Raw genomic sequence first — 244,830 nt, 5'->3', positions numbered from 1 at the left:
GCCTAGTTCCATTCTTCATCAGGGAACTAGATCTCACATGCTGCAACTAAGACCTGGTGCAGCCAAATAAATAAAAACAAATATATATAAGTATGGCAGAGCAAGATGGCGGAGTAGAAGGACATGCGCCCATCTTCTCCTGAGAGAACGCCAAAATTACAACTCACTGCTGAACAACCATCAACAGGAAAATGTTGGATCCCACCAAAAAAGATACCCCACATCCAAGGGCAAAGGAGAAGCCCAGGCAAGATGGTATGAGGGGCAAAATCACATTTAGAATCAAACCCCATACCCTCCAGAGACACTCAGAGGGCCCAAACAAACCTTCTGTGCACCAGGACCCAGAAACCCCACAGAGACTGAGCCAGAACTATGTCTGAGTGTCTCCTGTGGAGGTCCGGGTCAGCAGTGGCCTGCTGCAGGGGCAGGGGCTCCGGGTGCAGCAGACCGGGGTATGGCATGAGCCCTCTTGGAGGAGGTCACCATTAACCCCACCATAGAACCGCCAGAACTTACACAGGCCTGGGGAAACAGACTCTTGGAGGGCACAAACAAAACTTTATGCACACTGGGACCCAGGAGAAAGGAGCAGTGACCCCAAAAGAGGCTGACCTGGACTTGCTCCTGAGTATCCAGGAGTCTGTGGCAGACGTGTGGGTCTTGGCTTGCTGCAGGCTGGGGCACTCAGTGCAGCAGTCTATGCATGGGATCTTTTGAAGAGTCGGACACGACTGAAGCGACGCAGCAGCAGCAGCAGCAGCAGCAGCAGCCATTATCTTCATTACCTCCACAATAGTTTGGCCTCAGGTCAAACAACAAGGAGGGAACACAGACCTGCCCATCAACAGAAAATTGGATTAAAGATTTACTGAGCATGGCCCCACTCATCAGAAGGAGACCCAGTTTCCCCCTCAGTCAGTCTCTCCCATCAGGAAGCTTCCATAAGCTTCTTAACCTTATCCATCAGAGGGCCAACAGAATGAAAACCACAAGAAGAAAATGATACAAATGGACTTTTTACAAAGCAGAAATAGTATCACAGACATAGAAAACAAACATGGTTACAAAAGTGAGGAGGAAGGGGATAAATTAGCTGAGATTAAAATATCTACACAACTGTCTATAAAATAGATGATCAACAAGGACCTACTGTATATCACATGGAACTATACACAATATTTTATAATGAGGGATAATGAAAAAGAATCTAGAAAATACTATATCTCTGTGTGTGTGTGTGTGTGTGTATGTAGCAAAGTGATTCCAGTTCAGTTCAGTTTAGCTGCTCAGTCACGTCCAACTCTTTGCGATCCCATGGATGGCAGCACGCCAGGCCTCCCTGTCCATCACCACCTTCCAGAGTCCACCCAAACTCATGTCCATTGAGTCAGTGATGCCATCCAACCATCTCATCCTCTGTCGTCCCCTTCTCCACTTGCCCTCAATCTTTCCCAGCATCAGGGTCTTTTCAAATGAGCCAACTCTTTGCATCAGGTGGCCAAAGTATTGGAGTTTCAGCTTCAACATCAGTCCTTCCAATGAATATTCAGGACTGATTTCCTTTAGGATGGACAGGTTGGATCTCCTTGCAGTCCAAGGGACTCTCAAGAGTCTTCTCCAACACCACAGTTCAAAACCTTCAATTCTTCAGCCCTCAGCTTTCTTTACAGTCCAACTCTCACATCCATACATGACTACTGGAAAAACCATAGTCTTGACTAGACAGACCGTTGTTGGCAAAGTAATGTCTCTGTTTTTTTTTTTTGTCTCTGTTTTTTAATAAGCTATCTAGATTGGTCATAACTTTCCTTCCAAGGAGTAAGCATCTTTTAATGTCATGGCTGCAATCACCATCTGCAGTGATTTTGGAGTCCAGAGAAATAAAGTCTGACACTGTTTCCACTGTTTCCCCATCTATTTACCATGAAGTGATGGGACCAGATGCCATGATCTTGGTTTTCTGAATGTTGAGCTTTAAGCCAACTTTTTCACTTTCCTTTCACTTTCATCAAGAGGCTCTTTAGTTCTTCTTCACTTTCTGCCATAAGGGTGGTGTCATCTGCATATCTGAGGTTATTGATATTTCTCCCGGCAATCTTGATTCCAGCTTGTGCTTCCTCCAGCCCAGCGTTTCTCATGATGTACTCTGCATATAAGTTAAATAACCAGGGTGACAGTGTGCAGCCTTGACGTACTCCTTTCCGGATTTGGAACCAGTCTGTTGTTCCATGTCCAGTTGTAACTGTTGCTTTCTGACCTGTATATAGATTTCTCATGAGGCAGGTCAGGTGGTCTGGCATTCCCATCTCTTTCAGAATTTTCCATAGTTTATTGTGTTCCATGCAGTCAAAGGTTTTGGCATAGTCAATAAAGCAGAAATAGATGTTTTTTTGGAACTCTCTTGCTTTTTCAGTGATCCAGTCGATGTTGGCAATTTGATCTCTGGTTCCTCTGCCTTTTCTAAAACCAGCTTGAACAACTTGAAGTTCACAGTTCACGTATTGCTGAAGCCTGGCTTGGAGAATTTTGAGCATTACCCTGCTAGCATGTGAGATGAGTGCAATTGTGCTGTAGTTCAAGCATTCTTTGGCATTGCCTTTCTTAGGGATTGGAATAAAAACTGACATACATATATACTTGCTGTTTATTAATTTTTAAATGTCACGTAAGTGTTTCAGAGGTCTTGCCTACACAGAGAAGTAAGGCACACATGAAATAAAAGCATATACATTGTGTATTCTACATGCCAAGCAATGTTTTGGGGCATTCTGTTTTTTGAAAACTCACTTAATTCTCTAGAAAAACCTGATGAGGTAGACAGTTCTTTCCATTTTTCAGATGAGCAAACTTACAGGCAGAAATACTAAGAGTCTTGCCTGTTGTCATATAACTAAGAGAAGCAGAACTAAAATTTCGATCTTGATAGTCTGATTCCTGTGTAGTCTCTTAACCATCTATATTATCTCTTTATTTACATTTCTTACATCTTATTGTGCTATTTGGGCCAGTTAAAATACTTATTTTCTTGAATTAATGTATTACTCCAGTACAGAAAATTTCACATAGCATTAAGTACATTTTTGTGTCTCAGATTTATCCCTTGGTCTGGCTTTGCAAAAGGGAATGGTATGTTTCTATCATTGAATAACATTAATTAAACTATCTCTTTGCACATGATATTATCTGTCTATCTATTACCTATTATCTAGCGATCTGTCTTTGCTGAGTGGAAAAGAACGTGTTTCTAGGACTTAAATACATAAACACACATTAAAAGAGCTTTTGAAAAGGAATGAATTATTTTTGATCCAAAGTGAAAGCGCTTCTGAGTAATTAAAATAACAGAATATCAGAAATTATTAGCAATCTGATTTTTTTTTAATGTGACACTCATCTTTCTAAGTACTTTAGAGTAATCTTCTGAAGTAATTGTAAAAATTAGTCCATGAAAAAAAAAAAAAATTAGTCCATGGTTTTACATCCCAAATAATGCTCACCAACAAAAGACAAATTCTACCCAGTCTTAGTGGTCAACTAGCTTTGTTTATAATTAATCAATAACCCTAATATATTGTCCCACAAAGAACTAAAAATGTCATTCAAAGAATGAAATGCAACAATATTTAATCTCGTTCTCACTCAGCTAAACATTTTAAATTTCCCTTTGGTAAGCAAGAGCTGAGGATCAGGTTGCAGCCTGCTTGAATACAGATGCTGCTGCTGCTGCTGCTACTAAGTCGCTTCAGTCGTGTCCGACTCTGTGCGACCCCAGAGACAGCAGCCCACCAGGCTCCCCCGTCCCTGGGATTCTCCAGGCAAGAACACTGGAGTGGGTTGCCATTGCCTTCTCTGTGAATACAGATAGAGGATGTCAATTATAATTTTGTTCATCTTCCAAAGGATCAACCTGGAGGTTAATGGAATCACACTGAATAATGAAGGAAAATGCCCACATTTTATCTTTTTTTAAATGACCTCTTAAAATTCAATTATATGTGTCTTCAGTGAAGTTAAACTCAGTTATAATGACTCATCAAAACAGTGTAAAATGAATCATCCCAGGACTCTAAATTCATTATGGAATTATTCTGAAATCTGCTAACTTTCAAAATTATGTTGGAAAACCCATCACTATTAAGTTAGCAATACTTTTTTAGAAAATTAGTAAGCCAATATTTTTACAAAGTATCTGTCTCATTTTAAATTTTAATAATCCATTAATAAAAATGAAGAAATATTATGATTTATTTCTCTTCCAATTGTAGAGAGGTAGTCATATTCATGGTTAGGGGCAAGAAATCATCATATCTTGCACACTGAATTTTCCTAATTTTTCTCCATTTTCCACAGCAATAGTATTCTCCCACCTGTAGTAACCTATTCCTTTACCTAAAGGTTGTTCTTGTTACCAATCTTTTGTGTGCTTTACTTACATATATAATTATCTGCTACAAAAGTTAAACTATCTCTGAGTCACTCTGTGTTCCAGTGATGACTTTTCTTGCCTTCTGACCTGCATATGTATTTTGATTCTGACTGGAAATATTTTTCCCACCTCTTGGCCAAGCTGAAGCCCTAACCCCTATTCAGGATTTTGTTAAGAGAACACTTTTTTCTCAAGAAAGCATATCCTCAGGTTTAACATGGCTTTCTGTGTGATCCTGTGTTCTCGATCAGATTACATTTTTAGACACAGAATCCAATTATTTCTGTATTTTTAATTCCTTGTACCCTCATATGCTTCTATCACTAAGTTATAAGGTGACTGAGCAGATGGCCTGACTACCAGCAGTTCACAGGTGCCCAGCACAGAGTATGGCTTTAATAATATCTAATAAATAAATATTGTATCCGTGACACTTCTACATTACTGATTTCATCACATAAGGCCCCTCTGTGACCTGAACCTGCAGCTGTGTTTGAAATAAATAACCTCAGTTAATCTGTATGTTGGCTTCTTTCATTTTGCTCCAGTTTAAAAGGTCAGGGCATTCAAAACATTCAGTAGTATCCAGTACCAAATATATTTAACAGGAACAGAGCAATAACACTGGTCTATTTTTTCAAAATTTATTGAGGTATATCTGACTTACAATGTTGTGTTGATTTCTTCTGAACAGCAAAGTGACTCAGTTGCATAAATGTATATTCTTTTTTGTAGTCTTTTCCATTATGATTTATTATAGGATATTGAGCATTGGACTGGAAAAGGTAAGTTTTCATTCCAATCCCAAAGAAAGGCAATGCCAAAGAATGCTCAAACAATTGCACAATTGCACTCATCTCACGAGCTAGCAGAGTAATGCTCAAAATTCTCCAACCCAGGCTTCAACAGTACATGAACTGTGAAAATCAGACAATCTGAAATGGTTCCAGATATTCAAGCTGGATTTAGAAAAGGCAGAGGAACCAGAGATTAAATTGCCAATATCCGTTGGATCATCAAAAAAGCAAGAGAGATCTAAAAAAAATCTACTTCTGCTTTAATGACTATGCCAAAGCGTATGACTATGTGGATCAAAATAAACTGTAGAAAATTCTGAAAGAGATGGGAATACCAGACTACCTGACCTGCCTCCTGAGAAATCTGTATGCAGGTCAGGAAGCAACAGTTACAACTGGACATGGAACAACAGACTGGTTCCAAATCAGGAAAGGAATATGTCAAGGCTGTATGTTGTCATCCTGCTTATTTAACTTATATGCAGAGTACATCATGAGAAATGCTGGGCTGGAAGAAGCACAAGCTAGAATCAAGATTGCCGGGAGAAATATCAATAACCTCAGATATGCAGATGACACCACACATATGACAGAAAGCAAGGAAGAAGTAAAGAGTCTCTTGATGAAAGTGAAAGAGGAGAGTAAAAATGTTGTAGTAAAACTCAACATTCAGAAAACTAAGATCATGGCAACAGGTCCCATCACTTCATGGCAAATAAATGGGGAAACAATGGAAACAGTGACAGACTTTACTTTAGGGGGCTCCAAAATCACTGCAGATGGTGACTGCAGCCATGAAATTAAAAGACACTTACTCCTTGGAAGAAAAGTTATGACCAACCTAGACAGCATGTTGAAAAGCAGAGATATTACTTTGCCAACAAAGGTCCATCTAGTCAAGGCTATGTTTTTTCCAGTGGTCATGTATGGATGTAAGAGTTGGACTGTGAAGAAAGCTGAGTGCTGAAGAATTGATGCTTTTGAACTGTGGTGCTGGAGAAGACTCTTGAGAGTCCCTTGGACTGGAAGGGGATCCAACAGTCCATCCTAAAGGAAATCAGTCCTGGGTGTTCATTGGAAGGAATGATGCTGAAGCTGAAACTCCAACACTTTGGCCACCTCATGCGAAGAGTTGACTCATTGGAAAAGACTCTGATGCTGGGAGGGATTGGGGGCAGGAGGAAAAGGGGACGACAGAGGATGAGATGGCTGGATGGCATCACTGACTCGATGGACATGAGTTTGGGTGAACTCCGGGAGTTGGTGATGGACAGGGAGGCCTGGTGTGCTGCGATTCATGGGATCACAAAGAGTTGCGACTGAACTGACTGAACATTTGTTGTAAAGCTGGTTTGGTGGTACTGAATTCTCTTAACTTTTGCTTGTCTGAAAAGCTTTTGATTTCTCTTATCAGTTTTGAATGAGGTCCTTGCCAGGTACAGTAATGTAAGTTGTAGATTTTTCCCTTTCAGTACTTTAAATATATCCTGCCGTTCTCTTCTGGCCAGTAGAGTTTCTGCTGAAAGGTCAGCTGTTAAGTTCATGGATTTCCGTTGCATGTTACATGGTCCTTCTCCCTTGCTGCTTTTAATATTATTTCTTTGGGTTTAGTCTTTGTTAGTTTAATTAGTATGTGTCTTGGCATGTTTCTCCTTGGGCTCATCCTGTATGGGACTCTTTGTGCCTCTTGGACTTGATTGACTATCTCCCTTTCCATGTTGAGGAAATTTTCAACTATAATCTCTTCAAAAAATTTCTTATACGCTTTCTTTTTCTCTTCTTCTGGGACCCCTATTATTCGAATGTTGTTGCATTTGACATTGTCCCAGAGGTCTCCAAGACTGTCCTCAGTTCTTTCCATTCTTTTTACTTTATTGTGCTGTTCAGAAGTTATTTCCACCATTTTATCTTCCAGCTCACTGATTCGTTCTTCTGCTTCAGATATTCTGCTATTGATTCCTTCTAGAGTATTTTTAATTTCAGTAAAAATTAAGTTGTTTGTCTCTGTATTTTATTCTTTAATTCTGAAAAGTTGAAAGTTAAAAGTTAAGTCGCTCAGTCGTGTCTGACTCTTTGTGACCCCATGGACTGTAGCCCACCTGGCTCCTCCATCCATGGGATTCTCCAGGCAAGAATACTGGAGTGGGTTGCCATTTCCTTCTCCAGAGGATCTTCCTGACCCAGGGATCGAACCCAGGTCTCCCACATTAGAGGCAGATGCTTTAACCTCTGAGGCACCAGGGAAGCCCTCTAATTCTTCTAGGTCTTTGTTAATTGATTGTTGCATTTTCTCCATTTTGCTTTCAAGGTTTTTGATCATCTTTACTATCATTATTCTGAATTCTTTTTCAGGTAGTTTGCCTATTTCCTCTTCATTTATTTGGACTTCTGTGTTTCTAGTTGGTTCCTACATTTATGTGAGATTTGTGCTGAGTTTTTGTTTGTTTTTCCTCTGATGGGCAAGGCTGAATGAGGTGGTAATCCTGTCTGCTGATGGTTGGGCTTGTATTTTTTTGTTTGTTTGTTTCGATGAGGCATCCTGCACAGGGTCCTACTGGTGATTGGGTGATGTGGGGTCTTGTATTACAGTGGTTTCCTTTGTGTGAGTTCTCACTATTTGATACTCCCTAGGGTTAGTCCTCTGGTAGTCTAGGGTCTTGGAGTCAGTGTTCCCACTCCAAAGGCTCAGGGCTTGATCTCTGGTCAGGAACAAAGTTTCCACAAGTGGTTTGTTATGGCATTAAATGAGATTAAAACAAATGTCCAAAAATGGGAAACCAAAGATGAACCCCAGGCAAATTGCAGTTACAAAACTGCAGTTACAAACCACAAATGGCAGTTACAAAATCAGGCAAATAATAATTCAAATAATGGAATATCCACATATACATATACATCCATGAGCCAAGTCAAAACAGTCCCATGAAAATACAGTAGATTGATCCGGCAAACAAAGGGAATCAAAAATTATATTTGCCAGTTAAGAGCAAAATTAACTAAAGCACAAACTGGAAAACAAAACTAAAGCAAGGTGCCAACTGGGGAATAAAGCAATGAAAACAAAACTAACAATTATGTTGAGAAGAAAGGAAAAAAGAAAAGAAAGAAAGAATAGATATGCAAAGTTAAACAGAGGTAGATGAAGAAGAGTTATATATATTAAAGATTAACTGCAAGGGGAAAAGCAAAGTAGGAAAGGCAAACAAAGGAATAAATGTAGAAAAAATACAATAGAGTTAAAAAATTAAAAGTTAAAATTATAAAAAAAGGAGAAAAGATTTTTTTTAATGAAAGAGAAAAAAAGGAAAACTCCACAGAACTACAAAAGTCCAATGTAGATACAGAGGTTTATAACAACAATAAAAATTGTGACTGAATAAACACATGTACATATACACCCATAAGCAAAATCAAAACAGTCCAACAAAAATAAAGTACAATACACTGACCTGGCAAACAAAGGGAACCAAAAGTTATGTCTACCAGAACAAAACTAACAAAAACACGAAGTAGAAAACAAGACTAAAGCAAGGTGCCAATTGGGGTATAAGGCAATAAAAATAAAACTAACAAATATGGTAAGACTAAAGGAAAGAAAGAGTAGATATGTAAAGTTAAATAGAAGTAGATAAAGATTTTTATATATTAAAGATTAATTGCAAGGGGAAAAGAACAGTAGGAAAAGCAAACAAAAGAATAAATGTGGGGGAAAAAATAATAGATTTTAAAAATTGAAAATTATAATTTAAAAAAGAGAAAAACAAACTCCCCAGAACTACAAAACCCTGATATAGAGGCAGAGGTTTATAACAACAATAAAAAATAAGACTGAGGGAAAAAAAGGAAAAAAAAAGCTCAAAAGCTTAGAGTTCATAGTGCCAATAAAATCAACAGCTACAACAGAGGCGGGGGAAAGGGGGGAAAAAAAGAAAAAAAACAAATGTACAGAACATGTCAAAACATAAGAATAATAAGTGTTTTTCTTGAGTCACTGCTGTCAGAGTCCTTTCCCTTGCTGGGAGTCACAGTTCACTTCACCTCCTTAGGATGCCCTCTAACACTGTGCTGATCTCTGGACCTGCTGTGAGGGCAGCTCAGATTCTAATCTGTGTGTTCTACAGATTCTAATCTGTCCTACTCCTGTGTGTTCTTGCCTCCAATGTCCACAGCTATTATTATTGTGCATTTTCTTTTGTGGGAGGTCTCAATGACCTTTTATATATTTCACAGACACAGAGTCTGCCTAGTGGATTGTGTGGGTTTAATCTGCAGGTGTACAGCTGGTGGGAGGGTTTTGGGTCTTCTTCAGTCACACTGCCTCTGGGTTTCAATTGTGATTTTATTTCTACCTCTGGATATGCGTCATCCACTGGGGTTTGCTCCTGAGGCTGCCCTGGAGGACTTGGGTTTGCCCCTGTGAAGGCCAGGTGTGGAGGTGGTGCAGCTGCTTGGGTTGCAGGGTATCTGGCAGCACCAGGTACTCAGGGGATTTGGAGGCTAGGGCAGCAGGAAATATAGTGCTCTAGAAGGGTATAGTGCTCTAGAAGAGTATGGCAGAGAAGGCAATGGCAACCCACTCCAGTACTCTTGCCTGGAAAACCCCATGGACGGAGGAGCCTTGTAGGCTGCAGTCCATGGGGTCGCTAAGAGTCAGACACAACTGAGTGACTTCACTTTGACTTTTCACTTTCATGCATTGAAGAAGGAAATAGCAACCCACTCCAGTGTTCTTGCCTGGAGAATCCCAGGGACAGCGGAGCCTGGTGGGCTGCCGTCTATGGAGTCGCACAGAATCGGACACGACTGCAGTGACTTAGCAGCAGAAGGGTATGGCAACCGGTATTGGCCAATACACTCCAGTATTCTTGCCTGTAGAATCCCCCTCAATGACAGGGAAACCTGGCGGGCCACAGTCCACAGGGTCACAATGAGTCAGACACTACCAAAGCGACCCTGTGTGCATAGGCACAAGACTTCTTTTGCCTGTGGCAGTCTGTCCCAGTGAGAGTTGAGCGTGAAAGTAGCGCAGCTGCTTGGCTTGTGGGGGCCCCGGCAGCACAAAGTTTGCAGGGACACAGACTGCCTCCACCACAGGAGTTATGGCCCTATTAGAATCTTTTTTCAAGCTTCTTGTAGCTGGAGATCAGAAGGCCTCTTTGGCCAGTCTTTCTCCGTAGCTCTGACCCTTCAGGCACTTAGAGGGCTCCCTTGCCTGGGGTCCTTCTCTGTAGATCAGCGAGTCAGGCACTTAAAGGGGCACCCTGGGTGGGATCCTACTCTGTAGTTCAGTGCATCAGGCGTTTGATGGGACAGCCTCTGTATGGTTCAGCTGCTAGTGCTGGAGCGTGGGGGAAGAGAGGCTATGGTGATGGCTCCAACCCCTATGTGTGACTTACTTCCATGGCTGCCTGGCTTTCCTCCGCAGTCATTTCCCACCACAGTCTCCTCCCTCACATCCCTTCAATCCATGTCTCCGAAGTCAATAGCAGCCATTGCCCTGGGATTGCTCCACAGTCCCTAAACTCCAGCTCGCAGCCATTGAGCCACCTAAGGTATGTATGGCTGTGGCAAGGGCTGTCTGATTCTCATTCCATTTAGGCTACCCCAGATCAGCTGCTTCCCTCAGCCTTAAACGTTCCTCCTCTGACTCAGACAATTGCCCCAGTGTGGGGATCGGACCCCTGCTTCAGTTCCCCCACCCACTGAGGGCAGGAGTCCTACAAACACTCCCATTTTTCCCCCAGTTCCTTCCTCCTACGGAGTTTTGCATGGGTCTATATATTCTTTTCTGCTGGTCAGGTACTCCTGTCTCCTCTCAGCTGGTGTTCTGCATGCACTTCTGTGTCTGAAAGTGTATTCCTAATGTATCCATGGAGAGAGATGTATTCCACGTCCACCTACTCCTCCACCATCTTGCTCCTCCTATGTACTGCATTTTATATCACTAATATCAGGGGAAAGGAAATCTGTAGATGAAATTATTAGAAAATTGGTCCTTTGAGGACCCACCTCTACTTGCCAGTATCAGTTTTCTCCTGAGCATTCAAATACTTCTGAGTTGAAATCCAGTTGTAATTTAAGAACTGTGTGTCTTTTAGGGTTTACATTCACTCTGTTCATCCTAGCGTTCTATACACCCACTCCCCCGCCAGGGCTTCAGTACAGGAGACAAGGTGAAGTGAAAAGACCAGCCATTGTCTCTCCACTCAGCTTCCTCAAGTCTGGTGTCACTCTGCTTTTTCAGTCTTAATACACACTGTCACTGCAAAAATTAAACAGGCAGGCTTAGTACTTTCTAGGGGTGTGTGTGTGTGTTTTAGTTGCTCAGTCGTGTCCAACTCTTTGTGATCCCATAGACTGTATCCCACCAGGCTCCTCTGTCCACGGGATTTTTTCAAGCAAGAACACTGGAGTGGGTTGCCACACCCTTCTCCAGGGGACCTTCCTGACCCAGGGATCAAACCTGGGTCTCCTGCATTGCAGGTAGATTCTTTACCATTTGAGCCACAATCTACACTTTATTGAAGAGCTTGAAAAAGAATGATGGAGTCCAGGTGGGTGAACCTGGGATGGTGGAAAGACAAAAGGGAAACACACCTGAAAATGGGGCGCTTGTGCCGTGACCTGAGCCATCTCCACTCTGATCACCCTGTCTGCATGGTCAGGAGATAAACAGGCATTGCTTGTATTTGTACCACAGCTTTCAAATGTAATTTTTTCCTAAAGGTAAGATCCATGGATGTAACAAAGCAGCAATAAGCCAAAACTGTATTTAAACTATATTCCTGCAGGAAATTATGAAAGTTCAGAATTAGAAAGCTTACCTTGTTTGCATAGCAACTAAGGACCTTCAGGTGCACTGGGTTTTACTCTTAAAGATGGGAACAGGGGTTTCACTCCTGACTGGTTTGGGACAATGCTCACCAGGGCTCAGAGGGGAGTCTGAAACACTTTAAATGGCAGGTCATTTTCTCAAGCAGTTTTCTGCCTGTAAGCAGTTCCTGCCGTTCTGTTCCCCACAATAGGATGGGCAGTCAGACAGCTACTGGGGGCTACAGAGTTCCACAGGGACCCCATAGATGATGGAAACCAGGCTGTGACCCAACAGCCAGGAGGGTGCAGTCATTCCTGTAAATGTGCCCCCACAGTCTTCTATTACAAGGATAAAGTCAAACATGAATTGTCCTCTTAGGGTCCTGTGCTGACAATCTGGTCTACTCCCCACAACTCACCACCTGCCATCTCCTCCTCAATTATTCATCAGGAAAGTGAGGAAATACAGCCCTTCCATGGAGCACAGGGCTGTGGAATCCACAGAAATATCCCAGAATGAAAATCGTATCTTCCATGTACTACTTTGTAAGTTGGAATCAATTTTGGTTTCCAACTGAATGTGAGAATTGCAAAATACAAAATCTTTTAAACATCCAGTTGAATTCGGCCTAATTTACTCATTACGTGGTGGTAGAATCTCTTATTTTAAGACAAAGGAGGGAGCAAATTTCCTTTCCATAACTGTATGTGGTAAAACACTTAAATCAGGCAAAACAAGTGGATATAAAAACCCAACTCAACCTAATCCAAGACAGCAAAAAAGCCATTTGTGCTATCTCTAAACTTAGAAATTGATCTCTATATATTTGAAATCATCATGTGAAAAATGGAGCAAATGGAGCAAATGTCAAAATGGTGTCTTGATCTCCCTGGTGTTTTCAGAATGCTAAAGCCAAAACTGTGGTGCTGGAGAAGACACTTGAGAGTCCCTTGGAAAACAAGGAGATCAAACCAGACAACCCTAAAGGAAATCACCCCTGAATATTTATTGGAAGGACCAATGCTGAAACTGAAGCTTTGGCCACTGATGCAAAGAGCCGACTCATTGGAAAAGACTCTGATGCTGGAAAGATTGAAGGCAGGAAGAGAAGGGGATGACAGAGGATGAGGTGGCTGGATGGCATCACCGACTCAATAGACATGAGTTTGAGCAAATTCTGGGAGATGGGGAAGGACAGGGAAGCCTGGCATGCTACAGTCCATGAGGTTGCAAAGAGTGGACATGACTAAGTGACTGTACAGTAACATATATGTGTGTGTGTGTGTGTGTGTGTAGTGGTGGTTTAGTCACTAAGTTGTGTCTGACTCCTTGCGACCCCATGGACTGCAGCCCACCAGGCTCCTCTGTCTGTGGGGATTCTCCAGGCAAGAATACTGGAGTGGGTTGCCATTTCCTTCTCCAGGGGATCTTCCCAACCCAGGGATCGAACCGGAGTTTCCTGAATTGCAGGCAGATTCTTTACAGACACAGCTATGAGGGAACCCCATATAGATAGATATAGATAGATATGTATATATAGATATCTATACATATATGGATGTTGTCACTTAAATATATATTATTCCATCCAAAAGTATAATACACTCTTTTCAAGTGTACATGGAACATTCTCTATGATACACTACATGCTAGGCCTCAATACAAGCCTTGATAAGTAAGAAATTTTAGAAATAATATCAATCATCTCTTCTGACCACAACACTATGAGACTAGAAATCAACAAGAAAACTGAAAAAAGCACAAACCCTTGGAGGCTAATCAATATGGGACTAAACAGCCAATGGATCACTGAAGAAGTTTAAAAAAGTAATAAAATTAATAAAAATACCTGGAGACAAATGAAAATTAAATGATCCACAGGTCTATGGGATGCAACCAAAGAAGTTCTAAGAGGGAAGTTGTAGTGATACAAGTTTGCCTCAAGAAACAAGAAAAACCTCTAACAATCTAACCTTATGCCCAAAGGAATAGAAAAAGAATAAAGCAAACCCAAATTGAGAAGAAAAGAAATCTTAAATAGCAGAGGAGATAAGTAAATAAAAAATTGAAAAACAGATAAGATCAAGGAAGCAAACAGCTGGTTTTTTGAAGAGTGAAACAAAACTGATAAACCTTTAAACAGACTCAATCAAGAAAAAAAGGGAGAGGGCCCTAATCAATAAAAACTAAACATGAAAAATGTTACAACTGGCACCACAGAAATACAGAGGTTCATGAGAGACTACTATGAGTAACTATACATCAATAAAATAGACAAGCTAATAGAAATGGACAAATTCTCTGAAATGTACAATCGCCGAAGACTAAACCAGGAAGAAATAGAAAACACCAACAGATCAACTACCAATACGGAAATTTAACCAGTAATTTAAAACTCCCAACAAACAGAAATCCAGGACCAGATGGCATCACAGATGAATTCTACTAGACATTCAGAGAAGAGTTAATACAGACCCTTCTGAAACCATTCCACAAAAACTGCAGAGGAAGGAACACTTCTGAACTCATTCTGAGGCCAGCATCACCCTGCGGCCAAAACCAAAAAAAAATAAATCACAGAAACAAGAAAGTTAAAGGCCAGTAACACGGATAAACATAGATGCAAAACCCTCAATGAATTAACAAGGAAATTCAGGAATTTGTTAAAAGGACCACACATGAGCAAGCGAGATTTATCCCAGGGACGGAAGGATGGCTCAGTATCCACCTATCAATGTGATACAACAAAGTAACAAATCAAATAAAAGCCATCTCAGTAAATGGATTTGCAGCCTGGTGGAGCAGAGACCAGAACCTGCCCCATAACTCGAGGGTGCAGCAAACTGCACCCTCCTGATTATCCTAGTAAGCATGCCTAACGGACATTCCTGAGGCGGGACGTGCTCTCTGCGCCGCTTCACAGCCTACCCCTGCGTTCGTCCCCGTGGAAACAAAACAAGCTATTCCTGATCAAGAGCAGAGCCTGCACTAATCAAACTCCCCTGTATAGCTAGTCCCTAATGATGTCATGTGACTTCTGCCAATAAGAGTGCGGGCTGAAAGCAGCTATTTTGTCTTCCTGCCATGGAGAGCAGGAGGCGCCACTGACTCCCCGCTTGCCAAATTATATGTCTGTCTTTTCATTACGCGCTCGCCCTTGTTTCAGATCTTTCTCACCGGCTGTGTTGGAAGCGGCAGGTGGTGCCCAAACGGGGACCTGAAGTCGGGAAGGATTCTCGCAAGGGAAAAACCTGAACGTGAAGACAGAGAGCGGTAAGTGAGACGCCTGGATGGAGACCAGGCCCTCAGACTCTAAGGGTGGGAAGTCCCTGTTGTCTTAGGAAGTCAGGGTAACAATGAGGAATGATTTGAGTAAAGGTGAGAAACTTTATCTCCAGCTTTTGAAGCACCTCCCCCATAATGCTGGAGCGCAGGTGAAAGAGGAGCAATTGACACAATTGCTAAAAGAGGCTGTTAAATATAACCCCTGGTTTCCGGAAGAAGGCTCTTTAGATATTGAAATTTGGGACCAAGTGGGAGAAAATTTAAAAACAGCACACAGGAGAGGGGATCACATACTCGTGACAGTATTTGCGACCTGGGGGCTAGTGCGATTGGTCCTATACCCTCTACAGTATGAGAAACCATGTGAAAGGCCATGTCCTCAGAGGCAGCTCCTGTTAACCGTTCTTCCCCTTTGCCATCCAAGCCTAAGGGCGATTTTCCACCACAGCCTCTCCATCAGGTCCAGAAATGTCCTGGGAGGATAAGCCGCTGGCTCGGTTTCAGCAGGCCAGGACCTCTGCCCTTCATTCGGGTGCTTTGTACATTGAGAACCATCTTGCTTTCCCTCTTGATTACAGGCCTGACCTCAATGATCCCACTCAGGTTGTTGCAACCCATGAAACTTTTGAAATCAGGTTTTAAAGGAATTAAAATCTAGTGTTAGGTTGAATGGGGCCAATTCCCCCTATACACAGGAACTATTGGAAATTTATGTGGGAGATGCTCCTCTTACTATGTTAAAATGTTAGCCAAAGCTGCTTTAAGTGATCCCCAATATTTACAGGTTTTTGCCTCTTATACTGAGTTGTGCCAAAAGCAAGCCCATATTAATCTGGCCAATGGACACAGTCTTACTTTTGAAATGCTCACAGGCACAGGACAGTACACCAGTCCAACAGCCCAACTGACTTACGAAGGTGTACTAATACTGCCAAAGGTCATGGCAGACAGTATCAGACCCTGGCAAGCACACTGGTTCATTTGTTAAAATATTAGAGAGACCTGGAAAAGACTTCAGTGAATTTGTAGACCGCCTCTCCTCTGCTCTCCGCTGTCAAATTAATAGTCCAACAGCGGAGGACATTTTGTTAAAACAATTAGCCTATGAAAATGCCAATGAAGATCGCAAGGCCACCCTTAACCCTATTCATCAAAATGGCAGTCTTGCAGATTTTGTCCAAGCATGTCAAAATATTGGTACACAGGCCCCCAAACAAACCATGCTAGCCCAAGCAATTTGTGCTGCCTTTAAAAATAATTTTAACTCTTCCCCTGCTTTCAAAGTGAAAAGTCTGGACATATAAAAAAGGATTGCCATTCCCATCCCAAAACAGGTGTTATAATACCTCTGCCTACTGGTGACATTAAAACACCAGGACTGTGTCCTCAGTGCCTAAAAGGTAATCATTGGTCTAATCAATGCAGATCAAAAGTTCATAAAAACAGTTCCCCTTTACAGCTGGGAAATGGCCAATGGGGCCAGCATCAGGCCCCACAAACAATGGGGGCATACCCTGTGAGGACCTCCAGCACACCTTTCAGGCTGTCTTCAGCCTCTCAGCTGCTACCAGCAGAAGTGCTGGGTTGGACCTCCCAACCAGAGTAACTGTTCAGATTAGTGAATCGGATCCTCATTTAGCAATTCGTACTGGGATCCAAGGCCCCATTCCACCAGGTACCGTAGGACTCATTCTGGGCAAAAGTGGCCTAAATCTTAAGGGCCTCCAAATTCTTCCTGACCTTATTGCCTAGACTATTCAGGAAAAAATTAAAGTAATGGCTCTCTCTCTCTGATTCATTCCATGTCATTCCTCAAGGTCAGAGAATTGCTCAGCTCCTTCTCTTGCCTTACCACATCCCTAACAATTCTAATCCTGTCACCAGAAGAGACCAAGGATTTGGGAGCACAGGTGATCAAGTAGTGTGCTTTACTCAACAAATACTCTCAGATTGGCCCACTTGTAAGGTTAAAATTTAAGGAAAAACCTTCTCTGGTCTCAAATACTGGGGCTGATGTTTCCATCATTACTTCTCGTCAATGGCCAGATGACTGGCCCTTGACTGAACCCCAGGGGAAAATATCAGGCTTGGGACAACCCCAACAACTTGCTCAAATTGCAGCAATTCTTCCTTGCCTAGGGCCCGATAAACAACTCGCCCATTTCTAACCTTTTATTACAGACATTCCCTGTAATTTATGGGGCAGAGATCTGCTTGCCCAATGGCACCTGGTTCTCACCAGAGAGGAAAAGACAAATCATATGATGGCGAGAATGGGGTACCAACCAGGAAAAGGGCTAGGAAAAAATTTACATGGAGATCCTTCTCCTTTACCTATTCAGCCCAAATTGGACAGAAAAGGGCTAGGATATAAAATTTTTTAATTAGGGCCATTGACATTTCTCTGCCACCACACACCACACTTCTAACGTGGCTTACATCTAAACCTACTTGGGTGTATCAATGGCCTCTAGCAAAGGAGAAACTTACACCTTTACAAGCCTTAGTAGATGAATCATTTCAAGCAGGACACACAGAAGAGAGTTCTAGTCCTTGGAATACTCCAGTTTTTGCAGTCCCTAAAAAGTCTGGCAAATGGAGGCTGCGTCATGATCTTTGAGCTATTAATGCAGTTAAGCAACCCATGGGGGCCTTGCAGCCTGGACTCCCATCCCCTTCAGCCAGCCATACCTCAAAATTGGCCAACTGTAGTTCTGGATCTTAAAGACTGTTTTTATACAATCCCTTTTGCCCCACAAGACAAAGAGAAATTTGCACTTTCGGTGCCCAGTATTAACCAACAAGCTCCCATGAAATGGTACCAATAAAAAATGTTGCCTCAGGAAATGATGAATAGTTCTGTGCTATGTGTGGCTAGCACTCTTGGTCCCTCTATCCTCAAGTCTATATCTTTCACTATATGGATGACATAATCTTAGCTGCCCCAGAGTAGTATCTCCTAAACCCACTTTTTCACCAAGTTCAACATGACTTTATATGATGGGGACTACATGTAGCCCCTGAAAAAATTCAAAAACAGCTCCCTTTTTCTATTTAGGTTATCGGGTTTCAGAACGCACCATTACACCCCAAAAAGTATCCATTAGATACAATAATCTCAAAACATTAAATAGTTTTCTAAAGCTTTTAGGAGATATTAATTGGTTGCGCCCTGCTTTGGGCATCTGTATCAGTTCACTTAAACAACTCTTTGAGACTCTTAAAGGGGACTTAGCCCTTTCCTCCCCACAGACTCTGACTCCACAAGCTAAAAAGGAACTTGATATAGTAAATATTGCCATTCAAAATGCTCAACTTAATCGTATTCATTATGATTATCCTATTCTCATGGTCGTAGCTTCTCCAGAAACCCCTACAGGAGTTTTATTTCAGGAACAGCCTACATTTGGCATCATAGAATGGTTGTTTCCACATTCTCAGGAGGGCAAGACCCTGATGACATATGTTACCCTTGTGTCTAATTTAATTATGCAGGGAAGAAAACGTACTCACCAGTTGACTGGCTTTGATCCTCAAACTATTCGTGTTCCATTTGACAAAACTCAACAATAGCAACTTTGGCAAACTTGCTTATCATAACAGGTTACCCTTGCTGATTTTGTGGGCATTTTTGATAATCACCCTCCTGCACATAAATTGTTACAATTTATTTCCCTAACTCCCTTTGTGTGGCCCAGAGTCACCAAAGCCGCACCTATCCCAGATGCTCCTACTTATTTTACAGATGGCTCTAAGAATGGCAGAGCCGGCATTACCAGGCCTGAGGAAGGAAAGACTAGTTACTCCCTGTACCTCAGCTCAGTGGGTGGAGCTGCTGCTGCTGCTGCTGCTACGTCGCTTCAGTCGTGTCCAACTCTGTGCGACCCCATAGACGGCAGCCCACCAGGCTCCCCCTTCCCTGGGATTCTCCAGGCAAGAACACTGGAGTGGGTTGCCATTTCCTTCTCCAATGCATGAAAGTGAAAAGTGAAAGTGAAGTCGCTCAGTCATGTCCGACTCTTCGTGACCCGATGGACTGCAGAACTTCCAGGCGCCTCCGTCCATGGGATTTTCCAGGCAAGAGTACTGGAGTGGGGTGCCATTGCCTTCTCCAATGTGTGGAACTAGTAGCAGTAATTACAGTACTTGTTTCTAAAGATAAGACCCCATACAGAATTGTAAAGTAAAAATTAAAAATAAATAAATAAATTTTAAAAAATTTTAAAAAAAAAAATAAAGATAAGACCCCTATTAATATTGTTAGTGACTCTGCCTATGTTGTTGGAATAACCAAGTCTATTGAGACTGCAAAAATTAAACATGTTAATTCTGAGGAATTATTCCTCCTATTTCTCCAATTTCAAAAAACTGTTCGTTCCCATTTCTTTCCTTTCTTTAATTGCACATATTCGAGCTCACTTCCCCCTCCCAGGGCCTCTCACCTTTGGCAATTCTCAGACTGATCTTTGAAGCCCGCTTACACCAGTAAAGCTTTTAAAGCCTTTTGCTCTCTCTGGTTTATTCGTCACTCTACAGGCATCCCATATAATCCAAGCTATCATTGAACAGGCACATTAAGCTCTTAAAAATCAGCTTTTAAAGCAAAAAAAGGGGGATAGCAAGGAAATCTCCACCTGTACATCTGCATTTGGCTCTCCTAACCTTAAATTTTTTCACAACAGATGACCAAAACTCAACCCCATATGAGAAACACCATTCACATACTCCTTCAGTGCAACACCCACAGGTCTGGTGGAAGGCACTAGAAGGTGGTCCATGGGAAGGACCAACCCCCCTACTAACATGGGGACGAGGATATGGCTGTGTCTCAACAGGTCAAGGCCCTTGCTGGATGCCAAGCAAGTACATCAAGCCATACCATGAACCCCCCATTTGCGCCACAGGAGATGTGGGATCCCACAGTGAGCATGGCGATGGTGACACAAAGTCCAAGGGCTGCGCCTGGCGGACCCCCCCCCCAAGTGAGAACCACAACCGCACACTCGTCAGGCACCTCCTGTGACCTGGGGACAACTGAAGAGCCCAGTCAGAAGAGCGAACAGAAGCTCCTGCACGCTCAGACAGCTAGAACTCCTGAGACCACGCTGCTGGCTACGGTGTCATTGGTCTCCTGTGCGGTAACTGGGGTAGATGCTGATTTGTATTGGACTTATGTTCCAAATCCTCCATTAGCTAGACCCTTAACTTGGAGTGACCCTTCCTCTTCAGTTTGGACAAACAATTCTCACTGGTTCCCTGATCCTAACAGGGCACTTCCAAATTTAACACAAAAAGAGCCCTATACTATTATTCTGGATGACCATGATAGCCCTGCAATCAAAAAGCGAGCGATGTTGCAGCCTGGTGGAGCAGAAGTCAGAACCTGCCCATGACTCGAGGGTGCAGCAAACTGCGCCCTCCTGATTGTCCTAGTAAGCATGCCTAACCGACATTCTTGGGGTGGGACGTGCTCTCTGCTCCACTTCACTGCCTACCCCCGTGTCCATCCCCATGGAAATAAAACAAGGTATTCCTGATCAAGAGCAGAGCCTGTGCTAATCAAACTGCTGCTGCTGCTAAGTCACTTCAGTCGTGTCCGACTCTGTGCGACCCCATAGACGGCAGCCCACCAGGCTCCCCCGTCCCTGGGATTCTCCAGGCGAGAACACTGGAGTGGGTTGCCATTTCCTTCTCCAGTGCAGGAAAGTGAAAAGTGAAAGTGAAGTCCCTCAGTCCTGTCCAACTCTTGGACTGCAGCCTACCAGGCTCATGGACTGCAGTTTACCAGGCTCCTCCGCCCATGGGATTTTCCAGGCAAGAGTACTGGAGTGGGGTGCCATTGCCTTCTCCAAAACTTCCCTGTATAGCTAGTCCCTAATGATGTCATGTGACTTCTGCCAATAAAAGTGCGGGCTGAAAGGAGCCTTTTTGTCTTTCTGCCATGGAGAGCAGGAGGGCCCTCTGACTCCCCACTTGCCAAATTATATGTGTCTGTCTTTTTATTATGCATTCACCCCTGTTTCAGGTCTTTCTCACCCGCTGTGCTGGACAGGGCAGATGTACAGAAAGCTTTTGACAAAAGTCAACAGCCATTTGTGATAAAACCTGAAAGTGGGTATAGAGGAAACATACTTCAGCATAAAACCATGTTCATAAATACGCAGCTAACATCAGACTCAGCCGTGAAAAGATGAAACATTTCTTCTAAGATCAGAAACAAGAATGTCCACCCTTGCCACTATTATTCAATATAGTTTTGAAAGTCCTAGTGACAGCAAGCAAAGAGAAAGCAATAAAAAGAAATCTACATTGGAAATTAAACTGTCACTGTCTCCAAGTGAAATACTACACACAAAAAATCCCAAATGTGCCACTACACAACTACTGGAGCTCAATGAATTTGGTAAGGTTGCAGGATGCAAAATTAATATGCAGAAATCTGTTGCATGTCTGTACACTAACAAGCTATCAGAGAAAAATTAAGGAAACAATCCTATTTACAATCACATCAAAAAAAAAAAAGAGAGAGAAATAACTAGGAATAAGCTCACCTAAGGTGGTTCAACATCTGTACTGAGAAAACTATAAAGACACTGGTGAAAGAAATTAAAAACACAACTATATGCAAAGATAGACCATGTTCCTGGATTGGAATATTCGGTATTGTTAAGCTGACCATACTACCCAATGTCACCTGAGATCCAGTGAAATCCCTATGAAATATCAGTGGCAATTTTCACTGACCAGAACAAATAATTTTGAGGTTTTTATGGAAACACAAGAGAACTTGAGGATCCACAACAACTTTAAATCTGGAGATATTCCATTTCCTTGACTTCAGACAGTACTACAAAGCTGATCGAAACATGTAATACTGGCCAAAAAAGGACACACAGACCAATGGAACAGGACAGATTCCAGACAGAAACCCATGTTTTCAACAAAGGAAACAAGACTATATAATGAGAAAAGACCATCTCTTCAATAACTGGAGGGAAAACTGGACAGACATGTAAAAGAATGAAATTAAAAAATTCTATAACAACATGTACAAAAATAAAATGGATTAAAGACCTAATCTTAGGTTTAGAAACCACAAAATTCCTAAATGAAAACATAGGCAGAACATTTGATATAAATCATAGCAATATTTTTTGTATCTACTAGGAGAAACAAACGCAAAAGGTAAACATAAATGGACCTAATTAAACACAAAAACTTTTGCACAGCAGAGGGTAACATGACAAAATGATGTAAACACATGCTGAAAGGGAGAAAATATTTGCTAATAATATGACAAATAAGGGTTTAATATCCAAAGTACATAAAACAGCTCATACAATTCAGTATCAAATGAACAACCTGATTAAAAAATCGACAGAGGACCTGTTGTTCAGTAGCTCAGCCATGTCTGATTCTTTGCAATCCCATGAACTGCAGCATCCTGCATGCCAGGCTTCCCTGTCCTTCACTGTCTCCCTGAGTTTGTTCAAACGTATATCTGTTGAGTCAGTGACGCCATCGAGCCAATTCATTCTCTGCCGTGCCCCTTCTCTTTCCCTCAATGTTTCCCAGCATCAGGGTCTTTTCAAATAAGTGAACTCTTGGCATAAAGTGGCCAAAGTATTGGAGTTTCAGCTTCATCATCAGTCTTTCCAATGAATATTTAGGGTTGATTTCCTTCAGGATTGATTGATCTCCTTGCTGTCCAAGGTATCTCAAGAGTCTTCTCCAGCACCATAGTTGGAAAGCATCAGTTCTTCAGCACTCAGCTTTCTTTATGGTGCAATTCTCACATCTGCATGTGACCACTGGAAAAAGCATAGATTTGACTATTTGGACCCTTGTCAGCAAAGTGATGTGTCTGCTTTTAAATAACACTGTCTAGATTTGTCATAGCTTTTATTCCAAAGAGCAGTGTCTTTTTAAATTAATGTATTTATTTTAATTGGAGGCTAATTACTTTCCAATATTGTGGTAGTTTTTGCTGTACATTGACATGAATCAGCCACGGGTGTACATATGTCCCCCTGTCCTGAGCCCCGCTTCCACCTCCCTCCCCACCCCTTCCTTCTGGGTTCCCAGTGTACCAGCTTTGAGAGCCCTGTCTCCTGCATCGAACTTGGACTGGTCATCTGTTTCACATATGGTAATATATATGTTTCAGTGCTATTCTTTCAAATCATCCCACCCTCGCCTTCTCCCACAGAGTCCAAAAGTCTGTTCTTTATATCTGTGTCTCTTTTGCTGTCTTGCATATAGGGTCATCATTACCATCTTTCTAAATCCCATATGTATGCATTAATATACTGTGTTGGTGTTTTTCTTTCTGACTTGCTTCACTCTGTATAATAGGCTCTAGTTTCATCCACCTCTTTAGAACTGACTCAAATGGGTTTGTTTTAATAGCTGAGTAATATTCCGTTGTGTGTATTACCACAACTTTCTTAGCCATCAGCCAATGGACATCTAGGTTGCTTGCATGTCCTAGCTATTGTAAGCAGTGCTGCAATGAATGTTGGGGTACACATGTCTCTTTCAATTCTGGTTTCTTCAGTGTGTATGCCCAGCACTGGGATTGCTGGGTCATATGGCGGTTCTTTTTCCAGTTTTTTAAGGAATCTCCACCCTGTTCTCCATAGTGGCTGTACTAGTTTACATTCCCACCAACAGTGTAAGAGGGTTCCCTTTTCTCCTCACCCTCTCCAGAATTTATTGTTTGTAGACTTTTGGATTGCAGCCATTCTGAACAGCATGAGATGAAACTTCATTGTGGTCTTGATTTGCATTTCTCTAATAATGAGTGATGTTGAGCATCTTTTCATGTGTTTGTTAGCCATCTGTATGTCTTCTTTGGAGAAATGTCTCTTCTTTGGCCCATTTTTTGATTGGGTCTTTTATTTTTCTGGTATTGAGCTGCATGAGCCACTTGTATATTTTAAAGATTGATTCTTTGTCAGTTGCTTCATTTGCTGTTATTTTCTCCCTTTCTGAAGGCTTTCTTTTCACCTTGCTTATAGTTTCCTTCATTGTGCAAAAACTTTTAAATTTAATTAGGTCCCATTTGTTTATTTCCATTACTCTGGGAGGTGGGTCATAGAGGATCTTGTTGAGATTTATGCCTATGTTTTCTTCTAGGAGTATTATAGTTTCTGGTCTTATATTTAGATCTTTAATCTATTTTAAGTTTATTTTTGTGTACAGTGTTAGAAAGTGTTCTAGTTTCACTCTTTTACAGGTGGCTAACCAGTTTTCCCAGCACCACTTATTAAAGAGATTGTCTTTTCTCCATTGTTTATTTTTGCCTCCTTTGTCAAAGATAAGGTGTCCATAGGTGTATGTGTTCATCTCTGGACTTTCTAGTTTGTTCCATTGATCTATGTTTCTTTCTTTGAGCCAGTACCATACTGTCTTAATGACTGTAGCTTTGTAGTATAGTCTGAAGTCAGGCAGGTTGATTCCTCCAGTTCCATTCTTCTTTCTCAAGATGAGGAAGTGTCTTAATTCCATGGCTGTAGTCACTATCTGCAGCGATTTTGGAGCCCAAGAAAATAAAGTCTGTCACTGTTTCCATTTTTCCCCATCTATTTGGCATTGGCACCTGAATTCACAAGGCCTGAGGTTTTGTTAATGACAGCAACACAGAGGAAATGTCCTGTGGCCGGCATAGGAGAAATTAATTCCAAAAACAGTGAAAGTTCAGGAAGTCAATGGCCAAAGGTAAATTGTCCTTACAATTTAAGGAAAAAAAAGAATAATCAGATTCAAATCTCCCTGACCAAACATGATGCTCAGCATCCCTCATCGCTGCATGAAATGCCAATCAAAAGACAATGGGAAATCAAGTGGCAAAATTCACAAAAGCCAATGGCGCAAGTCTGTAGACAATAAAAGCAGGAGAGAGTCTAGAGGAACAAGAATCCCCCTAGGCTGTTGGTGGGAATAGACATTGGCAGCAGCCAGTAAAATGGACAGTCTCTGAATGCCTGGAAAAAATATCAACTCTGGCTAAGCCTAAAGTCTGACATCCCCACACCTTAGCCTCGTATCCTGAGAACACCATTGATTAAAAGGTGCATTCAGTTCAGTTCAGTGCCCAAGGATCTGATGCTCACCACTCTGCTCAGGCTCTCTAAGGTAAAAGCCCTCCCCCAATCACAGAGACACCCCAGAGATTACAATACCTGAATCACGTGACGGTGTGCCGACAACGATCGCAGCATGGCAAATCGACGCTGCTGCAATGGTGTAGTGGCATTAAAAGAAAAAAAGGAAAGATAGCAGTGCCTACTGTATTATGTCTGACCTCCCCGACTTGGGATGCTGTCCCATCCCTGGCTATTGAGAAGGCCTGGACCCCACTGCTGAACAGGGGTGAGCCTTCGCTGAACACTTTTTATAGGTCTAATGTGTGTTATGTCTGGCTGAGACAACAGTTCTACATGGCATCAAGGTCCCAAGGAATTTCAAAGGAAAATTCAGCTAGCCTCAACCTCTCCTGGTGCTGGGGATCCCAGTCTCCTCCCAAGAGTGCAGCTTCCTAGCACCTAAACACCCTCAGCAGTGGCTGTGGACCCTGAAGGGATTAGTCTGCACTGGATGTTTGTGAGATGCTTTCAGTTCAGTTCAGTCGCTCAGTCGTGTCTGACTCTTTGTGACCCCATGGACTGCAACACACTAGGCTTCCCTGTCCATCACCATCTCCTGGAGCTTGCTCAGACTCATGTCCATCGAGTCGGTGATGCCATCCAACCATCTCATCCTCTGTCATCCCCTTCTCCTCCCTTCAATCTTTCCCAGCATCAGGGTCTTTTCCAGTGAGTCAGTTCTTCACATCAGGTGGCCAAGGAACTGGAGCTTCAGCTGCAGCAGCAGTCCTTCCAGTGAATATTCAGGACTGATTCCTTTAGGATGGACTGGTTGGATCTCCTTGCAGTCCAAGGGACTCTCAAGAGTCTCCTCCAACACCACAGTTCAAAAGCATCAATTCTTCACCACTCAGCTTTCTTTATGGTCCAACGCTCACATCCATACATGACTACTGGAAAAACCATAGCTTTGACTAAATGGACCTTTGTTGGCAAAGTAATGTCTCTGCTTTTTAATATGTTGTCTAGGTTGGTCATAGATATTCTTCCAAGGAACAAGTATCTTTTAATTTCATGGCTGCAGTCACCATCTGCAGTGATTTTGGAGCCCAAGAAAATAAAATCTGTCACTGTTTCCATTGTTTCCCCACCTATTTGCCATGAAGTGATGGGACTAGATGCCATAATCTTCGCTTTTTGAATGTTGAGTTTTTTTTTTGTTTTTTTTTTTTGTAGGTGAGAGTAACAACCTTTATTGGAGGCGAGGTGAATGTTGAGTTTTAAGCCCACTTTTTCACTCTCTTCTTTCACCTTCATCAAGAGGCTCCTCAGTTCCTCTTCACTTTCTGCCATAAGGGTGGTGTCATCTGTATATCTGAGGTTATTGATATTTCTCCTGGCTATCTTGATTCCAGCTTGTGCTTCATCCAGCCCAGCTTTAAGGGGGGAAAAGTAGTGAGACGCAAGCCCTTTCCTGTTTGCTCCGGCAAATTCCACTCTGTTTCACAGGCCAGGAAGCCACCTTGCCCCAAAACTCTGATTGCCCCCCCGCCCCGGGATCCAAAGGTGGGTATGGAAAAGTGCTGCCATCTTGTGGAGGTTTTCTGTAACTACAACCTGGTCACTCTAGCTCACAGGCACCTCAGTTCACAAGGCCTGGGATTCCATTAATGACAGCTGCCCTCAGGAAATATGCTGTGGCTAGCACCGGAGAAATAAATTATAAACACAGCCGACTTTTAGGAAGCCAACTACCAAAGGTAAACTGTCCTGACACCGTTTAAGACAATGAAAAGGAAAAAGAAATGAAAAAACACACCCAAACCTCCACCATAAAACTAGATTCTCACCATCCCTAATTGTTCTTGGAATGCCAGTCAAAAGGACAATGGGAAATCAATTCAAAACACTCACAATGGCCAATGTCAGAAGTCTCCAGGCAATATACGCAGGAAAGAGTCTGGAGGCAAAAGAATCCCCCTAAACTATTGGTGGGAATATACTTTGGCAGCAGCCAGTATAATGGACAGTCTCCAAATGCCTAAAAAACATCTATCAAGAGGGGCTAAATCTAGAATCCAACATTCCCACAGCTGAGTCTATATTCTGAGAAAATTAGCAATTAAAAGGTACATGAACCCCAACAGGCACTGTAGCACTAACTCACAATAGCTTTGACAAAGAACCCGCATAAACTCCACCGACAGATTAAAGCTGAAACAAGATGTGGTACATATACACGTTGGAGAGTTACACAGCCATGAAAAATCAAAACTGAAATTAGGAAATGATGTCACTGGTAGCCACAGGGATGGGCCTTAGAGAATCATACACTAAGGGAAATCAGTCAGACAGAGGAAGGCAATAGCATATTAGGTCCTTTCTAGGAAATACTGGGGGAAAAAAAAAAAAAGATGCAAAAGAATGAATTTGCAACTCAACAAGAGACTTTGAGAATTCAAAGTCAAACAAAGGGATCCATAGTGAAGGGCAGGGAATAAATTAGGAGGTCAGGACTGAATAGATCATCAACAAGGATTACCCACTTGGGTCCTTCCTGAGAGCCTGCCTGTCTCCCTGCCTGCCAGTCTTCCACATGTACACAGACATCTTTCTCTCAGAGATCGTGCACAAGGATTATCTCCTTCCTTCCTAACTTCCTCATATACACAGAAAATTGGATCTGAGATTAGACAGTCCACAAGGGCCTGATGCTCAGCACTAGGCTACACCTTCTATGGGAAAAAATTTTTTTAAAGCATAGAGATACTTCATACATATGTAACACATGAGTTGGGTGGTTGTACACTGGTCTGCAAGGAGATGCAACCAGTTCATCCTAAAGGAAATTAGTCTTGACTATTCATTGGACGGACTGATGCTGCAGTTGAAGCCCCAATACTTTGGCCATCTGATGCAAAAAACTGACTCATTTGAAAAGACCCTGATGCTGGGAAAGATTGAAGGCAGGAGGAGAAGGGGATGACAGAGGATGAGATGTTGGATGGCATCACCAATTCAATGGACATGAGTTTGAGTAAACTCCGGGAGTTGGTGATGGACAGGGAAGCCTGGTGTGCTGCAGTCCATGGGGTCGCAAAGAGTCGGACACAACTGAGCGACTGAACTGAACTGAACACTGAGGACAAGAACAACAGTACTCCAACACAGCATTGGCATGATGTTAAACGAAAGAAAAGAAAAGCAATGCCTACGTGATTCCCTCCAGTCTCCCTGACTGGAGCTACTATCCCATCCCTAGAGCTTGAACAGGCTTGGTTTCCACTGCTGGACTGGGGTGGGATGGAGACAGCCTGATAGGGTGCCCTTCATTGAGCCCTTTTTAAACCTCTACTGTCTGCTTGGCTCTGGCTGGGATCAGAGTTCAGAGTTGGATCAAGTCCTCGAGGATCTTGGAGGCAATAGTCACCTAGCTTCCATTTTTTCCTGGTGCTGGTGTTCCCAGCTCAAGTCTCCTTACTCACAGTGTAGCCTCCTAGGCACCTTAGCCCCCTCAGCTGGGTGCTGTGGCCCCCACTGGGATCCATCTAGGGGTTAAGGCTGCGAAGTTTCAGAGAGAAGTACTGGGACACACGCCCTTTTGTGTTTGTGCAGGCACATTGCACTCTACTTCATAGCCCAGGAAGTCAACTTTCCCTAAGGCTCTGTTTGCCGCCGCAGGAACCAAAAGTGTGCTTGGGAAAGTGCTGCCGCCTTGTGGACCTTTTCTGTAACTGCAACTTGGCCACTGGCGCTTACTGGCACCTCTATCTTAGAAGGTCTGGTGGTGCTGGTTTAGCCGCTAAGTCGTATCCGGCTCTTCGACCGCATGGACTGTAGCCTGCCAGGCTCCTCTGTCCATGGGATTCTCCAGGCAAGAATACTGGAGTGGGTTGTCATTTCCTTCTCCAAGGGATCTTCCCAACCCAGGAATCGAACCCTAGTCTCCTGCATTGCAGGCAGATTCTTTACCGACTGAACTATGAGAGAAGCCCTGGGGCATTGTTAACGACAGCTGCCCTCAGGAAATGTCCTGGGGCAGGGATTTACAAACACTGAAAGTGAAAGTGAAGTCACTCAGTCGTGTCCGACTCTTTGTGACCCCATGGACTGTAGCCTACCAGGCTCCTTCCTCCATGGGATTCTCCAGGCAAGAGTACTGGAGTGGGTTGCCATTTCTTTCTCCAGGCGATCTTCCCCACCCAGGGATCGAATCCGGGTCTCCTGCATTCCAGGCAGACGCTTTAACCTCTGAGCCACCAGGGAAGCAAACACTACGGATTATCTAAAAGCCACTTGCCACTGGTAAATTTTTCTCACACTCTTTAAAAAGAAATTTAAATAAAATACCACACTGCCTCTCGGGACAAGATGCTCAGAATTTCTAATTACTGCAGGAATGCCAAACAAAATGACAACTAGAAATCAAATCCCACCATTCACAATGGGCATCCTCACAAGTTCACAAACAATAAAGGCAGGAGAGAGCCTGGAGGAAAGGGAACACCCCACACTGCCACTGGGAATGTACACTGGCAATATCCTCTATAAGGGATAGTCTCCACACGCCAGAAAAAAAGTATCAAGAGAGCTAAACCTAGAATCTGAACTCAGATTTTCATAAAGAAAGTATAGAAAACAAGATTCTCACATATGGAAATACACACCCATATTTCAAATAGAAAAATACAAAAATGTGATTTTCTTATATGGAAATATACACCCAAATTTTCATACAGGAAACAGAAAATTCGATTTTCTTTTATGGAAATATGCACCCACATTTCCATATATAACATATAGAAAATTTTATTTTCATATATGGAGATAGGTACCCGTGTGTTCTTACATGATATGTAGAAAATTCTATTTTCATATATGGAAATGCCCACCCACATTTCATATATGAAATATAGAAAAGATTGAAAGAATGCCAGTTTCAGCAACGTAATCCTGGAGGTTATCAAAGTGAAGTAAGTCGGAAACACAAAGACAAATACCGTATGATGTCACCTATACGTGGAAAGTAAAATATGGCACAAATGACTTTATCTATGAAAGAGAAACAGATTCCCAGATATAGAGAACTAACAGGGAAAGCAGAAAGGGGAGAGGCAAGATCAGGGTAGGGGATTAAGAGATACAAACCATGTAGAAAATATTTTCTATATAGAAAATAAATAAGCTACAAGGATATAGTATACAGCAGAGGGAAATATGCCCATTTTTTTGTAATAACTTCCAATGGACTAGGGTTCCTAAAAACATTGAATCACTAGGTTGTACGCTCAAGGCAAATACAGTAATGTAAATTAACTGTACTTCATTTTTAAAAAAAAAAAAAAAACAGTTGATGGCTAGCTACAAACAGAAAAAACAATCAATAGGAAAAAATAAGCAAAATAAAAATGGGAAATATTTTAAAATAGAAGATTTAATCTAGAAACTAATCATTACGTGATTTTTAAAAATCACATGAAGTAGATTTACTCGTTATTTTTGCTTCACAAAGAACTAATTAGTCAAATCAAGCCAATTAGTCTAACTACAGGATATACGTTTTTTAGCTTGCTTTTGTCTATGTTCTCTGAAAAAACACTTAACGATATTTTTGATACTGACATTTTGATTTCAGTTCAGAGTGCCCTAATGAAGAAGTCACTTAGAAGTCTTCTTTCAAATGCAAGACTTTAATGCCCATTAAGATGAAAGTGAAAGTGGAGAGAGAAAAAGTTGGCTTAAAGTTCAACATTCAGAAAACGAAGATCATGGCATCTGGTCCCATCACTTCATGGGAAATAGATGGGGAAACAGTGGAAACAGTGTCAGACTTTATTGTGGGAGGCTCCAAAATCACTGCAGATGGTGACTGCAGCCATGAAATTAAAAGACACTTACTCCTTGGAAGGAAAGTTATGACCAACCTAGATAGCATATTCAAAAGCAGAGACATTACTTTGCCAACAAAGGTCCATCTAGTCAAGGCTATGGTTTTTCCAGTGGTCATGTATGGATGTGAGAGTTGGACTGTGAAGAAAGCTGAGCACCGAAGAATTGATGCTTTTGAACTGTGGTGTTGGAGAAGACTCTTGAGAGTCCCTTGGACTGCAAGGAGATCCAACCAGTCCATTCTGAAGGAGATCAGCCCTGGGATTTCTTTGGAGGGAATGATGCTAAAGCTGAAACTCCAGTACTTTGGCCACCTCATGCGAAGAGTTGACTCATTGGAAAAGACTCTGATGCTGGGAGGGATTGGGGGCAGGAGGAGAAGGGGACGACTGAGGATGAGATGGCTGGATGGCATCACTGACTCGATGGACGTGAGTCTGAGTGAACTCCGGGAGTTGGTGATGGACAGGGAGGCCTGGCGTGCTGCGATTCATGGGGTCGCAAAGAGTCGGACACGACTGAGCGACTGAACTGAACTGAAGATGTTAAGAGAGTATAATGGCGGTGATTTTCATTATGGTCCCTGGACTGGTATGTGCAAATCTACTAAATTAGAACTGTGGTGACCCAAGGACAAAAGAGCAGATGAAACCAAGGAGGATCTTGGAACGCAGGAACGGAAAAACCAGACCCTTATTGTCCTTCCCTCCCCCATGTTATAACTATTAATGGATTTCAGGTCTTCCTGAGCAGTATAACCTGTCTCCCCTCCTACCCCATAAGGAGAAGGTATTTGCCTTACTCTTCCCCCTACCCAGTATACGTGCCTCATCCAATCAGCAAATGACCCGCAAGACCCCTGTCCCACTCCTTGTACCCTGGCTATAAAACTGGACTAAGGACCCCTGTTCAGTGGCGGTTCTCCCTTGAGCTGCCCTGCTGTTCTGACAGCGTCTCCCACTCATTGCCCTCATTCTGTCTCATGTCTGGAAATTCTTTTCCAGCCCACACCGGGACCACGACAAGAACCTCTGGTCCCTACAGCCTGACAGTGTGAGTTAATAAGCTGTCGACTAAAAAATATAGTCACAATCTGAAAGTACAGAGTTATTTTATTTGGTTGGAATATTTAGGACTCTGAGCGTGAGAGACAGCATCTTAGAAGCTCTGAGAAAACTGCTCCAAGGAGGCGGGGGAAGTCAGGCTATATACAAGTTTGCAACAAAGGGAGCAGGCAGTCTGAACAGCGAAGATCAGGTATTAAGCTAAGGAATTTAGCATTCTGTGCACGGGAAGATGCGACCCTCGTTCCTTTCATATGCACCTTGGCTATTCTGTCTCGTTCATCTTGCTTCTTGCCTTCCCCCAGCTCCTCAGCAAAATGGTGTTGGAATCCAACATACACTGTGGGATCACAGTTTAGGGGGCTCGCATTCACATTTGGAGGCCAGAAGTCACTGACGGCTGGGATATTTCTTGCTTATTAATATGGCAGGAGATATTTTCATTTCACAAAGCCGTCCAGGTGATTCTGAAGCACACTCAAGTTTGAGAGCTAGTGCCCTAAATCACCCTAATCACCCTATCACCCTAATCAGGTGAAACTCATGATTTACCAATAGAAAGTTGTAAGAATAGTGTCACTATAAGTTATAGTAAAATGTGGATTCTCTTCTTTAAAGAACAATAGCAAAGGAGTTCACTCTGCAAATGTATGTACCCATATTTTCATATATGAATTATAGGAAATTCTACTTTCATATATGAAATATGCCCCAATATTTTCATACATGATATATAAGAAATTCTACTTTCATGTATGAAATGTGCCCCATATTTTCATATATGAAAAATAGAAAATTCTATTACCATATATGGAAATCTGCCCCCATATTTTCATATATGAAATACAAAAAAGTCCATATTTCATATATGAAATATGCACCTATATTATCATACATGAAATATAGAAAATTCTATTTTCATATATGAAGTATGTACCTAACTTGGGTCTCTGTTCCATCCCTGGAACCTGGGTAGTCATGGTTTTAATGGCTGGACTGTGATGGGGTTGAAACGACCAGACAGAGTGCCCTTAATGAAGTGACCTGTTACCTCTACTGTCTGGTTTAATCTGGCTGGGACCACAGTTCCTAGTGCACCCAGAGGATGGTATCCTGACCCTCTGGCTTTGAGGACCTCGGAAAAGTCACGAAGCCTCCAGGTCTCCTGGTGTTAGGGTCCCCAGCTCAAGCCTAGAGTAGTGCAGCCTCCTTGCTGAGAGGGCAGTCTCCTAGACACCTTAGGCATCCTCAGCTGGGTGCTGCGGACCTGGTTGGGATTAGTCTGGGGTTGGAGCTGTGAAGCTTTAGGGGAAGAAGCAGTGAGACACAAGCCCCTTTACGTGTTGCTCAAGCACATTCCACTTGAATTCACAGCGGGGGAGGCCCACTTTCCCTGATGCTCTGGTTGCCCCAGGAACCAGGGTTGGGCAAGAAAAAGTGTTGTCACCTTGTGGACATTTTCTGTAACTACAACTTGACCACGAAGGGCTTACCAGCGCCTCTAATTCCCAAGGCCTGAAGTTCTGTTAATGACAGCTGTCCTCAGGAAAGGGCATTGCAGAAACAAATTTCAAACACAACCAACATTCAAGTCGGTTTCAAGTATATTTCAACATATATACAGAAATCTGTAACTGTAATAGATAATCCAAAAGGATTACCTCCTACCTTCCTTCCTTCCATATATACACAGAAATCTGTATCTCTAATAGGTGCTCAAGAAGGACTTGATGTTCAGAACATGGAATTTGCTCAACCTTCTGCAATAAACTCTATGGCAAAAGAAAGCAAAAAGGAACAGATATGCTGTATGTAAGTGTCAAAACTGAATCAGGCAATTGTACACTATTGGCAAACACAAAACTGCAAATCGACTATATTCCATTATAGCACTGGCATGAGATTAAAGACAAGGAAAAAAAGCAATGCCTAGTTTATTTCCTGAAGCCTTCCCAATTAGGCTGCTATTCCATTTCGGGAGCCTAAGCAGGCATGTGCCTCATGTCTGGACTGGGGTGGGGTCAAGACAACCAAAATTTTAAAAGTGGGTAACCCTGCAATTTCTGCCCCACTACATACAACGGCCAACAGGTAATCAAGCTAATTGTAGAAGCACAGATGAATGTTAATCAATGACAGGGGATGTATACACCATGCGATATTTCTCAACCATAAACCAGTAGGAAATAATGCCAAGTCTGGCCACAGGAAAGAAAGTAGATGATCATTCTGAGTGAAGTAAGAGAGACAGGGAGATTCAGGTATCATATGATATCACTCCTAGGTGTAACCTAAAGATGGATAAAAATGAACTTCTCGCCTGGAGACACAGCCTCACAGACTTAGAAAATAAGCTTTCAGTCACTAAGATATAAAGATGTGTGGTGTGAAGAAATGAGCTGCTTCAGAGTAATATATACACACAACTATTTATAAAATAAATAAATGACCAGGACCCTCTGTATGACACAGGGAAACTTACTCCATACTCTGTAATAACCTACATGGAAAACAACAACGACAAATATATATATACACACACATCCATGTATTAAGAAAAGTAAAACAAGTTGTGGTAGAAGGAACGAGAAAAAAAACCCACAAGATTGTAATTCACTGATATGCGTGCTAAGCTGCTTAATCATGTCCGACTGTTTGTGATCCTATGGACTGTAGCCCTCCAGCCTCCTCTGTCCGTGGAATTCTCCAGGCAAGAATATTGGAGTGGGATTCTCTTCTCTACGGTATCTTCCTCACCCAGGGATGGAACCCACATCTCTCTGCATCTCCTGCATTGGCAGACGGATTCTTTACCACTAGTGCCACCTGACTTCAGTACAAATGATGGGATTAAAAACAGAAATGACAAAAGAGAAATGCTGACTCTACATCCCTCGGGAAATAGTGACCTAGGCTGGCGTCACATACCTGGAGCCTGATTGGGTCCCAAGTCTGGAGAGTCCTGGGGCTGAGGGAACTGGGAGCATGGAGCAGGCAGAGTGCCTCCAAAATGCACCTGGAGTACCTGTTGCCCTCCGCAGAGTGCCGAACCTCCAAATACAGGTGGAATAAATTAAGAAATTGGAATTAACATATGTGCATTAATATATATCAAAGAGATGATCAAAAAGTACCTACTGAATAGCATAGGGAAGTTTATTAGTGTTATCACCTGTATGCAAAAAAGAACCCAAAAGGGAATAGATAAGCATCTATGTATTAATATAACTGAATGGGTTCCTGTAAACCTAAAACAAACACATCAGAAATCAACTATATTCCAATAGAAAATAAGGAAATTGCAGGGGGAAAAAAGGCAGTGTGGCATGAAGAAGTGCTGCCGCCTTGTGGCAGTTTCTGTAACAACACCATGAAAAGCTGAGCTGCTGGGTATTTCATATTCAGGAGGATCCAGTTTTTTGTACTCGTTCAGTGTCTAAGTCCTGACTTTTTGTGACCCCATGGAGTGCAGCACGCCAGGCATCCCTGTCCTTCACTATCTCCCAGACTTTGCTCAAATTCACGTCCGTTGAGTGGGTGATGCCAGCCTACCACTGCCTCCTCTTCTGCCCACTTCCCCTCCCGCCTTCAGTCTTTCCCAGAATCAGGGTCTTTTGCAATTAGTCAGTTCTTCACATCAGGTGGCCAAATTATTGGTGCTTCAGCTTCAGCATCAGTCCTTCCAATGACTATTCAGGACTGATTCCACAAGGAATTTGGCTCCGACACATACGAACCACTTCAGTTCAGTTCATTTCAGTCGCTCAGTCATGTCCGACTCTTTGCGACCCCATAGACTGCAGCACGCCAGGCTTCCTTGTCCATCACCAACTCCCGGAGTACACTCAGACTCAGGTCCATCGAGTCCATGATGCCATCCAACCATCTCATCCTCGGTCGTCCCCTTCTCCTCCTGCCTTCAATCTTTCCCAGCATCAGAGTCTTTTCCAATGAGTCAACTCTTCACATGAGGTGGCCAAAGTACTGGAGTTTCAGCTTCAGCATCGTGGAATTTAGAAAGATGGTAATGATAACCCTGTATGTGAGACAGCAAAAGAGACACAGATGTATAGAACAGTCTTTTGGACTCTGTGGGAGAGGGCAAGGGTGGGGTGATTTGGGAGAATGGCATTGAAACACGTATATTAGCATATGTGAAACGAATCACCAGTCCAGGTTCAATGCATGATACAGGGTGCCTGGGGCAGGTGCACTGGGATGACCCAGAGGGATGGGATGGGGAGGGAGGTGGGAGGGGAGTTCAGGATTGGGAACACATGTACACCCATGGCGGATTCAAGTCAATGTATGGCAAAACCAATACAATATTGTAAAATAAAATAAATTTTAAAAATAAATAAAAAAGCCTTCCTCAGTGATCAATGTAAAGAAATAGAGGAAAACAATAGAATGGGAAAAACTAGACATCTCTTCAAGAAAATTAGAGATACCAAGGGAACGTTTCATGCAAAGATGGGTACAATTACGGACAGAAACGCTATGCACCTAACAGAAGCAGAAGATATTAAGAAGAGGTGGCAAGAATACACAGAAGAACTATACAAAAAAGATCTTAATGACCCAGATAACCATGATGGTATGATCAGTCACCTAGAGCCAGACATCCCGGAGTGCAAAGTCAAGTGGGCCTTAGGAAGCATCATTATGAATAAAGCTAGTGTAGGTGAAGGAATTCCAGCTGAGCTGTTTCAAATCCTAAAAGATGATGCTGTGAAAGTGCTGCACTCAATATGCCAACAAATTTGGAAAACTCAGCAGTGGCCACAGGACTGGAAAAGTCAGTTTTCATTCCAGTCCCAAACAAGGGCAATGCCAATTGCACTCATTTCACAAGCTAGCAAAGTAATGTTCAAAATTCTCCAACTTAGGCTTCAACAGTACGTGAACCAAGAACTCCCAGATTTCAAGTCAGATTTATAAAAGGCAAAAGAACCAGAGATCAAATGGCCAACATCTGTTGCATCATAGGAAAAGCAAGAGAATTCCAGAAAAACATCTACTTCTGCTTCATTGACTACACTAAATTAAAGCCTTTGACTGTGTGGATCACAACAAATTGTGGAAAATACTTAAAGAGATGGGATTACCAGGCCACCTGACCTGCCTCCTGAGAAACCTGTATGCAGGTCAAGAAACAACAGTTAGAATCAGACATGGAACAACAGACTGGTTCCAAATCAGGAAAGGAGTACGTCAAGGCTGTATATTGTCACCCTGATTATTTAATTTATATGCAGAGAACATCATGTGAAATGCTGGGCTGGTTGAAGCACAAGCTGGAATCAAGATTTCAGGGAGAATTATCAATAACCTCAGATTTGCAGATGACACCACCCTTATGGCAGAAAGTGAAGAGGAACTAAAAGAGCCTCTTGATGAAGGTGAAAGAGGAGAGTGAAAAAGATGGTTTAAAACTCAACATTCAAAAAATGAAGATCATTGCATCCAGTCCCATCACTTCATGGCAAATAGATGGGGAAACAATGGAAACAATGACAGACTTCATTTTCTTGGGCTCCACAATCCCTGCAGATGGTGACTAAAGCCATGAAATCAAAAGATGCTTGCTCCTTGGAAGAAAAGCTATGACCAACCTAGGCAGCATATTAAAATGCAGAGGCATTACTTTGCCAAGAATGGTTCCTATAGTCAAAGCTATGGTTTTTCCAGTAGTAATGTATGGATGTGAGAGTTGGACTGTAAAGAAGGCTGAATGTCGAAGAATTGGTGCCTTTAAAATTTGTGGTGTTGAAGAAGACTCTTGAGAGTCCCTTGGACTGCAAGGAGATCCAACCAGTCAATCCTAAAGGAAATCAGTCCTGAATATTCATTGGAAGGACTGATACTGAAGCTGAAGCTCCAATACTTCCACCACTGGTGCAAAGAAGTGACTCATCAGAAAGGTCCCTGATGCTGGGAAAAATTGAAGGCAGGAGGTAAGGGGACAACAGAGCACAAGATGGTTGGATGGCAACACTGACTCAGTGGACATGAGTTTGAGCAAGCTCCAGGAGATGGTTAAGGACAGGGAAGCCTGGCGTGCTGCAGTCCATGGGGCTGCAAAGTGTCAGACACGACTGAGTGACTGAACAGCACCAACAGCAACAACACCAATACGAATCCTGGTTAGATTTGTTCTTTTTACTTTGAAATTGTTTCTGTTTCTCTCTTGTAGTGGTATCTTCTAAATGCCACCATCTGTATCACTTATTTTGTCTACTTTATAAGGTTGTCTCTTGCATTGTCCACTGTGTAACCATCTTCACGTACATAAATATTTATATATGTATATAGATATCCATGTCTATGTGTATCTATAATAGATATTTACATCTGTATGTACTAGATATTTATGTTTTTATGTATATAGATACTTATATTTCTCTTTATGTAGATATTTATGTCTGTATGTAATCAGGCATTTATATCTCTATGTATCTAGACATTTATATATCTATATATCTACTTAGAATTTAGATTTTTATATACCCAAACATTTATATCTCTATGTACATAGACATTTATATCCCTGTACACTTATTATAAACAAACAGAAGTGTTACCAGTTTAACATGGTCTGGAGAAATGGGAACGCTCCTACAAAAAGAATCAGACCTGATTTGACGACTGAACAACAAAGCAGAAATACATTCGGTTCAATAGCCACCAATAAAACATTATCTATCGATGTTACTACAATATGAAATAAAGGTTAATTTAAACAAGAATGCTCAGGGGCACTTCCCTGCAGTCCAGTGGTTAAGATTTTGTGCTTTCCTGGATGAAATATGGAAAAAATTCCAATTGAAATTACACTATTCCTGAAAATTATACTCTTTTCAGGAAAATGTATTTACATATTCCTATCTAAGGCAAGGTTGTGAGAAACACAGAGAAAACTGCCATAGGAAATCACATTTGTTTCATCTAAAATAAGACACAAATGGACTTACCTATGAAGCAGAAAGAAATTCACAATTCCAGAAACTAATGGATGCATATGGGGATTTGGTTGTGGGTGTTGCCAGATTGGGGAAGAAATTAAGAGATAAAAATCACCATGTATAATGCAAGAAAAATAATAGGATATAGTATTCAGCAGAGAGGAATATAGCCATGATTTTGTAATATCTTTAAATGGCATATATTCCATTAAAACACTGAATCACCATGTTGTATCTCAAAGCAAATAAAGTAATGTGAATCAACTGTACCTCAATTGAAAAAGAGTGAATGGATAGCTACAAGCACAAGAAATAATCAAGAATGAAGGTTAGCAAAACAAAAATGGGAAAATTTTAGGAATAGAAATGCCCATCAAGAAAATAATTTGGATGGGATTACTAAAAATATCCATTGGTTCATCCACTAGAAAGAACAATATGAAGCATCTTTAAAAACCAAATATGGAAGTGCCCTAGGAAACAGCAATCATATGCCTGAACATACAGTCAGGGAAAAGCAAAGTTTTTGAAAACAAAGGTACCCATGCCATCCCTGCTAGACTGGTTTCCATAGCAAGGACACTGTGACAACCTAAGTGTACAACACAAGAATGAATAAAGAAAATAGGTTATATACACACAATGGTATATTAATTAGCCATAAGGAAGAATGAAACAATGGCATGCTCAGGCAAAGGCAAGAAGGTAGAGATGATCATTTCAAGTGAAGTAAGAGAGACAGGGAGCAACAAATAGAATCTGATGAAAGTTCTAGGTGGGAATCTAAAAATGGATACATATGAGCTCTTTGAGCCAAGATAAACAGTTCACAGACTTAGAAAAAAACTCTTTTCACTTACTGCTAGTAGAGAACAAAGGTGTTGGGCACATAGAAATGAGCTACTTGACTAACATGTGCACATGTTAGAAAATAAGCCACCAGGACCCACTGGGTAACACTAGGAATGATACTCCACTTTCTGTAATAATCTATAAAGGAGCAGTCCCTGAAATACAACATATACACAGCTGTCTCTAAGTGAATTAAGTGTCCATGAGTTTAAAAAAAAAAAAACCCACTGCCTTGTAATTCACCTATATACAACTAACTGGATAAACACAATAAATATAAAAACATATGCTGACTCTATTCCCCTCATCCCATGGTTACCTTGCTGATGTCACATCTCTGGAAACTGTGGAGGTTTGGGTCCCAAGACTGGATTATTGTGGGGCTCAGGGTCCACAATGTTCCTGGAGTGCCTCTTGGCCTCTGCATGAGCCCTCAATCTCTAGATACAGGCGAAGTAAATTAAAAGATTTGAATTAATGCAGACACCCATCAGTTCAGTTCAGTTCAGTTCAGTCGCTCAGTCGTGTCCGAGTCTTTGCGACCCCATGAATCACAGCACGCCAGGCCTCCCTGTCCATCACCAACTCCTGGAGTTGACTCAGACTCACGTGCATCGAGTCGGTGATGCCATCCAGCCATCTCCTCCTCGGTCGTACCCTTCTCCTCCTGCCCCCAATCCCTCCCAGCATCAGAGTCTTTTCCAGTGAGTCAGCTCTTCGCATGAGGTGGCCAACGTACTGGAGTTTCAGGTTTAGCATCATTCCTTCCAAAGGACACCCAGGGCTGATCACCCATATATGTATCCAAATAGATGATCGAAAACAATCTACTGAATTTTACTGAACACACTGTAATCACCTAGATGGGAACAAGAACGTGAAAGAGAATAGATAAATGCTCATACATTAATGAATCAAGTTCCTGTACACCTGAAACACACATAAAATCAGAAATCACCTCTACTCCAAGAAAAAAAATCACACGAAAATGGGGGGCGCGCGGCGCGGGGGAGGGCAGGGAATGTGTGAGGCTGAATAATGCTGCCACCTTGTGGCCATTTTCTGCAACAACAGCTTAAAAAGCTGTGCTGATGGGCATTGAGTATTCTCAAGGCCAAAGGGGTCTGTATGTCAAAAACAGCTGATCTCAACAAACGTCCTAGGGGTGGTCGTCAGAAAAGAATTTAAAACAGGGCCGAGGTACAAGAAGCTGAATCAAGAGGGAACCTGAACTCACCCTTGAAAAGAAATCACATGAAAAGAGGTCAGTCTCCCTAAATATTAGAAATGCAAATCGAAACCACAGGAAGGAATCGCCTCACAGCACTCAGAATGGCCATTATCCAAAACTTAACAAACACTAACTGATGGAGAAGGTGTGGAGAAAAGGTAATATTCCGTCTCTGTTGCTGGGGATATACACTGGTAAGAGACACTATGAAGGAGCATGGGAGGGTTGTTAAAACGAGAGTGAGGTTAGAACCCTAACACCATACGTGAAATTAACACCAGATAATAAATATCTAAAGGTCAGGAGGGATTGTATGAAAGTCTTAAGGAAAATATAGGCAGGAAATGTGATGATATAAACTACAAGGTCTGTTTGGGTTTGGATGACATCATTGCAAGGTCTTTTGGAATCCATCCCCTAAAGCAATGAGAAATAAACCAAAACTAGGAAAATGCGACCTACTTCAATTTCAAAGCAGGTGCCCAGCAAAAGAAACCTTAAGGAATGAAGAAGGCAGCCCAGAATGCAAAGAAATATTTGCAAACCAAGATGTCCACAAACAATTCATCTCTGAAACCAACAAATAGCTCACAATTTGGTAATGTCTAAATAAAGTTTATTCCATGAAAATATTGAATCAATATGTTGTATCGCAACAGAAATATAGTTATGTTAATCAACTGTACTTTAATTACAGAAAAATATTTGATGTATAGCTACAAACACAAAAGAAAACAAGAAGAAAAAAGGATCAAAATTAAAATGGGAAATTTTATGCAATAGAACATTCAATTGAGAAGTTACTTTGGATGAGATTATTAAAAATCACATAAACTAGGTTTACCAGTTTAATCTTTGCTGCAAAAAGAACTAATTAGTTAAAACAGGCCAATGAATCTACCAACAAGATAAATATGGACAAGAAAGCCATGCGAAAGTCACATTTTACCAGGCCTCTATTCTGATAATGAGTACCATTATAAGTTACATAAAAATTGGGATGATTTTTTCAAAAACAATTCAAAAGGTGTTAACTCTGAGGATGCATTTCCCATATTTTTATCTGTGCCCCAAATTTCCAGCCTGAAATATGGAGAATTTCACATTTTGGGCCAGAAACTCTGTGCCTCAAGTTTCTAAGCTGAAATATGGAAAATTTCATACTTCAGGCAGGAAACTCTGCACCCCAGGTTTCCAGGCTGAAATATGGAAGAGTTCATCTTTCAGGCAAGAAACTCTGTGCCCCAAGTTTGCAGGCTGAAATATGGAAAATTTCATATTTCCATATCCTCCAGCCAAAATTTAAAAATAAGGACTTCCCTGGTGGTCCAGTGGTTAAGAATTCTCTTTCCAATGCAGGGGACAAGGGTTCAATCCCTGGTTGGGGAGCTAAGATAACACATGTGCAGAGCAACCAAGCCTGCTCACCACGAAAAAAAAGAGCCTGTGCAGTCAAAATGGAGAATTAGAAAGCAAGAATCTGACTGTGGTTATCCTGCCTTGCCCAGGGAGGTCAGAAGTCTCCTGTCTTGGACACGTTGGGAGATCATTGTCTAAGTTTCTACTACCTGCCTAGCCCAGTAAGTGTAAAGGGACGGGAGGACTGGAAGAAATAAAGGAAGGAGCCCATATTTAGGGTCAAGGTCTTCAGACTGCAGTACTGGAAGAATTTCCAGGGGTATGTAGCTATGTAGAATTTTTAAGAAATTCTATTCCCAGACCTTCAACTGTACTCTTTCGGTGGCATGACTCAAGCTATCCTTTCCCATCCCCCTTCACAACAGCATTTCTCATAACTTGAGAAAAGCCTCCTCACATCCATCCTGAATATTACTGTAGTGTAACAGTATCCCAAATGTGAGAACTAAGATGCCATACACATAGACAGTTGGAAATGGCCTCACTGATGTTTAATCAAGATGCCATATATCCTCCTTAGCTTTCAGCCGTTCTCAGACTTAAACATATCTCTATTAATGTACATCACTGGTTTATAAATGAGGTGTTTCAGTCTTGGAATGCTCTAAAATAAGTGTGGGCAATGGGAGTGGTGATGATTCTTGTTTAACAACCTCTTTTTTTAATCCCCCAACTATTATCCAAGAATGCACTGCTCATAACAGAAAGTCTGGGAAAACAAAGAAAGCTTCAGTAAGAAATAGTGAAAAGCTTAAAGTAACTTTTATTATGAATTTAAGCTTAAAAATTCTCATCTATTTAACAGCACTAATCCTCCGGATGTGTCATTAGCTGGAAAGAAAACAAAATCGAGTAACTGAAGCAGTACAGGTTAGTAAATTAAGCAAGTTCACTCACCTGGTCATGTCCAACTCTTTGCAACCTCATGGACTTCAGCACACCAGGCTTCCCTGTCCATCACCAACTCCTGGAGTTTACCCAAACTCATGTGCATTGAGTCAGTGATACCATCCAACCGTCTCATCCTCTGTCATTCCCTTCTCCTCTGGCCTTCAATCTTTCCCAGCATCAGGGTCTTTTCCAATCAGTCGGCTCTTCGTATCAGGTGGCCAAAGTATTGAGGCTTCAGCTTCAGCATCAGTCCTTCCAATGAATATTCAGGACTGATTTCCTTTAGGATGGACTGGTTGAATCCCCTTGCAGTCCAAGGGACTCTCAAGAGTCTTCTCCAACACCACAGTTCAAAAGCATCAATTCTTTGGCACTCAGCTTTCTTTATAGTCCAACTCTCACATCCATACATGACTACTGGAAAAACCATAGCTTTGACTAGATGGACCTTTGTTGGTAAAGTAATGTCTCTACTTTTTAATTTTCTGTCTAGATTATCATAGCTTTTCTTCCAAGGAGCAAGGGTCTTTTAATTTCATGGCTGTAGTCACCATCTGCAGTGATTTTGGAGCCCCAAAAAAATAAAGTCTGACACTGTTTCCATTGTTTCCCCATCTATTTGCCATGAAGTGATGACACCAGATGCCATGAACTTACTTTTCTGAATGTTGAGTTTTAAGCCAGCTTTTTCACTCTCCTCTTTCACTTTCATCAAGAGCCTCTTTAATTCTTCATTTTCTGCCATGAGGGTGGTGTCATTTGAGTATCTGAAGTTATTGCTATTTCTCCTGGCAATCTTGATTCCAGACTGTGCTTCATCCAGCCTGGCATTTCACATGATGTACTCTGCATATAAGTTAAATAACCAGGGTGACAATATACAGCCTTGACGTACTCCTTTCCCAATTTGGAATCAGTCTGTTGTTCCACGTCCAGTTCTAACTCTTGACCTGCAAACAGATTTCTCAAAAGGCAGGACAGGTGGTCTGGTATTCCCATCTCTTTAAGCATTTTCTACAGTTTGTTGTGATCCACACAGTCCAAAGCTTTGGCAGAGTCAATAAAACAGAAATAGATATTTTTCTGGAACTCTCTTGCTTTTTCAGTGATCCAGAGGATGTTGGCAATTTGATCTCTGGTTCCTCTGCCTTTTCTAAATCCAGCTTGAACATCTGAAAGTTCACGGTTCATATACTTACTGTTGAAGCCTGGCTTGAAGAATTTTGAGCATTACTTTGCTAGCGTGTGAGATGGGTGCAATTGTGCGGTAGTTTGAGCATTCTTTGGCATTGCCTTTCTTTGGGATTGGAATGAAAACTGACTTTTTCCAGTCCTGTGGCCAGCTGCTGAGTTTTCCAAATTTGTTGGCATACTGAGTGCAGCGCTTTCACAGCATCATCTTTTAGGATTTGAAATAGCTCAACTGGAATTCCATCACCTCTACTAGCTTTGTTTGTAGTGATGCTTTCTAAGGCCCACTTGACTTCACATTCCAGGATGTCTGGCTGCAGGTGAGTGATCACACCATCGTGGTTATCTGGGTTGTGAAGATCTTTTTTATACAGTTCTTCTGTGTATTCTTGCCACCTCTTCTTAATATCTTCTGCTTCTGTTAGGTCCATACCATTTCTGTCCTTTATCGAGCCCATCTGTGCATGAAATGTTCCCTTGGTATCTCTAATTTTCTTGAAGAGCTTTCTAGTCTTTCCCATTCTCTTGTTTTCTTCTATTTCTTTGCATTGATCACTGAGGAAGTCTTTCTTATCTCTCCTTGCCATTCTTTGGAATTCTGCATTCAAAATAGCTATATCTAAATATAACCAGAAAATTTCCTAAGAGTACCAAATTTTTCAAAAGCTTTTGACACCAGACTAAAACCCATAGATAAACATTGTTAGTAATTTCTTTTAGATTCTGTGTGGATTATTAAATACCACAATTATAGCATCTTAATAAATCACACCCCAAATATTTATTATCTTAATACAGGTTATCTGTTTGTTTTGTTTGTTGCATAAAAAGTTACCATTGTTATGTAAAAACTGTGTTAGCCTCTTGGTGAGTGTTAAGTCAAAAGACACAATCAAGCCAAAGAACAGAAGGAGGGATTTCTTGCTTGCAGCAAGCAAGAACATCTGGGGTCTTTCCCAAAGCAGTATTTCCCTGAACAGCAAAATTGGGGAATTTTTAAGCTAAGTGTATATGCATATTCATGATATGGTTTGGGCTGGTATGTGCATATTTATGAAGGGGCTTGAGCAGAATTCAGCATAGAATTGAGGCAAGAGTCGCTGGAGTCCAGACTTTAATTGATTGAAATCACAAAGGTCAGAAAAGGTCAACCTCATCACCCCTTATATTTAGACCAGTTCGGGGTCTCAGCATACTCTGCCTGGTGGGGGCCAAAGTTCCTGCAGAACCTGAAGTTCTGTATGGTGGCTGTAGTGGTAAAGAATCTGCCTGCTAACACAGGAGATGCAAGAGACGCAGGTTGGATCCCTGAGTCAGGAAGATCCCCTGGAGGAGGGCACGGCCACCCACTCCAGTGTTCTTGCCTGGAGAACCCCATGAAGAGAGGAGCCTGGCAGGCTGCATCCCATAAGGTCACATGGAGTCGGACATGACTGAAGCGACTTTAGCATGCATGCAGGCTTGAAGAGGAACTAGCACTGTGTTTTATTGCTCACGTATTATTCCTTGACTGCTTGTCCTCCGTTCTTTCATTCCTTCACTTCTCTCTCTTTAGATCACTAATTACTGAGACCCGTGAAAGGGCAAGCAATGTGGCCAGGCTTAGACCACAAAATGGCTTAGGCAAAAAAATGGCTTCTCATGTCAAGAAAGCCGTGCCTAGTTCTCTTTCTTAGGGGACCTCCTATCCTATCTGCTTATACCAGGTAGGTGTAAGCTTACAAGGTCAAAGAACATACATTTATTATTGCAGTTTCCATGGAGTCTTGGCAGGGTTTAACTGACTATTAACTCAGGTACTCAAAGGCTGCAATCAAGGTATAGTCTAGGGGTCTGATCTCATCTGAGGCTAGGAAATCCTCTCCCAAATTGCTAGTGGTTGCCAGAATTTAGCTTGTTGTAGTCAAACTATTTACCTCAGGCTGGTACTTGAACCCATGTGCTGGGACTCGAACCTGGCCAAAACCCACAGTCTTCCAACCGAGATAACACACCTGTTTTCAGGACTTAATGAAGCTTAGGTTCTTGATGTCTCATTGCAGAAAGAATTCAATGAGAGACAAGTAACAGGTAAGAAGTGGATTTATTCAGAGAGAAATACACTCCACAGACAGAGTGTGGATCATTGCAGAGGGTGAAGGCAGCAGCCTCAAAATGTAGCATGGCTAGCGTTTATGGGCTGGGGCATTTCATAGGCTTATGAGTGGGAGGATTATTGGGCTTCCCTGATGGCTCAGTTGGTAAAGAATCCACCTGCAATGCAGGAGACCCCGGTTCAATTCCTGGGTTGGGAAGATCCACTGAAAAGGGATAGGCTACCCACTCCAGTATTCTTGGGCTTCCCTTGTGGCTCAGCTGGTAAAGAATCTGTCTGCAATGTGGGAGAATTGGATTCGATCCCTGGGTTGGGAAAGGCTTCCCATTCCAGTATTCTGGCTAAGAGAATGCCATGGACTCGAAAAGATTTGGACACAACTGAGAAACTTTCACTTTCATGAGTGGAAGTATTATTCTAACTATTTGGGGGAAGGGGTAAAGATTTCCAGGAATTGGGCCACGACTCACTTTTCGGTCTTTTGATGGTAACTTGAAATTGTCTTGGTGCCTCTGGGTGTGTCATTTAGCTTGCTGATTGAGGATCAAGGTCTATTTGAAGGTCTTATCTGCCATCTTGGACTGATTAGATTTTAATTGTTTTATGTTGTGTCCTCAGACTATGTCATTCTTTCCAAAGTTGTGCCCTGCCCATTCCCTCTTGTTTCAGTGGAACTGAGGTCCCAGCTTTCTTGCTGGCTGCCAGCTGGGGTCCACTCTCTGTCTCTAGGGGTCCCTGCAGCTCCTTGCCAGGTGGTCCTCTCATAAGCACTCCCATAAACATGGGGACCTTACTTCTTCAAAGCCAGAAAGTGACTCTTACTGATCAGCAAAAACAGGCTTATAGGGAGTAGCTACCCTACCATATTCCCAAGCCCCACCCAAACGCCAGAGGAGGGGATGATAGGTGTGTACACCAGGACTGGAATCATAGGAGATATTCTCTTTATTTTTATTTTTATTTTTTTATTTTTTTAGGCAAGAATACTGGTGTGGGTTGCCATTTCAGTCTTCAGTCTCTTTTATTTTTAAAAAAGCTTATTTATTTATTTGACTACGCTTGGTCTTAGTTGTGGCAAGAGGGATCTAGTTCCCTGACCAGGAATCAAACACAAGTCCCCTGCAATGGGAGTATGGTGTCTTTGCCATTGGATCACCAGGAAAGTCCCTTAGGGGACATTTTAGAATTCTGCCTATCACACCATTTTTAACTTATTTCTATTTTTAAAATGGTTAAATTTTCTCCCTTCTATTACCAAAAACAAAATTATATTTTAGTGGCTGGAATAGCTGATTGATTAATTTTTGGTATTAGATAGCTTTCTCTTTTCGCTAAGTATATAAGAAAAAGACAATGATGGTGTCCAAAAAAATTAGTGGAATAATTTTATCTTTAATTAATGGATGAAATTAAAGGCAATTTCATCTTTAAATAATGAAACAGTTTCATCTTTACTTAAGTAATTAATCATAAAATAAATAATTTTTATTTAATTATTCCTAAAAAATGCCAGAGACAAATATGCAGACATACATTTGCTTAGAAATGCCACGTTTTATCATACCTCTAACTTTATAAATAGCATAATTTTAGCTGTACATTATATTGCATTATTGCAAATTAAATTATAAAAGCCTTAAATTTAGGATCATGTTTTATCACTTATAATTTTAAAAGATTATTTTATATTAGAACTAAGATGATTTAATCTTATTTGACTGTTTTTAGTGACATATTTTATGTGGCATAGCCACATAAGTTTTTTTCTTTTTCAAATTTATCATATGTGACTCAATAAATGATTGAATCCACAAAGTCAGGGGAGTAATCCTGCTTCAGAAACTTGTGTGCTTCTAGGGCAGGGTTTTGACTACCCAGAAATTTTATCAGTTGTCTGGAGGTAATTAATCTTTGTGGTAACTTAATCTTCATAGTAATTTTCCTTACACAAGAAAATGATGAATTAACTGTGACTTTAATTACCAGCCTTATTTTACCACTATTATCACAGATTTATACAGTTTATTAATTTAATTATATGGTAGAGTTCCAGTCCACCTTGCTAATATTTTAATTATAATTACAACAAATGCCGTATTTTTTAATCCCACCTAACACAGAAAGTTTTCTCACGTAAATTCTATTAATACTTACTGAAAGTCTTCTATCTGAATGATAAGCAATATACTCCCCAAGTTCCATATGGTCAGGAACTACATGGAACTATATATTTCTATATATTCTATATATTTCTATAATTAGAAACTATATATTTCTTGCCCATGTTTATATCCCATTATGTATCACATTGCCCAACATGTAATAAATACTTCATAATATTGATTGAAAGATTGGTTGAAGACTAAATACAAAGATAACCTCAATATCCTTAAAAAGCTTGATACCAAATGGGTGAAATAATACAAATGTATAAATAACTACTATAGTGATAGATTTATGAAACAGAAAATATCACATAATGGGTTCTAGAGAGATATACTCAAAAATGAAAATAAGATTTCAAGTAGAAGTAATATTTATGGTGAAGTGGGTTGAAAAATAAACCTCTGTAAGATTTTTTTTTTTTTTTACTGAGCTGGGTCTTGTTTGTTGCGCACGGGCTTTCTCCAGTTTCAGGGAGCGAGGGCCGCTCTTATTTCAGAGCAGGGGCTTCTTATTGCGGTGGCTTCTCTTGTTGCACAACACAGGCTTCAGGACTCACAGATTTCAATAGTCACAGCAGAGTTTAGCTGCTAAACAGCATGTGGAATCTTTCTGGATCAGGGATCAAACCTGTGTCCCCTACATTGGCAGGAGGATTCTTAACTACTGGACCACCAGCAAAGTCCGGCCTCAATAAAGTTTTAACTCAAACATTTTTGTTGTTATCTGAACCGATAAAAATAGATAGAAACATCAAAAAGTTCAGTGAAATGTCAGAGGCAACATACAAGACATGTTAAATGTCAGAGGTGTTTCCAAGAAAACATCACCTGGTTTCTTGTCCATTTTTGAATTCTCTAGAAGCTGGCCCAATAATTATAGCACACTCTGGTTACATTAGGGGACTTTACAGTGTCTTTGAAGATGAGGCAGTGCCCTCGTAACCCACAAGATAAGTGCAAATCATCTTATAAGTATCCCCTCAGAAGTGTGTGTGTGTCCCTACTCAGTCGTGCCCAACTCTTTGCTACCCCACAGATTATAACCCACCAGGCTCCTCTGTTCATAGAACTTTCCAGACAAGAATACTGGAGTGGATTGCCTTTTCCTTCTCCAGAGGATCTTCCCAACCCAGGGATCAAACCCACATCTTCTGTGTCTCCTTCATTGGCAGACTTCACTGCAGCATGTAGGATCTTTAGTTGTGGCTTGTGGGATATAGTTCCCTGACTAGGAATTAAACACGGGCCCCCTGCACTGGGGGGGCCTCTGGACCACCAGAGAGTTTTAATAGTATGTGAGTTGATCTTATAAAAATGTGACTAAATATTTGTTTATTCATTTATTTCTTTTGAGATGTAGTTAACACATAAAATTATATTAATTTCAAGTATACAATGTAATGATTTGATATATGTATATACAGTTGACCTTTGAACAACATAGGTTTGAACTGTGTGGATCCATTTCTGCATGGATTTTTTTCAGTAGATATGTACTACAATACTATACAATCTGAGGTTGGTTTAATCTGCAGATGCTGAATTACAGAAATGAAGGGCCAACTGTAAAATGGATTTTCAACTGTAGGGGTCAGTATTCCAACCCTCACATTGTTCAAGGGCTGACTGTATTGTAAAATCATCACCACAATAAGTCTAGTTAACCTCCATTACCACACACAGTTACAGCTTTTTTTTCTTGTGATGAGAATTTTTAAGTTCTACTTTCTTCAGTTCAGTTCAGTTCAGTCACTCAGTCGTGTCTGACTCTTTGCAACCCCATGAATCACAACATGCCAGGCCTCCCTGTCCATCTACTTTCTTAGCAACCTTTAAATAAAGAATACACTGTTAGGAAGTTCTGGTTCAAGATTGCAAAATAAAAGGATATGTGCTCATCTCTTCTGCAAGAGCACCAAAGTAAACAACTAGCTGTTGAACAACCATCGACAGGAGGATGCTGGAACCTACAAAAAAAAAAGATATTCCACATCCAAAGATGAAGAAGTCCCAATGAGATGTTACGAGGGGCACAAATATGATAAAATCAAATTCTATACCCACTGAGTAGGCAACCTATAATCTGGATAACAATAGAAGGTTCTAGGCCCCACATCAGACTTCCCAACCTGGGGATCTATAAAAGGGACTGAGAATCCCCAGGAAACATGACTTTGAAGGCCAGTGGGATTTGATTACAGGGCTTCCACAAAACTGGGGGAAACAGAGACTCCACTCTTGGAGTTCACAAACAAAATCTTGTGTGCTCCAAGACCCAGGGGAAAGGAGCAGTGACCCCACACGAAACTGAACAGACCTAACTTCTAGGATTGGGGGATCTTCTGTGAGGTCACTATCCTGTGGAGATGTGGGTCAGCAGTGGCTTTCCATGAGGATGGGTACGTTGATAGTAGCAGTCCTAGAAGAAGCCTGTAAGTCCTCCTGGAGATGCCATTAACCTCACCAGTTTCCGTTCCAATTCCAAAGAGGGGCAAGACCAAAGAATGTTCAAACTACTGCACAACTGCACTCATTTCACATGCTAGCAAAGTAATGCTCAAAATTCTCCAAGGTAGGCTTCAACAATACATGAACCAAGAACTTCCAGATGTTCAAGCTGTATTTAGAAAAGGCAGAGGAACCAGAGATCAAATTGCCAGCATCTGTTGGATAATAGGAAAAGCAGAAGAATTTCAGAAAAATATCTACCTCTGCTTCATTGACTATGCTAAAACCTTTGACTGTGTGAATCACAACAAACTGTGGAAAATTCTTAAAGAGATGGGACTACCAGACAACGTTACCTGCCTCCTGTGAAACCGGTATGCAGGTCAAGAAGAAACAGTTAGAACCAGACATGGAACAATGGACTGATTCCAAATTGGGAAAGGAGTATATTGTCAAGGCTATATATTGTCACCCTTCTTATTTAATTTATATGCAGAGTACATCATATGAAATGCCTAGCTGGATGAAGCACAAGCTGGAATCAAGATTGCAGGGAGGAAAATCAATAACCTCAGATTTGCAAATGATACTACCTTTATGACAGAAAGTGAAGAGGAACTAAAGAGCCTCTTGATGAAGGTGAAAGAGGAGAGTGAAAAAGCTGGCTTAAAACTCAACATTCAAAAATCGAAGATCATTGCATCCAGTCCTATCACTTCATGGCAAATAGATGGGGACACAATGGAAACAGTGACAGACTTAATTTTCTTGGGCTCCAAAATCACTGCAGATGGTGACTGCAGCCATGAAATCAAAAGACACTTGCTTCTTGGAAGAAAAGCTATGTCAACCTAGACAGAATATTAAAAAGCAGAGACATTACTTTGCTGGCAAAGGTCTGTATAATTAAAGCTATGTTTTTTCCAGTAGTGATGTATAGATGTGAGATTTGGACCATAAAGAAGGCTGAACACCAAAGAATTGATGCTTTTAAACTGTGGTTGGAGAAGACTCTTGAGAGTCCCTTGGACTGCAAGGAAATCAAACCAGTCAATCCTAAAGGAAATCAATGCTGAATATTCATTAGAAGGACTGATGCTAGAGCTGAAGCGCCAATACTTTGGCCCCCTGATGGGGAGACTCATTAGAAAAGACCCTGATGCTGGGAGAGACTGGAGGCAGGAGGAGAAGGGGACTACAGAGGACAAGATGGTTGGATGGCATCACTGACTCAACTGACATGAGTCTGAGCAAGCTCCAGGAGATGGTGAAGGACAGGGAATCCTGGTGTGCTGCTGTCCTTGGGGTGGCAAAGAGTCAGACTGAGCCACTGAACAGCAAGAACAACAGGGCTGAGTTGCTTTAGGCCAAACAAGTAACTAGGGCTTCCCTAGTAGCTCATATAGTAAAGCATCTACCTGCAATGAAGGAGACCCAAGTTCAATCCCTGGGTCAGGAAGATTCCCCTGGGGAAGGAAATGGCAACCCACTCCAGTATCCTTGCCTTGAAAATCCCATGGACAGAAGAGCCTGGTGGACTGTACCGTCCATGGGGTCACAAAGAGTGGGACATGACTGAGCAACTAACACAGAGAACACACAAACAACTATCAGGGAGGGAGGGAATGCAACCCCACCAATGAGCTTATAATTGGATTAAAGTTTTATTGAGCCCTGCCTACCAGAACAAGACCCAGATATTCCCACCATCATAGCCCCTCCCATCAGAAAACATACAAGCCACTTAGCCTCATCCATCAGAGGGCAGACAGAAGAAGCAAGAAGAACCACAGTCCTCCAGTGGCTAGAACCAAAACCACATCACAGAAAGCTATCCAGGGTGAAAGAGCAGGTTTTGTCTCAGATGAATGGGCAAGGTAAAACCCCAGAAAAAACAACCCAAAGAAGTGGAGATATGCTCTCTTCCAGAAAAAGAATTCAGAATAATGATAGAGATGATCCAGGAATTCAGAAACAGAATGGAGATGATGTAAGAAATGGTTACCAAAAACCTAGAAGAACTAAAGAACAAATACAGATGAAAAGTACACTGCTGCTGCTGCTGCTGCTGTGGCTAAGTCACTTCAGTCGTGTCCGATTCTGTGCAACCCCATAGACGGCAGCCCACCAGGCTCCCCCGTCCCTGGGATTCTCCAGGCAAGAACACTGGAGTGGGTTGCCGTTACCTTCTCCGGAAAAGTACACTAGAAGGAATCAATAGCAGAATAACTAATGCAGAAGAATGGATAAGTGCCCTGGAGGACAAAATGGTGGAAATCACTCCTGCAGAACAAAATATTAAGAAAAGAAAAAAAAAAATGAAGACCCCCTAAGAGATCTGTGGGACAACATTAAACACACCAACACTTGCATTATAGGAGTCCCAGAAGGAAAAAAGAGAAAAAGGATCCAAGAAAATATTTGAGCACATAGTAGCTGAAACCTTCCCTAACATGGGAAAGGAAATACCCAATGGCACTCCACTCCAGTACTCTTGCCTGGAAAATCCCATGGACAGAGGAGCCTGGTAGGCTGCAGTCCATGGGGTCTCGAAGTGTCGGACACGACTGAGTGACTTCACTTTGACTTTTCACTTTCATGCATTGGAGAAGGAAATGGCAACCCACTCCAGTGTTCTTGCCTGGAGAATCCCAGGGACGGGGGAGCCTGGTGGGCTGCCGTCTATGGGGTCGCACAGAGTTGGACACGACTGAAGCAACTTAGCAGCAGTAGCAGCAGCAGGAAGTACAGAGAGTCCCAGGCAGAATAAACCCAAGGAGGAACACACCCGAGACACACAGTAGTCAAAATGATGAAAATTAAAGATAAAGATAAAATATTAAAACAACAAGGGAAAAATGACAAATAACACTGTTAGGCAGTTAGAATAGCAAACAGAAGTCCAAAATGGCGGTGGCTAAAAGACAAGGAAGGGAAAAGCCCGCGAAAACAGAACAAATGAAGGTCAAAGGAAGGTCCGAGGACCTGAGTGAGGACCTCAGGTAGAACAAACGCACTCCTGGCTAGCCCAATTTACATAGGGCAGGCCCAGGGGGAGGGGAAAAAAAAAAAACACACACACACATAAAAAGAGGCGCCAAAGCTCGTGCTGGCACGCTCCCCCACTCTCTTCTCTTCGCATCTTTGGGTTGGCATGCCCTCATGCCTTGAGGATGGATTATCTTGCTATTTTCTAAATAAAATAGAGCTGTAACACTGATTTGTCTAAGAGCTACAACACGGTCTGTTCAAGACCCGAGAGCTGTGATGCGCCGAGAGCTTTACTATCCGTCACTCCAAATCTTTGTTGTGACAAGACAGAACCGAGTAGTATACAGTTGCCTGACAGCATACAAGGAAACTCCCATAGGGTTATCTGCTGATTTCTCAAAAGAAACTCTACAAGCCAGAAGGGAATGGCATGATACATTTCAAGTGATAGGAAGGAAGAACCTACAACCAAGAAAGTATACTTTACCCAGCAAGAACTCTCCTTCAGATATGATGGAGAAATCAAAAGCTTTCAGTCAAGTGAAAGTTAAGAGAACTCATCACCACAAAACCAGCTTTACAAAAAATACTAAATGAACTTCTCCAGCCAGGAAACACGAAAGAAAAAACCTACATAAAATAAACCCCAAAGAATTATGAAAATGGTAATAGAATCATGTACTGTACTAAGTTGCTCAATCATGTCCGACTCTTGGTGACCCCATAGACTGTGTAGCCCACCAGGCTCCTCTGTCCATGGGGATTCTCCAGGCAAGAATACAGGAGTGGATTGCCATGCCCTCCTCCAGGGGATCTTCCCAACCCAGGGATCAAATCCAGGTCTCCCACACTGCGAGCAGATTCTTTACCATCTGAGTTACCAGGGAAGCCCTCATACATACATATCGATAATTACCTTAACTCTAAATGGATTAAATGCACCAATCAAAAGACTGGCTGGCTGGATGAGACATAGACTGGCTGGGTGAATGAGAACATGTGCATATTTGCACTTTCACTTACCACATCACTCTACTTAACCCCCCAAATTGTATGTAATTATTTTATATTGTTAGGTTAATCATGTTTACATTATGACCTGCAATTGCAATTAATTTTAATTTTTAGTCTGGCAATTGATTGTAAAAATTGATAAACATCTTTTACTGTTGTGATTATGTAATTATTATTCAATTAATGCCCTAGTTTCATGATTGGTCAACAGAAAATAATAGAATTCCGTATCACCAAAATTACCATTTAATACAAAAACCTATAATCACTTTTTAAATTCCAGATGCATATCAGAGTTATCTCGGAATTTTTTGAAAAATACAAATGCCCAGATGTTGCTATTCTTCTCTAAAGCTCCAGATGTATTTTAATGAGAAGCCATGTTTAAAAACAACTGGACTCTATGATGATCTTTTAATTTTATCTAGTTTGTTTCATTTTTTCTATTTCATATTCAGTGCTCTCATTTCATTTAGTTTACGTTTTTCAGTTTCTGTCTCTTTTTGTTGCTGTTACTGTTCTTTCTCTAGCTTTTATCAAGAGTTGTAGAAAGGTTTTTATATATTATGTATAATATTTATTTTAGAAAATTTATGCATTTTTGCCTAGCTAAAAAAATTTATGACATTTTGATTCTGCCTGTTTGACTTAGTTTGAATAGTATGCTAGATCTCTAATTTATAGTCACTCAAAAGTTTGATACAGTTCCATGTATTTTGGCATCTAGTATTACTACTAAAAGTCTAGAAAATTTATTATTTTAGTGATTAAAAAAATTTTTTTGTTGAATGAGTCCTGAAACTTCTAATCCAATTATGAGAATATAAAGGAATACTATGTTGTGGGAAAAAAAAATACAGGAAATGAACAAGTGATACAATATTGATTAAAGTACAAATTTTTTTCAAATTTCACAAAGTTTTACACTAATGCCCATTATTTGTTTTCATACCTTATTCAAGACTCCACATTGTATTCAAATGCATTGAGCAGCTTCAGTTGCACGCAACACATTCTGATAAATTCTCTTTTCATTTTTACTCTATTACAAATAGTTTCTAATTTTCCTTGTTCTGGCTTCTTAGGTACACCTAACATTTAAAACTGAACATTTTATTTCCAAATACATGGGATTTTGTTTAAACTATCTTCAATATTTATTTCTCATATTGATACTAATTTCTCACTTTAATGCTTCCTTCTCTCCAATCACTCTCTATGGTTTTTTCAGTTTAACTTAACTGAGACTTTTGATGGCTAAGTCGAAGATCTCTCTTGGTAAATGTCACATTGCACTTGAAAATATGTGGGTTATTTTCAAATATCTTTTGATGTTGATTTCTAACATAATTCCACAGTGATAAGAGAACAGACTCTGTGTAATCTCAATACCTTTAGGCCAGGAAATTTTTGCACCTTGCTTTATGTCTCTGGATATGTTCCAGTTTCCACTAGTTTACAGTCTACGGGAATTTGAATTTGTATCCTACTCTTGTATGAAAATTGTAAAAATCTTAATTATGCTGAATTGGTTCACAGTGCTTTTCAGGTCCACCATATTCTTCTACTTCTCTGTATATTCATTCTATTAATTTTTGAGAGTTTGATACTGAATCTCTGTTATTAAACTTTTGTTTAATTTTTCTCCTGTTAATCTGTCTTGTATCAATTTAATTGTTAGACCAGCCTGAAGAACTTAGAAGGGTAGAGGAAAGTTCTTCCTCCCAAAACTAACTATAGTCACCATTGCTATACATTATATCCCCAGAATTTATTTATTTTAAAACTGGAAGTTTGCAACTTTGACCACTTTTAAAAGATTAAAAAGATTGAAGCCAGGAGAAGGGGACAACAGAGGATGAGATGTTGGATGGCATCACTGACTCAATGGACATGAGTTTGAGTAAGCTCCAGGAGTTGGTGATGGACAGGGAAGCCTGGCATGCTGCAGTCTGTGGGGTCGCAAAGAGTCAGACACTGAGCGACTGAACTGAACTGAAAAGATTATGTGGCTGCTTTTAGCAATCTATTTTATATGTTTTTATAGTAGTTTATAAAGTGTTACATAGTTTATATAGCTTATAAAATGTTATGATAATACTTGTCACATTACACATTAACATAATTTTTACTTGAGAAATGAAGACTTTTTCTAACAGAAAGTAAATCTAATTTTGCTGATTAGGTTGATAATGAACACTAGCTTAGATTTGCACTTCCCAGGTGGCGCTAGTGAGAAAGAACCCACCTCCACTGCAGGAGATGTAAGAGATGCAGGTTCCAACCCTGGGTCAGGAAGATCCCCTGGAGGGGGGCACCACCACCCACTCCAGTATTCTCGCCTGGACAATCCATGGACAGAGGAGCCTGGTGAGCTATTGTCCATAGGGTCACAGAGTCAGACATGACTGAAGTGACTGAGCAAGCACGCACACTTCCCAGTACAGTAGCCACTATCCACATGTGGCTATTGAGCTGTTTCCATGTGACTAAGGTAACTGAGGATTCAAATTTTTAATTTTAAGTGTGAAATTTAAAGCAGTGTAAATTTTGTGATAAAAAGTGTTGTTTTGAATTTAATAATATTTAATATTCTAGCTTTTATTAGATTAAACAAGGCACCTCTAATAGAACAAAACTGGGTACAGTTGGTCCCAGACATTGATAATTCTTGCTAACCTGCTCATAAAATGAGGAGATGAATGAATGATCACTAAGTAACAAACCCTTTAGAAAGTCATTGAAAGCGAAAGTCACTCAGTCATCTCCGACTCTTTGTGACCCCATGGACTATACAGTCCGTGGAATTCTCTAGGCGAGAATACTGCAGGGAGTAGCCTATCCCTTCTCCAGGGGCTCTTCCCAACCCAGGAATCAAACCAGGGTCTCCTGCATTGCAGGCAGATTCTTTACCAGCTCAGCTACCAGGGAAACCTTTAGAAAGTCAGGTAGTTTCCAATTCTTTCCTTCCGAAAACCCGAGAAACTATTGCTTTGGGGCTCTTGGGCACGGAGGCCTTTTTTGTCTTCCTTTCCTTGTGGGCAAGATTCCAGCCTCCAGGACCTTCTACGAGTTTCAAAGAGCAGAACAGCTGCTAATCAAAGGAAACCACCTGAGGCAAGATTAAAGGGGACAGAGAGGCTCATCAACATTAGAAAGTGGACCTCCTAAGACCCTGCACACACTCTAATCTTGTCAGCAACCGCACCCTTTTGAAACTTTGCAGAAGGAATGAAGACTGTTACTGCCTTGATCCTTATCAGTACCCCTGCCTGACTACAGAATCTCTCCCTACTCACCTAGACAGTGTTGAAAAGCAGGGATATTACTCTACTGACAACGATCTGTATGGTCAAGGCTATAGTCTTCCCAGTAGTCACTTACTGTTGTGAGAGCTGGACTGTAAAGAAGGCAGAATGCCAAAGAATTGATGGCCTTTGAACTGTCGTGTTAGAAAAGACTCCTGAAAGTCCCTTGGTCAGCAAGGAGATCAAACTACTCAATCCTAAAGGAAATCAACCCTGAATATTCACTGAAAGGACTGATGCTTGAAGCTGAAGCTCCAGTATTTTGGTCATCTGTTGCATACGGCTGATTCATTGGGAAAGTCCCTGATGCTGGGAAAGATTGAAAGCAGAAGGAGAAGAGGGCATCAGAGGATGAGATGTCTGGATAGCATTACCTATGCAATGGACATGAACTTGGGTAAACTTTGGGAGATGATGAGGGACAGGGAGGGCTGGCGTGCTGCATTTCATGGGGTCACAAAGAGTCGGACATGACTGGGTGATTGAACAACAGCAACTCATCAGGGACGGGACACAGTTCTTGAGGCAGTAGACTACTGTGTTCCTCCTTAGACTGGCAAAGTAATAAAGCCACTCTTTTCTTCTCCTCCATAACTTTGTCTCCATATTTCTGTTTGGCCTTGGTGCACATAGAACCAAGATTTTGGCACAAAACTAATCAAATTGACAGCTATTAAATCATTAAAAATAATTTTTGAAAATAGAAAATTAAGCAATTTTTAGCATATAACTAGAAAAAAGTTCGAAGATTGGGTTACATAGCAATAACAGAATTCCTTGCATTTACATCTACTTATATAGATGGAGACAGAGAAGGCAATGGCACCCCACTCCAATACTCTTGCCTGGAAAACCCCATGGACGGAGGAATCTGGTGGGCTGCAGTCCATGGGGTCTCGAGGAGTCGGACACGACTGAGCAACTTCACTTTCACGCATTGGGTAGAAGGAAATGGCAACCCACTCCAGTGTTCTTGCCTGGAGAATCCCAGGGATGGGGGAGCCTGGTGGGCTGCTGTCTATGGGGTTGCACAGAGTCGGACACCACTGAAGTGACTTAGCAGCAGCAGCAGCATATAGATGGAGAAGGTGTTTCAGGGATGACTGAAACTGAACCTGTCCCACTCTAGTAGTAACTGATATTCAATCACAGATATTAAAATAACTTTCTTAATTTAAAGCTCTCATTCATGTCATTGAGATATACTCTTAATTTTTTCCTTTTTTTTAGCAATTAAATATTTTTATTTTTTTATTTTTTATTTTTTGTTTTAATCTAGTCTTTTTTTTTTTTTTACTTTACAATACTGTATTGGTTTTGCCATACATTGACATGAATCCACCACAGGTGTACATGAGTTCTCAACCCTGAACCCCCTTCCCACCACCCTCCCTATATCATCTTTCTGGGTCATCCCAGTGTACCAGCCCCAAGCATCCTGTATCCTGCATTGAACCTAGACTAGCGATTCGTTTCTTACATGGTAGTATATATATTTCAATGCCATTCTCCCAAATCATCCCACCCTCTCCCTCTCCCACAGAGTCCAAAAGTCTGTTTTAACTTTTTTCTTAATAAGTATGTATCAGAATAATATTACTATTATTTTGACAAGTTATATAATATTAATAATGGTATCAGTAACTCAATCCAGAAGAAAGGTTTTTAACAGAGGAATTTTTAAAAATAAATTTCAATGTAGATATATATTTTTATAATACAGAAGTATGACATATGATCCATAAAAGACTTTTCAAGACTTCTGGTACTGACTCAGATGGAGTAAGCTCTCTCTACCCTATCTTTCCCAGTGATTACAAGTAAAAACTTGGGACAAAAATACAGAAAGCAATACTACTTGAGTACTCTTTTTTAATTTAATATGTATTTTTTTGGCTGCATCAGGTTTTGGTTGCAGCATGAAAACTGTTACTTGTGGCATCTAGTTCCCTGACCAGGGATTGAACCCAGGCCCCTGCATTGGGAGCACAGAGTCTTAGCCACTGTACCACCAGGGAAGACTCTTGAGGACTCTTTAAAATATAAATAGTAGCAGGCAGATTGGGGAGAGAGCCAAAAGGTGAAGCAGAACACATCAAGGAGAGTTTCTCGTGTTTTTAATTCATCTCCTGGCTTTGACTCAACGACAGCCACAGCACTTCTTAGTTTCTCGACCTGAGATTGAACCCATACTCCCTGCAGTGGAAGCGTGGAGTCTTAACTACTGGACTGCCAGGGAATTCCCAGTTATCTGTTTTAAACATAGCAGTGTGTATGTGTCAGTCCCAAACTCCCAATCTCTTCCTTCCGGCCACCACCCTGGTAACGGTAAGTTTGTTCTCTGTTAGCCTGTTTCTGTTTTGTATATAAGTTCATTTGTAATCTTTTTTTTTTTAAGATTCCACATGTAAGTGATATCATATGATATTGTCTTCCTCTTTCTGACTTGTTTTAACTTAGTATGATAATTTCCAGGTCCATCCATATTGCTGCAAATGGCATTATTTCATTCTTCTAATGGCTGAGTAATAGTCCATTGTATATGTGTACCATATCTTCTTTATCCACCTGTCCATGGACATTTAGGTTGCATCCAAGTCTTGGTTGTTGTAAACTGTACTGCAATAAACATTGGGGTGCATGTATCCTTTCAAGCCATATTTTCTCCAGATATATGCTCAGGAATGGGATTACTAGATCATATGGTAGCTCTATTTTTCGTTTTTTAAGGAACCTCCATATTGTTCTCCATAGTGGCTGTACAAAATTTACATTCCCACCAACAGTGTTGGAGGCTTCCCTTTTCTCCACACCATTTCCAGCATTTATGGCTTGTATCAGTTCAGTTCAGTTCAGTTCAGTCACTCAGTCATGTCTGACTGTTTGCGACCCCATGAACTGCAGCATGCCAGGCCTCCCTGTCCATCACCAACTCCCAGAGTCCACCCAAACCCCTGTCTATCGAGTCAGTGATGCCATCCAACCATCTCATCCTCTGTTGTCCCCTTCTCCACCTGCCCTCAATCTTTCCCAGCATCAGGGTCTTTTCCAATGAGTCAGCTCTTCGCATGAGGTGGCCAAAGTATTGAAGTTTCAGCCTCAACATCAGTCCTTCCAATGACTACCCAGGAAAGATCTCCTTTAGGAGGGACTGGTTGGATTTCCTTGCAGTCCAAGGGACTCTCAAGAGTTTTATCCAACACCACAGTTCAAAAGCATCAATTCTTCGGTGCTCAGCTTTCTTTATAGTCCAACCCTCACATCCATACATGACCTCTGGAAAAACCATAGCCTTGACTAGACTGACCTTTGTTGGCAAAGTAATGTCTCTGCTTTTTAATATGCTGTCTAAGTTGGTCATTGTGGGGCCCTAAATGGGAAACCTTAAAAAGAAGGGCTAGCTTTGCAGTTTAGAGCTAAGATGGCGCCTGGCGGATGAGATGAGGACGCGGCTTAAGTTGTTTGTCAAAATTTTTGATTGGCTCTCTTGATTTCCGTGCACAACGCGTGATCACCATAGACCCCTGTCATGATGTAAGCACGTGGTAATCTGACCTTTAACTTGATTGGTAGAACTATGGAAAGTCCCTCGCAAAACCCCCCTGCTTGCCTATATAAACCAAGAGCTTACAACAATAAAGCGGAACTGCTTAGACTGAACCCCTGTCGCGTCTGATTGTCTCTCGCTCACCAAGGGGCTGGGTTGGTGGACAGCAGGCTCACTTTTCCTCGGGACCCCTCAGCTCTGCTGAGGGGAGTTCACTGCCTCTCTCTGCGGAGCGCCCCCCGCAAGTCATAACTTTCCTTCCAAGGAGGAAACGTCTTTTAATTTCATGGCTGCAATTACTATCTGCAGTGATTTTGCTGCTGCTGCTAAATCACTTCAGTCGTGTCCGACTCTGTGTGACCCCATAAACGGCAGCCCACCAGGCTCCTCCGTCCTTGGGATTCTCCAGGCAAGAACACTGGAGTAGGCTCCCATTTCCTTCTCCAATGCATGAAAGTGAAAAGTGAAAGGGAATTTGCTCCCAGAAAAATAAAGTCTGACACTGTTTCCACTGTTTCCCCATCTATCTGCCATGAAGTGATGGGACCAGATGCCATGATCTTAGTTTTCTGAATGTTGAGCTTTAAGCCAACTTTTTCACTCTCCTCTTTGGTTTGTATAGACTTTTTTTTTTTAATAACTTTTTTTTCTTTTAACTTTAGTCTTTCTATTATTTGCCAATTCAAGTTATTGTTGTTTAGTCACTAAGTTGTGTCTGACTCTTTTGTGACCCTATAGAGTGTAGTCTGTCAGGCTCCTCTATCCATGGGATTTCCCAGGCAAGAATATTAGAATGGGTTGCCGTTCTCTTCTCCATGTATAGACTTCTTGATGATGGCCATTCTGACCAATATAAGGTGATACTTCACTATAGTTTTGATTTACATTTGTCTGATAATTAGTGACGTTGAGCATCTTTTTGTATACATTTTGGCCTTCTGTATGTCTTCTTTGAGATGGCTGGATGGCATCACTGACTTGATGGACATGAGTTTGAGTGAACTCCAGGAGTTGGTGAGGGACAGGGAGGCCTGGTGTGCTGCAATTCATAGGGTCACAAAGAGTCGGACACAACTGAGCAACTGAACTGAACTGATGTCTTCTTTGGCGAAATGCTGATTTAGATCTTCTGCCCATTTATTGATTGGGTTATTTGTTGTATTGATATTGAGCTGCATGAGCTGTAAATTTTGGAGATTTTTCCTTTTCAGTTATTTCATTGTTTTTTCTGTTTGGTCATTCTTTAGTTCTAGCTCTTTGTTAAACAGTTCTTTTTATTTCTTGATCTGTACCTCTATTCTTTTCCCCAGAACTTAGATCATTTTTACTATCATTACTCTGAATTCTTTTTCCAGTAGCTCACCTATCTTCACCTCTGTTAGCTGTTCTGGACTTTTAACGTGTTCCTTCAACTAGGACATACTCTTCTGCCATCTCATTTTGTCTAATTTTCTGTGATTGTAGTTTCTGTTCCATAGGCTGCAGGGTTCCATAGGCTGCAGTTCTTGCTTCTGCTGTCTTCCACTTGGTGGATGAGGCTGGTGGTGAGGCTTGTGCAGGCTTCCTGGTGGGAGGGACTTTTCCCTGACCTCTGATGGGTAGAGCTAGCTCTTGTCCCTCCAGTGGGTGGAGCCATGTCAACGGTGTGTTTAGCGGACAGCTGTGTGCCCAGGAAGACTCTAAACAGTCCATCTGCTGATGGGTAGGGCTGTCTTTCACCTGAGGAATTCCAGCACTGGGGCCCATATACTGCTGAGTGGGGCCAGATCCTTTCAAGAAAATGGCAGCATGGCAGCCTCCAGGAGATCTCATGCCAATGAGCACTCCTCAGAACTACCACCACCAGTGTCTTTGTCCCCACAGTGAGCCACAGCTGTCCCCAACTTCACCTCCACCAGAGACTCTCCACTACTAGCAAGTAGGTCTGACTCAATTCTTACGAGGTCACTGCTTTTTTCCCTGGGTTCTGGTGTACACAAGACCTTGCATGTACCCTCCAAGAGTAGAAATTCTGTTTCCCCCAGTCATGTGGAATTCTTGTGATCAAACCCTGTTGGACTTCAAAACCAGATTCTCTGGGGGCTCCTCTTCCTTTGGACCTTTAGACTGGGGATCCCGACATGGGCTCAGAACTTTGACTTCGATGGGAAAACTTCTGTGGTATAATTATTTTCCAGTTTGTAGGTTACCCACCCAGCAGGTATGAGATTTGACTTTATTGTGACTGCACCCCTCCTACCATCATGTTGTGGCTTCTTTGTCCTTGGATGTAGGGTGTCTTTTTGGTATATTTCAGCCTTTTCTTCTTTTTTGTCAATGGTTGTTAAGCAATTAGTTGTGATTTTGGTGTTTTCATGAAAGGAAGTGAGCTCATACTCTGCCATCTTGTCTCCATTTCCCTTGTAGCCTTTCTTTTAAAAATTGGCTGCTCTGAGTCTTAGTTGTGGCATGTGGGGTCTGGTTCCCTGACCAGGTATTGAACCTGTGCCCCTTGTATTGGGAGTGTGGAGTCTTAACCACTGGATTACCAGGGAAATCCCTCCTTTATAGCCTTTTAAAGTTTACCTGTAATAGATTTTCAGTTGGTAGATGATGATTCAGTTTCCCACATGTTGCTTTGACACCATTCTGTGGTTCAGTATATGTCAGATACATATGTGCAGTGTTCCAAATGGATCACTGAGAGAATTTTTTTGACTCATTAGCTTATTCCAGATGGTAATTGGAACTACTGAAATGGATTCTAAAGTGACTGTTGACAGCTATATATTTATTATCATTTTGTTACTTGTTTTTTATAGTTCTCTGTTCTTTTCTTATTCTCTTGGTTTTATTTCTTATGGTTTGGTGATTTTCTTTAGTAGTATGCTTGTTCCTTTCATTCTAGTTTTTGTGTATTTATTGTGGGTCTTTTATTTATTTTTTTTTAACCACACCATGTGGCTTGTGGCTTAGTTAGTTCCCCAACCAGGGATTGAACATGGGCCCTTGACAATGAAAGCATGGAGTCCTTACCAACGAACCACCAGGGAATTTCCTCTATTGTAGGATTTTCCTTTGTGGTTACCATGAGGTTCATGTATGTTATCCTGTAACCATATATCTACTTGTTTTAAATTAGTAGTCACTTAATTTCAAACACACTGTAAAAGATCTATATTTTTTTACTCCCCTCCTCCATGTTTTGTGTTTTTGATGTCATATTTTACATCTTCATGTCTGTCCCTTATCTACTGTAGTTACAGTTGATTAAAATTTTTTTTTGTTTTAATATTGGTACTAGCTTATTTAAGTGGTTGATCCTCAGCCTTTACTATATATTTGCCTTTACTATTGGGATTCTTCCTTTCCAATAGATTATTAGTCGTTGTAGCCTTTTCTTTTCCACTTTTAAACATTTCTTTTTGAGTTCATTTAGTATTGGTGAACTCTTAGTTTTTGCATTTCAGAGAAGTTCTTTATCTCTCCTTCAGTTGTAACTGATACTCCTGCATGGTAAAGTTGTAGCTTTTTCCCTTTCAGCACTTTAAATAAAATCATGCCACTCACTTCTGGCCTGCAAAGTTTCTGCAGGGGAATCAGCTGATAAACTAATGGGGTTCTGTTATACATGATTCTTTGTTCTTTTCTTTCTGTGTTTACAATTCCTTTCTCTTTAACTTGTGCCATTTTAAATTATGATATGCCTCGGTATGGGTCTGTTTGGGTTCATCTTGTTTGAGAGCCCTCTGCCTCCTGCATCTGGATATCTGTTTCCTTCTTTAAGTTCTGGAAGCTTTTAACTATAATTTCATCAAATACATCATCTGGGACCCCCTATAATGTGAATGTTGATATGTTCAATGTTGTTCTTTTTTTTTGACCACACAGCACATGGCATGTGGGATCTTTTTTTCCAGACCAGGGATCCAACCCTTGCCCCTGCATTGAAAGTGAAGGGTCTTAACCAATGGACCACCATGGAAGACCCTGTTTGACGTTGTTCTGGAGGTCCCTTTAACTAGTCTCATTTTTCATTTTGCTGTTCTGAGTGGGTAAGTTCCTTCATAAGTGTGCTTTCACATCACTAGTGCCTTCTTCTGTATCACCTACTTTGCTCTTAATTCCTTTTTATTTCATTTATTGTGTTCTTCAGTTCTGATTGGTTCTTTTTTATATTTTCTAGTTCCTTTTCAAAATTCTCACTGTGTTTATCCACTCTTCCCTATTGAGTTAGCTCTATTATTGCTAATGCTTTGAACTCCCTATCTGGTAAATTACTTACCTCTATTTCATTAGTTGTTTTTTCCAGGGTTTTTCTCTCATTTTTCATTTGAAAGAAATTCCCCTGCCTCCTCATTTCTCTTACCTTACCTGTGAAATTAAGTGAAACAGTTACTTATCCTGGTCTTGAAAGAGTGTCCTTGTGTGAGAGCATACCTCTACAATGTGCCTGTGCTCAGTAGCTTTGTCGGGAGAATATATCTAACATGAGCATGAGTCATGTCTTCCTCCATGGTGTCCTAGCAGCTATCATCTTCGTGGTAGGTGGGACTAGAGATGGTAGGTGGGGCTAGAGCAAGGGCAAGGTGTTTGCTGGCGTTCCTCCTCTGCGCAGTGGCCAGCACCAGCCTACTGGGGGGTGGGAGTAAGGCTCAAGTTGCTGGAGTAACATGTTTGAATACATGTTTGTTTTTTCCCTTCTAAATGTGTGCTCTCCCCACTCCCAACACTGATACTCTTACCCCAGAAGGAAGCAGTGCTGGAGCAAGAGGGACTGAGTAGGTGCTTGGCTTGGGTTGGAAAAAAGCTAGGGTGGTCCTGGCACCAGGCAGAGTTCTAGACCATTGCTGAACTGCTGCCACCACAAGTGCTAGCGATGTCTGCCCTCACCGGGCTCAGGTTCTCCTTAGGCCTGAGCCAGCTCTGTGCCCTACAACTGCATGCTCTTCTTGTCTGTGGCAGTCTTTGTCCTGGAGTAGAGCTGTATTGTGGAACCAGTGGGGCTGGAGCTGCCACTCGACTCAGCCTAGGTCAAGTGCTATCAGTTGCAGGAAACAGGCCAGTGTCCCAGGCAGTTTCAATCTGTTCTCTGTCTTATTTCAGGAGTAAACAAGTGTGTGCACACTCTTCACGAGCAGAGTCTAGGTTTCTTACAGCACTATTGTAGTCCCATTTGTTTTTTAACCAGCTAAGGAGATTCAGTCCAACCAGTATCATACCCCAGGGTAGGGTGTCCAGTATTTGGTTCAAACTTCTTACTCCCCAGGGAGGAACTCTGTGTAGATATAATTCCCCTCCTCTTCCGTGTCCGCTCCAAGAGTGCAGGTCCCAACCTGATTGTTTTTTCTCCCATTCATCCAATTCTGCATGGATCTTTCTTACAGCTTTGGTTTTACAGGGGTCTTTCTGTCTGCCTCCAGTTTGATTTTAGTGAGAATTGCTCCATATACAGATATATTTTTTATGTATTCGTGGAGGGAGGTAAACTCCACGTCCTCCTACTCTCATGTTTGTCTCCTCCTACTTTACATTTCAGCGAACTAAAATGGACTAGAATGGGTGAATTTAACTCAGACAAACATTATATCTACTACTGTAGGCAGGAATCCCTTAGAAGAAATGGAGTAGCCATCATAGTCCACAAAAGAGTCTGAAATGCAGTACTTGGATGCAGTCTCCAAAAGGACAGAATGATCTCTGTTCGTTTCCAAGGCAAACCATTCAATATCATGGTAATCCAAGTCTATCTTCTGACCAGTAATGCTGAAGAAGCTGAAGTTGAACAGTTCTATGAAGACCTACAAGACCTTCTGGAACTAACACCCCAAAAGATGTCCATTTCATTATAGGGGACTGAATGCAAAAGTAGGAAGTCAAGAAACACCTGGAGTAACAGGCAAATTTGGCCTTGGAGTACAGAATGAAGCAGGGCAAAGGCTCACAGAGTTTTGCCAAGAGAACGCACTGGTCATAGCAAACACCCTCTTCCAACAACACAAGAGAAGACCCTCACATGGACATCACCAGATGGTCAATACCGAAATCAGATTGATTATATTCTTTGCAGCCAAACAAGACTGGGAGCTGACTGTGGCTCAATCATGAACTCCTTATTGCCAAATTCAGACTTAAATTGAAGAAAATAGGGAAAACCACTAGACCATTCAGGTATGACCTAAATCAAATCCCTCATGATTATACAGTGGAAGTGAGAAATAGATTTAAGGGACTAGATCTGATAGGCAAGAGTGCCTGATGAACCATGGATGGAGGTCTGTGACATTGTACAGGAGACAGGTATCAAGACCATCCCCAAGAAAAAGAAATGCAAAAATGCAAAATGGCTGTCTGAGGAGGCCTTACAAATAGCTGTGAAAAGAAGAGAAGCAAAAAGCAAAGGAGAAAAGGGAAGATATTCCCATCTGAATGCAGAGTTCCAAAGAATGGCAAGGAGAGATAAGAAAGCCTTCCTCAGCAATCGGTGCAAAGAAATACAGGAAAATAATAGAATGGGAAAGACTAGAGGTCCCTTTAAGAAAATTAGAGATACCAAGGGAACATTTCATGCACAGATGGGCTCAATAAAGGATAGAAATGGTATGGACCTAACAGAAGCAGAAGCTATTAAGAAGAGGTGGCAAGAATACACAGAAGAACTGTACAAAAAAGATCTTCATGACCCAGATAATCATGATGATGTGGTCACTCACCTAGAGCCAGACATCCTGGAGTGTGAAGTCAAGTGGGCCTTAGAAAGCATCACTATGAACAAAGCTAGTGGAGGTGATGGAATTCGAGTTGAGCTATTTCAAATCTTAAAAGATGATGGTGTGAAAGTGCTGCACTCAATATCCCATCAAATTTGGAAAACTCAGCAGTGGTCACAGGACTGGAAAAGGTCAATTTTCATTCCAATCCCAAGAAAGGCAATGCCAAAGAATGCTCAAACTACTGAACAATTGCACTCATCTCACACGCTAGCAAAATAATGCTCAAAATTCTCCAAGCAGGCTTCAGCAGTATGTGAACGGTGACTTCCAGATGTTTAAGCTGGATTTAGAAAAGGCAGAGGACCCAGAGATCAAATTGCCAACATCACTGGATCATCGAGAAAGCAAGAGAATTCCAGAAAAAAAAAACTATTTCTGCTTTATTGACTATGCCAAAGCCTTTGACTGTGTGGATCACAATAAACTGTGGAAAATGCTTAAAGAGATGGGAATACCAGACCACCTAACCTGCCTCTTGAAAAATCTGTATGCAGGTCAGTAAGCAACAGTTAAAACTGGACATGGAACAACAGACTGGTTCCAAATAGGAAAAGGAGTACATCAAGGCTGTATATTGTCACCCTGCTTATTTAACTTATATGCAGAGTACATCATGAGAAATGCTGGACTGGAAGAAACACAAGCCGGAATCAAGATTGCTGAGAGAAATATAAATAACCTCAGATATGCAGATGACACCGCCCTTATGGCAGAAAGTGAAAAACTAAAGAGGCTCTTGATGAAAGTGAAACAGAAGAGTGAAAAAGTTGGCTTAAAGCTCAACATTCAGAAAACGAAGATCATGGCATCTGGTCCCATCACTTCATGGCAAATAGGTGGGGAAACAGTGGAAACCATGGCTGACTTTATTTTGGGGGGCTCCAAAATCACTGCAGATGGTGACTGCAGCCATGAAATTAAAAGACACTTACTCAAAAAAAAAAAAACCAAAAAAAAAAAAAAGACGCTTACTCCTTGGAAAGAAAGTTATGACCACCCTAGACAGCATATTAAAAAGCAGAGACATTACTTTGCTATCAAAGGTCTGTCTAGTCATGGCTATGGTTTTTCCAGTAGTCATGTATGGATGTGAGAGTTGAACTATAAAGAAAGCAGAGTGCCGAAGAACTGATGCTTTTGAACTGTGGTACTGGATAAGACTCTTGAGAGTCCCTTGGGTTGCAAGGAGATTCAACCACTCCATCCTAAAGGAGATTAGTCCTAGGTGTTCACTGGAAGGACTGATGTTGAAGCTGAAGCTCCAATACTTTGGCCACCTGATGCAAAGAACTGATTCATTTGAAAAGCCCCTGATGCTAGGAAAGATTGAGGGCAGGAGGAGAGTGGGATGACAGAGAATGAGATGGTTGGATGGCATCACTGACTCAATGCATATGGTTTGGGTAAACTCCAGGAGTTGGTGATGGACAGGGAGGCCTGGTGTGCTGAAGTCCATGGGGTTGCAAAGAGTCAGACACAACAGAGCGACTGAACTGAACTTTACATTTCAATGCTGATCATTGCCTTCTTGCCATCAATTCCATTCTGTCACCCCAAATGATACAGTTTCTCAGGCTTCCTTGTATGTAGGCACATGACAATAGGCCAGAACTGTGCACTAGTGACATTATGGCTGGATAATTCTTTGTTGTGAGGGATTGTCCTCTGCTGTGTAGAATGTTGAAAAGTATCACTGGCGTCTATTTGCTGAATGTCACTAGTACATTCTCCCTCAGAGCTGTGACAACCAAAAATGTCTCCAGTTGTCAAATATCCCCTGGAGGAAAGGGGGTCAAAAGCATTTCAGAACCTTCATACTAAATCATCATATTGTTGTTGGAAGCCAGGCTACATTACCGAACTGTTTATTTGATTTGGTTTGGAAGTCCAACACAGCTTCCCAAGTGGTGTTTCATAAGGTGCACAGTGCTAAATTCTTTAGGGAAGTATAATAGCTAGGTTATAACTCAATCAAAAGACAAAAGAAGATGCTGTGAGAGAATAACATCTGCTAAACTTTTGGTTATAGGTAGGAAATTTAAAAAGAAGTCATGTAAGACAAGAAAGTCAGCCAACTGTAAGTCAGGCCTTAGAGTGGGATGGGCTTTTTGCAGCCACCAGAACCCAGAGTCTACAACCCTCAGGTTGTAGTTTCAAAAAATGGTTACTCTTTTGCTTTTAAATTATATATTTTTTAAAATGTTCATTCTAAAAACATAATATTTCGGCAAGAAATATTTATCGAGGTGTCCTCAACCCTGCCAATGCCAATAATTTCCACCCCCAATCCATCAAGGATGTTAAAATGTTGGCATTGTGATATGTACATTTCCATACTTTCCCCAAGTCTCTACAGCGATACTTATATACAGGTTTCTATATAGTTGTTATATTTGTTGTTTATTTGCTAAGTCATGTCCAACTCTTTTGCAACCCCATGGACTGTAGCCTGCCAGAATCCTCCATCTGTGGAATTTTCCAGGCAAGAATACTGGAGTGAGTTGCCATTTCCTTGTCCTTGGGAGCTTCCTGACCAAGAATCAAACCCATGTCTCCTGCTTGGCAGGCAAATTCTTTACCACTAAGCCACCAGGGAAGCCCAGGTATTATATAGGGGTTTTTAAATAATAAAAGGTATACTTATTAAATAATAAAAGTGGATCATAATATGCACATTTTTGTGCAACTTACTTTTGTTATTCCCAGTGTATCAGATAAACATTCCTCAAGAACAATCATTACAGATTTTTTTTAAGGGTTTCATAACATGCCACAGTATGTATACATCATAATTTGATCAACAGTTTCCTAATGAAGACATCTGGATGCGTTTCTGGACTTTTTTCCCAACAACATGAATGCCACAATAAATATTCTTTTATTCATAGCCTTAGATATTCACACCAAAAATATATATAAATGAAAGCTAAGGACTACTAGGATGAAAAAACAAGTTAAAAATCGTCAAAATCTTCTTAGTAATTAGTGTCTAAAGTCTATGACGGCCTTTAGTATGATATGTTTTGTTTTTCTCTCCTGTTCTAAGCACAGAAGTCCTAACACACTTGTAGTCTCCTGAGTGACAGGAGCGTCTTTTATAAGAAGGCTCTTCCAGCACTCCTGAGTTTATGCTAATGCAGTAGCATAAAGTAGGTCTTAGGGCGGGACCCCCAAGATAGCTTTGAGATGGGGTTGGTCACCAGAAGGACCAAGTAACTAGAGAGTGGGAACTTTTCAGCTCTACTCCTGACCTCCAGAGTGAGGGGCAGGGTGTGCTGGAAACTTTAAATTCTATAAAAACTCTTGAACAAGAAGTGTCAGATGGCTTCCAAGTTGGTGAACACAGTGAAGCGCAGGGAGGGTGATGCACCCCAACTCCACATGGACTTTGCTCAGGATCTTTGTGGACTTTGCCCTCTGTATCTCTTTATCTGGCTGTTCATATGTCTCTTTTTTAAGGATACAAAAGTTAATGCTTTCTTTGTAGATATAAGTAATGTGTCTTATTGAGTTCTGTGAGCCACCTGAGAAAAATTATTGAACTTTAGGAGAGCTTCACAGGAACTCCAAATTCAAAGTCCGTTGGTCAGAAATCTATGAGGACTGGGACTTGCGACTGGCAGCTGAACTGGGGACAGCCCTGTGAGACTGAGACCTTCACCAGCTCCCAGTATTTAATGTCAAAAATGATTTGAATTGCTGAATACCCAGTTATTGTCTGAAGAATCAGAGATTTGGTTGTTGGTGTTGGGAAACACCACGTAGGCCAGTACACCACGCTCATCTTCTTGAACAAGATACCAGAAATCTCAGGATTTACTAATGTTCTCATGTGAACTGTGCTGGCTACAAACTGAATTTCCTTGCCCTTTTTTTTTTAAAGCACCCTTGCTGCCTATCCCTATTTTTCCCCTTTTATTTTTAAAAAATATTTATTTATTTGACTGCACTAGGTCTTATTTGCACATGTGGGATCTGGTTCCCAGACTAGGGATCAAACCTGGGCCCCCTGCATTGGGAGGTTGGAGTCTTAGCTACTGGACCACAAGGGAAGTCCCTGCCCATCACCTTCATTCAACAATTCTTTTCCTATGTGGCAGGTTTCCTTTAGATTCTTCATTTAGTCTGTTGTTCAAGAAATATATGTGCTAGCTCTCTACTGGTACAGAGGTGAGCCAGATAAAGTCCCTGCTGTAGTCGGGGGAGACAGTCAATAAAACACATAGAGAAAAATAAGTTAACAAATAAAATAGGGGAATGTGCTTTCTAATATACTGAATAAGGAGTAGAGAGGACTTGTTCTAGGAAAGGAGGCACAGGAAAAAAGTATGACAAATACGTGGCAGCATGTATATATTTATTTCAAGTGATTCCAGGGTTATTTTATACATATATATAAGCTAATGCATACATCTGGTCTCACTTCCACACCCTTTTTAAAAACAAAAAACAAAAAAAAACAAATGGCACTATCCTACACACACTGTTTTACATCTTGCCCAATGCAGTTTGGAGATCATTCCATATGAGAATGTAAAGAGCTTTCCTCATTTTTAAAAAGTAGCTTTGTAATATGAAAAGTACTATTTAGAGAATAGTAATGCCAAAAATACTAACAAGAAGCTCAACACTAGAGTCATAGGAGATCTAAAAAACTGAATGTGAATTTCCAGCTTTAAGAACAAAGAATGAGCTGAATTTCATGCAAGTAATTTTCAACTACTGGTAAGGCCAGAAGAGATGAGAGTTTGTTTTGTTTTGTAATACAACTTCTGTCTCTCGTTTATCCTACTGGCCAGGTCTGTGTCATCAGGGCACAAGTAATCACAGTGATCACACAGTATTTCATGAACACCATCAAGTGTCTTTGAGGTACAACATATACAAATGAATGAAGTAATAAGATGTTCATAAGCTTACGTATGACTTTTTTTTTAAATCTGAAAGTTCTGTTCATATTTTGATAGAATATTGACTCTTAACATTTTAACATAGTTGAGAAGCAATTTGAAATATTTTGTGAGATAAGATAAGCTGGGGAGAGAATAGGATCAAGTATGAGACCCAGGAAGGGTGAGATGTCTACCTAATTAAGCACTAGGAGTGTAGGAGGGAAGAAAAGACCACAGGATTTGTTCACAGACTGATTACGGGGCATCAATCTGAAGGAATGCTTCAGTGATTTCAAGCCTTTTAGGATGAAAGAGATCATCACTTTCAGAAATGAAACAACCAGCTGTAAGGAGAGATTTTCAGTTTAACTCGAGGTACAAAGACTTTTGGGTTTAGATGGGACCTTCCAGTTACATTTTCAAAATTAGAACTTTTTTTTTTAAGGATGAAACACCTTAAGTTGCTTTCTTAAGTTCAAACAGTAATTGTCACTGTATAGACAGGACCCACTTAAAGCTTACGGACTGATAAACTATAAACCCACTACCCCTTAAGAGCGTAGAAGTGCTATGTTTCAGAAACAGATGCCTACAAAGTTAGGCTCTGGATCTGCCATGTATCATACGGGTTCTTAGTTAAGGATAGATGTGGAGTGAGAGTCCTAAAATTTCAGGAAAAGTGAACAGAAGAGGGACTTCAAGTAGGCAAGGAATTAATGTTTTGGGCTACTATGTACACCTTTCACTTTACATCTGGCTATCTTTAATTCTCATCACAACCCTAAAAAATACTTATTAACCATTTTACAGATGAAGATCTTGGGTTCAGAAAAGCTAAACTTCTCACACTAGAAGGATCTCAAATTCTTACCCAAATCTACATGTTTGTAGCAGCCAAGTCGTGCTCAGCCCAGTTATCTTCATACCACTCCACTTGAGCCGATATACTCATTTTATGAAACCTATACGAGGGAAATCACACATTTGGGGCCAAGCTGGGACTACAAAGCAGGTAGGCTGATCATCCCTCCGCCTCCAAGGTCTCTGCAGGGCACGCACATGCCTTTAAGGGACAATCTACACCGCACTACAAGGGATGGAGAGAGGAAGAAACTGCAATAATCTAAAGACAAAAGCAAAGAGAAAAAGGGAGCCAAAGAGAAGCTGTGCGAATGGGGTGTGGAGGTTGACAAGTGAACCGTGCTTTTGCCTCTATTTCTCGTGTGGCTCAGCTGGTAAATAATCCGCCTGCAGTGCGCGAGACCTAGGTTCGACCCCTGGGTTGGGAAGATCACCTGGAGAAGGGAAAGACTACTCACTCCAGTGTTCTGGCCTAGAGAGTTCCATGGACCGTATAGTCCACGGGGTAACAGAGAGGCGGACAGGGCTGAGCGAATTTCACTTCACTTGTCCGTTAACAAACTGACTGATTACTTAGCACATTTCGGGAAGTTTAGCCTTAAGGCCGTTCAGGAACTTAGTATTAACCCTTAGCATAAGTCAAGAAAAGACAAAGGCAGTCGAGCAAGGCGTGCTCTTCACGCAGAAGTGGAAACTCGCGGCGCGAACCAAAACTTGAACCACCCCGCGGGCACTGTTAAGGACTCTGAAACACAAGTTTGGCTGCGAGACGCGCCGGCCTCCAAGGGGTGGGGCCGCAGCACCCAAGGCGGGGTTTCCTCCAGGCCCACGCCGCCTCCGCCTGCCACGTGACCCGCGGTGTTGTGGTCCGGCCCGCGTGGGTGGCGGGAGCGGCGGGAGGGCGGGGGCGAGGAGCGGCGCGTCACGTGACGGGGTTTAAATCTCCCGCAGCCGGAGCCGCGGGGGCGCCAGTGCCGCGAGTCGAGCGGGAGCAGAAGAGGCGAGGGAGGAGGGCCAGAGAGGCGGTTGAAAGATGGCGGACGAGGCGGCGCTCGCCCTTCAGCCCGGCGGCTCCCCCTCGGCTGAGAGGGAGGCCCCGTCGCCGCCTGCTGGGGAGCCGCTCCGCAAGAGGCCGCGAAGAGACGGCCCCGGCGTCGGGCGGAGCCCAGGCGAGCCCGGTGGGACGGCCCCCGAGCGGGAACTGCCGGCGGCGGCCGGCGGCTGCCCGGCAGCGGCGGCGGCGCTGTGGCGGGAGGCCCAGGCGGCGGCCGGAGAAGGAGACAATGGGCCGGGCTTACAGGGCCTGTCGCGGGAGGCGCCACCGGCCGACGACTTCTACGACGACGACGACGAGGGCGAGGAGGAGGAAGAGGCGGCGGCTATTGGGTACCGAGGTGCGCAGGGCGCGGGCGGCCGGGACTGCGCACCCCCCCTCCTCCTCCCGGGGCCCCTCCTGGTGTCGGGCGGTGGAGTCTCGGGCGGGTTGGGAGCTCGGGCCTGGCTCTGCGCCTTCCCCCTGCCGACCTGGGCCTTCTTCAGCTGCGCGCCTGCGGGGCTGAGGGCCGGGCTGCAGGAGCGGCCCGCCGACTCGCTCCCTCCCTTGCTCTGTACCACCCCCACCTTCCTCCCCGCGGCCCGCCCCAGCGGCCTCGCGTTTTGCGCAGCCGCGGGGCGGGCTACCCTCGCTGTCGGTTTTAAAATAAGTTTCTCTCCCCTCCTACTCCTTCAGTGTATTGCTTTTGCTAAATGTTCTTCGCTTCTCCGCCTCTCCCCGTCCCGCACACTTGAAACTGCAACTTTTTGACTGTCCCTTGCGCCAGCCTTGGCCATTGCCTACGAAATTTGTTGGGGTTTTTTGGAGGGCCTTTATTTTCAAACTTGTTTTAAATTTTAAAGAGCATAGGTGTTTGTAAAGACAGTACCCTTCTGTGGTGCAATTAATAGTGGGCATAGGAGAGTAATAGTTTTTTAGACTACTTTGCCGTGAATAGTGTTTTTCCTCTAACCGTGTTCTTATAGTGGTTTTTACATTAACTGTCTTCGTGTGTGTATATGTAACCCTGAAACACGAATTGACATTTTTCTGACATGCTAAAGTAGATGTGATAGTTGTGTGTCTCATCATCCTTCAGTGTTTTTATCTAGATGGATATGCCTCTCCATTATTTGTACGAATAAATCCAACCAGTGGACCATTTGACTATATGTAAAGATAACGTGTGCATTAGGGACTGGATTAGAAAAACGACACTTGTTTTCAGGAAACATAGTTTAATAAAGGAAACGAATAATGCAAAGGTACCTTTGTAGATTTAGCGTTATATAAGAGAAGTGCAAGTTGCCATAGCTGTGTTTGCATGACTTTTGGGGTAAATTTTTATTTGGTAAGTTTTATGAACCACTATTTGTGATCGATAAATTCAGTCAAGGTTGCTACTTTTTGTGTTTTGATTAAGTAGACTTATTTCTAGATTTTGATGAAACTTAACTTCTGAGCAGAATCCCTAAAGAGGATATACTGTTCCTGTGAACGGTGTGAGTTGATCCAGTAGACATTTTTTACGCTTGAGTGCTTTATTCATTGGAAATTGTTGCATCACAATAATTATAGAACTTTATAATTTTAGATGCAGATTGTTTCCACAACCTTGAGTTACCTTTGGTTTCTTCTGCAGATAACCTTTTGTTTGGTGATGAAATCATCACCAACGGTTTCCACTCGTGTGAAAGTGACGAAGATGATAGAGCCTCGCATGCGAGTTCCAGTGACTGGACTCCAAGACCTCGGATAGGTATGGTTTCACAATTTAAGAGCTGTCTTTTCTCTGGTATTTTCTTTTTATGTCGAGGAAAACTATTATTTCTTTCTTCCCTTATTGTCTTGTGATAAGGTTCTTAGGTGTTTACTGAGATTTAATGTCAGCTTAGTATTTAGGGGAAGTCTAGTGCTTTGTTCTGTTTTTGTTTGTTAAACAGCATGGGCCCATGGAAGCTGGCCTGTGTAATTTCTCAAAAACCAGGTCCTCACACTTACGGTCCTTTCCACTTGTACCCTCCATATGGAATGGTCATCCTCCAAAGTATCTTGCTTCCTCCTCCATATCTTTGTATAATTTTTCTTCTTAACACTTACCACTTGACAATTTCTGTATATAACTTTTATTGCTGGTTTCCTGCATTAGAATATAAAGTCCCATGGGGGCCAGGGATTTCTGACTGATTTGTATACTGTTTAGTCAGTGCCTGGAAAAATTTGCCCTCAGTAAATATTAAGTATTTTGATGAAATGGGAAAGTATTTTGAAGTAGAGAATACTATGAGATTTTTATATCGAAGTAGTAGCATGATCATCTCAAAATATTCTTTTTCTTAATGTGCTCTCATTTTTCCAGAAATGCCTTGACTATTTCAAAATAGTGATGATTAGTTTCTTTTTAGTGTTTATATTGACTGTATTTTTGGTTTTCTTAAGCTAGGAACTGATTAAGAAATTTAGGGCAAAGAATTATTAAAGCTCAGAACATTAGCATTGTACGTATCATTGCAAAGACAGGTTAAGATTAAATTGAACATTATTACCGGGAAAATTTTAAAGACAGTAGTTAAGTATAGATTTCATTTTCTTTGTGTTTTTAATGATAAATAGTGTGGGCTTTCAGGATGGGTAAGATCTTTATTGATTTGCAGAGCCCTTTTGTATGTCTGTTGTATTTAAGTTACATTTTTTTAGGTTTTAACCAGAGAAATCTAATTCTAGTAATAAATTCACTCGACTCTTACACATGTTGTTTAGTCACTAAGTTGCATCTGATTCCACCCCATGAACTGTAACCAGCCAGGCTCCTCTGTCCCTGGGATTTCCCAGGCAATAATGCTGGATTGAGTTACCATTTCCTTTTCCAGGGGATCTTGTCTACCTCGGGATTGAACTATGGCCTCTTTACCACTGAGCCACCAGGAAATCCCTTTGAAATACATACCTGGCATTTTATAGCTCAGGGGACAGGATATATAGTAGTGGCTCTGAGTCTCAGCTCCTGATTTCATTGGGATATATAACCTTAGCTCTGAAGATGTTCTGAATGAAACACCTTTGCAGTGCATTTTTTTTACTTTATAAAACAGCCTTAAGGAGTGCTAATTTACTACTTCAGAAAATAAATGAGATTTTGAACTACTTGGAGTGGATTGATCTAGTTCTTTTCCCTTTTAACATAGGTCCATATACTTTTGTTCAGCAACATCTCATGATTGGCACAGATCCTCGAACAATTCTTAAAGATTTACTACCAGAAACAATTCCTCCACCTGAATTGGATGATATGACACTGTGGCAGATTGTTATTAATATCCTTTCGGAACCACCAAAAAGGAAAAAAAGAAAAGATATTAATACAATTGAAGATGCTGTGAAATTACTGCAAGAGTGCAAAAAAATAATAGTTCTAACTGGAGCTGGGGTATGTAAGATGGATGAGAATACTAGTAAAAGGGGGAGGGTGTATATTTTTAGCCTTGTCCAAGTCAGAAACACATTTCTGGTATAGAATTTATTCTTACGTGATAATGGGCATTTGTGTTTGGAAACTGCTAAAAAGTGAGTGCAGCAGCAGTTACTAAATTGGTTCAGGATTTTTTAAACTTCTTAGTAACCTTAAAAAAGATGCCCTTCTATTTATTGACACAGTAGGTAAGTGGGATTAAGGTAAGATTTTTACCTGCTTTATTACACCACAGCTCCTAAAGGAGATGCAGGGAATTCTGTTTGTGTTACAGTGAGTGTCAGGGCCTAATGATAAAAATTGGTTATATGCTCAGCCTTCATGGAGAAACCAGGAACCTAATACGTATGTATTGGCGAGTAGAGAACTTAGTGTTGGAAAGGTAACAGATTCCTACCTCCCCTCCTTTTTTTTTTTCCCAGTTACATAGAAGTCTTTTTTAAAGGCACCATACACAGAAGAGGAATACAGACAGCGGATTGAAAAGAAAAAAAAGCACCATGACTGACTTACAAAGGATTATTACTCTAATGTACAGTTAGCTTCAATTGATTGAAAATAGCAATAATACAATAGAAAAAAGGCAAATACTATAAACAAAAGATGGTTTGCAGATAATCATGAAAGAGGCTGGGTATCAGTACTCAGTGAATGCAAATTAAGTAATAGTTCGCACTTTTTTACCTATCAGCTTACTAAATTTTAATTGTTGATAACACACACTGTTATAGGAGCATTGTAAAAATTCTTATACATCGTCTCTACATTTTAAATTAAGATGATGTGATTGTGGTGGCTTGACATTTTCCATTTGCCCCACTTTCTGTCTCAGTTAACTAGTTACTTAGGCTATTTCATATTGTGTGTTGAATACAGAATATGTTACATGGTAGTGACGGAACAGTTTTTGGAGTAAAGTTGAGTCCTGCTTTCTGACCTCTTGAGTTCAGGGAGAGTGTTATTTAACATTAGATGATCGTGACGAATAGGTATGTTTTGCTTCCCCGATGTGACTTAAACATTCGTTTTTGCCCTGAGACGAAAATGGAGTAAACGCAGACAAAATTGTGAAATAGATAACTTCTGAAATCCCAGTTTGAAATTGTCAGGGTTTATTTGTAGAAAAAGCACAGAATCTAAATTTGTTCTTCAAAATTAAAAATTGCAGTATTGTACAGCATAGTTTTTTAAGGAAAATTAAGAAATTTAGTGTTCCTGAAGTAATAGAACCCTGATTTAGAGGAGGGGTTTTTTTTTGGAAATACTTGACTGATAGAAACTCTTGCCCGCTTTCAAATAATTTGAAATGGTTTACTTCTTTCCCAATCAAGTTGGAATTGCTTTAATTTGTTGGTTAAATGCTTATAAAGGTTTAAAGTTAGCCTGACTTAAAATTCCTTACCCCCTTATGAATGGAATATGTGGTGGACTTAATTACACTGGTTTTCTGAGTATTTTATTTCTATTAGAAATTAAACTAAGGTAGTGTCTCTATTCCCCAAAAGTTTCAGACTAAAAATGTTTTTCAGCTCTTCCCTAATTGTGTGATAAGAGGACTAGTAATTATTAAGGTAGCAGTAGAAGATTTAATTGTACAAATTATGCCATGCGTATTTCAGGTTTCTGTTTCTTGTGGAATACCTGACTTCAGGTCAAGAGACGGTATTTATGCTCGCCTTGCAATAGACTTTCCAGACCTTCCAGATCCTCAAGCAATGTTTGATATTGAATATTTCAGAAAAGATCCAAGACCATTCTTCAAGTTTGCAAAGGTACTACAAACTTTTCTAGCTGTTTCTTTGTCCGTCTGTCATGAAAAATTATTTTGAATGGCTTTCTAGTAAATTGAGTACTAGTACTGTGGTGGAGTAAAATCACTGAAATAAAACCATTTTAGTCAGAAATCCCTTCTTCCCCATTGGGACTATCATTTGCTTTTTTTCATTTTATGATGGTGCTTATTTTCAAAGAAGTTTGCACTTCACTTTACATTGTCTAGACCTTTTTTAGAGGTTCAGTTCAGTCGCTCAGTCATGTCCGACTCTTTGCGACCCCGTGAATCGCAGCACACCAGGCATCCCTGTCCATCACCAACTCCCGGAATTCACTCAAACTCACGTCCATGGAGTCTGTTAATGCCATCCAGCCATCTCATCCTCTGTCGTCCCCTTTTTCCTCCTGCCCCCAACCCCTCCCAGCATCCGAGTCTTTTCCAATGAGTCAACTCTTCGCGTGAAGTGGCCAAAGTACTGAAGTTTCAGCTTTAGCATCATTCCTTCCAAAGAACACCCAGGGCTAATCTCCTTTAGAATGGACTGGTTGGATCTCCTTGCAGTCCAAGGGACTCTCAAGAGTCTTCTCCAACACCACAGTTAAAAAGCATCAGTTCTTTTTAGAGGTTAGTAGATCATATAAAAGTAGCATTACTGTTTTGATATTGAATATTTTTGTGGATCACAAAGAGTATAACATCTGCTCAGTGTGTTTTATAGTATGAGGAGATACGCTTGTGGTCGAAGTGGAGAAGGTTCTTAGATGGCATTTTAGTCAGGGTTGATTCTGCTCTAGAGTGTGTAGAGGTGCTCTGTCCAGTTCAGAAGCCATTTGCATGTGGGGCTATTGAGTACCGAAGTGTACTGTACTGAGATGTGATGTTAACAAGTGTGGAAGACATACCAGGTTTTGGACATCTAGTATGAAAAACATACAAAATAAAAATTATATATTATATATAATGATTATATTATTATTATACTTTGGAATTGGGTTATAAATTGTGAAAATTTCACATTGTTAATGTGGTTACTAGAAAATCTGAATTGTGTATATGATTCAGATGTTTTTATTTGGCAACTCTGGAGTTTAAAGTTTGACATAACAGTCATCCCTTGGTATCTGAGGTGGGGATTGGTTTAAGATTCACTCAGATACCAAAATCTGAGGATGCTTAAGTCTCTTATATACAGTGGTATTTACATACAGTCTGTGCACATTCTCACTGTATACTTTAAGCATTTCACCTCTCTCTTTTGGCGGGGGTGGGGCTACGCTGGGTTGTCATTGCTGCCCAAGGGCTTTCTATCGTTGTGCCGATCAGGGACTACTCCGTGGTGCGCAGGCTTCTCCTTGCTCCTCTTGTTGCAGAGCACAGGCTCTAGGGTGTATTAGCTTCAGTAGTTGCACCTCATGGGTTTAGTTGCCCCAGCGGCATGTGGGATCTTCCTGGACCGGGGATAGAATCCATGTCTCTTGTATTGGCAGGTGGACTCTTAGCCACTGGACCCCACTAAGGAAGCCCCTGTCCCTGTATACTTAATCTTCACAGATACTGTGAGCTTTTTTGTTTTCACAAATTTGAGGCAAAATGGCAACCCTACATCAAGCAAATCTGTAGGTGCCATTTTTCCAGCTGCATTGCTCACCTATGGCTGTGTCAAACTTTGGTAATTCACAGTATTTCAAACTTTTTCATTATTTGTTGTTATGATCTGGGATCAGTGATCTTTGTTATTACCGAGGATGTAGTGATGGTTAGCATTCTTTTTAGCAATAAAATGTTTTAAATTAAGGAATGTACATTTTTTTGAGACATAATGCTATTTCACACTTAATGAATGACAGTATAGTATAAACATAACTTTCTATGAATGGGGAAACCAAAAAAATTCATTTAACTGACTTGATTGGGATATTTGCTTTTTTGCTGTGGTCTGGAACCAAACTCATGGGATCTCTGAGGTATGCTTGCATGATGTTAATAGTTGCTGGTGCAGTAAATTCAAAATTTGGTAAATTGTTATTGCTAAACTTCAGTATGCTTGAAAGGGTCTTTTGTATTACTGATTATTTTTTAATGGGCATAGAAATGAAATAGAATTGAATTTTAATTAAAGGATGACCTCAACTACTTTCAAATCATGTAGTCTGTTTATATAACTATAGGAAAACCTCCACCAATTTAGAATACATGTGTTAGCTTAAATTGATGGACTATCTTAAATAATTTTGTTTTGTGCAAGTGTGCTTATAAACAGAAATTAGAATAAAATGGGGATATTACATTGGAATATTTTAGAAAATGATTTACTTGCTAAAACTGAAGACTGAATTTGAAAACTTTCTGCAGGCTACTAAGAGAAATTTGAATCTTGCCAGTAATCAACTTGAAACTTAGAAAACTTCTGAATTTCATATATCAGCAGTGATGATGGTCTATCCTTTAGAATAGACTACTGGTTCACAGTGAGCTGAGCAAATAATGTAAAGTTAGTTTCTGTTTGTTTTTCTTTGTTACAAGAATGTGAATTTGTGAAGATATTACTGTTTTTTATATACTAGTGCTAGGGGTACTGCTGCAAGACTTTGAAGACCAGTGAAATATCAGTTACTTGGTTTCTTGAATTGGACTTAGGACACTGGCTCTGGTTATCAGAAATTAACACTTTTTTTCTAGCCTCACTGTGTGTGGCCTTTGGGATCTTAGTTCCCTGACAAGGGATGGAACTCATGCCTCCTGCAGTCTGCTGTGGGAGTGCAGAGTCTTAACCACCAGACCCTAAGGGAATTGCACAGGAATTAACACTTTAAGAAAGCCATCAAGTAACCAGAAATTACTTTGATCTTGTATCTGAGTGTAAGAGCTTGATTTACTGGTGCAGTTATTTAATGCTCACAAGATTTTTGCTGTAAATTCTGTGTTTTGAGAGGAAACAACATGCCCAGACTAACTTTCCAGCTTTTTCAAAACTCTGTCACTTAAGTGTATATAAATTGGCTAGTAAAGGTAGTAATCTCACACTTGGGGAAAATATGATAACTGAGAATACAAATAGCAAGGTGAGAAAGATTGTAATCTTTGTTGTCTAATGTACATAATGAGTATTCAGTTTTAGCCTACACTGGTTTTAGTAGAATATTCTTGTTTGGTGCTTTGACAGGGACTTGAACCTCAAATTAAAAATCTGATGCTCTACCAGCTGAGCTGTCCAGGCATAAACTGGCTTTGATATATAAGAATCTACAGAAGCAATTAAGTATTACTCTTACAAAGACAGATTATAAAAATGCACATAATAGAAATCTAACAGGGCAAAAGAGAAAATAAGATCTGAATTGGAGCAAAAATGCTGCTGTGCTGTGCTCAGTCGCTGAGTCACATCCAGCTCTCTGTGAGCCCATGGACTGTGGCCCACCAGGCTCCTGTATCCGTGAGATTTCCCAGGCAAGAATACTGGAGTGGGGTGCCATTTCCTGCTACATGGGATCTTCCCCATCCAGGAGTCAAACCTGTGTCTCCTGCATTGGCAGATTCTTTACCACTGAGCCACCTGGGAAGCCCAGAGTAAAAATGGCAGTGTTAATTTATTACAGTGTACAGATTTTATGGTGGCTGGGAGAAGAAAAAGTTGGTAGAGGCAGCATGTTTCACTTCTCTATGAAAGTTGGAGCTAAACAAATGAATTAATCTTTATAACTGCTAGTCATACAAGATTGTTGTTCAATTCTCACACTAAAAACTACCGAAAGGAAAGCATCTAGTTGCTGAAGTACCGCTTAAAATAAATGGTAATAGGTAAGAGAGACTGAGTTAATTTGAGTCTAAAAATGAATAATTAGGAAAAAGGTGAAGGACAGATAAGAAAGGACAAAGAATGAAGGATAGTGTTCAGAAATTAAGAATGGAGAGGATATGTAAATCTTGTAATATTTTACTAGATTCCAAAAAGAATACATGAGTAAAATACTCAGAATCTAAAATTTTCTACCAGTTTCTATACTAGGAAGAAAGTTTAAAAAGATGATTACTTTGCTAGTTGTGAGAGAAAATGAATTTAAGTTGATGTGTAGTTGATTTAAAATGGGTTTCAGATGTATAGCACAGTGATTTAGTTGTGTATCTTTTTTTTTCAGATTATTTATGTTATAAAATACTGAGTATAGTTCCCTGTGCTATACAGTAGGTCTCCATAGGCCACCTGGTTTTATTTGCTTGCTTGTTTCTGGCTGTCGTGGGTTTTGCTGCTGCGCGAGGGCTCTCTAGTTGGAGCAGGCAGTGGCTGCTCCTCCGTTCTGGCACGAGGGCTTCCCCTGTGGCTCCTCCTGTGGCGGGGCCCAGCTCTCAGCGCGCAGCCTTCAGTAGCTGCGGCTCACAGGCTCTGGAGCACCGGGTCAGTAGCTGTCGCGCACAGGCTTAGTTGTTCCACAAACATGTGGGCCTTCCCCGACCAGGAATCGAACCCGTGCCCTCTGTATTGGCAGGCAGATTGTTAACAGTGGACCGCCAGGGAAGTCCCGGTTATCTGTTTTATACATAGGAGTGAGTATATGTTAATCCCAAACTCCTAATTTATAACCTGTTTCCCCTTTGGTAACCATAAGTTTGTTTTTTCTGTGTCTTTGGATCTATTTGTTTAGTAAGTTAATTTGTTATTTTTATTTTTTGAAAGAAGTGATGTTTGATATTTGTCTCTGGCTGGCTGGCTTACTTCACTTTAGTATGATAATCTCTGGGTCCATCCATTTTGCTGCAAACGGCATTATTTCATTCTTTTTTATGTCTAAATAGTACTCCATTGTATGTATTTACCACATCTTTATCAGTCATCTGTTGATGGACAGTTAGGTTGTTTCCATGTCTTGGCTGTTGTAAACAGTGCTACAGAACGTTGGGGTTGCATGTATCTGTTTGAATTCTAGTTTTCTCTGGATAAATGCCCAGGAGTGGGTTGTAGGATCATATGTCAGCTCTCTTTTAGGTTTTTAAGGAACTTCCATAGTGCTTGAACCAATTTACACCAACAGTGTAGGGGGGTTCCTTTTGAAAGAAAATGAATTTAATAATAAAGCCATGAAAACAGGAAATATTGTGAATTTAGACCTTTTTGGAAGGAAAGTTTCTCTAGATGTGTCAAGCTGTTGATTGTATATAATGGATAAGAAACAGATTTCCTCTAGACTGGGACCTCCAAGTAATGGGAGAGGTGTATAAAAGAGGTTACTGGTTCATTAGAGCAGTTTCTCAACCTGCTGACAATTTGGGATGGCTAATTCTTTGCAGTGAGTACTGTGCACTGTAGGATATTTAGCAGCAACCAGTGGCCTCTTCCTATTAAATACCAGTAGCACCCTCTCATCAGTGTTGACGATCAAAAATGTGTCCAGATGTTGCCAGATGTCTCCTGCAAAATTGCTCCCTGTGTGACCCACTAGTGTATCAACAATGTGCCTAGCTATGGCACCACTTTGAATTCTTCTATAGGAGAACAATTAAGGCCAACATTAAAGCTATATATTCTTGTTCTGAACCATTGTCTTCTTGCATAAGGGCTTAAATTGATAATGAATTGTGGCCATGGTTCTCAGGAGTCCATGAAAAACAATCCTATATGAGTGGCAGTTATAAAGATTAATTCATTTATCTGGTGCTGATAAATATGAGTGATTTTTATTAAGAGTCAGTGAAGGTGAAACTGAGGTTGTATAAAATAACTTTTTTTTTTTTAAGGACTGTGTTCAAAGATCTAGTTGCTGTCCCATATTGAATACAGTGAATGTTCTTTCCCCTAAAGGAGAGGAGAGGGATAAATACGAACTTCAAAAAATGTATATTTATTCAGTAAATTGTCACTTTATTGATAGGTACAAACAAGTAGTTACAAGGTTAAGGAATCTTAAAACCAGCTCATTTGTAGTATTTTCCGTTCAGTAAACTTTCTGTCAGATACTTGAATACTTGATAACAATCCCAGTGTTAGGTGGTTCATCATAGGTTCCATCTATTGTAACTCATCTGGCAAGTGTTCATTTTGGACATTTCCTGCTTTGTTACTAAAAGCATATCGCTCTGATTGTCCTTTTTCATATGTTTCTAATGTTTTAAATTTCCTGAAAGCAAAATTGCTAATGGTTGTGGGTGAATAAAACGTACTCCCATCAGAAGTGTATTGGAAAGCTAAATTAGCATGCCTGTGCTCTTTCCCCCACAGAAGAAGTCTCCCATGATACATTAGTATTGTTGGTTTTTGTTTTTGTTTTTTTTTAGAATGTCTGTGTGTTGTGTGTATGGTTTGAAAAGATTGAAACGGTAGAAAACATGTTAGTTGGCCTCTCCCTTCAGTTTTCCTATCTAATCTTTCTTAAAGGTTACCATAGTCAAATGTATCACTGGTTTCCTTCTAGGAAAAAAAAAAAGTAAACCTGTTTGTGTGTGTGTGTAGGGGGAGAAATATTATTGTAAGTTTCTAATAATACTTTAAAAATGACTACCAACAAAATCACACTCTTGTCTCTATATTGCTTTTTTTCCCTCACTTAATATTCTTGGAAATAGTTTCATAATGACTCTTAAATATACCTCATTTTAAAGAAAGGCTGCATAGTATTGTTTCATAGTTGAACCACAGTATTATCTAATCATCTGTTAATGGTTATCTAGAGTTTTCAAGGCAGTTAAAACTAACTGTTCTTTTTTTGTTATTAATACTAGCGTAGATGACTGTTTCTTACTACTTGCCATGTGTATATCTTTGAATCGCCTGTTGTTAGTAATTTTTTTTTATTGATATTCTTTTCTTCGTACTGATTTGTGAGAACTTTTTTTGTTTGCAATGCAGAGCTTGTGGGATCTTGGTTCCCTGCTTGTGAGATCTTAGTTCCCTGACCAGGGATTGAACCTGGGCCATATCAGTAAAAGTTGCGTGGAGGCCTAAACACTGGACTGCCAGGAAATTCCCAAGAACGTGTATTTTTTTTAATGATTTATTTTTGGTCGCACTGGGTCTTTGTTGCTTTCTATAGACGTAGTTGTAGCAAGTAGGGGCTACTCTTCATTCCAGTGCTCTGGCTTCTCATCACGGTGGCTTCTCTTGCTGGCAGAGCACACGCTCTAGGTGCGTCAGCTTCAGTACTTGCAGTACACAGGCTCAGTAGTTGTGGTGCATGGGCTTAGTTGCTCTGTGCTATTTGAAATCTTCTGTTGTAGGGATTGAACCCATGTGCTTTGCATTAGCAAGGGGATTCTTATCCACGGTGCCCTCAGGAAGGTCCTGAGAACATAAATTCTTGACGTGTCGGTGGGTGATTAGAGTTCGTCTCCAGTAATCCCATGTGGGATGTGCAATGTGAAAAATGCTTAACTAGATTAGTCTCAGTAGACTGATTTGCAATACCTAATATAAATGGTACTTCACCTGAAGGAAAAACAGGGAACATGAAGTTGAGGGATCAGAAATTGCATAGTGGTTAAGAGCTGCACTTTGGCATCAAAACTGGGTTTGAATGATGGTTCTGCTACCTACTGGCTTTTGTGACTTTTGGTGTTACTTCTGTGCTTTGGTTTTCTCACCTGAAAGATGGGGATGTATATGTCTAGAAAGGAGGATCAGCAGATCTTTTCTGTACAGGCCCTGGTAGTAAATGTAACCTGCCCTGTGGCCTGCATGGGAACTCTGTCATACTGTGTTATTTTCCTGTACAGTCCTTGAAAATGTAAAAATCCAGTCTTCAGCCCAGTCTGCAGCATTATTATAAAGGGCTCCTGTTATACCTGGGACATACATTAAGTATTAGTGAATAGCTTCACTAATTGAAATTCTCTTATGTTAGTATAGGGGCCAGCAAACTACAGCCTTAGTCCAGATGTGGCCCACTGCCTGTTTATTTACAACTATGAGCTAAAACTTAAATGGATATGAAAAATAAAAATAATACTTTACATCATGTGAACATTATATGAAATTCTAATATCAGTGACTATAAATAAAGTTTCACTGGAACACAGCCATGCTCATTCATTGACATGTTGCTTGTGGCTGCTTAAGTACTGCAGTGGAAGACTTGAGTGGTTGTAATACGGACCATAAAGACAAGAGACCAAATGGCCTGCAAAACCTTAAATACTTGCTATCTGGTATCCCAGTGTGGAAAAAGTTGAGGAAGCCAGCTTTTTAATGGGGAAAAAAGTACATTTGTCAGTTGACTGATTTACAAGTTTTTGACTAGGAAAGATACTGAGTAGTCTGATTTTGTGGAATGAGTGAAACAAGACTAGGGATTATGAAGACTTTTCATTACTGTGGTCAGTTGGTTTCACTTACTTTTTGAGACCTTGGGAAATTTAAATTCTAGTTTCTTAACAACTCTTCCTACTACCTATTGAATTAGTGGCATCTCAAACTTTGGTCAGTCCTTCTAGTTTCGAGGGGCTGCAGTTAACACCCCTGCCTTTGACTGGATTCTCATTCATATTGGTAGAAATTGTAAGAAGCAAACAAGCAGAGAGCATCTCTGGAGAAAAACCATTATTCCTACATGAAAACTCACTGTGGCAAAAAAGTTGGTTGCTAGTGGCCAATTACTGGATTGTTTGCACATTTCTGGACATAGCTTATAAAAGCAGCTTGTCATTTAATAGCATTTCAAGCATTTGGTCCCAGTTCTGCTTCCAGTCTATTGTAAATGGATTCCTATGGCAATAACTGTGGTCCAACCCACGTGACTGGTTCCTTAATAGGACTTAAGGAGATTCAGATTTAGGATGGCCTGTCTTGCTTAGAACAGATCTGGAATGTCACAATTCCAACAGGAAGAATTAATCTGGATTTTACCTGAAAATCGTATCTCCTGCCAGCCAATTAGGTTTTTTTTAATTTGTTTTTTTTGTCTGTGTTGGATCTTCATTGCTGCATGTAGGCTTTCTCTAGTCGTGGCAGGCGGAGGCTACTCTTTATGGTGCCTCTCGCTAGTGGCTGCTCTTGTTGAGGAGCACACACTCTTGGGTGCGTGGGCCGCAGTAGTAGTGGCATGCGAGCTCAGTAGTTGCGGCTCTCATCTTCCTAGAGCACTGGCTCAGTAGTTGCGGTGCATGGGCTTAGTTGCCACAGGAAATCTGGGATCTTCCTGGACCAGGGATTGAACCCATGTCTTCTATGTTGGCAGGTGGATTCTCTACCACTGAGCCACCAGAGAAGCCCTCGGTTGGATTTTTAACAAATTTTCCTAGTTAAGGGATTGGGAGCTTAGAAAATTTAAATTCTAGTTTCTTAACTTTTCATACTCTCTATTGAAATAGTGGCATCTCAAACTTCGGTGAGTCCTTACTTAGGGGTAGTTCTGTTAAAACAGCCCTTTCAGAGTAAATTTTTCTCATTATTTCAGATTATATCCCTTAGTTGGAATGCAATACTTAAATCTAGTGATTCAGACATGGTCCACTGCATATTTGGAAGAAAATAGACAAAGTTTCAAAAAACCATTAAACGTAAGCTTACAAAATAAACCCTTCACAAATTATTCCAAACTACAGGAATTGATTTGTAAATCTAAGTACTAAATTACCCCTGAATTGTTAGTGCGTTGGATATGAAGGGAAACTGGAGTACAGAGCTGAATCTAGTATCCCACAAATTTTTGTTATTTTTTTTAACAATTCTAGTTTATTAAATTCTCTCATGAGAAGTTTACACAGTCACCACAGGTAAGCACTGTAGAAGCTTGACTCCTTTTTGCCGGCACCAGTATTGGCCCCTGCAGCCTCCCTGACTTTCTTCATTCTGTTCCAACCTTCCTTTCGCTGTCTTCTTGACGTGTTTTTCTCCTCCTCCAGGCCATGACTTGACTTGCAAGCCTGTGTTTGGGCTTATTCTTATTTCCATAATCCCGGGAATTTAAAATCAGGCCAAAGCCATTTGTCTTGCCACCACCAAAATGGGTTTTGAATCCAAATACAAGGGTGACATCTGGTATGGTTTTGTACATTTTGGCTAGATTTTTTTTTTTTTTTTTCTGATTTTCTGTCTTGGGTACTATTTCCTACCCATGGTGAAGGTCATCGATGACCATTTGTTTCCACTGGAGTAATCAGTTGGTCATAAACTTTCTACTCTGGATAGTTACTGTGTCGTTCATCATCTTCAAGCAGTCAGGGAGGAGAAGAGCTAGTGTCTCACAGGATTTTGTTCTTAATCCTTCCCTTTTAGAAAGGGTGGGCAGTAAGGCACATGAAACTTCATTCTAGGGGGTGGAGTCCTGGCCCCCTTGATGCTGCTCAGCCTTGCTCTGAAGGCAGGCAGCCATTTGTTCTTGCACTGCTGCCATGCTATTAGCACTTTCCTGCTACTGTTCTATCCGTTGCCTAGAATGTTATATTTGATAAAAAACATTCTAACAGCTGTTTTCAGAGGGGAGAGTTGGAAGGTGCTGGTATTAGAACAAAGCAATCTGATGAGAAAACAGTGGTTAATAGAGCACAACCTAGTTGTCCAAACATAATGTGACATAATGTTTTTTATAAACATTAGCTTTCATAAACTCTTCTTGTTACTTCTTTCTATATGCATTGTCTTCCTGGAATTGCAGAGTTGTTCATGAACTTTATGATAAAAATGTGGCAGGCAGAATTCTTGGGTTTTGTGTATGTCACATTTTCAGCAGCATATGGTCATGTATGTAATAGACCTTATAATGAGACTTATAATGAGACATGCCTATTTTCACCTAAATGGTATCTTGGTAGGCAGTTTTTTAAACTTGAAATATTAAGTAGATTAAAAGTTAAAGTCATGTAAATCTTTACTAATAAACGTTTTTGCATAATGTCAGAATTGAAGACTGCAACCCCCTTCCCAGTTTTATAGCTTGTTTCTATCCTTCCTGACTTGTTTAAATGAAAGTATCTATGCTTTGCATATAATTCCCATTTTTGCTTCTTTACAAAACAACAGAAACAAAACTACACACAGTGGTGACTAACTTGAATTTTTTCACATGTCATGGCCATCTTGCAGGGCACTCTCTCATTCATTTTAATGGCTGCACTACCCACTGTTAGAGATGCACCATGTTTCTACAGCCAGTCCTCTGTTGGTGGACATATGGTTGTATCTAGTTTTTTGCTAGCATTTTAATAGGTTAGAGGCTGTAATGAATGGTAAGGAAGTAGGTAGAAGTACTACTTCGATGAAAAAAGTAGAGAAGAAACTTCCTTTGCCATAGTCACTTACTGAATGAAATTTAATAAAAACACTGTCAAAAGTTGAGAGGACCAAAATTGATACTTTTTTTCTGATCTTTTTGCCATGTGTATATCTGAATTCTTTGTTTTTAAAGAAGAAACAGCATTGAAGCATTATTTGGGGGGAAAAAACACACACACAAAATCCAGCAACTCAGCATTCATGAGCAACTCTATACTATACCAGTATGTGCCTGTGCAGTGGAAGGAAAACAATTTTGGTAAGGAATTAAAACTTTAGCTTTAAACTTCCAACAGGTTGATATTTATAATGAATGATGAATCAAAAATTTTAAATATTATGTTGACAGTGCCTTTTTTAGTTTTAAAAAAGAAGTCACCATATCTTTAGTATTTTTTATTTCAATATAAACTTTTCCCCTTTTCCTTTACAAAAAAAAAAAAAATCTGAATTTGCAGCCCACAAAAATTAGATATATATTAAGGTATGTATTTCTTCTGACTTTTAGTAAAATATCAACATTTATAAGAGATGTTTGCAGGTCGATTTTATCCTTTTTGAGAGGCTATGTTTACTAATTGCTGAGTTTTATTTGTATTATAGCAACAATCCTTTTGTGTGTGTTGCATCCATCTAGATGCTTTGAGATTGTCATGTATTGTTTTCTAATTATCATTGGTAGTTTTTTTGTTGTTGTTAAACCTGTGACATTTGTTAACACTTAATGTTTGTTCTGCTTTTTGCATTATCTAGGAAATATATCCTGGACAATTCCAACCATCTCTTTGTCACAAATTCATAGCCTTGTCCGATAAGGAAGGAAAACTACTTCGCAACTATACTCAGAACATAGATACACTGGAGCAAGTTGCAGGAATCCAAAAGATAATTCAGTGTCATGGTTAGTAAACTTCAGAATTGCTTTTCCCGTTATATTAGTTTTGTAGGAAAAATTAGGATTAGTAAGTAGGCTGCCATTTAGGAATGGAGATTAAGCCTTATTATTTAATCATGTTACCTGATCAGGTGTAGATAAGGAAAGTAGACTGCAAAAATACGAAAGCTGAAATACTGGCCTCAGCTCTTAATTGTGTCAAATGTCAGATGTTACTTTGGATTTCGAAAGATGAGGCAGTTGTGTACACTCAAGTTCCAGATACTGTGCTTCGTCATGTGTGACCCTTGGCAACCCCATGGACTGTAGCCCACCAGGCTCCTCCGTCCACGGGATTTTTCAGGCAAGAAGACTGGAGTGGGCTGTCATCCCCTTCTCCAGAGGATCTTCCTAACCTAGAGATCAGACCCACATTCCCTGCATTGCAGGTGGATTTTTGACCCACTGAGCCATGAGGGAAGCCTATTTATTACATTCTTTCAAATAATGTTTTTTATTACAAAAGTGATATTAGCTATGGATGAAAAAAACATGGCATCCTGAGGAAATCAAAGGAACTGCTGATTAGGTCAGATGTACAGAATTCAGAAATTTGAAGACTTTAAAACAAGTTTGAATAGACTTTTATTGTATCTAAACTGTTTCTGAAACAAAATTGTTAAGCTAATACAATCGTAACCTTCCAAATCTGCAGTTTTAGTCCTGGAGGAGTTAGTGTTATTTTATTAAAAGAGTAGCTTTAGGAAGGGTCATTATATCAATATCTCTTTTGTGGACCCTCTTAAAATTTCTAAAGTCTCCAGCTTTTCTAGTATCAGATTTAATTATAACTTACTTAAGAAATGGAAAAATTTCTTTAATAAAGCGTGTATTTGTTGGTTGTTTTTAGGTTCCTTTGCAACAGCATCTTGCCTGATTTGTAAATATAAAGTTGACTGTGAAGCTGTACGAGGAGATATTTTTAATCAGGTAATTTATCACCCATATCTTAGGATTTATGCTCGTCTCTGATCTGTTTCTTTTGCCTCAATCCTTTTTTTTTCCCCCGAAAGTATTTATGTGGTACAGAAACATCCATGACTATGGGGGATTACAGAGAAGTACCCAAAAACCTTTCATTACCTGAAGTTGAAAACTTCGCTCCATAATCTTTTTTAAAGAGTATTTATTTGACTGCGCCAGGTCTTGGTTGTGGATCTTTGAGCAGGATCTTTGTTGCAGCGTGTGGGATTTAGTTCCCTGGACAGAGGTGGAACCTGGGCCCCTGCAGTGGGAAGGCAGAGTCTTAGCCACTGGACCATCAAAGAAGGCCCCATAATCTCTTTTGAATGATGAAATTGACTTCGTAAACATTACAAAATATTTCATGTATGCTCATTTCCAAAAAAATTTTAAGAAGATGGCAGAGCATAAAAACCATCCAGAAATAAAACTCAATGTGCATAGCTGTATATAAAATCATATACTTATGAGAAGATAGCATATTAGAATGGAATTGTATTTTACAAACTTCCTACTTTGTAAAATTTGATTTTGGCTGCGTGCAGCCTCCTCTGGTCGCAGCAAGTGGGGCTGCTGCTTGTGGTGGTGTGCAGGCTTCTCACTGTGGCAGCTCCTCTTGCCCGGCTCGGTGTGGCAGGTGCAGTGGTTGTGGTGCGTGTGCTTAGTTGCCCCACAGCGTGTGATCTTCCTGGACCAGGAAGCAAACCCATGTCCTCTGCATTGGCAGGTGGATTCTTAACCACCTGACCACCAGGCAGTCCCAAACTTTTAAAGGTTAAGACTCATGTACATGTATACACATGTTGCTTTTTCCTCTTAATTCCCTTTAATGTCAAATGTGGGTCTATACAGATATTAGCAGCAGATAATAGCACAATTGTATTTCATTGTATGTTAGTGAAATAAGTGGGGGGGGGTCATTTATAGTTGATGTTTAGGTTTTATCCAGTTTTCTCTATTTATCTAGTTTTTCTGTTTTCTTTCATAAATTTGAAATGATTTCTTGGTAAGTGTGGAAATGTTGACTATTCTAACTTGGACTTGGCGTTCTCTTTCCCTCCTCAACCAAAATCTGGAACACATAGGTGGTTCCTCGATGTCCTAGATGCCCAGCTGATGAACCGCTTGCTATCATGAAACCAGAGATTGTCTTTTTTGGTGAAAATTTACCAGAACAGTTTCATAGAGCCATGAAGTATGACAAAGATGAAGTTGATCTTCTCATTGTTATCGGATCTTCCCTGAAAGTAAGACCAGTAGCACTAATTCCAAGTAAGTTGGTAATGATTTTTAGAGAACCATTTCTATATATTTTTCCATGGGTTGTGGGTATGTAGAGCATAGTCCAGTGATCTGTTTTTCATTAAGAGTAGTAAAGAGCCAAACTTTAGTTTTTAAAGGTGACATATTCTTGTTCATGAAGATTGATTAATCTGAAATTGCAATGGGAATAAAGGGTTTTCAAAACAGAATAACAAAGGGAAACAGTTCAATGTAACTTTTCAATGGGATGTGTTTTTAATGCGGTAGTAGTTAGCATCAGCTAATTTACATATACATGGGAAACATTAAAAATAATCTATTTTAATCTTAATTTGAGCCTGTTGCTAATGTTTCACATTCTAGTAAGTTCAGATGAATAGCTTGGGACTCAAAATGATTGTTTTAGTAAGAATAACAATCATAAGCATTATATGTAGATCAGCTCTAACAAAAAGGGTGTGCATGTGTACAAAAATGCTTGAATACAGCTGAATTCCCTGTTACTCTCAGGAATATTTCTTTAACCCATGCTCCTATACTACATTTTTTTCTCCCTCTAGTGAGCAAGTAAGGGGGAGGAAGATAGAGGGGCTAATTCAGTTGCATCACTTGTGCCATAAAAGTGAGGGAAGGGGCAGAGAAGAGAATATCAAACCCTTAACGAGAGAATTAGACCCTCACACCAGCAAATAGGCAGCTAAACTGCTGCTTTAATAGAAACTATTCAAGAAGATTATAGGATAATTTGTAACTAAAAAGAAAATATCTAAGCTTAATTTTTTTCTATTTAAACATAGAGCAGAGAACTTCTGACAAGCTTTCTGTGGGGTAGTATAACATGTTGGTGATGTTAGGCAAAGTGGAGAGTAGACTGGTATATACTTTATATCAGAAGCCATTTAAATAGAGAAAACTCTCACCTACTAAGAGCCAAGAACTTTGCATATTAAGTCACTTAATCCTCACTGCAATCTTGTGGAGCAGTAGTTACCCTATTATACAGACAAGGAAACTGAACACAGAATGTAGACGTTTGAGGCAAGAGGTAATCAAGTTGCTAGAGGAAATTTTGATGCTCATCTGTTGACTTAATAGTGTCATGATATATAATAGCTTGATTAGAGTGGCGTCTTTTTTTGGTATTGGGAAGCATTAGGTTTCTTTTGGCTTGCAGGAACTTATTTCCCTGACCAAGGATAGGACCCTGGCCATGGCAGTGAAAGCAGAGGGTCCTAACCACTGAACTTGCCAGGAAATTCCATTAAGATTTTACATACTGTGTTTGTTTTGGTTTTATAAATGCACCTCCCTTCATTTCTCTAATTCTTATTTTTTCACCCTAATCTTAGGTTCCATACCCCATGAAGTGCCTCAGATATTGATTAATAGGGAACCTTTGCCTCATCTGCATTTTGATGTAGAGCTTCTTGGAGACTGTGACGTAATTATTAATGAACTGTGTCATAGGTTAGGTGGTGAATATGCCAAACTTTGCTGTAACCCTGTGAAGCTTTCAGAAATTACTGAAAAACCTCCTCGAATACAAAAAGAGTTGGCACATTTGTCAGAATTGCCACCCACACCCCTCAATATTTCAGAAGGCTCAAGTTCACCAGAAAGAACTTCACCACCAGATTCTTCAGTGATTGTCGCTCTTTTAGACCAAGAAACAAAGAGTAATGTCGATGATGCTGATGTGTCTGAATCAAAAGACCACGGCACAGAAAAAGCACAGGAGGTGCCGACTTCTACTAGAAGCATTGGGAGTGTTGACGAACAGTTGGAGAGTCCAGATTTGAAGAATGCTGTCTCCAATTCTGGGGAGAAGAATGAAAGAACTTCAGTTGCTGAAACAGTGAGAAAATGCTGGCCAGCTAGACTTGCAAAGGAGCAGATTAGTAAACGCCTTGATGGTAAGAAAGGCTGTTGGGCTATTTTGAGGGTATGACTATTTTTTTTTTTTGTAAATTTATTTAATTGGAGGCTAATTACTTTCCATTATTGTAGTGTTTTTTGTCATACATTCACATGAATCAGCCACGGGTGTTCATGTGTTCTGCATCCTGAACCCCCCTCCCACCTCCTTCCCCATCGCATCCCTCAGGGTTATCCCAGTGCACCAGCCCTGAGCACCCTGCCTCATGCATTGAACCTGGGCTGGCGATCTGTTTCACATACGGTAATATACGTGCTTCAGTGCTATTCTCTCACATCATCCAACCCTCGCCTTCTCCCACAGAGTCCAAAAGTCTGTTCTTTATAGGAATCTCTTTTGTGGTCTCGCATATAGGGTCATTGTTCCCATCTTTCTAAATTCCAAATATATGGGTTACATTGTATTGGTGTTTTTCTGACTTATTTCACTCTGTACGATAGGCTTAAGTTTCAAAGGAATATTTGCAGGAAGTGAGCAATTTTGGCAAGCTAGCTAGTGTTAACTTCATGCAGGTAAATTTTAATAGTTGATTGTGTTTAGAGAAACTAAATTTGAGATTTTAAGCTAGAAAAAGATAAACAGTATCTTCAATAATATGGGGAAGAAATGGTGTCTAACAGTGTGCTCTGTACCTTGAGTTTCTCTAGGGAGTGAGAAGTTAAGCATTTAATTGGGACTACTGAGTGCTCCTCTGTTCTCTGCTAAGAGCTTTAGATGGTGAAAATGACAAGATTTGAGTGCTTACGGAGGGTCAGTGACTTGACATATTTTCTGTTTCAGTATCTGATTTCAGTTAGGGAGGAGACTATTCCTTCTCAGGTACAGGTGGGAAAACAAGGACCACAGAGGTTAAATACCCTGTCCAAGGAAACAACTAGAGTGAAGAAGAGCCAGGAAGATTCCAGGTTCTGTTAACCTGTTGCTGTTTCAGATCTAGGAAACATCTGGTTCTTCTCCTATCGGAAATAGCATCTGCTCTGTTTTGACTCATGAAAAGTCCTTACCAATTTGTATTAATATGGATGAAATCACTTTCTACCTTTTAAAACCATTGTGCACAAGTATTAACCTATGGTGAAAAACCTTAAGACAGAAAATTTGTGCTCTTAGATGCAACAATCTTGTCCTGCTTAAAACACTCTCACTCACCATACATTGTGAAAACTGGCAAGAAATTTTAGACAAATGTATTATGTGTTCTAGTCATTTGCCATAAATAAATTTTAGTTCAATTGAATAAGCCTTTGGGTATTTCCAAACTAGGACTGCAGCAAGTTCGGGAAACACCCATCCAAGCAACTGATATTTGTGTGTAATTACAGAAATGGGTGAATGGGGGAAAAAAATAGGTGAGAATTTTAAAAGGTAGATGCTACTTAGTGGGCACTAGGTTATAGAAGGCTTAACTGTAAGTTGGTGAAGTCTTCCATGGGGAAAACCAGAAAAAGCATAGAATACTTAGGCTTATCAATGTGGCAGAAGTCAGAAGTAGAAAAATTGCTGTTGATTTAGTCAGGTAAGTCTGTCATATACAGAGTCTGCTTGTGTGTTAGTCCTTTGTGTCTTGACTCGTTTTTTAACCCCATGGACTATAGCCTGCCAGGCCCCTCTGCCCATTGTATTCTCCTGGCAGGAATACTGGAGTGAGTTGCCATTTCCTTCTCCAAAGTCTGCTTAGGCACTCAGAATATTCTTTGGGTCTTTTTTGACAGATGGGTCAAATGTATAAAACTCTGCCCCAGAAAATTGGTATACCTTGGTTTTATTCTGCTAATTTAGACCTTTAAAGATACAGGCTTCAGAATTTGACTGCATTGTCAGATCTACCTCTTACAGCATTGTGAGCATTTGAAAAGATAACTGATGTAAAGAATGTAAAACTTAACACTTGTAACTGTTTAAACCAAACAACTGGTGTTTACTCATTTTAGTTTGCGACCGTTTGTAGTGAGGTCAGGGCTGAAAAGGAGGAAGTTGGAGCATATAAGAAATAAAATGTGAATATTGTAAGATTGCCAATAGGACAAAAACAGGCACAGGGTGCTTGAACTGAGAAATAGATTGTTCAGTTCTTCAGGGGGCCAGGGCAGAATGAACTGTTTTTTAATAAACCTGTAAAAGGGCAGGACAGCCATGTGCTGGGACCCCTTAGAAGACTGGCTCCTAGGATGTGATTCAGAGATGGTCCTGTTCAGAATCACAAGATGTGGTCTGCCAGCAGCTAGAATGCAGGTACTCAACTCCCTTCTCCAATCACTGACACACCATTTGGTTTTCATGGTGCAAAACATGGGTTATTCCAGAGTGAGAACTGGATCAAGACGGGGTCTTAAAAAAGCTTGGAAGTCATTTTGAAGAGAAACTTAAGTATATATTACTCCAGATGAACTATGTAGTACTCAGCTTTTGTGAATCAGTCTGGGCTCTTAAGAGCCTTGACCTGGGAGTCACTCTGGCTTAGGGGAGACAGAGGAAGGCTCCTCACCATGAGAGGTCAAATCTTATACTACAAATGCTAATTTGGGAGGGCTTTGCAAAAGAAAGCTTAACAGTGCTTCTCACACTTTAACATGATAGGACTCATAGAAAAATAGCTTCTGATTCAGAGAGTGGGTGGTGGCTGGATATTTCATCTCACCAAATCTCAAAGGAGTTGGTTAAGTAAGCCTCATTGAACATGGCTCTCTACAATTTTTCATACGTACCTCATAGGGTTTGAAAATCACTTCATACTCGGATGAGGAAATTGAGGCATAGAAATAACACTCCCAATTTGCAAAGTTTGTGAGTGGCAGAACTAAGATTTCTACCCAGGACTGAGTGCTTCTATAGCTTGTTGTTGAGAAACTATATAATAATAGCCTCTAGTAGTGATACTCGGAGAAGGCAGTGGCACCCCACTCCAGTACTCCTGCCTGGAAAATCCCATGGATGGAGGAGCCTGGTGGGCTGCAGTCCATGGGGTTGCTAAGAGTCGGACACGACTGAGCGACTTCACTTTCACTTTTCACTTTCATGCATTGGAGAAGGACATGGCAACCCACTCCAGTGTTCTTGCCTGGAGAATCCCAGGGATGGGGGAGCCTGGTGGGCTGCCGTCTATGGGGTTGCACAGAGTCGGACACGACTGAAGCGACTTAGCAGCAGTAGTGGTACTCAGGTAAAAGGTTAGAACCTATGCTTGTCCAAACAGCACGATCATACTAAGTCTTAGAAAACTGGAAATAACCCATTTTTCTCCTATTACTGTATTTCAGATAATCAGTATCTGTTTTTACCACCAAACCGTTACATTTTCCATGGCGCTGAGGTATATTCAGACTCTGAAGATGATGTCTTATCCTCTAGTTCTTGCGGCAGTAACAGTGATAGTGGAACATGCCAGAGTCCAAGTTTAGAAGAACCCATGGAGGATGAAAGTGAGAATGAAGAATTTTACAATGGTTTGGAAGATGATGCTGATATTAATGAGAGAGCCGGAGGAACTATATTTGAAGCTGATGGAGGTGATCAAGAGGCAGTTAATGAAGCTATATCCGTGAAACAGGAAGCAACATGCATTAACTATCCATCAAACAAATCATAATATAGTAATTGTCCAGGTACAGAAATTGTTCCACCAGCATTAGGATCTTTAGCATGTCAAATTGAATGTTTACTTGTGAACTCAATAGAGCAAGGAAACCAGAAAGGTGTAATATTTATAGACTGGTAAAAACAGATTTCCCCCCAATGGGTAATTTTTAACTTCCTTATTTCTGTGCTTATACACTCAAACACTAACTTTTTTTTTTCAAAGGTACGTAAGTATCTTTAGTCAGCTATTGGACTAGACTTTCTGTTAAAGGTTCATTTGTATGATACATCGACATGTATATATAATTTTGTTTTTGCCTAGTGAGTTTCAACATTTCAGAGTCTTCAAAAAGCCATTGGAATGTTTAAATTAATGTAAAGGGAACAGCTTATCTAGACCAAAGAATGGTATTTTCACACTTTTTGTTGTAACATTGAATGGTTTGAAATCCTCAAATCTGTTCTGCTAAACGTTTGATTCTTTATTAGCACAATTACCTATTTTTAAACACTGGCATTTTCCAAAACTTGTGGCAGCTAACTTTTTAAAAATCTCATGACATGCAATGTGAGAAGGAAGTCAACCATATGTGGGAGAGCACTCAGTTGTCTTTGCTTTTTTAAAATGAAACTTGGTGCTAACAGTTTCAGAAATGTATCGTTCAAATGAAGATGGCTTTTGTACTTCCTGTGGACATGTAGTAATGTCTATATTGGCTCATAAAACTAACTTAAAAAATAAATGCTTTGGAAATGTTTCAGTTGCTTTAGAAACAATAGTACCTGCCTGGGTCCCCTTAGTTTTGAGAATGTTTGCCATTGTTGTTTAAACACCTGTCACTGTGGTAGAGCTTGCATTGATCCTTTCCACAAGTATTAAACTGCCAATGTCAATCTGCAAAGCCTTTATGAATCAATAATAATGGTACTTCAGCTGGGGAGAGTGTAATATTTTGGGCTGTTGACTTTTTTTCCCATTAATGAGAGCAACAGACCCCGGTTACGGTTCCAAAGCCAGTAAGTACATGTTTCCTGTCGGGAGGACTTGGTGTTAAGAAACACCAAACATGCCAGCCTAGTATTACGGAGATGAACGTGATGTAACTTGTAATAGCAGACTAGTTAATGAAACTAGTTCCTATAATGTCTTTATTTAAAAGCTTAGGCTGCCTTAAAACTAGAGAACAACTTTTTCAGCTGCAGAAGCTTCTAGCCTTTCAACAAAAGTCCATACTTTATAAAACTGCACAGTAACGATTAATTTTCCAGACCTTTCCCCAACATTGCTTTCAAAAAGTATTTTTATGTTGCTTAGTATTTATTACAGTTTAACAAGAAGGGTTTGAAAAACAGCTGTTCTTAAGCTTAAAATATCCAGCTAGGACCATTACTGCCAGAGAAAAAAATTTTATTGAATGGCCATTTCCCTACCTAAAAGATGTTTCAGTCTGAATTTGACTACACTAAAGAATGCAGTATAATATTTAGTTTTCCATTTGCATGATCTGTGTTTGTGCTATAGATGATATTTTAAATTGAAAAACTTGTTTTAAATTATTTTTACAGTGAAGACTGTTTTCAGCTCTTTTTATATTGTACATAGTCTTTTATGTAATCTACTGGCATATGTTTTGTAGACTGTTTAATGACTGGATATCTTCCTCAAACTTTTGAAATACAAAACCAGTGTTTTATACTTGTACACTGTTTTAAAAGTCTATTAAAATTGTCATTTGACTTTTTTTCTGTTAGCTTACATTGTTTAAAGTAAAAACTTTAAAAACTGTGCAGCTTTTGTACAGCTTTGAGGGCTATTAGATGCTACATTTTTTTTCAGTTTATATACAACAGTTAGTACTAAAATAGTACTAAAAGTGCTGGTTGTAGTAACTGGTGAAAGTGAAGTCGCTCAGTCGTGTCTGACTCTTTGCGAGCCCATGGATTGTAGCCTATCAGGCTCCTCCGTCCATGGGATTTTCCAGGCAAGAGTGCTGGAGTGGATTGCCAGGGGATCTTCCCGACCCAGGAATCGAACCTGGGTCTCCCGCCTTGCAGGCAGACGCTTTACCGTCTGAGCCACCAGGGAAGCCCCTGTAGTAACTGGGACATCACCAAAATGTCCTGTTCTAGACCAGGAGACTTCCCCCGTCACTAACCCTGCCTAAGAATAACTGGGAAAGGTTGAAGGCAAAAGGAGGCAGCAGAGGATGAGATCTGAGCAAGCTCCAGGAGATACTGGAGGACAGAGAGGAGCCTGGCATGCTGAAGTCCTTGGGGTTGCAGAGCTGGATATGACGTGAGCCTGAGTGAACTCCGGGAGTTGGTGATGGACAGGGAGGCCTGGTGTGCTGCAATTCATGGGGTTGCAAAGAGTGGGACACGACTGAGTGACTGAACTGAACTAGCGACTAAAAGAATAGCTGATTTTTGGCATGAAACACTTGACAAAGGACCAGGACCTTGGATTAGGGAGATGAGGTGATGGTGGAACTGTAGCGAACTCAAGACCAAAAGTAGTAGACAGAAAATGACTTGGTCATAGTTGGTGTGAACTTTCTTAAGACTACCCAGAAATCTAGTATTCAGGAGGGTAGAAACGTGCCCCTTTACAAAGATGTAAGAATAAATGTGGCAGTTTCCTGCCTTTGGGTCTCTTTGAAGGGAACTAAACAATCCAAAAAACTCTCTGCCCCTGTATATCTTGTTTGCACTAGAAAAAATACCTGTGAAATTCCATATATGCACAAAATAGAAAAGTAGTTGTTAATGAGGAGGGTGTCATTTAGAGTAATTGAATACCTGGCAAAACCTGACTTAATTAAAGCCATGGATTCAATGCTGTTTCCACTTCCCTTGGTGGGTGTATCATATTCCACAGATACACTGTTTAATCAGCATCTTCCTCAGTGGCACGAAAGAATGATGTACCTTCACCCACCTGCTAAAGCAATATCTGATAAGTTTTATTTGAAACAAGTTTCAACTCCTAATCAAAAGCTCTCCCCACTTCTTGAAAGTAAACAGTCAGCTTTAGGATGCTAGGAGAAATGGTCTCATGACACCCCTGCCCGCCCCCCACCCCCCAAGCTACTCTCAACTGGGATTAAAAGTAACCTGGCGAATTTTGGAAAGTAACCTGAGCTGCCTGAGCTGTCACCTCTTAGAGATGGCATCTAATTGGCCAAAGGTGAAGTTTACATAATAGTAAACAGTAGCCCCAGGTGATATAGTAAGAGTTAAGAAGTGAAAGTAAATATAGTAAGACTATAGTAAGAGTTGAGAAGTGAAAGGAATAGGCTGAGTTCCTTCTGCATTTAACCCTCCATTCAGTGTGGCTGGCCCAACAGGGAAAGTAAAGTAGACATACATAAAACAGACGAATTCCCAATTTATCCCTAGTAATGTTACCAATGTGAGTGCAGGGAGCTACTGAATTATTGAGAAAGGAGACTGGGGATAGGAAGAGGTTGAGAGCAAGACCCATTTTACCTTTGCTTTCAGAGAACTCACCATATGCAGGGCAAGACTGCCTCAGGCATATTACACATCATCATAAGACCTTGTTCAACTAAATGCAGTGAAAATCTTATACAACGCAGGCAAAGACATGTTAGAAGCCAATCCCTGTGCAAAGGCTGGGGCTCACAGTTTTGTAAACTACATTGTGGTTTTATTTAATGCCAATTTAAACCCTTGTTGTATTGGTTCTACTGCCTTCTCTGAACAATGGCTATTGGTTAAAATTACGACTGACTTAAAGACGACACAGTTATTCACAATTTAGTGAACTCAGTATTTTGCCTACTTTCTATCAATTCAGTTCAGTAGCTCAGTCGTGTCCGACTCTGCGACCCCATGGACGGCAGCATGCCAGGCTTCCCTGTCCATCACCAACTCCCAGAGCTTACTCAAAACTCATGTTGAGTTGGTGATGCCATCCAACCATCTCATCCTCTGTGATCCCCTTCTCCTCCTACGTTCAGTCTTCCCCAGCATCAGGGTCTTTTCCAATGAGTCAGTTGTTTGCATCAGGTGACCAAAGTATTGGGAGTTTCAGCTTCAGCATCAGCCCTTTAAATGAATATTCAGGACTGATTTCCTTTAGGATGGACTGGTTGGATCTCCTTGCAGTCCAAGGGACTCTCAAGTCTTCCCCAATGCCACAGTTCAAAAGCCATCATTTCTTCAGTGCTCAGCCTTCTTCTGTATGGCCCAACTCTCACATCCACACATGACTACTGGAAAAACCATAGCTTTGACTAGATGGACCTTTGTTGGCAAAGTAATGTCTCTGCTTTTTAATATGCTGTCTAAGTTGGTCATAGCTTTTCTTCAAGCGTCTTTTAATTTCATGGCTGCAGTCACCATCTGCAGTGATTTGGAGCCCCCCAAAATAAAGTCTGTCACTGTTTCCAGTGTTTCCCCATCTATTTGCCATGAAGTGATGGGACTGGATCCAATGATCTTCATTTTTTGAATGTTGAGTTTCAACAGATTTTTCACTCTTCTCTCGCACCTTCATCATTATCTGCCATAAGAGTGGTGTCATCTGCAAATCTGAGTTTATTGATAATTCTCCCTGAAACCTTGATTCCAGCTTGTGCTTCAACCAGCCCAGCATTTCACATGATGTTCTCTGCATATAAATTCAATAAGCAGAGTGACAATATCCCTGACGTACTTCTTTCCTGATTTGGAACTAGTCTGTTGTTCCATGTCCAGTTCTAACTGTTGCTTTCTTGACCTGCATACAGATTTCTCAGGAGGCAGGTCAGGTGCTCTGGTATTCCCATCTCTCGAAGAATTTGCCAGTTTGTTGTGATCCACACAGTTAAAAGGCTTTGGCCTAGTCAATAAAGCAGATGTTTTTCTGGAACTCTTGCTTTTTCGATGATCCCACGGATGTTGGCAATTTGATCTCTGGTTCCTCTGCCTTTTCTAAATCCACCTTTAACGTCTGAAGTTCACAGTTCACGTACTGTTGAAGCCTGGCTTGGAGAATTTTGAGCATTACTTTGCTAGCATGTGAGATGAGTGCAGTTGTGCGGTAGTTTGAGCATTCTTTGGCATTGCCTCTCTTTGGGATTGAAATGAAAACTGACCTTTCCAGTCCTGTGGCCACTGCTGAGTTTTTCAGATTTACAGTAGTTTCACAGCAGCATCTTTTAGGATTTGAAATAGCTCGACTGGAATTCATTCACCTCCACTAGCTTTGTTCACAGTGATGCTTCCTAAGGCCCACTTGACTTCACATTCCAGGATGTCTGGCTCTAGGTGAGTGATGACACCATTGTGGTTATCTGGTCATAAAGATATTTTTTTGTATAGTTCTGTGTATTCTTGCTATGTTGTCTTAGTATCTTTGCTTCTGTTAGGTCCAAACCATTTCTAATCTATAAAGCTTGGTATTTTTGTTACTTTTAAAAAGCAGCAAACAGCAATCTGAAAAATCTTCAATGGTATTTTTTCCCATGAATCTCCCTGCTGTTAATTCTACTGTAGCTCTGCAGTAACAGCGAGGAAAAGAATACTAGAGTTACCCAAATTATGCCTTGCACTGTTGTGTTCCCAGATAACAGGTCAGGCCTTGTTAAAACACCTGTTCAATGAACTCTACCTGTCTTAATCCAACATGGCTGCTATTTTACAGATAAGCTTCATAGGAAATAGAGGTTACTAAAAAACCTGACACACACATCTATATTTTCAGTGGGAACAATCAATAGCCTCAAGAAATGGATGTGCATGGAAACAGCATAATACCAGAAACCTGGAAGAATTTTACTGGGAAAAATGTTAACTTAAGGACAATTATTAAGGCTTTTATTAAAAGCCTATTAGAAAACACCAGAAGTTTAACTAGTGAAAAGTACATGTCCACAATCCCTTTTCAAAACCCTTGGACTCATTTGCATTTTGGAATTATGAATGTTAAAAGAATTTTTAAAGCACATGGTGTAGCACCCCATACAGATCTGGGCAGCACCTAGATCGAACACAAACACACAGTGCCACAGTAAAATATGCAAATAGTCCCACTTAATATCATAAACAGCCTCAACAATTGAGGTCAGGTTTTGCTACAAAATGATGCAACTCCCCCCAAACCCCCGACCCCAGCTAATGTTTTGGATTTTAGAATTATAGGTAAGGAGACTTGGGAGCTTCTATTAAACAGATAAATTTTATGGGAATGGGAACTATCTGTCCAAAATTTAAGAGACCTTCCCTTAGATATTACTGTTTTTGAAGAATTTTGACTCTTATATGAGAACCAGTGAAAGTTTAAATATTAAGCCAATAAACCTTTATTATTTAAACAGTTTCATGGCATTTAAAAAATAAATATTTGCATTATAGCAGAAAGTCACATGTGCTGCATCACTTACTGTTACAATTTAATGACAGGAGATAACTAAGCATCAGCACCATAAAACTTAAAAGATTTATCTGTTAAGATTTGTCTCTTAAAATTCAAGTAAATGGTTCTGAAGCACCGAAAATTCCCTTTAAATACCAACCTGCAGCATCAATAGTTTTAAAAGCTTTAACCCAGTGATTGGTTCTCATAGTAGTCAACGATTGTATTTTCAGCAACTGGACAGAGTTCTTCCAGTACTAAATATTAAGCTTTCTGACAACTTCCCATTTATCAAATTATATCTCAAGACTCATAAAAAGAAAGAACTATATGTTAATCAGGTAAATTCTATTTGTAATTTAGACTTGCACAAGGACATTAGTAAAAAAGCAAAGACTATTTTCCACCATGCTAATTTTTTGCCTTCATAGATTCTCAGAATAAGATTTAAATGATAATTTTTAACCCTTTAAAGTAATCTCAGTTCAAGTACAACCAGAGAAACTGCACTGGTATCAGAACATAACTATTTTATTACAAAACTTTAACATTATTTACAAAATGAAAAAATAATCGAATGACTATTGCAGGCCAAAGTTAAAGGCTTCTCATCCGTGATTGGAGGAAAATTAAGCAACATTTTCATGCACTCACACACCAGATCATTTGTGAAATATGCAAACTCTTAAAATCCATGTTAGTAAAACCTCAATGTAGTCACAATACTTGTATGTTTATTAGAAGATGGCAAAAAAAAATCCATGGTTCTGTACAGTGTTTAATATTAACAGTTTGTTCATTTCTTTTAATATTTTTTGGCTTTCATGAATACTCATTGCATTGAACATTTTGCAAGTAAGAATTATAATAGTACCTCTATCACCTTGCTGAATTCATCACCACAAGAAAAACACAAATAATTAGTTTAATGCTTTTGCAGTAAACTGAATAGTTGTAACTCCAAAGTTATATTAAACTGAAGCCTTCATTGTGATCAATAGCTTGAATCAGTTTAGAGCGTAGAGTTTCTTTGTCTGTATATTTTGGAAGATCCAGAAGATTAAAACAGGTATGGGAAACTGGGAGATATTCCTCACCACCTCCTGTTGACTGGATGACTAGTATTAGACTCTTCATACCAAGAATAGGAATGCGATCACTACCTGTCAAAAATACTGCCAAGAAAACAATCATTGAGTGAACCAACTACTTTAATCAACAATAAAAGTTTTAAATAACAACGTGGAGTATCAAGTTACTTAAACAATCACTTATAGCAAAGCTTTACAGTAACATTTGCTCTAAGGTGGAAGCCTATCCCCAGAATTTGTGGAAGCATGATTCTGAGATACATCCAAGCAGTATTTTTTCTTTAAAAGTGTAATCTTAACATCAGCACACACAAAGGCTTAATATATGTTTGATACATGAATGACTACTGTCCTTGATAAAAACATTTTGGGAGCCCCTCTTTTTTGAAAAGAGTAACCATTTAGAACTATTTATTTAAAAAACATGCAGTTTTGATTATGATTCCTTTCCTATTTGTCTTGTCATCTTCAAACAAATTCATACTTGGAAGCCAAAATTAATGACCTGTCATCCTATGATATACAAACCAGACACAGATTAGGCATTAAGTTCAGGAACAGGCAAGTTCTATTTTCTACACCAACTACCAGAGTTTTCATTCTGAAGCAAAGAAAAAAAAACTGAAGACTGAAAACAGTTATACTGCAGAGATCTTTTTAAAATCTAAAGAATGTGGATTAAAAAAAATTACTCTGAAAATTAAAAACAGGACCTTGAATAATACAGAAAACCTCACCAAAGTGGATCAGTTAGTCTAAGTTCAAAAGTTCAATAATTATTGGAACTTTTTTTATTCTCATAAAGCAGAATTAGAAATACTTACACAAAAATTGTTTTTTCTTTTCCAATGGTAATTCGTGAAATACTTCCCAGAACATTTTTATTGTAGGATGTTCTGCCCAATATTCTCCTTTGTATTCTGTGTTCTAAAAACATAACCTTCTATTAATATTAAGGGATATCAGTTTTATCTTGAATCTGATAACTGGCTTCCTTAGCACAGAAAGTTAACACTATCCAAGAGTTTGAAACTCATGTAATTCAGTTAATTATTACTTCCTGGGTACTTTGCAACTTGGAACTATTAGTTCCAGAGGAAAGGAAAGAAAATATTTATGAATCTGCAGAAACATCTCCCCTGCTCCCAATTCAAAGAACATAATGTGACAGTAATATCATTTTCCAAAGTAAATATCTAAAGGATAAACCAAAATTACTAAAAGGCTAATGGACTATTAAAGTTTAACATGGAATTAATTATCTCTGATAATCATGAAGTTTTCTTTCCCTATATCAGTGAACACAAGTCATAGGAATTATTTTGTATTATTCCATCTTCTCTTTAAAACATTAACGGTTCTAAGAGCAACACTAACAATTTTCTGTGTTAGTTTCCAAGAGGCCCTCACAGACCTCTGCTTCCTGCTATTCATGGCCATGTTATGTCCCCTCCCACACTGAATAGACTTGACCTCATTAGGATAGTGCAGATGTGAGAATACATGACTTCTGAGGCTAGATCATAAAGACTTGTGCAGCTTTAGCCTTTTGGTCACTCACTCCCAGGGGGAGCTAGCTGCCGTTTCATGGAGACATTCAAACAACCCTATGGAGAGGTCTTCATGCCAAGATCCTGAGCCCTTTCCACAGCCACGAGAGTGAGCCATCTTGGAAGGGGAATCCTATCCTTCAGCCATCTTCAGATGACTAAAAGCACCAGCTGGTATTTCAAATGCAACCTCATGAAAGATCTCCGAGTTTAAAATCACTGGACTAAACCACTTCTGATTTCCTGACCCACAGAAACTATGTGAGACAACAAATGTTCATCACTATGTTTTGATGTAACTTGCAACAAAACAGCAAATATATTTCCCAAACACTCCTCCTTTCTTTGTTCATCAGAGTAAATTCTACTTATCCTTTAGGTTCAGATTAAATGTCACCTAATTCATTCATTGGCTCATTAGACAAATGTATAATGAGATTCAAAGTCTGGAGTCCTGGGGAAACTGCAGTGAACAAAGTTCTTACCTGGTAGAGATTACCATCAAGTGAGAGGCTTTCCCTGTTTGTGTAGGTTTCGCCTTATATATCATTCACTAAATTCTCTTTCTTTATATTCATCACAGTTCAATTATTTAACGTCCAGCCTCCTTACCAGATGTCAAACACCATGTCTCAAGCTTATTTACTGCTGTCTTTCTAATCTTTTGCACAGTATTAGGCATCTAGTAGATGTTCAGTAAAGATTTATTTTCAGGTTCTTCAATTTGGAGCTCTATTTGTAGCCATGACTGTATCAATGACTGAACTCGAGAAATCCACAACATATCTGCCATTAATTTACAAACAGATTTGGAGATAATGGCTTGAATTCTAGCAATCAGCTAAAGTACTAACCTGTTTGAATTGAAGACTATGAATATGTTAGTGGGGAAATGAAAGGTGGTTGACTAGTTTTTTTGTTTTTTTCCTTTTTTTAAACCACAAGATGGTACTGGGGAAATGTGCACAGTCCTAATGAAGAACATTTAAAGTCACAAATCGTAATTAGTGAAATTAGAGTGAATCAGATCAGTGGAAGAAACTAAGTATACTACGTACACGAAAACATACTTTTAAAAAATTTCCTCTTCCTGAATGAATATCTCTATCAGTTATAACTCAGAGAAGGTTTTAAGTACTTGCTGAATGCCCTTCTAGGCTCTGGGAATACAGCAGTGAACAGACAGACAACAATGCTGACAGCAGTGAACTAAGAGACAAAAATCCCGCCATTATAGCGCTTACAGTGAGTGGGGAGTAAGGGGCAGCAGACAATAAAGACAGTTAACTAAAATTTTATTTAGTCAAATTTAGAGAAGAAAGAAGGAAGATGGGGGTATGTATGTGTGTGTACATATGCAATCTTCAGTGGCTTATCCAATGAAGATCTCTGAAAAGATTTAAAGACAAACAGAAAGTGAGAACAAGAAACATTTGAAATTATCAAGGTGAAGCAAATTCTAGGCACAGAAAACAAAAAGGCCACAGGACTAAAGTGTTTCTGGAGGGTTCTAGGCCCAGCGAAGAAGCCAATGAGGCTGAAGCAGAGTGAGAGGAGGAATGAAAGATGAGGCAAGAAGGATAAACCATGTAGGATCTGAGGTGTGACAATTCTTAAAGTCATCTTTCTTCTCTTTAGCAAATTAATTTACCTCCTGAAAGAGATCTTCAATCTCCTTCCTAGAGGATTCAAGCCTGGCTGCCAGCTTTCTGAGTGCCAGCCTCAGTTCTACATGCTTCCTAGATTCTAGAGCCTCTCTCCAGAGTTCTATTTTGCCAGGCAGGAAAGGGGATGTGAGAGGTCTAGTAATCCCTTAAATTAGTTTTGAAGCAATTGTATTGCTTTCAGCCCAACCCTGTGCCCCTGGTAACATGATGTGCTAATTTGTGACTTTCACAAATTCTACAATGTGACAGGCTGCCTCTTGACAGATCTAGTCCTCTGGAGGCTCAGAATTCAATTTTCTTTGTTCTAAGTCACTCATTCACCTATTTTCCATCTTCCAAAACTGTACTTTCTCTTGCTCACTGTATTTTGGGAGAGGGGGTTAGCCCTATGTTTAGTCCTTTACTTTAATTCTAATGAGGTTTTGGGAGGGAGCAGAGAAAAATGTTTATTCCACTATGCTTATTCGGAAGTCCGATTTTTTTTTTTTTTTTAGTTAAAAAAATTTTTCCTTAGATTGTTACACAGTAAAATTGACATTTATGTGTGTACAGTTCTACAAATTTTAAACCACATATACAGATAAAACCACCACTAAAGGACAGTCAACAATTCTGTCACCCTGAAGAACTCTCTCATGTTGCCCCTCTGCTGTCACACTCCCTCCTCATCCCTAGCCCCTGTCCAACACAGTGCTTGGCTTTTCAACCATGTCATATAAATGGAACTGTATGGTATAGAATTCTCTGAGACTGACTTCTTTCACTCAGCATAAGGTCTCAGAGACCTCTCAGGTGGTGAACGTATCAAGAGTGCATTCAGTTTTAATGCACAATAGCATTGTTTTAAAAAACTTGTAGTCAAATACACATAACACAAACATGCATACCATCAATACCAGAGATACAACCATCAACAAGTTATGTTTTCCTTTTGCTTTCCATCTAAACAATATCATAGATTTGTTTTCCCCTACCTTTTCCAATTCCTTCCAATCATAATTTGTGTTTCCAATAACCATTGCTTGTAGTTCATTAGGCTGAAAGAGCTGAAGGACTTTTCCTCCACAGACCTTATGAAAGCCCGCATGAAAAGCATCAAATAAGGAAGCCACTGATTTATTGAATATGTAATCCACATAAGCATCAACAAACTCTTGCCTAGAAATGAAAAAGCACACATGCACAAAATAGAAAAAAAAAATTTTTAAGAGAATACATATTACAGTCATATTAAACCTCTGAGTGTTACTGTACTTTTTGCAATTTATGTACAAAACAGAGAAAGCATGAATAGGATTCAAGGGACAAAATCTTTATGAAAAAGTCTATTATTCTTTCTATATAAAAATCGGGTACATCTAGGAGGCATGTAGACAACTTCTCATTCACAACCATTCTTAGCTTACTTCTAAGTGAAAGATGTCCTAATGGAAGAATGATGATGCAAACGGCTATCAAAAATATTTTTTAACTATTCACAAATTATTGAGAATTTGTATGTATCACTCTAATACATCCCTAAAAAGTATAATGTTAAAAAATAATAAGGGATTTTTTAAAAAGAGAGAGAACTTTGGGATTCGGACTGTTTCACAGATTGTAGTCTGCTTTTCCTTGGGTTTCAAAGGAATCTGATGAAGCAATTTATTTAAAAAATTAAAAACCCAAGAGGGGCATTAAGTATTCTTTCAGGATAACCATTAAAAACTACAAGTGAACTTTCTTTAAAAGTGTATGTTTACATACATATAAATACGCATACAGATGCACACTGCTGATGCTTTTCTCCCTGTTATGATACAAAAGGAAACAGTCATGAAAAAAGAAAACCCTTTACTCAGTAATTAGAACTACAGTTTTATTCCCATTTGTTCTGCTGGCCACAAACACTCTATGCAGCTATCTGGTTAAATCAATAATCAGAATGGGTGCTAGAGGATTTCAATATTTTACACTCTTGTTATCCAAATTAAAAAGGATGATTCTATAAATGGGAATACTGGTAAATTCAGTCATCTACAGATAACCACTTTAGCAAATTTTAAAATAATTACAAACTCACTTTACAAATAGAAAAAAAAGGTTAAAGGGGGCCATTATAAAATAAAATTGGTGGCCCTAAGGAAAAATCAATAGCATATGCTTATCAGTGTAAGGTTCTTATAAGAAGAAACAGGTAATTTCATAAGGCATAATTTCATAAGGCATAATTTCATAATTCAACTATTAGAAAGTCAAATTTATACTACTAATAGTTAAGTCTCCTAAGTACAAAAGGCTGAAGTGTTTTATGTGCTAACATTTTTGCATTCCACGCTTTCATTATGCAACTAGGACTGGTGGCAAAAAGATCAATATTATTTAAATTACTTCTAAACTAAATAATCTATGTGAAATAATATGTTAGAAACTTAAAGAATTAGTGCAACAATGGGAACTTGAAAAGCTGAAAAAATCTTTCTATATCATAGTCAAAGCTTTTCAAAACCAATTTTTTTTTAAAGTAGACCTAAAATTTTTCCACATTATTTTAAAAACAGCTTGATTTTTACCAAAAAAATAACATACATTTTAAAATGTCCAACAGTATAGTCCTAACAGCCAACATTTACTGAGCACATACACGTGCTAGGTACTATTCTAAGCATTTTTAAATTATCGCCTCATTTAATCCTCAAAATAACCCCATGAAGTAGGTATAATATATCATCTCACCTTACAGAAAAAAAGACTGAGGCATGGAGACACCAACTTATTAACCTAAAGTTACACAGCTTCTAAGTAACAGAATCAGGATTATAATCATCTGGATCAAGTCTCTGGCAATTGGAAGAAAACTATTTGTTAACTCTGTCGTTCCTTCTGGTCTATACCTTCAAACTTCAAAAACAGAGTTCTGTTATTCCTTGAGCTACAATTATTATCTGATGAAATGAATACTGAATATTGGTTCAATATTGTTAACATGTTTATGACTATAAATACTAAATTAGGGAGTGTTCTACAATTACTTTTCTGAAAAAGAATTTTTGTGTCCCTCAGGTTGCTACCTCATCCCCAACTTCAACAGAAATGTCTATCTCCTTTAGATTCACTCAAATATACTAGGTTGCATTTTTTTCCTGAAGACATTCCTGGAGCCCTCCATCTTCCTTATCTAATGCAAATTGATAATTATTTCTAAATCTTGTACACACCACTGTTTCTCTGCCTCTCCTCTCTTTTTTGATCCCTTTTTCCTCATTCTTGGTTCAATTCCTTGTTTTGGTAGGACATATCCTCTAGTAACTTCTTGAGAAAACTGCATTGGAAGTAAATTCTCTTGAGACTCTGCATGTATAAAAACATTTTTACATATTTGTATGTATGGATGTGAGAGTTGGACTATAAAAAAAGCTGAATGCCGAAGAATTGATGCGTTTGAACTGTGGTGTTTGAGAAGACTCTTGAGAGTCCCTTCGACTACAAAGAGATCCAACCAGTCCATCCTAAAGGAAATCAGTCCTAAATGTTCATTGGAAGGACTGATGTTGAAGCTGAAACTCCAATACTTTGGCCACCTGATGTGAAGAGCTGACTCAATGGAAAAGACCCTGATGCTGGAAAAGATTGAAGGCAGGAGGAGAAGGGAACAACAGAGGATGAGATGGTTGGATGGTATCACCGATTCAATGGACATGAGTTTGAGTAAACTCCGGGAGTTGGTGATGGACAGGGAAGCCTGGCATGCCGCAGTCCATGGGGTCACAAAGAGTTGGACACGACTGTGCAACTGAATGGAACTGAACCACACACTTGATAGTTTCAATATAGAACTCTATGTTTAAAATAATTTTTTTTCCCTGAATGTTATCTCCTAACTTCAGTGTTAATCTTTATAAATGTGGTATTATTTTGATTCTTAAATCTTTGTGTATGGTCTGCTATTCCCCACCCGCCCCCGAAAGGTTTCGCAGTTCGTTTTTTTTCAGGTTGTGAAATTTCATGTAATTTTGCCTTGTAATTACGTTTTTTATTTCAGTTTCCATGCTGTCATTCTTAAAAGGCATGTCATTCAGTTCTGGAAATTCTGGGGGGTACCATTTGACAAATTTAAGTCATTCCATTTCTTCCAATGAAATTTTTTCAGTTTTTAATATTACCTTCATGGATGCTACTCTTACCAGTTTGCAGATACTGACTTCAACTTTTATTGACGTTTCTTCATCCTGCATGGTTTCTGTTTCTCTGGCATTCTATTTTACTGTTTTGGTCTTTTCTGAAATGTCTACTATTCTTTCATTATTCATTTACATTTAAAAGTTAGGCAGTTTTCCCAGAGAAGAATCTTCCAATACAAACAGTGTCAAGGAGGAGAGAGCTGTAGACTTCCACTTAATCTTCGTGTTTCATTTCAGTGCTTTGCCTAACTGTCCTCAAATCCACAGTTCCTTTAGTGTGATCAGTAAATCTCCAGTCTGCCCAGCTGGAGAGGGAAAGTTGCTAGGCCACGTGTGCACTATGGGAAATGGGTCTCTAACTGCTTCTTATAACAGCCGATCGTTCTGTTTCCAGTTTCCCCTTAAAATCCATACACTTTGTAACCCATTTTTTATTCTCAATGCCTGAACTATTGTTCTGCAATATGAACCACCTGCCTTCAGGGCTCCTAGCCCACCTTGTGCTTCAGCTTCTTCTGGCGGGCTGAAGTTAGGTGCCGCCGGTTTCTAGCTTCCGAAAATGTGTCTGTTGCTGTCTCCTCTTCCTTCTCTTGGTTCTTGTTGATAATGATCTTTTTGTCCCTTTATTAATGTCTTAACAGGAGCAAAAGGAAGATTGATTACGTCCTCACCATTCAAGAGTAAATTTATCTGAGTAAAAACTTAAGACTGTGACATATTTCTAAATACAGAAGAAAATGCCTACTGAATCTTATTACTACCACTGATGCTGCTATAAGTCACTTACCGATTTTGTTTGTTAACAGCTGTGTCTGCACCATTTAGAACCAGTTCTTTCACTTCTGTTGCACCAAAGTTTTCAACTGTGATCTATTAATTTAAATTTTTAAAAAAAGTCAATGTCAGACTCAAAACTTATTATTTTAATAACCTATTATAATCTACCTTTCTCTCATTAATATAAGAAATAATAAGTTTGAAGTAAAATTCTGGTAGCATAAGCTTATTTGTGAATTCTGCATGAAGCCACAGCTAGAAATTTTCATCTTCTCTAGCAGTTTGAAATCCTACCTTGACTAACTAATTTCCAATTAACAAGGTTTTGGTTTGTTAATAACAGGAAATTGAGTAATTATCCCATGTAAAGCTTCAGAAGGGTCACTACAGGAGTAAAATATTAGGAAAGATGTTTTCCTTGGACAAGTGATAGACTCCAAGTCAGAATGCATTCAACTTTAGAACAGCTATGCATTCTTCCCTCATGACAGCTGCCACTCTGGTATTCCTTCTTGTTGCATTCTTAACTACAGGTGGTTCTTCCAGTTTGCCATTAATTTGGTTTATAGAGTCATTTATTTTGGAATTTCTTATTCCCCCACTAGTGTGCTCATTTTCCTATACATGTTATCACTCCCACCTCTGCATCTCCTTTTCTCTTCCTAGTCCCTCTTTTTTTGGCAACATTCCTCTCTTCTATTAATTTTTTTAGTACCTGTTTGTAAAACACTACACTAGGCGTGGGATGATAAAAGATGAATAAATCCCTGCTCTGGAATTTGCTACCCAATAAAGAAGGTGAAACGTGAGATGCAAACAACTCATTATTATAGTAAAATAAATGCTATAATAGAGACATGAACAAAATACTATCAGACCATGGAAGAAAGAAAGCTTACTTCTAAACAGAGAAAGTATAAAAAACCTTGAGGAAGAAATGTCATTTGAAAAGCATCTAAAAGAATGAGTAAGATTAGGAGAGGACAGAATTTCTGACTAAGGACAGGGATTGAACAAAAGGATAGACAGACCAAATATCAAAAAAATGCATGCCCCTAAAAAACAGGGAAGGTAAGGCATATAAAAGAATACTGTGAGACATGACAGAACTTAGTATGAATGGAAGGATTCAATGGAAGTTAGAAAGCCAGATTACAAATGATTTGAAGCCCATTCTAACGCTATTATTCTATAAGCAGCAAAGAACCGCTGAGTATGTCTGGGAAAGAAACGACAGTGGGAAGGAATGTTTGAATTAGCATAGATCTTACTAATATTCACAAACTTGATGACTGATAAGTTAAAGCTTAAAATTCAATGCTTCAAATTGAGATGATCAGTAAAGATCCAAAGAAAACTGACAGGGTTATTAAGTGCATCAACTGAAAAGGAGAACTAAAATTTCATAGTAAATATGAATTCAAGCAGGACATTTTCTTGAAAAAAAGTTAAACATTACTAAAAGAAATTAACCTATTTCCCTTTAAATCTATCAAATTTTCTTGTAACTGCACTATGTGCCAATTCTTAAAATGACCAAAGAATGGACAAACATTTTTGAGGGGGCACATAATTTTTTTGGCAAACTGTGTGATATAAGAATATGGTTATCGTTTGTCATTTTGACTGTAAAAACACAGAGGACAGTTTGAGGGTATGTGGCGGGCGGGGGGGGGGGGGGAACAGCACACAAAGTTTTTGAAAAGAATAGACAGGAAAAAAGAAAAACTGAAGGTTTTTACCATTTTCCCAAGAGTCTAATTTATAGTATTCAAATAGTTACTTCTGAAGTGCCTTATCATAATCCTTGCTGATTTTTCTCTCCTTTAATTGTCAACTATTCTACTTCTGCCAGATTCTCATTTATCAATGGTTCTGCATAAAGACTAGATAATTTATTGAACATCCCTCTCACTGAATCAAATTCTACATCTTTTTAAAGATTTGTAATTTCATTTTCCAAATAATATTTCAATGTATTTCTATTTATATTGCATTGCATCCAAGAGTAATACAAAATTCGCAAGGATGAATGTTAGTATAAAAGGGATGTCTGAGTGGGAATTAGTCTTTTAGGTGGCAAATTCATTAGTGGATATTCTCATGTTACAATAACCTTTGCTTCTCTAAATATTCTTGTGATTGCAGACTCAAAAAAATGAACACTTGAATAAAGAAGACCCCTTGTATCTGTAAAGATCTTTAGTATAATGTTAAATAACACAGGCTTATCCAGTCACAGAGCTGGATACAAATACTTTCTCTGAAATGTGACAACTGTTTTCAGTTTTCTCATCTGTAAAATAAGGATAATAATACCAATCTCTTGGGATTATGAGGATTAAATGAAATAATGCATGTGACTAGCATATAGTTAATGCTCAATAAATGTTAGCTAAAGGGTTCTTTAAGAATTCCATTCATCAAAATAAAAACCATAAGGCATAGCTGATAAATAAAAGGGATGATGAACAATCAAGCTCTACTACTCTATGTCTTTCCATCTTACCGTAAAATTAAGACAAAATGTCTCTTCAACATCATCTTCGGGATAGTCCAGTAACTGCTGCATGCTTCTGAAAAACAATATGTATGTTGCTTTGAAGTAAAATGTAATTGTGTATTTTGACTAGTTTGCCTATGACTAGGTATATATTTCTCATTCATTCTTGGTCAAATCCTTTTGCTAATTTGTACTTTTATCTTTGTTTCAGAATGGTGGTTGTACAAGCAAATATATAAACAATGTTGAAGAAAAAAAAATAAGGTTTTCATCTCTTCCTTTGAATACAAAGGCCATGTATCCACCCATTTTCAATACTTGTTCTTATATATAATTTTTAGGGCTTCCCTGGTGACTCAGAGGGTGACGAATCTGCCTGCAATGCAGGAGACATGGGTTCAATTCCTGGGTCAGGAAGATCCCCTAAAATGGCAACCCATTCCAGGATTCTTGCCTGAAGAATCCCATGGACAGAGGAGCGTGGTGGGCTGCAGTCCATGGGGTTACAAAGAGCTGAACACAAGTGAGTGACTGGCAAATTTATAAACAATGTTGAAGAGAAAAAAACTAAGGTTTTTACCTCTTCCTTTGAATACAAAGGCCATATATGCACCCATTTTTAATACTTGTTCTTATAGGTAATTTTTTATTCCATTTAATGTAATAAATAAAAAGAAACTACACAATCCACCTAGGAATGAAGGTGATTAGAAGTAAAAGTCCAAGTCAATTATTTAACTACATTCAAGAAAAATTACCTTCCTAAATTTATTATCTGATATTCACAAAGTATTGTTAAACTAAAAATTTAGCACATGGCTTTATACATATAACTCTTTCAGTAGAAAATTCTCACAATGGCTTTTTCCTTTATTAGAAGGGTTATTGGTTTATTTTGGAAATTCAACAAGAACAACAGAAACATAATTATTCCTAGAAAGAAAAACTTCTGTACATCCCCCATTTCCTATTTTCTAAACCCCATTCTTGCCACTTTTTACAACTAACCTCCCAACATCAGGGACCAGTTCTTTCAAATCTTCCAGGGATGGCTTCTTTTTTAGCAGTTTCTTATATAAAGCCAAAGGAAAATGGAGGTCCACAATAGTAAAATTATAAATTGCTAATCCACAGATAACACCAATCAAGTGGAATAAATCACTGTCTTCAAATGTCTGAAAATACAGAAAAAATTAATGAATAAAAAGAAAAAAGTTCATTCTCATTCCTATCTCCCTGGGGTAATATTATTGTCAGTATTTTTGCACATTTTCATTCAATGTATTTTCTAGGAGAGACAAAATTAAAATCTTGTTGAGATTATACTATACATATAATTTCATATTTAATTTTCCCCAGAAATATAATCATTTTCACATCACTAAGCATTATATTAATAAAATGATTACTAGAATTTTTTTTGATTTAAAAAATTATATACATTCAAAATTTGAAAAATTAAAAAGCTTATGGAAGAAAATGAACTAAACACCTGTAACTCAATCACTTAGAAACACCAGGGACAATGATTTAAAAAATTTTAATGTATTTCCATCTACTATAAGTTCAGAATAATATTATAAAACATATTGAAGGTTTTCTCATTCTTCTAATTACAACACAAGTATTTCTTATGTCATTACTCTTCTAGAACATGATTTTTAATGGCTGAATATTAATCACATAAAAGTATCATGGCTTGCTAAATAAGCTATTAAGGCTTGCTAAATTAGCTATTAATAACTATAGTTGGACATCTAGATAATTAAAATACTAAAAACAATGCTTGTTTCCTTCAGTAATCTTTAAAGAATTAAAGATTTAATAATTTTTAAAGAATTAATATATGGTCACAGGAAATTCTGTGAGCATGTAATTAACAGAAGAAAATTTTAAATTAGATCTGGGGCTCCAGACATAGTTCATTCACTATCTAGTCTTGGTGTTTTCAAGATAAAAGCAGTTATTAATCTCATAAGGTTATTGTGAGGATTAAGTGGAATAATGTATGTCAAACGCTTTTAGCATAGTTCTTACAGCACACAGTAAAGGCTCAATAAATATTCTAATTAGCTAGTAATGTTCAAAATAAGATGGGGATCTTTTTTGCATATACATATATATACACATACATACATATATATATATATATATACATACATACATACATATATATATATATTTGCAGGTCCATAGTTTGGAATATTTCCATAGAAGAAATTCTGCTTTGCAAGGAAGAATTTCAAAGTCCAAGGAATGCTAAGCCTACCATAAAAACTCTTTTCCTCCACAACTGTTCTAGTTTATACTGCCACTGTATTCCAGGAAAATGACTATCTTTCCACATTTTCATCTATGTACACACATAAAATATATTTTAGTTAAAAAATGGCAATGTGTTTCACTATACATTTTTGACTACTAGTGATACTAAAAATTATAGATTTGTGTGTGTTTTTGATAAGTCTTCTTGTGTACTTGGCCCATTTATCTTTTAGGGGTTAGTGTTTTCTTATATATTTATATTTGAATATATCATATGTTAGGGTTATTACCCTGTGTCATATTCAATACATATATGCCTTTTATGTTTTGTTACCTCATATTTTTCATTGGCCAGATTTATCTTTTTCTTCTGTGATGTCCCTACATTGTGTTCTTAAATAGTTCAAAAAGTTCTTAAATAGGGCAGACTGAGTATGTGTTAACATCTCTTCTTCCAGAAATCCCTCTAGATGAGAATACAGGAATAAATGGCATAAATTCACAAGAAAAAAGAATAGGGAGGAGTTTCAACAGCATGAAAGAGATTTCAATATCTCAAAATATAAAAATAAATGGCTGGTTTGATTTGGTAAAACAGAAAAAATGGAAACAGTAGCTTGTAGAGAAAAGCCAATTAAAAAAAAAAAAAAAAACAATAAGCTCATCTATGCTGTAGGCTCAGGAACTGACAGTGCCAATCTATCCCTGTGAAGTCAAAGGTACTCCAGCTAGCTCAGTTAGTAAAACAACTCTGAGAGTCAATTATCAGAGAGCGGTTGAAAGTAAGATGCTTGATGGGAGAGGCCTTTGACTTTCTAGAAAGGATGAATCGAAGAAGCTCTGGAATCTGAGACAACTGATGCTCGGGGTCCTGCTTCAAAAACAAAGGGATCAAATGGAAGTCTATACAGTGAACAATGGGAATCCTAGCTTCCCTTTCCAGTGTCTGGAACACTACTAGAACATTGACAGCCAGGGCTACAACCTTCCCTGTAAACACAAAGCGTAAAAAACTTACACATGCTGACATATGCAAGTTCATCCTTGAAAGACCTCTACCTAATCACTTTACGAGCGGGGTCCGTAAACATAAATGTGCATATGCCCATACACAAAAGTATCTAGGTAGCATCTGAGTGTCACATTCTAAAATAATAAAGAGCCAAGAATTACAAGGAAAAAACAAAAGAAACAAACACAAGAAAACTGGATGAGTAAGAAACAAAACCAATAAGTGATTAATTTTAAATGGCTACATTTTAAAAGAATAAAATCATAAAATAAACCTTTATAGGACATAATGGAATGAAAACCAGAAATCAACATCAGAAGGAAATATGGAAAATTCACAGAGATGTGGAGATTAAACAACACACTTAAAAAAAAAAAACTGATTAGTCAAAGAAGGAACCACCACAAGGGAAATCAGAAAATACTGGGACTCCTAAAAATAAAAACACATCATACAAAAACTTCTGGAAAACAGGGAAAGCAGTGTTCAAAAAGAAATTTTTATAGTTGTAAGCATCTAAATTTAAAAAGAAACAATACTTCAAATAAATAACTTAACTTTATATCCTAAGGAACTACAAAAGGAAGAATAAACCAAACTCAAACCTGGCAGACAGGGAAAATAATAAAGGTTAAAGTGGAGATCCACAAAATTAACAAACCTCTACTAGAATGGCCGAGAAAAAAAGAGAAAACTTACTAGATTCATGACTGAAAGTGTGGACATTACTACTGACTTTATAAAAATAAAAAGGATTATAAGACAATAATGAGTAATTAGGCCACAATTATGAATAACTGAATGCCACCAAAACAGATAATATAGATGAAATGGATAAATTCCTACAAACACACAAACTTACATAAGAAGAATTAGAAAACCTAAAGAAACTTTAAGCAAGAGATTGAACCATCAATCAAACACCTTCCAACAAAAGCCTGAGACCAGATTCTATCAAACATTTAGAAGAATTAACATCTATCAATCTCAAAGTCTTCTTAGAAAAGGAAGAGAAGGAGAGACAGTTCTTAACTCATTCTATGAGGTTGGGGATACCACGATAACAAAGCCAAAAACATCTTTCACACACACACACACACACAGAAAACCATAAAGCAGTATTCCTAATAATAACAGAATAATTGTCAACAGAATACTAGCAAACTGAATCCAGCACCATATAAAAAGAATTACACACCATGACCAAGTGAATGGTCCAGGAATGCAAGGTGGTTGAACATAAGAAAATCAACCAAAGTAATACATCAATCACATAATGGAATGAAGGAAAGAAACCACATGATCACCTCAACTAATGCAGAAAACAAAAATCTGAATAAAATCTAACACTCTTTCATGATAAACTCAACAAACTAAGCATAGAAGTGAATTTCCTTAATATGATTCAAGGAATTTATGAAAATCCACAGCTGACATTCCATGCAGATCAGGAAAAATTGAGAAGCATGTCCACTCTCACTATTTCCATTTGAAAACATATTGGAAGTTCTAGGCAGGGCAATTAGATAAGAAAAAGAAATAGAAGTATCCAAATAGGAAAGAAAGAGTAAAATTAAACCTACTGAATTTTATAGATGACACGATCTTGTAAACAGAAATTCTAAAGAGTCCATAAAACAAACTATTAGATAGATATAATAAATGAATTTAGCACATGATCAACACAGAAAACAATCAGCTGTATTTCTACACATTAGCAATGAACTAAAACTAAAATTAAGAAAACAATTCCAGTTACAGCAGCATCAAAAAGAACAAAATAATTAGAAATAAATTTAACCATGGAAGTGTAAGACTTGTACACTGAAAACTACAAAACGTTGCTGAAAGAAATTAAAAGACCTAAATAACTGGAAAGATATCCCATGTCCATAGACTAGAAGATACTTCTGAAACTGATGTACAGATTCAATGTATTCTCTATCAAAACCTCAATGGCCTTTTTTTTTTTTTTTTTGCAGAAATGGAAAGCTAACTGTAAAATTCATACAGAATTGCAAAGGATTCCTAATAGTCAAGTGAATCTTGAATAGGAAGAACAAAGTAGGACGACTCACACATTGCAATTTCAAAATTTACAAAAGCTATATAGTAAACAAGACTGTGTGGTACTGGCATAAGAACAGACATATACATCATCTGAATAAAACTGAGAGCCCAGAAATAAATCCATATAATGATAGACAATTAATTTTCAAAAAGGATGCCAAGACTATTCAATGGGGAAAGAATATTAGTCTCTTTAACAATGGTGAGACAACCGGGTATTAACATACAAAGAATGAAGTTGAACTCTTACTTCAAACCATAGTCAAATGAACTCATGATATATCAAAGACTTAAATGTAACAGCAAAAACTATAAAACTCTTATAAGAAAACTCAGGGGTAAATCTTCATGACCTTGAATTTGTCCGTGGTTTCTTAGTTATAACACCAAAAAGCACAAGCAACAATACATGAAACACATCGAGAAAAGACTTTACCAATATTTAAAACTTTTTATATCAAAGGACATTATCAAGAAAGTGAAAAGTTAATTCACATAGTGGGAGAGAATATTTGCAAATCATATATTTCTCAAAGATCCAGTATCCAGAATACATAAAAGTACTCTTAAAACAGCAACAACAATAAAAATGACATTTTGCTAAAGAAGGTATACAAATGGCCAAATACATCATTTGTTAGCAGGGAATGCAAACTGAATCACAATGAGATACCACTTCAAACATACCACTATAGTAAGAAGAAATAAATACATGCATAAAATACATTTTAAAATATATTTTTTTTAAAAAGAAAGTACCAAATGTTGACACTGGAATCCTCATATATTCCTAATGGGAATGTAAAATGGTTCAGCCATTGTGGAAAACAATTTGGTGGTTCCTCAAAAAGTCAAACAGAACTATCATATCACCTAACAATTCCACTCATAAATACATATCCAAAATACCTGCAAACAATAACTTGCACACAAGTTTTCATACTAGTACTATTCAATGGTATTTCACCAAAAAAGGTAAATAACCCAAAATGTCCATCAACTAACCAACAAATAAACGAATGTGGTAGAGCTATACAACAGTATTATTCAGCTACAAAAAGGAGTAAAGTACTGACACATGATACAAATGGATGAGCCTTGGAAACATTATCCTAAATGAGAGAAGTCAGATACCAAAGGCCATTAAACTATATGGTTTCCATTAACAGCAAATATCAAGAACAGACAAATCCATGGGAAAAAGACAGTGAAGCAGTGACTGTCTGAGGCTGAAAGGGTACAGGGAGATACTGCTTATGTCTGCAGTTTCATTTTGAGGCGATGAAACAGAACCAGGTAGTGGTGAGGGCTGCACAACACTCTGAGTGTACTAAAGGCCCCTGAACTGTCTGTAAAAAATTCTTAAAGGGAAGAACTTAGTTATGTAAATTTTACCTCATTAAAAAATATTATTAAATTAAAAAGAACAAATGGCCCTCTGCATCCTCCCTCCTTCCTACACCGTCCCTGAGGTGGTGAGTACACTCAGCATCCACAACTGGATTTCTAAATACCATTTTATACTTAAAGAAGCCAGGGCCCTTAGAAGAAATGGCTAGTGTCAGGACTAGGGTATGGAAAACACAAAACCAGCATGGAACATTTTCTGTACCAAACTGTATACCAAATGTAAAGAATAATGAAAGAAAAATGGGGACATGTCAAAAGTACACTAAGTAGGAGCCAGCTCTATTGGGCTCCTATTGTCCAAATCAAGATATAACTGAAAAGGTAAGAGAGATCCACTCCCTTATTATTTCACTCTTCTTTCTTCTTCAAGATTCCAACACCCTTCCCCCTACTCTAACCTTCTAACAAACATGCTTCTCTCCTAGGGTATACTCAAAGGGCAAAAAACCCTGCAAAACAGTTAAAACAGAACTACAGTTGACCCCTGAACATCTCAGGGGTTAGGAACGCTGATCCCCTGTGCAGTTGAAAACTTGAGTATAATCTTCTAGTTGGTCTTCTATCCGCAGATTCAACCAACTGAGGATAGTGTAGAATCACAGTATATATTTGTTGAAAAGAATCTGCATGTAAGTGAAAATACACAGTTCAAATCTCTATTGTTTAAGGGTCAACTGTATTTTCAGTTATCATAATATTGGTTGAAAGGCCGATATTGTCAGGCAGTAATGTACAAGTCTGGAACATTTTATCATACCAAGTACACCAGATAGCAAGGAAATTACTTAAAAGAGTATTAGTGCTCAGACACTTAGTAGTGTCCGACTCTGTGACCTCATGGACTGCAGCAGACCACCAGACTTCTCTGTCCATGGGATTACTGCAGCAAAAATACTGGAGTGGAGTGTCATTCACTCCAGGGGATGACACTGGAGAGTCATCCTTCCTCCAGGGGATCTTCCCAACCTAGGGACTGAACCCACGTCTCTTACGTCGCCTACACTGGCACGAGAATTCTCTACCCCTAGTACCACCTGGGAAGCCTGAATATTATTATCTGGGAAGCAGAGTATTAAGACTGTATCAAAAGGACTCAGGTGCCAAGTTGAAGAGCTCTCCTGACAAAAACGGGATAATATCAATAAAGATAATAACTGCAATGGATTGAAGGGCTTCCCTGGTGGCTCAGCAGGAAACAATCCACCGGGGATCCAAGAGATGTAGGTTCGATCCCTGGGTTGGGAAGATCTCCTGGAGTAGGGGATGGCAACCCTCTCCAGTATTCTCACTGGAATAATCCCACAGACAGAGAAGCCTGTTGGGCGATGGTCTGTGGAGTTGCAAAGAGTTGGACACAACTAAGCGACTGAGCACAGCATACAGCAACGGACTGAAAAACATCAAATATGTTTAATCCATGAATATACAATAATATTTGAAAACAAAACCAAAAAATGAGTTGTCACCCCTGGAGTATGCTAACGAACAGATTCATTCTTGTGAAAAATAAGTTAACTACAGAGAGAGAATGTAAAAGATCCCATATGAACTGTATTACTAAGGATCAAATAGTAGATGAGGAAATTTCCTTACAAGTAAGTATTTAAGCTACAAAAATGAAAAAGAAATGTCAGAATTAAGAGTAGCATCATTTTGCAACCCCTAATAAATTAAGCCTAGGCACTGATTGTCATGACTGCTAACATCACAAAGGACAGTCTCCTGGAAGAAATGACTAAATAATACATCAAGGTTTTTAGAATAAATAGTACACAATTCAAATTTCTTTCAGCTCAAGAGTTCTACAAACTGAACCACCCACTTCACTTACAGTTTCTAACTCAGGGGCCAACAAACATCTTCTGTAAAATATTTTAGGTTTTGTTGGCCACAGGGGCTCTGTCCTAACTACCCAACTCTGCCTCTGCCAGTTTTAGCTAGAAAGTGGAAGGCTGCTCAGTGGTAGAGTCTACCTGCCAATGCAGGTGATACAGGAGATGTGGGTTTGATCCCTGGGTTGGGAAGATTCCCTAGAAAAGGAAATGGTAATCCACTCCAGTATTCTTGCCTGGAAAAACCCATGGACAGAGGAGCCTGGTGGGCTACAGTCCATTGGGTTGCACACAGTTGGACCTGACTTAGTGACTGAGCATGCACGCACAGCAACAGAAAATAGCTAAGTGAGTAGGCACTGACTTTATGTGATGGGAAGAACTTAGATCATGAAATGTCGTTTGCTGCATAGTTATCTCTGCCCTATATGATAACGAGAGAGAAATCAATGACCCCTAACAATAAATTAATTCTCCCCAGAATGAAAGTTAATCTGGTAGCTATTCAATCCTCAAATCTAACTCAGCAGAACAGTCGACATCATTCTTCAGGCTGACCATTCCTTAATTTATTTTGCTAATTTGAAATGTGTGATAAGCATAATCTGTTTCGATGACTGTAAGTCCAAAAGTTTATGATTTTTAAAATTGTAATAAAACAGATTCGTGAATGTTAGGAATCTAGTAATAACTCCTATTTATTACTGAGTTGAACTGAAATATATAGGGGTGTGTGTGTATTTATTTACAAAAGTAATTTAGATGGCTGGACTTTTTACCTTATCAGAAAACCAAATGAGTCTGGAATCTTCGTAATACCTAAACATGCCATATTTAGGATCCAATAATTCCCTCATGATAAGCAAGAAAAATTCCTTGCGTACCCCTCCTGCATCAACAGCATCTTCTCCAACAAATATAACCTAAAAGAGGATAATGCAAACACTGAGTGTAAAGAAATGAAAAGTATATTCTGGAGACTCTATAACACATTATTTATTATGAATAAATATTCAGCAATTAATAGCTATAATTTTAAGTATATTTTTATTAAGATTCAAAGATACTATAAAAATAAACAGGAAAACTTTAAACATATTTTCTCAATAAAAGTTCCAATTTTACAACAGAAAATGTTAAATTACCTTGAGTGGCTTTTTGTAGTCTATATTTTTTGTTTTCCTAAGGACTTCCATTGCATCTCCGACAATATTTTCCCTACGTACCACTAGAATTAAGCAAGGGTTCACAGATTCAATCACTGGGAGAAAAAGAGAGGAGACATTCTGTCTGTGGGCCTGGTCAATAGCCATCTAGAAAACAAAAATTAAAACTTTAACAACAATGCTATGAAGAAGCTACTATGACAGGATAAGCTAACCACTACTTATTTATAGCTATCCACAGCCCATAGGATTGTGAAGAGTTGAACACGACATAGCAACTGAACAATAAAAACAACAAATTCCTGTATTATTGAATTCACATAGCACAACACAGTATTTAACACAGCATCAGAGCTTAACAAACTATATTCTGAGGAAAAAAGTATCCTTTTGAAATTTTTGTAGTAATGTATAACTGATGATACCATTAAATAAGCATGGAACTGTAATAATAACGATAAATCTGAACAATGTTGTCTCTCAAAAATAACTAGGATGGAGAGTGTGGAGAAAAAGAAGACAGCATTAAAACATACCTTTCCATAGAATAAGAAACAGCCTGGTCAACTAAAAGGTTTACAGAAAGTTATCTAGCAGATTGATCACCACGCTGTTGTTATTAGTCACTAAATTCTGTCTGACTCTTCTGCAACCCCATGGACTACAGCCCACCCGGTTCCTCTCTGCAAGGGATTCCCCAGGCAAGAATACTGCAGTGGGTTGCCATTTCCTTTTCTAAGGCATCTTCCCGACCCAGGACCCTGCGCTGCAGGTAGATTCTTTACTGCTGAGCCACCAGGGAAGCTCGAAGTGATCACCTGTTGTGCTCACACTCCAAACAGTTGGCTTTTACCAATTTAAAGCTTTTATTTTTTTTTTCCTGTGATTTTCTTTGTGTTCTTGTTCTAAAATGAAATATCCTACATTGAAAGCACCAAGCAATTGTTTTAACAAAGACTACTAAAAAAACTAGCAATCCAATTGTTAACATAGAACCTTACAAAAATACTTATTTTTTTCCATTGATGAAAAGAGAAATAAGCGCAGCTCTAAAATTCCTCCTTGTATTATTTATTGTTTAAAACTATGGAAGAATTTAGAATAGCAAATGCATTTATTTTAAAGGAATAAAAATTGCTAACAAAACTGGGACAGGGGTAATTTTTAAAAGCATTTTTAGAATATTAAGTACCCAAGGCCTCATCTTATCCTTTCTTAATCCTCAGCCTTTATAGTCTGATACTCTGTATCAGAAGAAAAAACTCAAAACCTTTTTAATTTACAAGTTCAAAAGGTAAAGTAAAACTATTGTATTCTTTCGTATTCACAATGTAAACTGTTTTTAAAATTCTCATTATAAAGGAAAAAATACTCAACATAAGTAGGGGGAGGAAAAGAGCAAAGAGGAGACACCAACCTCAAGAAAATACCTTATTATTACTAAAACATTCTTCACAGAAATTTCATACCCTACTCCCAACATGTGATCAAATGCCTCCTACTTTAACATCACCTCATCTCCACTCACTTTCATCTTCTACTAAGTACTTGTACTTAAATACATAAGTAGGGACTATATAATATATAATACACGATTTGAAACAAACCAACATTTTATCAAGGAAACAAATCAAACTGTTTATAAAGGCTACATATTTCTGTGATGAAAGATTATACCATTTTAAAATATAAAAATGATAAAAATCTAAATTCTATTTCCTTATATCCTATATATATTATTCTATTTCCTTTTAAATATATTTAAGTATCCCTTATAAGAATGCACAATTTACATCCAACAGTCTTATAGGTACTAAAGATACTTTGGTAAAAGTACCTTTGCAAAAGACAGACTACAAAGGTAAAAAGTATCCCCAAAGACATTTCAAATATTTACTTTAAGAAAACACCACAGACAATTAAAAAACTACTCTCAAGTTAAACTAGTACTATACAACATTTTACCTGCATCTGTAAGACTGCATCTGTTTGTAACAGAGTAGTTTTTGCTTGGGCATCAAATACAAATGGATATGTGCAGATTGTAACAGGGATATCTGCCAACTGGAAATAAAAAATTAGCTTATTAGTACAAACTGGTTTGTGACATATTTCTTGTAGGTACTGTCATTTCTTGTGTAAAGTTGATCATATTCTTGGTTTATTTGCTTTGTGTCATTCAGGAATTATACTGATAATTAGATGAAGCACTGGAATAAAGAACCCTAATTCCCAATTTGGGGAGAGAATTGTATACTTAGGAACCCATAAAATTGTAAATTACCGGTATCATTTGCTTAACCTGTATTAAACTAGAAGTTTCAGTGAACTAGACTGAAAATTTATTTTAGATTTGGGGCTCCTCTGTTAAATACAGTACTCAGTTCTTACATGTTAGGGCTACTCTAGCAACTGAGGCCAATGATAAGCAATCTACTTATTCATTCAACAGATATTTACTGCATGCCATAGGGTGCCAACATTTTTGTGAGCCCCAAAATTTGTTCATTCAACATACAAAATAAGCATGATTAGTACCATTATTTTCTGCCAACCTACAAAGCTGATCAATAATAGTTGATATTTTACTACAATTATCAGATATTAGTCACCTTACTGATTACTTATCCTAGCAGATGAAATAGTGATTGACTGCCAAGTTTTTAATAGGTCAGAAAAATACAAAGAGCTATGAACTGACAGTCACAGATCAGCTAGAGGATGTATTTCTACCATGTATCCAACAAAGCAAAATTTTTGTGCTAGTTCTGACACAGAGTCCCTTCTCCTTATAAGGCTTCCAGTGAAGACAATACACCATGAAGCAACTCTCTTCTTTTTAAGTTCTTAGAAAGCTTTTTATATTAAATCTGAATCTGCACTTCTACATATCACTTTGTTTTGTATTTCACTCTTCATTCTGCCCTTGCAGATTTATATGGTTTAGACTTCATGCTCCCATGTTCTCCCTAAGTTGTCTTTTGTCCTCACTAAATATGCCGTTTTTCCAACCATCCTGAAAAATAATATGGTTTCCAACTCTTCTACATCCCCACTGCCATCTTTTAAATATATTTCAATTTGTCCAGGCCTCTTTTAACTATGGCCATCAAAAACAATGAAGTAATTCAATAGTGCCTAATCCACATAGAACACAAGATTATCAATTCGCTGTTCTCAACATGTAAGACAACATGCTGAGTTATATTAATTCTTAAGTAAGTTATCATTCTTGGCTATTTTCCATATGACAATTTTACCCTCCACCCTGTATTTGTGTCAGACTTTTCTAGTCTTTTTACTACTCTGAAACTGGAAGACTGAGACAATTTCTAAAGTCCTCATCAGCCTCAGCACTCTTTGATTTCATAATTTTATATGTTGCTTCTATTTGAGGGTGAGGAAGCAAACAATATTGGGCCTATAATTTAAAGCTAATTCTAAATATGTCACTGATTCAAGTGCTGGGAAAAAAAGCAAAGTAAACAACAAAACCTAATGTCTATAACAGAAGTATAATACAAAATTCCCAAGTGTTAAAAAAAGGTGGTTCAGGATTGTTGATTATGTAAGCCAAAATGCTAGAACCTTGAAAGTTTATTCAATTTTATGACCATGTTGAATATCAATTATCAGTTTAAAAACTGAAGACAATTCTACTTCTCTAACATAAAATATGTTCTGCCTTCTGGGTAGGCCTTTGTTAAATTTTACAAGTTTGCTTTTTTTGTATTCTGAGGACACTATAAATTTTATTCTGAAAGACTTTAAGAGGATAGGAAATATTTTAAAACAAACATCGTTAAAAGGCATCATATAGGTGTAATGTTAACTAAAGAAAAAAGGGTCTAATTTTCTTCAGAAAATTCCTCTGAAATGTTATATAGGACAAGTTCTATACACTCATTCATATATATATATATATATATATATATATATATGTTTTACAGTCACAAAAAAGAGGAAGCTTGGGATCTCCAATCACTTAAGACAACACAGAGTATATCTTACTCTGAACAGGAGACTTTATTACACCAAACTTACCTCAGTTAATCCATGGTTGACATCCTAAGACGGCAGTGCAGAATGTAACAGTAATGAGGAAAGAGCAATGTTAGTGTCCAAATTTAACCATTTCTATTCAAAGTAGCATTTCATTTATTCTGCTACAGTAGAATACTGAATTAATGAAGTAGACCAAGATACATCTACAACAAAACTTACTCTTTCTACATATACCTTATATATCTAAAAGTGTAGTAAGAACTTTCTTTCAGATATCTTGTGATCAGAAAATCATTGAGGCTTGAACATAATGAAATTTGGTTTCAGCAAGTAAGTACGTCATTTGCAGAATTTAAGCAGAGCAGAAAAACTAATCTTACAACTAATTTGGTCTTGAAGAAATAATTTTATGGCCCAATTTCTCTACTTGGAAAATGGGAAAAAATATTCCTCATAGACTTGGTTAATCTTGACAAAATGTTTGAAAAGCGTTTAGTAGATTAAAGAGCTACATGGAGAAAATAAGCCATAAGTTATTATTTATCAGAAATAACCAGTGAAATGCAGGTATCTAAAAACTAAGGATTCTTTAACATTAAATTAGCTTAAAATAGGAAGTACAAGACAGGGCATAGGGGTTGCTAAGTAGAAACAAGAAATGAAGAGAGAGAGAGATTCATCAAGGTTATAATAATGAAAATTATAATGAAAGCTTACCATTGCATTGAACAGAAATGTACAACACTTTCTTGAAAAAAGCTTTCGTGTATGTTTAGAGTGAAGACTCAAATAAAGGGTTAAAATGTCCAAAAGTATGTTACTAAATTTGCAGATGGTACCTTGTATAGTGAGGAGTTAATCTTACCCAAAGAGATCCTCTCCCAGTAGTCTGATTTTGCCCTGGAAGACAACCTATAGGACTTTGGAATTTCATACCTCAACAGGAGTATCACTGTTTTCCTGGAGACTCTGGGATATGTGGTCATCAGTTCTTACTCCAGAAGGGTTGGCAAGTAAAGGCCATCCAGAGAGGCAATATGTGATGGAGCCTCAGTAAAAATTCTGGGCACCAAGGCTCTAGTGAGCTGCTTGGTTGGCAATACTCTGTGAGTATTGACACAAACAGATGCTAGGAAAGTAACTTGTCCATGACTCCTCAGGGAGAGGAAGACAAAAGTTCAGTCTTTGGTACCTTTGCCAGACTCTACCCTAAGCACTTTTCCCCTTGGCTGATTTTAATCTGAACTCTCTCCTTATAATAAACTAAATGTCAATGTAATAGTTTCCAATTAGTTCTGTGAAGTTTTGTAGCAAATTATTGAACCTGAGAATGGTTCCAGGAATCTTCCAATCTCGCAACTAGTATCAGAAGTAAGGGCAGTCTTTGTGAACTGTTCCCTCTAACTCTGCAGTTGGCTGGATTCTTGCATATGCCTCAAGGGGTATCACTGGAAGCTTTAATATATTAGCAAACATTTAGGGTTTATTCACTATATTGTGCCAAATAAAGCCAAGACAGTATAAGCATAAGTAAATATGACTTTAACTTCCTATTCTGAGAAAGATAAATATTTACAATCGTTTAATTAAAAAAACTCTGAGTACTAAATTATCACTACATATGCGTCCCAATGGCAGTGCTAGCAGATACATTATAGAAGCTGTTCTGCAGAAAAAGCCATTTATATTACACTCAGTTTAATTTAAAGCAATTTAACAGGAACACCTGAAATACTTGTACAGTACTAAATATATCTTGTGGGATGTTTTTAAAGTCCTACTACAACTAAGAAGGTGTGAGTAAGGAACACCTTTCAACATTTTTCTGACCACCTATGGCCAATTTGATAACTATGTTTCATACCTGGTATCATGGAAGATGGATTTTAGTATTAATAATGAAACACTAACCTATAGGCACTTTGTTGCTACATGTAAATAGAGACAGATGCTAGGCATATCATTTTGCATTGGGAAGACTGTCAGAATTTACAGCGCAACTAAACCATAAGTCTGATTGTAGAGAGAGATGTTAGCTAGAAAAAATATGAAAAAATAATGGGATGTGGATAACTTGGGAAAAGAAGAGAGAGTATAAGATACCAAGCAAAATGATTTACCTAGGGAAGAAGCATCAAAGGAAAAACCAGATTAAGATCACTATTAGAAATTTCAATTTAAGTGTTAAGAAACCTAAGACAAAGGTTTAAATACTGAAAACAAAGTAAATAAGCACAAAAGCAAGGGTAAACTCCCCTGGGAAGTATCAGGATTGCAAGGTAGTCACTATATTAGTTTCGGAGTCTAACTGAGCCACTGTAGTATTTCCAAGGGAAATTTAAAAGAAAAACGAAGTGGTGGGGGGTGGGGGCAGGGGGTGGTATGGGGACAGGATACTGGCGAAATAGGTGTGGTCAACTGAAGGTCCACTGCTGAAAACCCACCGTATCATTTAACCCACAGTCTACTCTTGGCTCCAAATCCACATACCCAAGCACTATCTGTTGGCTGTTTGTAGACTGGGGGCCCTGAAATTAGGTCAAGGTATGCCTAATTTTAGTTACCCAATGTCCTAGAAACCTGAGTGAGAAAGGCATGAAGGAATGTTCAAAGTCAGGGTCTCACTGTCTGAAGCAAACTTCACTAAGGCTGCTTTAAACATCAATAGTGAATGATAATTTCCTTAGTTTTAGACCAAAAAAGATGCAATTCCTTGGCAGATTTTAGTTTCAACATATTACTTATGGCAAAACACTGTATCATTGCTGGTGGCATCACTATTTAAGGGTATAACACAGAATTACTCTAAGTATAAACAGAGGATGCTGAAGTCACTGAAGTAATTCAAATAAATATGAACTGTTGGTGACTAGAGAAAAATATAAAAGATACTTCTAAAACATGAAGAAAATGAAAAATATACAAATATAACTTGGTAATTCAAGGCGTAAGGAATCAGTCCAAGAATCCACAAAATATTAATGCCATTAAAGATTACAAGGGGGCTTAAAAAGCAAATGAGAACATTCTGGGAAATACTATAGCTACAAGGTTTATAATGCAAGTATTAAATGTATCACAAATATTAAAGTATGCAAATGTACTTTAATTTCTTCATTTCATTAAATGAGGAAGAAGCTCAAACCCAGGAAGTACCAGCTGGTCTTTCCAGGTGTTACATCAGGCTATCTTCCTGGTTTGCTGGTGAGCATGTCATGTCATTAGCTCAGCACTGTCCATAGTTAAAGTATAAAACCTTAACTCCACAGAACAAATAAAGTAATGACTTATAAACATGGCAAAATTAATACTGAAATTAAAGTTAGGACTTAAAAAAAATAAAGTATAATATCAAAGACTAAAAATTTCACCAGTTTATCAAATATATTTAATTAGTACTTACTTGTATCTGACATAGACTTACACAGTTCTTGAAATAAATGAATATACACTTTTAAAAATGCTTAACTTGATTCAATTATAACAGGCAAAGACTCAGTATAGAACTTTTTATACATCCATCAATTTTTACTAGATATATATTGATATTGTACAGTAACAAAAAGGATAAGAAAGGAAGAAAAAAGCAGCAAAAAGATTTGTTGTAACCACTGAAGTATTTTTGTCTTTTGACTATGCCTCACAGCTTGTGGGAACCTTGTTCCCTGATCAGGGATCGAACCCAGCCCTTGGCAGTGAAAACCCGAACCACTGGACCACTAGGGAATTTCCCACTAAAGTATTTTTAGAAACAATTTTAGAGCAAAGTTAAAAGAAGTAAGCAAATAAACTAAGAATGTATATAGAAAGTGGGGGGGAAAACATCAAATAGAAGAAGATAAAGAGAAAACTCACATACCCTTTTATTTTGCCAAGAAACTATTTACTGTAGAGGAAGAAAAACAGATAAAAAGCAAAAGGAATCCAACTGAAAAAAAGTTTCATATCCTAATATCAGAGTCTGGAAAAAACAAAACAGAGAAGCTTATATATTAATAGTAAGTGGCAAGAGCAGGAGGATCAAGCAAAAACTTCACGGAAATGTGTAGAGGGAAACAGATGAAAGAGGATCGGAAAATAGGAGAGGATTAGGTGAAAAGTTAGTCTCAGCCATACAAAATGACATTGTAAGGGGTGCAAAAAATTCACAGAATTAGTTTTTAATGTTTAGAGACAAGGAAAGCATATACCTGATGCATTCTTAAAAGTATATACCAAATGAGTTTTTTTCCTTCTAGTTCTATTGAATTATAAATGACATATAGCTCTGTGTTAGTTTAAGGTTTATATACCTGATGGATTCCTAAAATACTTGACTGGGAAAGAAAATCTGAGAAAAAAAAAAATCTCAACAGACTATATCATAAAGAGAAATATAATAAAAGCAATATAATAAAGGTGAAATAATCTTGTTGCAGTGTTTAGAACAAGGTGAAGTTTCACATACATATGTGTATATATTTTGTCTCCCTGGTGGCTCAGACGATAAGGAATCTGTTTGCAATGATTGAGACCTGGGTTCAATCTCTGGGTTGGGACTATCCCCTTGCGGAGGGCATGGCAACCAACTCCAGTATTCTTGCCTGGAGAATCCCATGAACAGAGGAGCCTGGGGGGCTACAGTTCGTGGGGTTGCAAAGAGTCAGACATGACTGAGCAATTAAGCACAGACCTGGGTTCAATCTCTGGGTTGGGAATATCCCCTGGCGGAGGGCATGGCAACCAACTCCAGTATTCTTGCCTGAGAATCCCATGAACAGAGGAACCTGGGGGGCTACAGTTTGTGGGGTTGCAAAGAGTCAGACATGACTGAGCAACTAAGCACAGCACAGCATAGTGCATATATTTACATATATAAAACACACGTATATATAAATAAAATTTATAGACATATTTTTTGTAATTCATAGTAACTATGTTCTATCAAGGAATATTATAAACTTTCACACCAAAGGAATGGAATTATTTCAAGATCATAATTCTTGTTCAATGTTATACATATGTATGTGTATATATCTGTTAGTTATATAAATACACATATACATATCTATATCATCACAAAAAAACTTGGATCTTTAGGACAGACTCTTTAAAACTCTACTAACTTTATTTACAAGGCCCATATGATGTTCGACCTAGTGTCAATGTTAGTAATTCAAGTATGAATTTTATTAAACAGTCTCAGGGAAAAAAAGCCTTTAGTGTTATATGTAAATGTGAAAGTGGTTTGAATTCTCTCACAGAATGCTCCTTCAGATATCATAATATAAATTAATAAACTACTTGAGTTAGTCAAAGACCTTCAAAGTAAATTGTCAGCCTTCTATTTCCAGAAGACTAGAAGAAACCAAATCATGGGTTCTAGAGTCTAAGATGTGATATTAAATCCACTGTGCCAATTAAAGGACAAGTTTCCACTGCCACAACCACATATTCAATACCAGTCTGTCTATAAATGGAGAAAAAGGAAAATCATGTGGTTGAAAGAGGAGAGTAACAGGAAGCACAGCAAGTACAGCAACTTGGAAAATCTTGAAATAAGATGGCCCTCTACTGTCTCCCTCTTACCAGAAAACAGTGGCATTGAAAGAGTTCCTAAGGAAATTCAATTTGATATCATCACAGTTATACACAAAGAGAAGTCTGGATATAAGCCTTTAAGTTTAAAAGCAAACATTCAAACCACAGGGTTACCACAAAGCACAAGATTATTGCTACCTTAAAAGTTCTATTAGACTGGCATTTTCTCTTAACCTGTTCAGAATTGTTTTATACTACATACTAGGTAAAAATTCAGATGTCAAAGGACATCAGATCTAATTCACGGTGACCCAAGAGGATATAACTCTCCAGGAGAGAGTGAAATGTTTAGTGAAGTAAGTTAGACAGAAATACAAATACTATATAGGTTACATGTGCAATCTAAAAAATAGTACAACTGAATCTATGTACAAAACAGAAACAGACTCATATAGAAAACAAACTTATTGTTACCAAAGGGGAGGGAGTAGGAGGAACAAATTAGGAGTAGGGGATTACAGCTATAAACTACTGTACATAAAATAGACAAGCAACAAGGATTTATTGTATACCACAAGGAATTAGATTTAATAAAAAAGAAAAACACTAAAAAAAGTGTTGAGGTGATATAGGAACCTAAGTGCTCTTATGTTACATTCCTTTCTTACCATAACCAGGTTGTGAGCGGAGATTCCTGATCAAGACAACATAATCATCCTCCATACTAAATAATAACCTCATTTTAAAATCTGTAGTGTTATAATTAATTTACAAATTTGTTATGGCTTTAGAATTCTTTTAAAAGCTAAGAACCAGGAGTTTAGAACTAGTTTAGTATTTGCATACATTTAAATAAGATGGTCATAAACAGGGTAAGTGAACAGTAAGCTTCTTAAAGGAACTGTTTTATTTTAAAAGGAGTCTATATATTAATGAAGTCTCAAAAACATTGCTCAAAGACCAAGGTTACCGAGGTGGTATGTCAGAGTTTACATGCAAAGTCTTAGAATAAAAAAAGTTCATTGTCTGAATCATCAGTGTCCCTCAATGGTAAATAATTTTAACTCCTTTTACAATAAATATTTTTAAGCCTGAAATCTGCATTCACTCAAAGATGAAATATGAGACTTCAAACAAGTCTTGCAGAGGGAAAATTAATAACCTCAAGAAATATGTTTTTTCTGTCTTAGGAGTTCTCTGGAAGAAGAGTGTGAAAAGCTTTATCTAGATGAGAGATTTAGTTAAAACAGGGAAGGAAAAAGGAAATATTTATTCATAGCTTTCCAGAAGTCAAGGATTTTCTTTCTCAAAAAACTGCTGTCCCTTGACTCCAGCTATAGCTCTACTTTTCTTACCCCCTCCTCTCAAGTGCAGAACTCTGCGAAAGTACTGCCTATGAATGCTGTTCCCTATTCCTCACCCCTAAATTTCTCTTAAGCATAACTTAGCTAGACTGGCATTATCAAGGTTACCAGTGACCTTCATGAAACCAAATTCACTGCTCAATTCCATGATTTTATCCTGTTTCTCAACAGCATTCAATACAGATTTCTCCTTCCCTTTTTCAGTTTCCACAACACTACTCTAGTATTCCTTCTACCTTTCATCTCATTTGTTGATTTCCCTCCTTTCCTCATTTCATATCCATCAATAATTCTTGTCCCTTTTACCTCCAAGAGGTACTCAAGACCATTTATTTCCTCCTTCCATTATATAACTACCAACCATGTCCAAACTCATCATTTTCTCTCCCCTAACCTACTAAAATTATCTTCTAACTAGTCTCCCTCTAAATTTTTGTTCCATCCCCCTCATTCCAACCTCCACACAGCTGATAGGGTAGTTATTTCAGAATATAAATTACGCTGTACAATATTCACCTTAGGTTCACCAGCATCCAACAGCTAATCAGAACACTTCAGATAAAATCCATGTTTCTGATCTTAATCTACTAAACTTTCCATGATCTGGCACCTGCCCGATTCTCTGACTGTTTCTCAGAACTCTCCCCATTCCCTTATTTTTGGCAATGTGTGTGCTCAGTCTCTGCTACATACAACATTTTGCAACCCCAGGGACTGTAGCCCACCAGGCTCCTCTGTCCATGGGATTTCCCAGGCAAGAACACTGGGAGTGGGTTATCATTTCTTACTCCAGAGGATCTTCCCAACCCTGAGATCAAACCGGTGTCTCTTTTGTCTCTTGCATTGGTAGGCAGATTCCTTACCACTGCGCCACCTTGGAAGCCAGTTTTATACTGGCCTTCTATCCTTCAAACATATCAAACTTGTTCTTGCCTAAGGTCTTTTACTAGATACTCATTTTTCCTGAAATTTTCCTTGCACTGATCTTACATAGCTGCTTTTTCTCATTTAGATTACAGATCATACTTCATTAGAAAAGACTCTTCTGATTACCCAACTGCAAGAAACCATCCAGTCTTTATTACCTTCTCTTATTCTCATCCTCTATATAGTGCACATTATTATGGCAGGGAAAAAAGGGTGTGCGTTACTTGATTACTATTCACCTTGCCTACTAGATTATAAGTTTCATGAGAACAGGCCTTATCCATCTGGCTCAGCACTGTATTTCTAATACCTAAATAAGTGCTTGTTACATGTGTCTTCAGTTGCTCACTCGTGTCTGACTCTTCTCAGCCTGTCAGACTCCTCTGTTCATGGAATTTTCCAGGTAAGAAGCATGGATTGGGGGTGCCATTTCTTACGCCAGGGGATCTTCCCAACTCAGGGACTGAACCCTCGTCTCTTGCACCTCCCGCACTGGCACATGGATTCTTTAACACTAGCACCACCTGGGAAGCCTGTCTGTTACACAGAAGAGTCTTACTAAGTATTTGCTGAATGAGCAAATGGGTAGACATAAATCTGTAAGTTGGTTGTAAACTTGACTGAGCTTCCTAGTGACTCGGGAAAATAATCAACAAGTCTGCCCCAATGAAGATCTAAGTACCTAGGGAAGTCTTTGCTATGTTCTAGAAAATGTTCAAGATGTTCTGGAAGTCACCTTGTTTCTATAGGGAAGTGTACCCTAAAAAGAGCATAAGTAAACTGCACTGCTATTCAAAAACTACTGTACTTTCTAAGGGCCTACAAAACATATGAGACACTATAAAAAGTACAGGTGAATAAATTGACAGAGTGCCTATTCACAAGGAGCTTGCAGTTGGTACCTAGCAACCAATCAAAGGCCTTGCTAGAATTCAGTTCAGTTCAGTCACTCAGTCACGTCTGACTCTTTGCAATCCCATGGACTGCAGTATGCGAGGCTTCCCTGTTCATCACCAACTCCTGGAATTTACTCAAATTCATGTCCATTGAGTCAGTGATGCCATCCAACCATCTCATCTCTGTCCCCTTCTCCTCCTGCCTTCAATCTTTCCCAGCATCAGGGTCTGTTCTGATCAGTCAGTTCTTCGAATCCAGTGGCCAAAGTACTGGAGCTTTAGCATCAGTCCTTCCAATGAATATTCAAGACAGATTTAGGATTGACTGGTTTGATCTCCTTGTAGTGCAAGGGACTCTCAAGAGTTTTCTCCAAATTAAAAAAAAAAAAAGTTTTCTCCAACACCCTAGTTCAAAAGCATCAACTCTTTGGCGCTCAGCCTTCCTTATGGTCCAACTCTCACATCCATACATGACTACTGATAAAACCATAGCTTTGACTAGACAGACCTTTGTCAGCAAAGTAATGTCTCTGCTTTTTAATATGCTCTCTAGGTTGGTCATAGCTTTTCTCCCAAGGAGCATGCATTTTTTAGTTTCATGGCTGCAGTCACCATCTGCAGTGATTTTGGAGCCCAAGAAAAGTCTGCCACTGTCCCCACTGTTTCCCCATCTACCTGCCATGAAGTCTTGGGACCGGATGCCATGATCTTAGTTTTTGTAATGTTGAGTTTAAAGTCAGCTTTTTCACTCTCTTTCACTTTTACATCAGGTAGCCAAAGTATTAGAGCTTTAGCATCAGTCTTTTCAGTAAATATGCAGGACTAATTTCTTTTAGGATTGACTGGTTTGATCTTCTTGCAGTCCAAAGGACTCTCAACAGTCTTCTCCAACACCACAGTTGAAAAGCATCAGTTCTTTGGTGCTCAGCCTTCTTTACGGTCCAAATCTCACATCCATACCTGACTGCTGAAAAAAACCCATAGCTTTGACTAGACGGACCTTTGTCAAACTTTTGCTTCTTGACCTGCATACAGGTTTTGCAGGAAGCAGATAAGGTGGTCTGCTATTCCCATCTCTTGAAGAATTTTCCACAGTTTGTTATGAGCCACACTAAAGAGGCTCTTTAGTTCCTCTTAGCTTTCTGCCATACTGGTGGTGTCATCTGCATATCTGAGGTTACTGATATTTCTCCCGGCAATCTTGATTCCAACTTGTGCTTCATCCTGCCCCGCATTTCATATAATGTTCTCTGCATATAAGTTAAATAGGCAGGGTGACAATATACAGCCTTCATGTACTCCTTTCTCAATTTGGAACCAGTCCATTGTTCCATGTCTGTAGCTTCTTGATCTGCATACAGGTTTCGCAGGAGGTAGGTAAGGTGGTCTGCTATTCCCACCACTTGGAGAATTTTCCAGTTTGTTGTGATCCACACAGTCAAAAGGCTTTAGCGTAGTCAATGAACCAGAAGTAGATGTTTTTCTGGAATTTTCTTGCTTTTTCAATGTTACAACGGATGTTGGCAATTTGATCTCTAGTTCCTCTGCCTTTCCCAAATCCAGCTTGAACATCTGGAAGTTCTCTGTTCATGTACTGTTGAAGCCTGGCTTGGAGAACTTTGAGCATTACTTTGCTAGCGTGTGAGATGAGTACAGTTGTGCAGTAGTTTGAACATTCTTTGGCATTGTCTTTCTTTGGGATTGGAATGAAAACTGACCTTTTCCAGTCCTGTGGCCACTGCTGAGTTTTCCAAATTTGCTGGCACATTGAATGCAGCACTTTCACAGAACCATCTTTTAAGATTTGAAATAGCTCAACTGGAATTCAATCACCTCCACTAGCTTTGTTTGTAGTGATGCTTCCTAAAGCCCACTTGACTTTGTACTTCAGATGTCTGGCTCTAGGTGAGGGATCACACCATTGTGGTTATCTGGGTCATGAAGATGACCTTTATTGTATATTCTTCTGTGTATTATTGCCACCTCTTCTTAACATCTGCTTCTGTTAGGTCCATACCATTTCTGTCCTTAATTGTGAACATCTTTGTATGAAACGTTCCCTTGAAGAGATCTCTAGCCTTTCCCATTGTATTGTTTTCCTCTATTTCTCTGCACTGATCACTTAGGAAGGCTTTCTTATCTCTCCCTGCTATTCTTTGGAACTCTGCATTCAGATGTGCACATCTTTTCTCCTTTACCTTTAGCTTCTCTTCTTTTTTCAGCTATTTGTAAGGCTTTCTCAGACTACCATTTTGCCTTTTTGCATTCTTCTTGGTGATGGTTCTGATCACTGCCTCCTGTGTAATGTTATGTACATCCATCTTGTACATCCGTTATGTACATAGTTCTTCAGGTATTCTATCAGATCTAATCCCTTGAATCTATTTGTCACTTCCATTGTATAATCATAAAGGGTTTAATTTAGGTCATACCTGAATGGTCTAGTGATTTTCCCTACTTTCTCCTATGTAAGTCTGAATTTTGCAATAAGGAGTTCATGATCTGAGCCACAGTTAGCTCCTGGTCTTGTTTTTGCTGACTGTTTAGAGCTTTTCCATCTTCGACTGCAAAGAATATAATCAATCTGATTTTGGTATTGACCATCTGGTGATATATTCTTTTGTGTTGTTGGAAGAGGGTGTTTGCTATGTCCAGTGCGTTTTCTTGGCAAAACACTATTAGCCTTTGCCCTGCTTCATTTTGTACTTGAGGCCCAAACTTGCCTGTTATTCCAGTTATCTCTTGACTTCCTACTTTTGCACTCCAGTCCCCTATGATTAAAAGGACATCTTTTTTTTTTTGGTGTTATTTCTAGAAGGTCTTGTAGGTCTTCATAGAACTGTTCAACTTCAGTTTCTTCAGCGTTAGTGGCTGGGGCACAGACTTGGGTTACTCTGATCTTCAGTGGTCTGCCTTGGAAATGAACAAAGATCATTCCGTCATTTTTGAGATTGCACTCAAGTACTGCATTTCGGACTCTCGTTGAATATGAGTGCTACTCCATTTCTTCTAAGGGATTTTCTCCCGCAGTAGTAGCTATAACGGTCATCTAAATTAAATTTGCCCATTCTGGTCCATTGATTCCTAAAACGTTGATGTTCATTCTGGCCATCTCCTGATTGACCACTTCCAATTTACCTTGACTCATGGACCTAACATTTCAGGTTCCTATGCAATACTGCTCTTTATAGCATCAGACTTTACTTCCATCGCCAGTCACATCCACAACTGAGTGGTGTTTTCGTTTTGGCTCAGCCTCTTCATTCTTTCTGGAGTTATTTTTCTCCACTGTTCTCCAGTAGCATACTGGGCACCTACCAACCTGGGAAGTCCATCTTTCAGTGTCATATCCTTTTGCCTTTCCATATTGTTTATGGGGTTCTCAAGGTAAGAATACTGATGGGCGGGGCCAAGCTCAGCAAATCTTTAACCCAATTTTCTGTTGATGGGTGGGGCTGTGTTCCCTCCCTCAGGCCAAATTATGGTAGGGTTAACTGTGGTAACTTCCTTCCAAAGGACTTATACCAGCATACCACAACTCCCAGGACTGATATATTCAGTGCCCTACACACCACGGCAGGCCACTGTTGACCCACACCTCCACCGAGACTCCTGGACAGTCACAGGCAAGTCTGACTCAGTCTCTTGTGGGGTCACTGCTCCTTTCTCCTTTCTAGAACTGCTACATGCATATTATCTAAAGTATCTGCTTCACAGATGAAAAAGTTGGCCTTAAGTATATTACAAAGGTTAGCAAATAAGAGTATTAAACCTGTTTTATATCTAGCTGCTTATCCAATTCTATACTGAAATTTCACATGAGTAATTAAAGTTTTATAAGACTATGTTATTATTTTTATGTTTTTTGGACCATACAGATCTTTGGAGATCTTAGTTTCCTGACCAGGAACTGAAGTCACATACCCTGGGATGGGAAGTCTTAACCATGGGATCACCAGGGAAGTCCCTATGCTATTATTTTAATAGAACATTAAGTGTCTAGTTATTAGAGACTTAGCCACATGGAAAGAAATATGTACACTTGTGGATGTACAATAAAAAAACTGAAATCAAATTAAATACATAAAAGAAGGGGAAAAATTAAGAATTAATGGTCGCATAGCTCTCTTCTGGTAGTTCTGAGGCACTGATATCAAAATTTTAATATATTCTTTGAGTTCAAGTATCAGCACTCCAGTATTCTCAGCATTAGAGAATTAAGAGACAACCTCATAGAAAATAAATGAGACTTAAAATCTAAGTCATATTTGCATTTTTCTGTAGAAAAGTGTAATCTATGTCTTTGGTTTGGCTTTATATAAAAGCTGAACACTAAAAAAAAAAAAAGCTGAACACTTACTTATAAACACTGAATAATATATATATAGCTGCTATTTTGCAATGTTTTTATTTTAAAAATGAGTTCTAGATAAAAGCTCTGCTATTTCAATAATATGCAATTGTTCACTTTGTATTAGAACAAATGATACAAAAAAAAAAAGAACTCATAAAATGCAATAAGTAACATACCATTCCATAGGCCTGCTGTTGGACCCAGATGATATAATCATTCCGTATGTCTATCAATTCTTGTACTTCATGTATATAAAATTTATCATATTGAATAATCTGTCCAGATTTCTCATTTACCTACAAAAAAATTAAAATGTAATTAACATTAAATTTAACCAGTACCTAAGAAAGAGACTGAAAAGTATTTAAATAGAAAAAAGTTTGAGATTTCTTAGCTATTTTCTCTTCCTATAAAAAATAATTTACTGAGTGCCTACCATATGTAAAATGCTAGTTAAGGGCTATGAGAAATACAAAGATTTATAAGATGTGATATGTAATACCACATGAGCTATCCCATTAAAATATATATATATAATACAAACTAGAAACTATAAAGTCTTCTGATTGAGAATGGAACTTAAATAATAGTAAGAATAGCTAAAGCCCCAAAATCTGAATGTAAACTCCCCCTTCATCTTTGGCTAACTCTTAAACCATGAAAGCACAAGTGAGACTTGGTGGGGGATACTCCAATAGAAAGCACCAACTTTCCGAGACTACTCAGAGCAGATTTCAAGACAAGCATTTTCAGAGGAAAATGGCCCATTTAATAATGCTAAAAGAATTCATTTATCAAGAAGTCATGACAATCCCAGGGCTTCCCTGGTAGCTCAGTGGTAAAGAATTTGCATGCCAGTGCAGGAGGCCCGGGTTTGATCCCTGATCCAGGAAGATTCCACATGCCATGGAGCAACTAAGGCTGTGGACCACAACTGCTGATCCTGTGCTCTAGAGCCTGCAAGCTGCAACTACTGAAGCCCAAGCACCTAGAGCCGATGTTTCACAACAAGAAAAGCCATCCCAACAAAACTAGCGAGTAACCACCACCACCCCCAACCCCACTCCCACTTGCCGCAACTAGAGAAAGTCCACAAGCAACAACAAAGACTCCGGTCAGTCAAAAATAAATAAATAATTAATAATCATAAAAACTCAACTCCAGAGTAACTACAGATTAGACTGGCTCGAATCCTGAAACTAACAACCACACAAGATGCATACAAATTTACAGGAATAAATTCAGCTTTTGCTATTTTACAGACATTCAAAATTTGTGAGACATATCCAAAGTCAGATAAGTAAATAAAACAAAAGACACATAAAAAGTCTAAGAGAAAAAGCAATCAACAGAGCCAGACTGAGAGATGACCTAGAGACTAGAGTAAGTAGACAGGTGCTTTAGGAAGGTATTTTGAACTTACTGAAAATAAAAACAAAACACATCAAAATTTGTGGAAGGCCAGTAAAGCAGAGCATAGAAGGAAATTGACAGCATTTAACGATCATGGTAAAATAAAAGGTCTAAAATCAATAGCCTAATAAGCTTCAGCTCAGGAATTCCCTGGTGGTCTAGTAGTTAGGACTCGGTGCTTTCACTGCCACAGACTGGGTTCAATCTCACCAACTGTGTGGTATTGCCGAAAAAAAAAATTCTCAGTTTTAAGAACCTAGAAAATGATCAAATTAAGGACAATCAAGCAGAGGAAAAGAAAGATAAATACAAAACACTTTAGTTTTTAAATCTAATATTATTAATAAATATTTACATTTTTCAAAAGAAAAGTCCAGGCCAAGATGGCTTCACTGGTGAATTCTATCAAAAATTAATAATACCAATCTTAAACTCAGAACACAGAGAAAGAGGGATCACTTTGTAATTCATTTTATGATGCTAGGATAACCTTGATGCTAAGAAGCTGATGAGAAACAAAATTTATCCAATCAACATCCCTAATGAACACTGACACAAAACCCTCAACAAAATATGAGCAAATTAAATCCAACAATATATATAAAATAATATAAAATGTCCAAGTGGCATTTATCCCAGGAATGATTCAACTAACACAAATGAATTTCACTACATTTCAGGGAAAAAATATAATAATTTGTTCATCTCAACAGATGCAGAAAAAAGGCATCTAACAAACTTCAACGTCCCTTCATAATAACAACTCTCAGCAAACCAGGAATAGAAAGATAGGAATAGCTTTATCTTCACACAGATAAAGCTCACCTTAAAATCAAAACAAAAACTCTACAGCTAATATCATGCTTATGAGTAAAACATTAAAAACTTTCTTTCTAAGATGAAGACTTAGACAAGAATTGTCCACTGCAACCATTTATATTCAACACTGCACTGGGAAGTCTTAGCCAGTTAAATAAGGAAAGAAAATATCATGACTGTATACATAAAAAACGCAAATGAATCTAGGAGAGAACTATTAATTCACCAAGGTCACAGAGTACAAGGTGAAAATTCACCTGGATTTCTCCACACGAGCAACAAAACTGAATTTCTCCATACCACTAACAATCAAAAATAATTTTATTTATCATTTACAATAGCATAAAAAACATTAAAAACAGAGTTGAGCAGTTATAACAGAAACCACACAATTCACAAAGTACAAAACACTACTATCTAAACTTCCACAGAAAAAGTTTACAACTCTTGCCTTACAGCTTAACTCTTTCTGCTACTAAAAGAGAAAATAAACCCAGCAATTATACACAAAAACTCATCGGCTTTTCCTTCTCCAATATTTATGTGTTGTTGTTGTTGTTTAATCACTAAGTTGTGTCCACCTCTTTTGTGATCCCATGGACTGTAGTCTGCCAGACTCCTCTGTCCATGGGATTTCCCAAACAAGAATACTAGAGTGGGCTGCCATTTCCTTCTCCAGGGGATCTTCCAGACCCAGTGTCTCCTGCAAATCTTTACTACTGAGCCACCTAGGAAGCCCAATATTTATCTGCAGAAACTACTAAATATATACATTAACTATTACATTGGACTCTTTAAAAATTTAATACTTGTTGAAAATGATCCACATCCCACTGACCTCTGATGTATTTTTCTTTATCTGAAATATTTATTTTAAAAGGTAAACTGCAATTTCCCTCACCAGTAGCAACCAGTGTTTACAGCTTTTATATCATGCAGATATGACATATGTTTTTGATAAGAAATGCTATGTTAGAATGTGTGTGTATATTTCCCCTCAGTTGTGTCTTACTCTTTGCAACTCACTAGACTGTAGCCTGCCAGGCTCCTCTGTCCATGGAATTTTCCAGGCAAAAATACTGCAGTGGGTTGCCATTTCCTACTCCAGGGATCGAACCCATGTCTCGTGTGTCTCCTGCTTTGGCGGGTGGATTCTATACCACTGAGCTGCCTGAGAAGACCGTCAAGTTAGAATAAAAACTAACAATTTAGAAATCAGGTTTCATTCAGGAACAAATTTCAGTCAAACTTAAGACTTGGGGGGAAATGATGGTTAACAGTTAATTCAGTCACAAAGATTTAATTACTAAAGACAAAATCAGTTATTAGTCTTTAAAAAAATAGAGAAATATTTAGGCACTGAATAGAAGACCGATCCAAAAGACCTGTATACAGATTTACATATAAAATCAACAGTTTTAAAAAATATAAATAAAAATACATTTATATGGAAGGTAAAATTGACAAGACATTATTTTCTTCAGGAAGTCTTCTTTAATTCTTTAGAGTTATGTGCCCTCCTATGTGTTCTCACAGCACCCTTCCTTTTGCTTAATCCAGCACTTACCATGCTATATCATAAACAATTATTTATTTGTATTATACAACTGTTCTACATTTATAATCTTAACAAGGGAAAAAATCACATCTTTTCCTTAGAACTGCATCACTGATGTTTATAACTGTACCATAATAAGCACATAGTAGGCACTCAGTAAATGTCTGTAAAATGAATTTTAAAAAATTACAGGACAGAAGTTCAAAACAACGTACACATTCAATACTGCTGTCTAAAATGTAAAAAATAGAAACTATATATGTGTGATCATAATGCTTCACATATTAATTACAGTTTAGTACTCTCATTTATAAACCTGAGTTCAGAGGTGGTATATGGTATGTAAACATATGCCTTATTTGTTTGGGTTTAAGGGTTCCTTGAAAAAAAAATTTTTGATAATCACTGACTTAAAGAGGATTAGCATGATTTGCAGCACTTAGGCTAGTCAGACCAAGTAAGTCTTTTCTTTTGGCATATTAGTATCTCTATGATGTACTGTGTGAAAACTCAGAAACTACTAAATCACCCAATTTCTTGCCAGCAAATTCATTTATCTGGTAACACATTCATTCCTGACAGCAGGTACCAAAATTATCTTTCTTGTGATGCCACTTGGAGCACTGGGAGTGATTTCTAATTCAAAAGCTTTCCAAAGGACATGACATAAGGGAGGAACAAGTCATTTATATCTCCTGAAAAGATCAGGAGAAATACAGACCAGTTCTACAGTTCTTAATCCTGTTCCAGGTTTGGTCAGGAAGGAAACCCTTTTAGGAAACTTCTCCTAATTCTTAACTATGGAGCAGAGAGAAGAAATATATACAGCTGTCAGACATAAGGTGTTTTCTAAAACACAAATCTCTGATAAGCAATTTAGGTTCCACTATCATCCCTGACAATTATCTATGACAGGTTAGAACCAAGTAAAGTTTTCTTCAAAGTAAAAGGTAAAAGAAAGGTAAGTGATTGTCCTAAGAACTCTCACTAAGAGATGCCTAAGAAACGGATACCGTTACTACCCTACTTTTGAGTATGTAACAACTTCAAACAGGTACTCAATTTCCTCATGATCAAACAAACTGAGTTAAAAGCTGCAGTTTCCCATTCAAACGGTGGTGATAACAAAATCTCTGCCTTATGAATGTATAGTATTTGTATATATATTCCATAATCTAAACAACACATCAATCCTGGGAAACCAGCAGGCCATTATTTCAATCCTTATTTTATAGATAACTATCTGCATATGCGATAGAGAAAGAAGCCTTGTTCAAAATCACATCGATAAGAAGCAGCATAGATGGAATTAGAATTAGTCTTTTTAACAATTCAATGATATCTGCAATTATGGAAGTATAAGATTCCAGACTGAGGCATAAAACAAAACCAAATCCCCTTCTAAACAAGTTATATTACCATATCTACTGATATAGAAGTACATTAGAAACATCAGGGACTTTAGAAGTAGATTTGTATTTCAATTCTGCTACTTACTGGTTTATGACCTTTGATACTCAGATTCAGGGGCAAGATATAACTATAAAAAGTTAAATGAGGAATTCATGTAAAGTGCTCACATGAATTAATATACAAGGGAGGTTTTAATCTTGGCTACCTCATGTAACTTCATGTAACTTTTTGAACTTATTTTCCTTTCCCTTTCAGCCAGCGATAATTTAGGATCCTAGTTTCAGCATGGCTCCATCAGAAAGGTCTCTGGACAAGGAACCCCATAGGGTTCGCTTCAATAGAGATTGAGGCTTCTGAGCTAGGCACGTAAGTTACTAGCTGAAGTTCTGTCTGTAATTATGAAAGACAATTTCATAATTTCCTTTCCTTTTCACTTGTGGAAATTCCAATTTCCTTTCCCTTTCACTTGTGGAAAAAGACAGCTAAGAAAAAAAAAATTTTTAAGAGGTAATAAAGATAAGCAGACAAGGAGGAGGGGAAGTGAACAATTAATTACTTGGGAAAAAGGTCCTGCTGACAAAGGATAGTTCACTGAAATAGTAGGAAAAGAGAGTCCAGAGGAAAGAAAGAATCTAATCACTCATTTAAATCCTAGGCAAAAGGCATACAGAAAAGTAGAGACCCATATCATGAAGACAGAAGATCGTAATAGCAGTTTACTGCAGAATCCAGTTTACCCTGAAGTGCTGCAAGAAAGCCTTGGACTGGGGAAGGCAAACACAAGAATAACTTATTTTCCCCTAAGGAAAAAAATGGCTATCGTAGCCTCAGCTATAGTAAGAGAAATGACTTGTTTTTCTAAAGAGCTTGGAAATACTAAATACAAAGGAAGAAAAGTTCAAGAAATAGTAGAGAAAGGAACATCATTAAATGAACCAAGAACTTCATTAAAAGAATAAAAAGGAAAAAAAAATCGTCTGTATGGGCTTGCTCTTACAGAGAACACAAGGCTTGCCTCCTTTACCCTTTATCACTAACTGTAATAGCAAGCAAGAAGGGTCTGAAACACTAAAGAAGCTGTTAAGGGGATCAAACTAAAGGTTCAGGTGAGGTTTTCAGTCATTCTAGAGGCCGGAAACATATACTCCTCCCTTAGGTCATGTCTTCCAAGATAGTATCTTAATATCAAATGGCAGAACAGAGATATACCTACCAGCTGTCAGGGATGTCTCAAAACCATCTTTAATGTAACAGCTGAGACTCTATTTCTTCATATAATTTTGAACTGCTACAAGTGTAAAGGGTACATTTCTTCCACTGGGAAGAAGGGCAGGAAAGAACAATAGGCAAATTAATGAATTATATATGGTTCCAATTTCAATGAGTCATCTGTTTCAAGTGTTCTACTTTGATTGAAGTCATTAGTAGCTAATAGCAAAAAGAACATGAGTTTTAAACATTCACAATCATAAGTAGGATGAAATCTCTCTTGTATTATGTCCACATATAAATAACAAGTGTATTATTCAAATAACAAATCATGTTCTTCAGAAAAAACATAAGGAGACTCTAATTCATTAGTATGCTATTGTTCTGCCCAACTATAGACAAGTTATTCATAAATGCCTAACAAAGTCAAGTAAGACCAAAGCTCTAAAGTATATATTCTTTCTTTTAAAGGAAAATTTAGATAACTTCTCCAAATTCCTATAATATCTTTTATGCCAATCTAATTCTGTAATATAGTCATGTTAAAATAAACATCATCAATCTGTTAGTGGCAATGGAGGAAGAGGAAAATAAATGAACTACTGGACATACCCTATGTAATATTTCTAAAACCTTTAATGCAGTATGAAGAAAACTGTTGAAAATTCTTCTCTCAGAAGGGGGAATGCCGATCTTGTAGAGTTTCAAAAGATGTACCACAACCTCCTTAAAAAGTTCTACAATCTTGAGGAATAGCGGAGGTTCAAGTACTGACCACCAGTTTTCTGTTATTAAAGGGTGAACACACAAATAAAATAAAATTTAAAAAGTCACAATTTTCAAAATCATACTGATTTTTCCTAAAGCAGTGGCGCTTAACCCTTTGAAAATCTCAAGAAGATACATGTAATATGATATTTTATGTAACATTTCTAGGGTTGATAGACACTACTCCACATTCAAATTAAAGAATACAGTTCTAAAAGCTCTCAAAAGCAAAAGTAAAGTAAAAAAGGTCTATTGAATTTACATTCCTGGTTTTCTAAGCTATATTAAAAACTTAACCACTATCCCTTGTATTAAACCAGGTGTTTCAAATTGCTTTATAAATTAGGAGTTTAATTTTTAAAAACACTAAAAAACTGTATTGCTCCAACATTTACAAATCTCTCCAACTTTTACCTTTCAACTTAAAGCTGAAATGTGAAGCACCACCTGAATGCAAGGTATTCCTAAATATCAAATACAGAAACTGAATAATGTAAAGTATACCATGTCTGTCTTTCCCCATGTTGACTATTTATAGCTATTAACTACAAATATGACAGTCTTGTGCAGGAGACAGACAGGAATAGGAAAACTTCTGACAACATGGCAGGAATACACTTGTGAGTCCCTGCTTCACTCTTCTAACCACTCACTGGCTCATTCCCTCAGATTCCAGGACTCTACCCACTGCTTGTTGCTTCCTCTGCTCACTCTCAGCCTAAAACTCCTTGTACTGATTTTATTACTCTTATGTATCTCAGACTGACATATCTAACAAATACTATTAGGAAGGAAGGAAAGCACTGCTACTAAATGTAGCAAGCAAACTATAACAGCCAACAGATTGAGATGAAATCTATACAATTAGAAAAATCTAAGTGAGAAAAGTTTATGCCAAAAACCCAGAGAAATAAGATCAAATGAAGAGTGGAATCTCACATAGAGAGACATCAGAAAATTAGCAAACAAGGCAAAGGGCTAATAAAGTTCAAGGGGATTTAATACCCAGGTTTGTTCAGTTTTAACTGTTCCCTTTCCTTTACTCTTTAACAATAAGATCACTCTGGAGTGAATGAGGAAGTTTCTGTTCAGTCGCCCAGTCATGTCTGACTCTTTGCGACCCCATGGACTGTAGCCCACCAGGCTCCTCTATCCATGGGATTCTCCAGGCAAGAATACTGGAGTGGGGTGCCATTTAGAGAAATATGAAAAACAGTTTTTAATCTTTCCTGATATTGTCTCCACTGTTGTGTTTGATTAAAATTTTAATATTTAACATGCTTTGCCTCCAACAGCTCTAACAACTAGCATCAGATGACTAGCAAAAAGTAACGAATTGAAAAACAGGTTTACCTTTCCCTGAGACAATGTCAAAATAATTCAGGGCAGCAAAATTTCAAACAGCAAAAAAGAACAAACTTAACTAGCATTTTCATTTAAAGTAAAAAGGTTACAAAAGAAAAAAGTATTAAAATTCTTACCAAGTACTTTCAGCGGCGCCTTTTCTAAGTTCACAAGAGCTGTACCAAAGGGAATTGCTATTGTGGTGAAATTGTTGGAGTCGCTCATCAGGGGACATTCTGGTAGAGTAAGATAGAATCTCAGTGCTTCAACATCAGGTAAGGAGCTAGTCAGTTTAGGAATAAGATTCTTTTCCAAGCTAGCTGCCACCTACATTTTGACAAAAAGTAAAATCTACTTCATTTAAAATGAATGCATTTTCAAAAAAAAACAGAAAGAAAAAGAAAATCTTACACCACAGGAAACATTAAATGATGAAGGGAAAAGAAAAAAAGAAACCATCTTATGATGCATCAATGAATGTACTCGGGAGCACAATGAAAATTAATGTCTATACAATATAAGAGAATCTTTTTTTTTTAATTTATTTATTTTAATTGGAGGCTAATTACTTTACAATATTTTGGTGATTTTTACCATACACTGACATGAATCAGCCACGGGTGTACATGTGTCCCCCCATCCTACCCTTCTCCCATCCCTCTGGTTGTCCCAGTGCACTGGCTTTAAGAATCCTGTTTCATGCATCAAACTTGGACTGTTCATCTATTTCACATATGGTAATATACATGTTTCAATGCTATTTGTAAAAGAATCTTAAAAATCTTACGTACAAATCTCAATTTAAACTCTCTGCATCAACAGCTATGTAGACTTAACCAACATGGTAATGTTAAGTGATTAAGGGTCTGCTCTGAACATCTGGAAAGATTTACAGACGTCTGGCAGCTAAATTACAAACAGTTTAAAATAATACCTGATTTAAATTCTTACATTAGTTTATACAAAGACATCATAATAAAGTATATGAAACTATAAAGTTAATTAGGCAACAAAGCTTTAGAATAACATGGAATAAAAACTCAACAGGGAACATAATACAAATATAAAATACTTTAAAAACAAACCTGCTGAGATATCTGAGGATGATCTGGTTGTATAAGTTTGTGGAATAAAAGTCTAGCAGCATTCATATCAACCCCTGAAAATCTAGCGCCCGTTCTATAGTGATCATCATTGCTATTGTTAAAGAGAGAAAAATGATAAAATAAACTTTAAATTCATTTATTTAATGACATTATTATTTAATATAATAAATTCAAAAAATTCAGTATAACAAAGAATTGTCACTTACCTAACAGCTAAAAAACTTCCATTTAGACAACCAGATGAAGAAAATGTTCCATCAATTTCACTAAAAAGAAATTTAAAAATCTCCAAATCACAAAATGAGAAATCTGCTTACCTTCATTTTTTAATAAATATTAAAGTTAAACTAATATTTAATGCTACAGAGCATTCCTCCAATCAACATTCAGAATAAATTGGAATTCTATAAATTACTACAGATTAAGTAAATCTTGATAGAGGTATTACTGTTCAACCTAGACTCTATTGAACATTACTATCATCCTCAGATTCACCAAATAAATCTGATGTTCCTAAAAAAAATTTTTTTTATAAAAACAAGCATATTTAACTTTCTTAATTCCATACAGTGGTAAATCTAATCTGGAAAGTTATTTTTCTGAAGACTACTCTTCACGCTGTTAAGAAAAACTTTAGTTCGGGAACATAATCTAGAACTAAAACACAGCTGATCAGCTATAATCCCTCATCCCAAATACCTACACCACCTTCAACAACAACAATAAAAATTTAAAGTAGTAAACAAGTCCATGTGCAAGCAAAATATTCAAGAAGGAAGTAATACTCAATTCTTCCAGGAATACAGATGTTAAAAGAAAGTGACCAGTATAAAGCCAGAAGGAACTTTTTTGCAAACCCAATCTCTAAAGTGGCTATATTTAGTATTTTTAGAACTGCATATTCTTATATGTATATTTTTATATATTTAAAATATATAACAATTTTAAATGAGATCTCCTAAAATATTCACCATTATAGAAATTCCAGACATTTAAACTTTTGTATATAAACCATTCAGTAAATGATATTTAATGAAATATTTATTTAAATAAAAACTTCTAAGTACAGGTTCCTCTACCATGGAATTGAGAGATTTTGTCTTTGTGTAGATTTTGTCTTTGTATAGATAAAACATTTCTTACTTGGCTATCTCTACAGGAAATCTTCCAGAGGGGTAGCTGAGCCATTTTTGAATTAGAGCTTCATTCACAGTCCAGATCTGCTTCGAAGGATCAGGATATCTAAAGTCATCTGGTGGCCCACAATTCTAAAGTTTAAAAATAAGTAGATGAGTTTGAGGGAACAGGATTATATACAAAGCATTCTGCATCTGGAAGTTAATCTCTACTAAACACCTGAAAACAAAACTTGAAAAACAAACTGAAAACAAAAACTTGTCAAATAGATCTGAAAATATTTGTAGACTTGAGGAAAAAAATTAAGGCCATTACTTTGTAACATATAAAGAATACTAATATGAAATTATCTGAGCTTATTTAAATTATTCATATGATTTCTATTACCTGGGGATTAGAATAATGTGAAAAGCTTTGATCGCCACCTGAGAAAATTCTTTTCACGCAGAAATATTCTTCAGAATCTGTAATGAAAATAAAACATTAAAAAATTCAAGATTTATATATATATTTTTTAGAGCATCAAATATGCTACTGGACTTTCTCTTAATCTCTAACTTAATGAGACCTTCCCATCCTGGGCTCAATGATACAAATGACTCAGAATGTTGACCGACCAAGTTAATGGAACATTAAATGATCCCACAAGCACATCCAGCATTTGCTAAGCTTTTTGGTTGGTCTTTTTTTTTTTTTTCCTGTTTCTAAGCTTTCTTTTGGTTTGTTTTTTCAATTGGAGGATAAATTGCTTTACAGTGGTGTATTGGTTTCTGTTGTACAGTCTTCTTTTTGATCTGCATATCAAACTGACATTTTTTAATCTAGATCTTTATTATCTCAATATATTTAAAACTGATGACGATACAAAAACTGAATCAAAGGTATAAAAGATAGCTCAGAAGAAAGTAAAAAGTAAGAATATTCATATTGGGAATTCCCTGGTGTGGTCAGACTCAGCATTCTCATTGCTGTGGCCCAGAGTTCAATCCCTGGTTGGGTAACTAAGATCCTGCAAGCTGTGTGGGACGTGGCCAAAAACAAAAAAAGGAACATTCATTTTAAAAAGAATGACAACAAACAAGAAACAAGCATCAGTGTACGTTAAATCTTGAGTAATGCAGCATTATTCGCTCTCTCAACAAAGCTATACAAAAGTAAAGTGACACACACAGCTCTTTATTAGAAACTATCAACAGCATCCAAACCAGGTCCAAAAATATATATATTAATAAACAAATTTAGTAGAAATAAAAGAAGAAACAATAAAGTCCCTTTTCAAAAAGACATTCAAAGCCTCTTCTTCTTTCTCTTCTTTATCTCAAAATGGAAAAACTATCTATAATATTAACAAAAATACCACTAGACTACTATTTATAAGTATCACATACCATGTATGGCAAAACCAATACAGTATTATAAAGTAAAATAAAGTAAAAATTAAAAAAATAAGAAATTAATGCAGCATTGTAAATCAATTATACTTCAATAAAAATAAATGTATAAAATATACTAATTCATCATAAAAAAAAAAGGATCACATACCAAAACACTATAGCCACCACAACGTATATAATTTAAGGCTTTGTTGCTCTTGTTGTTAAGTCTCTAAGTCATGTCCAACTCTTATGCAACCCCATGGACTGCAGACCACCAGGCTCCTCTTTCCATAGGATTTCCCAGACAAGAATACTGGAGTGGGCTGCCATTTCCTCCTCCGGGAGAATCTCCCCGACCCAGGGATTGAACCCACGTTTCCTGGTCTCCTACAATGGCAGGTGGGTTCTTTACCATTGAACCACCAGGGAAGCCCAACTTAAGTCTAATAATCCATTTCTGTGTTCCTACTCCTGACCCTCCACTCTTCAGCTGACTAGACTAATTCTTCACCTGTATTATTTGTGACCATCACTGCTACAGAATTGTAAATTCTTAAGGAAGGGATCACATCTTAATTTCCTTGGATCATTCCCTACTATTAACCACAATGTTTTCTTTGTAAAAACACTGAGTAAATGTTTAATATATAATATAAAAATTACCTAGCTTAGAAAATACCAATAATAAGAGCTTCAGAGATCAGAACATTAATGACCAAATTTTCCACAACAAGAATGTTCTAAGGCCAAACATTTTAAAGAACAGATTAAAAGGGTAAATTTAAAATATTAAATAAACCAATCACTCAACTTAAAATCTTTTCTCTACATCATCTTCACAAGTCCACATGAAGTCATGCACTTTCTTCAAAACACAGCAGGATGTTATTCATTTGTTTCTAAAAGGTGATTCTGCCCTCTTTAAATAATCATCAAGGAAATGGATAGAATAAAGTACATGAATAGGTTTCTGGGGGCTGTGAATAGGTCACCAAAAATTATTTTCCTTAATTTTCTTTTAATTACAACTCTAAAAACGTCTGTGGAACCTAGTCATTTGTCCTACGAAGCTTCCTGCAGACTGGATTTTGGTGATTATATCCTTGAGGATTCTCCTAGTATTTTCCTCAGTCTTCTGTATATTTCTGTAAATTAGTAGTTGGATCTAGAGAGGATTTCATTAGATTAATTACTCAATTATTTTGACAAAATTATTACATGGTAGTGGACAGGGCTATTCTTCATCAGGAAGCACATAATGTATGGTTGTGTTCCTTTTTGTGATGTTAGTAACCACTGACACCCACAGACCATTAATTCATTGTGGGCTGAAAAATGATACACTAATATTACTTCCTCATCTTATGGTTGGACCATTAGCATCCCCTTATCCACCACACTGCCCTGTAATAGGAAAGATTAATGCTTGTTCTTTTCCACTTATTTACTATTGCTTGGCTTTTTGAATTTGCATTTCTCTTTGATTATAATTTTTACATGTTTCTTAGTAACCTCGATTTCCTCACTGGGAATTTCCATTAACTACCTTTATCTATTACACATCTAAATGTTTGTCCTATTTACTAGGTATCTTACTATTTTTTACACCAATATGTATGAGAACTTTGGCTACTACCTCAGGTTTTATCTGTTACCAACATTTTTCCTAGATTATTTAATTTCAACTCAGATTCTTTTTCCATTAAATCAAATGTATTTGTTTTATTCTTTATGACACGTTTCATTACCATAATGCTAAGAAAGGTTTTTCCCATCCTCAAATTACAGAATTATCTTAGGAACTTTTTTATATTTAACTTTAATCCATCTATAATTTCCTTTAGAATATATTGTTAGTTTAGGATCTAAACTGACATTTTCCTGCCAATTCTCATGTGTTGAGTAATTCTTACCTCTTCTCCACATATTTACTAGTGATGCCCTGTTTTAAAGTTATGAAGAGACACTATACCTCTTCTACCTATAACATACAACCCTCAACAACTTTGGCACTCCTCTCCACCTCAAGTGTTCTCAAAGCCCTTCTCATAACTTCCACTTCATCAGGTCCTTCCCATAACTCCAAGAGCAACTGCCAATCAACTGCAGTTTGAACCTGAAACAAAACCTATATACAATGCCAATATATGGATCCTCCTCTCCCTCTCCACAATTTCCCTTAAGCTATAATAATCTGAATGTCTGTTTTACCAATAATCTGATTTAACTGTTACAGTTTTATAATATACATTGTCATATCTAGGAGGGCTAGTTCACCTTTTCCTTACTCTCTACAAAATACATTGTCAGGAAAAACTGAGAAGACTTTGAAATAGGCTCTCCTGAGCTCCCCTCCCCATTTACTGAGTCTTGTTTAGGGCCCCCTTCAGAAACATAGCTACCTAAAAGGTGTCTCTGAGCTATTTACAATCCTGTAAAGCATACTATTTAGGAGCAATACTGACAGAGATACAACTATCTATATGCCTTTGATTTACAAGGAAAAGTAGTTTTTGACGATCTCTGAATCCCACTGCACTCTTAGGACTTATTCAGAATCCCAAAGGGCTTAAAAGCACTAATATATACCATATCAGAATTGAAAATTAAGAGATTTTAAAAATACTCATTGATTTACTTGAAAATGAACAAGAACAAAAGCACTGCATATTAACACAGATAACATTTTAGTACTAATATGAAAGTCATCTTAACCTCAAGGACTCTCTGAGACAATACCACTGCCCTTGAAAAACTATCAGCTTGTCCACAACATGGAAGAGCATAACTGAAGACACAGCATGCTAAGTGAATTTCATCTGCTTTGGTTTATACTTGACGGTGAAAAAGGTTTTCAATATGTTAAAATCTTAGCAAAGTCCACTTCAGTTTTAAGGGTGTGCTCCCGTGCCTTCATCTATATGTTGTTCTTTACTTTTGTGTAATCTGACAAAGAGCAAAAATTCTGCATCTTACTAGAATAACTTTCTATACTACATGTCAATTTTATTATCTTTCATTATTTAAGGGGAAAAAAAGAACCAAGACTCCTCACTTATGAATAAGCTAAAGTTCTTTTCAATCACATTACCATTTACATTTATTTTGAAATGTTTTAATCTCACTTCAGTAAAATAGGTAACCAGGTATTATTTCTCAAGTATCAAAGGTTACATCTTTTAATAAAGTGTTCCAATCTTCTCTCACAACTTTTTTGATTTCTGTCTTCCTGTTATGGGCTGAACTGTGTCCCCTGCTCAAGTTCATATGTTGAAGCCGTAAGCCCCAGTACCTCAGAATATGGCTGCATTTGGAGACAGGGCCTTTAGAAAGGTGATTAAGGAAAAATGAGACTGTTAGGAAGGTGTCCTAATCCAACATTCCTGTTGCCTTTATAAGAACAAGAAGAAATGCCAGCAAAATACATACACACAAACACACAATCATACAGTAAGAAGGCAGCTGTTCGCAAGCTGTCTTTGTAAGAACAGGAAGAGACACCAGCAACACACACATGGTCATACAGTAAGAAGGTAGCCGTTTGCAAGCCAAGGAGAGAGGCTTCAGAAGAAACCATACCTGCTGACAGGGTAATCGTAGACTTCTAGCCTCCAAAACTGTGAGAAAATCAATTTCTGCTGTTTAAGCCACCCAGTCTGTGGTATTTTGGCAGCTTTAGCAAACTAACACACTTCACCAAATCATATCTTAAACATAGAGAAACAGAACTTCCAGATACTTTATATGTGTTAGTGAAAATTCTTTTGCGATTTCCCAGAGAGGCTATGGAGAATCACAGAGATCTGCCATTTCAACATATAAGAAGAGATGCTAGAAATAATTATGCTGATTTGATGTGTTACTATTGTTAAGAGTTGCATGGGAAGAGCTGTCAAATCAGAAGGTTACATTTATATGGTAAATGTAAATATAAAATTTTCACTTCTCTAAATTAATAAAAAATATTTCAAAATGCAATTATTATAATTTTTCTAATTTACATGGTAAACATAATATAAAATTTTCATAAATTAATAAATTTCAAAAAGTGTTTGTCTTATGAGAAGTCCATGGAGATTCAGTAATGTCATTGCTTTGGGGAAACATTATTCAAAACTCATGAATAGTTCTGTCAAGTTTTCCTGTATTTATGAAAGTTCCAGTGGTGAGTGGTATCAGTTCTAATTTCAGTTATTACTGAACTTTCATTTTTATTTATATCTATCATCTTCTAGGCCAGTGATTTTCAAGTGGGGTTCTATAAAAATATAGATGTCTAAACTTGACCCCTGATTTACTGACTCTCTTTTCTTGATCCTCTTGGTGTTATTTCTGGTATTAGGTTCTCAGGATTATCATGTTGTAACTCAAGGCGTTCTTCGTCTATAAAAAGTAATATTTATTCATCTTTATAAATCAGATGTAAGAATCACTGACTTCTTTGTAAACAGGCTTAATCATCATCATTAGAAACATTCTTGTTTAAAACCCTTTTTGGAATACAGGCATAACTCACTTTACTGTGTTTTACAGATATTGTGGCATTTACAAATTAATGATGATTTTTATTATCAGACAATGGTTAGCATTTTTTAGTAATAAAATATTTTGAATTAAGATACATATATTTTTTAAAGAAATAATGCTACAGTACATTTAACAGACTACAGGATAATGTAAACATAACTTTTATATGTACCAAGAAACCAAAATATTTATCTGACACACTTAATAGAGAGGTGTTCTGGAATCAAATGGCCATATCTCCAAAATATGCCTGTAATGTGCTCTGTTTGTCACAAATACAACAGATACAAATTTCCCGGTTAAATTTATTCTTATTATGGACCCTCATCATATCCTTCCACTTGACAATTACCAGTAATAAATAAGCAACAGTTATTCTAAGCCACTGTCATCTACTGAACAGTTTTTGTTTTACGCTTGTCTGAAAGCTTTTCTATAAGTTACAGGCCAGAGTTTGTACTATCGACAAATAAGGGCAGTCTCAGAGGCCTGTGAAAAGGACTGTACCTGGTATTTTAAATCATTTATATGTCAAGTAGACACTTGGGCACAGGTTTTTGAGGAGACATGGCTTAGAGAACTTTCAGAAGACACCAGTGGACTACAGGAGGATTTCTCATATATTCTTTTTAAGCTGATAAGCCATTTTATGAAACTGACGATTCAAGATATATAATGTTTAACTTCGTTTTAATTTTCTGTTTTCTGGATCTCCCTTACAGGGAGTCATTTCTCCTTCTTCTGAAGTAAAGTAATTCACATCAATTTTGTAAACTCTGCTTCGGTAGGCTGAAATGAAATGTTAAAAAACAGTTTCTCTTCTCCCTTCAGCTTGCCAGTATTTCCCAGAAAGGAGCTTATAGCCTCACCTAGTGCCCTGATTTCTGCAGCAGCCATCTAGCAAACACCTCTAGATCACCCAACCCTGGGGGTCTAGTGGGGCTTATGGCTCGAGGGTCCCACGGGACTATAATCAATGGAGAAAGACTTAACTGACTACCACCCCAGGGCACAGCAAGAAGCAACAGACAGAGGTGTCCAATATTTCTATAAAAAAGGTGTATTAGTTTACCTAAAACAGCTTTGGGCTAGGAGGAAGGCTTCTAATTAAATCCATATCTAAAGGCCTACTGTAATTTTCTCACAGAGATCTCAGGAGAGCCCTATCTGTATGCTGTCCCTCTACCAGATGGGAGCTTGTATTCCCATCTGGTAATCCCACTGTGGCTATCACTTAATGATTCCCCTTCACTGCCTGGTTCTGGTGGACAGCTGGGTTTGTATCCTGGATCCCATGGGATTTTAACAACTGGAGAACAGTCCTTGGCTGGCTACCACCCTTAGTGTATAACATGAACAGCAAGTGGAAACATACCCCAGTTTTCTGTGAAAAGGCCTACAAGCTTGTCCTGGAGCTTTAGTAACCTACTGAGGTGATCTCTGGAAACAGAAGCTAGTGGATGCCATCTCTACACTCTCCCTCTATCTTGCTTTAAGTTGCTAGACTCTCCTGCAAAGGAGCCTGTACCTTTAACGGGGCCCTGATTTACATAGCTGTTGCCCAAGAAACATCTCTAGGTTGCCTGGTTCTGCCAGCCACTGTGACTTTCACTTGCGGTCCCACAAGATGATATATATTTGTTTACTTAAAAGCTGCTGCCTGAGAGTCTGGCATCCAATCAGCCTGAATCTAGGTACTTGCTGAAACTTTCCCCTTTGGGAAACTGAGGTCTCAGCATATACTCAACTAACTGGGAGCCACTAAAAATAAGACAGACTTCCTGGACAGTAACAAAAGTGTGAGAGACAACCAAGAGTGAGGGCAGGGTTGAACTATATTACAACACTACAATAATCAAAACGGTATGGTATTGGCATTAAAAATAAGACACAGATCACAGGAACAGAACAGACAGCCCAGAAATAAACCAAAGCACATATGAGCAGTTTATTTAAGATAAAGGAGCCAAGAATACACAATGGGGCATGCTAAGTCACTTCAATCGTGCCTGACTCTTCTGACACCCCATGTGTGCATGTCAGGCTCCTCTGTCCATGGAATTCTCCAGGCAAGAATACTGGAGTGGGTTGCCAGGCCCTCCCCTAGGGGATCTTCCCTACCCAGGGATCAAACCCACATCTCTTTATGTCTCCTGCATTGCCAGGTGGATTCTTTACTGCTAGTGCCACCTGGGAATGGAGAAGGACAGTCTTTTCGTGAATAGTGCTGGGAAAATTGAACAGCCACATGCAAAAGAATGAAAATGAACCACCATCTTATACCACACACAAAAACTAACTCAAAACACTGAAGATTTGAATGTATGACCTAAACCATAAAACTCTTAGAAGGAAACATAGGCAGCAAGCTCCTTGACATCAGTCTTGAGGATGACTGTTTGAATCTGACCAAAAAGTAAATGTATCAAAAGCAAAAATAAGCAATAGGACTGCATACGAAACTAAAAAATTTCTACAGAGCAAAGGGAATCATCATCATGGATTAAAGACCAAAATGTTAAGATCAGAAACCATAAAACTGGAAGAGAACAGGCAGATCACTCTTAGACATAAATCGCAGCAACATTTTTTGGATCTGTCTCCAAAAGCAAGAAAACAAAAGTGAAAATAAACAAGACTTAATTAGACTTAAAAGCTTTTGCACAGCAAGGGAAACCACTGACACAACAAAAAGACCTATTAGATGGCAGAAACATTTGCAAATGAAATGGCCAATAAGGAGTTAATAGCCAAAATACATAAACAGTTCATATAATTCAACATTAAGAAAACAAACAGCCTGGTTAAAAAAAAAAATAGGCAGAAGACCTGAACCAACATTCTTCCAAAGAAGGCATACAGAAGGTCAACAGGCAAATGAAAAGATACTCAACGTCATTAATCATCAGGGAAACGCAAATCACACCAAAATATCAACCTGTTAGACTGGCTATTATCCAAAAGACAAGAAACAACAAATATTAGTGAAGATGTAGAGAAAAGGAAAGCCTCATGTACTGCTAGTGGGAATGTTAATTGGTACAGCCACTATGGAAACAGTATGGAGGTTCTTCAAGAGATTAAAAATAGAACTACCAGGACTTCCCTGGTGGTCCAGTGGCTAAGACTCTGCGCTCCCAATGTAGGGGGCCTGGGTTCTATCCCTGGTCAGGGAACTAGGTCCCACATGCCACAACTGAAGACCCTGTGTGCCCCAACTAAGACCTGGCACAGTCAAATAAATAAATATTAAACATATATATATAGAACTACCATATGATCCAGAAATTCTACTTCTGGGTAAAACAAAAACACCAATTTGAAAAGATGTATGTACCACCATGTTCATTTTACAACAGCCAAAATATGGAAACAATCTACATTTCCAGTGATGGATGAACGGATAAAGAAAATATGAGATGTGTCTACATCTCATACACACACACACAAATAATATATACACAGCCATATACATGCAGTGGAATATTAGCCATAAAAAAAGTAAATACTGCCATTTGTGACAACACAAATGATTCCAAAGGGTATTATGCTAAGTGAAATAAGTCAGAAAAATAAACACTATACAATCCTGCTTATACATGGCATCTAAAAAACAAACCACCACCAAATGAAAACAAGCTCATAGGTACAGAGAACAGATTAGTGGTTGTATATATTGCAAATGATCAGCACAATAAGTCTAGTTAATATCTATCACCACAGTTACAAAACTGTTATGAAACTGTTAAGATTATTCTCTTAGCAAGTTTCAAATATGACTGGAAATTTGTATCTTTTGAGCCCCTTTATCCACTTTGTCTGCCCCTACCCCCAGGCACTTCTGGCTGGGGCTCAAAAGGTACAAATTTCCAGTCATATTTTAAAGTTGGTAAGAGAGTAAATCTTAGTTTCATAACAAGAAAAAACAATTATAACTATGGTGATAGATGTTTAACTAAACTTACTGTGGTGATCATCTGTAATATATATCTGAAACAAAATATAGTAAGTCAACTAAAAAATTGTATCTGATTCTTGCTGATCCCCAGAATTCAATGAGAATTCAAACATACTAGGTTTCCCTTCTTTTGATTGTAATGTTGCTGTCTGCATGGGTTCAGTAAGAGTATGTTCCCTTTTCACTAGTTTGTACTTCTTTCATAACTGGTTGAACAATCAATTATATAACCAACAGCTTACCTGAAATGTCATATTTGAGAATGATGGCTATTGAATCATATACAAGTCATTTTAAGGAATAAAGTTGGCTGTACTTATGGAGTCAATGTTTATGATGCTTTGGGCCCAGTAAAAGATTACTTTGTCAGGTCTGGGACATTGTCATGGGAAGAACTGTGTTCTCCCCAAATTCTTATGTTTTAAGGCCTAATTCCCAGAGGCTTCAGAAAGTGACCTTATTCAGAAATAGGGTCACTGCAAATGTAATTACTTAAACTGAAATCATATTTGAGTAGGGTGGTCCACTAATACAAAATGACTGGTGTCCTTATATAAGGGCAAAATTTGGACACACATAAGCACACAGGGAGAATGAAGGCAGAGACTACTAAGCCAAGGAATACCAGACTGCCAGCAAACCACCAAAAGCTAAGAGACACATGGAACTCTTACAGCCCTTAGAAGGAAGCAACACTGCCAACACCTTGATCTTGAACTTCAAGCCATAAGGACTGTGAATCAATAAATTCGTACTGCTCAAGCAAACAAGTTTGTGATATTTTGTTATAGCCGCCCTGCTGCTGCTGCTGCTGCTGCTAAGTCGCTTCAGTCGTGTCCTACTCTGTGCGACCCCATAGACAGCAGCTCACCAGGCTCCCCCGTCCCTGGGATTCTCTAGGCAAGAACACTGGAGTGGGTTGCCATTTCCTTCTCCAATGCATGAAAGTGAAAAAAAGGGAAGTGGCTCAATCGTGTCAGACTCTTCGCGACCCCATGGACTGCAGCCCACCAGGCTCCTCCGTCCATGGGATTTTCCAGGCAAGAGGACTGGAGTGGGGTGCCACAGCCGCCCTAGCATACACATTCTAAAGAAAGGTTTACCCTTTGCCCAATTCCCAGGAGAGAGTCTCAAAGTCTTGGAAATATCCTATTAAGTGTGTCTTTGTTTACCTGTGGCCTTGAGACCATATCAGACAGTTTATGCTAAAAATGTGATTTATGGTAGAGGCCACAGACTTATCTTCTAGAGGGGCTGAGTAAATAAAATTCACATTTAGTTTCTATCCTACACAGCTTTAATACAGTACAAAGTAATTATTAGCCATAAAATTGTGGTGAAATACACATAGTAAAAAATTTTACTGTTTTAACCACTTTAAAGTGTTAATTTCTGGCATTAAGTAAATTCACAGTGTTATGCAACCATTATCATTATTCAACTCCAGAATATTTTATCATTCCAAACAGAAACTTTGCACCCATTAAAGAAGTCCTCATTCTCCCCTCTCTCAAGCACCTGGTAACCACTGTTCTCTCATTCTCTATAAATTTGTTTTAAGTATTTCATATAAGAGGGATCATACATTATTTGTCCTTTTGTGTCAGGATTCTTTCACTTAGCATAATAATGTTTTAAAGGTTCTTCCATGCTGTGGCATGTACCAAAATCTTATTTCTCTATATGACTAACACTCAATTACATGCATATTCCATATTTATCTATCTATTCATCTGTTGACGGACAAATGAATCGTTTATACCTTTTGGCTACTGTGAGTAATGAGACTAAACAACAGCAATAATGACTACCTTTAGAAATCTATTTCCTTTACCACTTTAATACAAATAATCTCAAAGTATGCAGTTTTAAAGGCAACAAAATGCACCTCTATGTGACTAAACTTTATGAACACAAATACATGATTCCTTACAAAACCCATGCTGCTTTAAATGACAAAATCTCTTTTTTAGGTTATTAATAGTGCCTTGTGGAAGAAACTCATATGATGAAATACCAACATGTTCCTAAGTATATAAGAAAAAGAACGATATTATTAAAATAAATACAGGTTACAAACCAAAGAATGACTGGAAGCAAGTAAAGCCATATTCTAACACAAAATCAAACAAAAAGAAGAAAAAAAACAGTATCATATTCTGACACTTGTTAAATAAGAATATAACTGAGATAACCTTTCAGCTACAAAAAAAAAATCTTCAAAGGTAATTCATGTTAAAAAGTTATGGATCTTTTCTAATGTCAATCTTCATGGCAGTGAAGATCTGAATAGTCTCAAGTCCCACAGCTCAGAGAAAAATTCCAAAGAAAATCAATTATAGATAACATAAAAAACAACTCTGAGGTATAGTTCAGGATGGTAAAAAGAAAGTATTTTAAAAAGTACATTTTGGTTGCAGCATGTCAGAGAAATGAATGAGAAAACAGCATCTGAGTACTTCAAATTTTTTAGCAGTAAATTAATATCAGTGAAAAGATAACCAGATCTTTTGAAAGAGTAACAGAAAATAAATTATACATTTGGCTAAAACAGTGGGATATAAAAGCAAATTTTAAAGTTTAATATTTTGAATAAGTAATTTATACATATGTTCAAATTTCAGAGAAATAGAAAAGGTTATATACATTAAAGTCTCATATATACCCCCAGACTGTTAAAGTAATAGCATATACCCAAAAGAACTAAAAGAAGGATCTTAAAGAGATATTTATATGCCCATGTTTACAGCACTATTCACAGCTGTTGAAAGGTAGAAACAATCCAAATGTCCATCAGCAATTAGTAGATAAACAAAATGTAGTCTCTACACACATGCTGTTAATAGCCTTACTATTAACACTCATGCTGTGACACGGATGAACTTTAAGGACATTCACGGTAAGTTGATAAAACAGGCCAATCACAAAAAGGCAAATACTGCATGATTCCACTTATAAGGTGAAATTCAAAGTGTTAGTTGCTCAGTCGTGTCCAAGTCTTTGTGACCCCATGGACTATAGGCCATGGGATTCTCCAGGCAAGAATACTGGAGTGGGTTGCCACTCCCTTCTCGAGGGAATCCTTCCAACCCAGGAATCAAACCAGGTCTCCTGCACTGTAGGTAGATTCTTTAACATGTGAGCTACCTGGGAAGCCTTATGAGGTATTGAGTCAAGGCAGAATGATTGCCAGCTAGTGGGAAGTGTGAATGGAGAATTGTTTAATGAACAAGGAGTTTTAGTTTTGCAAGATTCAACAAGCTCTCGAGGTAGCTGCACAACGATGTAAATGTACTTAACACTACTGAACTGAGCACTTTAAAAATGGTTAAGTTCATAAACTCTGTTATGTGTATTTTACCATAATCAAAAATAAAAAACCAAAAATATTTCCCTCCTACTGGTCTCTAATCACCATTCAGTTTCCACCCTCTGAAACAACTTTCATTATTTTATTTATCTTGTGTTTTCTTATGCATATGCTGCTGCTGCTGCTGCTAAGTCGCTTCAGTCATGTCCAACTCTGTGCGACCCCACAGACAGCAGCCCGCCAGGCTCCCCCGTCCCTGGGATTCTCCAGGCAAGAACACTGGAGTGGGTTGCCATTTCCTTCTCCAATGCATGAAAGTGAAAAGTCAAAGGGAAGTCGCTCAGTTGTGTCCAACTCTTAGTGACCCTATGGACTGCAACCTACCAGGCTCCTCCATCCATGGGATTTTCCAGGCAAGAGTACTGGAGTGGGGTGCCATTGCCTTCTCTTATGCATATACAAGCAAATATAAATAAACTAAACCACAGTATACAGTATTCTGTACCTTGCTATTTTCCCTAAACAATGCATCATGGAATTCTTTCATCTCAAATGTAGAAAAGTTCACCTCTTAAGAGCAACATTTTAACAAGTTTTAGCATGTGCTGCAAAGCTTTAATATAAAAGAACTTACCAAAATCTGGTGGACACTGCCCATTATAAGGAAACCAATTTCCTTTCACAGTGAAAGGACTTTTCCTGTTGCTTGTTGAACCAGTTCCTAGCTGTCCATTACCACCAAGTCCAAAAGAATAAATTCGTCCTGATGAAGGAACAAAAGCAGAAGTGTGCTGCCTAGAGTAAAATGACAGAAAACCTCAGACTTAATGTTACCTTTCATGTAAATATAAAAATAATTTACATTTAGAAAAGCACAGTGAACATTACTGGTATAATTTTTCTCTTCAAAAGTAAGTTAATAAGACCATTAGAGTTTTCAAGTTTTCTGTACAAAATTTTATTAATAGCCTTATTCTATACTGAATGAATTCTGTACCACACAGGTAGACTGCATAAGCATGGTCCAGAAAATTCCCACAAATGTCCAAATTTAAAAAGACCCAGCTCTGTACTGATATCTCTTACACTGTATGATTCAGCACTAGAGGCAGCATCTAACTGCTGTCCAAGGAAATCAGCCCACCACCTTCTCGCTCGGGTTCTAGCTTAAAGCTGTAGTCTGTAAGGGCCTACACCATGTGGGTATCACTCAAAAGCTTTAGGGTAAGAACCAGGCAGAAGACTGGTACATATAAAAATGTATGGTAAGACAATGTTTCCTTTCTTCAAAAGAAACTGATTCTTTTGTATACACACTCAGATTTCTCTAGAGGTACCAGAGTGGAAGCAAATAAATTACAAACCTAAGAAATTATAAAACTGAAGCTAGTGAAAACCCACTAATCCTGAATCTGTCCAACTCCCTCTGATGCTTCATCAGTATATATTTAGGAATGGGCTACAGGTGATCATCCAGCTCAGGTGTTGTGTTCCTCAAAGTTTCATGGATTCAATCAAGTCTGGCAAATTCTTATGTTATTTCTGTAAATACTGTCTCTCTCCCATGTATTCAATGCTCTTCTTGATAGTATTAGACAAATGTTTTATCTTCCCAACACTCTAACAGTCTTTTAACTTCTCCTAAATATCCATATCCCTTGTGACTAATTTCCCTAGATCTGTTTTTCATATTACTACTTTTCTCTTTAGCAGTCTGTCCAACCTGCTGTTTCCATTATCCACTGAATTTAAAAATTTAATGACTATGTTTTATCCCATTTCTAGTTCTTCTTTTCAAATCATCCAGACAGTTACTTCACTTGCTAAGTCGCTTCAGTCGTGTCCGACTCTGTGCCACCCCACAGACGACAGCCCACCAGGCTCTGCCATCCCTGGGATTCTCCAGGCAAGAACACTGGAGTGGGTTGCCATTTCCTTCTCCAATGCATGAAAAGTGAAAGTGAGGTCGCTCAGTCGTGTCCGACCCTTCACGACCCCATGGACTGTAGCCCACCAGGCCTTTCCGTCCATGGGATTTCCCAGAAAAGAGTACTGGAGTCAGTTACTTCACTTAAAACCCTTAATACATTCTGAAACATAACACGTATACATCAATTCAGGACTATTCTGATAAGTCCCAAGCCTACTTTAGGACAGTCTTGTGGTTACAAATTCTGAGGGAAGATCCAAACAAGAAACTAAGCCAAGGCCAGAAAAGTCTCCTTAAACTAGCAAGAGAATATTTCACTGTGGACCCTTCCCATGAGGTGGCTTTACTAGGAGGAGATGGTTTCACAGGCCTCACGACTGCCTCTACCACTTCTTCGGTCGTACCTCCTATTCCAAATTCCCTTGCCATCTGTGGTATACTGCTTATAAAAACTGCCAAAGTTATTCCATTCCCTATACCCATTACCCTTACAATATGACTTTTGTAGGGGTTCCCATCAAGATGAGGAATCTATTTCTCCATGTCTTAAAACTGGTCTCTGGCCTATGGCATGCTTTGAACAGAATGAAGCAAAAATGACTGCATGAGGTGACCCTAAGCCTAACAGGTGGCTTTGCATTCTTTACCTCTCTCTTTTGGAACCCTGCTATACTATTATGAGCATAACTTAAGGTTAGCTTGAAGGATAATATACAACCTGGAGCAGAGGTAAGCCCATCCAGCTAAAGACCCCACAGACTACTCAGCCCCTATCCAGACCATCAGCTGATCAACTGAGTTCAGCTAAGATGAGAACTGCCCAACGAAGCCCAGCTCAAATCACTAAGCCACAGAATTACTAGCTAAATAGGTAATTATGTCAGTAATTTGGGGGTCGTTTGTCAAGCAAAATAAGCTAATTAATACATTACCCAGATTGGCAAACTTTTTCAGAGTAGCTCCAGAGTCAGTTCAAACTAACAGGTATTATTTTCAGATTTCCTTGTTTTTGCCCAGTGGAATTCTCTTTACTTCCTTGCAAACTAATCTATGCTATTTACTTAAAAGGACCTTTTGATTCCACAGTTTTCAAGTTATCTAGCCTGTCATGTAACTGAAAAACCAAGGAGACTCTAACAACCATCTCATCTCAGAGCCGGATGAGCTAAAGTTAATAAAAAATTTTTAAATCAAGGATACACATTTAACAAAATAAACCACAAATGAACTTGTAGAAAGGCTATGACAAACACAGACAGCTTCTTAAAAAGAAAAGAACATCACTTTGCTGGCAAAGGTCTGCACAGTCAAAGCTATGGTTTTTCCTGTGGTCATGTACGCATGTGAAACCTGGACCATAAAGAAGGCTGAACATGGAAGAATTGATGCTTTTGAACTGTGGTGCTGGAGAAGACTCTTTGGAGTCCCTTGGACAGCAAGGAGATCAAATCAGTCAACCCTAAAGGAAATCAACCCTGAATATACATTGGAAGGACTGATGCTGAAGCTGAAACTCCAATACTTCAGCCACGTGATGCAAAATAATTGACTCATTTGAAAAGACCCTGATGCTAGAAAAGACTGAAGGCGGGAGGAGAAGGGGACGAAAGAGGATGAGATGGTTGGATGGCATTACCGACTAGAGGGACAAGAATTTGAGCAAGCTCTGGGAGTTAGTGATGGACAGGGAAGCCTGGTGTGCTGCAGTCCATGGGGTCACAAAGAGTCGGACATGACTGAGCAACTGAACTGAACTGAACTGATGCAAAGAGACGACTCACTGGAGAAGACCCTGATGTTGGGAAAGACTGATGGCAGGAGGAGATGGGGGCAACAGAGGATGAGACAGCTGGATGGCCTCACTGACTCAATGGACATGAGTTTGAGCAAACTCTGGGAGATAGCGAAGGACAGGGAAGCCTGCCCGGCATGCCGCAGTCCGTGGGGTTGCAAAGAGTCGGACACAATTGAGCGACAGAACAACAAGCATATAAAACAAACTGCTGTGGCTGAAGAAGGGCTTAACATTGTCCAGTTTGCCTCCTTCAGGAAGTAGTACTGTGATATTTTAAAGGAACATATCAATAATTTGAAAATTATTGCTCAATACTAGTTCATTAAATTCCTCCACATACTGGTCTACTAAAGGTGTGGTTCTTAATCCTGGCCACATTTTGGAATCACCTAGGAGTGAGCCTAGGCAACAATACATATTACTAAAAACTCTCCAAAGGATTACAGCATAGAGTTAGAGCCACTGAACAAACATAACTATCTCAAGTCCTATATTTGATTTAATAGTTCAAAAACAGTATGATACTATACTACTGGAATTTGAACCCTTTCCTTTTAGATTATCTCCTTGATGAGTTCATATTTCTGGTATCCCTTGGCTGCTTCCTTCAAGAAGTTCCTGACAATTATTTGTTAAGGAAATAATACATAGTTCTTGTAATACCAACTACCTGCAAATCAAACTGGTGAAGATATCAACTGACATTGCCTCTGTAGGTAAGTTCTTACATCTCTATCAATATATAACTGAAATTCCTCCCCCAATCCAATAGTTAAATAAACAAAATTATAAAGAACTATGTTTACAGAGCTAAGAATAACTGTTCAAATCATGCTCATCTTAACTATGAGATTAACAGTAAATAATGTGATATCTCACAGGAGACTGATTAAATATTTCATCAGAAAAAAATTACCTAAAAATATTTATAATCTTTTAATGAATTATGCGTGAAGTTGAACAAGAAAAGTTGAACTCTCTATACTTTACTGAATATATATTCATGTATAACTTCAACAGTCTAATAAATATTATGATAGTAACCATTTCTGCCCACTTAAATCTTGAGCTTTTATTCACCTTTTACAATAGATCCTGATGAAGGTTTTGACAAATTATTCCCATAAATCATTTTTCAAATACATGGTCAAACAAACAAAACTGAGCAAAGAAACAGGGTACACTGAACTTATCCCAGCAGAAAAAATAGAAACAGACTGCAAAAGATTTCAGATGTTGAAATTTTCAAACACAAGAACCTAGAATAATTATGTTTAATAGTTGCTTAATGTCCAAAGAAATAAAGGCCAAGGCTGAAAACTGACCAATAGCTAGAAATATTAAATTAAAAAAAAAAACTGTTTCATATTTTTAAAAAGAGTATGAAACATCAGGACTGAAAAATCACAATAATCACAATAGAGATCTTAAAGGTTTAACAAAAAATACATATAGTATGAGAATTAGTGAACTGAAGCATAAATCATAAAAATAATCAAGAACGCAGCAAATAGAGGCAAAAATGTGGAAAGTTAAGAGAGCAACTACGAGGTGGAGTGAGACGGTTTAATACACATCCAATCAGGGGCTTCCCTGGTAGCTCAGTGGTAAAGAATCTGCCTGCCAATACAGGAGACATGGGTGCAGTCCCCGATCTGGGAAGATCCCACATGTGGTACAGTAACTAAACCCATGCACCACAACTATTAAGCCTGTACTCTAGAGCTCAGAAGCCACAACTACTGAGCCCACAAGCTGCAAATACTGAAACCCTCAAGCCCTAGAGCCCACGCTCTGCAATGAGAGAAGCCACCACAGTGAGAAGCCCACACACCACAACTAGGGGGTAGGCCCCATTTGCCACAACTAGAGAAAAGCTCATGCAGCAACAAAGACCCAGTACAGCCATAAATAAATAAATAGAATTCTTTTTACAAATATACATCCAGGGTCCTATGAGGAAAGGAAAAGCTATATCTAAAGAGATTAGAATTTCCCATAACTGATCAAAGATATTACTCCACGGATTCAAGAAGCACAGTAAGAAAATGAGGAAGTTCATTCTTTAACAAATGAAAGCAAAACTGAAGAGACAAAGAGAAAAGAGACAAACTGTCTTCCAAGGAGCAACATACCAACAGCTGAATTCTCAAATCTGAAGCCAAAAGACAGTGGAATGTTATCTTAAAAGTGCTGAAAGCAAACACCAAGCTAGAATTCTATAACCAGCAAAATCATCCATGAATGAAGGTGCAATACAGGCATTTTTAAATATGCAAAGAAACTGCAACCTGCAAATCTGCATAAAGGAAATACCAGAGAGTGGTTGCTAAATGGAAAATGATACTAATTATTATAAAAATTAAAGAGAAAAGAAGGGAGTAAATGCATGTACAGCCATTTCTAAATGTGCACTGACTATTATGACCGGGGTTTAATAATATATATAGAATGAAAGTTAGGAAAGGTAAATGGAGATCTTACAACTCCTGGGTAAGTATTAATATAAATTAAAGATTAATGTTATTTCTAGAGTAACAATTTAAAAAGTTTCCAAATTTCCAAAATGGGTATAGGGAATTCAGTTAAGTTCAGTCGCTCAATAGTGTCAGACTCTTTGCGACCCCAGCCAGGCTTGCTGTCAATCACCAACTCCAGGAGCTTGCTCAAACTCATGTCCAAAGAGTCGGTAATACCATTCAACCATCTCATCTTCTGTTGTCCCCTTCTCCTCCTGCCTTCAATTTTTCCCAGCATCAGGGTCTTTTCCACTGAGAGTTTTTCGCATCAGATGGCCAAGTACTACAGCTTCAGCTTTAGCATTAGTCCAATGAATATTCACGTGTCCAGTGAATATTCAGGATTGATTTCCTTTATGATTGATTGGTTTGATCTTCTCGCTGTCCAAGGGACTCTCAAGAGTCTTCTCCAACACCACAGTTCAAAAGCATCAATTCTTCAGTGCTTTTTTTATGGTCCAACTCTCTCATCTATACATGACTACTGGAAAAACCACAGCTTTGATTAGATGAACATTTGTCGGTAATATCTCTGCTTTTTAATATGCTGTCTAGCTTTGTTATAGCTTCTCTTCCAAGGAGCAAGTGTCTTTTAATTTCATTGCTGCAGTCACCATCTGCAGTAATTTTGGAGCCCAAGAAAATAAAGTCTCTCACTCTTTCCATTGTTTCCCTATCTATTTGCCATGGAGTGATGGGACCAGATGCCTGATCTTAGTTTTCTGAATGTTGAGTTTTAAGCCAGCTTTTTCACTCCCCTTTCACTTTCATCAAGAGGCTCTCCTTCACTTTCTGCCATAAGGGTTGTGTTATCTGCATATCTGAGGTTACTGATATTTCTCCCAGCAATCTTGATTCCAGCTTGTGCTTTATCCAGCCTAGCATTCTGCATGATGTACTCTGCATATAAGTTAAATAAGTGGCATGACAATATACAGCCTTGTCGTACTCCTTTCCCAATTTTGAACCAGTCTATTATTCCATGTCCAGTTCTAACTGTTGCTTCCTGACCTGCACACAGGTTTCTCAGGAGGCATGTCAGGTGGTCTGGTATTCCTGTCTTTTGAAGAATTTTCCACAGTTTGTTGTGATCCACACAGTCAAAGGCTTTGGCATAGTCAATAAAGCAGAAGTAGATGTTTTTCTGGAATGTTCTTGCTTTCTCTATGATCCAGCGGATGTTGGCAATTTGATCTCTGGTTCCTCCACCTTTCCTAAATTCATCCTGAACATCTGGAAGTTCTTGGTTCATGTACTGTTGAAGCCTAACTTGGAGAATTTTGAGCATTACTTTGCTAGTGTGTGAGATGAGTGCAACTATGCATTAGTTTAAACATTCTTTGGCAGTGTCTTTCTTTGGGACTGGAATGACCTTCTCCATTCCTGTGGCCACTGCTGAGTTTTCCAGATTTGCTGGCATACTAAGTGCAGCACTTTCACAGCATCATCTTTTAGGATTTGAAATAGCTCAGCTGGAATTCCATCACCCCCACTAGCTTTGTTCATAGTGATGCTTCCTAAGGCCCACTTGACTTTGCACTCCAGGATATCTGGCTTGAGGTGAGTGATAACACCATTGTGGTTATCTGGGTCTTTAAGGTCTTTTTTGTACAGTTCTTCTGTGTACTCTTGCCACCTCTTCTTAATATTCTGCTTCTGTTAGGTCCATACCATTTGTCCTTAATTGTATCCATCTTTGCATGAAATGCTCCCTTGACAAGATCTCTAGTTTTTCCCATGCTATTCTTTTCCTCTGTTTCTTTGCATTCACTTACGAAGGCTTTCTTATCTCTCCCTGCTACTCTTTGGAACTCTGCATTCAGATGGATATAGCTTTCCTTTACTCCTCCTGCCTTTTGCAATTTCCAAAGGAAGGCTTGGGTGATAAACTGCAATTAATTTTGATTAATTTCAGCACTCTGCATAGTATTAGCTACCTACCCCTTCACCCTCAACCCTGTGACAGGCAGTTATCCAATGATCCAGGAGTATCTTGGACACAGCTTGTGGGAGCCAGAGCAGGCTATACGGATTCTGTCCTTATATATGAGATCAGTCCTCTGATCATTGATTGCAGCTTTTGATTACAGAGGAACAGACACAAAAGGAGGATAAGTCTCTTCTGTAACCCTTCTGACCACTGTCACAAGCCTATTCTCCTCCAGCTGAAGACTTCCAGGACTGAAAGGGCTGGTGTGTGTGTGTTGTTGTTTTTTAATTTTATCTTCTTCTATTTTCTTCCCTTTATTTCTTTGCCCCTTTTAAAAGTCAGTTGTTTAAGATCTAGGACATTGAAATGTAACCGAATATAAGGGGGAATTTAGAAAGTCATTCTGCATGCCCAGGAAAAGGTACAGTCTCAGAAAAGAGCTAAGAAGACCTTAGGCTTACAGTTCAGTATGATCCTTGGCACAGAGACAATCTGTAACAATCAAAACAAAACAAAAATCAGCAAATCCTAGAGAAGAAGGAGAATCTTTTTTTCCAGAGTTACCACATTTTAGGTTCAAAGGTCCACTTTTCAAAAAGAAAAAAAAAAATCTCAGAGAATATTAAAAATTACAAAACCATGGCCCAATCAAAGAAAAAAATAAACCAACATGGGAATGCAAAATGATACAGCTACTTTGGAAGGCAGTTTGATAGTTTCTTACAAAGCTAAATTATTACAATATTATCCAGCAAAAGAGCTCTTCATTATTTATCCAAAGTAGTTAAAACCTGTGTCTATAAAAAACTTAAACAAAGATGCTCATAACAGCTTTATTTGTAACTGCCAAACCTTAGAAGCAACCAAAATTTCCTTCAGTAGGTGAATAGATAAACAAACATATCTAGACAGTGGAACATTATTTAGCATTAAAAAAATAATCAGCAACCAAGTTATGAAAAAACACAGAGGAACCATAAATGCATATTACTAAGTAAAAGAAGACAATCCGAGAAAGCTACAAAGTATGTAATTCCAACTATGATATTCTGGAAAAGGCAAAACTATAAGAGTAAAAGTCAGTGATTGCTAAGAGTTAGGGTGTGGGGGGATGAATAAGAGAAGCACAAAGTATTTTTAGGGAAGTGAAAATATTCTATATAATTACCACAAGGGTGGATGCACATCAATATACATTTGTTCAAATAGACAGAATAAACCCTAATGTACAATACGTATACTTGCAATAATCTGTCAATGTAGTGATGAAAAGAAATTTTCACATATTGAGGTATGGGAAGTCATTCTGGCTCACACCTAAGATAACACAAATTTAACACTAATTAAACAGCTGGTTTGTGGCCTATCAAACATACATCCTATTCCTGCTCTAATTATTAAAGAAAAGGACACAAGGACCAGAAATAATGTCCATGGTAAAAAATAAAAATTAAATCCCTGCTCCCTTCCTGGGATGCCAATCCTGGCACTCCTTCAATGATAAAAGACTCTCTTCCCAGGTTCAAGGCCACAGGGACTTGCTGTGTACATGCTCATCTCTCTTTTAGAAACCCTGAAGGAATCTATTCATGACTTGTTTGATGGGTCTTTGTTCTGACACGATATAAAACTATGCTGAAAAGTATGCTTTTCTGGAGCAGTTTCTCAGTTATCTGAGAAGCTGTCTTAAAGCTCCTTTCTTTTTTCCTATTATGGACTGTTTAATTACAAATTAATTTTCTTGTGAACCTAAAAATGCTGTAAAAAAGTCTACTTTAGAAAAATGAAACAACCAGGTGATGAACCTTAATACACTAAAACAATTTCCTAAAGATACTCAAATAACTAAAGAAAAACATGAAAATAGTCAAGAAAACAGTATATGAAGAAAATGAAAATACCAATAAAAAAACAGAAAGCCTGAAAACAAACCAAAAGTAAATTATGGAGATGAAAAATACAATAACCAAAATCGAAAGTTCAGTAGAGGAATTCAAAGGCAGATTTGAGCAGAAAGAAAATGAATAAGGGAAATTGAAGATAAAACAACTGAAATTACTAAGTCTCAAGGGGGAAAAAATGAAGAAAAGGAAACAGAACATAAGGGACCTATGGAACATCATGAATTGCACCCAAAAAGCACTGTAGGAGTTCCAGAAGGTAAAAAGAGATAAAGAGAGATCATCTGAAGAAGTAATAACCAAAAAGTGTCCAAATTTGATGAAAAACACAAATATCCAAGAAACTCCAAGTAGAATAAACTGAAAGAGACCCATACTGAGACACATTACAATCAAATCATTGAAAGACAAAGAGAGAAACTTGAAGGAACCAAGAGAGAAGTGACTTGTCACTTACAAGGAATCCTCAATAGGATTACCAGCAGATTTCTAAGCAGAGACTTTGCAGATCGGAAAGCAGTAGGCTTATATATTCAAACTACAGAAAGAAAAACCTACCAACCATGAATTTGATACTCCCTCATAGCTCAAGCAATAAAGAATCTGCCTGCAATGGAGGAGACCCAGGTTCGATTCTTGGGTTGGGAAGGTTCCCTGGACAAAGAAATGGCAAACCACTACAGTATTCTTGCCTGGAAAATCCCATGGACAGAGGAGCCTGGGAGGCTACAGTCCATGAAGTTGCAAGAGTCGGACACGACTTGGCAACTAAACCACTACCAAAATTCTCCTTCAAAAATGAGAGAGAAATTAAGACATTTATAGATAAAAGCTGAAGGAGTTTGTTATCACTAAACTTGTCCTTTAAGAAATACTAAAAGAAATCCTACAGTTGAAATGAAAGGACACTAGTTACTCAAAGCTGTATTAAAAAAATAAAGATCTCAGTAAAGGCAAATATGGGGCTTCCCTGAGAGCCCAGCTGGTAAAGAATCCACCTGCAATGCAGGATATCCTGGTTGATTCCTGGGCTGGGAAGATCCACTGGAGAAGGGATAGGCTACCCACTCCAGTATTCTTGGGCTTCCCGTGTGGCTCAGCTGGTGAAGAATCCACCTGCAATGCAGGAGACCTGGGTTCAATCCCTGGGTTGGGGAGATCCCCTAGAGAAGGGAAAGGCTATCCACTCCAGTATTCTGGCACAGAAAATTCCATGGACTATATAATCCATATGGTCACAAACAGACAGGACTGAGGAACTTTCACAAGTAAATATATGGGTGATTATAAAAGCTAGTACTATTCTAACTTTGGGCTTTTTCCTCCAAATTTTGTTTTCTACAGAATTTTAGAGACTAATGCATAAAATTATTTATTTTTTGGACACACAAGGTATATAAAAGTTATCTTGTGACACCAATAACTGAAACTGAATGGGGACAGAGTCGTAAGAACAGAGTTTTTGTATGTTATTGAAACTGACTTTGTATAAATTTGAGTTCATGTCCCCATGGTAACCACACACACAAAAAAAGCTACAGAATATACAGAAAAGGAAATAAGGAAAGTAAAACATTTCACCCCAAAAAATAAACACAAAAGACAGTAATGTAGGAAAATCAGCAAAAAGACATACAATGAAAACTAAAACATATTGCTGAAAGAAATTAAATAAATGGAAAGATCCCACATTCATGGATTAAAAGACTTAATATTATTAAGATGTCAATACTTCTGAAAGTGATCTACAGACTCAATGCAATCCCTAACAAATCGTGGAAATACAAATCAAAATCATGATTAAGGCCACTATATACCCAAGAAATTAGCAAAAATTTTAAAGTGTTAACAATACCAAATTGATAGTGATGGGAAGGTAAACTAAACTGGTGTAACCATTCTGGTAAAAACGATAACATTAACCTGTAAAATTCAAGTGTACTCTATGATCCTGGGAAGCCCCGGAGACACAGGTTGAATCCCTGGGTCAGACACATCCCCTGAAGAAGGAAAGGGCAACTCACTCTAATATTCCTGCCTGGGAAATTCCACGGACTGAGGAGCCTGGCAAGTTACAGTCCACAGGGTCACAAATAGTCAGACATGACTTAGTGACTGCTGCTGCTGCTAAGTCGCTTCAATAGTGTCCAACTCTGTGTGACCCCACAGACGGCAGCCCAGCAGGCTCCCCCATCCCTGGGATTCTTCAGGAAAGAATACTGGAGTGGGTTACCATTTCCTTCTCCAATGCATGAAAGTGAAAAGTGAAAGTGAAGTCGCTCAGTCGTGTTCGACTCTTAGCAACCCCACGGACTGCAGCCTACCAGGCTTCTCCATCCATGGGATTAAACAACAACAACCAACCCAGAAATTCCATTCTAACTATACACTTTAGACATATTAAAGTTTATGTATATCAAATAATAAACATTCAAAGCAAAATTATTTGCAATTGCCCAAAATGGAAATACCCAAGAATCCATCAGTAATAGAATGAGCAAATAATTATAGATGCATACAGTTGAGTAAAACATAGCAGTAAGACCTAACGATGGAGAACCATGGCTATACATAGATGGATAATCACACACATGATGTTAAAAAAAGAAAGAAAAGAAAGTCACCAAAGGCCACTTGCAGCATAATTCTGTGTATCTGAATTAACTGTTGGAAAACTAAATTATATTATACAGAGATATACACTAGCTGGAAAAAAAAGTAAGCTAAGTGGTCAAAACCAAGTTAGTCAAGCAAAGGATATTTTGCCTCTGGGGACCAAAGGTAAAGCTCAATTACAAAGCTCAGACTTCTTTTTACTCCCAAGAACTGGGGATGGGGAAATCAGTATTCCAGTTCAACTTTCACCACTAATTAATCTTATGGCTTAAGTAATTAATTGGTCATTTTGTTTATTCTTTAAAGAAAAAGGTGGACAGGCAAAAGAAAAAAAAGACTATAACTTCGAGTGTAATGTCACATGGAACGGCACTGTTCAAAAAGGAATGACCCACAAATGTTACCACAGCAAAAGTGGAAAAATCTACAATGTTACCCTGCATGCTACTGGCATACTATGAACAAACAAGTCAAGGGCAAAATCCTTCTGGCCAAGAGAATTAATGTATACATCGAGAGAGTGTATACATCGAGCAAAAAGCATCCTAAGAGCCAAGACAGTTTCCTGAAACATGTGAATAAAAATGATCAGGGGGAAAAAAAGGAAGCCAAATGGAAAGGTACTCAAGTTCATCTGAAATGCTCCCAAAGCAGCACACTTTGTGAGAATCAATGGAAAGGAGCCTGAGCTGCTGGAAGTCATTCCCTGTGAATTTGTGGTATAATAATAGTAATAATTAAAAGAACCCTGGATTGTTAAAAAAAAAAAACTTAATAATTGGGTTATAGATCAAAATACTCTTTTCTATAACCACTTACCTTCCACAAGCAATCTGAGTGACAATGCTTCCCATAAGTTCAAAAACTTTCCTTGGGTTTATTTCATGACTGGTAGAATTATGACCCAACTGACCATACCCTCCAGCTCCAAAAGTAAACACTCCACCTTCCTAAAAAGAAGACAAAATCTTTTGTGATTAGAAAGCCTGATAAGAGGAAATAATCTTCAGGAAAATAAGTTAATCTTTAATATAACTATGGAGTCAATTTTCTTTTATATTGTCTTCTTAATTTAATGGATGATAAGATAGCTAACTTTTCAAGGTAATACATCTTAAAACTAAAAGTTTTAGGTTGATATTGCTGATTATTTTCACATATTTGCTTTCATGGTGGCTCAGAGGTTAAAGCATCTGCCCTCAATGCAGGAGACCTGGGTTCAATCCCTGGGTCAGGAAGTTCCCCTGGAGAAGGAAATGGCAACCCACTCCAGTATTCTTGCCTGGAGAATCCCAAGAACGGAGGAGCCTGGTAGGCTATACAGTTCACGGCGTCGCAAAGAGTGGGACACGACTGAGCGACTTCACTTTCACTTTCACTTTAGAAGTATTTATGGTCATCATCAAACCAATGATGACAATGATGACAATAATGATGACAAAGTCATCATTAAACCAATACTATTTTTTGCACTGCCTTTTACTATCCTTATATTCTTGTCAAATCACAGAAAATTTCATAAAACCTAAAAACGGTATCATTTTCAGTTTCCAAAGTAACTCTGCAAAGAAAAAAAGTATGTATAAACAGAGCACACAAATACCTATTCTTAGCATAGTGTTACTGAACTATAGACAATCTTTAAAATATTTATCATAAAATACATAACCAGATTAAAGGTAATCTTTTGTAAAGTGTTTCATGATGACAGTTTCACAAAAGCACAGTATTTTTTCAGTTCAATTGCTTTTCTTCATAGTTGCAGCTATGTAAACAAATTTAGCTATTAAATGAAAGTAGAATAAGAGTATTTATACAGACTGCTATGTCAGGAAATTAATTTTTCTGTTTAAAATCTTTTTATCATAGGAAATTTCAACAAAGACACAAAAGTAAAGACAAATATATATATATGTATGTATCTACATATGAATTATCACATAATCATCACTTTCAACTGGTAAAACTTAGACAACCCTGGTTCACTGATACCCTTCCCACCCACTTTTGGGGGTATTTCAAAGCAGAAAACTGTGCTAGAGGTACTTTAAACCACAGTAAACTGTGGTCAATAAATCATTTCACCTATAAATGTGTATGTATTCTGAATGGTACGTAACTCTTAACAGATAAAAATATATAATACAATACTACTATGCTGCTGCTGCTGCTAAGTCGCTTCAGTCGTGTCCGACTCTATGCGACCTCATAGATGGCAGCCCATCAGGCTCCCCCGTCCCTGGGATTCTCCAGGCAAGAACACTGGAGTGGGTTGCCATTTCCTTCTCCAATGCATGAAAGGGAAAAGTAAAAGTGAAATCGCTCAGTCGTGTCCGACTCTTCATGACCCCATGGACTGCAGCCTACCACGCTCCTCCGCCCATGGGATTTTCCAGGCAAGAGTATTGGAGTGGGGTACCACTGCCTTATCCGACACTACTACTATACACAAAAAAATAATTAATTTCCTTTTTCGGACAGAAATAGCATGGGGTCGCAAAGAGTCGGACACGACTGAGAGACTGAACTGAAGTTTTATTTCTCAGGTTTCTTCATCTTACTGACATTACTGACTTGACATAAGATCGTGAGTATTTAAAATATACAACATGACATATATATACTCTGTGGAATTATTACTACAGTCAAATTAATTAACACATCCATCACCTCATATACTTTTTTGGGGGGAGGAAAAAGCTCAGATCTACTCTCAGCAAATTTTAAGTACAGAATGCTGTATTGTTAGTAGTCACTATGTCGTACATTAGATCCTCAGAATTTAAAAATCTTGTAACAGAAAGTTTGTACCCTCTGACCACATATCCCTTTTCCTCATGCCCCACACCCTGGGAACTACCATTCTACTTCTTGTTTCTGTGAATTTGACTTTCTATTCCTAATTGCCTTTCCTCTCACTTTTTTGTACACAATTCCATGTTTAAGTGATACCATTTAGTACTTGTCCTTGCCTGGCTTATTTCACTTAGCATAATGCCTCCAGGCTCATTTATGCAGTTACAAATGAAAGCATTTCCCCTTCTTATGAATGAATAATATTCCAGTATATGTATGCATGCCCACACACACAGGTACACATCACATTTCCTTTATCTACTCATTTGTCAGTAGACACTTTGGCTGTTTAAATATCTTGGCTATTGTGAACAATGCTTCAGTAAAAATGAGCACAGTTATTTCTTTGAGATACTGTTTTCATGTCCTTCAGAAATACATCCAAAAGTGGGCTCGCTGCATCTTATAGTGGTTCTATTTTTAATACTTTGAGGAATCTTCATGCTGGTTTCTGTAATGGCTGCACCAAGCTGTATTTCCAACAGCAGTGTATAGGGTTCCCCTTTCTCCATATACCTGTTTTTTGTTTTTTAATTACAGTGATCATAACAGATGTGAGTTTGTGGTCTTGATTTGCATTTCCTGAAGACTGTAATGTTGATACTGAGTACCTTTTTCATGATCTTTTGGTCATTTGTGTATCTCCTTCAGGAACTGTCTATTCAAACCCTTTGTACATTTTTAAATTAGACTTTCTCAGTCATGAGTTATGTGAGTTCCTTATGTATTTTAGATATTAACCCCTAACCAGATGTATGATTTACAAATATCTTCTCTCGTTCCACAGGATGACTTTTCATTTTGTTGATTGTTTCCTTTGCTGTGCAGAAGCTTTTAGTTTATTTTTGCTTTTGTTATCTGTGTGCTTTTGGTGTCACATCCAAGAAATGACTACCAAGACTCATGCCAAGAAACTTTCTCCCCAGGTTTTCTCCTAGGAGTTTTACAGTTTCAGGCCTTACATTTAAGTCTTTATTCCATTTTGAGCTACATTTTTTAAGTGGTGTGAATTAGGGATCCAGCTTTTGCATGTGGATGTTCAGATTTCCCAGTATCATTTATTAATGATGATGTGTGCTCTCAGCATCTTGTCAATGATTTGCTGCATTTATTTCTGACTACCTAGGACTGCAAGGAGATTCAACCAGTCCATCCTAAAGGAGATCAGTCCTGGGTGTTCACTGGAAGGACTGACGCTGAAGCTGAAACTCCAATACTTTGGCCACCTCATGTTGAAGAGTTGACTCATTGGAAAAGACCCTGATGCTGGGAGGGATTGGGGGCAGGAGGAGAAGGGGACAACAGAGGATGAGATGGCTGGATGGCATCACGGACTCGATGGACATGAGTCTGAGTGAACTCCGGGAGATAGTGATGGACAGGGAGGCCTGGCGTGCTTCAATTCATGGGGTCACAAAGAAGTCGGACACGACTGAGCGACTGAACTGAATTGATATGCAGTATAGTGCAAATAACAGTACTAATTTTCTTAATAACAATAAGACAACAGAATGCAGTTTAAGAGGCTCTTTGTGAATTCGATTTATCTTTAGGCTATTTCCCACTAGTGATGTACAACAAAATACTCTACTTTAAAATCACCTAAAAGAAATCTTCTGTAGTTGTGCCACTAGTAATTTTGTAGAACTGTTTTAACATACAAATATGTTAGCTTTTTAATTATGTTTTAAGAGTTTCTAGGTTTCAAAGTCAAAACATAAGGCAAGGCTCATCTGGTCTACCTATTCTTTTCAAATATAAATAACATGTCTCTTCTTTTTCCTTAATGGTAACATATCCTGAAAATCATTCACAACAAAACAGAGATCGTCCTCATTCTGGTTTACAGGGAGTGACACTGCACGCAGTGGCATTGCCAGTTTATTCGATTAGTCTGCTACCGTTAGGCATTTGGATTTCTTCTATTCTTTTGTTATTAAAATATTACCACAGCCAACGGCCCTGTGTATACATAATTTTGTATCTTTGGAATAGATTCTTAAAAGTGCTAAGGGATTGATAAGTCAAAAGGTATATGTACATGTAATCTGCATAATGAATTTATAAAAGAACTTGAAAAAAGATTGACATATTTATGGTAGTGTCCTCATATCCATTAACAGGCATGTCTGCTTATTCTGTTTTTAAATTTTGTGGGTATGTTTTTATTCTTCCTGTTTGTTTTACGCAAGGAAACTGCTTTGTAAAGTAATCCTAATCTATCTTCAAGAAGTTCTTGCAGAAAAGCAAAAGGCATTGATACACAACTACAGTTTAAACAAGGAAAACTAAAAAATATCTTACTTTTGAAATAGTTAAAACTATCTAATTTTGTTGAAAATAATATACACTAAAAATTCCAGTGATAAGTATCTATTTTTCTCTCAAGAGAGAAAAATATAGCTACTGTTTTGAGAGAAAAATACAGAGGATTAATAGAATTCACATTAAAAAAAAAAACTCAATAAAGACTTAAAAATCTTGGGAAAATAAGATAAGTGCTTATCTGAAAGGATGAATTTGAAAAGCATTAACATGTGAATATTTCTACCACAAAGTTAATCCTAAAAAATAATATTATAAAAAATATTCTTTACTATTATGTTCAACACAGCTTACTTCTAAATATCAACAACAGAAGAGAATCACTAAAATTTGTAACTTGCCAACAGTGATTACATCTGTAATTTGAACTTTTTTTAAATCAATAAAATATGGTAATAAGATTAGCAGAGATAATAAAACTTCCTTATTCAAAAGTACAATAAAATTTTTCTAAAAATTAACTTTCGTAATTGGTCATTATAATATTTTTTAAAGTATCTTTGCTGCTGCTGCTAAGTCACTTCAGTCGTGTCCGACTCTGTGCGACCCCACAGACGGCAGCGTCCCTGGGATTCTCCAGGCAAGAACACTGGAGTAGGTTGCCATTTCCTTCTCCAATGCATGAAAGTGAAAAGTGAAAGTAAGTCGCTCAGTAAGTGTCCGACTCTTCGTGACCCCATGGACTACAGCCTACCAGGCTCCTCCTCCATGGGGTTTTCCAGGCAAGAGTACTGGAGTGGGTTGCCATTGCCTTCTCCGAAAGTATCTTTACTAATTCTTATTTTAAAATTTACAGTGGGGGGGTAAATGTGTAGAATTTTTACAAATCTGATGAGAAGTAATTTTTTCTTGACAATTTTATCTACTACTCAGGATAAACAAAGATAAAGATGCAAAAATATTAATCTCTAATTCAGTCAATGATAATTTGCTAGTTCCTTTATGTTAACATGACTATAATAAATAACACTACTGGTAAAGGTTACCCTATTTTCATTTTACTTGTAATTTCTAGAGAATTATACAGTATTGATACTGAACTGGTACATATTCAAGAAAGTGAGAGGTCAGAATTAAAAAAACCATTAGCAAGATGGTGATGAAAGCTCACTATAACTGCCTGCATAATACTGATTCTTGGCCTAGGGATAATAGAGGAATTCAGTCTCCTCTGTTACTTATTATACTTATAAGCTACACAGAAGCTAAATTAAAACTGGGCAGAGTTATACAATATAAATGAGATTGACACACAAACCACAGTAAGCTTGACAAACTAAAAAGAAATTATTTCATTCACAATATTATTCAAGCAGTATTTAATATTAAGTTGTAAAACTCAACAATATGTATCATCACCACACAACCAGCAGATCACAATCCACATTTCATAACATAAAACAGTTGAAATATAAGGTCAACTGTTTTTGAGAACAGATGATAACCTAAGTCCCTTTTTCAAGATAAATTATTTTTTGGACATCAATAACCCTCAAGGTTTCAATATACATATCATTAAGATATTCACTAATTACAGAAATAACTACCATAAATATTAATAAAAAAAGTTTTACAGGAGTACAGTACCTTGGTTAGTGCAGCAGTATGATCTTCTCCACAACAAATATAAACTATTTTCTGAGTTCTTAGTGACTTTAGTAAATTAGGAACATACCTATCTGAAAATTTCAATAAGACAACAGTTAACAAACGTATTAACGGACAGTATTTTTAAAATTAAAACTCTTCTACAATGTGTTTCTCTACAGCTTTCCCAACGGTGGAAGACAGTGATAATTAAACCATTTTAACAACTCAATAATTTTGTAGTAAAAGGCTAAGTTGGGTTGCCAAGTCTTTCTATTCCTACTACAGTGATAAAGAAAGGTCTAAAAAGGGGAATTTAAATTCTAATCTGCCTCAATGCCAATCTACACTCAGGAATCAAGGAATTTCAAAGCTTTTTGACTGCTTCTAATACACATACATCATTCTTTATATCTACCTCATGATAATTAAGCTCAAGCATCCTACTTTGAATTCTAAAACTATACTTTCTGATGTTTTATAGCAGGAAAGATATAATAAATATCCTAATCTGACATAGTTTTCTTATGCAGAACAAAATATTTTTAAATTCTAAGAGTATTATTTGTTATCATTTCCAGTTGTTATAGATCAACAACTCACTTTTGTCTAACTCATTATAATTATGTTGAACTTTATTAAATCAGTTTTTGTATTTCAAATATTGGCATTCAATCTAATGCAGCTATGAAAAATCAGTTCCCAAGATCCTAATTTAAGTAGCTATAATTTTTTAAAATTCAAAAAGTTTATTTGTAAGACATTAGCATCACCATTAACAGATTAATTAAATGACTCAGATATAAATATTTCTCTGAAATACTCAAATAGATGAACACTTCTTGTTACTTTTCAAGATAATTTTACAACTTTTTTCAACTGATGGTAGCTGATAATGTGGTTACCAATCTGAAGTAAAGTTTCTCTCAATTTTCTTTTAGTAACCATTCAACAATGAAGATTTTTGTCCAGATATACTTTCTCCATTTTATTTTAGAATAAAATACTACTTTTGGCCTTCCCACAATCTCCTAAAAATATTATAAGGTGGTATTTTTAAACTAATCTCTCCATCCCCACCTCGATTCCAAGGAAGATTTGGGTATACTTCTCTCTGACACTAAGAATCACTAATCCATTTCAAAAAATCACCTCTCTATAAAAGTATAGAGTATATCTACAAAAAATGCAAACCTACCATTTTCATCATTAAGACCTAGTTGACCAAATTTGTTGCGTCCCCATCCAAAGATAGCTCCAGAAAGGGTAAGTACAAAACTATGCGCTCCTCCAGCCGCAATTTGCATGAAAGGGATTCCAAGTAAAGACTTAATCAGCTGTGGTGAAGCTTGCTTTTTACAGTCAATGCCTAAACCCAATTGGCCATATTTATTCTGTCCCCAACAGAAGACTTCACTTGCTGTAAAACAAAAATCATAAATTACTATTTTTCTCACACACACAAAAATTCCATTTTAAAATCATCAGTTATTTTGGGACATTCGTCCTTACACTGGATGAAAATACATATTCCTCCTTACGATTATTTCTTATATGATACTATCTAGAACAATCCATATTAGTAGAGTTTTAGTTTGACTCACTTTACCAATGAATAGGTAAGTCACATAACTGAGGGTAATCTCATTTCCTGATATTCCTTTAGAGTTTTAGTTCAACTTACTTTACTAATGAATGGGGTAAGTCACATAACTGAGGGTAATCTCATTTCCTGATGTTCCTTAAGAAAGTACCATCTCTTTTTAATATACCTCAGGCCTCATTTTTATTCTATGATTTCTCCCAAGAGGGACTCATTTAAGCTCAAGGCTTCAGTTACCAATTACCTTTTGAACACCTTCAAAATTTATCACTACTCTATATCTCTCTGAGCCATAAATCCATGTATCCAATAGATTACCTCACAGCTATACTTCGATATTTGAAAGGTATTTCCCGTTCAGCATGCCCTAAACTCAATTCACGATCCCCTTCCTATCTCCCATACCTGCATCTCTTCCTAATGTTCCTCATTTTCAGGAAATAACCATCTTAACTGATTCAGCAGCACAAGTCATAAACACAGGGAGTCATCCTTCAAATTCCCCTCTTCTCTTACCTTACATACAGGTTTTTATTAATTAATCTCTCACCTATCAATCAAGTGATATACAGTTTTCTTTCTAAAGAAAAATATGGCTAATAGATCCATACCTACCCGTTTCACCAGGTTCTTACAATAGTTCTCTCTCAGTTCAGTTCAGTTGCTCAGTCATCTCCGACTCTTTGCAACCCCATAAATCACAGTACACCAGACCTCCCTGTCCATCACCAACTCCCAGAGTCTACCCAAACCCATGTCCATCGAGTCGGTGATGCCATCCAGCCATCTCATCATCTGTCGTCCCCTTCTCCTCCTGTTCCCAATCTTTCCCAGCATCAGGGTCTTTTCAAATGAGTCAGCTTTTTGCATGAGGTGCCAAAGTAATGGAGTTTCAGCTTCAACATCAGTCCTTCCAATGAACACCCAGGGTTGATCTCCTTTAGGATGGACTGGTTGGATCTCCTTGCAGTCCAAGGAATTCTCAAAAGAGTCTTCTCCAACACCACAGTTCAAAAGTATCAATTCTTCAGCACTCAGCTTTCTTTATAGTCCAACTCTCACATCCATACATGACCACAGGAAAAACCACAGCCTTGACTAGAGGGACCTTTGTTGGCAAAGTAATGTCTCTGCTTTTTAATATGCTGTCTAGGTTATTCGTAACTTTCCTTCCAAGGAGTAAGCGTCTTTTAATTTCATGGCTGCAATCACCATCTGCAGTGATTTTGGAGCCCAGAAAAATAAGATCAGCCACTGTTCCCACTGTTTCCCCATCTATTTCCCATGAAGTGATGGGACCGGATGCCATGAGCTTAGTTTTCTGAATGTTGAGCTTTAAGCCAACTTTTTCACTCTCCTCTTTCATTTTCATCAAGAGGCTCTTTAGTTCCTCTTCACTTTCTGCCATAAGGGTGGTATCATCTGCATATCTGAGGTTATTAATATTTCTCCCGGCAATCTTGATTCCAGCTTGTGCTTCATCCAGCCCAGCCTTTCTCATGATGTACTCTGCATGTTAAATTAAATAAGCAGGGTTTAACAATATACAGCCTTGACGTACTCCTTTTCCTATTTGGAACCAGTCTGTTGTTCCATGTCCAGTTCTAACTGTTGCTTCCTGGCCTGCATATAGGTTTCTCAAGAGGCAGCTCAGGTGGTCTGATATTCCCATCTCTTTCAGAATTTTCCACAGTTTATTGTGATCCACACAGTCAAAGGCTTTGGCATAGTCAATAAAGCAGAAATAGATGTTTTTCTGGAACTCTCTTCCTTTTTCCATGATCCAGAGGATGCTGGCAATTTGATCTCTGGTTCCTCTGCCTTTTCTAAAACCAGCTTGAATATCTGGAAGTTCACGGTTCATGCACTGCTGAAGCCTGGCTTGGAGAATTTTAAGCATTACTTTACTAGCATGTGAGAGGAGTGCAATTGTGCAGTAGTTTGAACATTCTTTGGCATTGCCTTTCTTTGGGATTGGAATGAAAACTGACCTTTTCCAGCCCTGTGGCCACTGCTGAGTTTTCTAAATAGGCTGGCATATTGAGTGCAGCACTTTCATAGCATCATCTTTCAGGATTTGAAATAGCTCAGCTAGAATTCCATCACCTCCACTAGCTTTGTTCGTAATGATGTTTTCTAAGGCCCACTTGACTTCACATTCCAGGATGTCTGGGTCTAGGTGAGTGATCACACCATCGTGGTTATCTGGGTCGTGAAGATCTTTTTTGTACAGTTCTTCTGTGTATTCTTGCCACCTCTTCTTAATATCTTCTGCTTCTGTTAGGTCCCTATCACTTTTGTCCTTTATTGTGCCCATCTTTGCATGAAATGTTCCCTTGGTATGTCTAATTTTCTTAAAGAGATCTCTAGTTCTCTCTACTTGGCCACATTTGCTCACCCACTGCCACATTTTTTTTTTACAACTGGCTTCCCTGGTGGCTCAGAGGTTAAAGCGTCTGCCTCCAATGCGGGAGGCCTGGGTTCGATCCCTGGGTCGGGAAGATCCCCTGGAGAAGGAAATGGCAATCCACTCCAGTATCCTTGCTTGGAGAATCCCATGGACGGAGAAGCCTGGTAGGTTACAGTCCACAGGGTCACAAAGAGTCGGACATGACTGAGCAACTTCACCTTCACCTTCAAACATCTTTTACTTATTTTTATAAAATAAATGACACTAATAATTGACATACTAATAAGTGATTTTAAAAAATTCATACCATAATAGTACGACTAAGTTTCTCTCCAAACTAGATCACCAGTTCCTCTTCCAAAAGACACACACTCTTACCAACTGCTGATATGCATTTGCAGAAATACTCTATGGACATTAACTAGCAGACATTTGTATATACAGAGATATAAAAATGCAGAACTGATATATAGTTGACACCATAATAATGGTCTGGATAAGTTTCAAATTAATTGTTCTATATATGTTCATGTGTTTATTTCATAATGAAACTCAAATGAGCTGATTTTTTTTTAAAACATAGATTTGAAACATTGCTCACCTGAGAAAAATTTATCAGTGCCTTCTCACTGTTCTTGGGATAAATACTTTTAACAGGGCTTATAAGGTTCTAAAAAATCTACCTATGTTTCTGAGCTCATTTCACAACAATCTCTTCCCTCATTTACTATACGTTGGCCATACTCACCTTCCTTCATATTTTCCAAAGCCAGTTTCTTACACACTTTCTGTCTCACACACTCTGCCTAAACCTTCCCCTCATGCTTGTCTAATTTACTTCTATTCTCTCCCAGAAGGAGCCTTCCTTAATCTCCAAGATTAAATTCAGTCCCCCTATACAGGATCTGAGTATCCCAAACCTTTTTCTTCACAGTCTTCTTTTGTAGTATATGACTATACTGTTATCTGTACGACTGAACCGTAAGGGCTAGGCTAGTCCCTAAGGGTGACTCAGTGGTAAAGAATCTGCCTGCCAATGCAGGAGACAAGGCTTTGATCCCTGGGTCAGGAAGATTCCCTGGGGAAGGAAATGACTACCCATTCCAGTTTTCTTGCCTGGGAAATCCCATGGTTAGAGGAGCTCGGTGGGCTACAGTTCACGGGGTCACAAAACAATCGGATACAACTCAGCAACTAAACCACCACCATAAAGGCTAGTACTATATTGCTTACCACTGTGCCTAGTTCATACTGAGTGATCTGCTCCCCACCCCAGAAATTTGTTTCTCACTAAATGAATAAGACATTGCTAAAACATGAAGCTGAATAAGGCAAAAGAATACTGGTCAAGACAGAGAAACTGTCCTCATCAGTAAAACCTTTGGGTTTAAATTTATCTTGAATTTATCTACCAAAGTATCAAAAAAGAAGTTGACAGGGTAATATAAAAAAAAATACAGGGATGCCAGCCCCACCCCTCATTTTATTTCTCAGATAGAATAAATCCAAATCCCTTAACATGGCACGTAAGGCCCTTTGTAACAGATTTGTTTTTACTTCAACCACTACTGAAATATGAAAATGTCTCCCATGCTCTGAAAATACCCACGTAAAATTATATGCTGATACACAAATACACAAAATGCTTTCCTTCTATGCCCTCACTAGTACTTATTACTTTATCCAATCCTTAACATTTCCCCCTAGCTGCTTCTCAACAGGTCTCAAATTCTGAATTATATTCATCTTTCAAGATGCAGCAAATATGAATCCCTTCTTTACTGTTACCAATTCTATTGACAAACTACACTTTTTCCCTTATTCCCACAGTATTTTACTTTTACCTTGACCAAAAATAGTATATATTTTTTCTGCCTCAATTATAATATTTGTATATCTGCCTCTTCTACTAGAGCACATGGTCCCTAAAACTGTCTCTTAATTTCTATCTATACTTCCCTCTAGTTCTAGTCTACCGTTTCATTCACAGTCGGCCTCACAAGGCATTTAATAAATTTCAACTAATAAGAAGAAAGCCACTGAAACTTACTTTTATAAATGATATAACAACAAACACATGGGGCTTCCCTGGTGCATGTGTGCTGGCTCAGTGGTAAAGAATCTGCCTGCCAACACAGGAGACATGGGTTCGATCCCTGATCTGGGAAGACTGCACATGCCACAGAGCAACTAAGCCTGTGCGCCACAACCACTAAGCTGTGTTTTAGAGCCTGGGAGCCACAATTAACGAGCTGATGGGCTGCAACTACTGAAGCCCTTGCCCTAGAGCCTGCACTCTGCAATAAGAGAAGCCACACCACAGTGAGAAGCCTGCACACCACACCTAGAGAGGAGCCCCTGTTTGCCACAACTAGAGAAAGCCTGTGCAGAGAAACAAAGTCCCAGCAAAGACAAAAATAAATAAACAAAATTTTAAAACTATAAAAAAATATAGATGGCAGGTTCTCTACCAACTCATAATCGTTATCGAGCATAGGAAGAAGTCAAAAGAAATAAGCAAAGGTAACAGGATGATTAGACGACTTTCTGTTTCTAGTCATAAAAAGTTTATCTGTGAGATCAAATGAAATTGGGCAAGTTATAAACTTCCCCAGCTATGAAGGAATAATGTTCAGCAAGCTAAAGAACAATGAGATACAAAAAATCAATTTCATGTCTATATTCTTGCAAAAAATGATTTGAGAATGACACCATTCAGAATAACAAAGAACATCAAATATCTATGAGAAAATCTAACAAAATGTATGTAAGACCTCTCCACAGAAAAGAACAAAATATTCTTGAGACAAATTAAAAGGAGATTAAAATGAATGGGAACATATCACCAGCTGCTGCTGCTAAGTTACTTCAGTCATGTCCGACTCTGTGCAACCCCATAGACAGCAGCCCACTAGGCTCCCCCGTCCCTGGGATTCTCCAGGCAAGAACACTGGAGTGGGTTGCCATTCCCTTCTCCAATGCATGAAAGTGAAAAGTGAAAGTGAAGTTGCTCAGTCGTGTCCGACTCTTAGCGACCCCATGGACTGCAGCCTACCAGGCTCCTGCGTCCATGGGATTTTCCAGGCAAGAGTACTGGAGTGGGGTGCCATTGCCTTCTCTGATATCACCAGTTGAAGAACTGAAAAACTCAGTATCACAAAGATTTTCCTCAATTTGATTTAGAGACAATGTACAACCCCAAACAAATCCCAATAGTTTAATAAGTGTCTGTGAAAACTGCCAAACTAATTCTAAAATGTATACAGAAATGAAAAGGATAAAGAAGAACCAGGGCAATGTTTAATAAGGATGAAGTTGAAGGAATTTCATCTTTAAATAAGAAAGCTGAAAAAGCAAAAGAAACTAGAAGTAATGCTTACCTTTAGAAAGTGCAAGTGAATGATAGTAACCACAAGCAACCTGTACTATCTGGATATCCGACAAACTTTTAATATTTCTAGAAAAGAAGAAGAGAGATCAGGATTAGTTAATTCCATTTAATAAATGGATCCTGAATGCTATTTATGCTATTTACTGACCACCTACTATGTGCAGAGAGTTTCCTTACCAGCAGTTCCTTACTTAGCAGTTTATGATTTTTTCACACAAGCCCAATTTATAAAAAATTTACGCTAAAATCAGTAAACAAAATCTTGAGTATGAAAAATTAAGAGGTGTGATGAGAAAACACTTTGAAAGGACAATATTTAAGCACAGTAATCTATGCTCACACTTCAGTGCTTTCTTGTTTTTATTATCAAAATTTGAAAAAACTTTAAAAGTACGAAACTTGGTAATATATTTCTAGGACAAATGTACATGATCTAATTTGTTGAAAATTGGTGTATTTGGCCCAGTTTAGTACATGCTCTCCTCCATCAGGTTCCTTAAGAACCAGCAGGGATTCCTATCATGTGATGCTACCAATTCACAAATTATGAAACCTATTCCTTTTGGACTAACCTTCTCCTTTGCATCTAAATCAGTGATATTAAATGTATTTAATTCTTTACTACAGAAACTTAATTAATTCATATCTATTATGATCACTGATGTGTGAGGTCATATTTCTGCCATCTCATGCTTCTGCCTTACATTGTTTTAGCTTCCTTCCCCACCCCCAATTTCTGATTTTCCCTTAACTGTAATATAACTCTAAAGGCTAAGTGTTAAAACATCATGAAAATCAAGCAACCCTGCATTAAGCATCGCAGGTTGTATGTAGTTCACCTTCACCTGGTCATTCTGCTTTTCCTGAATTAACATTTTCAAGGAAAAAAGGGGGTGGGAAAATACAATATGTTTCTTATTTCCCTTTACCTGATACTGCCACCTGACCTGATTCTGCCATTTGAGAGTCCGGAGCAAGTTCTGACCAGAGTGTCGATACCCATGATTTTCAGGAGGCAGCTTCGGCAAACCAAATTTTGAGCGGGGAAAAAGGAGAGTTACTCTAATTCCATATTGTTGTATTAAAAACAATTTATTTAGTGGATTTATGTTAACTACAAAACTTGAGAGTTGTACTGCTACCACTTAGCAGAATCCAACAAGTTAACAGGGTCCAACATATTTTCAGATTTTCAAATATAGCAAAAGGCTATATATACACTGGCAAAGCAAAAACAGGAATAAAAAAATACATGGATATGTACAACTGTGAAGTTATTAAACATTTAGTGTTACTGCTTATGCATATTAGGTATATCATACATTGACTAGTGAATGGTATTAAATCATTTTAAAAAAACAACTCTTCCTGGTATCGAGCCCAATTTGCAAGACTAAGTAAAATCTTTTCAAATTCTACATTCTAACAGCACGCTGTTTTCACCTTCACAGCATTTATCTCTATAAATTACTGGAATATTTATTCATTTAATTATTACTAGTATACTCTGCTAAACAATAAGCTCTTTAAGAGTGGAATATTATCTTATACTCATGGAATCCCGAGCACCTACCACAATGCCTGGCAAAATGTATGGGGAAACAAAAAGTATGTCAAGTGTCCACTGTTTGAGGATAAGTCAATCTGTAATTTCTTTGAGGCTTTACTATTAAACTATTCATAAAGTTTGCCCCCAAAACTTCTAAATTTGCACAGCAATTTACACTCAGTGACTCTCATTACCAAAAAATTATCATGCAGCTTAGAATATAGGATGAAATTTTTAGTTGTGTCTGCTCGAGAGAAGTGAAGATGTTCTTCTGTGGCATTACTGTTTCAAAGGAAAGAAATCTCTGCTTTTGTCTCTATGGAGATGTAATACACTGAAGATGAGGGAGTGGAAGTGGGAAAGAGAAGAGGGTTTGTTTTTTTTTAAGCTTTCAGGAATTTAAAAAAGAAACAAAAATACTGTTCTATATATGAATAGTGTTGGTGCATTTTTCCTGAAGAGACAAATCCGAAAATTCTTAATGAAACAAAGTTTTACAGAATTCATCAAAAATAATCCCCAATGAGTAAAAAAGATAATGTAAATGTTTTCCAGTTTTCAATTTTTAAGAGGATTCAAATCAAGTTAATAGGAGAGTCAAAACAAAAGAAATTTTGTAGATAAAAATATATTTACACATGTATATGAAGATTCCTAATAAGAACTATGAAAAGAAAATCAAAATTTCGGATGTCTAGGGTAAATATTCTATAAATACTTATAAATTTAACTCCCTAAAGTTTAGAGTTCTTGTCAAACATTTTTAAATGGCTACGACATCACTACAATTACTCATTGTAAAGAAAATAATTATTTCTTCACTGAATTTTGAAAGATGTTTGAAGTTTTAAGAAAACAGTGCATAAACCTGGAAATAAGATTTATACACCCCTCCCTTGAGAAGCCTTGAAATCACAACATAAATTGCTGAATATGTGTACTGTTGTATTGTTACATTTTTCCAACTTAATGTACAGGGGCAATATGGGCAGAAACCAAGCATTTCCAATTTGTCTGCAAAGGTAAAATTCTTTACCAACCATTAACAAGAAACAGCGAAAAGTTTGAATATAATCAATAATTTAGTATGAAATCAAGAATTTGAAGAACTAAAGCATTAAGTATTCTGCCAATTCAAAAATCATCAAGGTGTATACACTAAAAAAAGCTTTCTGAATGCCAAATGTACCTCAAGAAAGTGGTTTTAAAAATAAATTTCCCAGTAAAACATAATCAACAATTTTCCATTTCCCAATTAAGCCACAACTTCCTTATTCATCTGAGAAGTCGTAGCTGATTTTGAAAAATTTAGGCTAACAACTGATCTAGTCTCTACCATTAAATACTTTTAATTTTCTTTTTAATCTGAAATACTCTGTACTTTCATATGCTAATACTAATATTAGGCAGAAATTATAACATACTTTTTGGCCATGCCATGCAGCTTGCAGGATCTTAGTTCCCCTACCAGAGATCTAACATGGCCTACAGGTGAAGGCAGAGTCCTAACCACTGGACCGCCTGGGAACACTCTGCAATATGCTTTCAAAACTGAGTTAAATCAAGAAAATCTATTCATATGTCTAAGTTTCCTCCTATCATATGTTTTATTCAAAACATATATGAAAGTTACAAAACTGGCTGACATTTCTAAACACCTAGAAAAAGGTTTGGATCTAAAAAATGATTTGGTGTTGAGACTTAAAAAGGAAAAAAAAATCACTAATGGTCTTTCATAAAAACATACTCCTACTGTCCTGAAATACTAAACTGCCCTTTAAAATATGAAGTACCAGTAAAAATTTATATATATGTATACATGTGTGTGTGTCAGAACAGATCCAAATCAGATTAGCCCAGTGAAAAACTGAGAAAGTTCAACAGGAAGGACGCCCTTATACACAGATTAAAACTAGTAAGATGTTCAGTAAATACATAAACAGAAGTTTAAACCAAAGGACTCAATTAAGATCTCTTACAGGTCCCCATTCAGGTTCATAAAAGAGAAAATTTACAGGATTATTGGGCAACCTTCAAATAAACTGTCACATAGTAAAATTTTCTCATCTTTCTCTCTTTACTAAGCATCTACGGATTACTATCTCTTAGACCAGAACTGAACAAAAAAAAAAAAAAAGGAAAATTCAGTGGAGTGAAAAATATGGGAAACGAGACAGCCTTGCTGTGAATCATGGTTTTGAAAATAAGGACTTAGAAAATCTAACATCTAACTCTCTTTTCAATACTAAAAACATAAAGTTCTTAAAAATCTTAAATAAAAAATCCCATTCTACAATTATTACTTATGGAAGGAAATAAAGGCAGAGAGAACGTGACAAATGTGAGATCACTCTGTTCCTATGAATGCTTTGCATTTTGTAGCCAACAGCCATTTGGCTGCAAATTAACATTTTCTAAAAGAAATCAAAATTGAAATGACTAAAAAAATTCAATTTACTTAGCTTAAGGAAAAAATTCTCTCTCCCAACAGCACCATCATTAAAGAGGCACTAAAAGCATAACGGGAAATGTGTTTGCTATTTAATTATTACAGAAGAAACAAAAGGGAAGAAATTTGGGGAGTTTTGCAGAATTTGATTACAGGTTAAAGAAAACACATTAATGAGACATATCTCAAAACAGCTCATTATTAGAACAAATATAAAGCATCAAACTAAAGATGAAAAAAATATTTTAATATGCTAAAACAAAACAAACACTTCAAATGTATACTTTTAAGTCTTTCAACAGACACACACACACACAAACACATACACATTTAATAAAAAGATATGGGCTTGCTAAAGGAACTAGCTACCAACCCTACTTAAAAAAGAAAAAGTCATTTCTAATGATAAGAGCTCTGTTCTGTTTTTTTTGTTTGTTTTTGTTTCGTGGTTGTTTTTGTTTTTTGCACCATGCAACTTAAGGGATCTTAGTTCCCTGACCAGGGATTGAACCTGTGACCTTAGCAATGAAAGCATGGAGTCCTCACTGGAATTCCCTCCTGTTCTGAAACGTATTATTTCCTGTGCTCCAATTTCTTATCCTAGTAGTTATCTATTTCTTAAGCCAGGGCAAACATTAATAATGTTAAATTAAAAACAAAATATCCAAATGTGTATACTATAAAAATGCTACCTGGAATAAATGTAAAATTAGTGTAATACCTTGGTTCCCTAGAGAGTTCTCCTTTATCCCTATAACTATTACCAAGGGAAAAAACATAAATAGAGTTTAAGGAGACAGGAATTTGTATAATTTTAAACAGTAAGGATGAGTTAGTGTATTAATTATGTACCCAAAAGAACTGGATATTCTTCTTTAAACCTTTATGTTCAGGATTACAGTTTTTAATATTAAAGCAATGGTTATGCCCTATATAACTCTGTAAAACTACAATATTGACTACAATATTGATGAAGCATTGCTTATTTTTAAACTGAAATAATTCTATGATTAGTGGTTAGCATAAATTAAATTGTGGTCAATGCTATGTAAAAATGTAGAAAGTGAATTATTCTTTTTACTCTAAGCATGTGGGACTTTGAAATTCAATAAAAACAATAAAGACTAAAGAAACAAAGAGAAGAAACATACAATCAACCAATATTTAATGGTTTAGTCTTAATCCACTGAAAGATTTCAGTGAGAGAAAATTTATAATAAAGTGTGCATTCTCTACCCCTTATCTTTACAAACATAATCTGGGAGAAAATATGAAATATACATAAAACAGCATTCAATCCAAACTAAAGGCAAGCACCACCCAATAACTTGCCTTTAGAGCTTAAAGGGGAGGAGTAATTTGTATGTCAACTCTTAAATGCCCAGTAGTAAGCAGAATGATTTAGATAACAAATTTAGTATAAAAGATTGTTAAAGACCCCTTTGTCGGTCACCTTTGTTACCTGGGTACTCTGATACATTCCTCTGATCCTAGCAGGCCAAGTTGTCCATCAGAATCGAGACCCCAAGCATACACCTGGCCCTTGTCATTTAGTGCTAATGTATGAGCTTCTCCACATGAAACAGCTACAATATTTTGGGCATCCAGGGCAACAACCTGCTCTACAGAAATCAGAAACAGAGACATTATGTTCTAGTTTTAAACTCCTAATAAGAACATAGTCTTCATCTTGTACAAAAAAGCTAAGGAAATGCTGAAATACAGACTGTAATTTAGTTATTCTACAAAACCTAACAAATACATTCCACACAAAATTCTCACTGTAGTAAATACAGATATATGTCACAGGGCATAATCAACTCAGATTATTAAGTAACTTGAATATCTGGGGGAAGAAATTAAAGGTATATAAAAATTTTCTCAGGAATTGCTCTTCATTCAAAACCATTACCAATAAAAGGAGTCCAGCTGAAAAGGAATCATTTGAACAAACAGGCTGTTTTTTAACAATAAGACCATAACCAACATATGTATTACCATATGGGATACTACTATGGAGTGATTCTGAAACAAATGAAATAATCTGAATTAGCAATTTCTGATAGGAAACAAATTCTTTACAGATCTCATAAAGTACCTACTAGATATGCTGAGGAGAGAACTGAAAGGCAATGTGACTATAACAAACAGATTTCAGTTTATGGGCTGCTATTTTAATGTGAAAGATATAAAAACTCCACATGTGGTTAAAATATGTTCAAGTTTTAAATCAGAAATTAATTTAAAATATTGGCCCTCATAAGACTGTCAATACCCAATGACAAATCAGTAAAGAAAAGGAAATTGCTTCCTTAGTCTCTTTAAGACGTGCACTATCAGTTTTTTACTAGTACACACGTTTTTTTAAAGACATCATTTAAAATTAACCTGTAAAAAAAATTAACCTTCTTTAGCCTAATAATAAAGCTATGTCTTCTATAAACTGAAAGTGTCTTATTGCAGAGCTGCTAAAACTGAAACAGTAAGAGTTTCCTCGGAAGCATATTCTAGCTCAGTGCACAAATACAGCTGTTCAATAATAAGACAGACTACGTCACAGAGGTTTGAATCCCTAAGTAACAGAGAAAATTCAAATTGCATCTGCATTACTTATTCTGGATCTTGGGGTGGGAAGTTAGCCCTCGACAGCCTTAAGAATTTGTATAACTCTAATGATGTGTCTTTTTAAGTACTTACCTTAAAATACTATGAGTTCATAATTCATGAAGTTGATAAATAGTACATGGAAATTCACTATGTGAATCTCTCACTTTTTGGTGTATATTTTATATATATACATGTTTTTATAAAATTATATTGCAGAAACATATGAAAACAAAACATATATAACACACTACCCCTCCTCCCAAAAAAATAAAAGGACTTAAAAGTATGGTATCATTTATTTACATCAAAACACTCCCATAAATCTTAATTATGAAGAAAGAAGCAAAATGCAAAAGATCTGTTAATCTTTCACAGAGGACCCCTAAATGAATCAATGTCTCTCCAGAACAATCTTCAAAGGAGATGGAATAAAGAGCAAAAAATGAGAAGATGAGAAGAAGGATGAGTAAGACTCTTTGGTTCAACAATGATATAGGTTGGTTCAACAATAATATAGGAAGAACACTTAAATTTGATATCAATTGCTATAAAATCAAAGACACCAAAAATCCAAGAAAGAAAGAAGACACAATCATTCATGCCAAATATTAATATTTACTGTATACTTCTTGTGCTCTAAGTACTAGAGAAAGATAAATAAAACAGAGTTCTAGTCCTCAAGGAGTTTACAGTCTATAGAAAAACAAGCGAGATAAGGAGTCTTATTAAAGGCAAAGGTAAAGCTATACAAAAAAGCATCATGGGAACATGAAATACTTTTAAAAGATACTAGTAAGAATTTTGAAAGACACTGACACCAAGTTAAGTATGTGAACAAAGAGAAAGAGATGCCATGTACCTGTTAAGAGAAAATTCGAATTACTTCTTCAAATAGAGTAAAACAAACTAAAAGCAAACTGAAGCAACTGATTTAAAAAAAAAAAAAAGAGGGAAAAAGTAGTTGATATGTCAATAAAAACATAACCTCCCTAATATTTAAAGACTAAACAGGAGGAGGGGGGAGCAGAAGCTCAGTGAAAAAATGGGCAAAAGATGGGAACTGATTGTCCACACAGAAAAGGAACAGAAATGGCTCTTAATCCTATGAAAAAATGTCAAATTCATTGATGAGAAATGAAAATTCAAACTATGCTGAGAAGTCAACAATACACTCACTTGGAAAATTCATAAAGCCATAAACTTTTAATTTGTATACTTCTCTATTTGATTACAAAAGTTTACATTTATCAAAAGAATGAGAAGGCAAGCCACTGACTGGAGAAATTATCTGCAAAAGACACACCTAATAAAAGACCTATCACCCCTTCCCCCAAAATAGATCTATATATTAAACGTTCTTAGAACTCAACAATAAGAAAATAAACAACCCAGTTAAAAAATAGTGCAAATGACCTGAAATAACACCACACCAAGAAGACATAAAGATGGCAAGTCATTATATAGCAACAGAGAATTACAAATTTAAATGAGCTACCATTATAAGCCTATTAAAACAGTCAAAACCCAAAACACTGACAATTCCAAATGCTGGTGAGGATACAGAGCAGCAATAGCTCTCCTTCACTGATGATGGACGTATAAAATGGTACAGATACTCTGGAAAACAGTTTGGCAGTTTCTTACAAAACAAACCATACCGTTATATGATCCAGCAATTGTGCTCTTTCACATTTACCCAAAAGAGCTTAAAACTTATGTCCACACAAAACTCTGCACATGGATGTTTATAGCATCTTTATTCTTTCCAAAACTTGGAAGTAACCAAAATGTCCTTCAGTAAGTGAATGAATAAACTGTGGTATATCCAGAGAGTGGAATATTTTTCAGTGCTAAAGAAATGAGTTATCAAGCCATAAAAACACATGGAGGAGACTTAAACGCGTATTACTAAGTGAAAGAAGCCAATCTGAAAAGGCTACAAAATGTATGCTCCAACCATATGACATTCTGGAAAATGTTTTTACTGGAGACAGTAAAAACATTACTGGTTGCTTGGGTTTAAAGGGAGGGAGGGATGAACAGGTAAAGCAGAGGGGATTTTTATGGTACTGAAACTATTCTGTATGGTACTATTACTATTCTGTACAATACTAAGTGAGCTTCCCTGGTGGTTTAGATAGTAAAGGCTGCAATGCAGGAGACCCAGGTTCAATCCCTGGGTCGGGAAGATCCCCTGGAAGAGGGCATGGCAACCCACTCCAGTGTTCTTGCTTGGAGAATTCCATGGTCAGAGGAGCCTGGCGGGCTCATTTCATTATATAGTCATCAAACCCATCAAATGTACCACACAATGTTAACAGTAAACTATGAGTGTGGATGATATGATGTGTCAATGTAGGTACATTAATGGTAAGAAATGTACCCTTGTGGTACAGACTGTGGATTAGGGGGGCGAGGGGGGCGCGTTGTATATGTGTAGTATAGAGTACATGGGAACTCTCTGTACTTACTACTCAGTTTTGCTGTGAACTTAAAACCGCTCTTATAAAGTAATTTTTAAAAAAAGCTTATTTATAAAAACACACATACACCAAGATAACATTTTTCATCTCATAAAATTCAAAGGTCAGATAACAATCTATTGGGGGGAAAGGCACTCTTGTATATTCATAGTGGAAGCACAAAATAGAACCACCTTTATGAAAAAAAAAAAAATGTGTCAAGACCTAACAAAACATCTAGCCTACAGATACATCTGTGTACTAAAGGGCAGCAGAATTGCCAACTCAAACTATGCCATTCTGGCATAAGGATTATTTTGAACTGAAGGCCACTAAGAAAAAAAGCTCTCTGCTCTCCCTCGATGTGCCTAAAAGCAGAACATAAATCTATAGAGATGTCCTACCTTTCCTCCCTACCAGGAAGGAGAGGAGTTAATCACTGGAGACGACTCTAGACCCTTATCAGCTGAGAGACAGCACCAGTACAAACTATGTAACAAACTTTACTCAATAGCCCTTATCTTTCTTATGTTTCCCCACACATTTACCTCCCCCAAATTGCCAAGCCAGAAACTCAAAAAGCCATTTTCATCTTGTTACTTCTCTATTTATTATTCTTTTAAGATGCTATATAAACCCATGTTCTACCGTCCCCTTGAGTTACTCATTACTGAGTGCTAACGCCTATGAACACAAGGCAATACACTTATTCTGCTTTTCTCCTTGTTGATCTGTCCTTTGTCTATACAGGCAAAGTTGGAGAATCTAGATGTACATATGTGCTACGTTGCTTCAGTTGTGTCTAACTCTTTGCGACCCTATGGACTGTAGCCTGCCAGGCTCCTCTGTCCATGGAATTCTCCAGGCAAGATACAGATTCTTCAACTGGAATGGATCACCATGTCCTCCTCCAGGGGATCTTCCTGACCCAGGGATCGAAAATGAGTCTCTCATTGTCTCCCACACTGGCAGGCGGGTTTTTGGTTTTTGTTTTTTACCACTAGCGCCACCTGGGAAGCATACAAATATATAAATATGCATGTGTGTGAATGTGTGTTCTTACATATATCTGCAGTACTGTATAAAATAACAAAAGACTGGGAATAGTCCAAAGATCCATCAATAAAGGATTTTGTCCACACATTGGGATTCTATGCTCTGAAAAATAAAGAGGAAATGCTGCAAGCTGATGTGGAAAGATCTCAAGGGTATATTATCAAGGGAGGGAAAAAATCAAGATGTGAAATAACGTACATGATTTGTTATTTTCTGTCACAGTCACCTATGTTTATTATAGCTACAAGGGATGTGGATACAGAGGGAAATAGGGTGGTCATATATAAGAGCAAAGCTTCTCAATGTGTATTTATTTTGATTTCTGAACCACATGAATATATTCTCTATTCAAATTTGAATAATTTTAAAAATTAAACATTAAAGAAAATAAAGCAATGTATCAAAACCAATGTTTTCACTAAAACTTAACTGAGCTCTTTAAGATTTCTCTACATACTAAAAACTCAAGATAAACAACTTTGGTTCTCTTAGAATTTGAGCCCCATCAAATTACTAAGATACCTATTTGGAGTATAAATAACTATTATATGCCTTGGAAAAAGTACTTAACACAGGCTTTTCAGACAACAAATAGACAAACTAATAAGTTCTCTGTATAATTTTTTTTAATTATTTTTTTTCCCCAAATGGCCAATCAAAATTAAAAGGCTCAACCATTTTTCCCCAGTATGCTAGAAAAGTCAGATCAATGTTAAATTGAGACATTCACATTCAGGACAAATTCTAGTTGAATGCTTGAAATAAGATGGCCTGCAAAAAGAATCAGTGGTAAGTTAAGAATAAAGGGGGAATAAATAAATACAGCAAAACAAACCAAAAAATTCACTAGAAAATCTGGCTTGATGTCTTGTATGAGAAAAACTCAGACGAAACCTAAACAGTTAACATTTGTTGTGTTTATTATATACTAGGTACTATACTAACTCTATTAAAAAGTTTTAATCACCAAGCTATTGAATACATTTGCCTTTCAAGGCCAAAGAAACAGAAAAGGGAAGAAGAAGGAGTGAGAATTAAATTCACTTTAATTTAGGCTGAGTATGGAAAAATAAGGAGAAAATATAACAGGACAGAAAGCAAAAGAAAAACCTGTCAAGCAAGCCCATTAAAAAAAAACTATTATTCCTTTGATAAATGGGAGCTACAGGAAAATGTTAGAATTATGAACATATGATGCTAAACTTGCTGGGAAAGGTTTAAAGTAGCACAGGATTATTACAATTGACTATAATTCAGAAATAAGGCATTTTTTAAAAAAGTACAAATACATACAGATAAAAATACGTGGCAAAATGCTAACTGTTGGCCACTGTGCTATTCCTTCAACTTTTCTTTATGTTTCAAAATGTTCACAGAAAAATTTGAGAAATGTAACACTGCTCATATCAGTATTTACAGTTCACAATATTTCTCTTTAAGAAAAGGAAAAATGACCATTTAGTTTGAGGAGGCAGAAAAAGGCAAAGAAAACTTAAAACAATAGGAGACTGTCTTGAGAAAAGCAGAAAAAAAACATTTTCAGAGACAGGAGCAAAAACAAAAAAAGATAAAGCACTAGAGAGAAGTAACATTTCCATCCTCTAAATACTGTCAGGCAGATATACTCCAAATACAAATCTAACAAGTCCTAGCTCATTGCTACTTCTGGTTCTTCTTACACTTGCACTGTTAAAATGCAGTATTTCTGAAAACTGATGGTACATCATTCCACTAAGGAGAAAAAGGCCATCTTTGCCCCATAAATCCAAAACACTGTCATTCTTAGATTTATAAAAACTAATTAAAATGTTTAACCTAATGCCAGTTTTCATTTGTACATCATTTTGCTGCACAAACATCATAAAAGAAGAAAGAATATGGTTGCACATCCTTTTAGCAAAAGGTTCAGGTTCTTACTGTAAAACGTTACGTGACAAAATCCTTTCATTTGAGCAAGCAACTAAGAACAACCTATTTCCTTTGGGATCAAACAAATATGTTCCTCAATTCCTGAGTTTGTGAAAATTCATGTAGAATATTATCTAGAAGATTCACTCTTTTAAGAGTTCATTTAAAGGATCGATTTCACCATATTCATACAGTGGTGTATCTACATTTCCCTTCTGATCTGTCCTGTAATTATGTACATGTTCCTCTGTCAGTTTTCTTCTCTTTGCCATTACGGACAAAAAAAAATTTTTTTTTTTCATTCTCAACTGTGGCTAATGAAAGGTACAAAAAGAGAAAAATAAAAATGACAAAAACCGACTCTAAACTTCTTTCACATTTTCTTCAAAGATATTTTAAAACTCTGCACAATATACAAAAAAAAAAAAAAATGCTAAATATGATGGTTTATTTCACCACTGCACCACCCTTTTAAGAAACCCCACCACTGTTCCGCTTGTAATTTTCTTTAGTCTAGTTGGGAATAGAGATTCTCATTATTCACAGTAGTTATGTTTCATAAAGTCACCACAAATACTTATTTAGTCAATACTGAATCACTGCCCCTAGGGAAAATATAAGATTACGGTGTTACAAGTCTCCAAGTCTCTTACCACAACACTTTATCAATCATTCATAACCTTTTGTGTTTCCATTTAAAGACATCTTAATTAATATACATTGTAATTCATTAACACTGAATTCACTGCCAAAACACCGTAAACTCATGCCTCAATGAATTTTTTCCAGGCTTCTTGTGCCCAGGAACACTAGACAAAACCTCAGCAGTATGCACAGGGGCCATTTTAAACAGTAAAATTGCCCAAGAAAAGGTACAAAAATGCAAAAAATGTGGCACTAAATATACTGCAAAAAGGACATACTGTAACAGGAAGGCAAAGCACTGCTTTGTTGAACCTCGGCTGGGAAGCTACTTATATTTTGCAGCTCTGCATGTGCATGTCCAGGAATCACCATGAAAAGCTCCATGAGTATTGACTGACTGCGATCCATTCTGATTTAATAACAATATACATAAACACCTCTTCCTAGACAACCAATCACAAGATATACAAGACGGTCCATTAAGAGTCTTTTGCTAAATGGGTTTTAACCTGATAATAGCAGCTTGCCCGATAGCTCAGCTGGTAAAGAATCCTGGGTCAGAAGCTCAGCTGGAGAAGGGATAGGCTACCCACTCCAGTATTCTTGGGCTTCTCTTGTGGCTCAGGTAGTAAGAATCTGCCTGCAATGAGGGAGACCTGGGTTCAATCTGTGGGTTGGTAAAATCCCGTGGAGAAGGAAAACCCTACCCACTCCAGGATTCTGGCCTGGAGAATCCTGGACAGAGTCAGACACCACTGAGTGACTTTCACTTTCAAGATATAATCACCAATAGCATGCTCTGAGAACCTTGAAACAGTGCAAACAGTAAGCAAAAAATGAGTTGTGTTTTGGTTATAAAGGTAATACTATGGAAAACCCATTAGTAACATATTCACAACAAACTTCTCTTAAAAGGTGCATCTTATTCAAAATTCTAAAACAGCTATTTGAAGGAAAATACATTATCATGTTACTCTGTATCCTCTTTCATCTACAGATTTCAAAATCTTGCCATGGGATAAACTGGGTTACCCCAAAATTCATATGCTGAAAGTCATAATCCACAGTACCCAAGAATGTGACCTTACTTGGGAAAGTGGTCATCAAGGCTGTAATCAGTTAAGATGAGGTCTGATGACAGCAGGGTAGGCCCCTAATCTGACTTGTGTCCTAACAAAAGAGGAACCAACCCTACTTGACACCTTGATATTCGATTTCCAGCCTCCAGAACTGTGCTAATATATTTCTGTTACTTAAGCCACCCAGGTTGTGATATTTTGTTTCGCAGCCCAAACAAACAAATATACTTACCTAGATATTTTTGGGTACAAAACATTCCTGTCAAGTTAGCCAAGTAGCACAATCTGTATTTTAAAAGTGGTCCACAGAAATAAACAACTGATTCTGAATGATTCAATCACAGAAAATTTTGATTTTGAAATTTAAAGTCTCTATTAATAGTTCAAATTACATTATTTTCATGCCAAACAATTTTTCAAAGTTGGCAAAAGACATACTTCTGTAAGCAATCTTTAATACAAGTGCAAGGGGGGGGCGGAGGTTTTGAGAGAGCAAGTTAGCAATATGTATTACAATTCTAAACACACATGCCCTCTGACCCCCAAACTTTCCTTTTGGGAAACAACAGGAAATAATGTGATTTCCAGTAACAGGTACATAAATATGGAATATCCATGTAACAGAAACTGGTGCTTCTATTAAAATAAATGTCTATATAATACAACATGAAAAGATAAAAACATAGTAAATGAAAACGCAAACCACAGCATTTTATGTAATGTGTACAGGACTATGTATTTTAAAACAGGTATAAAGTTATGAAAATATAAAAAATAGCAGTAGTCAGTTTTAGGATGTAGGGGGAAAAGTGGCTTCTACTTTTTACAACATTTCTGTAACTTCTAAAAACTTATAGAAATATATTAGAAAAAAAGTAGTAATTAGAAAAAAAAATTTTTTAAGATATTTGCTGCTGCTGCTAAGTCGCTTCAGTCGTGTTCAACTCTGTGCAACCCCATAGACGGCAGCTCACCAGGCTCCTCGTCCCTGGGATTCTCAAGGCAAGAACACTGGAGTGGGTTGCCATTTCCTTCTCCAATGCATGAGAGTGAAAAGTGAAAGTGAAGTCGCTCAGTCGTGTCTGACTCTTACCGACCCCATGGACTGTAGCCCACCAGGCTCCTCTGTCCATGGGATTTTCCAGGCAAGAGTACTGGAGTGGGGTGCCATTGCCTTCTCCATAAGATATTTGAAGTCCCCAAATTATAAATGACCCAAATCCCACAGGAACAAATGTCCTGTTTCCCAAAATCAAAATACTAGGGAAATAACTAACACAGACTGATAAATTTTCTTCCCTAAGAGACAGTAGTAGTCAAGTATTATTTATATTTAAAATGTGATATACAGTTAAGTTAAATGTTACTCACAAAAATTTATCCTAAGCTTTGTGGAACCAATAAAGCAAGAGAGCCAAACAAGCCAGGATAGATGATGGGTGGAAATAAATTCTAATATGCAAATGTATGAATTTTTCTATAGAAAATGTTACAAAGGTTAAATATAATTATTGACAGAATATTATACGTAGGTATAATGTGTTTTAAAGACTGGTTTGAAAACCTATTTATGACATGCAGCAGTATTTCCATGAGCAAAGAAAAATTTAGCTTTTAAAAACAATTCATTCATAAATTAGGAACTATCTGGTATAAAAAGTACAATTACCAAGCATGACCAAAGGCCACAATTAATCTCAACTCTTAATATGGTATATAAATTGAATGAAGTCCAATGTATATTTTTTAATTAAAAAAAAAACGAATTCAACTGAATTTGCAAAGCTGTCAATGTTTTATACACAGAACAAAAATCTTGGTTGATGTTTAATGCTCAAATTATCAGGGTCTAAAAAACAATAGTTATGAATAGCAACAAGCACAGTCACATTAATAACAATTACAAAACTGGAGGTCAGAAGGATATACTTGGTAAAAAGCTCATTTTAAGAACCTCCATTTCAGTTACTCAGTAAATGTTTAATTCAGTCAGAGCTTAACTTTCAAAAGCCTCCGCATACCATGCTTCACTAGTTGCTATATAGATTTTCCCCTTCGCTCCTGAATAACACAAAACTCCAACTAAACCAATGCAAAGCACACTTAATATCTATCTCTAGAAATTTAATGTTCACAAAATGCTATACTATGAAATTTAAGAGGTAATGCATAATTCCATTCGTGTATAAAAATATGTCACACACAACCCAGTATATGTGCAGAGAAAAGACTGTGAAGATAGGGTTTCCCTGGTGGCTCAGTGGTAAAGAATCCACCTGCCAATACAAGAGGCAAAGATTCAGTCGCTGGTCTCGGAAGATTTCAGAGGACAACTTGGGCCAAAGGACAACTGGGCCTGTGTGCCACAGCAACTGAGCAAGTGGCTACAAAGCCCAGGAGCTGTAACTACTGAGCCCACGTGTCAAAACGACTGAATCCAGAATACTCTAGAGCCCAGGCTCTGCAACAAGAGCAGCCACTGCAATGAGAAGCCTGTGTACCAAAACTAGAGAGTAGCCCCCTGCTCACCTCAACTAGAGAAAAGCCCAAGCATCAACACTCAGCACAGCCAGATAAATCAAGGATATTTAAAATAAAAAAGACTGGGTAAAGAAATACTAAATTGTCAACACTGATTATCTACCAGTGGTTTTCTTTCTTTCATGGTTCTTCAATTGTTTAACTGAACGAGTAAAAGTGAGTTGATGTATTTTATGAGTCTGATTTTTTTAAAACATGAAGACGTTAACTACTTGGGATTAGTGAGTAACACCAATCAATAATTCAGAAAGCTTTTTTTACTTTAATAAATAATGATATTGCTAATTGTGTGACAGAGCTAACAAATTACCAAATGGCTACTTCACTCAAGGCATGTTATTTTCCTGATGCTGCTGCTGCTGCTGCTGCTGCTGCTATGTCGCTTCAGTTATGTCCAACTCTGTGCAACCCCATAGACGGCAGCCCACCAGGCTCCCCTGTCCCTGGGATTCTCCAGGCAAGAACACCGGAGTGAGTTGCCATTTCCCTCTCCAATGCATGAAAGTGAAAAGTGAAAGTGAAGTCTCTCAGTCGTGTCTGACTCTTCGTGACCCCATGGACTGCAGCCTACCAGGCTCCTCCGCCCATGTTATTTCCCTACTCCAAAAGTAAAACTGTTTACTGACACTTTTTAAAGGATCACTAATATAATCATATAATGATCATAAAATATGAAAAATTAAGAATAAAATAAAGCCTAAACATAAAACATTTAATGAAAATGCTTATTCTCTAAAATTATTACCAATAATTATCAATAGGAATTTGGAATGGTACAACTCATTGTCATGAAAACTTTTTAGCAAGTTTTCTGATAAAATCAAAATATACAGTAACTTACATGTCTTAGCTGACAGTACACAGTAATATTCATATGGAGATGTAACTAACTAGATTTAAAAATTCTTTATAATGGATATGTTTACAAATCCATACCCCTTTTATGCATTCTTATCTACATACAGGTATACAGTTAACATACACAGAGAAATTATTATGTGCCTGGCACTGTGCTAAGCACTTTATTTAATCTCATTTAATCCTCATAACATGATAAGGCAGGTGTACCATCATCCCTACTTCAAAGGCACTAAGATATATAAACATTTCCCTCTTGAACAACTGTCTTTTTGCTTATAATACTTAAACAAGGTTATGTTTTAATAATTTACTTTCAAAATATACTTAGAACTGTAAAAGTACTAGGGCTTCATAACATTTTTTCTTCAGGATTCCTTTCTGGATGGCTAGGAACTGCTGAAATTGATTGCTTTGAAGCAGAAAGAAAACTAAAATATAAAGATTCCAATTTTTTAAAAAAGACTCCAATATAAATATATCAACCAAACAGCTATTTTAATCTCTTTATAAGACCAGCAAGAATGAACCCTCAAAATCTACTGGCGGATTTTTTGTTCTGTGTTTTCTTAGATTCTTTCTTGTATATTTGGAATTCATTCATCTCAGAGGCAATTAACTGTATTTTCTTACTTTCTTTATTCTTGTTAATGACATAGGAAAGGTGGGGGGAGGGGTTTACAGACACCAGAAGAGTTAAACCCTTTCAGAACTGGCAAATCCCTAAAGATAACTTGCCTACCAACATGCCTTTCATACAAAAACTGACCAAACCATAGATTATTCGACCAACTATATCTTTATCTAATTCTCACACACCAAACCAGAATTTCCCCTACCTTAAATCATCCCAGAACCAGGTACCAGGAAATAAGAAACCTATCCTATAGAACAAAGCCTGGAAGAATTAATCAAATTAGTCAGTTCTTAACTGTTTATTCTGTCCAGTTTCCCTTTCCCTGGAAAACCTCAATGAAGGCTATAGTCTTAAGATCTCCCCTGAGCTCTTTTCTGCCTCCTCATTACCTTGGTATCTTCCTCCTCAGCTATGTGTGGCACGCAGTGACCTCCTCTCTCTAGAATCAGTGAGCATAACCAACTTCTTCTGAGCCTCATTCTCATTACCCCTTACAGCCACAATGATTTTACCTTACCACTTCCAATACGTACAACATTCTTAGAACAGGTATAAACTTTACACTTTTCATTATAAAGTAGCTGATGACCACAAACTTACCAAAACAAAAGAGTCTTAACTGTAACTTTCCTCCCTTTCTATGGCACATCCACCAAAATGGTCATCGTGTTCATTCAACACCTTGTGTTTCTTCTGTGATAAAGATATGTAAGACAAAGGTGTTTAACCGGCAGTTACTGACATGATAGAGAAGACTTTTACCCAAATAATTACATAATACGAAGTTAGCAATGCAAGTTACTAATTTACTGAATGACAGAGAACTGTACTAGATACTGTGCAAAATATATGACTTAAGTTCTCGTATGACACACCAGAGATGTATGAGATGGCACTTGATCTGGGCAATATTCAAGACAGAAACTTATGCCTTAGAAAGATTAAAGATGGATAAATTGGAATGGGGAGATCAGGTAGAAAGCTACTGCCACAATTCTTGCATAGACTAGTAATGATCTAAACTAAAGCAAAGAATTTTAATTGAGATAGGAGGAACTACGGGCCCCAGGGTTTAAGATAATTAGCTCAAGATAACATATTTAGCCACTTGCAAATGCAATGAAGACACAAGAAAGTTACTGAGAGTAAGATTTTGGCAACTGAGTCAACACTTGCTACAGGTTAGGAAGCTGACTCTAAGGTGAATCTAAGGTTTAAAGCTAAGTGAACTGAAGAAGCATCAATAAATAAGGAAGAGAGGCTATTTCAGCAATTTGTTGTAGAGAGCTGGAGACAGCTAACTCAGTACAGTGGTCTCCATTTAAACTGTTCCTTTTTTCTGCTCCACATTTTATCTTATCATTTTAAACCTCCACATTGTATCTTCATATTTTATAATCTCAGAAATGCCTATTTATCTTTCTTGATTTTCTTAATGTGTAAATTTTTCCCACAGTCAAGCACAATATAAGCAGCAAGTGTCCCGTTTTTTTTATTAACAGCCTTTTTACATACTAAACAAATAAATTTAGGCATACTTGTATTAAAATAATTATGTATGCAAAAGTAAGAGTAGAAAGCTGCAGCCAAATGCATTTATTTTCAATTTAAAAGACTGCTTATCACTTTGGGAAGGGCAGGTTTGAAAGGGTGGATAAGCAGGGAAGAAAAAAATATGATTTAAGTGTCTGTTCCTCGAACTACCAGTACACAAACTATACCTTCTGTTACAGACGGAGTACCTGTGTCCTGCCCCCACTTCCCAAATGCACGTTGAAACTCTATCTTCCCATGTGACAGTACTAGGAGGTAGGCCTTTGGGAGGTAATTAGATCCTAAGGGTGAAGCCCTCATTGATGAGATTAGTGTCCTTAGCTCCCTCATCCTTCTGCCATATGAGGACACAATGAAAAGATGGCCACCTTTGAACCAAGAAGCAAGTTCTCAACAGATAACAAATCTAAGCACCCTGATCCTGGATTACCCAGACTCAAAGACCAAGAGAAATGTGTTTGTTGTGTAAGTCACCCAGACTATCTTATTTATGTTGTAGCAGCCTGAATAGACTAAGAAATCTTCAAATTAAGTATTCATTAAACTTTTGAAAATAAACAATGAATCTAACTTCTACCATTTATGTAATTCTCACAAGAACAACAAAAAAATCTGTTTTTTCTGTTATTACTATGGATCTTTAAATTCTAACAGTAAAGGAATTTATTTCTTGCTCCAATACAACACTACCTTTAAGTGAAATAAACATACATTTTTGGGAAATTTGAGTATAACTTTTTAATATGAGTTTCAACAAGGTAAATGAAAACTAAGCATAAAGAAGTATATACTTTTATGATGAGCACAATGTCTAGGACAAAGTAGATAATCTGTTGAATAAATGCCTGAGTTTCAGTTATAAATAAAAAGATATTGTCTATCTCAAAGCAAATACAGAAACAGCATATTAGCTACTTCAGTGTAAGACTTACTTTTTTAAGAAAACATTTACTGAGCATTTTCCACATGCCAGGCATTGTTCTTTGCACTTCAGTGTGATAGTTCACTTAATCCCTACAACTACCCTTGGCATGATTAACCTCATTTTAGAGGAGAATACTTAACACAAAAAGACTAAGCTATGTGCCCAAGATAACAGCTAAAAAATAAAAGATAAGTGCCCAAGATAACACAGCCAAAAGGGTACAGGGTTTGTACCAAAGCATTCTAATTTCAGAGCCTACCCTTTTATTTGGGTTTCCCTGGTAGCTCAACAGTAAAGAATCTGCCTGCAATGCAGGAGACCTGGATTTAATCCCTGGGTCGGGGAAGATCCCCTGGAGAAGGAAATGGCAGCCCACTCCAGTACTCAGGCAAGAGTATCTATAAGCAAATACAAATATCTTTTTTCTAACCCAAAATATAGCTTTATACACAATGTTCTACACCTTGCTCTTTTCACTCAATTTATCTTATAATAATGTGCAAAATCCTCCCTCATTCTCTTAACCACATAGTATTTACATTACATTGACTAAATTATTTAACCAGTTCCCAAAAGACTGTCACGGGGGCTTCCCTGGTAGCTCAGGTGGTAAAGAATCTACCTGTAACGCAGGAGACCTGGGTTCGATTCCTGAGTCAGGAAGACCCCTTGGAGAAGGGAATGGCAACCCACACCAGTATTCTTGCCTGAAGAATTCCATGCAGAGTTGGGCATGAACGAGTGACTAACACACAACACTGTCGGGGCTTCCTAGGTGGTGCTAGTGGTAAAGAACCCGCCTGCCAATGCAGGAGACCTAAGAGATGTGGGTTTGATTCTTGGGTTGGCAAGATCCCCTGGAGACAGGCATAGAAACCCACTGAAGTATTCTTGCCTGGAGAATCCCAAGGACAGAGGAGTCAGGCAGGCTAGTCCATAGGGCCGCACAGTCAGCCAGGACTGAAGCAACTTAGTACACACAGACAGACTGTCACAATGTTGTTTTTTTCACAATGTTGTTTCTAATGTTTTGCTGTTATAAACAATCCTGTAGTAACACTCACTTTGTATATATACAAATGTAGCTATCAAATCAACAGCTATACTCTTGGATTTCTCGAAGAAAGGGTATGTACATTTGTAATTCTGATATATGATGACAAAATAGCCATTATAAAAACCTATGAACACTTATTTACTGACAGCCTCACTGCAGAGATGGTACTCCAGTCCAACACAGGTCTTCTGCACTTCTCTTAGTATGAATGAGGCTGAAGAGTACTCATGGTTTAAAAGTCATTTGTACATCCTTTTCTGTGAAGTGCCTGTTCCTATCCTTTGCCCATTCTGTTGTTTTTATCTCATCAATTTTTAGAAGTGCTTTGTATCTCAGAGATTTACACTTCAATTTTAATAAATATTAAATTCTCTATATTTTCCTGTTTGTCTTTTACCTTTGGTTTACAGTGACTTCCACCTAGCAAAATTATTTGTACTTCCATGCAACTTGTATTTTCTATGCCTATTCACAATTCAGAAAGTATTTCCTGACTCCAACAAAACAATTTTGAGGGATGTACATTTTATTGGAAACCTTAAATACTCTTCAGACAGAACACAATGTCTTCAATCAAGGCTCCCATGTGGCCTACAGGGAAAACTGAAATTTCTGAAATAAGGGCAAGGAGACAGTACAGAAGATGAGTGCTTAATTTGCCAAAAAGACCTCCTCACAAATTTCCAAAATAATTTTTTAAAAATCAGTCCGTTTTCTTCACGCACATTTTTATCATTATAGCCTTTACATTTAAATTTTGATTCATCTGGAATTTATCCAATATATACATGGCATGAGGTAAATCCAACTTTTTAAATTCTTAGATGATGCTCCTACTTATATCAAGGTCATTTATTGAATCTCTCACTTGAATTTTTTTCCATGCTTATGTCTGGGCTCTATATTGTTTTATTGGTTTTAAATGTCCATATGTAGGGCAGTTTTAACTACCAAGGTTTTAAAATTAAAACATGCTATTAACTATATTTTTCTTTTTTTCTGCTCATATTTTTCAATTTTCCTAACTACTCTGGTTTATTTTTTCCATATGAACTAGAGAATAATTTGTCCGGTTCCTGGAGAAAAAAATCATTTGGTATTTTTATTAGGATCACATTAAACTGACATTAATTTTAGAGAAACTGATAGGTTTATGTAGGTTAAGCATGCCTGTCCACAAATGTGGTTACCATTTACTGAAGCTTTCTGTATCCCTCATAAGTGCTTTCAAGTCTTCTTCATATTCAAGGTGTTGCACATTTCTTAGGCAGTTCCTAAGTCATTGTATCCTTTTTTGCTATTGGTAAGTACTGACTTTTGATTGCTGCCATCTAATTGGACTTTCTTTCCACTAGGTTTGATTTTGTTTTTTAATTGAGGTATAGCTGATTTATAATATTATCTGTTTCAACTTTACAACATAATGATTCACAACTTTTAAAGATTATATTCCATTTATGGTTATTATAAATTATATTAATATTCATATAACTATGTGTAAATATATATATAAATTATATTACTGGCTATATTCCCTATCCTGCACAATGTAGCCTTAGGGCTTATGTCATACACAGTAGTGCCTCTAACCCTATTTGCCTTCCCCCTCCTCTCTCCCCAATGGTAGTCACTAGTTTTGTTTTCTCTATCTCTAAGTCTGTTTCTTATTCACTATTTTTTTAGATTCCACACAGAAGTAATATTGTACTTTTTGTTCCTATCTGACTTATTTCACTAAGCATAACATCCAAGTACATCCATGTCATTGCAAATGACAAAATTTCATTCTTTTCACGGCTGAGTAGTATTCCATTGCGTGTCTGTGTACACACACACGTCCATTCATCTGCTGACAGACACTTAGATTGCTTCCATATACTGGTGACTGTTAAATCATGCTGCTGTGAACAGTGGATTACATGTACCTTTTCAAACTAGTGTTTTCTTTTCTTTGAATATATGGTCAGGAGTAGAATCAGTAATCCTTTTTTCTTTCTTTGAAGAACCCCCATACTGCTTTCCACAACGACTGCATCAATTTACATTCCCATCAGCAATGTACAAAGCTTCTGGTTTATCCACATACTTGCCAACACATTATCTGTGGTGTTTTTGATGGTAGCCATTCTGACAAGTGTGAGGTGGTAACTCATTGTGGTTTTCATCTGCATTTCTCTGATGATTAGTGACGTAGAGAATCTTTTCTCTACATCAGACAGGCCTGATGGCCATCTGGATGTTTTCTTTGGAAAATGTCTATTCAGGTCTTCTGCCCATTTTTAAATCAAGTTGTTTGCTTTTTGATATTGAAATGTATGAGCTATTTATATATTTTGAGTATTAATTCCTCATGGGCCATGTCATTTGCAAATATTTTCTCCCATTCAGTAGGTTATCTCCATTTTGTCAAAGATTTCCTTTATGGTATTCACCAGGTGGATTTTTTTTTTTTAATATTTATTTATTTGGTTGTTCGAGGTCTTAGTTGTGCCATGTGGGATCTAGTTCCCTGACTAGGAACTGAACCCAGGCCCCCTGCCTTGGGAGCACAGTCTCAGCCACTGGACCACCAGGGAAGTCCCTATGGTTTTAATTTTGACTTTGGGCAAGTTATTTAACCTCCTGAAGTTCTATTTCCTTCACCTATAAAACTGAGCTAATTGTACTCTGCAGGATGGATTTAATGCTTTTGGATAATGTATAAAGGATTCACCACAGTGCCTGGCACATAATGGTGGTTACCGTTATTTTCAAATGTCCGCATCCTAGTACCTAATATATTCTAAATAATATTTCTCATTAGTTTCTCCAACTATGAGGTGGGTATCTTTCTTCTTCCTTTTACACTGTCATATTAACTTCTAAGTATTTCCTTCCCCCTTTACTCCTAGTTGCAGAGGCTTAGTCAGCTCCCCACCTGAGTGCAGAAATAATCTTAGGTTCAGGCAGAAGTAACAGCAACCTTTCAGAATTTTACCTAATTATTCTTCAAAAAATAAGTGTAGGTCCACGAAGTTCATTCTTGTTAGATAGTCTAGTTATGTCATCTATAGCTGAGGAATACCTTGATCAAAAATCAGGAAGTATACATGTGCTGATTCATAAATACTTGGGATCAACTATGAGAAGCCATCACAAACTCCTTCAAAGAATTTATAGGTAAAGAACCAAAATTTCCTCCAACTGTTTTCAGAAGCTCTCCTTCTGAAATTAAAACCTGGTAGGGAGTTCCCTGGTGGTCCAGTGACTGATACTCTGGGCTCCCAATGCAGTGGGCCTGAGTTCAATTTCTAGACAGGGAACTAGATCCTACATGCCACAACTAAGACCTGGAACAACCAAATTCTGCTTAGGGGTCTCTTTTAGCCTTACTTTATTCCTTTGCTCACTTTCATTTCCCTTTCACAAAAGCAAGATCATTATCTCAGAAGGCATATTTCTCAGGGGCTCTTGCCTACATGCCAGCACACACATAATTAATAGGTAAAACTATTCCAGCTTTCAACTATTTCACAACTTCTATGTGACATCTTGTGACTTCAAAATCTTTGTTTCCAATAAAACCTGGAAATCATAAAGTCAGACATAATTAACTAATAGGTTTTCATCAGTTAAATGAAGCAAATGAACCTATTAATAAAACTCAAATAAGCAGTCTATCAAATGGCACCTTACAAATATAAATGTTCTATCTATATATAAAAACTCAAGTTTACAAAACAGATGAAATAGAGCAGGCAACCATTTAGATTACTTCAAATTTACAAAGGTATTATATTGCTAGTTACTTTAAAACAGTCTTCCAAAAGCACAAAATTAAGTAGCGTTCAGTTCAGTTCATTCGCTCAGTCGTGTCCAACTCTTTGCGACCCCATGAATCGCAGCACGCCAGAGTTCACTCAGACTCACATCCATCGAGTCCGTGATGCCATCCAGCCATCTCATCCTCGGTCGTCCCCTTCTCCTCCTGCCCCCAATCCCTCCCAGCATCAGAGTTTTTTCCAATAATTTCTTAAAAGGCTGGAACCAAGGAGAATGTTAACTACTATGAACCAAAGAATAAACATTTCATGCCATTAGTTTTATTCTTTCTCCTCACTTACAGTACTGAATTTACTGATTAAACATTGTTACCAAGTTCAAAACACAATTCACCTCACCAAACCTTTTCTCTCTCCTCCTAAATAAAACAGTTAACATTCCTCCTCTTCCAGGATTCCCTATTTCTATTCATGATTCAACCAAGGATCACACCTGGCTCTTCCCTTTACCTGACCATTCACTTCCATCTGGTTACCAAAGCCCATCCATTCTTTGTCTCCCTAAACTCATGCTCCCTTCTTGTTTTAAAGAGCTACTCTCATAGTCTAATTAATTTCTCTACCTCCAAATTCTCTCCCTTCTATAAAAGCCAGATATGACCTATTGCAAACTACAGATATCAAAAGATATCTACCAAATTAAATTCAGGCTTCCTAACTTCATTAACTCTATAATCTGACCTCAATTTTACTTTTCTAACCTTCTAGCTCACTATTTGCAGACATTTCAGTTAACTGAACTACTATTTTCTCAATAGGCCTCATATCTGCCTATTTCCATTTGAGATGCTTTACCTATAAAGCACTCCTTCATTCTTTCCTCCTTGAAATACTATATATTCTTCCAGTTCATATGCTATCTTCCCTTTAGAAACTCATCTACAATCTACTCCATCCCAAATGGTTATACTATTCATCTCAACACAGCACTCGTAACACAGCATATTTTATATACATTTCTATGTACTTAAAATATTTCTTCCCTTCTAGATCTTTAAATGATAATGATCACATTACACTTAGAAGCTTATCAAATAATATATATTTTTAAAGTTTCATTTATAAATATTTTCTAATGAGTTTATCAACTTTGTAAAGTGAGACAAAACTGTGTTAAATTTTTAAAAATAAATTGTTATTGTTCCTTTTAGATATGCTAAAATTAAAGATGTTCTTTCTCCTTAAGAAATAAACGGGGAGGAAATAAAGACTAAACTGATGTATATGTTTGTGGTGGCATTACTTACAACAAAAATCTGGAAACAAATTCCAGAAAATAAAAGAACACAAATTTTGGTATATTTAAATAATGAAATGTTAAATAATCATTAACAACATCCCCACCATAATACCATTTTAAAATGGTATTTTAAAACTATAGAGAAATACTTACTAAATTGTTATTCAATTATTACTGAAAAATAGTTGAGAAACAAGAACATATTCCCAGTCCATAATCAGAAATATGTTAACATATGAATACAGAAAAACTGTCAAATGACAGCAGTATTTATCTGTGCATGACAGCATTATGGTTGAATTTTCCCTATATGTTCTGATTTCACTACCAAGAATATGTAATAAAACCATCAAAAACTAAAAATGTGTTATTTCAAAACAGTGACACCCAGCAAAAGAATAAAATGAGACTAAACTTAGATATTAATAAAGAAATAAGGTATTTTACAGAGAAGGCGATGGCACCCCACTCCAATACTCTTGCCTGGAAAATCCCATGGATGCAGGAGCCCGGTAGGCTGCAGTCCATGGGGTCACGAAGAGTCGGACACAACTGAGCTACTTCACTTTCACTTTTCACTTTCCTGCACTGGAGAAGGAAATGGCAACCCATTCTAATGTTCTTGCCTGGAGAATCCCAGGGACGGGGGAGCCTGGTGGGCTGCCGTCTATGGGGTCGCACAGAGTCAGACACGACTGAAGCGACTTAGCAGCAGCAGCAAGGTATTTTAAAGTAATGTGAAAAACACATTACTAAAGGATTACAGAATGTTTTCTTCATGGCCTAGAAAAACTGAAATAAAATTCTGCAGTGCTAGAACTGAAGAAAAATGAGTAATTAATTCATGTAAACAAAATATTATGGTTTAAAGAATGCCATCAAAATTCAAGAAATTTTCCTTTTAATCAAATTAACTCCAATAATACAATTATACTCAGCAAAGATTTTTCTTGCATGTAAAGTAACCATAACAATTCATCAAGATACAAAAATAATTATTGCCTTTTAAATTCCATCAGCATGGAAAAAAAACATCCATAGAAACTGAAAGGAGAAAACCATGGGCTCTTTAATATGGTTTATTTATTAATGATTTCCACTTTTCTACTTAACTAACACAATCCTAGTCCAAAGAAACCCTGTAACAATGGCTGAATACATTTCCTCCATTGTTTTAATATGTATCTCACATATCTGATACACCTTTTGCCTAGGAAAATTTAGTATCTATGAAGTGAGACTTTATTTCTTCAAAACAATTTTAAAAATACATGGTTTGTGAAAAATGACCTTTTACAACAGTGCTACATTCATATGACACATTGGGGACATAGAACCCAAAGAATACAGTCGGCCCTCCTTTTCCATGAGTTCCTTATCTCAGCATTTAACCAACATGTGGATGGAAAACAAAGCCGACCCTTAAACAGCATGTGTTTGAACTGCACAGATCCACTTCCAGATCCACTTACACATGAGTTGACTTCAATAAATACTTGTATTTTCATTTTACAGATCTTTAAGTGTAGGGAAAAGTTTATGTTTGATTAGAGACCTAAATCGAGAATAAATTAGAATTGAGTTCTAATTCTATCCAAATTGTTTCTGCTTCTTGCCCTTGGGTGAGTCTATTCAACTTCTGTTTTTAAGGTAGAGATAACAGTATGGGGATTTTCAACTGCATGGAAGATCAGTATACCTAACACTGAAGTTGTTCAAGGGTCAACCACATTTGGGGGGAAAAGAATTCCAGAAATTTCCAAAAAGCAAAACTTGAATTTGCCATGCCAACAGTTATTTACGTATCATTTACACTGTATTTATAACTATTTACATTGTACTAGGTACTATAATCCAAAAATGATTTAAAATATATGCAAAGGTTATATGTAAACAGCAGCACCAGCATGCCATTTTATATAAGGGACTTGCACATCCATGGATTTTGATATCTGCAAGGGTGCTGGAACCAATCCCCCATGGATACTGAGACACAGACTGTACTTACTCAAAGGCAATGGAAACTAGACCGCCTAGCCTGCCATCTGTAACAAGAATCCTTAGTAACTGCTCAAACTGTGAAACTGAAATCTTCCATACTCCTATTCTTTCAAGAAAAATATGTGGCTCCATTTCCAATCAGATAAAAACACTAACATATCAAACACAAAGACAAAATCACTGGTTCCAAATCATTTTAAAAACCTTCTATTTGTTAGACTGCTCAGATTAGGCGTCTACTACTATTACTTCTTCTCTACTGGTTAATGGATTTATAAAGCATTCTCCGAGCCAATGCATCCTACATAGAGATACCATGGCAGACTTGATACAATATAATTAACCCAAAGTTCCAATGTTAACCACCAAGTCTGTTGTGCTAGGCAGTTACTATGGACCTTGGATAGTAGTAGCACAGCATAGCATTAGCACAAAGGGATACAGAATATGGTATATAACAGAACAAAGAGAAAGAACTGGGTGTTACCATAGTTAAGTTTTTGTTCCTTGGTTTAAATATTCTTCATACCACACACGGTTATAATGAAGTACCAAAGTGGTATCACAATGCAAGCATCTCGGAAAAATAATGATTCATTTCAATAAGCCATCAGCAGAATGGCAAAAAAAAAAAAAATCTGTGCATTAGAATTTGATCTGCCTCAAATAGAATATACTATTGTAAATAATTTTAAACATAAGCACAATTTAGTGAATAAGGTAGGAGACTGGGAAACTTAAATTTTCAGATTCCATTTATAGCTTTTCACCAGTCACCTGCTGTTTTGACAAGTTACTTACCAACTTGTGCTGCCATTTCTCCGTAAATTTATCCCCTAAGATGAGGATAATTCTTGCAAACTGTGTCACAAGCATTTTGAAAGGAACCATGAGTTATTGTGTAATGCTCTTGAAATTCCTCAGATGTAGGGTCCTACACAAAGTAAAGTATTATTATACATCTCTCTAACAGTAGTCAACTGTTTGCATTATGATTTTTTTCCCTACCCTCGACACTGTGACTCTTGGACACTAACCTTTCTCATAGTAAAGCGTCCAAAGCAAGCCTCCATTCCTGACCCAAGTAATCATTTTTTCAAGTCTTCATATCATCCACATCATTCTGTTCCTTAGAAGGTATTATGAAAATTGGGAGTTATAAAACATCTTCTTTGGTATTACATGCTTTGATTCCTTAAGCAATATATGGGATAATTTAGAATTTTTAATCTACTCTAATGTGAATAATTGTATTTCCCATATTTATACATCTATTTTCCTATATTATTTTTTAAATTTCAACTTTTTTTAAAGGAAGTCATTTATAGATTTATGTTTTATGAACAGAGAAAACAAGTCAGGAAATGAAGAAGCAAGAGAGGCAAGCAAATTACTGCTATATGACCAAAGCGTTTTCACTGCAATGATCAACAGCAGAAATTACCATTTAGGGACACAAAAAAACAGAATCAATGCTCATAATTTTTTTATCTTCTGTAGAAGAGTTGAGCACAAGCTGTAATAAATTTTCTCATACTATTCAAAATTTTATCTACTGCTAGCTTTGCAATGAAGTCAGTCTTTGGTTCAAGAATAAAATATACATATTTGAATTTTTAGTTTGTGTTGATAGGAGTATTATATCTGAAACAGAATTCTCACCCTTCTTAGAGGGTTCCTAAAATGGCTTCACTTTGAATTTATCCACAGAGAAGGGACCGGGGAGGGATAATAAAACATGTCTTCACTGTATAACCTTAGTTATAAAATAGTAACTTTTGAGAGATTTTTTAAAGCCCTCAGAATTACATTAAAATAATGATGGAAACTAGCTTCTTCCTAGATGAATAAATATTCCTCTACATTCTAACATGGCAGGGGCAAAACTTTGTGGGATAAAGATAAAAACCACAGAATTTAGAGTGGTCTAATATTTACTACTCTAGTGATTAAACTCTTTTAACTTCAGTTTCCTCATCTGAAAAAGGACCATAACACCTGTCAGCTGATATGTAAGACTGCTGTGAAGGTTAAAAGAGATACATAATCCATTTGAAAGAACTCTGTACACCATAAAAAGTTATTAAAACAGTCATTTTAACATAACTATCACATTATTTGCAAATTATGGATATAAAAGTTTAGCACTATGTCTAACAGAAAACAAAAATAGATGTGTAAAACATATATTTAGGACCATGAACACGAAATCTTATCTATGGCTAGATAGTGAGTAAATAATCTTAATAAGGAAAGTACACTTCCTAAATGTTATCTTAAAATTTCAGAAGCAAATTTAGAAGTACAAAAATAAAACAATTTTACTTAGGTGGACTGACCTAACACTTTGAAGATTAAATATACTATCTACCTGTTAGCTATGAATTAAGGAGGAAATTGAGAGGTTCTAAATTTTAAAAGGTTTAAAAAAATTCCTATGAAGGAAAAATATATACAAGAAAAGTGAAACAGATATACACACACTTCTCTGCAAATAGTTCAGAAAGAAGTAGTAGTGATAGCAAGGAATATGCGTATACAAGAGAACAAAGATGAACATGGACTTAATCTGCATTCTTAGCATAATAAAGGAAATCAGCGAATTCTCCCCAAGTGGTTACTAGAATGTCCAGAATGGAAACTTCTCCCAACAGGCCATAGGACAAACCTATTTACTACACTGTAAGGGTAGAGTCCTCCAGGAGGTTATCATGCCTCTCAAGAATAGCTTATCTATGAATAAGGCCACCTCTTCCTCTTTTACTCCTTAATATTTAGTATGCTTATAAAGTGAATTTCTGTAAGAAAACAATTCTTAGCTCTGTTTGCTTTCTTCATGACTCAAGTTTAAGGCTCTGATGAAGTGAATGATGTTTATTATATGGTCCTAAAATTTAACCAGACTCATTCTCTTCCCAGGAGACTTTAAAACAAATTAACTAAGAAAACCTCCAAATCTTTTAATTCATTTCTCAAACTCACAACTGTTTTAAAAATGGTTAGGAAGAAGCACATTTAAATCATTAAGGAATTATTCCAAAGGGAAACAATTTTAGTTAAAAGCATTATTACATTTTCCACCCAATCCCCTTAAATCAAAACTGATTTAAGATTAAGTCCCTATCGGAGCAACTACCTCCGTTTGACATTTTACTCTTCCTACCTATGTAACTCGGTACACTTCAATACATCATTTAATTTGACCTTCTAGTAATAAAAGTTTTTCTCAGTTTAAAGATTCTCTCCTATAAAGCTAGCTATTTCAGCTCCAGATTTACTTTCTGGCTATTTATGTGATCAATCATCGAATTAAAATTAAGACTTCATTTTTCCCAGAAATCTTCAATTCCATCCAATGACATTTCTCATCACTTAAACTTCCTAGTCTCAAAATACATGCCACGTCATGTAGAATTTCAATTCTCTCTAGTTATTTCATTTACGTATGCCTTAATGCCCAACCAAGGCTCTAAATTTTTCCAAGATAAAGTTTATGTATGCCTTTCATTTTTCTATCCCATAGACTGTGACATTCTCTGAACAATAAGGCAATCCTAAAGTGATATCAAAACTTAGGTAAACCCACCCTCCCAACTTTATATTGCCAAATAATGGTTCCAGAATGAAGCAACAGTGATATAAAGGTCACAATGCAATCATCACAATGTCAACATGACCACAAAGAAGCCTCTTGTGGCGAGTGAAGTTTCTCAGAACCTCAGAACCTATAGGGTTAAAAGCTGTTCCAGGTACTAAGTCATTATACTGGTGTCTACCACCCTTGTCTTGGACACAGAAGAGATGTTAAATAACATTTAAAGAATTTAAATCTTAGTAAATTTTAGTAACCATATTGGCAATTTCTATGTGCTAGCTTTGTACTTTCTACTTGCCCTGTAGCCTCTCAGAAATCACTAAAGCAAAACAGAGAGATGTTCAGATACATTTGCGGGGCATGTTAAGTGTAAGAATAGTAACAGCCCCATTACCACAAAAATCTCACCCTGAGGCAGTATTCCAAGCTAAGTAAAAAAGGTAAAGGACTCATCTGCCTCTGAAGCAGTGATTACAAATAGGTATCAACAAACTACCATTCATGTTTAACAACATGACAATCTCAATGTCTAAGATTATGAAAATCTGATGATTCCACAGAATATTCTTCACGAGGCCGAGTAGAAGAAAACTACCATTTACCTTGTTTTGCAATAATTAAACCTCTTGTATTAAGCATCACTACCATTCATCAAAAAAAAAAAAAATTAAATTACAAATTAAAGCAGAAGAAAAGAGATTAAAACTATCAACAAAAAAAAAAAGATGAAAACTACACAGTAATTTACAAGTTAGAAGAATGAGGTTGGGCATGGTGGTGAAATGATTATGAAAAATGAGTAACATGCTTTAACACCTTTAATATCTTATACCTTCATTAACCTCTTAAAAGACTAACAAGAAAAAAACCACTTATATAATGATGTGGTAAAGAAAAATAACTGCCATAAAAAACACTTAGATGCCATTATTGTTAAAGTTAAAATAAATTGTGAATCAGTACAGCTGTAATCTTATCTGAATTTACCATCTTAAGAATTAACTTTTAGTTAACACAATTGAAAAAACAATTCACGTATTTCTAAGTGTGGTGCTAATATTTGACTTTAAAATATGTATAACAAGGAAAAAAGAACATGAAATGTGACTAAATTTCTCAAAATTCTCATTATCCTACAAATTATTTTAAATTTGGTTTATATGGCTACTACATTATCAGGACATCTCATAGACACAAAACTTTCAATAGCTAGTGTTACTGCTTGAAAGTAGGAGACTAGGGAAATAAACATGTCAAACTAAATAAAACCGTGTATTTAAAATACAAGAGAGAACAACAGAATAATTAGGATTATGTTTTAGTCAAGTAAAAAGGTTTCATCTTATATTTCCCCCCTTTCTGATATACGGAAAGCACACAGTAAATTATACATTTAAAACCTGCTCAGTGTGGCTGAACAGTACTTATAAAAAAGGACCTCCATACTGTATATTCTTTATCAATATACTCAGTATCAAAGAAGATCTATATACTGCAAGGTAGTTTTCTCTATTGTTTTACATCACCAAAATTAATTTCTGAAACCACAGCTTCATACATTATAATAGCAGTTAAAAAAAGAAACAAGTTCTTAGAAGCATGCAAACTGTAAAGGATATATTTAATGCCTAGTTTGCTTTTCAAGCTTGGTCAAAAAAAACATGAGTTTAGCAAAATTGTTTGACATTTCAAACTTAATAACTATTAGAAGAGCAAACAAAAAAATTTTCAACTTACCTGGTTTCTTTCTGGATTTTTCATGACCTAGCTGCCCTAGATCATTACATCCACACGTGTACACTGTTCCATCATCCAGAACAAATACAGTATGTCTGAGTCCACATCCTACATCTCGAACCTTTTTATTTACAAAAAAGTCACTTTTTCTGGGCTCTAGTACAATTTCTTCATCAATTCCACCCAAACCTAGCTGTCCAAAAGAAGCATTTCCCCAGCACAACATGTTTGTGATTCTTCTGGTCTTCCAGCTTCAATAATAAACTCCCTTCTGAAACACTGGCAAGTTGGTGGTGTCCCTATGTCTGAGAAGACAGAAAAGAGTTAGTAAGACTTCAAAGAAAACAATGTATAATTGCTCTTTCAAGTGCTAGGCTACAATAATCACTTTGTATTAAACATGAAATCTATAATATGCTACATAAGTATCATTCAGTTTCCAAACCCAATCAGTGGTATATTCTTAAAATTATTACATAGAAACCATTCAGGAAAAATACATCACTTCCCATGACTACAAAACTTTATTATTAATTAGCTTTGACTTTTTGTTATCTTCTGATAGACTAACTGAAATATTAAGTATCTTGACGAAGTTAATCTTTTTTTGCTTTTTGCTTTGGATAATTTCAGTGGGAGTAAGATATAAGACATCTGTCCACTGCCCCCAAAATCAGATATATACTCAGTGAAAAACATAAGACTACAGAAACATAAACGCTTGCAAACTCCCTCAAGTCACAGAATAAGTAAATAATTAGACTTTCTAATACCTACCTCCACATTAACAGAAAACTGAAGTTCTTATCTGTACTAGAAAAAAAAACAATAATGGAAACTTTGAGTTTCCCACAATTTAAAAAGACTCTTCCAACTATTCATAGTAAGAGGTCCCAGGGAAAATTATAGTTCTCTAGTTAAACACTGATCTTAAGAAAACCACCTCCAAAGATCATACCTTACAAATCAAAATATTAACACTCTGACCTCACAATTATATTTAAAAACTAAACCAATGTACCTAATTATAATACAAAAGTATGCAGCTTAAAGATCAAGACTCTCCCCCAAAATTCAACATTTTCTATTACGAGTGGTAACCATGACTGAAAAGTATTTCCCCAAGGCAATCTATGTCTATCTATACCCCTGAGACAATTATTTGAAGATGGGAGGGAAAAAACTGCAAATAACATTGGCACTGTCGATTTTTCAAGAACAGAAATGGGGATTGGGACACTGATAGTCTGATGGCGAAATCTGTAGAACTTTCCAGTACACTGAATATTTCTTCGCTTACATAGACACGGTAACAAAGAGCTCACTTCATCTAAACCTATACAGATTTTTAGACACATCGCGTACTAAATAACACAATTACAGGAAGCCCGTCTTATTCCCGTTGTAGTCACCCACATTCCTTATACAGAACCTGAGAAGTTTCCAAACGCAACTTTCCTACGTTCAGGCTAGCACAAGTGCTGAAGCTGTCTCATTCCATCCATGACCCACCCATTAAGAAAAGTTTCATTTCATTCTTTTGGGGCATCTGAACCCGATAGTTCCCGTGAGTTATGCGCTGTCTGATCGGTTTTTGCTGTTTTTTCAAGGAGAGGACAGGAAAACACCCTAATTTCAGTGCACGAGGTTTATCCATCCTTTTCTTTAAAAAGTCAGAGGGGTAATGAGAAAGACGTCCTCTAGCCAGCAACAGGTAGGGGAAAGAGAAGCACTTTATTCCCATCATTCCCTGACCATGCACTCAGAACAGCTCCGGGGACCGCGGGAGAAAAATCTGCACACACCCAACCTCACGGGCAGACCAGTCAACTACGGCAGCCGCCCGCTCGCAGCAGCCGCAGAGGCCAGGGGACGAGGCTCTGCACCTCGGCGGCCCTAGTCCCAAGAAAGCCCTTCCTCAGGGAGGTGCGACACTCCAGCCCCCGGGCCAAGGGGCCCGGCACTGCCCTCGTCCCCCACCCCACCCCCCACCCCGAGGAAACGCTGAGAAAGCACCCAGCGCCAGGCTGGCCTGTATCCGCCCAGCCCGGCCTGCCCCCTCCCTAACGCCGTCACACGCCCCCGAACCCGCCTGGGCAACGACTCACCGGACCCCTCAAGGCAGGGGAAGCCCGGGGCGGCTGGGGGCGGCGCCTCCCCCGAGAGCGAGGCAGCGCGGCAGCTGAGGCTGGTCTCCAGCTCCTGGACCCCCCTCCTTCAGCCAGTGGCGGCGAACACCAGCGCTCCTCCGGCGTCGGTGAAGGTGCTCCTCTGCTCCTCTCTTCGGCTCCTGTGAAACTTTACCAGGCTCCTCAGAGAAAAGCAGCCGCCACTGCTGTCCAGTCCAGAGCCAGCCGTCAGCTACCCGGATGGAGCGGGAGGGGAAGGACGGGAGGAGAGAAGCGGAGAGCACTAGGGGTGGGGAGACCTGGGGGAGAGACTGGGGAGGAGAAGGGAGAGGGGGAGGTGGTAACGCGGGGGAGGGGGAGGGGCTGGCCGGAAGTGAATCGCAGAGCACGCGCGCGAGCCCGCCCACTTCCCGGCCCGCGCGCCTGCGCCGGAATCCTCCCAGGGCACACCGACCCAGGCGCCTGCGTAGTGTGCTGTTTTGCGTTGCCTTTGGAGGAAAATGCCAAATGCAGAAGTTGGGGTTTGCAAGACGAGCGGAGGCGTTTGATGTGCCTTGCAGCAGCGTTTCAGCGTGCACAAGGACCTTTTAGTGAAGAAATTTCTTCGTTTTTTGGCTAGGTTGCCTTTTTCCCTATTGGTTCCAGTCTATTTTGTTCCACCTTTATCCAAGGAGAATTTGAAGTCGCAGAAAAAACATAGCAAACTTGTAAATAAAGGCTGGTGAAGTCTTTTATTTTATCCCTTAGCCTCACATGGAGCTAATCTGAGCATACCAGATGTATTCACAGCAATGATGGAGCCTATTGGCATAAAATATCAACACAAGTTCATGCTCCCGATAAAATGTTGGCTGCCACACTTTCTGCACTCTTTCTTGAAGATAAACATATTATGCAGAGCCTCTTTCATTCAGAGAAAATTAAGTAATGTGTGTGGCTGGAGTTCCAGCCTCACATAAACTGTATTTCCTAGACCAGTCAAGGGGGGAAACTTAAAATAAGGCACTATTGAAACTTTATGTCACGCTTTTCTAGTACCTTGACTTCAGAATGTTGAGAACCTAGAAAAAATTCCACAGTAAGCCATTATTTCTTTATCACATTGAAAAATATATCACAGATTGGAAAGTGTCTGTGCTAGACTACATATGTGAATTATTAGTTCTTTAGGGCTGCCATAACACAATACCACAAACTGGATTTCTGCTTGCTTAAAACAACAAACGTATTGTCTCACAGTTGTGGAAGCCAAAAGTCTGAAATCAAAGTGGCAGCAGGGCTGGCTGTCTCCTGGGATCTCAGGGAATTTTCTCCATGCTTATCTCCTAGAGATGGTTGCTGACAGTTCTTGGCATTTTTTGGCTTGTAGAGGTAACACTCTAATTCCTGCCTCCATCTCCACATGATTTTCTTCTCTGTGCCTCTGTGTCCTTCCCTCTTATAAGGAAATCAGTCATTGGATTAACTCATACCTTAGTCGATTGTGACCTCTTTTTTAACTGCATTGCATCTACAATGACCCTATTTCCAAATAAGGTCACATCCTCAGGTACTGGAAGTGAGAACTTCAATTGTCTCTGGGCAACCCAATTCAACCCACAACCTTATTTCTGTATGTTACAGAAATAAGAGTAAAAATTATAAGGTACTTAAACAAAGAAAGCATAATTTCAATGTTGGGAGTGGTGATGATGCTCATGAAGCATACTTAATTCTTATTCTGATAGCTTCATTGCCCTTGTAGGGCTTTTGTTGTCTTTTAACCTTCAGGACTTTATGTCTCAGAATGTATCATTAAAGGGGAAGTTGTGGGATTTGAGTCTTCAAGGTATGTAACAGTTGGTGCAACAAATAGACACTAAATATTAATTAATGTGATAAGAGTGTTCTTTTACCTTTTAAACATTCCAATGAGTATTCCTAATGAGTGAAAACTAATTTCCAGGAGCTCCAGGAGATGAGGGCACCAGGAGCTTCTTCAAAGTTTTGTCTGGTCACAAAATTAGAAAAGGAACGTATGGAGAGGGGAAGGAATAGTTAGGGAGTTTGGGATGATCATGTACACACTGTTGTATTTAAAATGGATAACCAACAAGGACCCATTGTATACCACATGGAACTCTGCTCAAGGTTATGTGGCAGCTTGGATGGAAGTGGGGTTTGGGGGAGAATGGATATATATATGGAATACATGTGTATGTATGGCCAAGTTCTTCCTTGTTCACCTGAAACTACCACAAAATTGTTAATTGGCTATACCTACCCCCAATACCAAATAAGAAGTTCAAAGTGTGGGGAAAAAAATTTTTTTTGTCTGGGGAGGTGCCACATACCACTTCACATCTGCACACATAATGTTAGGAAGAACTAGACACCTAGATGCAAGGGGACTAGGAAACATAACCTCTGCTGAGTTTCAGGTACTACTTTATACCAGAGAAGAGAGCACGAATTGGTGGACAGCTATCTCTGCTACGTGGATGCATCTCTTCAATATTTTACAATATAGATCTTGCTTGTAGAAAGTGGAATAGACTTTTGTAGATATCCCTTTTAACCTTATAAATCTATGAAACTGTGAGGTAAGATATCAGAAAAAAGGCTATGATTACCTTTCAAGTGAAATAAGCATAGGGTCAGAAGGTTATTAGGATAATATAAATTTGTTGTATAAAAGCAGCATGAGTAACTGATCATAAGTAAGTATGGCCTGTGGTGCTGGTTTGTCTGGATTCAGAGCCTGAACCTACAGGCCACTCAGACCTCCATCCTTCTATCCTCCCAAAGATACCTACAGACATTTACTAATGGTCTGTTTTACAGAAAATTACTTCTCAGTCACAGTTTCTATGAATGGGGGAAATTAATAATCCTTCTCACTAGGTTGTGGGAATTTAATAAGATAACATGTACAATACCTTGAACTTGGCCAGTGTTTTGTAAATGTCAGCTTTACTATTACTAATATTACCTCTCCTGAACTACCAGTAGTAAGAACATTTGGGAAACCATTCCATATCACAATGATATAATTTTAATATAGAACAAAAGTAAAATATGTTTTACCTCTGTGTTATTTTCACTTAAAAAAATGCTCAGACTATTGAGAAATAGGTGTTCATTCTGTCCCACTCTCTCCCTTGCTCCTTTCCATCTAGCTATATTGCTTGTGCTGTATATCACCTTACCTCCTTCATTCAATTCTGCAGTCATGTTCAGTTCAGTCACTCAGTCGTGTCCAACTCTTTGCAACCCCATGAATCACAGCACGCCAGGCCTCCCTGTCCATCACCAACTCCCAGAGTTCACTCAAACTCACGTCCACCGGATCCGTGATGCCATCCAGCCATCTCATCCTCTGTCGTCCCCTTCTCCTCCTGCCCCCAATCCCTCCCAGCATCAGGGTCTTTTCCAATGAGTCAACTCTTCACATGAGGTGCCCAAAGTACTGGAGTTTCAGCTTTAGCATCATTCCTTCCAAAGAACACCTAGGGCTTATCTCCTTTAGAATGGACTGGTTGGATCTCCTTGCAATCCAAGGGACTCTCAAGAGTCTTCCCCAACACCACAGTTCAAAAGCATCAGTTCTTCAGCGCTCAGCTTTCTTCACAGTCCAACTCTCACATCCATACATGACCACTGGAAAAACCATAGCCTTGACTAGACGGACCTTTGTTGGCAAAGTAATGTCTGCTTTTGAATATGCTGTCTAAGTTGGTCATAACTTTCCTTCCAAAGAGTAAGTTACCTCCTCAGTCTTCCCTGATCACCCTACCCAAAAAAACCAGCCCCTCACTTTCTATAACTTACCCTGCTTTATTTTCTCTTATGTCTATTATCGCTACCTGATATTTATGTGTATAATACATAAATGTATAATATTATATTTTTATATATGTCATGTATAGCCTGTGCTCTGTAACAAGAGAAGCCACCACAAAGAGAGGCCTATGCACCACAACAAGGAGTAGCCTCAGCTCACCACCAAAAATAAAAATTAATTAATAAATTAAAACATACTTTGAGAATAGAATTAACATAGTTGGGATGGATGGTTTGTAGGGGATCAGAGAATGGGAGGAGTACTGGGCCACTAAGAGCTTTCTGACTCGAGGACATTTACCACAATGAGGATGGCTGATGAGGGAAGAAGAACAAATTTTGACTAGGAAAAATGAAGTGGTCTGTTTTGGCCTTAAGTCTGAAAAATCAAGAGTGTGTTTCTATATTAGTTTCCTACGGCTGCCATAACAAAAATCCCACAGACTGGGTGGCTTAAACAACAAAAATTGATTTTCTCATAATTCTAGAGGCTAGAAGTTAGATATCAAGGTCCTGGCAGGTTTCTTCTGAGGTCTCTCTTCTTGACTTACAGATGGCTACCTTCTCTCTGGGTGTACACAAGGCCATTCCTCCCTCTGTGCATTCTCCCTGTCCTAGTCTCTTCTTATAAAAGCACCAGGTGTAATGGGTTGGGACCCACTCGTTTTACCTTAATTACCTCTTTAAAGCCCTATCTCCAAATACAGTCACATTCTGACTTACTGGAGATTAGGATTTCAGCATATGAACTGGGGGGACAAAGGGGACAGAATTCAGCCCATAAATTTTTTTCTTCCTTCTGAATCGCATTTTAAAAGTCCTTTTAATGTTGTCTTACTGGGAATGGACATAGCCCTGTAATGAGTGAGATGAAAGAAAGAATTCTCTTCTGCCACATAAATGAGAAAGCACAGAAGAAATTTGCTCTTTTTAATAGATGCAAGCAAAACAGTTTTCGTGATAATATATGTTATATGCCACTTAATCAACAACATGAAGAATAATAATTCTAGATATTTATAGAATCCTTCTCAACTTTCACTAATCTCATTTCCTGCTCTAAATTTACATTCTGACTCCAATTTCCTTCTCAGTATCTCAGCGTGAAACAGTAGTAATGATCATATTATAACGACCTGAAACATTTTTTAAATGCTTTTTTTTTATAATTCTCTATAATTTCTTTCTGTTTTCTATCCCCTTACTACAAGAATTCAGCTGGCATTCAAACAGGCATAAGCCTGAAAAAAATCACATGTAATGTGGCTATTGACCAGTATGTGGGGATGTGTCCATGCCTTTGAAATTACAGCATGATTATTCCAGTTACTATACTTTCCAAACAGAGAGAGTACTCAAAATGACTGTACTGATTTGTGGGGTTTTTTTTTTCTTTTTGTGCAGTGTGGGCAGTAAAAAATAAAAATTTTTTATTATTGTATGATAAACTATGCTTTTTTTTTTTTTTCATTTTGAAAAAACTATTTACTTTTTTCCAAATATTATTCCAAATGTATGTTTTACAGGCCACTATGGGTCAGAAACATTCTATAGAAGGAAGCATTTTGATAGGCTTTGTAAACAATTCTAATAGAAGAAAAAGCTCATATTTATCTAGATGTGGCTATGCTCCATAGGAAGATTTCAGCATCCAAAGTGCAAAGACAAAATGACTGTGGCTTTTCTTGCCACTCAAAATATTGACAATCTTCCCTTACAGCCTACTCTTGTTAGTTGGGTGTTAAACAGACGGTACACTGACCTTTACAAGTAGAGCTCCAATGGACAAGGGGTGGTGGGGGGTGTTAAGCATCAGAATGAATTCAACTTAAGAATAAACTAGCTTTGACCCCAACCAAACCCAATGTCCCAACAGAGGCCCATTAGAAATAAATATAAATTGTAGTATAACTTTTACAAGGTTGTGCCACTTAACACTATTAAACCTAATCAAACCAAATTAAAGCCAAGCACACTCCCATTACTAGTTCAGTCCTCCCCATATCCTAGTTCTATGTAGGCTCCACTGTTACAGCTCAGCTCCTAACGGGGGAAGGGGAATTTCCAAGTTCTTGAAGAAGCCATCCTAAATTCTCTGCCCAAACCTTTCTTTACCCTGCCCCGCCATTTCCCACCTAAACTATGCTTTTAAATTAATTTTATCCCACAGCAATCATAAGATGAGAATTCTGTAAGTTCTAATTAATAATGAGCATCACAAAAGAAATACGGTATGAAGTGTAGAATCTATTAAGTCTATCTGTTTTTCTTTTAAAGGAAACAATTAAAATAGCAACAAAGAGAAGAAATCTCAACTATTAGAGCTTAACAGTCAAACTTTGGGTGGCAAATCAAGCTATTTTGTTGCTACTGATTTCAAAGGGTCTTATATTTGAGGTTGAAAAGTTCGAATTCAGCTGTCAGAAATATGAAATCTGGAAAGTTTGCTTTATTTTCTTCCTTGTGCCAGGTTCCATACCAAAGTAAATCACCAATATAACCCTCATCACACCAAAGAGTGAGACTGTACATATCTATGTATCAGTTCAGTTCAGTTCAGTCGTTCAGTCGTATCCGACTCTTTGCGACCCCATGAATCTCAGCACACCAAGCCTCCCTGTCCATCACCAACTCCCGGAGTTCACTCAGACTCACATCCATCCAGTCAGTGATGTGATCCAGCCATCTCATCCTCTGTCGTACCCTCCTCCTCCTGCCCCCAATCCCTCCCAGCATCAGAGTCTTTTCCAATGAGTCAACTCTTCACATGAGGTGCCCAAAGTACTGGGGTTTCAGCTTTAGCATCATTCCTTCCAAAGAAATCCCAGGGCTAATCTCCTTCAGAATGAACTGGTTGGATCTCCTTGCAATCCAAGGGACTCTCAAGAGTCTTCTCCAACACCACAGTTCAAAAGCATCAATTCTTCAGGTCTCTGCTTTCTTCACAGTCCAACTCTCACATCCATACATGACCACTGGAAAAAACATAGCCTTGACTAGATGGACCTTTGTTGGCAAAGTGATGTCTCTGCTTTTCAACATGCTATCTAGGTTGGTCATAACTTTTCTTCCCAGGAGTAAGTGTCTTTTAATTTCATGGCTGCACTCACCATCTGCAGTGATTTTGGAGCCCAAAAAGATAAACTCTGAAACTGTTTCCACTGCTTCCCAATCTATTTCTGATGAAGTGATGGGACCAGATGCCATGATCTTCGTTTTCTGAATGTTGAGCTTTAAGCCAACTTTTTCACTCTTCACTTTCACTTTCATCAAGAGGCTTTTTAGTTCCTCTTCCCTTTCTGCCATAAGGGTGGTGTCATCTGCATATCTGAGGTTATTGATATTTCTCCCGGCAATCTTGATTCCAGCTTGTGCTTCTTCCAGCCCAGCGTTTCTCATGATGTACCCTGCATACACAAACATAAATATATGCACACATAACACATATATATGTATATTTTTAAGTGGAATGCTTTACAGCCTTCAAATAGGATCAGGACTAAAACTAATGGTAACTACAGGTTTTAGTCAAATTAACAGTACTAATTCTTTTTTAGACATCAACCACAGTATGAGTATCCTCATCTATAGAATCCTCTATTAATAACTTGTGAACTAAGGATATAAAGGAAACAAACTTGCTGTGCATCTTATTCAATTAGCACTTTTTACATGGGAAATTGACAATGTGTTTGGTTTTTTTGGGGGGCCTCATGGCATGCAAGATCTTAGGTCCCTGTCCAGGGATCAAACCAGTGGCTCCTACAATGGAAGCACAGAGTCCTAACCACTGGATTGCCAGGGGATTCCCAACAACACATGGCCACAAAAGTGAGGAGATACAAAAGCTTTTTAAACTCCATTCCCTCTTCCCCTACCTCCCGGAACTCCTGTGCTCTAGAACCAACTGTTGGTACCAACATACAGATAACTTTTATACATACTGATTGCAAATCTTTTTTTTAATGTATACTGCTATTCATTCTTCTTTTGGAAAAATGAAATACATTGCCAAAATAACTGGCATTTAGAAATAGATAACACAGAGACATTTTTATGGACAGGTTTTCATTAGGATTTGAAAATGTATTTTTATATGCTCAGTGTAAGATCTGATAGCCTGAAGGAACAGTTGAGCAGTAGTGACTAGGAAGGACAGAGTGTTCCTAGAAGACAAATTATAGTTGCCACCTCCACATTGCTTGAATACAGTTTAACCGCATTAAAATGACAGAAATGTTTGCCCAAGAAAAATGCCATGCAGTTCAAGCTGCTATTTTACTTTAAAAGAGAGAGAGAGAGAAGAAAAATTACTCTTAGTCAACATAGGGATATTAAGAGGTGAACTGAAGGATTCTGTGCTGCTCACTTTCAACAAACTTCATCTGTTCAATCTTTAAAAGGAAGCTTTACCCAGCAAGCTAAGTTCCAAAGAGCATCTTTCACACTGCTCCCATTTGCAGTGCTCAGAGTGTTGACCATAAAATAGAAATAGTATGAGCTGGTAAATGTTAGAATTTATTCCTAGTTTGGAAAGCATTTTTTTGTAAAGTATTGCATCATCAGAGAATAAAATTACACACTGAATCTACAGTAAGGATGAAACACCTTATCATCCTTTTCCTAGTTACAAATAAGGAGACTGAATAAGATGGTTTCTTTCATTTAACATAAAACTATTCTGTTTACAATTAAATGTGTTTTGTATGGGAAATTCTCATTTAAAAAATTAAAATAGATTTTATCACAGCAAGATCCTCTATGACCTACCTCCTAGAGTAATGGAAATAAAAACAAAAATAAACAAGTGAGACTTAGTTAAAGTTAGAAGCTTTTGCACAGCAAAGATAACTATAAGCAAGGTGAAACAACAAACCTCAGAATGGAAGAAAACAATAGAAAATGAAACAACTGACAAAGGATTAATTTTCAAAATATACAAGCAGTTCATGCAACTCAATACCAGAAAAATAACCTAATCAAGAAGTGGGCAGAAGACCTAAACAGACATTTATACAGATGGCCAGTAAGCACATGAAAAGATGCTTAACATTGCTCATTATTGAAGTGAAGTGAAATCATTCAGTCGTGTCCGACTCTTTGCGGCCCCATGGACTGTAGCCTACCAGGCTCCTCCATCCATGGGATTTTCCAGGCAAGAGTACTGGAGTGGGTTGCCATTTCCTTCTCCAGGGGATCTTACCAACCCAGGGATCGAACCCGGGTCTCCCGCATTGTAGGCAGATACTTTACCGTCTGAGCCACAAGGGAAGTACTTAGAAATGCAAATCAAAACTGCAATGAGATATCACCTCACACTGGTCAGAATGCCCATCATCAAAAAAATCTACAAACAATAAATGCTGGAGAGGATGTGGATAAATAGGTACCCTCTTGCACTGTTGCTGAGAATGTCAATTGACACAGTCACTATGGAGAATAGTATGGAGATTTCTTAAAAAACTAGAAATAAATCTATCATATGACCCAGCAGTCCCACTACTGGGCATATACCCTTGAAGAAACCATAACTGAAACAGACACGTGTACCCCAGTGTTCTTTGTAGCACTATTTACAATAGCTAGGACATGGAAATAACCTAGATATTGATCGACAGATAAATGGATAAAGAAGTTGTGGTACACATATACAATGGAGTATTACTCAGCCATAAAAAGGAACACATTTGAGTCAGTTCTAAAGAGGTGGATGAACTTAGTCGATTATACAGAGTGAAGTAAGTCAGAAAGAGAAAAGCAAATATCATATATTAACACATATATGTGGAATCTAGAAAGATGGTGCTGATGAACCTATTTGCAGGGAGCAATGGAGATCCAGACACAGAGAACAGACTTGTGGACACAGGGGTTGGGGAAGGAGAGGGTGAGATGAATGGAGAGAGTAGCATGGAAACATACACACTACCATATGGAAAATAGACCCCCAGTAGGAATTAGCTGTGTGACTCAGGGAGCTCAAACAGGTCCTCCGTGACAACCTCGAGGGGTGGGATGGGGTGGGGAGGTGATTGAGAGGGAAGGGATATATGTATACCTATGGCTGATTCATGTTGATGTATGGCAGACACCAACACAATACTGTAAAGCAATTATCTTTCAATTTAAAGATAAAAATAAAATTTTAAAATAAAATTTTAAAAAATAAATTCAATTAAAAATAAAATTTTTTAAATAAGAAAAATTAAACTAGATTTTAAAATATTAATGATTATTGTTAATAATTTAAACAATTTGGTAAAATATAAAGAAGAAAATATCAGAAATACCACCTCAGGAGATAGACACTGATAATATTTATTGAACATCACTGTGATGTTTTTTCATCTTCCTAAGTATGTTGCACAGACATAGAAATTGGTATGTTAACCTAAGGATCTTGGACCTTTATAAACTATTTTTATCCAACAACATGCTAAGGACCTCTTTCCAAATATGGGGAGCTTAGTAATGTTCATATAGATGACATGTAAAGACCATGAACTTCTATAGGGCCAATTATCCACATATATAAATAAATAATGGATATGTTCATTCTTATTCTGTTCAAGTAGAATCAGATCTTAAGTTGCATGTATTTAGGTGTGTCTTATTATATTGATAAGCATCATCTGTGCCTTGATTGCCTAAAATGATTTCTCCAGGTTCTTCAATCTCTCTGGCTCCACAAAGTAGCAAAATGCTCACACTTGACTTGTGACTTGTTAGTCGCTCAGCAGTGTCCGACTCTTTCCAATCCCATGGGCTATAGTCCACCAGGTTCCTATGTTCATGGAATTCTCCAGGCAAGAATACTGGAGTGGGTTGCCATTCCCTTCTCCAGGGAAACTTCCCAACCCAGGGATTGAACTGAGTTCTCCCACACTGCAGGCAGATTCTTTACCGTCAGCCACCAGGAAACTTATTCAGAGGAATATAGAAAATGCTCAGGATATAGAAAGGAGAAACTTGAGATGCTGTTTAGCATATCCATTTTGTCCACTGCATTTGTATATTTGTTCTTTGTTAATGAACAATTTGATTATACCTATAATATATATGAAGATATAATTTTTATCCATTGCATAAAAACTAAGCCCTCCTCTTTGAATCTGTCTATATATTGAAATATCTTATTAGCTCTTGAGGACAGGGACTCTGCTTTATTAATTTTTTATTCTCACATCTTAACAGAGATCATGGAACACAGTGGAAGTTTGATAGATCTGTTATCAAAATTATATAAATGAAATCCAGACGTGCTTTGCTTATCACTGTATCCTTGACTTAATACCTTATTCACAGTAGAAACTTAATCAATGTTTGTTAGATAAACATGATGTGGAAATCTGGCTACTGGGAAGTACCACTAAAATCTAACATAAAAAGTTTTCCTTAGTCCCTACAATTCAGGTAAATTCAGATTAGAGTAAGCATAATTCTGGGAGCTATTTTACTGACTACTAAAAAATAGCTCAGTTATACAGAGATGGGTTTGGGAGGAGCAGAGAGAGAAGTTGTAACAAACAAATGAGCCTTGGAGGAGAAAATAGCTCCTCTGAGGGGAGCAACATGCTCTGATACCCAAGGCAGCCGCATGAGGAAGCAGCCTAAAATTAGCAGGATGGGCAAGCCCACGGAGGGAAAGCCACAGCCGATTTCCCTGCACTCAACAAGTGAGGTGAAGGGCCAGGAGCCCCGGTGGAACCCTCCTTAGCCTGTGGAAATCCGCTACAGTTTGCGCCAGGTAAGGTGAGGTAAAGCAAGTGATTTCTTAAGGGAATGTGCAGAAATGGAATGATTTATACTGCCTAGTAAAGAGATACGGAGAAGGCAATGGCAACCCACTCCAGTACTCTTGCCTGGAAAATCCCATGGACGAAGGAGCCTGGTAGGCTGCAGTCCACAGGGTCGCTAAGAGTCGGGCACGACTGAGCGACTTTACTTTCACTTTTCACTTTAATACATTGGAGAAGGAAATGGCAACCCACTCCACTGTTCTTGCCTGCAGAATCCCAGGGACGGGGAGCCTGGTGGGCTGCCGTCTATGGGGTCGCACAGAGTCGGACACAACTGAAGTGACTTAGCAGCAGCAGCAGCAGTAAAGAGATACCTCCAGGAATCTAATGATTAAGAGAGCGGTAAACCTATTCTTGTATCCATCCTCATCCAAGCTATTCATCTGAATCACTCCTTTTTACCTTATTAAATTAGGGCTTTCTGGGGTATGTAGGTGCTGTTTTTTTCTCACCTTGTTGTGGTTTTTTTTTCCTTACGTCCTCCCTTGTTGGAAT

At 38.1% G+C, this 244,830-nt stretch overlaps 2 protein-coding genes and 1 pseudogene across 11 annotated transcripts; 1 reads left to right on the top strand and 2 right to left on the bottom strand.

Annotated features, from left to right (window-relative positions):
• The first annotated feature begins 75,963 nt into the window (after positions 1–75,963).
• Positions 75,964–104,506, top strand: SIRT1 (sirtuin 1). Of its 2 annotated transcripts, XM_040242241.1 has the most exons (9): positions 75,964–76,382; positions 77,664–77,780; positions 79,207–79,448; positions 81,110–81,262; positions 93,215–93,362; positions 94,246–94,325; positions 95,444–95,630; positions 96,971–97,534; positions 100,815–104,506. In XM_040242241.1, the coding sequence occupies exons 1-9, from the start codon at positions 76,022–76,024 to the stop codon at positions 101,141–101,143; spliced, it is 2,181 nt and encodes a 726-aa protein (XP_040098175.1). In that variant the 5' UTR covers positions 75,964–76,021; the 3' UTR covers positions 101,144–104,506. The 2 variants fall into 2 exon arrangements, with proteins under 2 accessions (XP_040098175.1, XP_040098176.1); XM_040242242.1 differs by lacking the exons at positions 75,964–76,382; positions 77,664–77,780; positions 79,207–79,448; positions 81,110–81,262 and adding an exon at positions 92,604–92,720.
• LOC120865219 lies at positions 87,509–91,839 on the bottom strand (annotated as a pseudogene).
• Positions 104,507–108,007: 3,501 nt separating the features above from the next.
• Positions 108,008–233,094, bottom strand: HERC4 (HECT and RLD domain containing E3 ubiquitin protein ligase 4). Of its 9 annotated transcripts, XM_040242224.1 has the most exons (26): positions 232,694–233,022; positions 231,363–231,393; positions 230,586–230,890; positions 202,325–202,484; positions 196,854–196,930; positions 190,659–190,880; positions 189,461–189,552; positions 183,512–183,642; positions 170,636–170,796; positions 157,218–157,294; positions 156,837–156,961; positions 155,900–155,959; positions 155,673–155,784; positions 154,725–154,914; positions 153,088–153,260; positions 146,240–146,359; positions 133,042–133,065; positions 130,963–131,061; positions 128,977–129,144; positions 128,611–128,754; positions 120,251–120,417; positions 119,249–119,315; positions 116,750–116,832; positions 112,777–112,960; positions 109,410–109,512; positions 108,008–108,669 (listed from the first exon to the last, which is right to left on the bottom strand). In XM_040242224.1, the coding sequence occupies exons 3-26, from the start codon at positions 230,809–230,811 to the stop codon at positions 108,461–108,463; spliced, it is 3,174 nt and encodes a 1,057-aa protein (XP_040098158.1). In that variant the 5' UTR covers positions 230,812–230,890; positions 231,363–231,393; positions 232,694–233,022; the 3' UTR covers positions 108,008–108,460. The 9 variants fall into 9 exon arrangements, 7 of the variants coding, with proteins under 7 accessions (XP_040098158.1, XP_040098157.1, XP_040098159.1 ...); XM_040242223.1 differs by lacking the exon at positions 231,363–231,393 and having other exon boundaries at positions 232,694–233,094; XM_040242225.1 differs by lacking the exon at positions 232,694–233,022 and having other exon boundaries at positions 231,363–232,273.
• Positions 233,095–244,830: the final 11,736 nt, after the last annotated feature.

Source organism: Oryx dammah, unplaced genomic scaffold (genome assembly GCF_014754425.2).
Source record: "Oryx dammah isolate SB20612 unplaced genomic scaffold, SCBI_Odam_1.1 HiC_scaffold_6, whole genome shotgun sequence".
Taxonomy (NCBI): Eukaryota; Metazoa; Chordata; class Mammalia; order Artiodactyla; family Bovidae; genus Oryx; species Oryx dammah.
This window is presented reverse-complemented; position numbering and strand designations above follow the sequence as displayed.

Excerpts from the sequence above, each read along its gene's own strand:
- SIRT1 (XM_040242241.1), top strand. The coding sequence starts at position 76,022 with ATGGCGGACGAGGCGGCGCTCGCCCTTCAGCCCGGCGGCTCCCCCTCG. Across the intron at positions 79,449-81,109 it reads TAGTTCTAACTGGAGCTGGG|GTTTCTGTTTCTTGTGGAAT; the intron begins GTATGTAAGATG and ends TGCGTATTTCAG. Across the intron at positions 94,326-95,443 it reads GAGGAGATATTTTTAATCAG|GTGGTTCCTCGATGTCCTAG; the intron begins GTAATTTATCAC and ends TGGAACACATAG.
- HERC4 (XM_040242223.1), bottom strand. The coding sequence starts at position 230,811 with ATGTTGTGCTGGGGAAATGCTTCTTTTGGACAGCTAGGTTTGGGTGGA. Across the intron at positions 116,833-119,248 it reads CATTTTGTCTTAATTTTACG|ATCACAGTTGAAAACTTTGG; the intron begins GTAAGATGGAAA and ends TTAAATTAATAG. Across the intron at positions 112,961-116,749 it reads GCTGTTAACAAACAAAATCG|GCAAGAGTTTGTTGATGCTT; the intron begins GTAAGTGACTTA and ends TTTCATTTCTAG.